Raw genomic sequence first — 227,435 nt, 5'->3', positions numbered from 1 at the left:
TCAGAATACAGAGGCTATACTGATGGTAAAACCCAGCATGATAACAATATGCAGTCAGTCTCATCGGATATTAGTTCTACCAGAATCTTAACACATCCTTACCAAAGTGGCGTTTCACCGTCACAAAGTACAGTCAGCTAAGGTGTCCATTAAAGGGGTAGTCCAGGATGTGGTATCAATAGATAAAACTCCCATAAACAAAGGCGGCCCACAGATTACATAGTGGTGGTCTACAAGAATATACCAGGAGGACCTGATACAAAGAAACTGCGCTCATTAACGACCGGGGCACAAGGCAAATGCAGTAAACCAGGATCTTCCGATTTTCTTTTTTTTTTCGATTTATTAGTAGCCTCTTATAGGGCAAAAAAAAAACAAAATTAAAGAACTAGTTCTATCCTTTCACCTCAATGTCACAGCTGAACCTCTAAATAACAGAAAGCAGGGGGGACGCGAGGCACCGCACTGGACCGGAGAGTAGGAGAGAGAGGAAAGTATTGGTTTCACTTTTCTACCCTGTCTGAGACCACAGATAAAATAAATCGTACAGGAAAAACCCTTTTAAGTCTTGGGAGAATCTTAACGAGTGTCATTAACTTGTAAAATGGCCACGTTATATTGGATCATTATAGATCTCTTCTTGTAACACTGCCATTGAGGCAATTCCACATATTACATATTCTTTATGGATTCTCCAATGGATGTGTTACACTTCATAAATGGATTTCCAGCAAGAGGCAGATAGTTAGGACACAGCAGTAAGGCACCAGGCAATAGAGGACGACCTAGTCTTTTATTTCATCTTACCAGATCCAATATTCTACGTTCACTATGTTCTCTATTAGAAGACATTTACAGAAGACTTTTCTCTAAATGCAAAAATTAAAAAATTAATTAAATTGTTGTAGTTCCATTTTATTTGTCAATGAAACTTTATGTGTTTCTCCTCCTTAAATTGATTTAAGGGGAAACAAACAGTGCGGGTTATATGCGTGTATGTATTTTTGGGTCAGGTTCTGCTCCTCTCATAGGTGGCAGCAGTCAGTCAATATTTTATCATGTATTTTCCATGAGACCGATCACTAGAAGAGCCTGATGTTCTACCCCTTTAATGGAACATTAATCGAGTGAATAAGGGTCTTACCATTAGCACAATCCCCTGATAAATCCTGGGCCTTCTTGACCTTTGCATCTATAAAACACATTCTTTGGCATAAACCAATGAAACAGAACAAAAACAGCAATATAATTAAATACAAAGTACAAAACCCATAAAAATACAAAATAAATAAGAGGCACGAAGCCATGTGCAAATAATAGGCAGGAATGAAATGAGCATTTACCAGAAGGGGCACCAATTACCCCTGCCCAGGGACCCCATAGTTATAGGCGGCACCAATGTCCCTTGATTCTGTAGGATCCATTGAATGTTACATAGTGTATGTTGTGTGGACCCTACTATTTGGATAAATACATAGTTTTTACAGTACAGTACTCCTATAACCTGAACTAGAAGACACTATTTCCCCCTATGCAGTACAGTATACAGCAAGTTATCTAGACAAAATACAATGTGTTCTCTATGGAAACACCCAGTTATGGTCAGTACCAGGTACTAGGACCAGTTCCAGGCCTTATAGACTATCTGTGCTTTCTATATTTAGTGTAAGTATATTGGCAGATTACAGATATAATAGATTAGGTATAGTTTGGACAATTGTACAGTCTCTACAATGCTATTCTGATAAAATGTGCCACAAATTTCACTGCCCCTTAGATTGACAAAAGCCATATATCCACTGCTACAGCATCAAGGACTACATCCTCATCTTCCACACGCCATAAGATCATGTGCTTAGGCCACAAGACACTATTTAAAGGCCATTATTTATGATAGGAATATGCTTAAAGCACTAGACAGGAGGAAGGAACTCTCCCCAAACTGGCACATGTATGCAAGTTTCAGTAGGTAGTGTTATTGATACCTCAAACTTAAAAAGGGAATTCTCTCCCATTATTGTTGAGCTTTAATAAGACTTGAATTATATCATCCTCCTAACTACTAGGATGACTGTACTGCCACCTAGTGGGCAAGAAGGCAATTTCTTGTATTGATGAGATTTAGCACGTCAGTTACAGTGTGACTGCATTACATCCCCCAATTCTATGAACTCTGATAGTATCGACTCCCACAGGCAACAAGTATTACCATTCAGTCACTGCTTGATCTTTCTCGCAATTTACAGAAAAGACTTTGAAGTTCTGATTCTCAACCAAATTATTACATGCAGAAATGTAGCGTTATAAAAACTATCAAAAGGGTTGTACAAAACACAAATCAAAGTCTGTTAGTATCCCCCGGGGTTTATTTTCCTTTGTTGCACTGGCCTGGAGATATTGCATTGCTATGTGTCGTCTGTTTTGAGGTTGACTGTATATAAGTAGCCGGATAAAGTTATGTTACGGTATAACAACAGTGCAGCTATAAGGAGGGATCCGTTACCACACCGGCTTTTATAAATTGCTCAGTATACTCCCAGAATCTGACAGACTCTATAACTGAAGGGTCATTGACCCTTAGGAAGAGACCTGCAGACATCCTTATATAATAGGATGACTGGGAGTCCTGCACACGCAGCCTGCAAGCTTAAACAGGGCCTCCGTTCAATGTTCAGGGTATGTTCAGCAAATACCCGTGGAGGCTGGTATACACTCAGAAGTCTCTAAGACAAAGCACACTCTACCCATGAGCCCTTACCAATACAGCTGGGAGCGTACGCAGCATACCTGCTAAATGTATGGGCACATGCTGTGTATATAATCTAAGCCTTGACCTCAGCACCCATCTAGTGTAATACCCACACCACGTATACAATTCATCTAGGGTGACTGAGCATCACGTGACCACATCCATCATTTATCTAAAGGACACATGGACATAGAATCAACCATTTCTGAACTTCCATCACGCGTCATAAAGGTCCTGTGCAGCCATGTCATAACATCAGACCAAAGTCATCCAAAAGTAAAATGTACTAAGCTATTACGGTAATGAAATCTTACCCAGCATAGCGCAAGTAGAGAACTCGCCAACCTGCCAGACATAACTCACTGGACCAAGAGCCTATACCAAAGGTGGCCCTAAATAGTTGTAGAACTATACAACAGTCATAACAACCCCAATAGTTACATCAAATGTTATGAACATCACTTTTGGTTAGAGGATATCCATCGCTTAGACAATGGATTACCCCCACAGTAAGGCCCTAACCCCCCACTCTTTTTACAGTAATCTTGGTTTTATAAAGTTTTTGTTGAGACATTGCTATACGTTTTTTTTTTTTTGGAACAAAGGTAATAGTATGTCCACACAATGTGCCCCTGTCACAGGGCAGGATACAAGGGAATTGAAGGTGTATATAAATCTGATTTCATAAGGGAAATGTACAGAATGTCTGGGATGACCCAAGGCTCAATTGAACGCTTGAGGCCTACTGGGTCAGAGAGTCCTAGAAATGTGTCAGACCTGTAAAGTTTGTTCTAACTTCATCACAACTTTAATAATTTTGATCTTCCAAATCGGGCCTAACCACAGGAGCACAAATTGCCCTGCGAGATGACTTTCTGAACTTTTGATCAATTGTTGAATCCATGGATATGATTGAACAAAGGGTCAGGAAGTGGAAGGCGACTCTGCAGCGGCCTCATCTCCTTCCTCTGAATCCCACACCTTAGACTGTAGGTAGTCAGCAAATAGTGCTTTGGCGCGGTGGAGGACGCGGTTCAGATTGTGCCTTCGGACCAAACGATTAAAGTGCATTGCCAGCTCATCATAGCCCATGTTTTGCTTCATAATTTGCTCACGGTGCTCCAACAAAATGGAAAGACATAAAAAGAGCATAAAGGGGTTACCACGTCCAAACTCTTGGGGTGGGGGTAGGCTGATCGGAGCTGGGGAACTGGCTGCAGTTTGCTCAGCCTCTAGCTGGGCATCTCCTTCATCCTTAGCAGCAGAGGTTGGTTCACTGGGGTCTGTCGTAGTCAGAGAGGTGGGGCTTTGAGATGTAGGGGTGCAAGAGGTCAGGGAAGGAGCAGACACAGATTTGGTGATGCCCAATGAATCAGGAGGTTTAATGAGAGGCTCTTGTTCCCAAAACCGCTCTTCATCATCATACTCCTCGGTGGATTGCCGGACCTGAAGGACAGGGGTCATAGGCAGATCTTCTCCTTCAAAACTTGAACCGCCGTCACTAGCACCATAACACTTAAACTCCCCAAAGCTGGCCTGCTTCAGCATTGGGCACCTTGCAGGTGAGGTATCTTGCTGTCCATCAGGATCTGTTTTCTCCATCATAACATGGGATTGTTCTTTCTCGGTCTCTACATGGGTTGTTACCACATCCTCCTCACCTTCTGGGCTCAGCCCACGGTCTGGTCGCATCATGTGCCTCCTCCGCGTGTTTTTTGGGCATTCCCCCGGGGCACACGGTGGTCCTAACAACTCCACCTCTTTCTCTGGAGGATCAGGGGGTAATGAGCTCCACATAACCTCCAGCATCCTCAGCGCATCCTCAAATGCAAATTCCCTCTTGAGCTCCAGGAGCAGCCAGCGGTAGCAGAAGAAGAGGTCATCCGCACCACGGGACATAAGGTAATTATTAAACTCTGGATCAGAGTACCGCAGCAGCAGCTTGAGGTGTGCAAATTTCACAGACATGCATTCCCCGTCCATGCGAAAGTTCCCTTCTAACCTCTTCATAATGCCACAAAAGCAGATGAAAGCATGGGCTTCATTGTCCATCACAGAGAGGATGGGAGAGGCGATGTCACTCATGCCCTGGCAGTAAGACACCTGTGGGTGGGTAACAGCGTATGTGGTGAGCAAGTCGTGCAAGGCCTGCAGGTGAGGGTTGTCCTCAGAACCTGAATAATAGGGATGAGTACGATCAGTGCGCAGGACATCCTTCATGACATTGCCCTGGATGAACTCCAAGTCTTCCTGACTGCAGCGTTCTCTCCACTCACTCTTCAGCTGGTAATACTCTCGGGTTTTAGCTTTCATATAATCCATACGTTCCTGCCCCGTCAGACCATCTGGGTACACGTTCAAGAGATATCGCCAGACAACCTGATCAAAGAGAACAGAGGAGAGTACAGGAACCACAGGGAATGGGAATATCAAATCTAATAGAGGGAAGGGAAAACACAGAAGGTGGAAAAATTAATACTTGATAACATGAATACAATGTATACGTCTACACGGCCCCCTAGTCATATTGAGGTGGGGAGTTCGGGTCGAGAAAATCATTTGTTTTTGGAAGCAGAACTGTTATCCTCCCAGTTGTAACTGGAAAAATAAGCAACACCGGATGAGGTGGACATGGTACCAAGTCACTGCTAACACCCAAAACACATTAATGTGGGGGAATGGGAAAAAGCCAGAAGACCTAAGCCCACAGCTCTATTCATAACCTCCATTATGGTCATCTGGGAGTATCCATGTGGCCAAAACCCCTCTGATTAATCAAACATAACTTTGCATAACCTGCAACTTTGCTTAAAAAGCCCCAAATAGGCCAGGGTATCGGATAAATGGGGTGCTCTGGAACCCCCAATATTCCCAAAATGGTGGCCCCAAATGGCCCATTTAAATATTATTTTCTATGGGACTGCAAGAGATGTCCTAAAGATCACATACAAGAGAGGAGAGCACTGGCCGAGCATGCACAACCCCTCCACAAACATGGCGCTCTTACCCATATGGATACAAGATCGGCGTCTGTACCAGTAACAAGAGCGGATTGTGGGAGCCCCTTATACTGCAAAAAGCTCATGGCTTACTTATGGCTCTTGCCTTTGGTTACAGATATAGAAAGTAAATGAGCGGCTATGGATACAAGACATAAACACAATGGGGAAAATTTATCAAGCAGTCTGAAAGTCAGAATATTTCCAGTTTCCCATGGCAACCAATCACAGCTCAGCTTTCATTTCACCAGTGCTCATGAATATTTTAAAGGGGAGCTGTGATTGGTTGCCATGGGCAATTGGAAATATTCTGACTTTCAGACACTTGATAAATCTGCCCCAATCTCACCTTTCTCAGCGAAGGCTCAACTCCTCCATGGTATATGCGTAGACGGAGCTCCTCAGGACGGCTCAGCTGCCCCTCGTGGTTCAGGTAGGTGTGAAATTCTACATCACTCAGCGGAGGCTTGAAAGGCTTCACATCTTCTCCGTAAGTCCAGCTCAGGGCCTGCTGCATCCTGGAGATTGTACGACCTACCTGCATCCCAGCAAAGAGTAGAATGTAATAGGGATATACAATCCAGGATGTAAAGGTGACAACGTTGTGACCTCTTACCTGGGACAGGATGGACTGAGTGAAAGGCAGAGCCGCGCTGAACGTCCGCTTATCCACAAAGAATAAGTCTGTGCCAATGACATCCTTGGGGCTGATTATATCCCAGTCTTCCAGCAGGGGACCTGAGGGGCAGATAACACTAATGAACCTCACTGACACCACAGGGTCTGCTCCAGCTCTGCCCCCTATGTAACGCGCATCTCTCATTAATGACATATCCTATGGACAGATCCTCAATATGCCACATGTGGAAACTCCCCTGAAGCCCCTGTGGCAGACTTACTGTCCTCAGACGGCTTGATATCCAGCTTCAGCTGTAGGTAGGGTTTGGATGCACTGGAGAATGCAGTTCCCAAGTCCCAGTCTGACAGCAGGGAAAGGTAGACTTCATGTCCTTGCTTATCCCGGCCCAAATAGCTGATTCCAAAGTTCTTCCTGAGAACAATTACATATATGGGAGGCGTTTACTACATACATATAAAATATACATATACACCACACATAATGTAATACGACCAATAGCCACCCCCGCTGCAGGATAGGAACTGATCCGCTCACCCATTCAGATCAAAGGCCCGGGTCAGAATGTGCTGTAAGACATCTAATGAGGTGATCTGGGGGTCCACAGCGAAGGAGCGCGATTCTGGCTGTAAGACACCCTCACATTTCTAAGAGACAAAAGAAAAAACAGGAAAATTAATAAGAGGAAATCACTGGTTTATAAGATGGCAGGGTGCACCCACACACACAAATATACACACACACACAGGTGTACAAGCTGCGCACACACACACACACACAAATATACACACACACACAGGTGTACAAGGTGCACACACACACACACAAATATACACACACACACACAGGTGTACAAGGTGCACACACAGACACAAATATACACACACACACACAGGTGTACAAGGTGCACACACACACAAATATACACACACACACAGGTGTACAAGGTGCACACACACACAAATATACACACACACACACAGGTGTACAAGGTGCACACACACAAATATACACACACACAGGTGTACAAGGTGCACACACACAAATATACACACACACAGGTGTACAAGGTGCACACACACACAAATATACACACACACACAGGTGTACAAGGTGCACACACACACAAATATACACACACAGGTGTACAAGGTGCACACACACACACAAATATACACACACAGGTGTACAATGTGCACACACACACACAAATATACACACACACAGGTGTACAAGGTGCACACACACAAATATACACACACAGGTGTACAATGTGCACACACACACACAAATATACACACACACAGGTGTACAAGGTGCACACCCACAAATATACACACACACAGGTGTACAAGGTGCACACACACACAGGTGTACAAGGTGCACACACACACAAATATACACACACAGGTGTACAAGCTGCACACACACACACAAATATACACACACAGGTGTACAAGGTGCACACACACACACAAATATACACACACACAGGTGTACAAGGTGCACACACACACAAATATACACACACAGGTGTACAAGGTGCACGCACACACACACACACAAATATACACACACAGGAGTACAAGGTGCACACACACACACACACAAATATACACACACAGGTGTACAAGGTGCACACACACACACACACAAATATACACACACAGGTGTACAAGGTGCACACACACACAAATACACAAAAACAAAGGGGTACGAGGTGCACACGCGCACACACACACACAACTACACACGCACACACATGCACAATCATATATAATTTGGAGACACGTTACACATGTACGTTACGCAGCGCTCGATTTCCAAATTCAAGTTTTTTTAATGCAGTTTTTTAATTCAAAAGCAGAAGCAGATTATAAAAAAATTCAGGAGCAGCGTCTGTCATTTATAGGTTCTTGTCCTTTATGATTCTCTCCGAGTTTTTGGCTAAACGTCTTGGGATCTTGGGATTTAGATGTGTGGGATGGAAGATAGCACTTACTGCACAGGAGAGAGCACTTACCCGAGTCATCCAGAGAGCCAGGTAAGTAATAGGACCAATATGCCATACACTGTACAAGAGAGATTATGGGGTGCAGTACACTAGGGGTAGTGATGGGGTGCAGTACAGTAGGGGTTATGGGGTACAGTACAATAGAGGTTATGGGGTGCAGTACAGTGGGATAGTGATGGAGTACAGCATAATAGAGGTTATGGGGTGCAACACAGTGGGGTAGTGATGAGGTACAGTACACCAGTGGTTATGGGGTGCAGTACAGTGGGGTAGTGATGGGGTACAGTACACTAGAGGATATGGGGTCCAGTACAGTGGAGTAGTGATGGGGTGCAGTACACTAGAGGTTATGGGGTGCAGTACAGTAGGGGCAGTGATGGGTTGCAGTACACTAGAGGTTATGGGGTGCAGTACACTAGGGGTAGTGATGGGGTGCAGCACACTAGAGGTTATGGGGTGCAGTACACTGGAGGTTATGGGGTGCAGTACAGTAGGGGCAGTGATGAGGTACAGTACACCAGTGGTTATGGGGTGCAGTACAGTGGGGTAGTGATGGGGTACAGTACACTAGAGGATATGGGGTCCAGTACAGTGGAGTAGTGATGGGGTGCAGTACACTAGAGGTTATGGGGTGCAGTACAGTAGGGGCAGTGATGGGTTGCAGTACACTAGAGGTTATGGGGTGCAGTACACTAGGGGTAGTGATGGGGTGCAGCACACTAGAGGTTATGGGGTGCAGTACACTGGAGGTTATGGGGTGCAGTACATTAGAGGTTATGGGGTGCAGTACACTGGAGGTTATGGGGTGCAGTACAGTAGGGGTAGTGATGGGGTGCAGCACACTAGAGGTTATGGGGTGCAGTACACTAGAGGTTGTGGGGTGCAGTACACTAGGGGTAGTGATGGGGTGGAGTAGATTAGAGGTTGTGGGGTGCAGTACACTGGAGGTTATGGGGTGCAGTACACTAGGGGCTATGGGGTGCAGTACACTAGAGGTTATGGGGTGCAGTACAGTGGGGGTAGTGATGGGGTGCAGTACATTAGAGGTTATGGGGTGCAGTACAGTAGGGGCAGTGATGGGTTGCAGTACACTAGAGGTTATGGGGTGCAGTACACTAGGGGTAGTGATGGGGTGCAGCACACTAGAGGTTATGGGGTGCAGTACACTGGAGGTTATGGGGTGCAGTACATTAGAGGTTATGGGGTGCAGTACACTGGAGGTTATGGGGTGCAGTACAGTAGGGGTAGTGATGGGGTGCAGCACACTAGAGGTTATGGGGTGCAGTACAGTAGGGGTAGTGATGGGGTGCAGCACACTAGAGGTTATGGGGTGCAGTACACTAGGGGTAGTGATGGGGTGCAGTAGATTAGAGGTTGTGGGGTGCAGTACACTGGAGGTTATGGGGTGCAGTACACTAGGGGCTATGGGGTGCAGTACACTAGGGGCAGTGATGGGGTGCAGTACACTAGAGGTTATGGGGTGCAGTACACTAGGGGTAGTGATGGGGTGCAGCACACTAGAGGTTATGGGGTGCAGTACACTGGAGGTTATGGGGTGCAGTACACTGGAGGTTATGGGGTGCAGTACACTGGAGGTTATGGGGTGCAGTACAGTAGGGGTAGTGATGGGGTGCAGCACACTAGAGGTTATGGGGTGCAGTACAGTAGGGGTAGTGATGGGGTGCAGCACACTAGAGGTTATGGGGTGCAGTACACTAGAGGTTGTGGGGTGCAGTACACTAGGGGTAGTGATGGGGTGCAGTAGATTAGAGGTTGTGGGGTGCAGTACACTGGAGGTTATGGGGTGCAGTACACTAGGGGCTATGGGGTGCAGTACACTAGGGGCAGTGATGGGTTGCAGTACATTAGAGGTTGTGGGGTGCAGTACAGTAGGGGCAGTGATGGGGTGCAGTACATTAGAGGTTATGGGGTGCAGTACACTAGGGGTAGTGATGGGGTGCAGTAGACGAGGGGCTATGGGGTGGTGGTTGGGTACACCGGGTACCACTGGAGGTGAGGTAGGTACGATGACTACTATGGGGTGCACCTGCAGGAGCCTTGTAAACATTTGCACATAACGTCACTGAGCTGCTCTCCATATAACACCCGTCACAGACTCACCCGGACCCGCACTCGCACCACCTCCCGTTCCTCCTCCTCCTCCATGTCCCGGGCTCCCCTCTGCCGCTGTTTCTCGTCAATCTGGAGAACATCCGGGAATGACGTCATCTGTACCGGAGAGATTGTCACAGCCCACCCTCCAACTGCGGCCCTCCACCACTAGAGCGCCCGCCTCCAGCCGTCACATGTCCTCCCGGCCGCCGCCATATTGCTGTAGGCTTATGTCATCCCTATGGTCAGGAGACTACGACAAAATGTCTCCTATTACGAGACACATCACAAGTCTCCTCAGCCGAGCACTGCCCCCGCCCTGCACACAGCTCTTACTCATTGTTTTGAAGTCTGTCATTCTCCCAGTTCTGATTTATGGGCTCCTCCATGATTGTCTGTATGAGGGAATAGTTCTGTAACTAGTCATTGTCCAGTATATAAAAAGCATTACCAAATCATATGAATAAAAATATGTATATGCAATACATGAAGACAATCACAAATTATTCAAAACTAGACAAGTGGAAGAGTAATGGCCCGCTGGATAGGGCATTACAAACCAAATTAGCTCCAGTTGGCTTCCTGGCTAGCTAAGGAAGTGTGCGCAGCTCTGTTACGCTGAGGGTGCAATCACAAGTACTGCTTTGCTTCCATTTAGAAACGGAATCAAAGTGCACGGGGGTGGGCAGCGGCCCAATTGCACATCTCGTATGCAAACAATACAAGAAATCGGGTGCTGTTACTGATTGGATGAATTGGCAGAGAAACACATTTGTGATTGGGCCTCATTTAGCCTCTGAGTGCTTTGCTTCTGTTTCTAGTTGGTACATGTGACCACAACCTTAGTCTAGAGATTTTATCTATTTCCACTGGACTCCTTCCTTTGTTTCATATCCAATACTATCATCTAGTGGCATCATCTGCTACTACATCTGACATATGCTTGGTCTCAGTGTCAGAGGGTTAATGTTCACACTGTTTATATTAAATGTTTCATTATGTAATTCTTTTCTGCAGCCTGAGGCCGGTTATTGGTTGGAGCCCTTGGAAATCCCCAGATTTTTAAGTCTGTATATACCGTATATTGACTCTGGTTGAATTTCAGGATACAGTAAGTGTCTGGAGAGATTAGTGATGAGAGTAGTGATGGGCAGTTCAGCTCCGCTTAGTGAGCTGGATCATTAGGCTCTGTACACTAAGAAGAGCCGGCTCTTCTGGTTCCTGAACAGCTCCCTATTGAATATATAATAGTGAGCCTCAGGCCGCTCACTCCACTCCACTTTTAACCCGATTTTGTGCCATTAACCCCCTTATCTCTGCACCTGTTTCCACATTAATACCCAGCCAATTTTTCTGTTTTTTTCCGTCAATTTCTTCTACAGGCCATATGTTTCTTGGTCATTATAGCTGTATGGGGTCTTGTTTTTGGGGGTGAAGTGTAGCTTTTAGTACAATTTTGGGTTTTAGATACCCTACTGGTTAACTTTCATTAAAGGAGTTGGCCACTTTACCTCATGTTTTTTGTAATGTGTGTGTAAGTGTCGGGGCAGGATATTAGGTAATTTACCAATACCCATCTATTAATAGTTCTGCTCCACTTTCTTGAAATATAAAGTGAAACCTCTTGTATTTTACCTCATCAGCAATAGATTCCTGTCCATAAAATGGCTACAGATGGAGGGTCATGTGATCTCTATATGTACATGAACAATCACCCTGCCTTAATCTTATGTTCATGAATATCATCATAAGGTCCTAGCAGGGTGATTGCTCATGGACAGTTAGAGATCAGGATAGACCCCCGACTGCGGCCATTTTATGGACAGAAATCTTTGGCTGATGAGGTAAATGACACAAGGATTTGCTTCACATATCAAGAAAGCGGAGCGGAACTATTAATAGATGGATATTGGTAAATTAACTAATATCCTGCCCCCCCCCCCTCCCCCCTCACACACACACACACACACACACACTTAAACACAGATTACAAAATACATAAGGTAAAATGGCCAACCCCTTTAACTCTTTCTGGGCAGTATATTAAAAAAAAGAACACAAACCTGTCTTTATTTTTTCTAATAAAAATTTTCTGATTATATTATAGAACCAAAATAACATAATAATCTTTTTCTCTGGGTCAATACGCATACAGCAATACCAAATATATATATATATATGTTTATTTAATGACCCTCCTTTGCATAATGAAATACTTTTTGGGGAAAAAAACCTTTTTTGTACACCACCTTCCAAGTGCCACAACTTTTGAAACTTGTATGTTTGAGGGCCTATTTTTTTGCTAAAATACTTTTTTTTGTACACATTTAGAGTTCACGTTTTTGAAGTTTTTGATTGCAATTAATATAGTTTATTTATTTTTAATAGTTTTTGGTGTATGGGATACTTTATTTATATAGCGCACACAGATTACGCAGCGCTGCACAGAGCTACCAGATCAGTCCCTGTCCCCATGGGGCTCACAATCTAATCAACCTACCAGTATGTTTTGGAGTGTGGGAGGAAACCAGAGGAAACCCACACAAACACGGAGAGAACATGGGAACTCTTTGCAGATGTTGACACTGGGAAGAAATCTGTAGCCTGAATTCCGAATTCCGGGATTAGGTGCACCCCACATGCTCAGGTCTACAAACTCGGGGGATGTCAAACTCATTTTCACTGGTGGCCACATTAGTCTTGTGGTTTCCTTAAAAAGGTCAGAGGTAATTTTATTACTATATAAATGTATCCACTCAAGATGATAAGTACATTTATATGCAACATCCCCCACCGGGGCCTAGCCTTTTCTCGGGGCTTGGAGTCAGCCGGGGCCCGCAGTACCTGAGTGGCTGGCGGTTGCGGCCTAAGCACGCTATTGTCACGGTGCTTGGTACGGGGGAACCGGAGGGCTGTCCTACAGCCTGGCAGGTCTCCAGCAGGGTGGTGTTGGCAAGAAATGATGAGGGAGAGGCTGCTATAGCGGATCTCCCTGGGGCAACCCCTTAATGTCCCGAGTGTGAGTCTCTGTGTGGTGGACAGGGTGCCGGTGGTGATGGAAGTTGTAGTAGCAGGGACCAGACGGAGGCAGAGGTTGAACAAAAACACTTACAGTCCTTTATTGGAACCGCAGGAACTTCAGCAACATGCCGTGAACAAATTGGTGGAGTGCTGGAGAGGTACTTGGAGGGGGCCACAGGAGTAGAGCACCAGCCTGGATGCAGATGGTAGGCTGGGCGGTAGCTGTGTCCTAGTAGGATGCTTCAGCTTGTTCTCAGGGGCTTCAGGTATCACCCTTAAAGGTAGGATGATACCCCTTTCCTCACTACACTAACTCCTAGTTCCACTCTTCAGAGGCAGGGGCTAGGCTCTTCCTGCTCTGGTCTGGTGTGCTAAGGGTACAGACTAGAGATGAGCGAGTATACTCGTCCGAGCTTGATGCTCGTTCGAGTATTAAGGTACTCGAAACGGCTCGTTGCTCGGACGAGTATTTCCCCTGCTCGAGATCGAGCATTTAATTAAAAAAACACAGTGAAGAACAATGAAGAATAGAATAAAAACAGTGAACACAGTGAACACAGGATCATTTAAGTGAAAAACACAGTGAAGAACACAGTGAAGAATAGATTACAGATGTTCGGCACATCTGCTTACTTGTCGGGAGATACGCGCGGAACGGTGCGAACAAAATAGTATGTGAAGAACAATATATATGTGTGAAGAACACGGTGAGCAGCACAGAGACATGGGGCAGCGGCAGCACGGAGACATCAGGGAGCGGCACGGAGACATCGAGGGGCACGGAGACATCGAGGGGCACGGAGACATCGAGGGGCACGGAGACATCGAGGGGCACGGAGACATCGAGGGGCACGGAGACATCGAGGGGCACGGGGAGACATCGAGGGGCACGGGGAGACATCGAGGGGCACGGGGAGACATCGAGGGGCACGGGGAGACATCGAGGGGCACGGGGAGACATCGAGGGGCACGGGGAGACATCGAGGGGCACGGAGACATCGAGGGGCACGGAGACATCGAGGGGCACGGAGACATCGGGGAGACTTCAGTGGAAGAAGAGCAGCGGATCCCGGGACAGCGTATCTCCTCTCCCGACAAGTAAGCAGATGTGCAGAACATCTGCAATCTATTCTTCACTGTGTTTTTCACTTAAATGATCCTGTGTTCACTGTTTTTATTCTATTCTTCACTGTTCTTCACATCTGTTAACTTGTCGGGAGATAATATACGCGCGGAACAGTGAAGAATAGATTGCAGATGTTTGCATACATCTGCTAACTTATCAGAAGACATTCTTTTTCAATTAATTAACACATTTTATTCCCGAACCATGGTCCCTTTGAAAAATGCTCGAGTCTCCCATTGACTTCAATGGGGCTCGTTATTCGAGACGAGCACTCGAGCATCTGGAAAAGTTCGTCTCGAATAACGAGCACTCGAGCATTTTAGTGCTCGCTCATCTCTAGTACAGACTCCTAAGAGCCTGTACTGGAGAGACTCCAGTCTCCCCCTGAGCTACAGCTCAGCTAGCTACTAACTCCTCACATTCCTACAATCCTAAGACTCCAGAACATTCTGGGCCAGGGGTTTTATCATCTCCCCTTGGTCAGGTGGTGGCTGCTCCTCCAATTACCTCTCAGCTTACAGAGACAGGATGCAATACATGTGATTGGTTACTAGACTCTTACATCACACAGAACAATTAACTTCTGCCTTGCCAGGCAGGATTAACCACTGCAATGTCCCCTGTGTTATGTGATGACATGCTGTGGGGCTTATTCGCAAGCACTCCTTCGCCATTGCATCGGCGAGGGTGTTGCATATACAGAATGACCATTACAATCAGACAACGGAGAAGAAACAAAGGCAACGTTATGGCAAGTAGGTGACCCTACAGTAGCAAATAATCAGTCTCAACCAATAGCCAACTGTGTCAATACCATTTATAGTCACAGCCCCCCCCCCCAAAAAAATGCAACCAACAGTCACAGTGAAACCTTCCTGCCCCCATCACGGCGGCCAAAAGTCACAGTAGACCCCATTAACAATTGGTAGCTGTACCTATTTCCTATAATTTAGACCTTATCATTACTTTCTAGTCACTTCTGTAAAACACCCACAGAATTGGCGCCATACACTTGCAGCTTGGGTTCTCCGGACTCCAGAAGCTTGGCCACCATGCGCAGGAAGCTCTCCACAAAGAGAGTGACACGCCATGAGGAGCTGCTCCAAGGCCTCCACAGCAATGAAGACATTTCCGTAGTGATGTAGCTTGGATTAGTACAGACGTGGCGATACAAAATGTGTGTGTTTTTCCTTTTTTTTTTTTTAAAGGAGCTAGGCATTTTTGTGAAGTGTGGTGTTTTTTGCTATTTTTTTTTTTTTTAGAGCTACATACAGCAGAAGAAAAAAAAGGAGGAGGAGCTGCAGGGAAACGGGGGAAGGTGAGTATATGTGTTTATTATTTTACAGTGGGGAACAATAGGCGAAGCTGCTAGGAGGGGCAAAATATGAGGTGTAGCTGCTGGGGGTCGCAATATGTGGGGGAGGGCTGAGCGAAAGGCGTGGCTTAAGAAAAAATATTTCCCTCTTTCTCTGAAATGAAAGTTGTTCTGCAGCAACAGGATATCATTAATCTCTCTCACTGCTCCGGTGTGATTTTGGTCTCTCTTCTTCCACAGTTCTGTGATTTTTGTGGATTTCTTGGCCATAACTTTGTCACCAAGGATTCTCCAAAGGTTTGCTATTAGGTTTAGGGCCCTCTGACCTGCACCCAGTGAATCTAATGGATCCTGCTATCAGTCTGGCACTAACGTATCTGCCTACAATAGTACTTTAGTCTGAGGTGTCATAGTGTTGGAAACATTATATCCCGGCAGGTTGCACTGGGTCGGGGATATTACTAAGTATTCTCCACCAGATCAGTCGAGTTCTATAATAAAACACCAAAAAGGCAGTAAAGACTGACACTTTCCCAACCAGAGCAATAGGAGAGAGATTGCAATGTGTGCTGGGAGAGAAGGTCATTGATTATCCTGGGCCGATAGACCAAGATAATTCTCCATAAACAAAGATAAAAGGGACACGGCGAGACCTTGAGAAATATCTGGAAGACAAAGGTCATCAGTGCTACAGACACAAAGGACAAAGTGTCATAGACTTCATCTGCTGCTCTGAGCTCACATCATGTGGAGATATCTATTCTCTATTAGGGATCCTGAAGTTCTTCAAGGATTCATTGCTTGTTCAGTATCTGCACAGAATACATTACGTTTTTGTATACGCTAAGGCAATACGATGGGAAAGCACCTGACATATCCGCTTAGCGTATACATTGACAAATAGATGCATAGTTGTTGCGACTTAACGTCCTGTCTGCCAAAAAACGCAGGATGGGAAGATGTGGCAGCTATCCATCCTGCGCCATCTGCCTGAGCGATGTATGCGCTTAGCGCAGGCAATAGACGGCTATTGGGAGCGCATGCAGCATATTGCATCTCTCCTCACAGCCCCCCCCAGCGCATTTTGTATTGTAGCAAAAATATTGGCTGTTTCAAATGGAAACCAGCAGAATAGTGAGTGCAGCTCTGGGGTATAATACAGGATGTAACTTAGGATCAGTACAGGATAAGTAATGTCATGTATGTACACAGTGACTGCACCAGCAGCAGAATAGTGAGTGCAGCTCTGGGGTATAATACAGGATGTAACTCAGGATCAGTACAGGATAAGTAATGTCATGTATGTACACAGTGACTGCACCAGCAGCAGAATAGTGAGTGCAGCTCTGGGGTATAATACAGGATGTAACTCAGGATCAGTACAGGATAAGTAATGCCATGTATGTACACAGTGACTGCACCAGCAGCAGAATAGTGAGTGCAGCTCTGGGGTATAATACAGGATGTAACTCAGTATCAGTACAGGATAAGTAATGTGATGCATGTACACGGTGACTGCACCAGCAGCAGAATAGTGAGTGCAGCTCTGGAGTATAATACAGGATGTAACTCAGGATCAGTACAGGATAAGTAATGTCATGTATGTACACAGTGACTGCACCAGCAGCAGAATAGTGATTGCAGCTCTGGAGTATAATACAGGATGTAACTCAGGATCAGTACAGGATAAGTAATGTCATGTATGTACACAGTGACTGCACCAGCAGCAGAATAGTGAGTGCAGCTCTGGGGTATAATACAGGATGTAACCCAGGATCAGTACAGGATAAGTAATGTCATGTATGTACACAGTGACTGCACCAGCAGCAGAATAGTGATTGCAGCTCTGGAGTATAATACAGGATGTAACCCAGGATCAGTACAGGATAAGTAATGTCATGTATGTACACAGTGACTGCACCAGCAGCAGAATAGTGATTGCAGCTCTGGAGTATAATACAGGATGTAACTCAGGATCAGTACAGGATAAGTAATGTCATGTATGTACACAGTGACTGCACCAGCAGCAGAATAGTGAGTGCAGCTCTGGGGTATAATACAGGATGTAACCCAGGATCAGTACAGGATAAGTAATGTCATGTATGTACACAGTGACTGCACCAGCAGCAGAATAGTGATTGCAGCTCTGGAGTATAATACAGGATGTAACCCAGGATCAGTACAGGATAAGTAATGTCATGTATGTACACAGTGACTGCACCAGCAGCAGAATAGTGAGTGCAGCTCTGGAGTATAATACAGGATGTAACTCAGGATCAGTACAGGATAAGTAATGTCATGTATGTACACAGTGACTGCACCAGCAGCAGAATAGTGAGTGCAGCTCTGGAGTATAATACTGGTTGTAACTCAGGATCAGTACAGGATAAGTAATGTCATGTATGTACACAGTGACTGCACCAGCAGCAGAATAGTGATTGCAGCTCTGGAGTATAATACAGGATGTAACTTAGGATCAGTACAGGATAAGTAATGTCATGTATGTACACAGTGACTGCACCAGCAGCAGAATAGTGAGTGCAGCTCTGGGGTATAATACAGGATGTAACTCAGGATCAGTACAGGATAAGTAATGTCATGTATGTACACAGTGACTGCACCAGCAGCAGAATAGTGAGTGCAGCTCTGGGGTATAATACAGGATGTAACTCAGGATCAGTACAGGATAAGTAATGTCATGTATGTACACAGTGACTGCACCAGCAGCAGAATAGTGAGTGCAGATCTGGAGTATAATACAGGATGCAACTCAGGATCAGTACAGGATAAGTAATGTCATGTATGTACACAGTGACTGCACCAGCAGCAGAATAGTGATTGCAGCTCTGGAGTATAATACAGGATGTAACTCAGGATCAGTACAGGATAAGTAATGTCATGTATGTACACAGTGACTGCACCAGCAGCAGAATAGTGAGTGCAGCTCTGGGGTATAATACAGGATGTAACTCAGGATCAGTACAGGATAAGTAATGTCATGTATGTACACAGTGACTGCACCAGCAGCAGAATAGTGAGTGCAGCTCTGGAGTATAATACTGGTTGTAACTCAGGATCAGTACAGGATAAGTAATGTCATGTATGTACACAGTGACTGCACCAGCAGCAGAATAGTGAGTGCAGCTCTGGAGTATAATACAGGATGTAACTCAGGATCAGCATTTAATAAATAACGGAGCTCTCCCAGTAGATTGGTTTTATATATAATCTGTAATTGGTGTTCAGACATAATAATTAATTATAAAAAAACAAAACAAAATGTAAACCTGTATATAAGTTACACGTTCCTTCATACAAGTGGATAGAAATGTCTGATCTCTGTGTATAACACAATGCGTTGTATAAATGTCTCATGGATAAAGTGCGATTTCCCATAGCAACCACATCCCAACTAATACAAAAGTAGGATTCTGATTTCCCGTGGGCTTCACCCTCCACCGGACTTACACCCCATCCCTTCCTGTTACCCTTCTCACAGATGTTCTCGCACTGAGGCCCCCTGTTGGTTGGTCACATTAATACTATACACCCCCATCACCCACATTCAGTTCTTTTTAGATTTGTTTGCAGGTCGGGTTCTGTCGGCTGTGGATTGGGATTTGCTCAGGTTGATCCAGGCGTCTACGATGAGGATAGACGGAATGACAATCCACAGCATGTTCATGAAGACAAAGTAGAACCAGAAGTAGATGGGGTGCCACATCTCACTGTGACTGAACCCTTCCCGGTACTCCGTGTAGAAGTACAGAACGTCTCCGTACAGCTGCCCTGTGGATGGAGACAGGATAGCATGTTACCACCAGGCGTGAGGAGCCACCTATCTGCAGTGCCAGGCTGCCCCACCAGGCGTGGAGAGCCACCTATCTGCAGTGCCAGGCTGCCCCCACCAGGCGTGAGGAGCCACCTATCTGCAGTGCCAGGCTGCCCCCACCAGGCGTGAGGAGCCACCTATCTGCAGTGCCAGGCTGCCCCACCAGGCGTAAGGAGCCACCTATCTGCAGTGCCAGGCTGCCCCCACCAGGCGTGAGGAGCCACCTATCTGCAGTGCCAGGCTGCCGCCACCAGGCGTGAGGAGCCACCTATCTGCAGTGCCAGGCTGCCGCAACCAGGCGTGAGGAGCCACCTATCTGCAGTGCCAGGCTGCCGCAACCAGGCGTGAGGAGCCACCTATCTGCAGTGCCAGGCTGACCCCATCAGGCGTGTACCAGGCTGTGTACAGATGTGAATGTTTTGGGCCATGGGAGAGTCCAGGAACTTACCCAAAGACACAATCAGCTGCAGCACAAAGCGATAGGGTTTATTCTGCAGGAAGGAGATCACCGTCCAGACACTCAGTGGTCCCCACGCTGCCGCTGTGATGGTCTCCATGCAGACTGTGAAGTTATCAGCTCTAGAAAGAAGACAGGGCAGACAGACAACCATGTGTCAAAAAGATTGGCAGGTTACGAGTGACAAATCTGATTGTGTATGTCACTGCTCCGTCTTGTATGACGCCATATGATGTACATGATACTACAACTGACCACCCTTTACCTGACATGGGGGAGATAGGAGGATTGGGTAGCTGGATTTTAACTTGTCTGATCCTTTTGCTAGCAGCGAGTTAGACATTAGCCAGAAGCGTCCCCTCCCCCTCTTCTGTATAAATCACTACTTTGATGATGAATGTGTATGAAGAGATGGCTGTTAAACACTTCATGTCTCCTGATCTTGTCCCTTTCCTAAATACATCACTTCCAAATATAGAAACAAAGGAACAACATTTAAAGGGGTTTTCCCACAAAGAAAAGTTAAGCCCTATCCACGGGATTGATAGGGCCTTACTTGCTGATCGTTGGGGGTCTCAGTACCGAGACCCCCAATAGATCGCGAATATGAGGGGTCCGTCAGACCCCTCCTCTCTTCGCAATCTCCGTCAGCTCCATAGAGATTAATGGAGAAGAACGGTCATGTGCGGTCCTCTGCTCCATTAATCTGAGGAGTGGCGAGATCTGTCGGACCCCTTGTTTTTGCAATCTGTGGGGGTTTCAGCACTGGGACCCCCACTGATCAGCAAGTTAGGCTCTATCCACGGGTTAGGGCCTAACTTTGCTTTGTGGGAAAACCCCTTTAATACAATAAAGAAACCACAAAGTGTGCACAAGAATGGGGGTCCCCAAATCCACTGTTTGCGGGGAGCAGTCCACCCATGTACACACAACCTCAAGACCTGAGGGGAGATACTCACATAATGTAACGACTGTCACCTTTCCCGTATTCTTTCCCTGTGGAGAGATGGAAAATAGGGGCAGAGAATGAGGACCCATTCTAAATCTTCTGTTTACCTATTACTGTCTCAGCCCACGTTTTATTCCCCCCCCCATCCCCAGTATTGTCCATCCCCATAGATCTAGAACCCCTATTTCAGGCCATGATGGGAGTTGTAGTTTTTCACAGGTTGGGGTACATTCCGGTTCACAAATCTATAAATCTTTTGTCTTATGTGGCCAAGTTATTTCTGCATAACATCCTTTTCTGGGAAAGTTGAGTTACTAATGTGGCTGACAGATCCCACGAGTTGTCACTCAGCTTTCTAAGACTTCTGCAAGGCAAACTTAACAAAGGATCAGATAGTAAGAGACGCATTGCTGAATATGCAACGTATGAGCCAGGGTGTATAAGAGCTGGATGGCAGCCGCCTGGGAAATGTAACAGGAGCCTTCAGCTATCACCCAGCTTTCCCCGAGACAGATGTAGCATTTTACATGTAAAAACCTATAAACTTCAATTTCCTACAGGTGCGTACCCCCAGGTCCCCGCTTTGTTCTTACACAGCTGTGAGAGGAACGCCTGGTCCTTGGGGATCACTGGGTAGTAGAAAGCGAACCAGCCTTCAATGACGCCATGGATGAAGCCACAGACCATGAACCAGCAGACAGCCAGGCGGCGGGGGGCGCTCATCCCAGACACACGCCCCGACACCAGCCACGTCCCCACCAGCAGGACCCCGGACACGGAGAACAGGAAGGTCAGGATCTCCCACATGGGGCGGTCATTGGGGCGGTAGCCATCGATCCGCAGATCCCGGGGCCAGTACGGATGAGGAGCAGGGGATCCGGTATCTGGAGACATGATGTGTCCTGTCTGCAGGAGGAGAAGGAAGAACATGAGATTCCCAGAGAAAAGACTGGATCTCCTGTGACAGCAGCAAAAGCAACTAGAGATGTACATGGGAATTGTTACAGAACTACATCTCCCAGCATTCCTGACAGTCGCTGGGCATGCTGGGAGTTGTAGTCCCGGGTCGGGAGCAGCGCTGTACCTGTGCTCAGGCTCCTGGCTCTCACCTGCAGATCTCACACACCTCTCTAGGGGACAGCGACACACAGTCCGCATGGCCCCGCCTTCCCTCCCTCACCGCCCAATCACTGCGCGAAGATGTCACAGTTCAACCAATCAGAAGCCTACGTTTCCAAGACACTCTGTGGGCTCATTGACTACACGACCGCCCCACTTCCGATTGGAAGCTGTGATTGGCTGAAAAAAGCCGAGGGCGGATCCTGTTTGGTCTATGAACCTCGCCAGAGGCTCGTTCTATGGGAGCACATTGGTCAAAATCCAAAAAAGGGTCCGCCCCTTTGGTTGATTGGTTTGAATCCCCCAACCCCCGCCCGCGCGTCACGCCCCCTCCACCCGAGATAATTGTTATACTACAAGTGGCCGGCAGAGGGCAGGATAGTGTATTACCGAGCGCCGCCATTGTTATGGTGGGGTAAAGACTCTGAACGAGAGGTCCAGTAATAGCTGATCTATTTGTTAAGTAAACCACTAGAGGGCGGTAGAATATTATTTATGTGTAATACATGAAGTAACCCACTAGAGGGCGGTAGTTGAGGTTAGAAGAGGTTCTCAGGCAGCTGCTTCTGTCTATCCCACGAAAAGGAATGCAGCGGAGGTCTCACTACTTCCCCCACCACCTAGTGGCGAAATCAAAACACTACATTTAATACAGACCTTTGCTGCCATCTAGTGTTATAACTAAGCAACTACATACCTCAATGTTAATTTCTTCTCCCACCTAGTGGCAGAATTGGGATACTACACGTATTATTATTTTTACTATTATTTTTACGAGATTTGTAAAAATAATAGTAAAAAATGTAGTATCTGAATTCTTCCAGTAGGTGCCAGTAGAAATGTGTGCTGTGGTGCAGATGTAAGTGGTTGGAACTGTAGTAAGTACATTTTCCCAGTAAGCGGCAGTAGAGATTTTGGATAAGACTTTTGTATTAATAAAGTTATACCACTAGGTGGCAGTAAAGCTATCGGCTAGCTGCAGTAACACGACTCTGCTGCTAGGTGGTGGTAGAGATTTATGTGGTAATTAAGTTACACCACTAGATGGCAGTAAAGCTATCGGCTAGCTGCAGTAACACGACGCTGCCACTAGGTGGTGGTAGAGATTTATTCAGTAATTAAGTTACACCACTAGATGGCAGTAAAGCTATCGGCTAGCTGCAGTAACACGACGCTGCCACTAGGTGGTGGTAGAGATTTATGCAGTAATTAAGTTACACCACTAGATGGCAGTAAAGCTATCGGCTAGCTGTAGTAACACGAATCTACCACTAGGTGGTGGTAGAGATTTATGTAGTAATTAAGTTTAACAACTAGATGGCAGTAAAGCTATCGGCTAGCTGTAGTAACACGAATCTGCCACTAGGTGGTGGTAGAGATTTATGTAGTAATTAAGTTTAACAACTAGATGGCAGTAAAGCTATCGGCTAGCTGCAGTAACACGACGCTGCCACTAGGTGGTGGTAGAGATTTATGCAGTAATTAAGTTACACCACTAGATGGCAGTAAAGCTATCGGCTAGCTGTACTAACATGATTCTGCCACTAGGTGGTGGTAGAGATTTATGCAGTAATTAAGTTGCACCACTAGATGGCAGTAAAGCTATCGGTTAGCTGCAGTAACACGACGCTGCCACTAGGTGGTGGTAGAGATTTATGTAGTAATTAAGTTACACCACTAGATGGCAGTAAAGCTATCGGCTAGCTGCAGTAACATGATTCTGCCACTAGGTGGTGGTAGAGATTTATGCAGTAATTAAGTTGCACCACTAGATGGCAGTAAAGCTATCGGCTAGCTGCAGTAACACGACGCTGCTGCCAGGTGGTGGTAGAGATTTATGTAGTAATTAAGTTGCACCACTAGATGGCAGTAAAGCTATCGGCTAGCTGCAGTAACACGACGCTGCCACTAGGTGGTGGTAGAGATTTATGAAGTAATATAGTTACACCACTAGGTGGCAGTAAAGCTATCGGCTAGCTGCAGTAACACGACTCTGCTGCTAGGTGGTGGTAGAGATTTATGTGGTAATTAAGTTACACCACTAGATGGCAGTAAAGCTATCGGCTAGCTGCAGTAACACGACGCTGCCACTAGGTGGTGGTAGAGATTTATGAAGTAATATAGTTACACCACTAGATGGCAGTAAAGCTATCGGCTAGCTGTAGTAACACGAATCTACCACTAGGTGGTGGTAGAGATTTATGTAGTAATTAAGTTACACCACTAGATGGCAGTAAAGCTATTGGCTAGCTGTAGTAACACGAATCTGCCACTAGGTGGTGGTAGAGATTTATGTAGTAATTAAGTTTAACAACTAGATGGCAGTAAAGCTATCGGCTAGCTGCAGTAACACGACGCTGCCACTAGGTGGTGGTAGAGATTTATGCAGTAATTAAGTTACACCACTAGATGGCAGTAAAGCTATCGGCTAGCTGTACTAACATGATTCTGCCACTAGGTGGTGGTAGAGATTTATGCAGTAATTAAGTTGCACCACTAGATGGCAGTAAAGCTATCGGCTAGCTGCAGTAACACGACGCTGCCACTAGGTGGTGGTAGAGATTTATGTAGTAATTAAGTTACACCACTAGATGGCAGTAAAGCTATCAGCTAGCTGCAGTAACACGACGCTGCCACTAGGTGGTGGTAGAGATTTATGCAGTAATTAAGTTACACCACTAGATGGCAGTAAAGCTATCGGCTAGCTGTACTAACATGATTCTGCCACTAGGTGGTGGTAGAGATTTATGCAGTAATTAAGTTGCACCACTAGATGGCAGTAAAGCTATCGCTAGCTGTAGTAACACGACGCTGCCACTAGGTGGTGGTAGAGATTTATGTAGTAATTAAGTTACACCACTAGATGGCAGTAAAGCTATCGGCTAGCTGCAGTAACACGACGCTGCCACTAGGTGGTGGTAGAGATTTATGTAGTAATTAAGTTGCACCACTAGATGGCAGTAAAGCTATCGCTAGCTGTAGTAACACGACGCTGCCACTAGGTGGTGGTAGAGATTTATGCAGTAATTAAGTTGCACCACTAGATGGCAGTAAAGCTATCGGCTAGCTGCAGTAACACGACGCTGCCACTAGGTGGTGGTAGAGATTTATGAAGTAATAAAGTTATACCACTAGATGGCAGTAAAGCTATCGGCTAGCTGCAGTAACATGAATCTGCCACTAGGTGGTGGTAGAGATTTATGCAGTAATTAAGTTATACCGCTAGATGGCAGTAAAGCTATCGGCTAGCTGTACTAACATGATTCTGCCACTAGGTGGTGGTAGAGATTTATGCAGTAATTAAGTTATACCGCTAGATGGCAGTAAAGCTATCGGCTAGCTGTACTAACATGATTCTGCCACTAGGTGGTGGTAGAGATTTATGCAGTAATTAAGTTATACCGCTAGATGGCAGTAAAGCTGTCGCTTAGCTGCATTAACATAAATCTGCCACTAGGTGGTGGTAGAGTTTTATGTAGTTATTTATCTCGAGCACTAGGGGGCAGCAGCAGTACATGTAGCAATTTATTCTTCCACTGGGTGGCGGTAGAGATGTACGTGTAGTAACTTGTGGAGCTAGTTTCTAGTATTTAGCGGGTGAGTTGTGCTCATAACATGTTTCCGCGTAATGAGAACATTGCATTGCACTCCGTTTGTCCAGCGTTTAACCCCGCTCCTTCCCCAATTTCATTGGTCAGTGTAGCTGTCATGTACGTCAGTTGCCAGCTTCCTGCTATGTGATTGGCTCAGTCGCCGAGTCCTCTTCGGTGATTGGTTCTGTGCTGCCGCTTTGCTGTGTGACAAGCATAGTTATTCGTCTCTCTGTATGTGATTGGTCGATCTTCTCATATCCTCTTCTGTTATTGGTCGGTTGTTCTTGTTTTGTGATTGGGCTGCAGGATGAAATGGTGACTTGTGATTGGTTGCTCCCCCCTTCTCTCAGCTGTGATTTGCTGGTTTGGGGGCAGATTGATGAGAGCATCCCCCATAGCAGGAGAATGGAGGCAGCAGAGCTGGTGTAGAGGTAATGGCTGCTGCTGGCAAGCAGTCCCCTGTGTGCCTGTGCAGCCCCCAGTGTTACCCAATGTGTGCCAGTGCAGCCCCCTGTATAGCCCCCTGTGTGTCCGCGCAGCCCCCTGTGTAAGCCCATGTGTGCCAGTGCAGCCCCCCCTTCCCCTGCGCGCCTGTGCAGCCCCCCCTTCCCCTGCGCGCCTGTGCAGCCCCCCCTTCCCCTGCGCGCCTGTGCAGCCCCCCCTTCCCCTGCGCGCCTGTGCAGCCCCCCCTTCCCCTGCGCGCCTGTGCAGCCCCCCCTTCCCCTGCGCGCCTGTGCAGCCCCCCCTTCCCCTGCGCGCCTGTGCAGCCCCCCCTTCCCCTGCGCGCCTGTGCAGCCCCCCCTTCCCCTGCGCGCCTGTGCAGCTGATGGTTTTCTCTTTTTGTCTTTAGGGTTCAGGACTATTACACCCCCAGAATTCCAGGACCAAAAATGGCCGCCTTTAGCCGCAGGGAATTTTATGAACAACTTCTCCATGGGTGCGTTCTCCCCACGGCTCTGCAGGGGCTGGAGCAGATTTGGGTGCTGCTCCTCATGTGTCTCGGCTGCCGGGTGCTCTGGAGGATCGGTAAGATCACATCATGGGTGACACACGTGTTACATACGTGCTACGTGGTCCACTGTGTCATGGAGACCACATGTATGACTACTGCAGTCAGGTATGTGCGCGGCCACAAAGCCTCAGCAATCCTGCGCTGATACATTGTAACGGAATGTAAGTAGAGGTGCGGATGTAGGGGGCGCTAGGACCAGGCATTGTACGCTGCGGCCTCGGATGATGATTCTTTTCTGTCTCCTCAGGCCTCCCGTCCCACGTGAAGCACCTGTTCACCATCGCCGGGGGCTTCTTCTGCCTCCATCACTTCTTCCAGCTGCAGATGATCTGGGTGGTCCTCCTGAGCCTGCTCTGCTACCTGGTGCTCTTCTTGTGCCGTCACTCCCAGCATCGGGGGGTCCTGCTGTCCATCACCATCCTCATCTATCTCCTGATGGGGTGAGCTGCCCTTAGCTGCTCTATATTATCCAACACTCTGCACCTTTCACCTCATATTGTCTCTTCTCTCCAGGGAGATGCACATGGTGGACACAGTCAGCTGGCACAAGATGAGAGGTTGGCATCTTCTATAGACCCTCTGTTCCTGTGGGAGAGCCCACCCTACACACACTGATGCTTCTTCTTCTTCCTACCATGTCTGGGCAGGTGCACAGATGATCGTGGCCATGAAAGCCGTGTCCTTGGGCTTCGATGTGGATCGTGGCATAGTGCGCTCTATTCCATCTCCAGTGGAGTTCATGGGATACGTCTACTTTGTGGGAACCGTCATCTTCGGGCCTTGGATCAGTTTCAGTAGTTACCTGGAAGCCGTCAATGGCCGCAAACTGGTGAGGCGCATAATGATTAAATCTGCAGTGTGTTGGAGAGCCCCTAGTGCAGTGATGGTGAACCTTTTAGAGCCTGAGTGCCCAAACTTCAACCAAAATCCACTTATTTATTGCAAAGTGCCAGCACAGCAATATAAGCAGTAATTTATTTCTCCTTGTTCTTTGACAACAATTGTTCAGCCTCCTAAAGACAACAACGCAGTTGAAAGGAGAAGGGCAAATTCATCTATCATTGTAGGAAGATTCTGTAGGAAGATTCTTTGAGTCCTGTCTGGTGAACTCCATTCTGGGGTGATGGCCTGGGTGCCCACAGAGAGGGCTCCGAGTGCCGCCTTTGGCACCAGTGCCAGAGGTTCGCCACCACTGCTCTAGTGCTTTTTGAAGGTGACCCGTCTTTCATCTGTTGTATCATATTCTCTCTTATCCCATAGACCTTCAGCTGGTTCTGGCGCGTTTGCCGCAGTTTGATCCTCTGTGTCTTCTGTCTCCTGGTGTCCACCTGTATTTCGCCGTACCTCTTCCCGTACTTCATCCCCATCTACGGAGACCGGCTGCTGAGGAAGTGAGTATCTACAAGTACAAGCAGTCACAGATTTTTCTGCCTTACAATAGACTTGTGTATCTCTTTATTCTAATATCTCTGCTTCCTCCAGTGAATAGCTTCTTGTTTACAGCTGGAGACTGAAACCCATGGTGGTGCGGTCCTGCTGACAGTTGCTCATGGCTTGTTACATTAGGGCACATTGTAACAAGCTCTGTAGCTGCGTCAGTGGGACTTTGGCTTCTGGATGTAAACAATAAAGGTTTCAATTTACTGACATGAAGCAGAAATGTAGAAATGGAGGCACAAATGGCTGCAAGTATGGAGTACACAATGCGTTACTATCTTGTAGTGTGGGGTGCTGGGGGTGCTGGCCATGTGACACCGGTCTGATGGCTTCTCTGCTTCTCATTACTCCTATTGGTTTTCCAATGTATTTCTCAGATCTTTTCCTTGCTCTTCCTTTTCTTATGCTTCCGCGGATCCTCAGTAAGAAGCGTAAAGCCAGGTATTTAATCTAATTTATTTCATTGTAGAACCGATTTATCAAAGCTGCTGCAGAGTAACAGTGGATGAGTTCTCATGTGTACTGTGCACAGCAATACAAAACCAGTACATTAGTGTAGTGTATGTGATGTAGTACAGAAACCTTTCTTATCGTCTGACATTTCATCCCCTTTAAAGGGGAGTACCATAGTGTAGTCAGATGCTGCACTGTAACAATCACTGCACCCATGGGTTTGCCTTGCGTTTCCTTCCATAAAAAGTCACAGTCATTCTAATGTCATTCTAGCCACCCACATCATCTTAATATCTCCAATCCTCATTTTGCCGTTATGACCCCATTCACCTCTTGGTATCTTTCTCTTATTGTTCTTGATTCTCACTCTTCTTCTTTTCTGCTTCTCCCTGCGGCAGGGGTCTGGTTGTACGGTAAGTGGCTTCTTTTTTTCTTTTAGAATGTATATATTATATATTGGTCTAATATGTCACTTATGATTGATCAGTAGTTACCACATGATGGATGACACCTTTTATAGTATGAGGGAAATAACAGAAGTTTTATTACATTGTAGAAACTGTACTGTAACATAGTAGATGACAATATTGTTAATTTCTCTCCTCCCCTCTTGTGTGCAGGTGGCTACGGGCCTACGAGAACACCTCATCCTTCCATTTCAGTAATTATTTTGTGGGGTTCTTGTCTGAGGTGACGACTGTCCTGTCTGGTGCTGGATTCACAGAGGAGAAGGATCACGTTCGCTGGTGAGCTTACGCTTGGCATCTTCTCCATCAGATCCTATTTCTTATCTCCTCCTTATGATTGTCTTCCTCCTGCTCCTTGTCTTTCCTCAGGGATCTCTCTGTTTCTCATCCGCTGAATGTGGAAGTCCCTCGCTCGATGGTGGACGTGGTGACAAGCTGGAACCTGCCCATGTCCCGCTGGCTCCATACATGTAAGGTGTCCCAGTCCTCAGATGGGACTTGTGTTCTTGTAGGGGGAGATTTTTCTCACCTTCAGAATGGTTAACATTTTACTTGATCCCTGAACACGACTTAAACTCCTGAAATCTTACTTTCTTATACCCTGTCTCCAGATGTCTTCAAGAACGCGCTGAAGCTCGGCACTTTTCACGCCATCATTGTTACATACGCTGCCAGCGCTTTACTTCACGTGAGTGTCCTAGTTGTACATGTTACTGTATAGATCCAGGGCTGAAGGGTTTATCAGTCTGTCTTCTGTCTTCTCCCAGGGTCTCAGCTTCCATCTGGCGGCCGTGCTTTTATCTCTGGGTTTTATCACTTATGTGGAACATGGTGAGTCTTTTATCGCTTTGTCACCCAAAAACCCAAATACATGTTATTTTAGCTCTGGATGGATCACCTATGTCTTAGGTGATTTGGGGTAAAGGACAGCTCCAGAGCACCTGCTACCCCAGTCCTACCCCTCACACATATGACACTAGTTATTGTGTAATTCCTAACACTAACTTGTCCATAATTCGCCCTCCTCTATATCAGTGCTCCGAAAGAAACTCGCCGAGATCTTCAGTGCCTGCATATTGTCCAAAAAGTGTTCTCCATCGTGTTCCCACCGTAACAAAAAGGTAAGAGGGTCAAAGGATCTGAGTACCTGCACCCCCGTTGCACCCCTCGATGACTTATCATGATCCGTCACTGAGACCCCCACTGATCAGCAAGTTGGTGACCTGTGGATTGGGGCCTAACTTGCTTCGTGGGAAAGCCCCTTTAAGGCTATTTCATGTTTTCATATAACAATGTGCTACTTTATAGTCTTGAGGATTTCATGTATCCCTTCTATGAACAGGGTGTCCTCGTGTACCTGCTGAACACGCTATTTGGGGTCATGGCTCTCTTCCAGCTGACGTACCTGGGGTCTTTATTTGATACAGATTCGGAGGATACTACAGAGGAAGAGGTAACTTTTATAATGATCTGTTATCACTGTGGTAAAAGTTTGCCATTCAGGAGGCTGGGAAAGCTGGGTGGTAACCTGTTGATGAGTAATAAGTCACTATCTTACCTTCATTGTGCAGGGCTACGGGATGGCGCACACCATGAACAAGTGGTCGGAGCTGAGCTGGGCCGGTCACTGGCTCACATTTGGCTGTTGGGTGTTCTATCGCTTGATTGGTTGAAAGGAAGACGTCTACAGGACTCACTTAGTGCCATCTGTCTCCACCTACCGCGGCGCAACCAAATTCTGCCATTCAGTGTTTCTGGGCAGAGGAGAGGGCTGGTACATACGCCACTGCAGAGGTAGGCGGGCATCCTGCCAGCAGCTGGAAAGTAACTGAAAGAGATGCCCCCTGTTGGACATTGATAGAACAGCCAGCTCTATGTATCATGTGGACTGTGTGTCATATATATATATATATATATATATATATGTATTCCCTGGTGACACGGGCCGGGAGACTTCTTTTCTAAAAGGAGCCTAGAAGAAAGACGTGTGACCTCTCTGGCTGCCCCTATACAAACAATAAAGTTATTTTATAAGGATGGTTTTTGTGTGTCACCTATAAAGTTTAAGGACGCTGACAACGTTCCAGCAAACTCTTTATTGCAGAAGCCACACAACATGACAGGAAAACGGTATAAGACGTAAGTGCCCTCCATAATGCATTTGTCCTGCAGGGGTCCGGAGCCCAGGGACTCATTCACACTGTGGGGTGCTCACACACTTGTGATTGTTCTCACGTACGGACCCCTCGGTCGGCTCGCACCAACAGGAAGGGTCTTACTGGCAGACTGTGCCGGTGCCAGGACATGAGGGTCTTGCTGGGCTGCACGCTCTCTGTAGACGAGTGGTGGATCCCACGTTTTCTACGACATGAACCCAGCAGCGTCTCCATGGCCATTCGCACAAAAGCCTGGAAGTTACTGCTTCGCTCTCGGCGGCTGTCCTTGGGGGAGAAGAGGGGTAGAATGGGGGTCTATGAATGCATAGGTGGGGTATGGGGACAACAGTATATGAATAGGAGAAACATATATTAGATGCAGAAGACATACAGAGGGGGCACATTCAGTGTCACCTTCACCATCTAACTAGGACACCGCAGTCCTCTTCTCCATAGGTCGTGTCTGGTATTGCAGCTCCACTAAAGGGAATGGGACAGCTGCAATACCGGATGCAACCTGAAGACTAGTACGGCGCTGTTTGTGGAAGAAATCCGTCTAGTTTCTCTTGCCTTGTGTCGCCACTTTTAGAAATAATGGCAATGGAAGACAATGCAGGAGAAACGGATCATTCTAGAATTAAAACCACACTGGCTAATATACACACAAAATAATAAAAATCACAAGTACGTGGAGGCAATGTAAGGCTCCGAATATGGAGGGAGCTTTCCCAGTGTGTCTCCGGACCTACGTATTGTGACTCCTGTTATATTTTGGGTGACTACAGCCCCTCCCCCCAGTGCCCCCCATACTGTGGATAGATGACAATTCACAAATTATTTCAGAATAATTACTATTTGTTAGGTGTTTTTACTTTGTTACCTCTTTGCTTCTTAACATGTGTTTTTTTCTCCTGCACCCGGTGCCTGTGTTCTGGGAGATTCTGGGAGGGGGAAAAAAATAAATCAAAGGGTCATTCATACCTGTGGATATTTCCGTGAAATAAAACATAGAACTTTCATATGAAATTGGATGTTAATGAGGTGCAGATTTATGGAACTCTTCACTTAAAAAATTGTCTGATGACCCTAACAGCCAATCACAGCTCAGCTCTCATCTTGGAAGGGCTTGACAAATAATAAAAGCTGTGTTGTGATTGGTTGCTGTATATATCTCTCAGTATTTATTAACCTGTTTCTTACCTTGTAGAGGGTTCTGTCAGACTTGTCCCCTGGGAGACAAAACAGATCAAATTAAACTAAAGCGGACCGTCATTCCTACACCCCTGACATCCTTATTATATGATACATTACTGTTGTCTTCTTACAACTTCCCAAATCTGCCCCATGGAAAAGAGCAATATAGATGCCGGGTGTCATGCAGCTTTCCCCCTGTAATCCCTTCCATCATTTCCAGAACACTACACATCCCACAGAAATCTCATGCAGGACTCCAGAAAAGCTGGGTTATGATGCTTGTAAGCTGATAACTGTGCTGGTTTTCCATATGTGCTAGTGATTCTGTCCCTATATTTGCAAATGTACTATATATTTTGCATCGTATAAAGGGGGTCCCAATATTCACTGAGCTGTGAGTAGGTGGTCTCCCAACTGTGTCATAAAGGGGGGCTATAAACGTGGCTGCAGCTGCTGTAAAGTGCCCCCTCAGGTAAGTGGGTTTAGCTTCCCATTTGTATGTGTCCCGCTCAGCACGCACTTACCTTTTCCCTCTGGCATCTTGCCCCAATGACTGGGTGTGTAGGACTGAGTGTGAGGGTCTGTGTACTGAGCACACACATCCTGGTACCACCCACATTTATCCCCCTGAATGCCCCCGCAGTGCCCGAGAGAAGGGGCAGATTCCAGAACCGGGCAGAGATTCTGCATATTCAGGGAGAGATGTGCTGACCCAGGCACAGCGAGCACCCATCCCCTCATTAACCCCTCCATGGGCTGCGGTAAATAACACCTACAGTTGTTGTTGTGAGGGGAGAGGGGCTGTATACATATATTTTTTAAATATTTTTTTTAAAACCCTCAATACATCCGTGCAACTAAAAAATCCCTGTACGGAAAGAGGTCACATAGTTATTGTTACCGTATTTGAAGTCCTTGCGTCATCCGTTTAGCGCTCCCTACTACTATCTTGAGACACGTGCATGAAATACTGACTAAGATTATACTAAGATTGCTTTCACATCTCCGTCCGGTTTTTCATGCACCAGTTTCATGACCCAGATCAGAGTAGTGAATGCTGTTATTTTCTCACATAGGATCAGATCAATTAACCGTGAAAATCACCTGATGCGCAAATAACTCTATGGGCTATCTACAAGTCAGAGTCGTGTCCAAGCAGGGCCGGTTTTAGAAGAAAAGGGGCCCACCAAATAAAACGATTTTATGAACAGTCACAGTCAGTGAGAGGCTCCATTAGCCCTGCACAATAATAACACTTTGTAGTCACACACAGTAGTAGGTAAGTATCTGTAATATGGGACTGAAGGGGAATGTTACAGGAGATAGAGAGATGATAGAAGATAGATATGAGAGATTGATACAGTAAAAGAAAGGTAGAAGATAAATAAATAATATATAGGAGATACATAGATAAATAGACTAAAAGCTAGATAGATAAATGGTTAGATAGACAGTTATATAGATAGGAAATAGACAAATTATAGGAGATAAATAACTAGACAGATAGATGATAAATAGATATATAGATAGGAGATGATAAGCATCTTCACCCGGGTATCCACAATATTGAGGCAAACTGAACATAGTAATGAATGTCTGCCATAGTGTGGAACGTAATCACTCATAGATACAAGGTAAGCCTGTGTGACCCAAAGTCAGGGGGGGGGGGCGATTCTACATCGTTCAGAGTATGTGCAGACAGTAATACACATAAAACACACCTTCCTTTACTCTCCAGCAATAACAGTCATAAAGCAAGCACAACAAGCTGTAGTAAATGGGGTCAGGCTCTCCAGGAGCCAGGACGGCTGTAGCCATAAACACGCCTATTACAGGGTCATTGATCGACTGGTGGACCTCCTGAAATCACTGATATAAGACGTATTGAAAAAAAGAATAATAATCCAGAAATTCCAGAAAGTTATTCTGTAATCTCAGAACATGTCGGGTTTGGCCTGTGACATCCCATAATATACTACAGTAACACCTGTTACTCCTGGATAAGACTATGGGTTTAGCGCACAAAACACTGTATAGTAGGATCTGATTTAGGGTGATGTGATTTCAGATAACTGGATATCCTTAAATATGATAATGAGGATGTATAACAATGATACATAGAAAAGGGGTGTGACCCTCCCCATCTCCAGGTAGATGTCACCTGTGGACTTCAGTCAGTTACCTGGACACCCGCTCCGCTTTCTATTAATGATTAATATGCGGAGGTCGGGAGCATCCTCAGGAGTGGATCCTGGGAAGAGGAGGATGTCTCAGGAACTGGGGAGAGGCCGCCCAGAAAACATGGATGGCAGAGAAGAATAGCTGGAAAGACGGGAGCTTGCCATAATGAAGGGGTCCAACTGTTCTTTGGATGGGGGGAGTTTCCCCCTATCATCCGAGTTTTTCCAAGGTACAGTGGATCTTATATATAAGCCTTACAGAGAGATGCCCAATGTGGTTAACCTTTCCTAAGAGCCACATCCTAAGATTTGTAGAATGTACCGAAAATGAGGTGTTTATCTGTAACTCAGTCTCCTATACATGAATATAGTCAGATTATATTCTTCTGAGTGCGCCCCCTGCTGTTAGTCAATGATCCCCCCACCTCGGTGTTATATTTGCCCCTCTGAGTATGTTTTCTGTGACATTAGTGATAAAGAAGGACCTGTGGATCTTCCTCATTCCCGTGCTGGTCGCCTGTGTTCAGCTGGCTTTATTCCTGGAAGAGATGGGATTTTTCTTGCGGAATATTCGCAGCACACGGAGAACCTGTCTGTACCTGTGGATCCTGGGAGTTTATCCGGTGAGAATGGGAAATCTTAGTTGGGATTTTCCCTTTTTTTGTTTCTCTTTGTTTGGATCTTTATAGTCCCCAGTGACTGTAATGGGGTCCACCAGGCGCCCAGTATAATGAAGGGCACAAAACTTGTGCATGGAGATGTTTTACATTTTGTGAAACCTGTCATGGAAGATCCACACCGAGACTCAGATGCTGATGTGAACATAGTCCAAGCAGAGCTATGGGATTAAATATGCCAGTGGTGTCCTAATGACTTGGTGGGTAGAACTGGGATCATTGCGTTGGAGCCAACCACAGGAGCCATCCACTAACCAAGGAAGCAACGCATATCTCTTCACATGAATGCTATGTTTCCTTACTTAGTTGAATGTTTTATTTGGATTGTTAACCCCCATAAGACCCCTGAAAGCATCTTTAATATAGTTATTTCAGACAATTCCTGAAGACGGAGGCGGGAGCCTTCTATGAGGATCAGTCATTATGCAGTTTACTAACATGTCCCTTTCCCTTGGCCAGGTATTCTGTGTCTCCTCCATTATTGGAATGTACATCCCCCGCTCCTCCGCCATCTGTAACTTTGTGGCTTCCATGTAAGTGTCTGTGATTTAGGAAGTAACAACTAATCTGTGATTATGACATTTAGTGATTTCCCTGGATATACAAGTGCTATGTGTGTCCTGCCTGTACCGCCCCGGCCGATGCTTATAGACACGGCGTCTTCCTCACCCTTCTTGTTTGCAGATATCACTCCATAACACTTTGGAAATTCTTGGACCTGATAACAGATTTCTTTGGTGGTAAAGCGAGAATGTTAGAAGAATTGGGGGGTCAGATGGTCTCACCCAACCCGCCACCTTGCTGCTGTTGCTGCTGCTTTCCTAACATAGTTGTGAACAGGTGGGTACATTATACTGATACCCTATAATCAGTCCTAAAAAAAGAGGTCCAAAAACTTCCGAGCCCTCTAAGTGGGATGTAAACATGGATTTACTTACCAATCCAGGCGCTGACTTTGTGTGTCTCAGGAGTAATCTGCGCTGGATGAATATCGCTGTGTACCAGCTGTCAGTGGTGCGGACCCTCCTGTTCTTCATGGGCCTCATTCTATGGACAGATGAGAAGTATGACTATGGGGATGTGAGTATACATACATGGCGGGCTCTGACTCCATTATCGTAGTGGCCATATCGTATATATGACACAAAGACTAATGAGGGGAACCTTGTGTCATACTGGGGGCCCTTTGGTCCCACAATGGATGCAGAAGACATATAGCCACCCCCTATTTTGTACAACTAGCCCTCTACAGAACGCCAGGACTTGTAGTGGTTGGTTGTAGTCCTAGTTTGGGGGTCCAAAGGTTTTTACATACCTGTTTGTTAACTTTCAGGTGGGCTACACTAACCCCAACTCTTACATCAACATCATCATCAGCCTGTCCACGTTCCTCTCTTTCTATGGCTATCTGCTCTTCTACAAAGCCACAAAGAAATCCCTGGAAGGCTACAAACCGAGGTCCAAGTTCATCTGCATCACCCTGGTGCTGGTTGTGTGTGGCCTGCAGAACGGGATCCTGGAGACCATGGCCGCCCTGGGAGCCATCCCTTGTGTACCTCCCTTCACGGTGGAGACGCGCTCTCAGAGTAAGTGCCATCATATGCATAGAACGTGGAAGATATTAGTGTACACCTATATCAGAGATTTCTTATATACCATTATAGATTCTCTGTGGCATGAAAGACTTAGAAATCATCATGAATCCACAGTGTGACATGATGGGGACATCCTGGACTTGTGTAGCTCTATGCCAATTACCGTATATACTCGAGTAAAAGCCTAGTTTTCTTAGTTCAATGTTTTTGTGCTGCAGGCATTCCACTAGTGAGGGGAGGCTGCTGGGCGTTCCACTAGTGAGGGGAGGCTGCTGGGCATTCCGCTAGTGAGGGGAGATGGCTGGGCATTCCGCTAGTGAGGGAGGCTGCTGAGCATTCCACTAGTGAGGGGAGGCTGCTGAGCGTTCCACTAGTGAGGGGAGGCTGCTGGGCGTTCCACTAGTGAGGGGAGGCTGCTGAGCATTCCACTAGTGAGGGGAGGCTGCTGAGCATTCCACTAGTGAGGGGAGGCTGCTGAGCGTTCCACTAGTGAGGGGAGGCTGCTGGGCGTTCCACTAGTGAGGGGAGGCTGCTGAGCATTCCACTAGTGAGGGGAGGCTGCTGAGCATTCCACTAGTGAGGGGAGGCTGCTGAGCATTCCACTAGTGAGGGGAGGCTGCTGAGCATTCCACTAGTGAGGGGAGGCTGCTGAGCATTCCACTAGTGAGGGGAGGCCAGCTGATAATTTAATTCCACTAGTTAGGCGAGGTTATTGACCAATGCATTTCCCACCGTAGGCTTCTGTTGCAGACATCCACAGCAAATGTCTTCAGATTAATGTTATTATCAGGCAAATGTTGGATTAAACACTAACTATACATGACTATGCACATTATATAATAGCACCATGTTTCTTCCCCGTCCACAGCCGTCTACAATTATTCCATCACCATAGAGATGTTCTTCATCAGCCTGTTTGCCCGCTTCTGCTTCCGGAGGGTAGAGCCGTGTACAGATGAGGAGTCTATGACCCGCGAGGAAATGCAAAATAAGTCCTCCCAGACCACCCTGCCGGACATGAGCAGCCTCTCTGAGGACGATGGGGTGGGCACCAACGCTGGTTACATGAGCGATGGAGACGAGACTCTCTGCCACATTGAGCATGCCCCGTTAGACAAGTACGACTTCCTCCAAGAGAGCAGCATGGCCCTACCCAGACAGAGCATGGCCAAACCAAGGTCAAGGGGCATAGGTGTAGAGATGGCAAACATGAGCATGCCTCCTACACAAGACTATGAAGTAGAGAAACCGCCAGCAGCAGGCAAGGGTGGACTACAAGTACAAGCACAGATAAATTATATTGGCATCAATGATGCTACAGTAGTCTGAGCGTCTACCCACTAAATGGCACTGCTAAGGCCCCTTCCACACTAGCGTTGCGTTTCACGTCAGGGTGCAATGCGTGAAAAACTGACGTTTTTGGCTGCGTTTTTGTTCCATTTTTCCTTGGAGTAATTAGCGTTTTTCACGCGCGTGTTGTTAGCGTTTTTGGCGCATTTTTCACGCGCGATTCAATGGGAGACTCGAGCATTTTTCAAAGGGACCATGGTTTGGGATTAAAATGTGTTATTTAATTGAAAAATAATGTCTTCTGATAAATTGCAAACATCTGCGATCTATTCTTCACTGTTCCGCGCGTATATTATCTCCCGACAAGTTAGCAGATGTGAAGAACAGTGAAGAATAGAATAAAAACAGTGAACACAGTGACCACAGGATCATTTAAGATAAAAACACAGTGCAGAACACAGTGCAGAATAGATTACAGATGTTCGGCACATCTGCTTACTTGTCGGGAGATGCGCATGGAACGGTGCGCCCAAAATAGCATGTGAAGAACAATATATATGTGTGAAGAACACATTGCAGATGTATTTAAACATCTGCAATGTGTTCTTCACACACATATATATTGTTCTTCACATGCTATTTTGTTCGCGCCGTTCCGCGCGTATCTCCCGACAAGTAAGCAGATGTGCCGAACATCTGTAATCTATTCTGCACTGTGTTCTGCACTGTGTTTTTCTCTTAAATGATCCTGTGTTCACTGTGTTCAATGTTTTTATTCTATTCTTCACTGTTCTTCATTGTGTTTTTTTAATTAAATGCTCGATCGCGAGCAGGGGAAATACTGTTATTCTGGTCACCTAGCAACCCTTACGTTTAAAACGCATTGCACTCGCATTGCACTTGCAATGATTGCGAGTGCAATGCGTTCTTGATGCATCTCCATAGACTTGAATGGGGCGTGAAAAACGCGCGTGACACGCAAAAGTAGAGCATGCTGCGATTTTGACGCGCGTGAAAACGAACGCAAGCACGCGCGTTAAAAACAACGCTAATGAAGAAAGACCCATTGAATACAATGGGACAGAGTGCAATGCAAGTTCTGCGCGTCAAAAGCACGCGCAGAACTCGCGCGTGAAAAACGCCAGTGTGGAAGGGGCTTAAGAATACACAGCCAGGCAAACAGTATCAAGCATTGTCCCAGGAGGGAGGTGAACTCCTAGCTTTGTGTATGTTGTTGGTCGCAGCAGGACTGTAAAAATTGTACGGCTCCATGGCCACATGCGGCCCTATAACTATCTCTGACCGGCCGCATAAGATCCTCCATATTTTCATTGAATCATTGTAATGTTTTATTTGCTGCATTTCATGAAGTTACGTGATGAATACAGGAGATAGGTATTCCATAGAATTGAATTAAGTACATTAGTCCAGCCCTCTAAAATCATTCCAATTTCTCATGTGACCCCATGGAAAAGTTTATTGCCTGCCCCCGCTCTCGGGAGTGTCCTCACCCTGCTGTGTTCTTAGCCATCTGCATTGCACTGCTCTTAGCTCATGTGAGCACTGTAGAGTGTCCGAGCATATAGGAGGGGCTGTAGAAAAGCTCAATGCACAGAGCTAAGAGCACAGCAGTGTTAGGACACGCCCCCAGTGCACTTGGAGATGCTACAATCCTAGAATATAAATCCATTTTTCAGTCCCGCTGCCATTGACAAACACAAAGATACGATTACACATCTCTTCAGGGACAATACCAAACAGCGGCTGCACGGTGACACCTGATGACGACTCCCAGTCATGTTACACAAAACACTCCATCCTAATGCCTCATTTACATACACTCCGAGCAATCGTATGGATAGATAAAACAGGCTTTATTTTTTGCAATAAAAATGTTAATAAATAAAAGAATTGTTCTTAAAATATAAAAACAAAAAACAAAAGCTTAAAAACTTAAAACTGTTAACCATTAATAACAAGACGATCAGGAAGAAATGGAGAGCTGCTGGATGGCGGTTTCCTCGCAGACGCTGGAGGCGTCATCTTCTTCGGATGTGTTGGTAGCAGGTGGTGTGGATACGGGTGATGGCGGACGCTCTTTAGCAAGGAGATTATTTTTCTTTAAGAAGCAGGCCTCCTGATAGGGCGGGCGGATGGGGGGCTGATTTGGGGGCACATAGTTGTATTCTTTTCCGGTATCCAGCTGCAGGGAGGAGGTGGGAAGGTTTTCGTACTGATGTCTTTGTGTAGATAGAGATGTAATGAAGAGGAGTGGTCTTACCTGTAAAGGATACGTCTTGTCTGAGTCGTACGCGCTCAGGTCTCCGCAGGCCAGGAATGGAACAATCACCCGATTGGGACCTTCAAGCTGGTTGAAGTCCACATCTAAATTAGGAAAAAAAAAAACACAAGAAAAAAATTGTTTGTGGGATTATGTGATTGGCTTTATCCTTTGGGGGTCATGCTCACAGTACAGAGCAGCAGCCCTGCAGCAAGGCAGGAACTCACAGCATCATAGATGACTACGATGGGGCTTGTCTGGGTGCCAGACCATGAGAAACCAGTCTTACAGAGATCAAGCCCCTCAAATCACTGTGACCATCAATCATAATATTTTGCATCCAGACTTATGATCCTACTCCTCCTCCTCATATTATATAGTCATAATATTCATATTTCACCAGGTTCCATCTAGGTCCTGACACCTGAGTATACAGCACTCACCATAGCAGTGGTCCAGCAGAGGATTAGACATGTTGGGTTTATATCCTTCCGGAGGGCTGTATCCCTGGCACACAACAAACGCTTCTGTACAGAAAGATAATAAAAGTCAGCTCTGTGCCACACAGATATATTCTGGATAAATGGTGTCCGGGCACAGGACAATTTGCAGTGTGTTTGTCAGCTTAAAGGGCATCTACCACCAGGATGAAGGACTGTATGCAAATGAGCCTGAGGAGCTCTAGGCTCCGTAGGTTTTAATGGAGCCTGGAGCCCCTCAGGCGCATTTGCATACACTCCTTCATCCTGGTGGTAGATGTCCTTTAAACATATGGATGACCTATCCACAGGATAATACATTGACCTAACATTGGTTGGGTAACAATCTAATACTGGTCACCTATTCTCTGACCATGTACTAGTTTTGTTATGAGGTCTGTGATTTGTGTGCATGACCAGATCTAACATCCGGGTTACCTATGCTGGAGTTCCTGCTACTTCGAGGTTTGGCACATGTGACTTCTTGGAAAAAGATCTTGAGCTGGGAATACAGTAGTGTGACATCCTTTCCACGGAAAATCTAAAAAAAAACGAAAAAAAAAACACAGAACTGAAACTTACTCATCGTAAAAACATATAGCGCAGGAAATCAGAGACGGCAGACCACTACCCACCTTAGCCACAAATGTGCCCCCTGTTCTCAGCACGTGGGTTGTGATGTTTAAAGCCTGTAAAGAAATACAGCATTACTACAGCCAGACAATCATAACCCACCCATTATGCTGTATAACTGATATTGATCTCCTATTCTTAGGTGGTCAATGTCCAGCACCCCCGCTGTTTGGGGAAATACTCTTTATCATGAGCAGCACATCAGCCTGGTTTACTAAAATGCTCCAGAGCAGCCACCCGGCCCCGTAATGAAAGGTGATCACTTGTCAAAAAAACACTCCTAGAAAACACCATTAAAAAGGCGTAGTCCAGTTTCAGCAAAGAAATATTGTTTGTATGTAAAGCAGAAAAGTTATCACATTTTTTCTTCATGGTTCTCTAGATCTCTGCTTGCTGTCATTGTATAGGAAGCTTCTTTGTTCACTTCCTGTAAACAATCATCAGTCCTTGGTCTCTATGACCAGGGATATAACAAGCCGTGCCTCTAGAGGTCGCCCTAACATTTTTGCAGAAGGGTAACAATATTCCTCTTACCGTTTTTGAGGAGCAATTTTAGCCGAGGAGTATAGAATTTTCATTTATAAAAATAAATAAGTTGTAAGAGAATATTATGTTAATAGACAGATATGTATACAAGCAGTGGGGTAACTAGAAGCTGATGGGCCCCAGTGCAAAGTCTGTGCCAGGCCCCCGACTAGAATGTATGGTTTATAGTAATAGTCTTCTCATATGGGAAAGTGACACCATAAGGGCCCCCTAAACCTCTTGGGCCCGGGAGCGATCGCAACCTCTGCACCCCCTCAAGTTACAATAAAAAATCTTTACAGCCAATGTTTATGGCGTGTTACAGGAGTCCAGATCCAATTTGGTTCCCTTCGCTGCATTACAGGGATTGTGGTCACTGTGTGGGTTTAGGTATTACAGGCGGTCCCCTATTTAAGGACACCCGACTTACAGACAACCCATAGATAAAGACGGACCCCTGTGCCCCCTGCGACCTCTGTTGAAGCTCTCTGGATGCTTTCCTTTAGTCCCAGACTGCAATGATCAGCTGTAATGTGGCTGTAATTAAGTTTTATTGATAATGTTTTATCCAATTACAGCAAAAAAAATTAGAAAATCCAATTCTCACTGGGGCAAAAAGAAAAGTCTGTATCTACAATTAGAAAACATACAGTTTTGACTTGCATACAAATTCGACTTAAGAACAAACCTATGGACCCTATCTTGTATGTAACCGGGGACTGCCTGTATAGTTTATTTTTTAACCCCTTACTGACCTACGGAGAGGGTTCACGGGTTGACGCATACAAGATGGGCGTTTGCTGCATATATTATAGAAAAAAAAAAAAACCCACACATTTCAAATGACCCCTCATTCCCTATAACGGATATAAAAATAAACAGTAAAAATCATAAACATGTTTGGTATCGCCGTGTCCCAAAATTCCTGATCTATCAAAATACAATAACTGTTATTCCTGGTGTTTAACCCTGTAACAGAACGTAGCGCCCAAAGTCTTTGTCGCCATTTTGCAACATATAAAATAGTGTATGAAAAAGTTATCGAAAGGGCGTATAATCCTCATCTAGGAGGTTTTAATTTTTGTAAGTGTATGAAAACACAGTAAACTCATATAAATTTAGTATCCCCAATGATCGTACCGACCCAAAGAGTAAAGAAGACATGTCATTTGGGGCACACAGTGAAAGCCGTAAAAACAAACCAATTTTACTGCATTTGGAATATTTTTACCGCTTCCCAGTACATGGCATGGAACATTGAAAGATCTTCACACACTTCACTTATCCCCACCTCAGGGCCAGCATGCCCCAGGGAATGCCTCAGCAGTAACTCACCGTATAGCCCAATAATCATGTTATCTTTATTCTATGGGTCAATACGATTACGGGGATACCAGACTTGAATATTTTTTTCTTATATTTTACTAAATTTGCCAAATAAAACCCATATGTGGGGAAAAAAAAAATCTATCATTTTTGCATCAAGTCTTCCAAGTGGCATAACATTTTTACTACAGAGGTGGTTGATGGCTTGTTTTGGCTGGACATGTCGTACTTTGCCTGTACTCCAGAACGATACTGTTGCAGTCTCTGGGTTACGTACAAGACAAGTTTTGTAGGTTGGTTCCTAAGTTGAATTTGTATGCAAGTCGGAACTGTAAATTTTATTATTGTAACCCAAGCCAAATTATTTTTGTTCTCTGAGACAATTGGATTTTAAGAAGGTGAGGGGTTGGGGGGTAGAGACCCATGTCAGCCAAGTTAAATGTCACGGTCGCGCTGACTGCTGCATTTAATGGGTTAAACATTCGCGATCGGAGCCCACTACAACTGCGGGTGCTACAGCTGACATCCAGTGTATTCCGATGCCGGCCCAGCTCTGATCTAGAGCTGAGCCGGCATCAGCTCTTCGCCTGATATATCGTGCACTGAGCACTAAGTTACAGCGCTCAGCATCCAATATATCGGACACAGAGCATTAAAAGGTCACAAAGATATCATGATAAACGTGTATCCAGCTTCATGCAACAATCCTCAGAAACCGTTGAAATTTATTTCGTCAGACAGCGGTATAATAGCACATGGAACATGCAGACATCACAGCGTTTACTCGCCTATTCGTTTCGGAAATTAAGGAATATTCGGGATGAAGGAATATTTTCCGAAATGCGTAGGCGAGTAGACGCTGTGATGTCTGCATGTTCTATGTGCTTATATACCGCTGTCTGACGAAATAAATTTCAACGTTTTATGAATTTCTGAGGATTGTTGTATGAAGCTGGATACACGTTTATCATCATATCTCGGACTTGGAACAAAGTTGTCCGTGCTCCAACACTCCTGACACTGCCGTGTGGACCCAGGTGAGCCGACTCTCTCCCCTTCCTATCGGGTCACAAAGATATCCCTTCAAAAAGAGTCATAACTCATTCTTATGCCTTATTAGGACAAATGGTGATGTTATAGATGGGGGGGGGGGACTCATAATCAACAAGGATATAATGAGCCATTAGTTATTAAGATTGGTCTTTGAGTGTAGTTTTGCCGCAGTGTTGTGAATTTTTTGGTACTGGTGTTGGCTCCACTGCCAAAACAACCATGTACCCCCTTTCACGCCAAATGTAGTTCGGGGAGGACACTTACCGCAAGTAGAAGCTGAGCCTGAATATATTCATCAATATCATGTAATCCTGTAACTACAAGACCAAAAACATCATTAGATAAACTGCTGACATCCAAGCACAAAGAGGAGAAACTAAGAAAACAGATGATGGTGATGTAGATGTATCCATTATTACCATCTGGTGCCCCGTCACACACCACAAGATCCGCTGGCTCCCCCTTGAAATGTCGGATGATCTCATGAGCAGTGGAAACCTGAAAATAGAAAACCAACAGATCTAACAGTTTATATCCAGGCTTCAAGACGACAAATTTCCTTAAAGACAATAAAGAATCTTCTAAACAGGAAGTACCTTGGTAATATCCCCTTGAATCTGGATGACTCCGGGCAAAGGAGCCATGGCCTGCAGATCCACCGCCACAATCTTCACCTCAGAAGTCTCATTGCTGGACCTGGAGTGATAGAGAAGTGGGAGATCGGCCATGACGGGCTGCAGACTGTGAGGTAGAGCAGACAAGTTGTGGCCCCACTGACCTGAGCTTCCTGCTGAGAACTTGGCTCCAGCTCCCGGGGGCCGCACATAGGTCCACCGCTCGGTGCACTCCTAGGAGGTAGAAGCAGGTAGGTACGGCACTCTGGTGTATGGGAGGGCAGGGTGATACATAGGAGAAGCACCTACCTTGGAAAAGCTGGTACTCCTCATCGAGCTGCAGCAGCTTGAAGGCACTGCGCGCTCTCCAGCCTTCTTCTTTGGCCAGACGGTAATAAATGTCCCTCTTGTCCTTTGAGGAGCGGCCCATGATGTGTACTAAGGGGATACATACACTCACTTACATCCAGGCTACACCACACATGGGAAGAGCTCTGGGGGACATAAAAAGGCTGCATAGGAAACAGCGCCACTCTGTTGTCAGGTTGCACAGGGTATTACAGCTCTGCCCTATTCAGCAATACCACACACAACCTGATTACACGGCGTTGCCATTACTGTAAGAACCCCCCCACCACCTCTTTCAGGACATAACCTTTAAGCCAACCATGACACCAGGTCATACAGTCCAGTAGCCTCCCTATCACAAGTGCACATGGGGAGGAGGGTTTGGCTTCTATAATAATTTACCACAAACGCCATGTGCTCATATCACTGCCATTTCCCTTGTTGTTTACACCCATTCTGAGCCGGTCCTGCTCACACAGCAATGATAGGGGGAATTCAGAAACTCGTCACCGCTGAGCGTGCACTCACCTCCTCCAGAGCCCCTCACTCAGCAGGAGAATCCAGCGCTAGAGCAAAGATGTCTACAACAAAATGGCCGCCCTTCTCCTAAGCGTTCCACAGGACTAAGGCTCTAGTTTTTGACAGTAATGACTTGACTTATCGAAGCTTTATTTACAATGTCATAGCCAGCAGTTCAACTTAAAACTTTATTTAAACTGAGCGGAAGTGTCGTTGTCATGGAGATTTTCATCTAGCTTTATGTAAATGTCAGCAGCAGACAGCTGAGCGGCCATGGCGGACTTGGGCCGGCAGTTACAGGAGTACGTGGCGCAGAATAAGGCCGGCGCTAGTGGCAGTTCCCCGGCCTCCTCCCCCGGGGATCGCCAGGGCTCTGAGCCGGGGTGGCGCGCCTGGTTCTCCCCTCCCAGCGGCGGCCTGTCGTGGTCATGGAGCGCTATGGATCCGGACCCTTTCCTGCCGGGGATGTCCGGGACGCAGAGGCTGATGGCGGCCGGGCTGTGTGCGGGCATGGCGGCTCTGTGCTTCGCTCTGGCCGGGCTCTATGTGCCGCTCTTGTTGCTGCGGGCCCGGAAGTTCGCCATGCTGTGGTCTATGGGCTCGCTGCTGGGGCTGTGCACGGCCGCTCTCCTGCGGGGCCCCAGCCGCCTGCTCCGGGAGCCCGACCCCTGGGCCTTCTTCTACCTAGTCGCCCTGGGGGGTACGCTGTACGCGGCGCTGGGCTTCCGGAGCACCCCGCTCACATTACTGGGGGCCGCGGCGCAGATCATCACCGGGGCCGCGCTCCTCATGGGACTACTACCGGGCGGCGCCGCGGGGAGGCGCTATATCAGTGCGGTGTGCGGGAGCCTGATGAAGAAAGGGGTCTCCAAGGCTCTGCCCGTGTAACACTCACCCGGTGCTCCCTGATGGACTGAGACCGTGAAGACCTTGGACATCGGCCCCTATAGAGGGCAGTGGCCCCTATGAGGCGGGGGCTCCTACCTGTGGCCCCTATGAGGCTGATGGACTTCCTCATGGCCCCTGCATTGTGCCTGCTATGTGCAGGAGAGGAATGAGGCCTCTGTGTGACTGAGCTCTTACTAGTGGCCTCTGGACTCTGCCCCATATGAGGCTGAAGAACTTTCCTGTGGTCCCAGAACTGTCTCCTGTAGAGCTGAAGCTCTTGTTGTGGCCCCTCATCACCCCTGTTAGACTGAGGGTTCTCATGGTTCCTGGACTGTGGCCCCTGGCTGCTTTCTACCTCCAGACAATAAACTGTAATTACTTGTGCGTTAGTAACACTTCAGTTCCAGGATGAAGATGTCTCCTGGTGATGGCGTCTGTCCAGCTTTGTACGTTATAAGATGTCTGGGGACCACAGTGTGACCAGATATGTGGAGGCTCCTGCTCCATGATATAGACTTTCAGTGTGGGGTATATAAGATCAATCTATTTTTGAAAGTTCTGATTTACAGAATTTGTAATAAACTTTTTGTTTTTGAATTCTTGGGTGTTGGTATATTATATCCTACTGCTCTGGTTCTTATGAGGGATCTGTCACACAGCCTTCAGGCCAACAATCGTTGGCTGCCGCTCACCCCTGCACTCCGCTCCATGCCCACTTGTCATGAAGGTGGCATAAAGGGAAAAATAATAAAAATCTGGCAGTTCACTCGGCATAATGATTGTTTCAGTCCAATGTCCCCTTATGGGTTTATTTAGATGTGATTTTTTTTTTTTTTCTCTCATATGACTTGTGTAAAAAAAACTCATTTTCATCTGATGAAATTGGTGTGTGACAAACTGAACTAAACTCTACTAAAAACTTTATCGAAATCCGTTTTTCACCGACCAAGCTGAGAATTTCTTCACCGGTTGTGTGACAGGCGGGTTATATTACTAATGTGGAGCCACAGCTGTACAAAATATGGGGGCGAATTCGGAAATGTCACATCACACAGCTCAAAGGGAATCTGTTAGTGGCTTTTGGGGCACTAGACTACCCACAGGTTCTTATGGCCCAGTGATGTGACTCACATCCAGATTCATTAATCTGCCATATATAAACATTTCTTCAATTGGATGTCATTAAAAAAAATGTTCTTGTGTGAAGATAATTTCTCATAAATGTACTGAGATAGTCCCTTAGAAACAAGGCTGTGTCCCTGGATACGGCCATCGCTGCTGGAGAGATTGCACAAAGTAAAAAAAAAAGTTTTTGTATATGAAATGTCCCGGATTTACTGCATAACACCACAGCCGTCCTGTGGTAATGATTACTAAAGCCAGGCAGGGCTTAATAGCGCATGTCTGGCCATGGCTGCCAAAATGTGAGGTGGCCGTAACCGAAGAAGCTGTCTCTTTTCTAAGGGACAGCATGGCTACATTTATGAGAAATTATCTTCACACGGGAACATTTTTTAATAACATCCAATTGAAGAAATGTTTATATATGGCAAATGAATTAAATTACTGTATTTTTCAGACTATAATGTGCACAAAAAAATCCTTTGATTTTCTCAGAAATCAAAGGTGCGCCTTATATATAAACCATACTGGCAAACAGCTGCCTTGAACTGTGCACAGGTCTGCCACCTGCTGGTCATTCATCCTTATAATCAGGTGCGCCTTATATATGAACCTTAGACGTTTTAGCACGCATTTACTGATGGTGCGCCTTATAGTCCGAAAAATACTGTAAATGCCCAGATGGGAAACCCCTTTAATGCCTGTGCGGATCTTTATTGATGTGGAAATGTTTATCTCTCGGCAGCCATGTTGGTGAATGATCTTACCCAGGGGTGCACAGCCTTACCGCGCAACTTCAAGGGCCACACTAGTATTCAGAACCCTGGAGGCGTCAAAAGCCACAGCATGGCACAAATGTCACCCCAGAAACCAAATACTGAATGTGTGCAATAACCAATACAGACCCCAGAGCAGATTATAAATACACTGCACTACCCCCCCCCCCCCCCTTTTAGAAAAGATGTATATTACAGGAGACCCCCAGTGCATATGTATAATTCTGGAGATGTACAATACTGGAAGCCCCCCCTTTAGAAGTGATGTATAATACTGGAGACCCCCCCCCAGAGCAGATGTATAATACTGGAGACCCCCAGAGCAGATGTATAATACCGGAGACCCCCCTATAGAAATGACATATGAAATATATTACAGGAGACCCCCAGAGCAGATGTATAATACTGGAGACCCCCAGAGCAGATGTATAATACTTGAGACCCCCTTTATAAATGACACATTACAGGAGACCCCCAGGCCCCAGTAGATGTATAATACTGGAGCCCCCTGTTTAGAAATGACATATATTACAGAAGACCCCCCAGGGCAGACGTATAATGCTCAAGGGCATTTATAATACTGAAGAGACAACCCCCCCCCCCCTCCCGAGCAGATGTATAATACTGGAGACCCCCCTATAGAAGTGACATATGACATATATTACAGTAGACCCCCAGAGTTCATCCTCCTTCCTGCTGCACTGCTCTGGGTCCTGACACCAGTACATACAGCCGGAGCGGTGAGGACATGTCAGACTCACCACCATCCGGTACCAATGTTCTGCCATCGCTGATACCAGGGCTCATTGGTCTCTGGGCTGCAGCAGGTTGTGCGGCCCTCATCTATACATAAAATGGCGGTGGATACTTGTGTGAGGTGATACCTGAGGTAAAGTCCTGTCAACCAATTAAAGTGCTGCTTTCATCTTCTCCTCTCTGTTATGTGGAGGAAAGGTGAGTGCTGATTGGTTGGTGATTGTGAGGCGCATCTGCTGAGGTACCAGGTGCCATATCATGTCTTCTATTACTAATCCCCGGCCTACAGCTCCACACACAGTGTCCATCCTCCATACAGTCACCATCTGATCAGTATTCACCAACAGACCCAGACAGGACTTATACACCAGCTAAGCAGTCAGTATCACATGTGATAGGATTAGATACATGGCTCAGTAGTCAGTATCACACATGATAGGATTAGATACATAACTCAGCAGTCAGTATCACACGTAATAGGATTAGATACAAAGCTCAGCAGACAGTATCACACAGGGTAGGACTAGATACACAGCTAGGCAGTCAGTATCACACATGGTAGGATTAGATACAAAGCTCAGCAGTCAGTATCGCACATGATAGGATTAGATACAATGCTAAGCAGACAGTATCACACATAATATGATTAGATACACAGCTCACCAGACAGTATCACACATAATATGATTAGATACACAGCTCGGCAGACAGTATCAAACATGATAGGATTAGATACACAGCTCGGCAGACAGTATCAAACATGATGGGATTAGATACACATCCCTGCAGGCAGTATCACACATGATAGGATTAGATACACAGCTCAGCAGACAGTATCATGCATGATAGGATTAGATACACAGCTCTACAGTCAGTATTGCACATGATAGGATTAGATACAATGCTAAGCAGACAGTATCACACATAATATGATTAGATACACAGCTCACCAGACAGTATCACACATAATATGATTAGATACACAGCTCGGCAGACAGTATCACACATGATAGGATTAGATACACAGCTCGGCAGACAGTATCAAACATGATGGGATTAGATACACAGCCCTGCAGGCAGTATCACACATGATAGGATTAGATACACAGCTCAGCAGACAGTATCATGCATGATAGGATTAGATACACAGCTCTACAGACAGTATCACACATGATAGGATTAGATACACAGCTCAGCAGGCAGTATCACACATGATAGGATTAGATACACAGCTCAGCAGACAGTATCACACATGATAGGATTAGATACACAGCTCAGCAGGCAGTATCACGCATGGTAGGATTAGATACACAGCTCAGCAGGCAGTATCACACATGATAGGATTAGATACACAACTCTGCAGACAGTATCACACATGATAGGATTAGATACACAACTCTGCAGACAGTATCACACAGGATAGGATTAGATACACAGCTCAGCAGACAGTATCACACATGATAGGATTAGATACACAGCTCAGCAGACAGTATCACACATGATAGGATTAGATACACAGCTCAGCAGGCAGTATTACGCATGGTAGGATTAGATACACAGCTCAGCAGGCAGTATCACACATGATAGGATTAGATACACAACTCTGCAGACAGTATCACACATGATAGGATTAGATACACAGCTCAGCAGACCATATCACACAGGATAGGATTAGATACACAGCTCAGCAGGCAGTATCACACATGATAGGATTAGATACACAGCTCAGCAGGCAGTATCACACATGATAGGATTAGATACACAACTCTGCAGACAGTATCACACATGATAGGATTAGATACACAACTCTGCAGACAGTATCACACATGATAGGATTAGATACACAACTCTGCAGACAGTATCACACATGATAGGATTAGATACACAACTCTGCAGTCAGTATCACACATGATAGGATTAGATACACAACTCTGCAGACAGTATCACACATGATAGGATTAGATACACAGCTCAGCAGACCATATCACACAGGATAGGATTAGATACACAGCTCAGCAGGCAGTATCACACATGATAGGATTAGATACACAGCTCAGCAGGCAGTATCACACATGATAGGATTAGATACACAACTCTGCAGACAGTATCACACATGATAGGATTAGATACACAACTCTGCAGACAGTATCACACAGGATGGGATGAGATACACAGCTCAGCAGGCAGTATCACACAGGATAGGATTAGATACACAGCTCAGCAGGCAGTATCACACAGGATAGAATTAGATACACAGCTCAGCAGGCAGTATCACACAATGGGATTAGATACACAACTCAGCAGACAGAAAAGCCTTAGATACACATAATTCTCCACATTACCTGATGTGGATTGTAGTATTTTGTACTTTTCTGATGTCCTTTCTCGCTTCTGATATAGAGACATGGAAACTTTGCTAAGACAAATTGAGGAGATGCGGGAAGGTGCGTATATATCTATATATGGAGTCTATAGCGGGAAAGACACAGGCAGTGATCTCTGACCTCTGTCATGTCCTTATCATACACAGATGGAGATATGGACCCAAAGATGATGGCTGTTCTAAAGAAGATCTCCCTGGCCCAGAAAGGTAGTGTGGACATCAGGAGACATCAGTAGCGCCCCCTGCAGTGGACAAGTAACACTACATTATTATTATAGAACTAAAGTTTATGCACTAGAAGTTGGGCTTATCTATTATAAAGTAATACTTAGACCATGTTATGCAAGTACTTGCTGGTAATAAGGTAGGTAGCCGCTTTTCCTGGAAATATCACACATACTCTCCTCTGTATATCAACAAGAACCCATGTCATCATAGATTTCCCTGTGATCTATACACCCACCAGGGCGTGGATCTCCCCATCCATTTTCTTCCGGTAGCCTAGAGCAGAGTATCATAGATACGTTACATATAGTGTCCTATAGCGGGGTCGGCTCCAGGTATCAGTAGGCCCCTTGGTGACAGAGCCTCAGTGGGCCCCTTTGCAGTAAACCTACATGGCAGCATTAAAAATTCAGAAACTAAAACAGTCTCCTGTTCCCTAAAATATTCCCTAGTTTATCATACCAGCCCCTAGGTTATTTTATATAAAGGCCCTCACCCCCTATGGATTAATTGGATACAGCCCCCTTTACCTTCATGGATTCCTTATGTACAGCCTTATGTGGGCCTCCCAGCAGCTCTGGTGCCTGCCCTGTCCAATAGACATCTGCTTATAGTGGGACTTTTCATGTGCAGATCAAGAGCAAACAGAAGCCGAGAAGCAGGAACTAGACAAAGAGATGGAAGCAGCACAGAGCGAACTGCAGAAACGTGAGCAGCCATATACTGTCCATGACACTGAGATGAATGTATAGAGCCGTGTCTCATACTATTGGGTTTGTCTTTCAGTATATGCCGAAAAGGCAACGCTCAAAGAAACACTAGTGAAGAAACAAGGTGAGGAGGGGTGTACACAGGGCCGTATGGCTTTAGCATCTGTTCAGCAAAACGATTAGATTCTACTCTACCTGCATATGGAAACTATATGGTGATATAAGGTCACCTCCTATTATTATTAGGGCACTGTGTGTTACACAGGGGTCTTCATAGTAATAATACATCTTTATTTATATATATTATTATCTAATATCATGTAAGTCAATGAACCCGACTGATTGTCTTTTTTCAGAAAACGTCCGGATCCTCAAATTACAACGGGACGAACAACTGAAGAAAGAAAAGAAGTAAGAAGTTGTGTTATTTACTGAGACAGTGGGGGGCATTTATTATTGGCTTTTTGGCACCAGTTTTTTGTGCACCATATTTATTACATGTCTACTGCACAATTTAGCTTCTTTTCACTCATGCTTTTTTTTTGTCGTTCAATTTGGGAGCAACTTTTCAATCCCAACACTTTATATGCACTTCTAGTTTTCAGACACTTAATGGGTGCAAATTTAGACCAACAAAAAGCAAGTCTACCAACTTTTAAACCCCTCCTTGAATGTGGTTTGACATTTCTGACACTCATTTGTTCTTCTTACAGTGGACCACTATCAGGGGTGTAACTACAGTGTTAGGGGGCCCCGTTTTTCTACCTGACACTAGAGAATGACGGATGTGCATCATTATATACATATTATAACATGCTGTATATCGTGCATGTATGTATATGTAGCTATATACCTGTAAATGTTTGTGTATATATGAGTGTAATATGTATATTTTATCAGAAGTCTGCTATGGGCCCATATGAGGCAGTCTGCTTGTTACGCCCATGACCACAATAAAACATCATGGTGCAAAATCGCTGTCAAAATTGGGTGCCAAAAAAAACACCTAGAACCAAAAATAACGAATACCCCCCAGTGTGTTCACCACGTGCGGGAAACTGGTGATCTGACATTTTAGAAACTAATTCAAGGTTGTTGTCTAGTAGTTCTCCTATTTTCAGATCATGGTGGATAAGTCCCTGAGCATTGGGGGGCTGATTCCTGGGACCCCAGGGATCATGAGAACAGGGGCCCCGCCCATGTGAAGCATTTGTGTACATGCCCAAGCAGCGCCCCATCCACCACTGGGACAGTTTGTCCCACAGTCTTGTTGAAGAACATGTGGCTCTTCGGTTGTAGCCACAACATAGCTCCTAGCACATCTCTATAGTCCAGGGACATTTTGGTAAGATTGGTCTATAGTCTGGATCTTGTTTGACAAGTGACGTTCTATAATGTACTGACCTATCCTAAAAAGATTGCATTAAATTTGGAAATATCCCACCAAAAGGTTTGGACCACACCTATGGGTGGCAAATAGAGGCATAGTATAGTGCAGTGGTGGTGAACCTATGGCACTGGTGCCAGAGGCGGCACTCGGAGCCCTCTCTGTGGGCACCCGGGCCACCACGCCAGCATGAAGATCACCAGACAGGACTCAAAGAATCTTCCTGGAGAATCTTCCTACAATGACAGATGAATTCGCCCTCCTCCTTTCAACTGCGTTGGTGTCTTTAGGAGGCTGAAGGATTGAAAGTTGTCAAAGAACAAGGAGAAATAAATTCCTGCTTAAATTGTTGTGCTGGTACTTTGCAATAAATAAGTGGCTTTTGGTTGAAGTTTGGGCACTCCGGCTCAAAAAGGTTTGCCATCACTGGTCTAGTGTCTTGTAGATGCTAGCTCAGGACAGTGTTAACCTCTTAATGACCTCCTGCCCTCCACCTGACCATCTCATGGCACTCTTCTATTTGGTGCAGACAACAGGAGCAAATGGAGGAAACCAAAAAGGGGATTGATGATCTCACCAACAAAATTAAGGAAGAGAAGTTAAAGCAGAGAACGCAGAGGTAAGGGAGTGAAGTGCTGGACTCATCAGGTCGCTGTTATACTAATAGATAGTGTGAGACTTACCTCCTGCATCTTGCTTTCCATACTGATCTAGGCTGGATTTCCAGGATAATTTGGAAGATGTAATGAAAAAGCACAAGGCCCTGGCAGAGTTTTATGTAAGGAGGCGTAAATGGGAAAGGGAGTCGGGTTCCTAAATCAGATTTCATTTCAGCAGACATTATTATATATGTCCATCTATCCAGGGGCGTAACTTGTATAGACAGGGCCCCTTCTCCCTCAAAAAATATACATCTTTGTATACTCACACGTATACACTATTAGGTATGCGAAACGTAATCTAGCATGATATACACTTACACACTTATACTGCCCCAGTAGCTGCTGACCACATGGGAGAAGTAGATGGCAGGAAGTAGAGATGACAGATTCCTAGTCCTGTCGTCTACTTCCTCTCCCTGACATTTCTTACCTGAGCTACTAGTTCAGCTGTGTACTGTGGAAGATGTGCACTGCTATATACATATTATAGTATACAATTTGCAGTATAATATGTGTATAATGGTAGACATCTTTCCTTCCTTAGTGTGTCAGGTTGGGTGGCCGGGCCCCTGATACTCTGGGCCCCATAGCAGCTGTGATGGCTGCTACCCCTGTAGTTACGCCCCTGCATCTATCACCACGTAGAGTCCCATTCTCGTATATGCTTTTCCAATAATATTCTGTGGTCTGACAGTTTTTGGACCGATCCTAAGTCCACAAACCCATGTATTTTGTTTCTGAGGTAAACCCCAAAAACCAAAGCTCAAACACTTACTCTATAAAAATGTGTCACTTAAGTCAACAACAGAGTGAAGGATTCGGCTTTAGGTTTTCTTCTGATCAGGGTCAGCATTCACTCTCTGAAGGTCAGCAGCCACAAATACATGAGAGCCCTGTGGCATCTGTAGGATAGCCTTTACTCACCACATGCATGAAAGGGCAGTGCCCATGACCCTGTTTCTGGTTCACCTGTTGTCCTTCCTTGCACCACTTGGTAGTGGCCACTTTTTGGGAAGACCTGCTCCAAGAGAGATGTTCTTACCTACTGGTAACTATCACAATTAACAGCCCATTTACTGGAAATCATGTTGGTTACAGGATGCAAAGAGAATTGAAGCAGAGATTGAACAAATAATTGAGCGGAAAAAGGAGCTTCTGAAAGAAGGTAAGTGGCCAATGTCCCCACCATGTGGTGCCCTGTCTTAGGGGATCCATGATGTGCTATTATGTATATAAGCTGTCAAATTTATCATAGAAAAGGAAAAATTAGCCAATCTGGAAGAACTTAAAGAAACTGAAGCCAGACTGAGACAGGAAGGAGCCCTGACACCAGAGAATCTCTTCCTGCACAGCGAGCAAGCGACATATGCAATGTAAGAGATGGAGAGCACCCTCATGCCATTGTAACCATGATCCATTGTACTTACCAGCTGCATAGAACCATTGGAAAGTAGTGATAAACCTCTGAAGGCTCTGGGGTCCTGATAGTAGCAGTCACAATGTGTTTCATAGATATTACACAGAAGTGTACATAAAATTCCAGAGTATGGCAGCTCCGAGGAAGGTTGTACTGATGACGTTGCTTTCCTCCATGGAAGGTTCTCCACCTGAGTGATGCTTATTTGGTGCCTAGAACACTGGGTGCTCAAAACAATTCAATACTTGTGGTCTCTTCACTGGGGAAGACAATGAAGGGGCACAGATTGCACATCTTGTCATCCGCTACCCACAGAATAGAGGAAAACTTGCTGATCAGAGGGGATCTCACTATAAAGGGCCCTACTAATCTTAAAATTGTTGTCCAGGCAGATCAAGTTTTCCCCTATCCGGTGAAAGGCAGATACTTTCATGAGACTGGAACACCCCTTTAACATTCAGGTTAACATTGGGTCATTTAAAGAGCCTCTAATAAAGCACATTTTAGTGTTGTTTATATGAAACCTATTGTGACCTTATAGAAAACTATTTGAAGAAGAAAACCAACGTGCCAAGGTCCTGCTGGAGGAGGCAACACTGCGGAAGTCAGAAGTACTGGAAAAGTATAACAGGTAAGAAGGGAAACTTACAGCGTGAGGCAGTAACCCTTTAATGACTGGCGCCATTATCTCTTCTGACCTGTTGGACAGGTTTATCAAACCACAAGAATATTGTTTTACAAGAGACCTTGAGATATAACCCACAGGTTTATCATCACTGCTCTCTGGCAACTTACTACTTGGTACATTGTCTTATGCTCCAGTCACATCCAAAGCTGCATCCCCACCATGTCCTGGAATCATTCAGTTATGAATAAACTCTGTTTGGATTTGTCTTAAACATGTCTCTTGTGTATGACAGGCTGAAATCAGAGCTGGAGGATGCAGAGAAGAAGCAGATTAAGGTGTCAGAAGCTCCTGTGGAGGCACCACAACCAGAGACAATCAGAGGAGCTTCCCTGTCCAGCAGTATTCTGCTCCCAAGTATTCTATTCCCAATGTTAAAATAGAATCCAGAACACAACATAAGAGTTAACTTTTCTTTTCCTGATTTTTCTGGAGACAGTCCAAAAATGTTTAAATAAAGTTGCCTTTATCAAAATTGTTGCCTTCAATTATTACTGTTGCACATGGTGGATGTAATGGCAAAAGAATGATGTCCACAGAGATAGTGGTATGACCCATGGGAGTCCAAGTGTCTAACATGGTAATAAGGACAAGCCACAATGACTGTCAGGGGCAAATATGTGACTCAGGGCTACAGGGAATTGTGTCAGACGCCCCCTCCGCTTTCTAACTCCGCAGCCATAAAAGCAATTATGAAATCTACGTGACACATTTCCTTTAAGGCCATGAACTGTAGCTTATAGAAGATCACACCTACAAGCCCTCAATTCCTGTATGAGGAACAGAAAAGGGAGTCTTTCTCTTTCAGTTTTGGTGAAGGTTAGTTTCACTTTGGTAGGAAAAGAGTCCGGAGCTGTTCTATCCATGGATCTGAAAGATATGGATCACCATGAACAAGGTACTGCAGCATAGATTGTGTGTTGTGCTCCCATTATTTTGTCCTAGGAGAATCCTGCCCTCTCTAGTGCATTGGGAAGGAAGTGTAGTCAAAAGGACAACATTCACTTCCATGTCTGCATCTAACTTCAGGTTTTATTACACTGGCAAAGATATACGTGGGGATGTACAGGCCTGACCTGCGCTAACAGTGGAGCAGAATTGTTATCATAGGGATATAGGATTCACTGTACCCTGCACTGACACGATGCTTAGTGCACTATGAATGAAACTGAGTCTATGGGGCACATTTACTTACCTGGTCCATTCGCGTTCCAGCGGCGGCTTCTCTGACGAGCGTTCGAGTCTTCCGGCGATTCATGAAGGTCCTGTGCCCGATGTCCACCAGGTGGCGCTGCTGCGCCGAAGTCCGCCAGGGTGCCCCGGAGTTCATCGTCTTCATCGTGGTGCATGTGAGTATGGCTCATGCGAGCAATTTTTTTTTTTTCAAATGCGGCGGTTTTTCCGAATCCGTCGGGTTACCTTTCGGCCACGCCCCCCAATTTCCGTCGCGTGCATGCCAGCGCCGATACGCCACAAACCGATCGCGTGCGCCAAAATCCCGGGGCAATTCAGGGAAAATCGGCGCAAATCGGAAATATTCAGATAACACGTCGGGAAAACGCGAATCGGGCCCTTAGTAAATGACCCCCTATGTGTCAACTTTTATTGAGAAGTTGTACAGCAGCATGAAACCATGACAAGGAAACGTTGTCAAACAGAAAAGCACGTACATTAAAGGGAACCTGTCACCAGGAGAGCCATTTTTAGCACTCCCCCAGTCCCCACAGAGCATAGTACATACACTGCCAAAGTGTTTTTGTATAAAAAAATAGGTTTTACAGAAAAAAAGATCTGTTATATTGTACCTTTCATTAGCATGTGCTGTGTGACTAGGCAGTTGCCTTTTGGGAGGGGCTGGAAAGGAGCAGTTCCCCCCCACCCTTGGGAAACATGTGACCTTTTCAAATATATGAATAACTCCCCACACTGGGGATTGGCTGTAGAGGAGCAGGGGGCGTCGCTAAGCCAAGTGATGGGTGTTTTCATATATTTGAAAAGGTCACATGGAGAAGCTGTTCCCCAAGGGTGGGGGGGAAACTGCTCTTTTCCAGCCCCTCCCAAAAGGCAACTGCCTAGTCACACAGCACATGCTAATGAAAGGTACAATATAACAGATCTTTTTTTCTGTAAAACCTATTTTTTTATACAAAAACACTTTGGCAGTGTATGTACTATGCTCTGTGGGGACTGGGGGAGTGCTAAAAATGGCTCTCCTGGTGACAGGTTCCCTTTAAGTAACTGAGTGTCCATAAGTCGATGTAGTACAATGGAGAGATTTCAGTGAAGAGGTGGGAGATGTCTTTAATTACACAGTTACACAGCGTTACAATATATACTGCAATTAACAATATCAAACAAGAAAAATGAGGATGTTTACATGAGGTAGAGGGGAAAAAAGGTTCGCAGGGTGGGGAAAAGGAGAGCAGAGGGTGGGTAAGGTGGGAAGGGAGTGCTAGACAGCCAAGGGTGAAGGCCCGTAGGGCAATCTTTTGGGGATTTAACTACCTTTCATTGAAAAGTGGTGAAGTCAGGAGAGCGGTGAAAATCAAGCCATGGGCCCCAGGTCTTGAGGTGCTTTTCAACTGTGGAATGGGAATCCGCAGTAAGCTCCTCCATACTCTGTATGGACAATATCTCCTGTAGGAGATCGGTTGCTGAGGGGATCCGCCTAGTCTTCCATAGCCAAGGGACCAGAGCTCTTGCTGCAATGAGGAAGAAGCCCAGTAGGGGGCGCTTGGTGGCACTGGTTATGGCGGGGATCATAGAGAAAAGGAGATGGAATAGGTCATTGTGAAGACTGACACCTGTAACCTTGTGTATCAGTCTGATAACCATCTGCCAGAAAGGTTGAATAGTCGGGCATTCCCACCAAATGTGCGTCATGGTCCCAAGTGCCTGTCTACATCTCCAGCATTCGGCCGGGCAGGATTGGTGGATTGCGTGGAGTCGGGTCCGGACCCAATACCATCTTGAGATGATTTTATAGTTAGTCTCTTGGGCCTTGCTGGTGATGGAGAGTTTGTGGCATAGTTCGAAGGATTTCTCCCAGTCCTCTATACTGAAGGTTGTGTTTGGTTCCCTGTGCCATGCTTCCACGTATGAGAGTGTGTTGTTTGCCCAAAGTATAGAGCATATATTGCGGAAATTGGTCTTGAGGTGGGGGAAGGGGAAATGCACAACTGTTCAAAGAGGGTTTCTTGTAATACTTTTTTAGATTGAGACTTCACTAAGACGAAAAAGTCTCAAATAGTAGGACAGGGAACAAGACAACGTACTTCTAATTCTCCCCAGAAGTATCTGCAGATCACCCCCTACCAGATCATTGTATCAGAGGAGTAATCATAAAGGTTTTCCCCTCTGGCGGTTACTGTGAGATTATGAGAAGATATACACTCACCGGCCACTTTATTAGGTACACCTGTCCAACTGCTCGTTAACACTTAATTTCTAATCAGCCAATCACATGGCGGCAACTCAGTGCATTTAGGCATGCAGACATGGTCAAGACAATCTCCTGCAGTTCAAACCGAGCATCAGTATGGGGAAGAAAGGTGATTTGAGGCCATTGAACATGGCATGATTGTTGGTGCCAGAAGGGCTGGTCTGAGTATTTCAGAAACTGCTGATCTACTGGGATTTTCACGCACAACCATCTCTAGGGTTTACAGAGAATGGTCCGAAAAAGAAAAAACATCCAGTGAGCGGCACTTCTGTGGGCGGAAATGCCTTGTTGATGCCAGAGGTCAGAGGAGAATGGGCAGACTGGTTCGAGCTGATAGAAAGGCAACAGTGACTCAAATCGCCACCCGTTACAACCAAGGTAGGCAGAAGAGTATCTCTGAACGCACAGTACGTCCAACTTTGAGGCAGATGGGCTACAGCAGCAGAAGACCACACCGGGTGCCACTCCTTTCAGCTAAGAACAGGAAACTGAGGCTACAATTTGCACAAGCTCATCGAAATTGGACAGTAGAAGATTGGAAAAACGTTGCCTGGCCTGATGAGTCTCGATTTCTGCTGCGACATTCGGATGGTAGGGTCAGAATTTGGCGTCAGCAACATGAAAGCATGGATCCATCCTGCCTTGTATCAGCGGGTCCGGCTGGTGGTGGTGGTGTCATGGTGTGGGGAATATTTTCTTGGCACTCTTTGGGCCCCTTGGTACATCGCCACAGCCTACCTAAGTATTGTTGCTGACCATGTCCATCCCTTTATGAGCACAATGTACCCTGTAACATCTGATGGCTACTTTCAGCAGGATAATGCGCCATGTCATAAAGCTGGAATCATCTCAGACTGGTTTCTTGAACATGACAATGAGGTCACTGCACTCAAATGGCCTTCACAGTCACCAGATCTCAATCCAATAGAGCATCTTTGGGATGTGGTGGAACGGGAGATTCGCATCATGGATGTGCAGCCGACAAATCTGCGGCAACTGTGTGATGCCATCATGTCAATATGGACCAAAATCTCTGAGGAGCTTCCAGCACCTTGTTGAATCTATGCCACGAAGAATTGAGGCAGTTCTGAAGGCAAAAGGGGGTCCAACCCGTTACTAGCATGGTGTACCTAATAAAGTGGCCGGGGAGTGTATATTGGGGGAGATTTATCAGCGCCAGCATATGGTATGTTACCTCCAATGATTGTAATGTCTGTCCTTCCTCTTCTAGTTACACGCGGCCCGGTGGAGGATGATGAGCTGGAGGGTCATGGCGCTGTCAGGAATATAGCAGAAGAACATGATGACCTCACTGAGTTTTATTCCAGTATTGGTCCATTAATTTCTCAAGATCCAACTTCTATTTCAAGTCTACAGATTTCTCACTCCATCCGTCCCACAGAACATGGTCAGTAAAAGGGTTAATACTCTCCGATTATTACTCTCTATATTACAATTAAATTCATTTACTAATACTTATTAAAGAGGCAGGAAACAAACTATCTCCCTCTGTTACAGTGTTGACTGCATTCTGTTGCTCCCTGTTATCAGCCACCTCTTGGCATCACTCTGCCCCTTGGTTCGTTTGGCACATTTACAACTCCTGCATTTTCTCTGCAGATTTTCACTGGTCTCCAGATGTTCTTTCTGCATTTGACAAACTCCCTGCATTGAATACAGAAGAAGTTAAGAGTCATAACTATGTCCCTGGATTATCACTGGTAAGTGTCCCCTACCTCTGCACATCCAGATATGAGATCTTCTAATGCCCCCATTACTATATGGCCCCTACATTGTGACCGCCATCTATCTCTTCCCACTCATGAACATAATGGAAGTCCAGGCCACAAGTGCAGGCCGGACATAGTCTAAAGCAATAGTGTACAGTCTATTATCTGGTTACATCCTCCGTATTCTATATACTTTTATCTGCCCACAGGATTGTCAGTCCATAGGTGTCAAAGATTTCTTACTGGCTTTCCAAGGTGATCCGAATCCCCATCTACGGAAACTGTCAGAACAGCTGAAGAGTCTGGGAAGAGCAGATATAGTCAGCGCCATGCACCGGGAGAAGGCAGCTCTGCGCTGGCTGGGTGAGATGTGCTGCAGACATTGCATTCCAATAATATTAGCTGTATCCATCATTCATATACTCAATATACATGTGTCCGAGAGTATGGGTATAGGGAGCTGTTTGCAGGGCTCTTATGCTGTGAAGGTCATCACATACATAGCACAACCTCTACAGGTTTCCTTTATTTAGCTCCATCCATCTTCCCAGTCCCTGCTGCAGCTTTATGGTGCTGCCCCACAGGCGTCATGCGGTCAGGGACGTGCAGCCTTTGTTGTATTAGTTGTGGTCTCCTCTGAGCCTCATCCATATGACTGGCCTTCAGTAACGTTTTCTTCTTGCCGCTCTTCATGAATGGTAGATTCGTGATTAGTTGTCCAGTATATAGATAGTCACCCTTGGCCTCCTGTCTAGGCTGTCACTGGAGGGTGGTAGGTCAGCAGTTGTGCCGTGCACCGCCATGCCCGCATCCTGGGTTACACAGCGCTCCAGGAGAGCAAAACACAGTGCACAACTTTATCCCCGAGCTGGTGCGTTCATCGAGCAGTTTATTCACTTCTGTTCTCTAACAAAGCACTGAGGCCTTTACATAGCAGCTGTAGTTATACTGAGAATAATAATACAGTATATGGTCTTTATTTAGTAGTTAGGGGCCTTCTGAAGACAATGGGACACGCTAGATTTTATTTACAGGAAACCTACCACCAGGATGAAGGAAGTACACTTACATGCTGGTAGGTAGCTTCTTATGTCCTCGTTTTTACGGAAAAAGGCTTTAAATACTATGCAAATGAGATTGAAGGGCTCTGCCCTCCATAGCTGTTAATTGAGGCAGGAGCCCCTCAGGCTCATTTGCATCATTTTTTGTAGAAACAAGGGCAAAAGAAGAGCAGAACCTGCCAAAGGGGACACATACCAGTACGTCAGTGTGCTTGGTTTACAATCATTCATCCTGGTGGTAGATGTCCTTTAAGGGTATCCTTTTTAATTTGCAAAAGAAGGTAGCATTTTCTTCTCACTTCACAAATACTTGATAGAGCCACACAAATTATCAATAATATACATTTAAGTTTGTGGCTTTAACATTTGAAAATGTATGGGCCCCTCATACCTACTATATTATCTGACTTAGTATATGTACCCCATGCTCTGTAGATTACGATGTATATGCTATGTAAATAGATTTATTTTCAAGGGGTATGAAAACTTATACAACCCACAGCAGGTGTATAATCACATACAGGCCTCTATTTGCTGTGTATTTCATACTGTGATGTGATGTACTACTGCCTACAATACATTGGGGCACATGTATCAGCTTTTTTCGGCTGCCACTTTTTCCTGAAAAGTTTCCCGAAGTTGGCTACTTGATCATTGCAATGTATCTTAAGTTTTTCCCCTTTGTGATGCATGTATTTAGTTGCCTGTTTAGTCTCACTTTTGGGACTTTTTGTGGAGTGCAACTTTTTAGTCCCAAATAGTAGTTTACCAAAAGTAAGTCTGGGTCTAGGATGCTCTGTTTGGGACAATTTAAAGCCTAAAAGTCAAAACAAGTTAAACAAAAATCTGGGCTACAAAGATAAATACAGTCACTGTAGAATATACTGTAATACAACCACTGGAGGATTATATATGGGGTCTGTGTGCATCCGTCAGGTTATAGCTCACTGACTGTCAGTCTGCAGGTCCAGTGTTACCAGAGGGGCATCTTGTAAGAGACATCGTTCCTTCCCTGTGGGTGCCACTTACAGTGAAGCTCAGCCTGTCTCATCCTAAAGGTAAGTCATGTCTATAAGCTCACAGACCGCCCTTTACACCTCTGTAGTAAAAGAAACCTGTGACTGATAACCGGAATAGCAGTCGTTTCCTAGTTCAAGGTTTTTTCCAGGGTAACATTACAGATGTCCTAAGCTTTACCGGATTAGACTGTCAGCATATGGTCATTTTCAAGAGCCACGGTGCCTGGGTGTGAGCTGCAGCCCACCATTGCTTGCACTGCTTCATATGGCTGCACTGTACATTGGGTAGGGGAAGGGCTTTTGCAACTTTGTCTCATTTAGGTTACATTGGAGAGAGACAACCAGTTTCCTCCTGAATAACTTATTGTTATATGGAATGGATATTACAAACCTAATGGGGCAGATAACAATTCACCCAAGCACAGCACTGTACATTGTATAGTGGCTGTGCTTGGTATTGCAGCTCAGTTCTGTTAATTTGCATAGGACTGAGCTGCAGGGTAGCCATGTCACTGATGAAAGAGGAAGTATTGCTTGACAAAGAGCCACAGACACTAAAACCAGAACTTGGAGTCTGTGCCTAGTCGAATATAAATATTTGGAGGACTTAGAGAGGAAATAGTGATTATAATATAGTCATTTCATGTTCCCACTACAGGCTATGATTGGAAATGGTTAGCAGCAGAACTCGGCATCCACCGGGATTTTATTGACCTCTGGCAACAGCAAGGTGGGGTCCCAGCCGACAATGTCCTGAAGACCTGGCAGGTATATTCATGTTCACATTACAGAGGATAGTAGGAAAATGATCTATTAGGGTGAATATATTTTACCCCTGAATGATCAGAGACTGACAACTCCCATGACAAGGTCAGGAAAAGTGCCCCGAGATCATGGAAGGCGGCCATGTAATTACATAAGCATAATGAACGACACAACTGTAGACAAGGAAAGTTCTGTATTCGCCTGTTCTAGGATTACTCACATGCAGGGCAGCATTAATGGAGGTATCAAATTAGAATATAAATCACTTTTTATAAACTCTTTTACTAAAATATGCACATACCAGCCCATAATACACTGCTAGTGTATACCCAGATCTCCATCATGTCCAGCAGGATACCATATCTTTTATAGCTGTATATCTATACCTATCCCTCTGGCTGATGCACAACTATAACCCCTATCATCATACTGTATGACACTGACGCTTTCTTCTGCAGGTGAAGGTGAGCGAGGCCACTGTGGGACGACTCTTTGATCTACTGATAGAGCACCGGGAAGACCTGGCAGCGCTGCTATGAGTCCTTTAGCTATAATAAAAGAAATAAAAGTGTTGGAGGAGCAGCTTTATTGAGGGCCAGGTGGATGAGAATGGAACAAGATGTGGTGGATGCAGGTCACTGGGGTTGGTTGGCCATCTTACTCCTGACTAGTTACTGTGCTTTGTTAGGTTCTTAAGTCCATAGCAGAGGGGTCTTCTGGATGAAGTGGTTAGACATCATGGTCTAGGTAGTGGTAGGCATTGCTCATGGAGCCTCTCCACCACTAGAGTCCAGTGAAGAAGCCGTTCTGAGAAGAGTCAGTCCTATCAGACTTGCTGGATTTAGCCCCTTTCCCAGGGACGGGGGTTGTGGAATATTTTGGAGGATAACGTATGAATAGACGATCTTCCTCCCTCTTGATCCAGCGGAGCAGCTTGGTTATGACATTTATTGCACCCACCTTAGTCACCAAGGAGCTGAATGCCGTGTACAGCTCAAACTTACTGGTTACCTATGGAGGTAAAGACAGAATAAACCATGTTATGTCTCACATCACAGCTGGTGCTTATATAGAGGACACACATCACTCTAGGACAGGGGTCAGTAACCTGTTAAGCTCCCAGTATTACCTTCCCGCTGGTGCCAGTGATCACCAACATGTGGCCCTCCAGCTAGCAGCATGCCAAGGTGCATTATCATAACAGCTGTTAACGTACCCCGGCTCTAGCATATGAATCCAGGAATCCATATGAAGACACAAAGTAATGGGCTTCAGAAAGACACAGCGTGACGTCTCTGCAAGGTCTTATCTTCCTCGATAACATATGGATACAGCTGTACATCCAATTGGAAAGAACTGGGACTCTACCATGTAAACTAAACTATCGCCTGGTCCCACCAACTCTGAGTCTAATGCATATGACAGCTGGGACCTAATACAATTTTACTTGGTTTTCCATCTATCTATTATCTCCCTGGACAGGTAAAACACATCTCACACACTAGTTAATATTGTTATCTAGATAAAAATATATCAGTCACCCAGGCTAGCAGCGTCTCCTTCTCTGCCACGTGGTAAATGAGGCGCAGGGGTCGTGCCGAGCTGTGAATGCGGCAGTGCAGGTACCGGTACAGATCAAAGAGTCTCTGTCGCTCCTCTTCACTTGAGTATGGTCCATCTGTTTCAGGACTAAAGAGCAAGAAAGGAAAGTGGTTATTCACATTCTGGGTGTATTATATGTCAAATCACAGATACCACAACTGGTGCTAATATGTAGATTACATCAGTATTTTGTCCCCATGTGAGAACATATAAAGTACCTGGTGAATTGTGGAAGCTGTCGGTAGGTTTCTGGGATGTCAAGGGGCTTGTAGACAAAATGCAAGAGCTCAGGGACCCCTACAAGTGACACACTATATGAGCAGCAGCGGAGGGCCCCAGCCAAGGCCTGCAGAGAGTTCTGTGCTTCCATGGCCTCCTGGATCTTTTTCTTACAGCCAGACACTGCATAGAAAGACTCTTTATCTGTAGATAGCAGCACCAAACACACAGTGCATTCAGGGTCCAAGTACGAGATATAAGCATAAAAATAGCCATCTGGATTAAATCGTGGAAGGCAGATAGGAGTCCAGATCTCTCCCGCCTGAAAGGCAGAGGAGGCACCGATAAGGTTCAGCAGCAGGTGGAGGTCAGCAGGGTCCAGGCGGCAATCCTCAATGACTGCCCGCTCCTGCACCACAGTCACAAGCTTCTGCTCTGCTACCAAGATGGAAAACACCAAGTTTGGAGTTATGGCCTTGGTTAGAATGGAGCTTAAAGAGTCCCGTAATGGGCTGGGCAAGGCCACACATCGTACTGCTCCCAGAAGGAAGCCAGGATCTGTATCCAGCAAGTCTAATAAGCTATCTAGAATCTTTTCAGAGCCAGCAAGAAGCCGCCTCAGGTCATAATTCTTCTTGCGTTCAAATATCCGAGCGACACTGGCCTGTGTGAGCATGCTGATTATCTGGTAGTAGACGTACTGCAGCTCCTTCCGCAGCTGCTCCTCCGACTGAGGAGCCCGGGACACAGAAACCAATACCAGGGGGCCCTGCTGCAGGAAGACCACTTTCTGTGCGTCTGTGAACGAAACGACACAAGAGAGTCAGCCTGGCAGTGTCACAATATACACGACATCCACAGATTTCAACAGCAGCCAAGATTTCTAGATGAGAAAAGCATAAATGGCAAACAAGGTCATGAAATAGATAGTTGTCACATACCAGAATGGATGGAGCGGATGGCGTTATTTCCACTCTGGACAAAGCTGACCAGCGCCATCATGACACCCATGGTGGAAGATAGCGCCTCTTCATTTCCGTATCTGGAGTAAATAGGTTTTCCTGCTTCGCTTAAGACAAACACATGCTTCCGCTTGGTGCGCCAGCTCTCCGCCGTGACATCCTCCTCCCGCTGCACAGGGGTAGTAGGTGGGGAAGCATCAGAAGTCACTCCTCCAACCACCGAGGAGATCCCAGGGAAATCCCCAGAGTCCTCCAATGTATTATCCGAGGCAGTATCTGCCAGCTCCTTGTAGTCGTCCTCCAGTTGCCTTTGCTCGGAGTCCATAAGTCCATTGTTTAGTTTGGTCTCATTAGGAGAGGCCTCTATATTACTTTGCTCTGGACTCTTTTCATGTATCATCTCAGTGTCTTTACCATCTGTTGTGTCCTTGCATAATGGCTCTTCACCAGTAGTGTGCATGGGCTGTGGTGGCTGGCTGCAATCATACATTATGTCAGTCTCACCATCTGTATTACAGGATTGCTGTAAACATTCACCCGCATCTAAACTCCCCTTGTCTTCTTTAGTGGTCTCCTTTGAATCCCTCTTTAAACCCCCATTTGACATTTCCTCCTCTTCTACTAAGCCCCCACTTTGTTCCATAAAACTGGGGGCCTCCTCAGTCTCATCAGAGACCTTGGGCTTGTCCTCCAGAGAACCATCTGTGCAACTGCATTGTTCATTGATGGCATCTGTGGCCGCCTTTAAAAGAGAGTGGTTGGGATCATTCCTGGAATCATCTTCATCGCCGTGATGACTTTCCTTGTCTGAAATTTCCAACTTGGTATTTGTTGGCTCAACTTCTGAGATATCAATAGGTGCCTGCAAAGTCTCGGGACAGGTCTCATTTTCTATGTGTTCCTGGTGATCTGCTGGAGAAAAGAAATAACCTCACTCACAGTTCAAGAATGATATGAAGATCAAACAATATGAAAGCGTAATACAACAGGGTTCCTGGATGCTGATCTCAGTATGGATGTATCTACAGGGGATGAGATATCCTATACACCACATCCATTGCTACCTGTGCATGTATCCCGTCCACAGAACTGATGGCTCTGCATGTACAGCTATTAATGGACATATCTGCAGCTACCATGGACCCCATTATAGGTTAGAGGTTCGCTGGGTGCATCTGGTGTACAGTGTATTTATTGGAAAAGTACAGAATGTCTTATTCCTAAAGTGCCTAAAACTAAGACCAGAATCTTATATCTAAGACCTTTTATCTGGTGAGAGGCGAGGCCCTTTGGCTTCTTGATATTGAAATTAAAATATTGAGAAATTCTGTGTTTTAGAGAAGTATGTCCACACAGTGATGTAATACCCGCCGTCTCCTCAACTAAATGTAAAATAGGAAGAAAGAGGTCATGGAATGGTACACAGACGATGTATGGGCATGTCCTTATCTGTGTACACCCCCATTTATTACTGCTCCAGGTTCTAAAAAGTCTATGCCCCCATATACAAGAGATGAAGACTGGCTGAATCCATGCTCACCACAAGCCCCAGTAACGTTACTCACCGCCCTCCTGCTCCACGCTGCCCCCTTGTGCAAGATCAGACGATTGTGACACTTCAGCCATCATCCCCACATCTCTGCTGGCACCTAACGATAGAAATGCCCAGATTAATCACTATGCAGTAGGAGACGAGTATATACTGTGTTATGTATAGTCACATCTGTGCCTTGTACAGATGGCCGGCTCCGGATTTGCATAGTGGAGAGACACCTTGTCTTCAGGAAACGCTTGCTCTATATTTATATATACTGGAAGCAAATGCATTTCTTTATAACTTTAGAACTATTACTATATTTCCAATAAACTCCATTAACTGATGATGGGGGGCGGGGTCTGGTCCAGGTTCAATGGGAATCGAAGTATCGAAAATGTTAGGAATTGTCCCTGGAGAGATATGTAATGATACCTTTGTGTCTGGTGATAGTATGGGTGCTCTCACACTGCTGTGCTCTTGGCTCTCTGCATTGAGATCCTCCACAACCCCTTATTACTAGTAAAAGCTGGTTAAATATCGAGGCCTATTGCACACAAGCGAGTTTGAAGCGTCAAACACATATCTGACTTGCATTGTTGTGCTTGCTAGGACGTCAAGCCTGAATGCTCAACAACTGAAACTTTACTCAGAAGGTCAGTTCTGGTTGCTGAGTGTTCCAGCGGGCACACAATGCCAATTTGATGTTAATTGGAAGACTTTAAACTCGCTTGTGGGCAATAGGCCTAAAGCTGTCACACAGATGAGAGGGGGAGGAGGGTGGAACAACTCAATGCAGAAAGCCAAGAGATGTGAGCACAACCCCCAGTGCTACAATCCTGGAATATAAATCCTTATTTCACAGTTCTGCTGCTACTATTAATGTACTATTAATGTACACAGAGGTATAATTACACAGCTTTCTTCTTGCGCACCATGTCCAGCACTAATCCATTCCATGAGAAGATAAATTCTGATAAATAATACTTCTGATAAATGACAGCAATTTGTAGTCCCTAAGACACACAATACTTGCATAATACACAATATTGTTAGGAAAGCAAAAAGCAATTCCTGAACATCTACTACAAGCTCCGGTTAGCAGCGGTGTTGGTACCAGACAGGGATCAGTAACACAGAACACATGACAGCATAGACATCTAATTGGCAGCACATGAGGCTCACATGGGCACCGGGTACTGGCTGCAGCCCCCCTCAACCTACCAGCAGACATTGCACATGTAAATCTCTTGCTGTTAATCCCAAGACTGTATCAGCTCATGACTCATAACAATAATCATATCAGTGCCGGAGGCGCAGTCCCATGTCAACATCCAGGCACATAATACTGACTGCACAGCAGCTCCTAATACAGAGGCACCGGACTAAGGTGTCAGATCCATTGTCACTACCGGCCCAGAAGTCACAGAACCAGAGCAGGATGTCCTGTAGGTGTGACTGCTGAGTGTCCCAGATATCAGCCTAGTCTAGTGTGTGTATATATATATATATTCCATCATTACATATCTCACTGTTTGCTGTCATTACACAGACACAATGTTACAAGCCCAGATGACAGCGGAGCCTTCAGTACAAGGGCCATTGGATACATAACACGGATACTTTGTAGCAGTGTGTGTATCTGTGATCTGCAGGCACAAGCCTCTGTATGTTAACTCCAGGTTCCCCTTCACTGACAGCAAGCAGAGCAGACTGATCAGTGTGTATGTCTATACCCCAGCCCGTGTGTAACCCCCGCCATATATAATCCCCCTCCCCAGTATATACCGGACATGGGGGCTCCGCCGCTCCGTGCAGAGTAGACGCCAGTGCTTGGGAAGCTACAGGACCTCGGAAGACGTCATGGTCATGTGACCAGTCATGTGGCGGGGGAGGAGCCCCTGAAACAGAAAGCGTAGCTTCAGGTTTTCCTGAGTGATAAGGATTCACAATACTGATCCCATCTGCAATGTGTGACAATCTATCTATCTATACATACATACGTGCGTGTATCGATCGATCTATACGTGTGTGTATGATGTACAACAGAACTAGATGTAATGTGTATATTCCGTTTTCACATTCATCACGTTTCTCCTGTAAAATCACAAAGATCTGCAGGAAGAGACACTTTATTAGTGGCTAGGGATGTAGTGTACAGGGTTCTGCCATGTTCTGTCAGTGGTACCAGAGCCGGTTCTGTATGAATGGCCGATCACTGCTGGTGGTCCCGACCTTACAAGGGCTTATATTTGGACATTGGGGGTCTAAGTAGAGGCAGTCCCCGAGTTACGTACAAGATAGGGTCCCGAGGTTTGTTCTTAAGTTGAATTTGTATGTAAGTCGAAACTGTATATTTTATAATTGTAGATCCAGACAAGAACATTTTTGCCACAGTGACAATTGGAGTTTCAAAATTTTTTTTGCTGTAATTGGACCAAGGATTATCAATAAAGTTTCATTACAGAGACTTTACAGCTGATCACTGCAATCTGGGACTACAGTAATATATCCAGAGAGCTTCACGGGAGATCACAGTGGGCAGAGGGGTCCGTCTTTAATTAGGGGTCGTCTGTAAGTCAGGTGTCCTTAAGTTGGGGACCGCCTGTATACAACAACATGTGCTGACTGCACATAGCAGAGATACATACATGTAATATATATTGTACAAATATAAACCTGTATACAGCAGATGTATCCACCTGCCGAATAAACAGGAAACTAACCATGCAACATTGTAGACATTCACACAGCCAGTGCCCTATACCACCCTATAATTATACAGCTAGTAGCAGGTATATGAGAACTTTATCCAGTCCTGTAGTCAAGAAAGCTGCATCTTTTTGTATTTTCCGCACTCATCCCAAGGTCACTGTGGTTATCCTGGTGAGATGTTGTCCACCACATTGATCCAATGAGCTAGTTGGGTAAGTTCTAGTCAGGACAGAGATGAATTTGGATAAATTTGCTACAAATTTAAGGAACGCATGCTATAAAGGACTGGCAGTATACACCCGTGTGTGGCTGAGCCAGATTGTGTGTAGAACCTAGATATATCGTTGGAAGACCGAGTAATAGCAGCCAAGTGTTGAACATCAGACAGAAAGTGCAACTCCCATTTTTGTTGCAGCACATGTGGGTTCAGATGGCGGTGATAAAAACTGTAAATAATAGTGTTGTGCTCATTGGTTAAATGCACATTGGTTAAATGGAGGCCTTGACAATGCACATTGAAACATTTTGCCCAGTAGCCAAAATTTGGGATGTGGGGAATTATTGGATTGAAAGAAGAAAAATGGTCATTTCCACAAAACACTCACCATCTAGACTGTTCTGACCCAGTTGTGATTATGTGAGGGCACACACACAGGGTGAACTGGCTCCAGATAGAACACCAGTAGAATCGCTTGATCCGCTCGTGTCATGAAGAAGAACACTGTCTGCTACATACTGGTTCCATCACATCATTATACAACTATCCCAGGTTCTGTTTGGGATCCAGCAATACTTGGTCTGGAGTCCAATAACCTGGGGAACCAGTGAATAAGACAGTCAGTCACTCCTAGTACTGATAGGAGGGACACTCACAGCTCAGTGATATATACAGAATATTCTGTGGCCACATTTGTCACCTCTCAAGCTGCCCTTGGTCACACACACAAAGGGTAAGTCAGGAATGTCTTTTCCAGGTTACACCACCTCCTTGCCCACTCGATCTATAGATTTATTATTAATCCAAGCTTTATGACAGTAGTGTACAGTATCTCCAGGAGCAGCTGTAATATCTGGGGGCAAATACCATATGTGCCGGGATACCATAAAGAGCCTGTATCCTCCATGAACAGTTCATCTCATATTGTATTCCTGTTAGAGGCACCAACCGGGTCCTACAGCCTCTTTTACAATTTTCCTTATAAACTTTTCCTATCACTCTAATATAATAATCACTTCCATATATTCTCATTACAGTCATACTCCTTGGTGTGGGATTCACTCTGTAAATGAGTGTCAGAGAATGTGCTTGTCTATAGTGGTGGTAGTAGTACCATGACTTTATTTATATAGTATCTATCTATTATGCACCATTTGCATTGTAATGCGTGAAATGAAATTATTTTATCCCATTCCTTCAGATATATTTGAGAGATTAATGGCTGATCTGCCTTGATAAGTGTCACTTCCCTCCCCACCCTGCTACTGCCAGCACTTACAAAGAAACTGGAGGTGACGAGAAAAGGACTATACCAAAGCAACAACTGGCGTATCTGCCATATCTTGCACCACATTTTCTGTCTATGTGTTTGAAACTATTTTTGCTCAACATCACGTGGCTTAGCAGAAAGGGGCAAAACTAACGCACAATTCTGGGGGTATCTCATATAATAACCTATGTAAGTGGCTGAACTGTTTCCTAATATATGCAAATATTTACTTATAGATCATAAATATATCAAATGTGACTGTGGCTAATAATTATACTTCACGTCTTTGATGCTACACTACCACCTTCTCATGTCCTTGATCCAATAAGAAGTCTTTGAAGATGGCAGCCATTTTTTGGACATAGCCTAGATGCGTGATGTCGAACCTATGGCACGAGTGTCAGCAGTGGCACCCAGAGCCCTCTCTATGGGCACCCAGGCCTATGACCCAGGAATGTGCAGGAGGAACGAGGAGGTGTAGAGAGGGCCAGATTATCATTGGAGTCCGTTCTCCGGACTCCATGATTTTTCCCAGTCAGGGATACCCTGGAGGAATGCTACAATGATAATCCAAATCTCTCCTCCTCTTTCAATGATAATGACATTCTCAGGATGTGGCAGTTAGTAATAGCTACTGCCATGTCAGCACTTCGTGATGAATAGCTGGGTTTTGATTGTAATTTGGGCGCTCATTCTATAAAATGTTTGCCATCACCAGGGACGTTACTACAGTGGTAGCAACCATAGCAGCCGCTATGGGGCCCACAGTGTCAGGGGGCTCTGTCATCCGACCTGACACTAAAGAATGAAGAATGTGCACCATTATATACATATTACGCTGCACATTGTGGTATATATATTGTTTATGTGTGAGTATCTGTGATGTGTATATTCTGTATGTGTATATGGTGTATATACATACAGTACTTTATGTGTGTATGTATGCTGTACGTCTGTATATGGCACTGTATGTGTGTATATGTGATGTGTATATGCCCTATATGTGTGTAACAGTGTATAAATGTGTATGTATGAGTCATGAACCATATGTTTATGTATATAGAAATGTAATATGTATATTTTTTAGCCGGCAGGGCGTCCCCTTCAGAAGTCTGCTATGGGGCCCTGCCTCTCCTAGCTACGCCACTGGCCATCACTGGCATAGAAAATGAGCTGACTCACCCATTTCTTGCTGGTGTATCAGATATATCATTTTCTATTTGGTCTGAGAAATAGAAGGAGGTCCTGGGACTTTTAGAAACACCCTGCATAATGTCTGGCTTCAGCTTATCTCCAGAATAACGGCTGAGACAACCCCAGTCAATAATCTCTTATTAACCACTATTTACTATCCTCTTTTACCCCCTTATGATCTCTGTATGCCACCATAAAGTGAGTGAATTTTAAGATGTGACTCTTTAAAGTGCAAGGGACCTCAATTATTTCTTATTTTTCTTAGTTGATGATCCGGCATCTTGCAGAGTGTAGGGTGATACGTTGCACAGTATATACTGCAGGCAGTATATAATACATGATGGATCTGTACCATGTGAATTGTGCTCGCGTGCTGCTTTCCCCGCCCCAGGATTACATTGGTCTTACAGAAAGTTCCTTATTACATCCTGTGTAGCAATGTGAGGCTTGTGTGGACAGTGAGATATACAGCATGTGCATGCAATGCCATACACTTTCTCAGTTTGTATTTATGATTAGTTGTCAAATTTCATCTTATATTTCACTTACCATTTGGGGAAAGCATTGAAGCAGTCGAGTATTTACTCTCTATATATACATCTCTTTTGTATATACATTTTAGTGTTAAGGTGAATTTGGAGAGTAAACACTACAGTAATAGGATATTTCCTGTAGGACCTCTACTCTACAGGTAAGTTTTCTATACTTTTTTCTCACTCTTTAGATTGTTAATGTGACAGAGGTGTAACTATACATATATACTTTATGTGCAGTTCCATCTATATATATCAGTTTATAGTCTTGTTGTGGCATTGTACATTAATCTTTTCTGAGCTTCTATAACATCCTGCATGTAACACCTCTCTGTATTGTGGCTGACACTGGATGACCTGTTTTCTCCAACCTTTAGGTGTCATATTTATGTATGTATGAATTGACATCTGATCCATTTGTCTGACGTTAAATGATGTAGATGTCGTATGTGTGTGTGCTGTTATATGATGTTGATCTAATATCCAACTAACACAATTTAAATGACCATCAGGATTAAACAGTGATATGTCTTGTGCATACTTTACTGACTTTATCCATTTCTATAGTTATACCTTTTGACCATCATCTTTTTTTTCAGTTTCTTGCTCTTTTAGACTGGATGATAAAAGGGAGCAGATGTTTAACAACTAAACAATCATGTAGCTTTTTTTGAGGACTATCAGTTCTGGTCCAGTGTCCATTATGTAAGGGACTTAGCTGTCATCGATGTCCTTAATTTTCCTAGTTTTATCATTGTCCCGGGAATGATGGGCGATGAGTTTGGCATTTAGCTGAATTGTACACATAATATAACAGGGATAGACTGGTCATGTTGGCCGCAGAGCTCTGCGCCCCGTGGCTCTCATGAATATGTAGGGCCTGTAATGGTTGCACAATGCTAGTTGGCATATAGAACAGGACATAGTGACTATGGAGGATAGTATGTACTGCCTGGGGGCCCAGAACAAGCTCAGTTCCACAATGGCGTAAGCAGGATCCTCTGTAATTGTGGTGCATTGATCTTATGTGAGTACTGCGTAAAGATTGTCATTGATCCCCAAATTTAGAACAGGAAAAAGCCGTGCCTTTTGGGCGTGCCTTACCTACGATAAAACATATACAAATAGTACCTTTACCTGGGTACACACCCTAATGATAGCTGGTGCACATGCCTGTGTCTCGGCTCTCTTCCTGACTGTCTCCCTGTGTCTGCTGACAGTTCATGGCTAGGTGTTCCTCCGGTTGTGCTGGACTGGCAGGTAGGAGTGGCCGCCTCTTCGCTCAGGACACTTCCTCATTCTGCTGCTGCTTTTCCCCTGACTCTGGAGCCGCAGGTTGTCTCTGCTCACCGGGCAGGGAAACATCATGAGTCAGGTGGAGGAAAACCTGAGGGGCTTCTTGGCAAGAGTGGAGGCTGCAAAATACAGAGCAGGAGAGGACCACCTGGGCAAGGAGTTTCAGGTGAGGAGGATTTTCCATTTCTTTCCACTATTATCACTATTATATATCTTATCTATTCTTATTTACTACTTGTACTCAATGTATATTGATAAGGCTATCCCCTTTTTAAATATATATCCAGTGATAATATCCAGATTTTACAGTTTTGGCACAAACTACTCCGCTAACAATTGAGGCAAAACCAAATGGTGGCTGCTGAGCTGAGCTCCTCGGTTTTTAGTAAACTCACATATAACATAAGACAGCACAGGACAGTAAACCTCCATTGCTGCAATGATATATCACACTATAGTCACTGCTCCAAGCACATATCAATATTTCCATTCCATGTCACTTCCATGTGAGATCATCCTCTGCTATCCCATCTAAGTTCTTTCATATACTGATACGTCTCTGCTATTCCAGGGCTTCATAATACTATACCAGACACCACAATGTATACATGCAATATCGTGCCAATGTAAACTATGAGAGATTATATCACTAAGAGGCCAGCCCATACTATTCTAGGCTATATAATTACAGTACAAGTCTATGCTATGCACCCAGACCAGCTATAACACTCTGGGTGAATAATTATCTTATGACATTGGCAAGAGGTGGGATACACCAGGCAGCGCATGAACAATTGAAAGGAGGAAAAATTGTGTATTTAATAAGGATTTAAGAGATTGTGACAGAGCCACATTGTCACCAGTAAATGGTGGATTGGATATGATGTCAGGGTGATGGCGGGTCCATTTGGTCTGATCCCTTAGAGAAGTAATTGTAGTAGAAACTGGGGATTAAACTTCCTGCTGTCCAAGGTGTCAGGACACACAAGACATTGCAGCTCGTTGTGTATAGGACTCCATAGACACAGACCAGTCAGGACGCCCATGATGACTCCTGTCCACTTCTTAAAAGGCACATCTGAGCATTAGAACTGGACCATGGAGCGATGGAAGATGGTGGCAAACAGCGGTAAAAGGCGCACGAGGAGAGAAGCAGAGTGATCCCCTGGACCATGTTCTGCGGGAAACCTTCTGTGCCAGTATCATGTGGAGGTTACTGTGATTGATAACCTACCCTTATATTGTACAGACCAACTATCCCCCCTTCATGGTAGTGGTGCTCACCAATGCTCTATTAGCAGGATAACCCCATACACTGTGATCTCCCACAATGCACTGCTCCCTGGTACATGTAATAAAATACATGCCACATAAGTCACATATATTATTTACTAAAATTAAACAAGAACATATGGGGGAGATTTATAAACGCACTTGCGCCACAATTCTGGGGGTTTTGCGCCAAAAACACTATCTAAAATGCCTTGCACCACAGTTATCAAATCAAGGCTTTTAGACTTTTTTTTGGGCACCTTTTTCCGACTTATCCGATTAAGGGGTGTGGCTTTTGGGGAAATGGGCCTCTCGAGAAAGGGGTGTGGCTTGCAGGAAATCGTCCGTGCACCCAAAATTCTGGTGCACAGTTTAGACCAACTAACACTAGGCCAAAAATAGGAACCGACAGTCTTATACTGCACCAGAATTCATCATCACAGTGATAAATCTGGCGCAGCAAAAGACCAGAGTTTTTCAGCTAGAAACGGGCGGAACCTGAGACACATTGTTAAATCCCCCCCATAGGCCTAATCTCTGAAACTTCCTCTGAAACTTTATTATTTCGTATGTTGCATAGAAATCGCTGAATAAATAAGCTTTCTTAAATATTATGAGTTAAGGAATGTAAATATTTCATCAAATTTCTGATAACAGTTTTGCTTTTGTTTTACTTAATTGGATTTATAAATAACATTCTGCAGCAAATCTTCTACGTTAATATACCGGTCTCACTGGCTCATTATAAATACACGATTAAAGGGTTTCTTCCATAAATAGCACGTCTGCTGACAATGCTTCATGACGCAACTCCGCTGTATAGAAATGAGTCTGCAATATCACGCTGCAATACCACACACTGCCTGTTTCCAGGTGTGGGGCTGTTTTTGGAAGAATGCAGCCATGTTTTTCAAACCCAGGAAAACCCCTTTAAGACTTCTTTCACAAGAACCGTTCCATTTTCATACAGGTAACAAAGGGCCACATTTCAATGGGCGATACAACCATCCATTAAAATTGCCGTTGTGTTGTATGCCCGCATCGGCACCGGGGAGAGGAGGAGGGGTAGTGTGCCGCTCACCCCTGTACCCCTTTCCATAGAGTAACATAGGGCCCAACGCCATATTCCGTCGAAAGATAGGACATGTCCTATCTTTCAGCGGGCTACGGAATGGTACCGCTCCGCTACGGCGCCGTGAGGCCATTGCGTTGTGTGTGGGACGTATATAAGCCCCCCATACGTTTGTTTGAATGTAGCCTTATACAGTATTTTATACAGTGCAGATACAGTGACATACGTCACGTATATACGGATTCATACAGCACAGAAATACAGTACTGGAGAAATCATGCATTCAAGTGAATGAGCCCTAATGGTGCATTCACATGGCCGTCTGTGGGGATGTATATGCGGCCACATATATGTCCGCCTAGACGGCAATGGCGGCCTGGCGGCGGTACAGTGCCACACATGTGCATGCTCTATCTTTCCCCGTGTGTGCGGGTGGTGCGCCGCTTTTCTCTTATGAACGGGGGAGGGCTCACCTCCTCCTCTCCAGCGCACACCGGTGTGCCAGCCGGGCCGGCATACGGCTGTGTAAGTGTACCCTAAGTCTACTTGCTGATGGTTTCCACTCTGAAGCAAATTGTTATTGTTTCTTTTCGACAGAAAAGAAACCTAAATAATAAGTGAGAACATTATAATGTATGTAATCATTTCTTACAAGGGAGCTGGAACTAATGACTATATATAGACAATAGTCAGAGAACTAGTGTATATCTTGCTTCTTATTCATAGGTCCCTGTTCTGCCTTTACCCACCACTACCCTTTTTGTGCACTTACAATGTATTTTGGGCCTTCTTTAGGGAAGTCTTGCCTTTTGGGATGAGTTAACCAAACTCTACCTCTGTTTGTGATTCTGTGATCATCCCTGCGTCCATTTATTCTGCTTTCCCTACTGTATATTATTGGGGGGCCTGGGAAAGACGACATGTGAGAACTGCAAAGCATGACTTAAAGGGGTTGTCCGAGAGTGAGTAAAAAAAGGCAAAGTGGCCGCTGTAAACAAAACATATCCCAGCACCTGATCAATGCTTCCAGCCGCCTTGGCTGCTTCTCTGCCCCTTTCAACAAGCTGGGTCAGAGCCCAGAGAGACGGCGGCGCGGGCCACCAGCCCACCAGACTAGGTGGGTACATGTTTTTCTTTTTAACTCACTCTTGGACAACCTCTTTAAAATGAGCAAAGGAAAATATTTATTTCTCCACCTATCAGGCTGTTTTCTTCCTCCCTTATAACCTAATCTCTGCTGAAGAGTGGGGCCGCCCGGGAGTGGGCTGCCGCAGGGTTTTACTGTCCCCACGGCTGCGCACTCGCTGCAGCCAGCCAATTTTCACATGTGTCTACTTTAGAGATAAACGCTGCGCAGGATCCCCAAAGAGCAGCGGCGGGGCTATCATACACCGGTGCACAAATATCCCCCGCAGTCTCCAGCCATTAGGTCTGAGACTACTGAGAATAATAGAACCGGCAGAGGGAACAACTGCAAAACAATGCAGAATACAAGTCATATAATGACCAGATATAGATTCCTCCAGGACACACAATGGACGAGTAATTTATATTAAGTTTATTAAAAGTTTAGGTAAAATGCAATCATTTAAATCACCTCTTTTTGATGACATTTTTGTAGGAAATCAAGAATCGCGCTGCAGCCTTTCGGCAGGATGGCAGCTATTCCACAGAAGTGGGAGGGTGTCAGGAAAACCTGAAAAAGAATAGGTACAAAGATATCCTGCCATGTAAGTAAGATCCAGCAGACCCGTCCTGTGACCTACTGAGGACACAGCTTGTAGGCTGTACTGTTATGTATCAGGTGGTGAGGAATGGTCTGACTAATATATAACACTCCATAAGGGTATAAGATATCTGTTTTTAATCCCGCATCCTGTCATCAGGCTTCTTGTAGGTCATGCTTGATGTCAGAGGAGCTGCCTTACAAGGAGCTAAAAGGGACGTGGTTTTCCTTATCCCATCCTGGAAAACTTTGTACATTTTCCCAGTGACCGCTCACCATTACAGCTAACACAATCCTATCACTCAGCTTTCCCAGTAACGGATACCTAGTACATGTTTTGTGGAAATACAATTAGGAAGCCGCATTAAGATAATTATTTGTATACAAAGAACGGATTCAGTAACCGATGATATGATATCAGTGATTTGCCTGTTCATACAGTTATGCAAAGTCTAGTCTGACACTATTGTACTGTGGTCTCCTACCGGCAGACTACAACTCCCAGGATAAGCACACATCCAAAGTACAAGGCAGCTATTAATACATAGAGAGGGGAGAATGGGTCTGATAGTAATAGTTTCATCTACTATTGATATCTTTTGCTGTTTCAGATGATCAGACACGTGTTCCGGTCACTTTGCTTGCAGAAGAAGCTGGATCTGATTACATTAATGCCAGCTTTATACAGGTAAGTGCGCAAATGCTGATCCTCGTCATCTTTATTACATGTTATATAGTACATGTCCTGCTGCCTCTCTGACTAGTTTATTAATGGGATGACCCTTGGCTATTACAGAGGAAATATTGAATCAGGCCGTGTGCACACAGGACAGAATATTCATCTGCAGATTTCTGGTTAATACATTGTGTATATATATATATATATGCGGATAGCATTTACCGTTGAGGCCCCTTTTACATTGGTTAATGATTAACAGTCTGTTGTCAACCATTCCCATGTGTAAATATATGACCATGTAATACAGGGAAACACTTCATCTGCTCGGGAATTTCTACTAAGGTTGAGGGCGCGTTCACACGTTGCGTTTTGACCTGCGTTTTCATTGCGTTTGAAACGCATATACAACAGCTGATGAGAGGTAATTTGCCTAATTACATTACAGTTTACGTTTGTAAACGCAATGTTAACGCATGCGTTAACAAAACGCATTCGTTAACATATTGCATCGCGTTTACGATGCGTTTTGTAAGCGGAAATGTTAACAGGGATGTAATTAGGCAAATCGCCTCTCCTCAGCTGTTGTATATGCGTTTCAAACGCAATGAAAACGCAGGTCAAAACGCAACGTGTGAACGCGCCCTGAATGGCAGGTCTGCCTTTCATCCTGTCTTGTTATATGGCTGTATCCTGCTTAGAGATAATGCACAGTCCTGATCCCTATCAAAAACTTAGTTCTCTATTTATTAAATGTCAGATCTGATAGAAATCTGATTACATCCGTAAATGTGAAGCTATTTTATCTGTCAGATAATAACATGAGCACTTTATAGTTATACAGTCAATTTATCCTGCACATCTATACACTCCTATCATACCAGATTATATATATGGATGGAGTCTATGTCTAGTGTGAAGTATTGTAACACATCCATATGTTCCCTTCCGCAGGGAGTAGATAATCAGCCCCGCTACATTGCCACGCAGGGGCCCCTGAGCCACACACTGCTGGACTTCTGGAGGATGATATGGCAATACAATGTCAGGGTAAGTATCATCACTCCAGGAATTGACCCAAGATACACAAGTGGAAAAACAATGTTGCTTTGCCCGGTACAAGTGTCACACTTTCTAATCCTAGTAGCCAGCACCATTATTGCCCTGGGATACAGCATATACAAATATACACCTGATGTGTTGTGAATGGTTGACTATTGAATCTGAATATTTTTGGTTACGGTATGTGTTTTTTTAACCCCATAAACACTTGTGTGGTGCCCTTCTAGCTCCAGGGCCCTGTATAGTTGTATGGGAAAAATCTATCCCAAATGACAGATTTCCGCCATACAACTAGTATCCCATCTACTGCCCCATCTGTGCAGTAGATATCCATGTCAGCCCACACCCTGACTCTATAATCATGTTATGCACAACAGGACACAAAATTCCCCCAACCGTGGTTAGTTACAGTACTATTTATTATACTTTGGTAAATGTTGGAATACAGTGCAGGAGAAATAGTGTTTATTGGTGTGATACAATTGTCTGGTGTGCTAGCTTGTCACTGAGACATGACCATACTAAGCAGCGTGTGTGAATGTATCCCTGACTTCTGCTTTTCCATACCATTATGAACCCTTTCCTGACTGTGGCCGTATGTCTTACAGGTCATAGTTATGGCGTGCCGAGAGGTAGAACAAGGAAAGGTGAGTCCAGTTTGCGAACCTGAACATAATCCTATGTAATATCAGGGTGATAGGAAAAACTGGAGAAGGAAATAACATTGAAAAAGAAAAGAAAATGAATGCGTTCTACATGGTTGGTCGATAGTAACCATCCTGGGCTGATACATAAAGCTCTGTTCACTCTTGTGTCATCATATGACACCCCACTGAATATCCTGTGTGTTTTCTCCATGAATCTAGTTATCTGCAAAGGGGGCTATGAAGCAGATGTGAATAGTGCCCAACCCGGTTTTACAGTATATTGGAAAATAGTCCTATAGATAGATAATAGATATGAAACAGATAATACATAGATATGAGATAGATGTAGATGAGTGGGGTGGATAGAGATTATTTTTCAGTATTTCAAGATTTGGTTAACACACTTGTCAATAATGTCAGAACAAAAGTCATAAAGGGGAAGTTCTAGAAACATTGTTCTGGTCTTCCTCTTGTTCTAACCAGAGACTATGAGCCAGAGGTAAAATGATCAAAAAACATAAAAATCTGACCCGGTGAATGTAATACATCAGCTGGACATGACCTTACAGGACAGACAGGGTATTACCCATTACCCATAGGAATGATAAGCTCTTACCCTGTCGCTGATACCGTAGTTCTAGGATATAAGAATCATTGTCTCATATGGTGTTATAATATAATGGTGTAAGTTCTCTGGGCTTTGGTATTTAAAGGGGTATTTCAGGAATATGAAAATCTGCTACAAAATCCATAATGCTATAAATAAATGAATACAACAAATCAAAATGTCAATAATCACAGAACAGAGTTTCAACAGTTTGCTTTTATGATTTACAACATTTTATGGGCTTTCTAATGTAAATAGAGTTATCTTCAAGATGGCTACAATAGGATACTACAACTCCCATGATCCCACAGTTCTCAGTAACAGCTGCTCCCTCTTATGCTCTGCTCCCAGTGATGATGTATCAGACTGTCCTGCTCTGGTACCATAGTAATGATGTGTAACTGCCATCACGGCACATGACCTAACTGAGATGACGTCTCACCACAACACCAGCCATACTGGGTGCACCGCAACTAACAGACTATAGCCAAGCATAGTAATGATCACATGCACATGTAATGTGGACAGATGACCAATGACATCTTCTGTCCTGTCTTGTGTCTCCAACATAGGGACAAAGTCACAGGACTGATTAAAGGGCCAGTAGCAAAATAATTCTTCATTATAGCTTATATTTTAATGACCCATTTGAATATGATGTATGCTTATTCCTGGAATAGCCCTTTAATAGTAGAGACTTCTTTTACAGAAAAAATGTGAACGATATTGGCCATTAGACCAAGAGACTGTGCTGTATGGAGCGTTCACAGTCAGTACGGTCAGTATACTTCCTGTACTCTGTATATAACTAATGATCAGGGCTGACCGCTCCTATTCAGGGTCTGATATATGTTTCTTTATACAGGTGTCAAAAACCATAGTGAATGCAGAAGTCGTGTTTCGTAATCTCACAGTGATGTTCCACGAGGTGAGTGTATAGGTCACAGAGAAATGTTTCATGTATGATCTCTAGGGGCCCCAGTGCTGGGAGAACTATGGATCACAGTGATGAGGAGTATGAAGGGAGTAACACATGCACTGCCACTCCATTCAATAATATGGGACTGACAGAAATAGCTGAGTTCTGTGTTCCGGTGTCCCTGTAAAGGATGGCACTGGAAACTCAAATCAAGAAACAAATGTAGAATCTAGTTGGAGTAGATTTACACGGTAATTTATGCAAATTTTAAAACAATTCAGGAAAGGGGCGCAAGGGAGCAAGTGTGCCAAAAGTCATAACATTTGGTGCAAAGCCAGCCCCTGCAATAAAAGCTGTGACATACATTATGCACCAGAACCTGGCATGAAATGTATGCTACATATTCCCCATTGAGGGTGCAGTCACACATTTTGTTTTGGATGCGAAATGTGTGAACGTGCCCTAAAGGAAGCAGCATGATCACTGCTCCTATTAAACTCCACCGTGTGATCATGCGGTGAGGAGAAATGGACGTTGTATAGGGAAGGATAGCTATGGGATGGCTGCTGCATAACTGTCTGTGACTAACCCACATCGTGGCAGAGTTCATCCTCATTGGACAGTCCGGATCGGGGATCGCGCAGGGACCGGGTAAGTAAATGTGCCCCATTGGCCCAGAAATATGGGAAGGTGTAATCTGCCTTAGTGCAGTTTTCTCACTACGGTGCAGTTTGTGGCAGATAATCCAATGGTGTCGCAGGCTCTTAGTTTATTTGGTCTGTTTTCAGGATGGGACACGGTTGCACCTTTTTGCTGAACATTTGCCCACATTTACTAAGGTCCCTGCAACATTTTTTGTCAGACTTTGTTCTTTCAAGTGCAAACTGTTTGCATATGTATTTAAGAAGTGTCCGCCCCACATATGTGTCGCACGAAACTCATTTGTGTCACAGCTACACTATACCCCAAGCGACACAGATTTCTGCACTACATGGGGCGTTCCGGTGCACAGTCGGACCGTACACCACATTTTATCATGCAGAGTTTGACAGAAATGTGTTGCAAGCCGTATGTCAAAGGAGCACCAAATAAAATTGGTGCACTCTGTCGGAGCCGAGCGGAGAGCTCCAGATTCATGCAGAATTCCTGAATCTGGCGCCCCCTGCACATGTCACAGGCCACATGTCACAAAGTGCAGTTTGCACTGTAATTGATAAATGTGGGCCACAGTGTTTTTGGTGCAAACTTAGACACAAAACTGGCGCAGGAACAATATCATATCTGGGCCAATGTAAACACACTGTTAACATAATGTAAAGGCAATATGTGAACGCATGCCTCAAGTGGTAACAATAATTGACTAAGAATGAATTCCACCAACCTTCTGGAGAAAAAAGACATAGATCGCACTTCTGTCGGACTATGTCTGTGCTTGGATTGTGCCGCACGCGGCTTCCATGCTACACAAATTGGGGGGGCGTGCCATTGGACGATCCGACTGGTTCGACCTGAGCGTGGGATTTAACATTCTAATTGTCTCGCAAGACCAAGCACTTCCATGCACCACGTAAAAGATGTTGAAGTCGGTTGGACCTGAGTGAGGAAGCGACACATGCAGGATATCGGTGAATCGCGCCACAGTGCATTATCATCGGACAGTACCCTTTTCGTGAACTCTGCGGGAATGTAAGTAAATGAGCCCCAGAATGTTGGGGAGGATGCATAAACGGAAAGGAAAAGAACTGGCTGAATAAAGTCATCCAGAGAGCCCAGAAAACAAGTGGGGAAGCACTGGGTCCCTGTGACAATGGGGCTCATTTACTTACCGAATCCGTCAGGTTTTCCGATGGCCACGCCCCCGATTTCCATTGCGTGCAAGCCGGTGCGGATGCGACACAATCCGACCACGTGCCAAAAACCCAGGGCAATTCAGGGAAAAACGTCACAAATTGGTAATATTTGGGAAACGATTCGGCCCCTTAGTAAATGAACCCCAATGTGTTCATGCATGCGTTTTCATGTTACTATGCGTTTGGCTGCTTCATGACAACCAAATGCATCGTAACATGAAAATGAATGCATCAGAACGCCACTTGTGAACGCACCCTGAGGTCTGGCACAGTAGATGCCTTTGGACATTTGACCCCATTGCTATAAACAGCACCCACACACTACTTTGCATATTACTTCAACAACATAGCAATCATTATTGCCTGGTGTGTTGCTGGTGAGATTCCACAATTCATTTATCCGGAAAACAATGGAACTGTACAACCAAATAGTAACAAGAGCGAAGGACTTATATCGCTCTCCTCCTCCTGCCCCCTGGCACAGGTAGTGTTGTAATGTAGCGCCTGTTCTGTACTGTCCTGTAATATATTGCTTACTGACTGGCCATTGAGTATGGTGCACAAAATAATTAAATAATTTCCCAATGGGATTTATATAGTTTATTCTATTCTAGTGATATTGTTGCTGATAAGTTGTAGCTTCACAACAAAGTAGCATGTGTTAAAATATGTGCTAACAATTGCTCACACCTTACATTTAACCCCTACTCCTCCCAGTAAAAACAGTACAAGTACTTATTCAGGGGACTTAATGGATGCTGCAGGATTATCTGCTGTACTTTTCCTGATAAAGTGATGGTATCCTTCTGCCTGCAGGAAGTGCGAGAGGTGGAACACTTCCAGTACATAGCGTGGCCTGATCGAGGAATACCTGACTCTTACGCCTGCTTCCTGGAAATGATCAACTTGGTGCGTCACCACCAGGGAGAACACAAGGCCCCAATTTGTGTCCATTGTAGGTGAGTGCAGTTTTATGGGAACATGCAAACTGCACATATGATACTTTTTTACTGTGTAATTCCTACTGGGCCTGAATATCTGAGGAAACCATTAGCAGCGACCAGCTGTAGTGGGGACTATAATTATTTTAAAAAATCATCTTTTATTATGATGTTATTATTTAGTGTAATTATGTTGTGTCTCCTGTGCAGTGCAGGTTGTGGCCGGACGGGTGTTATCTGTACTGTGGAATACATCCAGTGTCTTCTACATAAGCAGGTGAAGTATGGAAACTATACCACCAGTGGGCAGCACTGCAATACAGGACTAGCGGACTAGTTATATATACGTATATATATGTATATATTATTTGTATAGGATTATTACAGTGATAAATATGCTGGGGAATTAGGATTTATTTAAATTGTCTATGATATTCAGAGAAATGAAAAGTGATGATTTATTGTTTGCTGTTATTAGTGAATACAGTTATGAATCCATCATTTTAAGGGCACCAAGGGAGAAGCTGCTCATCTGTTATGAACCGTTCACTAAAGAATATTCATATTTCTGTCCCCTCTTTGACTGACATTTTGGATGGCAGAGCGGGAACCCACAGTTTTTTTTCCAACACTGCATCTTATTATAACATTATTATAGATTTCCGAGTCTGACTGTTCCTCATCCATCCCATTTCTTTCCTGTGCACTAATGTGTTACCTGTGCTGTATTCTTATGTCTTAGAGGGTCCCCAGTGACTTTAGTATCTTCGAGGTGGTGATGGAAATGAGGCGCCAGCGACCATCTGCTGTGCAGACCAGGGTATGTGAGGAGATGAGAGGAGTCTGTGTGAAAAATATGAATAAAAATGCATTTCTGTATCACGCAGTAAATAATGTCAGGCTTACTTCTTCATCCATGTTTCCCCTACTTCCTTGTATGTATGTAACCTTAGGCTACACAAAGGAACATGTCTAAGAGTAAATGCATGTAGCGGAGGTGCTGTCGACTTACTTTTATGGGTGCATTCACACGATGCGTTTTGGTTGCGTTTGGTTTTCGTTTTGAAACGCATTTGAACAGCTGAGGAGAGGTGATTTGCCTAATTACAATATTGTTAAACGCATTGTTAACACATACTTTAACAACGCATTTACGATGCGTTTTGTAAACGCAAGTCTTAACATTAATGTAATTAGGCAAATCACCGCTCCTCAGTTGCTCTAATGCGTTTGAAAACGCAACCAAAATGCACCATGTGAATGCGCCCTTTGAATTGATGGCAACTTAATAGAAACAAATGCACTGAACACAACAAGATAGTCAATGACAGGGGCGCACTATCACCTCCTGCGCAGGTCACACAGACTAAATACATACCCTGTGTCGCTATCTGCAGTTAGGCTTTACTGTCTCTGTACAGTATGGAAGATGATCCCTCTCTCTCCTTAGGAGCAGTACGACTTCCTCTATCATGCCATTACTGAAATGTTTGAGAAGGAGCTGAAAGAAAGTCACAACTATGAAAATCTGAAGGAGGTGAGAAAATAAAGTATTACACAATCCTAGATGAAAAGTCACAAAGAATAAAGATCATGTGGTGCAACAATCACTGCTGAGATCCAAGCTTCCTTCACAGGCAGCATCGCAGGTTCTGGGCTTTCTATGTCTGTTCATGGGCCCTGATGAGACATCATCCTTACATTGAGCCTAAATCTAAGAGTGATCAATCCTTTCTTTGATGCTGTGTATAGACTCAGTAAAAAAGTCTCTATCACTATTGCTCTGGTTTGTCTTTCTTCCTCCCTACAGTCTCTATCCTCCTCCCTACAGTCTCCTATTGCTCTAGTTTGTTTTTCCTCCTTCCTACAGTCTCTATCTTGCTCCCTACAGTCTCTTTCCCACAGTCCCTATCATTGCTCTAGTTTGGAAAGGAGGTAGTCACCAGGATTGTATAATGAAGTGTTGCGCCTGATTTATGCAGTGTTGGTGCCAAAATATTTGTCTTTTTTTCAATACGCTTTTTTGGGTGCAGTTTTGAAATCCTGACACTTTTCCTGCACTTCTAGTTTTCTGATACTTTTTGTCACAATTTTTAGTGCACACTGAGCTGCAAAAAGCCGGTCTATGAAGTTCTATTTCACTTTCATGAATGTGGAGACGGTTCTAAACCTTTTTGGTCCTGCACTAATTCCATAACCCCTTATATCACAATCTTACATCCCAGTGTGAATTATAGCACAATTCATAAATGCCCCCCAGTAAGTTTACTGGTGACGCTGTGGTGGTGCTACTAGACCCCACACTAGAGTAGCGCCATATAATTTATAAACCTGTCACTGAACACTTTCATACACTAAACCTCCTGGAGTGTCATGTGAGCGCTGCCTATGACATGAGAGGCATAACAGAGTTAATGTGAATTTGGTATTATGAGAAAACAGGAAGGGTAACTTCCTGAATGTGGCGGACCGTCACTCTATCATCTGCTGGTTGTTGTGTCACCTCTTCAGTCTGTCCTGCTGTCCACACAGAACAAAGCGCCCTTCTACGATGATGTGGCAGCCGTAAGACCGGCGAACTGGACCCAGACCCGAGAAAAGCGGAGGAACCACGGGTTACGGTAAGAGATTTACACCGAGACCACCAGGCAGAAGTGTAGATTTATCAGTCAGTTTTAACCTCAAGGGCTAGGGGAAGTGATAATAGGGGCAGTCAGTAAAGGACACTAAAGTTAACACCTCCAATCCCTCCTCAGCCTGGAAGGGCTGATAACAGAGAACAATACGCTCCATTGAGACTCCCTGTAAATTTTCTTTAGAATAAACTGTAATGGATCATGTAAGTCCCAGTAACAGAATATTGACAAGTGTACAGGTCTGACTATAACAATTTCCTTCACTGACACCTAATTTGTTTGGAAACATAAACACATAAATTATATGTCAGAATCTTAATAGTTAAACTCAGAACCAGCACATTTCTAGGGAAGTCATCACGTTATAAAACTGCTTATGCAATGACTTGTTGCTATGGTAAGATATGGCCACTTACAGGGCACATCCATAGCACCTGAACATTGTGCAGAGGAGCTGTAGCGGGTGGGAGCATGGTGACTTCTGGAAATGTGATTTGTAGAGTTGTTCTTGTGTGTACTAGGGGTGACCAGGGTTTTGGCCTCATCCGTAGTATACATACTGTATACTGCACTACTAGCACTTGTGTGATCCATCATGCATGTACAGCACTTTGATGATGCAGACTCTAGGATCACCAGGGGCTTGGCACCTAGTGCACTTGTTTTCTTTTTTTCTTCACAACCCACCACTGCCAAGCACCAGAAAACGGGTGCACTATCGTGTGGATAATACATTTTTACATACATTATGCACACTCCAAAAGTTATTCCACATAAGGCTAATGTTCTCCCAGCATCCTTGCAGCCTCCATGTACCTTACATCTTCTTCTCCCTCCTCTGTACAGAGTATCCCTACCCCCGCCACAGTCAGACATGAACACATACGCAGTTGTGAATAAAAAGCCCACCATACCGGGGCCATCTCCGGGAAGTGTGACTGTGGATACGCGGCCCCCGGCTTCCTCTCATGTCCAGTATGACAACGTCAGACCCCGCTCATCGCCATCTACACCGGTGGATCAACTGTACAGCTCTGTCGTTCCCAAATCCAACAGGATGTCTACTATTACCTCCAACCCAGCTCCCATTTCTTCTTCCTATGCTTTGGCTGAAAACCCAGCTCCACCTGCAGTCACTTCTGTTGAATACAGTCAGGTCAACCTACCGAGTACAGGTAAACGCACAGGCAGGGGGCGGTTTGCTGCGTTATGGCCTTTACCAGGCATCGGCTCCATGTGCTGCTTCCTTCCTGGGGAGTTAGAATAAGACACAAACATATAAATACACAAGATAATGAACACACAGAAGTCTCCGGAAAGTAAAAGAGCGGAGAAGCAGACAGCAGCTGTACGTACTGCAGCCTGGGAGCGGAGGGCCTCTCTATACAGCATGCTATAGCATGGGTATTACCTCTCCATGTAACAAGACTATATAATATTTTGGACTTCCAGAAAGAAGTGTTATACTAAATAGAGAGTATATGGAGTTCCTTAACACACTGTTGTCCTGCCACCACCCATGAGCCACTTGTGGATCCCCCAAGGATTTTCTCTGGCCCATATATTTCTGATTAGATTCCTAACTTTTGTCATCTTTGACCAGACTTGTCTGTATAACAGTAAGGAAATGCTAAGAGTGCCCATCAAAATGTCCCCTGTACTGAGATGTGGAGGGAAGTGAAGATGCCAGTGAATTCCTACAAACATAGAGAAAATGTGCATACATATACAGTACATATTCAGTACAGATGACAGCTAGACCCTGCATTGTACAATAGACAAATGAGCACTTTATTACAAACTGGCTAAATAGACAGCTCACTGCACGTGGGGTAACCGGGCCTGCAGCGTCATCTGACTAGCGGGAACTCTGCTGCATTATGGCTGGATGGGGGCTCCAAGGTATATGGTCCGTATGAGCATTGCACTGCATATTGCGGGCACTGTATTGCATACTGGCTGAATGGGCACTGTACTGCATACTGGATGAATGGGCACTGTACTGCATACAGGGTGAATGGGCACTGTACTGCATACTGGCTGGATGGGCACTGTACTGCATACAGGGTGAATGGGCACTGTACTGCATACAGGGTGAATGGGCACTGTACTGCATACTGGCTGAATGGGCACTGTACTGCATACAGGGTGAATGGGCACTGTACTGCATACTGGCTGAATGGGCACTGTACTGCATACTGGATGAATGGGCACTGTACTGCATACAGGGTGAATGGGCACTGTACTGCATACTGGCTGGATGGGCACTGTACTGCATACAGGGTGAATGGGCACTGTACTGCATACAGGGTGAATGGGCACTGTACTGCATACAGGGTGAATGGGCACTGTATTGCATACTGGCTGAATGGGCACTGTACTGCATACTGGATGAATGGGCACTGTACTGCATACAGGGTGAATGGGCACTGTACTGCATACTGGCTGGATGGGCACTGTACTGCATACAGGGTGAATGGGCACTGTACTGCATACAGGGTGAATGGGCACTGTACTGCATACAGGGTGAATGGGCACTGTACTGCATACAGGGTGAATGGGCACTGTACTGCATACAGGGTGAATGGGCACTGTACTGCATACAGGGTGAATGGGCACTGTACTGCATACAGGGTGAATGGGCACTGTACTTCATACTGGCTGAATGGGCACTGTACTGCATACAGGGTGAATGGGCACTGTACTGCATACTGGCTGAATGGGCACTGTACTGCATACTGGCTGAATGGGCACTGTACTGCATACTGGCTGAATGGGCACTGCCACCATATTGGTACATGTGGGCTCTATGGTAAGTTAATTGAAGTATGAATGTTGCTTTGCACACTGGTCCTTGGCTTGGATGGCAAAGCATTTGGTGGCTGCGGCTTATGTCTGTACTACTACATATATCTGCTTACTTTTACGAGGGGCCCTGCAACTACTGAAATAGTTATTGGCAGAGTAAGTAACTGATACCAGGTCAGATGAGCCCAGGCCTGTAGGCTACCATTTCTGCTAATGTATATTCGTCGTATAGAGAATGGACAGAGGGATGCAATGTACAGTCTTTGTGTTTGTGTCATGTTGTGTTTTTCATGTTTTTTGTGTACATGTCTGTTCTGTATTTTTGTATTTATTTTTTAATAAAACCATGTTTGCTCAGTACGTGTCTGTGTCTTAGGTTAGGTCATAAGGGATGTAATTATATTAAAAGCTTCAAACATGAGTATTTATTACCTGCTGTCCTGAGAGGATATGATAGAGGGGGGGAATGCTGTGACATGTAGGGTTATAGGATAATGGAGTATAATTCAGAGTAAATGCTGACAGGACTGCTAGGAGAGACTGTGAGAGTCCTGCTGATCCCAGTCTTCTGTGTACACGCTGATGTGGGGAGAGCGGTCAGTCACTGTGTGTAGGCTGGGTGTACAGGGCTGGTCAGATCTTACTCTCCATATTACCGAATCATATATCACAGATCATGGCTTCTCTCCTTGTATCACATGAGAATGATCTGTTCTGTGTACACCATATACGAGCAGGTCTCTGTCTGTAATGTCCAGCATAGTCTCCGCATAGTCTCTGTATTTGTCTTACAGCTCGGTTCATTATATTGAAAGTAGAAGTAGATGTGACCTATAAATTAACTGCAATCCCCTGGAGCCTAAATATGAAACATGGCTGCTGGCCTAAGGTGGCGGGACTCACCTGCCTCAGTCATCCGTGTATATTGTTATGAAAAGTTTTTATAAAAACATCAGTTATTAAGGTTATTTTTTGGCTGACCAGCTTTAAATAAAGACTTGATTTTGTGATCTGTTAGGTCATTTTTATGATATATATATATATATATATATATATATATATATATATATATATATATATCTATATGACCACTGAGGATACAGAGCTGTAAGGTCAGCCCCTGCTATCCAGCACACACACCGATAATACAAGGTGTAGATGATTGGGGTATTATCTAGGCATGGCAGGTCAGTGCATTGTCTCTGTGGCCCCCAGTGTATGCCTGTGTCTTGCAGATGGCCGTTCTGCAGGTTTGGACTGGTTAACTCTGTCTGACTTTCTTCCTGCCGCAGAGCCGTACTCTCACCATGTGAAGGCTGAAATCCGGTGGAGCCATCCCGTACCCAGTGTCTCAGACAATCAGTGTAAGTGTGTGAAGATACTTTCCTTGTATTATGGAGTCAGGGGATAGTGTGATGTCCGAGGTATTATCTTACTACCGAGATGATCTACATATTTGCAATGTTGGCACACACCATACAATCATTTATTGCTGAGATTTAGAAAACACGTTTTTACATTTATCTACCTGGAAATCATTTGCTGGGTGTCACATATAAGACACGTATCTCCTCTCTGCAGCTAAAGCTCTCGACTATGAATATGTGACTGACATCCCCAAAGGACGAGCACCAGCAGCTGCTACCGGGATGGGTAAGTCAATACCCCCTATGCTCTATTTCAGTTTCCCTTCCCTTCTTCACTGGTATCTCTATACACTGGGACCAGTGACTACCCCAGTGACAACTACACGGGTAATCTCACCTTTTAATGTACAGTCCAGTCCAATATAATGAATTGATTGTAATTATCTGCTCGGAGTAAGTTGGTTACATCTGACTCTTTATCCATGGGGTTGTGCTGCGAACCAAAAATCTGACATCTAAAGTTTGATTTCGCCTCTTGTTGAACCAACTAAAGCAATTCTTCTTTTTTTCAGGATTTAACTTTCGTATAGGCAAACCGAAAGGACCCCGCGACCCCCCTGCTGAATGGAGCCGATAGGAGGACTGATTATAAAATGCATCTGAGTCTAATAACTTCACTCTATAGGACATATTGGTGGCTGATCCCAGGTTATCAGTCTGTTGGCAATGGCCGATCTTTATGGACGGATCTCGTGTGATGTCAGATGCTCCCCCCACATTATTTGGAAAATGTGATTATACAAATGATGTTCCTGACATCAGAGAGATAAAACTGGAATTACAGATGATGGGCTGTGTCTGCATTATTTCCTCTGGATACATATAACATATGTGATGATTGTGTGCTGTCATGGATGGATAATAAAACATGTAAGAGGAGGTGGCGTCCATCCCTAGTGTTGTGCATTCCGTGGAGTGGAGTCTTATGATCCACATAATCTGGATTAGCTCCAAACTAACAACCAGCAAAATACTATGACCTCAATCAGTCCGCCGTAGAGGACTTATAGCCGGGACAGCATTATAAAGGTAAGAGGAATGTAGAAAAGTGAGCATACCCCTTCATTACTAATGGAGACAAGGAAGGGAATAGTGGATGGGACATACAGGATGAGCAGGGCCGGCTTAAGACAAAGTGGGGCCCTGGGCAAAACTTAAAGAGTAATTGTTTTGTAAAGGATTTTTTCCCCCACAAATCAATAGCTCTTGGGATGTAAAACAAATTTGCATATTATCTTTGTTACCTATATGGACCAGTTTCTTTGCTATCCCCCTCAGATTACCTCAGTGCTGCAGGAGCTGCTTTCTCTCCCTCTGCTCACAAGGAGCCCCTGGAGACCGTACTTTGTTTATAGTTTGTTTATCTGTCAGTTTATCTGTCAAAATGTATGGGAGGGGAGGGCTGCTCCCTGCTCACAGAGGAGGAGGTCATGTGACAGAGCTCTCTCAGTGTATATAGAAGAGCTCAGAGTGTTCAAGATTGTGGATACGGATGTCTCCTGCACAGAATAGTGATGTACAAAATCTTCCTTTTCCCTATCAGTTCCTCCATTCCAGTCTGTGATTCTACAGAACTTTCTCTGTCTCTGCACCTCATGCTGCTCCCCTCCCCCACCTTGTCATCAGCTTGGTGCAGATAAGCTATTAACCCTTAGAGCTCACACAGCACAGGCTATAGACCGCATGTAACTGGGTTACTTATGACTTAAGTTACCTGCTCCTCTATGTGATGGAAGCTGCCAGGCCATACATCATATAAACCCTGTATGTGCGCTATGCAGGGTTCAGTGGATTTACTTGTGGGAAACTAAATGGATTTAATGCTACATTACTTTGAAAGAGAACACAAGACATCATGGGATCTGTGGGCAAGCTAACTGGCCTCAGCTTGAGGGCATAGACTGACAGACATTAGTCTCCACTTCACCTATGATTTCAGAACAGAATATGCCATAACTTTGGAAAGAAAAGGACGAGCAGCACAAAGTAGCGGTCCTTCTGTTTATTTTCAATGATTTGGTAAAATCATTATAACTTTTCAGCTATGCTTTAAAGTGTGGCCCCAAAATAAAACTATTTTATAAACAGTCACATTCAGCAAGAGGCTCCTTTAGCCCTGTGCAGTAATAACACTTTGTAGTTTAAACACAGTAGTATGGGAAGGCAATCTGTGATATGGACTGCAGGAGAATTTTATGGGAGATAGACAGATGATAGGGAGATTGAAGATAAATATGAACGATAATATATTTAGCTAGCTAGACAGATAATGGAAGAAATATATATTTGGCCTTGCAGAGCTGGGGACCTGGGTTTAAGTCCCAGGGTCAACATCTGCAAAGAGTTTGTATGATCTCTCCGTATTTGCGTGGGTTTCCTCTTGGTCCCCCAGTTTCCTCCCACACTCCAAAACATACTGGTAGGTTCATTCGATTGTGAGCCCCATTGGGGACAGGGACCGATTTGGAAAGCTCTGTGCAGCGCTGCGTAATCTGTGTGCACTATATAAATATAGGAATTATATATATATATATATATATATATATATATATATATATATATATATATTTAACCAAGGGGTATTAAAAGAGCAATACATCCTTTGCCCACAAAAGTCCACATGCAGGGAGCCCCTTTAGGACAGCAGGCCCTGGGCAGTTTGACACCCCCCAACGCTGGCCCTGAGGATTCATAAAATAATATCTGAAGATATTATACAAATTCACAACACAGAAACTTTTGTAACGTCCAAACTACTTGTACTTAGTATAGAGAAGCTTTTCAACACTTGAGGGGAGAGTGTGATTTATAAAAAGTCTAATATCTCATACATAAGTGACCTTGTGAGTACCCTACTTACCTTAATATGGATTTTATGCTGTATTTATGACATACAAGCTAAGAACTATAGCTAAAAACTACAACATAGGAGAGATGAATTAGCCTCAAATCCACCTTCTGTCTTACCATATGTTATATATTTTTCCTTTAATGGTGCTTAACCTGTACTCTGTTCACTTCCATGGGACTAATACTCCCTAAGGCTAGATGCTCATAAACAAGTCCATTGGATTGCATCCGTCTGGTCCACAGTGATTTTTCTTGTCTCCTTAGCCTTAGAAGTAAATGGAGCACAGATCTTCCATTTTCAATAATTATCAAAGAGGTTTTCCCATAATAACTAATAATAATAACTATTTATTTCATTTCCTGTGAATAGAAAAACCCCTTTAATGATAATTTATATATAATGTATAAAGTGGATGAAAACCTCTTCAATTGAGCTAATTAGTAGAAACAAAAATAGAATTCTATTCTATAGAAGTGTAATCACAAGTAGTACAGCACAGACAGCCTGTGTATCAAAACCAGACCGGAAATATGTGTATCTGTTATCACTCTCACACCCAAGTGTGTGTGCAGCTTCCCATTGTAATGCAGTATATATGTACAGTATGTAAAGAAATACATACAGAACATCTGTCAGCAGGATGCAGCTGTACAGTCATGTGTCACCAGCAAAACAGCCAAGGAATTGTTCTGAGTTATTCTCATTGTAATTCCCCACTCAGGTCCATTTTATAATAAAATGTATAGACACGTATAAAAAGTATAGACACATACAGACACAAGAAGTATAGACACATGTAGACATATAAAGTAATGATAAACACATATATACATGTGAAGTATAGACACATTTAGACATGTAAAGTATAGACACGTATAGACATGTAAAGTATAGACACCTATAGACATGTAAAGTATAGACACCTATAGACATGTGAAGTATAGACACGTATAGACATGTAAAGTATAGACACCTATAGACATGTAAAGTATAGACACCTATAGACATGTGAAGCATAGACATGTATAGACATGTAAAGTATAGACACCTATAGACATGTAAAGTATAGACACCTATAGACATGTGAAGTATAGACACCTATAGACATGTAAAGTATAGAGACCTATAGACATGTAAAGTATAGACACCTTTAGACATGTGAAGCATAGACACGTATAGACATGTAAAGTATAGACACCTATAGACATGTAAAGCATAGACACCTATAGACATGTAAAGCATAGACACCTATAGACATGTGAAGCATAGACACGTATAGACATGTGAAGCATAGACACGTATAGACATGTAAAGTATAGACACCTATAGACATGTAAAGTATAGACACGTATAGACATGTGAAGCATAGACACGTATAGACATGTAAAGTATAGACACGTATAGACATGTAAAGTATAGACACCTATAGACATGTGAAGTATAGACACCTATAGACATGTGAATCATAGACACGTATAGACATGTAAAGTATAGACACCTATAGACATGTGAAGTATAGACACCTATAGACATGTGAAGTATAGACACCTATAGACATGTGAATCATAGACACGTATAGACATGTAAAGTATAGACACCTATAGACATGTGAAGTATAGACACCTATAGACATGTGAAGTATAGACACCTATAGACATGTGAAGTATAGACACGTATAGACATGTAAAGTATAGACACGTATAGACATGTAAAGTATAGACACCTATAGACATGTGAAGTATAGACACCTATAGACATGTGAAGTATAGACACCTATAGACATGTGAAGCATAGACACGTATAGACATGTAAAGTATAGACTGGGGTGTATTCCTGGCCAATCATAGTCATAGTCCAATATGCACCAGTTTTTACTTTATATCTTGTGTCTGCAAAATGACGAGCAACGTTTCGCCATACTTTTTAGACTTATTATGATACATTTCAGTTTGACCCTGTGTATATTTGTGTATAGAGAAGCTGAGGAGATCCCTGACAGCCCCATAGAGATGAATGAAGAAGTGGTCCTGCTCCATTCTGTCACCCCATTACCATGATCAGTGGTCGGTCTCCCAGCGATCAATCACCCGCTGACTATCCTGTAAATAAATGGTAAAGGCCGTTGCAGTGTGTGTATACTTTGTGCATCCACCAATGGTTTCTGGGTTTTTTTACCTTTCATGAAGCGTCTAGTTTACTGGTTGAGTTAACAGGAGAACAAGCTGCGTCCTGCCGATCTCCCGCTCTCTTATTTCAGTAGAGACGTCTCTGCTTGGAAACTGCAATCAAACAAGAAGCCGACCATTAGAGCGGGTTCCCTAAAAATAACATCCCAACCATAATCATATATCGTCATGAAGAGGAATAGGTCTTTTATTATATCACTATATAGAGTTAGAAAAGTCATGCTAATTACCATGGGGCACTCCGGCTACGTCACTCAAGTGCCTGACAGAGCCTCATATTTTAATTTTTGCCCTCCCCCATTGTGCAAGTTCTTACTAGGACACTTCTACCATGAGTAAACTGATGGTAAATGTCCTTTAAAGAGGACCTGTCAGGTCATTTTGGAACCCTAAACCACTCACATGTCTGAATGCACCTGTGATTTAGGGTCCCAAATTGATCTGTATATAAGCTGTAACATTTATACTTACCTGGATGTGAGACCAATGAGGCAGATCGCATTCACATCAGCAGATCTCGCGCAGGTGCCCCCTCCTGCGTTGTGAGAAGTGCAGTGGGACCAATATCCTGGGTCCACTGCGCATGCGCCATGCCTACTATGCTTGTAAAGCTTCACTGGCCACAACACATAGGGGCCGGGGGCTCGGGGGGAAGGTAAGTGGTTTTTTTTTATAAATTTATGCAACCATGTAGGGACCATTTTTGGACATGTAACACTGGTCCATAAGATAATGTTGTTTGGTGTCCCAAATCATGCTGACAGGTTTCCTTTAAGCCCAAAAGAAACTGCAATTACCCTCCACTTCCAAGCAGTTTACAAGCCACAAACTTCACTTAAAAAGGAATATGAAGTAAAAAACCTTATCAAACAACACAAAGTCCCCAAAACTTTTATTTAAAGAGAACCTGTAACCAAGTTTTACCACATAAAACTACTCTCCCACTAAGGTAGGGGATACAATGTCCACTGTAATGTGAAATCTCCCCCGTTTACTTATAAAAAAAATCTCTTCCAAAGTCAAATATGACTCTTCTTATCTCATTTTCACATGAGATGAGTCAAGTTTAGTGGTTGCAGGGGTCACTTCAGAAGCCCCTTCTGTTCTATAGCACCTATACGAATACTACTATAATATTAAAGAACTGGATCTTTATCCAAACTATGTCTTTAGCTGCCTGTATTGCCGGTTATGTAGCTAAAAAATAAAAAAAACCTGATGTGATCTAAAAGATGAAATTCTTATCTTTAATATAAACAAAAAGCTTGTTTCTAGGTAGAGGGGGTTCTGAAGTAACACTCCCCCAGCAACCACCGAAACTTGACTCCTCTCATGTGAAAATGAGGTAAGAAGAGTCATATTTGACTGCCTGGAGAATATTTTTTTATAGGTAAATGGGTGAGATTTCATACTGTAGCTGAGCTGATGTTGTATGGAGTAATGGAGGTAAAAAAAGGGGAAGAGGAACATGCATAGACATTCATCCAGTCTTATGAATATCTTATCCCGGGGGTGTCCCTAAATGTTGCTACCCCTAATATTTAACCCTCTCTGGATATTGCCCTGTTCACAACTCATGAAATACCTCTATGCAGAGACTTTAGTAAACATGGCGTCTACATTTTAGAGGACCATTTATACATTTTAAAAATGGCCGGGCTGAGCTAATAGCAGTTCATGTGGTTCTTGATATATCTCCTTTTCCAACTTTTTTTTTTTTTTAAAAAACAAAACAGTTTTATTATCTGAAGTTTCCCTACAAATTTGACATATACATTTCAATAGTGGGTGGAACCATCATTTTATATATTTTGGAGAGTACATGTTAAACTTATACGCTGAATGGAAAATTAGTGTCAATGGTCCCCAAGGTTAGGAGGAGAAGGGTGTCATATGAAGCCCTAGATTTAGTGGAGACGGCTTCAGAGGAATATCATTAACTGGAAATGTGTCATATTTCATCAGGAGTCAGCTGATAATTGTACAGCCTCATTCCCACTATAGGAGATAGTAACTTCTGTCATTTGTAGTGTATTATGGTGACATCTGAGGTGACAGGACACTGGGAGGACAGCGCGCTCCCGTCTCCCGCATCACTGACTAAACTTCTCATATAAGTAACTGCTAGCAGCTTCCCGCGCAGCGGTCCATGTCCTGCCAACCAATCAGAGCTGTCACACAAGCTCCCTAGCAACCAATCACAGCCGGTGTGCGGTACCCGTAGAGATGGAGACACTGACTGGACTTCTTACCCCTCCCCCCTCTGGATTTTTTTATCCAATGAATAGTCGCAGAAATGCTCGAGCGCCCCGCGGGTGGACTATAAGTACCAGCAGCCGGCGGGAGAAGTGACAGTTGTCCGGGAGCTGCGAAGTGACAGATACGGGAAGACAAGCGGATATTTCTGTGAACACTCATAGGACAGACGCGCCTCTGCGGAAGCGACTATGGTAAGGAGATGAAAGGCTGAAGCACGGCAGTCACGGCGGAGCCTGTGCTGAGGTAAACGATAAGCAGGTGATGAGACTGACTGCGCGGGACCTGGAGACGCGGCCTCTGATTGGGTTGTCTGCGGGTAATGGTCCGCTGAGAGGGAAAGTGAGAGAAATTGTGTGTGTGATTGGCTGACTTATGGCTATGTCTTCATGTGGTAAATGGCTGGCTGTTGGCTTTGTCAGTGTGATTGCCTGACTGTTGGCTATGCCTGCGTGTTGTTGGCTGGCTGTTGGCTATGCCTGTGTGTGATTGGCTGGCTGTTGGCTATGCCTGTGTGTGGTTGGCTGGCTGTTGGCTATGCCTGTGTGTGATTAGCTGGCTGTTGGCTATGCCTGTGTGTGATTGGCTGACTGTTGGCTATGCCTGTGTGTGATTAGCTGGCTGTTGGCTATGCCTGTGTGTGATTGGCTGGCTGTTGGCTATGCCTGTGTGTGATTGGCTGGCTGTTGGCTATGCCTGTGTGTGATTGGCTGGCTGTTGGCTATGCCTGCGTGTTGTTGGCTGGCTGTTGGCTATGCCTGTGTGTGATTGGCTGGCTGTTGGCTATGCCTGTGTGTGATTGGCTGGCTGTTGGCTATGCCTGTGTGTGATTGGCTGGCTGTTGGCTATGCCTGTGTGTGATTGGCTGGCTGTTGGCTATGCCTGTGTGTGATTGGCTGGCTGTTGGCTATGCCTGTGTGTGATTGGCTGGCTGTTGGCTATGCCTGCGTGTGATTGGCTGGCTGTTGGCTATGCCTGTGTGTGATTGGCTGGCTGTTGGCTATGCCTGTGTGTGATTGGCTGGCTGTTGGCTATGCCTGTGTGTGATTGGCTGGCTGTTGGCTATGCCTGTGTGTGATTGGCTGGCTGTTGGCTATCCCTGTGTGGGATTGGCTGGCTGTTGGCTATGCCTGTGTGTGATTGCCTGACTGTTGGCTATGCCTGTGTGTGATTGGCTGGCTGTTGGCTATGCCTGTGTGTGATTGGCTGGCTGTTGGCTATCCCTCTGTGTGATTGGCTGGCTGTTGGCTATCCCTCTGTGTGATTGGCTGGCTGTTGGCTATGCCTGTTTGTGATTTGCTGGCTGTTGGCTATGCCTGCGTGTTGTTGGCTGGCTGTTGGCTATGCCTGCGTGTTGTTGGCTGGCTGTTGGCTATGCCTGTGTGTGATTGGCTGGCTGCTGGCTACACCTGTGTGTGATTGGCTGACTGTTGGCTATGCCTGTGTGTGGTTGGCTGGCTGTTGGCACTGCCTGTGTGTGGTTGGCTGGCTGTTGGCTATGCCTGCGTGTTGTTGGCTGGCTGTTGGCTATGCCTGTGTGTGATTGGCTGGCTGCTGGCTACACCTGTGTGTGATTGGCTGACTGTTGGCACTGCCTGTGTGTGATTGGCTGGCTGTTGGCTATGCCTGCGTGTTGTTGGCTGGCTGTTGGCTATGCCTGTGTGTGGTTGACTGGCTGTTGGCTATGCCTGCGTGTTGTTGGCTGGCTGTTGGCTATGCCTGTGTGTGATTGGCTGGCTGCTGGCTACACCTGTGTGTGATTGGCTGACTGTTGGCACTGCCTGTGTGTGATTGGCTGGCTGTTGGCTATTCCTGTGTGTGATTGGCTGACTGTTGGCACTGCCTGTGTGTGGTTGGCTGGCTGTTGGCTATGCCTGCGTGTTTTTGGCTGGCTGTTGGCTATGTCTGCATCTTGTTGGCTGGCTGTTGGCTATTCCTGTGTGTGATTGGCTGACTGTTGGCACTGCCTGTGTGTGGTTGGTTGGCTGTTGGCTATGCCTGTGTGTGATTGGCTGACTGTTGGCACTGCCTGTGTGTGGTTGGCTGGCTATTGGCTATGCCTCCGTGTGATTGGCTGGCTGTTGGCTATGCCTGCGTGTTGTTGGCTGGCTGTTGGCTATGCCTGTGTGTGATTGGCTGGCTGTTGGCTATGCCTGTGTGTGGTTGGCTGGCTGTTGGCTATGCCTGTGTGTGGTTGGCTGGCTGTTGGCTATGCCTGTGTGTGGTTGGCTGGCTGTTGGCTATGCCTGCGTGTTGTTGGCTGGCTGTTGGCTATGCCTGCGTGTGATTGGCTGGCTGTTGGCTATACCTGCGTGTGATTGGCTGGCTGTTGGCTATACCTGCGTGTTGTTGGCTGGCTGTTGGCTATGCCTGCGTGTTGTTGGCTGGCTGTTGGCTATGCCTGCGTGTTGTTGGCTGGCTGTTGGCTATGCCTGCGTGTTGTTGGCTGGCTGTTGGCTATGCCTGCGTGTTGTTGGCTGGCTGTTGGCTATGCCTGCGTGTGATTGGCTGGCTGTTGGTTATTCCTGTGTGTGATTGGCTGGCTGTTGGCTATGCCTGTGTGTGGTTGGCTGGCTGTTGGCTATGCCTGTGTGTGATTGGCTACGCCTATGTGTGTGATGGATCTATGGACAGGTGTGCAGCGGGGCCCGAGCCTAGTCCACCTTTACAGTGGCATAGTCACTGAAATTGACCTTGACTGTGATGCCCATTGTATAATGGCATTCCTAGATGAGTGGGCTGGGGTGTATCAATTAGCTGATTTATGCACAGCGCTGTCCAAAGTGTTAAGGTAGTTCCACCTCACTGCCTTTGTAGTGAATAAGCGAAGCCCCTGGGTGATCTGTGCTGTTTTTCTATTATTCTCACAGCGCGAGTGCATTTCAGTCCACGTTGGGCAGGCCGGGGTTCAGATTGGCAATGCATGCTGGGAGCTGTACTGCCTGGAGCATGGCATTCAACCTGATGGACAGATGCCGAGTGATAAAACCATTGGTGGAGGAGATGACTCGTTCAGCACGTTCTTCAGTGAGACAGGAGCCGGAAAACATGTGCCCAGGGCGGTGTTTGTGGATTTGGAGCCCACGGTAGTTGGTAAGCAGTTTGTGTGGGTTGTAATGCTGAATCTGTGTGATCACATTATTATTTAGTGAGCAGCTGTGTCTCTCAACCTCCTGATACATCTGAATAAGGTGAGTGGAGTAAGCCACCATCAGTCACTCTTTTGAGTGCATCACCTCACCTGAACACAAATGGGGTTCAAGATGCATCAATCATCCATACAGGGGTTTCGGTGATATAAGTATTGGTTTTCAGCTGCTTAGGTACTCTAGATTATAATGGGTAACCAAGGCTTCTGGGATTGTATGGGGGTGTTTACTTACTGCAGATATGTTCCTGTCTAGATGAAGTCCGCACTGGCACATACCGGCAGCTTTTCCACCCGGAACAACTCATTACAGGAAAAGAAGATGCGGCCAACAATTATGCCAGGGGGCACTACACCATCGGGAAGGAGATAGTGGATTTGGTCCTGGATCGTATACGCAAGTTGGTGAGTGCCAAAAAACGGACCACACTAAATACTCATGTTCTATTCTGGACTGGGTATTGATATGATTCTCTCTGTGCTTCACATTATGAGGGAATGTTAGATTAGACTGCATAAGATTTCTAAAGTCTAATGACTGGAACTCTGTTGGGTAAGTTTTTTTTATACTCTACCTCCTTAATAAGTGTCATTCCACTAGTTCCAACACAAATGGAATTTGTTCCAACATTTCTGAGCAATAATTGCCAACAGTCTCTGCTTCAACATTAAAATCAGGCTCTTTACTGTCAGGTGGACAGTGTTGGGCGGAAGGAGTCGGCCTGTAATCTGCTAGTAAAGACCCTAATTTGCACACTACATGCTAAAACAAACAGCACCGAGTGATCAGGAATAGTGAGGGTTGCCACACAATATTGTTGTTTTCAATGTTTTTGCAATCTGCAGTCGTAATGGCCATATTTGTGGGCCGTGGGTAATCTGTATTTTACCAATGTCACGGGTGCATGTCCGCAAAGTTGGTCCATGTTTAAGTGATTGAGCTAGGCCAGCCCATAAGATCATGTGATTTTTGACCAGCAACCAACCACAAAAATCAAGTACAACTGTGCGCAATCCATTTTTCTCTTATTTTTGCAGCCCATTGACTTCTTTGGGACTGTAAGCCACAAACAGATTAGAATAGGACCTGCTCCTTGTGGCTCTATGCTCAGACATGATGCTGAGGAATCCTTGGCAGTGAGCATGAGCCCATAATACATTGAGCCGCGAGATCGCCGCAAGAAAAAAACAAAAACGCCATAGTGTCTAAGGAAAAAAATGATTGTGAGCAGAAGGGCTGAGGGACAGAAAACAAATTCCAACTGAACCGGATTTGGTGCAGCGACACTTATTAAAGGATGCAATGAGATTTAAGAAACTGACTTCTCATATTCGTGTATTGTATTGAGTGATGTCATCACATGGATTTTAATCTTTATTGCAGGCTGATCAGTGCACCGGTCTCCAAGGTTTCCTCATTTTCCACAGTTTTGGAGGGGGCACAGGCTCAGGATTCGCTTCTCTTCTCATGGAGAGACTTTCTGTAGATTATGGCAAGAAGTCCAAGCTTGAGTTTGCAATCTATCCAGCACCACAAGTCTCAACAGCAGTGGTGGAGCCATACAACTCCATATTAACCACTCACACCACCCTGGAGCATTCAGATTGTGCATTTATGGTGGACAACGAGGCCATTTATGATATCTGTCGACGGAACTTAGATATTGAACGTCCAACATATACTAATTTGAACCGTCTCATTGGGCAGATAGTGTCCTCCATCACAGCTTCTCTGAGATTCGATGGGGCCTTGAATGTTGATCTCACTGAATTTCAGACAAACCTTGTTCCCTATCCACGCATCCATTTCCCTCTGGTCACATATGCACCTGTAATCTCTGCAGAGAAGGCCTACCACGAGCAGCTGTCTGTGGCCGAAATAACCAATGCCTGCTTCGAGCCAGCAAACCAGATGGTGAAGTGTGACCCTCGCCATGGCAAATACATGGCCTGCTGCATGCTATACAGAGGAGATGTTGTACCCAAGGATGTCAACGCTGCTATTGCTACCATTAAGACAAAACGCACTATCCAGTTTGTAGACTGGTGCCCAACAGGTTTCAAGGTTAGTATTAAGAAACACAGCAGTTCTTTATAGACGATAGATGGTTTTGCAGAAATGACATAGTGAGTGACCAGTTTGGGAAGGAGGAAACAAACTAAATAAAACCCCATTGAAGTGTACATTAACGTTAAAGAGCTGCAAACAGATGTTCCCTCGTACACATGATGCTTGGGTTTACTTTAGTATAGATATTTTCTCAATAGTGCAGTGTTCAACTCACATTCCTCTTTGCACCATGAGCTCTTTGAGCCAATGTTCTGTCTCTCTACAGGTCGGAATCAACTATCAGCCTCCAACAGTAGTGCCTGGAGGGGATCTGGCCAAGGTGCAGCGTGCCGTATGTATGCTGAGCAACACTACAGCCATTGCAGAGGCCTGGGCCCGACTGGACCACAAGTTCGATCTGATGTATGCCAAGCGTGCCTTTGTGCACTGGTATGTGGGAGAAGGGATGGAGGAAGGAGAGTTCTCAGAAGCCCGGGAAGACCTGGCAGCGCTGGAGAAGGATTATGAAGAAGTGGGAATAGATTCAGTAGAGGAGGAGGCAGAAGAGGGAGAGGAATACTGAGCTTATAGGAAGTAGCCATCACATGTTATATAAATGGGCAACTTTATGTAAAAAAGGATGTTCTGTTCTGTTTGTTCTCTTTCGGTTACACTTTTCTGTTTACAGTTTCTGCTGATTAAATAAGTTACATTACAGAGCGGTGCCTTGTCTCTACAACAGTTTATAAAAGATCTTTATTTACACAATGCATAGAAATACTTAGAAACACTACTCAATGCTGAGGAACTTCCTCTTCTTGGCTGTATTGGTGTACGGATGCCAGCGCCACTCCACCTCTGCCGTCCTCTCCTGATCCAAGGTGCCCAGTTTTATCATATACACTGCAGAGATGAAACAATCACAAGTTAGGAGCAGTGATATTCTTCAGTATACCAGAGGCACCATTCTGACGGACACTGGTGGTCCCAGCCCAGAGACCCTCACCGATGATATCTTCATACACATTAATATACATGTGTTCTCTTCATCATGGCAATAGGCCAACTACCATCCTCTTTCCACAATGCCCATGGTTGGTGAGAATTCTGATTAGAGTCCTAACAATGCCCCCATGGCTGCCATATTATTACACCTATAAGGACCCAACAGATGTCCTGCCAATGTATTACTCCGAGATGTTATACAGATGTATTGCATTTTATAAAAAATGACAATGCAGCCCCCTAGTGGTGAATGTCCCCTTATAACAAAGAAAGGCCTGGCTATTGGGGTTATTTATTGGCAATGGATTATGTTCAACTACAGCTGGGACTCTTCATCTGGACAGCCATGGGTGTATACTGCATGCTAACAGAAGAGGATTGTTATTCATGTGCATCTCCATCATTACTTACATTTCATCTCAAATCGTGGCCCAACTTCAGACAATTCAATATTGCGGTGGTCTGTCTTCTTGTACACGTGGTGCCTGTGGCAGGAGACATCAGGGTTAGGGAGATGACACCTTGCACTGACTGTTCTGGCAGGTGAAGCTCTAAACGTGACTTACCTAAAGGAAATGAAGTCGTCTTGATTTGCAAAAGTTATCACCCTCCTGCTCTCCTCCTTGGGAACAGGGAATAAATACTTCAAGATGTTGGACACCTGGAGACGGTAAAACGTGTTTAGAAGAGTTATGACTGATGTATATGGAGGCCTATCCCTATGGTCACACAGTGCGGAGAACCCATACAGCTGCAGCTCCTCTGAGGAGACAGGCCCAGACCCTGCAGTTACACCGGAACCAGTCTTACCCGCTGTCCAAGCCTGGATGTGAAGTTATGGAAGATGAGGTGCGGATGAGCCTCTGACATAGTGCCCAGGTCCGGAATATCGTGTCTCATAACTACATTACAAAGGGTGAAATGTGCAGTAGGCCCAAAAGGAAGATGGCAGACGATCAGCCCGTCTGTAAGAAGAAAATGGAAACATGCTAAACATTTGGGACTTCACATTAAAATAAAAACATAGAGATGCAGCAGGGCTGAGGAGTAGTGTGGACCTGCCATCCCGTTCTGGTACGTGACCCGGCAGCCGAACAGCCATGGCTCCCTCTAGCCAATCATAGCCGTGGCTATGGGCATTTTGGCCACCAATCTGGCTATATGTACGGGTGGTGCAGCCGGACAGGAGGTCCGCTCATCTCTACTGAAAAGGATGTCAGTGGAATGGTTTAATGGGAACTCCTGTCCATACAATAACTGCATGTAAATATAAAAGCCTCAGCTCACATCAGATAATATCTACGTGCCAAGCAGATTTCTGAGCTGAAGCTTTCCAGTACTGCTACTATCTGTGTGCATCATCTCCAGTGTATATGTAGCATCACTCTGCCTGTATATACTATCTGTGTGCATCATCTCCAGTGTATCATGAGATGTAGTATCACACTCTGCCTGTATATACTATCTGTGTGCAGAATCTCCAGTGTATATGTAGCATCACCCTGCCTGTATATACTATCTGTGTGCAGAATCTCCAGTGTATATGTAGCATCACCCTGCCTGTATATACTATGTATGTGCAGAATCTCCAGTGTATATGTAGCATCACTCTGCCTGTATATACTATGTGTGTGCAGAATCTCCAGTGTATATGTAGCATCACTCTGCCTGTATATACTATGTGTGTGCATCATCTCCAGTGTATATGTAGCATCACTCTGCCTGTATATACTATGTGTGTGCATCATCTCCAGTGTATCATGAGATGTAGCATCACCCTGCCTGTATATACTACATCTCATGATACACTGGAGATGATGCACACACATAGTATATACAGGCAGAGTGATGCTACATATACACTGGAGATGATGCACACAGATAGTATATACAGGCAGGGTGATACTATCTGTGTGCATCATCTCCAGTGTATATGTAGCATCACTCTGCCTGTATATACTATCTGTGTGCATCATCTCCAGTGTATATGTAGCATCACTCTGCCTGTATATACTATGTATGTGCAGAATCTCCAGTGTATCAGGAGATGTAGTATCACAATCTGCCTGTATATACCATATGTGCAGAATCTCCAGTGTATATGTAGCATCACCCTGCCTGTATATACTATGTATGTGCAGAATCTCCAGTGTATATGTAGCATCACCCTGCCTGTATATACTATGTGTGTGCATCATCTCCAGTGTATCATGAGATGTAGTATCACACTCTGCCTGTATATACTATGAGTGTGCAGAATCTCCAGTGTATCATGAGATGTAGTATCACACTCTGCCTGTATATACTATGAGTGTGCAGAATCTCCAGTGTATCATGAGATGTAGCATCACTCTGCCTGTATATACTATGAGTGTGCAGAATCTCCAGTGTATATGTAGCATCACTCTGCCTGTATATACTATGTGTGTGCATCATCTCCAGTGTATATGTAGCATCACTCTGCCTGTATATACTATCTGTGTGCATCATCTCCAGTGTATATGTAGCATCACTCTGCCTGTATATACTATGTGTGTGCATCATCTCCAGTGTATCATGAGATGTTGTATCACACTCTGCCTGTATATACTATGTGTGTGCATCATCTCCAGTGTATCATGAGATGTTGTATCACACTCTGCCTGTATATAATATGTGTGTGCATCATCTCCAGTGTATCATGAGATGTTGTATCACACTCTGCCTGTATATACTATCTGTGTGCATCATCTCCAGTGTATATGTAGCATCACCCTGCCTGTATATACTATGAGTGTGCAGAATCTCCAGTGTATCATGAGATGTTGTATCACAATCTGCCTGTATATACCATATGTGCAGAATCTCCAGTGTCCCCTATGCAATGTAGCATTTCTCTGCTCTCCTCACTACATGCTGGGAAGATCGGACAGGGCTAAACCTATCACCAGCTGCAGCACCTCGGATAGGAGACACTGATGAGAGTCTTTGGGCCTGCTTATTATATTATATGAGGATCATTTCCCACCTGGCGTGCCTCGGTGCTCGTGGACAATGACAAGGTCGGTGACATCGTTGGCTCTGCAGGCCTGGACCAGCGCGCCCACTTCATGTTTTCCTCTGTTCATTCGCTGAGCATTGGGGAAGACTAACTTTATCTCCTAGAGGAGAGATGACACCATCAGTCTATGGTCCAGGACACGGAGGGAGACCTGACCGGCCACTACAGGGACCAGTTCTTACCTTAGCAAACATTTTCAGTCGCGAGCTTGGGTCTCTCGATGTTGTGATCATGATTTTCGGATCTTCCACACCTGCCCACTTATACTCATCATCCATATGGGTGGTCACTCCTGTGGGGAGAGGGGGGACAAAAGATCAAGATACTCCAGGGGGTTGTACCAATCAATTCTCTGGAATGATCTTTCCCGGACTCTCAGACTAATACCTAAGCTCCAACGTTTCAAACGTGCTCTTAAAAATCATCTCATCACACTCACTAACTGCATGAAATGTCAACTCTCCCTTTACTAACCCATCCTGTGTCCTCCTCCCTTCTGTTATCCGGAAAACACCAGATACCAGGATCCCGGCTTCTCTGCCGTCACATTTACCTTGGACTTTGTAAGACTGTAAGCTCCCGTGTCGCCCCCCCCTCATCCTCAGACTGTAAGCTCTTGTGTCACCGCCTCATCCTCATAGACTGTAAGCTCTTGTGTCACCGCCTCATCCTCATAGCCTGTAAGCTCTTGTGTCACCCCCTCATCCTCATAGACTGTAAGCTCTTGTGTCTTCCCCTCATCCTCATAGACTGTAAGCTCTTGTGTCTTCCCCTCATCCTCATAGACTGAAAGCTCTTGTGTCACCGCCTCATCCTCATAGACTGTAAGCTCTTGTGTCACCGCCTCATCCTCATAGCCTGTAAGCTCTTGTGTCACCCCCTCATCCTCATAGACTGTAAGCTCTTGTGTCTTCCCCTCATCCTCATAGACTGTAAGCTCTTGTGTCTTCCCCTCATCCTCATAGACTGAAAGCTCTTGTGTCACCCCTCATCCTCATAGACTGTAAGCTCTTGTGTCATCCCCTCATCCTCATAGACTGTAAGCTCTTGTGTCACCTCCTCATCCTCATAGACTGTAAGCTCTTGTGTCACCTCCTCATCCTCATAGACTGTAAGCTCTTGTCTCCCCTCATCCTCATAGACTGTAAGCTCTTGTATCACTTCCTCATCCTCATAGACTGTAAGCTCTTGTGTCCCCCCCTCATCCTCATAGACTGTAAGCTCTTGTGTCATCCCCTCATCCTCATAGACTGTAAGCTCTTGTGTCACCCCCTCATCCTCATAGACTGTAAGCTCTTGTCTCCCCTCATCCTCATAGACTGTAAGCTCTTGTGTCACCCCCTCATCCTCATAGACTGTAAGCTCTTGTGTCATCCCCTCATCCTCATAGACTGTAAGCTCTTGTGTCATCCCCTCGTCCTCATAGACTGTAAGCTCTTGTGTCACCCCCTCATCCTCATAGACTGTAAGCTCTTGTGTCACCCCCTCATCCTCATAGACTGTAAGCTCTTGTGTCATCCCCTCATCCTCATAGACTGTAAGCTCTTGTGTCACCCCCTCATCCTCATAGACTGAAAGCTCTTGTGTCCCCCACTCATCCTCATAGACTGTAAGCTCTTGTGTCACCCCCTCATCCTCATAGACTGTAAGCTCTTGTGTCTCTCCTCATCCTCATAGACTGTAAGCTCTTGTGTCACCCCCTCATCCTCATAGACTGTAATCTCTTGTGTCACCCCTCATCCTCATAGACTGTAAGCTCTTGTGTCACCTCCTCATCCTCATAGACTGTAAGCTCTTGTGTCCTCCCCTCATCCTCATAGACTGTAAGCTCTTGTATCATCCCCTCATCCTCATAGACTGTAAGCTCTTGTGTCACCCCCTCATCCTCATAGACTGTAAGCTCTTGTGTCATCCCCTCATCCTCATAGACTGTAAGCTCTTGTGTCACCCCCTCATCCTCATAGACTGTAAGCTCTTGTGTCATCCCCTCATCCTCATAGACTGTAAGCTCTTGTGTCACCCCCTCATCCTCATAGACTGTAAGCTCTTGTGTCACCCCCTCATCCTCATAGACTGTAAGCTCTTGTGTCACCCCTCATCCTCATAGACTGTAAGCTCTTGTGTCACCCCTCATCCTCATAGACTGTAAGCTCTTGTGTCACCCCCTCATCCTCATAGACTGTAAGCTCTTGTGTCACCCCCTCATCCTCATAGACTGTAAGCTCTTGTGTCACCCCCTCATCCTCATAGACTGTAAGCTCTTGTGTCACCCCCTCATCCTCATAGACTGTAAGCTCTTGTGTCACCCCCTCATCCTCATAGACTGTAAGCTCTTGTGTCACCCCCTCATCCTCATAGACTGTAAGCTCTTGTCTCCCCTCATCCTCATAGACTGTAAGCTCTTGTGTCATCCCCTCATCCTCATAGACTGTAAGCTCTTGTGTCATCCCCTCATCCTCATAGACTGTAAGCTCTTGTGTCACCCCCTCATCCTCATAGACTGTAAGCTCTTGTGTCACCCCTCATCCTCATAGACTGTAAGCTCTTGTGTCACCCCTCATCCTCATAGACTGTAAGCTCGTGTCACCCCTCATCCTCATAGACTGTAAGCTCTTGTGTCACCTCCTCATCCTCATAGACTGTAAGCTCTTGTGTCCTCCCCTCATCCTCATAGACTGTAATCTCTTGTGTCTTCCCCTCATCCTCATAGACTGTAAGCTCTTTTATCACCCCCTAATCCTCATAGACTGTAAGCTCTTGTGTCACCCCCTCATCCTCATAGACTGTAAGCTCTTGTATCACTTCCTCATCCTCATAGACTGTAAGCTCTTGTGTCACCCCTCATCCTCATAGACTGTAAGCTCTTGTGTCACCCCCTCATCCTCATAGACTGAAAGCTCTTGTATCACCCCCTCATCCTCATAGACTGTAAGCTCTTGTGTCACCCCCACATCCTCATAGACTGTAAGCTCTTGTGTCACCCCTCATCCTCATAGACTGTAAGCTCTTGTGTCACCCCTCATCCTCATAGACTGTAAGCTCTTGTGTCACCCCTCATCCTCATAGACTGTAAGCTCTTGTGTCACCCCTCATCCTCATAGACTGTAAACTCTTGTGTCATCCCCTCATCCTCATAGACTGTAAGCTCTTGTATCACCTCCTCTTCCTCATAGACTGTAAGCTCTTGTGTCCCCCCCTCATCCTCATAGACTGTAAGCTCTTGTGTCATCCCCTCATCCTCATAGACTGTAAGCTCTTGTGTCATCCCCTCATCCTCATAGACTGTAAGCTCTTGTGTCATCCCCTCGTCCTCATAGACTGTAAGCTCTTGTGTCACCCCCTCATCCTCATAGACTGTAAGCTCTTGTGTCACCCCCTCATCCTCATAGACTGTAAGCTCTTGTATCATCCCCTCATCCTCATAGACTGTAAGCTCTTGTGTCACCCCCTCATCCTCATAGACTGAAAGCTCTTGTGTCCCCCACTCATCCTCATAGACTGTAAGCTCTTGTGTCACCCTCTCATCCTCATAGACTGTAAGCTCTTGTGTCTCTCCTCATCCTCATAGACTGTAAGCTCTTGTGTCACCCTCATCCTCATAGACTGTAAGCTCTTGTGTCACCCCTCATCCTCATAGACTGTAAGCTCTTGTGTCACCTCCTCATCCTCATAGACTGTAAGCTCTTGTATCACTTCCTCATCCTCATAGACTGTAAGCTCTTGTGTCACCCCCTCATCCTCATAGACTGTAATCTCTTGTGTCACCCCTCATCCTCATAGACTGTAAGCTCTTGTGTCACCTCCTCATCCTCATAGACTGTAAGCTCTTGTGTCCTCCCCTCATCCTCATAGACTGTAAGCTCTTGTGTCTCTCCTCATCCTCATAGACTGTAAGCTCTTGTGTCACCCCTCATCCTCATAGACTGTAAGCTCTTGTGTCCTCCCCTCATCCTCATAGACTGTAAGCTCTTGTGTCTTCCCCTCATCCTCATAGACTGTAAGCTCTTGTATCACCCCCTCATCCTCATGGACTGTAAGCTCTTGTATCACTTCCTCATCCTCACAGACTGTAAGCTCTTGTGTCACCCCCTCATCCTCATAGACTGTAAGCTCTTGTGTCACCCCCTCATCCTCATAGACTGTAAGCTCTTGTATCACTTCCTCATCCTCATAGACTGTAAGCCCTTGTGTCCCCCCCTCATCCTCATAGACTGTAAGCTCTTGTGTCATCCCCTCATCCTCATAGACTGTAAGCTCTTGTGTCACCCCCTCATCCTCATAGACTGTAAGCTCTTGTCTCCCCTCATCCTCATAGACTGTAAGCTCTTGTGTCACCCCCTCATCCTCATAGACTGTAAGCTCTTGTGTCACCTCCTCATAGACTGTAAGCTCTTGTGTCACCCCCTCATCCTCATAGACTGTAAGCTCTTGTGTCACCTCCTCATAGACTGTAAGCTCTTGTGTCACCCCCTCATCCTCATAGACTTTAAGCTCTTGTGTCACCTCCTCATAGACTGTAAGCTCTTGTGTCACCTCCTCATAGACTGTAAGCTCTTGTGTCTTCCCCTCATCCTCATAGACTGTAAGCTCTTGTATCACCCCCTCATCCTCATAGACTGTAAGCTCTTGTGTCACCACCTCATCCTCATAGACTGTAAGCTCTTGTGTCACCCCTCATCCTCATAGACTGTAAGCTCTTGTGTCACCCCCTCATCCTCATAGACTGTAAGCTCTTGTGTCACCCCTTCATCCTCATAGACTGTAAGCTCTTGTTTCACCCCCTCATCCTCATAGACTGTAAGCTCTTGTGTCACTCCCCTCATCCTCATAGACTGTAAGCTCTTGTGTCACCCCCTCATCCTCATAGACTGTAAGCTCTTGTATCACCCCCTCATCCTCATAGACTGTAAGCTCTTGTGTCACCACCTCATCCTCATAGACTGTAAGCTCTTGTGTCACCCCTCATCCTCATAGACTGTAAGCTCTTGTGTCACCCCCTCATCCTCATAGACTGTAAGCTCTTGTGTCACCCCTTCATCCTCATAGACTGTAAGCTCTTGTTTCACCCCCTCATCCTCATAGACTGTAAGCTCTTGTGTCACTCCCCTCATCCTCATAGACTGTAAGCTCTTGTGTCACCCCCTCATCCTCATAGACTGTAAGCTCTTGTGTCACCCCCTCATCCTCATAGACTGTAAGCTCTTGTGTCACCCCCTCATCCTCATAGACTGTAAGCTCTTGTATCACCCCCTCATCCTCATAGACTGTAAGCTCTTGTGTCACCCCCTCATCCTCATAGACTGTAAGCTCTTGTGTCACCCCTCATCCTCATAGACTGTAAGCTCTTGTGTCACCCCATCATCCTCATAGACTGTAAGCTCTTGTGTCACACCTCATCCTCATAGACTGTAAGCTCTTGTGTCACCCCCTTATCCTCATAGACTGTAAGCTCTTGTGTCACCCCTTATCCTCATAGACTGTAAGCTCTTGTGTCACCCCTCATCCTCATAGACTGTAAGCTCTTGTGTCACCCCCTCATCCTCATAGACTGTAAGCTCTTGTGTCACCCCCTCATCCTCATAGACTGTAAGCTCTTGTGTCCCCCCCTCATCCTCATAGACTGTAAGCTCTTGTGTCACCCCCTCATCCTCATAGACTGTAAGCTCCTGTGTCACCCCCTCATCCTCATAGACTGTAAGCTCTTGTGTCACCCCCTCATCCTCATAGACTGTAAGCTCTAGTGTCTCCCCCTCATCCTCATAGACTGTAAGCTCTTGTGTCACCCCTCATCCTCATAGACTGTAAGCTCTTGTGTCACCCCATCATCCTCATAGACTGTAAGCTCTTGTGTCACACCTCATCCTCATAGACTGTAAGCTCTTGTGTCACCCCCTTATCCTCATAGACTGTAAGCTCTTGTGTCACCCCTTATCCTCATAGACTGTAAGCTCTTGTGTCACCCCTCATCCTCATAGACTGTAAGCTCTTGTGTCACCCCCTCATCCTCATAGACTGTAAGCTCTTGTGTCACCCCCTCATCCTCATAGACTGTAAGCTCTTGTGTCCCCCCCTCATCCTCATAGACTGTAAGCTCTTGTGTCACCCCCTCATCCTCATAGACTGTAAGCTCCTGTGTCACCCCCTCATCCTCATAGACTGTAAGCTCTTGTGTCACTCCCTGTGAGCAGGACCCTCACTCCTATTGTTCCATTGAATGTTTATACTCGGTTAGGTCTTATTTTGTTTGCATAATTCCCCTGTGAGTTGCCACAGAATATGATGGGAGCTTTCTATTCATCTCTATAGTTTGGGCTTCTCATGGACCCTCCCAAACACCAACTGAGGTGGCCGTTCTTGTGCTTGATGGCTGCTCCGTTTGGGGGTTGTTCTTACCTTCACCGCCCTCATCATCAAACTCGAGCTTCTCCTGTAGGGCGAGGGCTTCCTTGCGGACCTCTGTGGGAATGAGCCTGTTCTCTGTGGGCATAGAGAGAGGGGGTCAGTATCTGGACCTGACAGGCTGCGGGTCACCTGATGCTACTTATCTCGCCACTAACCATCGAGCGCTCGCTTTAGCCTCTGCTTCTGGTCTTCTATGCTGTGCAGTTTGGCTTCTTGGGCTTTCCTGTAGAGGTATTCCCTCCGGAGACGAGCTTCCCTGCGCAGCTGTAGATGGAAGGGAAGGGTTTAGTCACTGGGATCCCAGGACCAGAAGAGTCTGCAACACATATTCCTGGACCCACTCTTATACAGGCGCTATATACCGAGTATTGCAACAACAACATAAGAAGCGGTTTCTGACTTTTATCTTGACTCCAAGTCTCCATGTCCGGCAGATCAGAAGTGGCGACGTCACCAGGACCGGCAGATCAGAAGTGGTGACGTCACCATGACCCGGCAGAACTGGAAGTGGTGACGTCACCAGGACCCGGCAGATCGGAAGTGGTGACGTCACCAGGACCCGGCAGATCGGAAGTGGTGACGTCACCAGGACCCGGCAGATCGGAAGTGGTGACGTCACCAGGACCCGGCAGATCGGAAGTGGTGACGTCACCAGGACCCGGCAGATCGGAAGTGGTGACGTCACCAGGACCCGGCAGATCGGAAGTGGTGACGTCACCAGGACCCGGCAGATCGGAAGTGGTGACGTCACCAGGACCCGGCAGATCGGAAGTGGTGACGTCACCAGGACCCGGCAGATCGGAAGTGGTGACGTCACCAGGACCCGGCAGATCGGAAGTGGTGACGTCACCAGGACCCGGCAGATCGGAAGTGGTGACGTCACCAGGACCCGGCAGATCGGAAGTGGTGACGTCACCAGGACCCGGCAGATCGGAAGTGGTGACGTCACCAGGACCCGGCAGATCGGAAGTGGTGACGTCACCAGGACCCGGCAGATCGGAAGTGGTGACGTCACCAGGACCCGGCAGATCGGAAGTGGTGACGTCACCAGGACCCGGCAGATCGGAAGTGGTGACGTCACCAGGACCCGGCAGATCGGAAGTGGTGACGTCACCAGGACCCGGCAGATCGGAAGTGGTGACGTCACCAGGACCCGGCAGATCGGAAGTGGTGACGTCACCAGGACCCGGCAGATCGGAAGTGGTGACGTCCCCAGGACCCGGCAGATCGGAAGTGGTGACGTCACCAGGACCCGGCAGATCGGAAGTGGTGACGTCACCAGGACCCAGCAGATCAGAAGTGGTGACGTCACCAGGTCCCGGCAGATCGGAAGTGGTGACGTCACCAGGACCCGGCAGATCGGAAGTGGTGACGTCACCAGGACCCAGCAGATCAGAAGTGGTGACGTCACCAGGACCCGGCAGATCAGAAGTGGTGACGTCACCAGGTCCCGGCAGATTGGAAGCGATGATGTCAAATACATTGTTTATGTACTGCCTGAGCCATTCCCCGGCCTCGATGGTTATGTGACACTTGTTCAGACCTGACCGCTGAAGCAAGAGACATCATCACCTTAAGTCCAGTGGGACCAAAAGACTAATGGAGTGCGAGGGCCTGTTTACCACCCCCAACAGAGTCAGAACATCCAAGAGTATTTCATTCAAAGGTAACAGTATAGGGGATAAATGAGAGATCCGTAGGAGTCTGATCACTGGGTGTTGTAATCTGCACCACAGTTGCGGGGTTGGAGCAGCAGGTATTGGAGCGCTGCAGCCCTGGGCTGGGGGGCAGCTCAAACAGGAACATCCCTTTAAATGACCAGGAATGCCCCTTTAAATGACAAAGTCAGCTCTGCTATATAGAGTCTGCATCTGCCGGTCACATCCCGCACACAGCTATCATTATGCCTGTAGCACTCACCATGGTCGCGGCCGGCCCTCACACGTGGAAACGATCTCTACAGCTCCTGCTCCTGCGCCCTGCCGGCCAATCCCCGGGCGGAGATTCGCTGCCCTCAGTAAAGATGGCGCCCGCACTACTTCCGGAAGAGCGAGAGGAAAGGAAACGGCGACTACTTCCGGGTTGGGAAGGTCATGTGAGAAGTCAGAAGGTGAGTGCTGCAGGAGCCTCTTAGTCTCTGAGTCCTTGTGCTTTCATTATTATATACAGCAGGGGATTTGATATAAAGCTTAGGACACTTATACCGGCCGACATCACAGGCTTAGATACACTTACTCACTGCAGAGTATCACACATCAATGGTAGATACAATGACTCATTAAACTGCACCTCACATCACAGGCTCAGATACACTGACTCCGTATCACACATCAATGATAGATACTATGGGGCACATTTACTTACCCGTGCCGTCGCAATCCCCGCCATGCGTTGTCCGACGAGGATTCGTAGCTGCCGCGATTCACTAAGATCGAGCGTTCAATTTCCTGCATGTGTCGCTTCCCCGCTCAGGTCCCCGGAGTTCACCTTCTTCCTCACGGTGTGAGTGCATTGGGGGACATTTACATAAAGTGTTGGTGTCTGCATTGGCTTTGTTACTGACCTGCTCTCAGAAAGAAGATCTCTGCTTGCTTCCCTTCTATTTTTACTTCCAGTGAATAGAAATCTGTTCACGTGATGTGCATTATCTCTCATAGGCTTTCCTCAGACTCCCCACATCTAGACATGACGGCGTCTGTGAATGAGACTTCTGCGGAGATGAATCAGCGTCTGGATGATCTGCTGCTGCATCTTATGGAAGACCTGGAGGCTCTGAAGGAGAAGAGGCAAAGTCTGAACACGCTCATAGAGAAGGTGTGTGATCTGTACCGCAGGCAGCCCCTATAAAACCCCATATGCCCTGCTGCAGGATAGCTTGGAGTTCAATGATGGGGGCACTGTCTATTATAAGTCCGCAGCTCTCATGCTGTATATAACCAGCATTATGTGTCTGATCTGTGTCTTTGCAGGGATGGCTCTGCCTCTCACAGTCGCGATACTCCATGGGGAATAAGTCAGTGTCTTCCTTGCAGTATAAACCTGAGATGACGCCCTCAGTCTGTGTCCAGGAGAGGTGAGGCCTGTATTATACTCCTTCCATATCCTTCTAAGGGAACATGCACACTAGTGATGCTTTCTACAGAAATTATCAGCATCGATATGGATCAAACCTGCAGAGAAATCAGCAGCAGCAATGACTCCGACAACTGCTGATTCAAGTCTCACTCATGCCGCTGCCCTGGGCAAATCAGCACTGCGCAAGTTTATTGGTTTCACCAGTCTATATAGAAAAATAGGAAAAAGTAAAAGAGGAGGAGTGTACAAAGCATAACATATCAGGCTTCCCAGATCATGTAGTCTCTTGATTGGAGAGTTTTCTGCTGTCGAGCGCTCACGTCACCGTTGGTAATTCCTGGAATTCCTCAACCTCGAAGTTTTAGGTGCGGTCAAGGATGCCGGCGCCATCTTAAGTTCATTTTCTATTGCAGTACTTTTAGGAAAATAAGACAAGTAGAAATGACAGGATTGGATGTATCAGCTGTATCAACATAGCAAATATTCAAATTTATGTATTGGACAGTTACACCTCATACTAACTAACGTATGGTCTCTGTCCAGCTCCGTAGAAGATGGGGTGACAACATTTAGTGTGGAACATGTTCACCCGAGCAAGCGAGAGAAGGAAGAAAAGCTTCTGGAAGTGGAGAACATTGGAGCTGCAGAACAAGGTGCGTTCAGGTTTTAGTGAAGTATTACAATCTGTCAGCTCACCACCCATGCACAGTGCAGGAAGAGGGTGAACAAGCAGCAGAAAAGGAGCACCTGTTTATTACATAGATCCTGTAGAGACAGTCACCCAACATTCAGAGCCCCAGTTCTAGTAAATATAAAGTTTGTCTTACTGACACTCCAGCCCCGGGCCTGGCAGGGTGAAGATCAGACACCAGGGTGAGGTACAGGAGGCTGGTGAGCGGTGCGTCTGTATACAGAGTGAGTAGCACTTCTGCCTTGCAGCACTGGGGTCCTGGGTTAGAATCCCACCCAGGTCAACATCTGCAACGAGTTTGTATGTTCTCTCCATGTTTGCGTGGGTTTCCTCCTACACTCCAAAACATACTGATAGGTTGTTTAGATTGTGACCCCCATTGGGGACAGGGACCACTTTGTCATGCTTTGTGCAGCGCACCGTAATCTGTGTGCGCTATATATATATAAAGAATTATTATTATATGTAGTATACTGTAATTTATCTCATTTACTTCTAGTTCTCAGGCACCGTGGTCACAAAGCCACCACTGAAGCACCTAAACCCACTACAACAGAGGAAAGTGAAAAACCAAAATCCTCACCAGCTGATGACCCCCTGCGCTGGTTTGGTGTTTTGGTCCCTCAGAGTTTACGGCAAGCGCAGAGTAACTTCCGGCAAGGTGCAGCAGTGATCTGACTTACCGTCACTCCATTTCTCTTCCTGTCAGGTATTTACTCTGTTGTTTCTTTCCTCCAGGAATCCTCCTGGCAGCTGAAGTGGCCTCCCTGCAGAGCAGCATCGAGGAGACACGCAAGAAATATCGGGCATTGCTAGCCCAGAAGAAACGGGAGAAAGTTCAGTCTGGCTGAGAGTCTTGGATTATTGTCGAAACCTTGATATAGGACCAAGAAATCTACCAGTGGGGAGCATAAGACTTTTGGGAGCGTTCAGTGGAATAATTGCACTGCCTTTGAGTCACCAATGACCTGAGAGATTAATATATTTATTTGTTACTATGTATATACTGCTATTTTCTATATTGTTTGTGTTTTTCAACATATGCTTGTGAAGCTGCAAGTTCAGAGCTCAGGTAGAGTTTCTTATAAGTAATACCATAATAAACTACTGAATGTATTCACTGGTCTTGCATAAATTCTTTGCAGGGAGATTTTTTGGGAACTATATAAGAATTTTCCATGAGGACGTAAGTGGGTTGAGCAGAAAGCCTACTTCTACTTTGTTTCTGTCTGCTCCAATAGGAAATGTTCATCTAGAGGACTCTCATAGTGTCAATGACGGTGGATCACTCTCAGGACAGTGACATGATATTATGGCTCTGTAGATGGATCATCTGAATTGGATAATTCATACTAAACGCTCAGCTCTGAGAAGTAATAGGTTTATGAATGACAGCAGAGATCTTGAAAATTTTTTATATGAAACAAATAGTCCATAATTGGATGACTTTCTTAAAGGGACAGTCCATGGGTTGTTTATTTATTATATTGTGGTATTGCAGTGTTAGCCGCTTTAGTCATAAACCGTTGTGCATGTGAAAATGTAGCCACATGTTTCTAGTCCTGGACAACCCTTTTAATGGAACGATTTAATATTACTGTATTTTCCGGCGGATAAGACAGCCCACAACCTTTCCAATTAAAATATAGAGTTTGGGATATACTCTGTGTATAAGCCAACTGAGCTGTAGCGCATCCCTCTGACCCACCCTTGTATCCTTGCATCCTTTGCCCTTGTATCCCATTACTTTTGCCTTTGTATACTATGGGTTAGTGCTGGATTTTTGCTGGCATCTCAGTGTCTGGGTCAGGTTCTGCATACAGTCAGGTTCCTGCGCTCTATTGCATATGACCTAACACTCCAATGTAATACTAGATGTCCGCAGCCTCTGTAGGGGGTACCCCATCCTTTGGTCCCCAGGGGACACACTGGACTTATGATTATGTTTGGCCGATGTTGGGGCTATGGGCCCATGGGTTCCAGGGATGGAGGGGTGGTCTTATATCCCTGTTGGTGCTGGCACCAACAAGGCCATGTTCCAGTTCTTGGCCTCCCTCTACACCAGGTGCCACTATGGGTGCCCAGGTAGATGCACCTCCAGCTGGTGGAGGCCCTCTGCCCCAAGTGCCTCCATGTGTGCCCATACCTCGGGATGAAGTGCAGGCAGATGCCTGTAAAACAAAGGGCAGGCAGGTCACGTTGCAGGAGCTATCACACTGGGCGGCGGTGGTCAGCTAGTGATGCCTGCTCTGGTGTGGCACGCAGAGCAATAGAGACCGCACACTCTGTTGAGTGATGCTCAATGTCGGTTTCTCAATCCTGAAATGTCCATATAGAAAAGCCTTATTTTATTTTGTCTATTTCGGGCTTGATAAAGGTCGCCATGACCTAAACGTCGTAAGAATTCGATCTGTTACACTTCCCTCTTTAGATTTATGCATTATGGTGAAGGCTATTATAAAGAAAACATTTTTCACTAAATAAAAGAAAAAAAAAAGATTATCCTAGGCCTGCTCTGGTGTGCGGATGTCTCCTCTGTGGTGTCGGTGTGTCTTGCCAGGAGCAGGATACTGCAGCACGCCTCCCGCGTGGAGTGCCATCTTGGTGCCAGTGTACAAAATGCCAGGAAAATACATTATTTTAGTCACATTGGGAAGTTCTCCATTTATAAAAGTTCAGTCGCATTATAAGAGTTTGGATATGTCATTTTTACTGATATAAGTGTCTTCAAAGCAGATACGGAACATGACAAGGCCCAACGCTTCGGGCAGCCTTCCCCTGCTTGTCGGCTGATAACAGGGAGCAACAGATTACTGTTTGTAGTGGCCCTGAATGAATGATGAAGGCCCAGGCTGTGCCCTGTGGGTGTTTGCCATGTTGTAAGTCAGATATTCTCAGCTACAAGCGATGTGATGCCATGTTCTGTGGTGACCGTCCAGGAGATGCCATTTCCAGATAATTACTCGTGATCAGCCATGAAATGTCTTATTATACTGCAATGACTTGATGGGAACACTGTGTCATGCAGCCCTGGTCGCAATGCTGTTGCCTAAATTCAGGAAGTGTCGGAGCAGCCACAGCCCTTGCTGAGAGCTCAGCTACGGGAAGTGATGTTACAGACCACACTGACAACTACCTATGACAGGAAGATGTGGTCAGAGACGGAAACGTCAGTAAAGTAGCTTCAGAATCGCTTGGGACCAGATACAGGAGGCACAAAGAAGACCATGGATCAGGAATCGCCATGACAACTAGCCGCATCCATCATCCTTAATGGGACCCAATGCAAGGACCATGGACGTGAGCGGAAAAAGTGAAGTTGTGGATGAGGGGGATGTCTGGTAAGATGTGGCTTCCCTCAGTGCCATGACCTGGTGTAGCAATGAGGGTAACGTCTCCTTCCTCATACAGGGCTCCTGTGCAGAGGGAACGTTCCTACACGACGGGGTCTCTATCTGAGAGCTCAGGGGTGAGTGCACATTGTGTCCAGGGGTGCAGCGTGCTGAGCTGTGTATGTCTTTCCCACTACCTGTTGAGCTATGGTGTATCTAAGCCGGTCATGTGCGATACAGAAAACCTTGTAGTCATTTCCTCTTTGCAGCTGAAGAGAAGAAATCAAGGAGAGAGAGCGGCAGCGCAGGTGACAGAGGAGAAGGTGAGTGAAGCTTTGCATGTATACACAGCATTATCAAGGGCACCAGAAGATGTAGCCCCACCCCTGGTGCACTGTGCAGCTCATTCGCATAAATATATCAACACCATTTTCGGCCAGGGCCCTACACAATGTTGTTAATACTTGTAGGGTGAGACTTCTGCTGTGGGGCCTCTAGTCTTCCTTTATCAGCCATGTTTATATCCCTTCCATGTCCAGATTCTTGTCTGTGATGACATTGATTTGTATTGAGAAGCTTAAATTAGGAGAAGAGGCAGGAGGGTCAGTATTGGATGTAGTAGAGAGGGCAAGACAAGTGCCCAGAGTATGGAGTTAAAGTTGCATGAAGGTCCAGGTTGATAAAGTATATTGTATAGTAGTATTATTTGTGTGATGTCTTTGCACAGTGTATATCGCTGTCACTGCTGCGCTCGCCGCATTCTCATCGCTCTGGGACTTCCTGTTTGATGATTACTTTCGGCAATTATAGGACACCTTAAAACCACATCCTCCTCCGAGACACAAGAGCGAGAGCCAGTGACTACAAAACTTCAGTACAATTCTACTGAAGTAGTGGTCAGAGGGGGTGACGACGCCTAGGCCCGGGGCACAGATGTGATATCTGGGATAAGGGAGCTTTTCTGTAAATGAAGCAAATAACATAGAACCCTATAACACCCACAGGAGCCCAGAAACAAGAGGGTCCGACCTGTTGCCAAGACTCTGTCTGCAACCAGCACCCCCCAACAAGGGAAAGTCACCCCGCTGAAGAAGCTCAGCTTGTCCATCCAGGTAAGGGGAGATTTTGCTGATCAAATCTTCTTAAATGGCTTGTCCCATAATTAAGGGGGGCCGAGTGCTTGGATCCAAACTGTCATGCCCCTTATGTGTTATATAAGTGTAACACATATACCATTCAATCTCTATGAGACCAGTGCAGATGTCAGATATTTCTTCTAATTTGCAACTGGTTAACTAAGTTGGGCATCACCTAATGAAGAGTCTACATTCCTCTTCATGGGTTCTGACATTGTTTGATTGTAAAGCGATGGATGGAACCACATTTCACCTCTGGCTAATCCTTCCTTCCATATAGCGCTCCATAGGTTGCCGCAATGAAAACCGTCTGTTCAGCTTCTCTCCACGGACACGAAGCCGAGATAGCGGCTCCGCTAAGAAAAGAAGCAGCAAATTATGGAGCGAGACATACGACAGCGCGGGAGAGGAGCTGTCTGCTCGAGAGGTCAAGAGGCAAGAGGTGTGGAGTGCGCCAGATACGTCACAAATCATAGCTCTGTGTATCACCACCTTGTATATATGACGTGATATCATCTCATACCATGTATTCTGCTGCAGGTGATCTTCGAGCTGATGCAGGGCGAGCGAATGCTGGTGGAAGATCTGCACTTGGTGAAGAAGGTAACGTAAGTGTAGAAGATAAGTGACCTGATGTACTTTTGCAAAAAGTCCAATAAAAGTCTCATAGTCACTCCAGTCCCCTCCTGCTGGGACTTTTTATACATTTTGAGAATTTCTGGGGATTTTTTGAAAAAAAAAAACAAAAAAACTCACACAATAATTGGAAACAATTAAAATTTATTAAAGGGCCATAGCCAGTTTATGAATCTGATGGGCAGCGGAGCTCCAAAAACAGACCTAGAATTGTCCCAAGGAGCTGGTCTAATGATATATAACCCCCCAGATGTATATATTCGGATGTGCATACATAATGGGGACATTTACTTACCCGTCTGCGGAGTTTGTGAAAATGCATTGTCCGTGTATAATGCACTAACATTGTGCGCCCGATATCCTGCATGTGTCGCTTCCCCGCTCAGGTCCAACAAAGTTCCCCTTCTTCTTCCTGGTGCATGTAAGTGCATTGTCCTGCGAAACACTTTGAATGTTAAATCCCGTGCTCAGTCCAAATCAATCGGCTCGTCCAACGGCCACTCCCCGATTTCTGTCACATGGAAGCCGGTGCAGCTGCGCCAAAACTGATCGCGTGTGACAAAATCCCAGCGCAGACACTTGTTAAATACCTGTCATAGCCCCGAAAAAGGCGCACAGTCCGATGAAAGTGCAATCTGCGACCCTTAGTTAATAAGCCCCAATGTGTTGGTGATGGCTAACCTGAGTAGGACAGGGAAGGTTGCTGTGTCATGTCACCAAAAGCCTCGGCACGTGTTGCAGACAAAGATGTAAAGAGCATTTTGGAGAGCAGAGTGAGGATGCTACTGAGGGGGGTTACACTTCCATCACTGGTTTCTTTATGATTCTCATATTACTTATTGCCTTTCCTCTCTTCATGGTCCTCAATCTTTCACATCCTTTCTCTAGAATTACTATGAGCCAATGTTAAAACTGTCCATCATGACTCAGGATGAGCTAAACCAGATCTTTGGCATCCTGGATACGCTCCCGCCATTACACCAAGGTGAGTCTATAGTTGTCTACCTGGAAGTAGTCCAGAATCAGATGAATATTATATGACATCCCTCCTACATTAGGATATATATATTTTTTTAGTAAATGCATATTTTTTGTAGTTCAGAGGCCGTTGACCTGGACAAATGAACCCATCACTCACCATTGTTGCTGACTATTATACTTTCAGATCTCTTCGATCGCCTGGTGAAGTTACGACATGAAGATGGTACTGTAGACCAGATGGGGCCCACCATGTTGGACTGGGTCAGTACACCTTGCCCTATTCACTTGTATTTACTATACTAGGCAGAAGGCATCCCAACATGGGCATCTATCTGGTTTTTACCTTATACCCACATGTGCTCATACACAAATCTATTGCTATCCTTCTCAGCTCCCTCAGCTTCACACCTACAAGACATATTGCTGCAACCAAGTGGCTGCCAAAGCTCTGCTGGACCACAAGAGACGCAATCCGGCTGTGCACAACTTCCTTCAGCTGTGCCAAGAATCAGCTTTCAGTCGCAAACTAGATGTGTGGAGCTTCCTTGACTTGCCTCGGAGCCGTCTAGTGAAGTATCCACTACTGCTAAAGGAAGTGCTGAAGCACACGGTGGCGGAGCACCCGGACCATGCCACCCTGAGCCAGGCCGTGAGTGCAGACTACAGTCGTATCTCATAGATAATTCATTGTGTGGTGCCTCGGGTGAAGACTACTGTTTCTCTGTATTTGCTCTCTTTCTAGTTGTCCGTCATCCAGGCCATTATAAGTGTGATAAACGGCAAAGCCGGAGAGGCCGAGTGTGAATATTACAGGAAGAGACTATGTTATCTGTATGAAAACCAGGGGGAAGAAGAAGTGACTCGCTCCAGGCTCTTACTTTGTCATGGGGAGCTAAAGAACAACAAGGGCCAAGTAAGCGATCCTTTAAATGTGCTCCTTGGTGATCGTATGTGTGGATAAGCCCTGTGGTCTATTTACTCCTTACCAAGCCAGGGCTGTACATCGTATAGTGGCTGTCCCGTGGATTGGTGCTATAGGAGGCCCATGTATATGCTTAGCATGTGCACTGGGAGCTTTTATTCCATGCACTATAAGTGACCGTCAGGTAGGTTCAGATGGAGAACTTTTTGAAGCTGTGGTCCAAGGTGATTTTTAATATGTAGGGACAATCAGTGACTGAGATAAGTTTGAAGGAACATGAAGGAACGTTTATCGTGTTGCATTGTCTCACCTCCAGTTGATTTGCCGCCTTCTCCTCTAGAGGCTCCATGTCTTCCTGTTTGAGACTATCCTTGTCCTCACCCGCCTGGTGACGCACAATGATCAGCCAGAGTTCCAGGTTTACCGCCAGCCCATTCCACTGCCAGAACTGGTCCTAGAGGAACTTTCCGATGGAGAAGTGCGGGTGGGCGGCTCCATACGAGGAGCGTTCACTGCGGCCAATGAGCGAGGTAAAGCATTGAGGAGGAAGCTGCTTCTCTGTGGTCTGGTCTGAGTCAGTAGGTCGTGGTCAAGACAATGGAAGCTCAATGGATCTTGTTTTTCTATGGCTGCATAGCACATGTATATTTGGGGTGTCGGTGCTTTGGTTATGTAACATTTTTAGTGTATTGTTCACAACTATATGGGCTCATTTTTTTTTTTTTACCAGCCAAGAACTACTTCCGTGTGAGTTTCCGAGATCGCTCCAGAGGACAATCGCACACCTTACAAGCCAACGACTCCTTTAACAAGCAGCAGTGGGTGACCTGCATCCGAAATGCTGTGGTGGCAAGCAGAGAGCAGGGTGCCAGCCCTGCCACATCCCAGGACACCCCTTGTACTCTGATTAACCTCTCAGACCTAAGCCTGAACTGCCACGAAGACAAAATGGAGGATGGATGAACAGCTGTGTGAGACAGAGAACACTTACAATTTCTGTCGTATCATTCATCACCTCAGGATCTGGATCCATCCCCAATTCCTCCAAACATCCGATATATAATGTGAATATTGACTTTATTTTTACATAAACATTGAAGCCTCTTATTGGCAGAGAATTCCAACTTGTAGGCTTATAAAATATATAAATATGTTTTCTTAAGGTTCACTATTTGCTGAAATCCATTTGGGCTCCATTGGGCTACTGAGCCAGAGTGGCCTCCTACCCACACTCCTTGGGCAACCATTGTACACGCACACTGAGTACTGGACCCATATTGACAATTATCTTCTAACATCATCCAGGGCCCAAGTCCAGGAAAAGTGACAAAGACAAGACTAGTCTAATGATGAGAATACATAAATTGATTATAATAAAAGAGAAAATAATCAAATAAAAAAAATGTCCAGAGGTAGCCGTACTGCTGTGCCCTTGCAGCGGGATATTTGTGGACATTGCTTCAGTGGAATGGGAGTTAATAGTTTTGGTTTTCGGAATGATCTCATATTCGGGAGGGGTGTACTATGGGGGCCCCCATTTTTGGATACACTTACTTCAAGATAAATGTATTGTATTACCAGGAGTGTAAAATGGTTCTTAATATGTGATCAAAAATGATCTGCTCAATAAGAAGTCTACAAATGTGTAAGTCTGAGGTGAAATGACGGCCATTTTGTGTGACGTCTAAAACTTTGCTTCAGATTTTTTGCTTTTATGTATCTGCACATGATCTAGGAAAAACTATTCTGTGGCGCTGCTATCGCTGCTACAAGGTGTCTATGTATGTGGGACACTGGTCACGGCGCTTGGTATGGGGACCGGAGGGATGTCCTACAGCCTGGCAGGTCTCCAGCAGGTGATTTGTGCAAGAAATGTTGAGGGAGAGGCTGATGGAATAAGTTTCTCCCTGCGGCAACCCCTGAGGTGTAAATAGGAATCCCCTGTGTGATAAAGGATGGGAAGCCCGTGATGGTGAAGCAGCCTGATCCAGAGATCACATGGAGGCACATTGTTCACATCAACTCACAGTTCTTTATTTGAACTTCAACGGCAGGCAAGGGCCTAACAGCAGCAGCAGGTTCAGCAGGCTGGGAAGCTGGAAGCTGGTAGGAGATAGCTGGTCCGCAGGAAGGGTCGTTCATGGCTTGGTAATAACCTCAGGCTGGGCTGGTAGATGGAGCCGAGTCCAGACAGGGGACCTCTGTTCTGGGGCTTAGTCTCCTGACTTGCACAAGGTGTCACGCAGCAGATCTGAGACACCTCTACTTCCTGGTAGTTACACTGGCTTTTGCAGCTCAAACAGCTGCTGCACTCTCCTCTGCTTCTACTTAGACTGACTGCAGGACTGAGTCTCTGACTGACTCACTGACATAGATGTATTACTGAAGGTGAAGCAGCTGTATATACAAGCATTACTAGGGGCAAGGCGGCTGTATAGATGTAATACTGGGGCGGCGAGGCAGTTGTATACAAAGAGACAGGTTACATAGACTACACAGACATGTGTAGGGGATACTACTGATGTGCTGCTGGTATTGGTTTGGCAGAAGAGACACTGTCCGCAGCTCCACTTTTGGCAAGTATCGGTGCTTAAGCTGCCTGGTTGTGGCTGCCACTGGAGCCTTGGTGCAGCGCCCCCCTGACTTGTGGTAAGGCTCTGGTTGTGATCACTTACATTTCAGGTGCTTAAATAAAGCTGCTACTGGTGCTCTTGGCTGCCAGGATCCGAGCCCCTGCTACTGATGCTCCGCTTAGTAAGGAGTGTTAGGCCAAGTGGGTGCCACAAGGCGGGTGGGGGGTCAAAAGCCGGAGCCAATGCACAGGCAGCCACCTGCAGCGGCGCCATCTTGGCAGAGGCGCATCTGAGGGAGAGGTGGCTGTATATAGATGTATTACTTGGGAGTTGGCGCCATATATAGATGTATTACTTGGGAGTTGGCGCCATATATAGATGTATTACTTGGGAGTTGGCGCTATATATAGATGTATTACTGGTGAGTTGGCGCTATATATAGATGTATTACTGGGGGGTTGGCGCCATATATAGATGTATTACTTGGGAGTTGGCGCCATATATAGATGTATTACTGGGGAGTTGGCGCTATATATAGATATATTACTGGGGAGTTGGCGCCATATATAGATGTATTACTTGGCAGTTGGCGCCATATATAGATGTATTACTTGGGAGTTGGCGCCATATATAGATGTATTACTGGGGAGTTGGCGCTATATATAGATATATTACTGGGGAGTTGGCGCCATATATAGATGTATTACTTGGGAGTTGGCGCCATATATAGATGTATTACTGGTGAGTTGGCGCCATATATAGATGTATTACTGGTGAGTTGGCGCTATATATAGATGTATTACTGGGGAGTTGGCGCCATATATAGATGTATTACTTGGGAGTTGGCGCCATATATAGATGTATTACTGGGGAGTTGGCGCCATATATAGATGTATTACTGGGGAGTTGGCGCTATATATAGATGTATTACTGGGGAGTTGGCGCCATATATAGATGTATTACTTGGGAGTTGGCGCCATATATAGATGTATTACTTGGGAGTTGGCGCCATATATAGATGTATTACTAGGGGGTTGGTAGCTGTATATAGATGTATTACTGGGGGGGTTGGCGGCTGTGTATAGATGTATTATTGGGGGAGGCGACTGTATATAGATGTATTACTATACATAGTACAGTAGTGAGCAGAAGGATATGTATGTATGCTACATTCAGTGGGGGTCTCCATCAGATTTTGCGCCCTCGGGCCCCCACCAACCTTAATCCGGCCCTGAGTGTTAGGGATCTAGTGTGGGGAGGCGACTTTTTAAAAAGTTATGCATTATAAATTTAACTCTTTATTGTCTTACACTAAACGACACATTAATAACTTTGGAAAGGTCTATGCCTATGTGACGTGTGCTGTAAAAAGTCGCCAAAACCTCACTGAGACTCGCAAAACCTGGTACTAAACCAGATACTAGGACGTCCCCAATGTCTCTCTGAGCGGTTGTGCCACCATCGTCTGTATATTCCAGGATAGTGAGCTGCCATGTCTCTGGATGTCTGTGGAAATTACACCGGATAAGAAGACGGAACTGAAACCAACTTTATGAGCAACTCAATTACCTTCATGTTAAACAGAGACGAGTGAGGAATCCCCTGCAGCGATGTGTCTGCCCTATAAAAGCTGCGCTGAAGGGAACAGCGGGATCATTGCGGCTTCTGTATAGAGACGACTACAGTCACCCGCTGCCCGGCTGTCACCATGAAGGCGGCCATTGCTTTCCTGCTGGTGGTCTGTGGCGTCCACCTGGGTGAGATTTCTCTTCAGTCCGTTGTATAAGATACTGATACTAATCTGTACGGACACCTATATAATATTACAATGACTCCTGTATCACTATTATTTATCTCACAGCTGCTGCTTTACCTGTACCTATCGTAAGTACCATTATTATCCAAGAATAAAGTGTGTAATTATTATGTGTGGGGTTAGACAATCCCGAGAGCTCCCTGCTCTGTGTAGTGGATGCACAAACGATTGGGAGATGATCTGCAGTTACATGGTCTGACCACTACGCAGGGAACGGAGCTGTCTTCTCCCTCTTCCATTCTCTGTTTATTGAGAACAGCTGACCCCCCAGCAATCTGATATTGATCACCTATACTTTATAACTTTATAACAAAGTGTACTGCCGCGCCAATGAAGGAGAAATTAAAAATTGAGATGGTGCCAATCGAAATAAGCGCTCACACTCCAATGACAGATGGGCCACACACAAAGGACCACAGCGCGTTCCTGACATGGGGACTGTGATGCATTGCCATAGCAGCTAGGACCCTTATGAAGTCCCCCTGGGGCTGCCAAAGTTAACTCTCATTAATGGGGTTGTCCACTTTAAGCACATTCTAATAAATAATTGATAATGTTTGAGTAATGAAAAGTTATACATTTTCCAATATACTTCTCTGCTTTCATTCCTCATGGTTTTGTAGATCTCTGCTTGCTGTCATGCAACAGGAATCTTCATTGTTTACATTCTGTAGATAAGCAGTGGTCCCTGGTCATGTGACGTCATAAAGGTGCACGCCCGTTATATCACAGTGTAATCAAAGCTGTGTGGTGCTAACGAGCCGTGCACCTGTGTAACATCACATGACCAGGGATATAACGAGCCGCACACCTGTGTGACATCACATGACCAGGGATATAACGAGCCGTGCACCTGTGGGACATCACATGACCAGGGATATAACGAGCCGTGCACCTGTGGGACATCACATGACCAGGGATATAACGAGCCGTGCACCTGTGGGACATCACATGACCAGGGATATAACGAGCCGTGCACCTGTGTGACATCACATGGCCAGGGATATAACGAGCCGCACACATGTGTGACATCACATGACCAGGGATATGACGAGCCGTGCACCTGTTTGACATCACATGACCAGGGATATGACGAGTCGTGCACCTGTGTGACATCACATGACCAGGGATATAACGAGCCGTGCACCTGTGTGACATCACATGGCCAGGGATATAACGAGCCGCACACATGTGTGACATCACATGACGAGGGATACAACGAGTCGTGCACCTGTGTGACATCACATGACCAGGGATACGACGAGCCGCGCACCTGTGTGACATCACATGACCAGGGATATGACGAGCCGTGCACCTTTGTGACATCACATGACCATGGACCGGTGTTTATCTACAGGACGTGCTAAGGGTGGACAACCCCTTTAAGACCTGTCAGTGCTATATCGACCGGTGTATTGTAGAAAGTCATCTGATATTGATCACCTATACTTTATAACTTTATAACAAAGTGTACTGCCGCGCCAATGAAGGAGAAATTAAAAATTGAGATGGTGCCAATCGAAATAAGCGCTCACACTCCAATGACAGATGGGCCACACACAAAGGACCACAGCGCGTTCCTGACATGGGGACTGTGATGCATTGCCAGAGCAGCTAGGACCCTTATGAAGTCCCCCTGGGGCTGCCAAAGTTAACTCTCATTAATGGGGTTGTCCACTTTAAGCACATTCTAATAAATAATTGATAATGTTTGAGTAATGAAAAGTTATACATTTTCCAATATACTTCTCTGCTTTCATTCCTCATGGTTTTGTAGATCTCTGCTTGCTGTCATGCAACAGGAATCTTCATTGTTTACATTCTGTAGATAAGCAGTGGTCCCTGGTCATGTGACGTCATAAAGGTGCACGCCCGTTATATCACAGTGTAATCAAAGCTGTGTGGTGCTAACGAGCCGTGCACCTGTGTAACATCACATGACCAGGGATATAACGAGCCGCACACCTGTGTGACATCACATGACCAGGGATATAACGAGCCGTGCACCTGTGGGACATCACATGACCAGGGATATAACGAGCCGTGCACCTGTGGGACATCACATGACCAGGGATATAACGAGCCGTGCACCTGTGGGACATCACATGACCAGGGATATAACGAGCCGTGCACCTGTGTGACATCACATGGCCAGGGATATAACGAGCCGCACACATGTGTGACATCACATGACCAGGGATATGACGAGCCGTGCACCTGTGGGACATCACATGACCAGGGATATGACGAGTCGTGCACCTGTGTGACATCACATGACCAGGGATATAACGAGCCGTGCACCTGTGTGACATCACATGGCCAGGGATATAACGAGCCGCACACATGTGTGACATCACATGACCAGGGATATAATGAGCCGTGCACCTGTGGGACATCACATGACCAGGGATATGACGAGTCGTGCACCTGTGTGACATCACATGACCAGGGATATAACGAGCCGTGCACCTGTGTGACATCACATGGCCAGGGATATAACGAGCCGCAAACATGTGTGACATCACATGACGAGGGATATAATGAGCCGTGCACCTGTGGGACATCACATGACCAGGGATATGACGAGTCGTGCACCTGTGTGACATCACATGACCAGGGATATAACGAGCCGTGCACCTGTGTGACATCACATGGCCAGGGATATAACGAGCCGCAAACATGTGTGACATCACATGACGAGGGATATAATGAGCCGTGCACCTGTGGGACATCACATGACCAGGGATATAACGAGCCGCACACATGTGTGACATCACATGACCAGGGATGTAATGAGCCGTGCACCTGTGGGACATCACATGACCAGGGATATAACGAGCCGTGCACCTGTGTGACATCACATGACCAGGGATATAACGAGCCGTGCACCTGTGTGACATCACATGACCAGGGATATAACGAGCCGTGCACCTGTTTGACATCACATGACAAGGGATATAACGAGCCGTGCACCTGTGTGACATCACATGACCAGGGATAGAACGAGTCGTGCACCTGTGTGCCATCACATGACGAGGGATATAACGAGCCGTACACCTGTGTGACATCACATGACGAGGGATACAACGAGTCGTGCACCTGTGTGACATCACATGACCAGGGATACGACGAGCCGCGCACCTGTGTGACATCACATGACCAGGGATATGACGAGCCGTGCACCTTTGTGACATCACATGACCATGGACCGGTGTTTATCTACAGGACGTGCTAAGGGTGGACAACCCCTTTAAGACCTGTCAGTGCTATATCGACCGGTGTATTGTAGAAAGTCATAAGTGTTGAATTTTGCTTTAGTGCCCCCAATGGAGAGATTGTGAATTAGGCTCAGTTCACACCTGCATTTGGCAGATTCTCAGCATCTTTTACTTTTTCACCCACATTGGTGGGTGACAATGTAAGGAACTACACAGTAGGTGTGAATTATAAATGGGAATCTATAGTAGGGGCTCATCAGGGGTGTAACAATTGCGGACGCAGGGGATGATGGACATTTCATTAGTGAGGGGAGGCTGCTGCACATTTAATTTGTGAGGGGAGGTTACTGGACTCTTTATTAATAAGGGGATGCTCAGGAACATTTCATTACTAAGGGGAGGCTGCTGGACAGTATATACAGTATATGAGTAAGCTGCTGTGTGTATATGTCTGTATAGCATTTGTATTATGAAGTGTAATGTGTTGGATAGGGGTGGCAGTAAGAGTTTAGATATATGGGGCCCCAATCCAAAGCTTGCTCCGGGGACCACAGGTGTCTTGTTTTGGGGCTCATTATTCTGAGGGCATTATAAGTGGCTGGTGCATCATAGGCGCGGGGATGGGGACATTATAAGGTGGTGGGTCCCAATTGTCAAGCATTGTGGGTGTCATCATACAGAACAGGTGGGGGACCACAGGCTTGGGATATTATGCAATGTGGAGGCTGTTGTTGGGGGAACATAATGAGGCCTACAAAGGAAGATATTATAAGATCTAAAAATAACCTGTAAATATGTAAGGAAATTTGTAATAAGGAGGAATAATTAGAATTTGTTTTATTGTATGCAGGTTACCATTCATATAGATTTAGCAGGTTTTCTGCTTACTACTCAGAATGTCCTGTCTACAGCAATGGTAGGTGATGTCAGTGAGTAATAATACTCATACTCCGCTATCAGACCCCTGCACTTCTATATGCCCCCACCGATCATACAAAGAGAGTGGGACACATGGAACTGATGAAATGGGGAAGGGCCTTGTAGTTTAGCCAGTGAGGTCCAGCCGGGAACCAGAATTTTACCCCAGATATCCTCAGGTTGTTGTAGCACATCTCCTCACTGCGCACCTAGAAATATCACAGTATGATGTTCCTGCAACTGTTTGTACCCCTCAAAATTCAGCAGATCACGCACATATCATATATACCCCTCACACCACGACTCACCACACTGTGCCCCCACATATCATATATACCCCTCACACCACAACTGACCACACTATGAGCCACATATGATATACAGTATACTCTTCATACCACAACTGACCACACTGTCCCCCTACATATCATATATACCCCTCACATCACGAGTGACCACACTGTACCCCACATATATCATATATACCCCTCACAACAAGACTGACCACACTGTACCCCCACATATATCATATATACCCCTCAAACCACAACTGACCACACTGCCCCACATATATCATATATACCCCTCACACCACAACTGACCACACTGTGCCCCACATATATCATATATATCCCTCACACCACAACTGACCACACTGTGCCCCCACATATATCATATATACCCCTCACACTACAACTGACCACCCTGTGCTCCTACATATATCATATATACCCCTCACACCACTACTCACTATACTGTGCCCCCACATATCATATATACCCCTCACACCACAACTGACCACACTGTACCCCCACATATATCATATACACCCCTCACACCACAACTGACCACACTGTGCTCCCACATATATCATATATACCCCTCACACCACAACTGACCACACTGTACCCCCACATATATCATATACACCCCTCACACCACAACTGACCACACTGTGCTCCCACATATATCATATATACCCCTCACACCACAACTGACCACACTGTACCCCCACATATATCATATATACCCATTACACCACAAATGACCACACTGTGCCCCCACATATATCATATACACCCCTCACACCACAACTGACCACACTGTGCTCCCACATATATCATATATACCCCTCACACCACAACTGACCACACTGTGCCACAACATATATCATATATACCCCTCACACCACAACTGACCACACTGTACCCCGACATATATCATATACACTCACCGGCCACTTTATTAGGTACACCATGCTAGTAACGGGTTGGACCCCCTTTTGCCTTCAGAACTGCCTCAATTCTTCGTGGCATAGATACAACAAGGTGCTGGAAGCATTCCTCAGAGATTTTGGTCCATATTGACATGATGGCATCACACAGTTGCCGCAGATTTGTCGGCTGCACATCCATGATGCGAATCTCCCGTTCCACCACATCCCAAAGATGCTCTATTGGATTGAGATCTGGTGACTGTGGAAGCCATTTGTGTCCAGTGACCTCATTGTCATGTTCAAGAAACCAGTCTGAGATGCTTCCAGCTTTATGACATGGCGCATTATCCTGCTGAAAGTAGCCATCAGATGTTACAGGGTACATTGTGCTCATAAAGGGATGGACATGCTCAGCAACAACACTCAGGTAGGCTGTGGCGTTGTGCCAAGGGGCCCAAAGAGTGCCAAGAAAATACTTCCCACACCATGACACCACCACCACCAGCCTGACCCGCTGATACAAGGCAGGATGGATCCATGCTTTCATCAGGCTTTCATGGATCCATGCTTTGTTGACGCCAAATTCTGACCCTACCATCCGAATGTCACAGCAGAAATCGAGACTCATCAGACCAGGCAACGTTTTTCCAATCTTCTACTGTCCAATTTCGATAAGCTTGTGCAAATTGTAGCCTTAGTTTCCTGTTCTTAGCAGAAAGGAGTGGCACCCGGTGTGGTCTTCTGCTGCTGTAGCCCATCTGCCTCAAAGTTCGACGTACTGTGCATTCAGAGATGCTCTTCTGCCTACCTTGGTTGTAACGGGTGGCGATTTGAGTCACTGTTGCCTTTCTATCAGCTCGAACCAGTCTGCCCATTCTCCTCTGACCTCTGGCATCAACAAGGCATTTCCGCCCACAGAACTGCCGCTCACTGGATGTTTTTTCTTTTTCGGACCATTCTCTGTAAACCCTAGAGATGGTTGTGCGGGAAAATCCCAGTAGATCAGCAGTCTCTGAAATACTCAGACCAGCCCTTCTGGCACCAACAACCATGCCACGTTCAAAGGCACTCAAATCCCCTTTCTTCCCCATACTGATGCTCGGTTTGAACTGCAGGAGATTGTCTTGACCATGTCTACATGCCTAAATGCACTGAGTTTCTGCCATGTGATTGGCTGATTACAAATTAAGTGTTAACGAGCAGTTGGACAGGTGGACCTAATAAAGTGGCCGGTGAGTGTATACCCCTCACACCACAACTAAAAAACACTGTGCCCCCACATATATCATATATACCCCTCACACCACAACTAACCACACTGTGCCCCCACATATATCATATATACCCATTACACCACAAATGACCACACTGTGCCACAACATATATCATATATACCACTCATACCACAACTGACCACACTGTGCCCCCACATATATCATATATACCCCTCACACCACAACTGATCACACTGTGCCCTACATATATCATATATACTCCTCACACCACAACTGACCACACTGTGCCCCCACATAAATCCTATATAACCTCACACCACATCTGACCACACTGTGCCCCCACATATATCATATATACCCCTCAAACCACAACTGACCACACTGTGCCCCCACATATATCATATATACCCCTCACACCACATCTGACCACACTGTGCCCCCACATATATCATATATACCCCTCAAACCACAACTGACCACACCGTGCCCCCTCATATATAATATATACCCCTCACACCACAACGGACCACACTGTGCCCCATATATATCATATATACCCCTCACACCACAAGCAGGTGGGCCTGATGGGGAGGTCGAACAAACCATCTGTATATATGTAAGGTAAAATGCAATATAGAGGAATAATCCCAATCCCATCCCATTGTTTTGGTCCATGCAGGATGGTCCTCAAAGTGCTCAACCTACGCAAGAGAGCACTACCACTTGGGACATACTGTAACATCAAATCAGTTATCAGTACAACAATGGTAGGTGTCATTGTACCAGACAATAATGTTTTAGTTTTTTAAACATTGTTGAATAATTTTACAATTAAAATAGAATTAAAATAGAAATGTCATCCAATTTTGCTTTTCAGGCCCCATAAAGTGAGTGGGATGAGGAAACATGAGAGCACATGGGCATTTCTTCTCTGAGAAGCTCTCCATGAATGAATATCTTGTAAAACCATGAATAAACAATATCTGCCAAACTGTTTACTGTGTTACTCTTCATACCACAACTGACCACACTGTCCCCCTACATATCATATATACCCCTCACATCACGAGTGACCACACTGTACCCCACATATATCATATATACCCCTCACACCAAGACTGACCACACTGTACCCCCACATATATCATATATACCCCTCACACCACAACTGACCACACTGTGCCCCACATATATCATATATATCCCTCACACCACAACTGACCACACTGTGCCCCCACATATATCATATATACCCCTCACACTACAACTGACCACCCTGTGCTCCTACATATATCATATATACCCCTCACACCACTACTCACTATACTGTGCCCCCACATATCATATATACCCCTCACACCACAACTGACCACACTGTACCCCCACATATATCATATACACCCCTCACACCACAACTGACCACACTATGAGCCACATATGATATACAGTATACTCTTCATACCACAACTGACCACACTGTCCCCCTACATATCATATATACCCCTCACATCACGAGTGACCACACTATACCCCACATATATCATATATACCCCTCACACCAAGACTGACCACACTGTACCCCCACATATATCATATATACCCCTCAAACCACAACTGACCACACTGCCCCACATATATCATATATACCCCTCACACCACAACTGACCACACTGTGCCCCACATATATCATATATATCCCTCACACCACAACTGACCACACTGTGCCCCCACATATATCATATATACCCCTCACACTACAACTGACCACCCTGTGCTCCTACATATATCATATATACCCCTCACACCACTACTTACTATACTGTGCCCCCACATATCATATATACCCCTCACACCACAACTGACCACAATGTACCCCCACATATATCATATACACCCCTCACACCACAACTGACCACACTGTGCTCCCACATATATCATATATACCCCTCACACCTCAACTGACCACACTGTACCCCCACATATATCATATATACCCATTACACCACAAATGACCACACTGTGCCCCCACATATATCATATACACCCCTCACACCACAACTGACCACACTGTGCTCCCACATATATCATATATACCCCTCACACCACAACTGACCACACTGTGCCACAACATATATCATATATACCCCTCACACCACAACTGACCACACTGTACCCCGACATATATCATATACACTCACCGGCCACTTTATTAGGTACACCATGCTAGTAACGGGTTGGACCCCCTTTTGCCTTCAGAACTGCCTCAATTCTTCGTGGCATAGATACAACAAGGTGCTGGAAGCATTCCTCAGAGATTTTGGTCCATATTGACATGATGGCATCACACAGTTGCCGCAGATTTGTCGGCTGCACATCCATGATGCGAATCTCCCGTTCCACCACATCCCAAAGATGCTCTATTGGATTGAGATCTGGTGACTGTGGAGGCCATTTGAGTCCAGTGACCTCATTGTCATGTTCAAGAAACCAGTCTGAGATGATTCCAGCTTTATGACATGGCGCATTATCCTGCTGAAAGTAGCCGTCAGATGTTACAGGGTACATTGTGCTCATAAAGGGATGGACATGCTCAGCAACAACACTCAGGTAGGCTGTGGCGTTGTGCCAAGGGGCCCAAAGAGTGCTAAGAAAATATTCCCCACACCATGACACCACCACCACCAGCCTGAGCCGCTGATACAAGGCAGGATGGATCCATGCTTTCATGTTGTTGACGCCAAATTCTGACCCTACCATCCGAATGTCGCAGCAGAAATCGAGACTCATCAGACCAGGCAACGTTTTTCCAATCTTCTACTGTCCAATTTCGATAAGCTTGTGCAACTTGTAGCCTTAGTTTCCTGTTCTTAGCAGAAAGGAGTGGCACCCGGTGTGGTCTTCTGCTGCTGTAGCCCATCTGCCTCAAAGTTCGACGTACTGTGCATTCAGAGATGCTCTTCTGCCTACCTTGGTTGTAACGGGTGGCGATTTGAGTCACTGTTGCCTTTCTATCAGCTCGAACCAGTCTGCCCATTCTCCTCTGACCTCTGGCATCAACAAGGCATTTCCGCCAACAGAACTGCCGCTCACTGGATGTTTTTTCTTTTTCGGACCATTCTCTGTAAACCCTAGAGATGGTTGTGCGGGAAAATCCCAGTAGATCAGCAGTCTCTGAAATACTCAGACCAGCCCTTCTGGCACCAACAACCATGCCACGTTCAAAGGCACTCAAATCCCCTTTCTTCCCCATACTGATGCTCGGTTTGAACTGCAGGAGATTGTCTTGACCATGTCTACATGCCTAAATGCACTGAGTTTCTGCCATGTGATTGGCTGATTACAAATTAAGTGTTAACGAGCAGTTGGACAGGTGGACCTAATAAAGTGGCCGGTGAGTGTATACCCCTCACACCACAACTAAAAAACACTGTGCCCCCACATATATCATATATACCCCTCACACCACAACTAACCACACTGTGCCCCCACATATATCATATATACCCATTACACCACAAATGACCACACTGTGCCACAACATATATCATATATACCACTCATACCACAACTGACCACACTGTGCCCCCACATATATCATATATACCCCTCACACCACAACTGATCACACTGTGCCCTACATATATCATATATACTCCTCACACCACAACTGACCACACTGTGCCCCCACATAAATCCTATATAACCTCACACCACATCTGACCACACTGTGCCCCCACATATATCATATATACCCCTCAAACCACAACTGACCACACTGTGCCCCCACATATATCATATATACCCCTCACACCACATCTGACCACACTGTGCCCCCACATATATCATATATACCCCTCAAACCACAACTGACCACACCGTGCCCCCTCATATATAATATATACCCCTCACACCACAACGGACCACACTGTGCCCCATATATATCATATATACCCCTCACACCACAAGCAGGTGGGCCTGATGGGGAGGTCGAACAAACCATCTGTATATATGTAAGGTAAAATGCAATATAGAGGAATAATCCCAATCCCATCCCATTGTTTTGGTCCATGCAGGATGGTCCTCAAAGTGCTCAACCTACGCAAGAGAGCACTACCACTTGGGACATACTGTAACATCAAATCAGTTATCAGTACAACAATGGTAGGTGTCATTGTACCAGACAATAATGTTTTAGTTTTTTAAACATTGTTGAATAATTTTACAATTAAAATAGAATTAAAATAGAAATGTCATCCAATTTTGCTTTTCAGGCCCCATAAAGTGAGTGGGATGAGGAAACATGAGAGCACATGGGCATTTCTTCTCTGAGAAGCTCTCCATGAATGAATATCTTGTAAAACCATGAATAAACAATATCTGCCAAACTGTTTACTGTGTTACTCTTCATACCACAACTGACCACACTGTCCCCCTACATATCATATATACCCCTCACATCACGAGTGACCACACTGTACCCCACATATATCATATATACCCCTCACACCAAGACTGACCACACTGTACCCCCACATATATCATATATACCCCTCACACCACAACTGACCACACTGTGCCCCACATATATCATATATATCCCTCACACCACAACTGACCACACTGTGCCCCCACATATATCATATATACCCCTCACACTACAACTGACCACCCTGTGCTCCTACATATATCATATATACCCCTCACACCACTACTCACTATACTGTGCCCCCACATATCATATATACCCCTCACACCACAACTGACCACACTGTACCCCCACATATATCATATACACCCCTCACACCACAACTGACCACACTATGAGCCACATATGATATACAGTATACTCTTCATACCACAACTGACCACACTGTCCCCCTACATATCATATATACCCCTCACATCACGAGTGACCACACTATACCCCACATATATCATATATACCCCTCACACCAAGACTGACCACACTGTACCCCCACATATATCATATATACCCCTCAAACCACAACTGACCACACTGCCCCACATATATCATATATACCCCTCACACCACAACTGACCACACTGTGCCCCACATATATCATATATATCCCTCACACCACAACTGACCACACTGTGCCCCCACATATATCATATATACCCCTCACACTACAACTGACCACCCTGTGCTCCTACATATATCATATATACCCCTCACACCACTACTTACTATACTGTGCCCCCACATATCATATATACCCCTCACACCACAACTGACCACAATGTACCCCCACATATATCATATACACCCCTCACACCACAACTGACCACACTGTGCTCCCACATATATCATATATACCCCTCACACCTCAACTGACCACACTGTACCCCCACATATATCATATATACCCATTACACCACAAATGACCACACTGTGCCCCCACATATTTCATATACACCCCTCACACCACAACTGACCACACTGTGCTCCCACATATATCATATATACCCCTCACACCACAACTGACCACACTGTGCCACAACATATATCATATATACCCCTCACACCACAACTGACCACACTGTACCCCGACATATATCATATACACTCACCGGCCACTTTATTAGGTACACCATGCTAGTAACGGGTTGGACCCCCTTTTGCCTTCAGAACTGCCTCAATTCTTCGTGGCATAGATACAACAAGGTGCTGGAAGCATTCCTCAGAGATTTTGGTCCATATTGACATGATGGCATCACACAGTTGCCGCAGATTTGTCGGCTGCACATCCATGATGCGAATCTCCCGTTCCACCACATCCCAAAGATGCTCTATTGGATTGAGATCTGGTGACTGTGGAGGCCATTTGAGTCCAGTGACCTCATTGTCATGTTCAAGAAACCAGTCTGAGATGATTCCAGCTTTATGACATGGCGCATTATCCTGCTGAAAGTAGCCGTCAGATGTTACAGGGTACATTGTGCTCATAAAGGGATGGACATGCTCAGCAACAACACTCAGGTAGGCTGTGGCGTTGTGCCAAGGGGCCCAAAGAGTGCTAAGAAAATATTCCCCACACCATGACACCACCACCACCAGCCTGAGCCGCTGATACAAGGCAGGATGGATCCATGCTTTCATGTTGTTGACGCCAAATTCTGACCCTACCATCCGAATGTCGCAGCAGAAATCGAGACTCATCAGACCAGGCAACGTTTTTCCAATCTTCTACTGTCCAATTTCGATAAGCTTGTGCAACTTGTAGCCTTAGTTTCCTGTTCTTAGCAGAAAGGAGTGGCACCCGGTGTGGTCTTCTGCTGCTGTAGCCCATCTGCCTCAAAGTTCGACGTACTGTGCATTCAGAGATGCTCTTCTGCCTACCTTGGTTGTAACGGGTGGCGATTTGAGTCACTGTTGCCTTTCTATCAGCTCGAACCAGTCTGCCCATTCTCCTCTGACCTCTGGCATCAACAAGGCATTTCCGCCAACAGAACTGCCGCTCACTGGATGTTTTTTCTTTTTCGGACCATTCTCTGTAAACCCTAGAGATGGTTGTGCGGGAAAATCCCAGTAGATCAGCAGTCTCTGAAATACTCAGACCAGCCCTTCTGGCACCAACAACCATGCCACGTTCAAAGGCACTCAAATCCCCTTTCTTCCCCATACTGATGCTCGGTTTGAACTGCAGGAGAGTGTCTTGACCATGTCTACATGCCTAAATGCACTGAGTTTCTGCCATGTGATTGGCTGATTACAAATTAAGTGTTAACGAGCAGTTGGACAGGTGTACCTAATAAAGTGGCCGGTGAGTGTATACCCCTCACACCACAACTAGAAAACACTGTGCCCCCACATATATCATATATACCCCTCACACCACAACTAACCACACTGTGCCCCCATATATATCATATATACCCATTACACCACAAATGACCACACTGTGCCACAACATATATCATATATACCCCTCACACCACAACTGATCACACTGTGCCCTACATATATCATATATAATCCTCACACCACAACTGACCACACTGTGCCCCCACATATATCCTATATAACCTCACACCACATCTGACCACACTGTGCCCCCACATATATCATATATACCCCTCAAACCACAACTGACCACACTGTGCCCCCACATATATCATATATACCCCTCACACCACATCTGACCACACTGTGCCCCCACATATATCATATATACCCCTCAAGCCACAACTGACCACACCGTGCCCCCTCATATATAATATATACCCCTCACACCACAACGGACCACACTGTGCCCCACATATATCATATATACCCCTCACACCACAAGCAGGTGGGCCTGATGGGGAGGTCGAACAAACCATCTGTATATATGTAAGGTAAAATGCAATATAGAGGAATAATCCCAATCCCATCCCATTGTTTTGGTCCATGCAGGATGGTCCTCAAAGTGCTCAACCTACGCAAGAGAGCACTACCACTTGGGACATACTGTAACATCAAATCAGTTATCAGTACAACAATGGTAGGTGTCATTGTACCAGACAATAATGTTTTAGTTTTTTAAACATTGTTGAATAATTTTACAATTAAAATAGAATTAAAATAGAAATGTCATCCAATTTTGCTTTTCAGGCCCCATAAAGTGAGTGGGATGAGGAAACATGAGAGCACATGGGCATTTCTTCTCTGAGCAGCTCTCCTAGAATGAATATCTTGTAAAACCATGAATAAACAATATCTGCCAAACTGTTTACTGTGTTACTCTTCATACCACAACTGACCACACTGTCCCCCTACATATCATATATACCCCTCACATCACGAGTGACCACACTGTACCCCACATATATCATATATACCCCTCACACCAAGACTGACCACACTGTACCCCCACATATATCATATATACCCCTCAAACCACAACTGACCACACTGTGCCCCACATATATCATATATATCCCTCACACCACAACTGACCACACTGTGCCCCCACATATATCATATATACCCCTCACACTACAACTGACCACCCTGTGCTCCTACATATATCATATATACCCATCACACCACTACTCACTATACTGTGCCCCCACATATCATATATACCCCTCACACCACAACTGACCACACTGTACCCCCACATATATCATATACACCCCTCACACCACAACTGACCACACTGTGCTCCCACATATATCATATATACCCCTCACACCACAACTGACCACACTGTACCCCCACATATATCATATACACCCCTCACACCACAACTGACCACACTGTGCTCCCACATATATCATATATACCCCTCACACCTCAACTGACCACACTGTACCCCCACATATATCATATATACCCATTACACCACAAATGACCACACTGTGCCCCCACATATATCATATACACCCCTCACACCACAACTGACCACACTGTGCTCCCACATATATCATATATACCCCTCACACCACAACTGACCACACTGTGCCACAACATATATCATATATACCCCTCACACCACAACTGACCACACTGTACCCCGACATATATCATATACACTCACCGGCCACTTTATTAGGTACACCATGCTAGTAACGGGTTGGACCCCCTTTTGCCTTCAGAACTGCCTCAATTCTTCGTGGCATAGATACAACAAGGTGCTGGAAGCATTCCTCAGAGATTTTGCTCCATATTGACATGATGGCATCACACAGTTGCCGCAGATTTGTCGGCTGCACATCCATGATGCGAATCTCCCGTTCCACCACATCCCAAAGATGCTCTATTGGATTGAGATCTGGTGACTGTGGAAGCCATTTGTGTCCAGTGACCTCATTGTCATGTTCAAGAAACCAGTCTGAGATGCTTCCAGCTTTATGACATGGCGCATTATCCTGCTGAAAGTAGCCATCAGATGTTACAGGGTACATTGTGCTCATAAAGGGATGGACATGCTCAGCAACAACACTCAGGTAGGCTGTGGCGTTGTGCCAAGGGGCCCAAAGAGTGCTAAGAAAATATTCCCCACACCATGACACCACCACCACCAGCCTGAGCCGCTGATACAAGGCAGGATGGATCCATGCTTTCATGTTGTTGACGCCAAATTCTGACCCTACCATCCGAATGTCGCAGCAGAAATCGAGACTCATCAGACCAGGCAACGTTTTTCCAATCTTCTACTGTCCAATTTCGATGAGCTTGTGCAAATTGTAGCCTTAGTTTCCTGTTCTTAGCAGAAAGGAGTGGCACCCGGTGTGGTCTTCTGCTGCTGTAGCCCATCTGCCTCAAAGTTCGACGTACTGTGCATTCAGAGATGCCCTTTGCCTACCTTGGTTGTAACGGGTGGCGATTTGAGTCACTGTTGCCTTTCTATCAGCTCGAACCAGTCTGCCCATTCTCCTCTGACCTCTGGCATCAACAAGGCATTTCCGCCCACAGAACTGCCGCTCACTGGATGTTTTTTCTTTTTCGGACCATTCTCTGTAAACCCTAGAGATGGTTGTGCGGGAAAATCCCAGTAGATCAGCAGTCTCTGAAATACTCAGACCAGCCCTTCTGGCACCAACAACCATGCCACGTTCAAAGGCACTCAAATCCCCTTTCTTCCCCATACTGATGCTCGGTTTGAACTGCAGGAGATTGTCTTGACCATGTCTACATGCCTAAATGCACTGAGTTTCTGCCATGTGATTGGCTGATTACAAATTAAGTGTTAACGAGCAGTTGGACAGGTGGACCTAATAAAGTGGCCGGTGAGTGTATACCCCTCACACCACAACTAAAAAACACTGTGCCCCCACATATATCATATATACCCCTCACACCACAACTAACCACACTGTGCCCCCACATATATCATATATACCCATTACACCACAAATGACCACACTGTGCCACAACATATATCATATATACCACTCATACCACAACTGACCACACTGTGCCCCCACATATATCATATATACCCCTCACACCACAACTGATCACACTGTGCCCTACATATATCATATATACTCCTCACACCACAACTGACCACACTGTGCCCCCACATATATCCTATATAACCTCACACCACATCTGACCACACTGTGCCCCACATATATCATATATACCCCTCAAACCACAACTGACCACACTGTGCCCCCACATATATCATATATACCCCTCACACCACATCTGACCACACTGTGCCCCCACATATATCATATATACCCCTCAAACCACAACTGACCACACCGTGCCCCCTCATATATAATATATACCCCTCACACCACAACGGACCACACTGTGCCCCACATATATCATATATACCCCTCACACCACAGGCAGGTGGGCCTGATGGGGAGGTCGAACAAACCATCTGTATATATGTAAGGTAAAATGCAATATAGAGGAATAATCCCAATCCCATCCCATTGTTTTGGTCCATGCAGGATGGTCCTCAAAGTGCTCAACCTACGCAAGAGAGCCCTACCACTTGGGACATACTGTAACATCAAATCAGTTATCAGTACAACAATGGTAGGTGTCATTGTACCAGACAATAATGTTTTAGTTTTTTAAACATTGTTGAATAATTTTACAATTAAAATAGAATTAAAATAGAAATGTCATCCAATTTTGCTTTTCAGGCCCCATAAAGTGAGTGGGATGAGGAAACATGAGAGCACATGGGCATTTCTTCTCTGAGAAGCTCTCCATGAATGAATATCTTGTAAAACCATGAATAAACAATATCTGCCAAACTGTTTACTGTGTTACTCTGCATACTTTATCAAACTAACAATGCCTCTGCAAGCCGGGACAGCCATCAAGCTGAGCTAGACTTCACTTACTACTTAAAATTAGTTATAGCCCCCCCCTTCCCCTTAAAGGAAATCTACCACCAGGATGAAGGATTGTAAACCAAGCACGCTGACATACTGGTGTGTGCCCCTTCTGTCAGGATCTGCTCTTCTTTTATTTCTTATGCCTTCATTTTTACAAAAAAAGGGCTTTTACAATTATGTAAATGAGCATTAGGTGCTCCGGGCTCCATAGCCGTTAGCTCATTTGTAAAAACAAAAGGCATAAGAAGCTAAAAGAAGAGCAAATCCTGCCAGAGGGTGCACACACTAATATGCCAGTGTGCTTGGTTTACAATCCTTTATCCTGGTGATAGATTTCCTTTAATAAAATCTATAAACATTTTTACACACATTTATAAACTCATATACACACAAATGTATAAACGTATACGCACACATACAGTTCTACACACATTTGTAGACTTTTAGACGTGTATACACTCCTACGCACATATTTATGCTCTCACATATACATTTATGCAGTTTTCTGCATTTCGTATAGAATGCCTCTATATAAGAGCACATCTACATATACCACCCCTTTATCCAGACCAGATTTACACTGATGAGTTTTATTTTCCCCATATCAACTCCCAAAAAGATCAGTTTCCAGGGACAGTTCATGGCTCCATTCTGGTCACTTATCTGCCTTAACCATCTATAAGAGCATCATATCAGAGGAGAGAGGTTATTATTACCGGACAATTTGCATATTCCATATGGGATCATACAAACGTTCTTTTTGGGAGGGTGAAGGAATGGACAAAAAAAATGTATATGAAAAACTTCCATATGATATAGAGAATAAATAATGTATCAATCAAGTCAATTAATAGATACTGTAGATAATAGATGTTTTTTTCTTATTTCTGTGTGGGATACGAGCTACAGTCTGATGTAAGTGTCTATGCGCTTTAGGACAGTACATGTCGCTCTCTTTGTTTCTTCGTAACGCAGTAACATATGCACATTATTGTACAGCCACTAGATGTCACTAGTATTCCTTCCTATTTAACCCCTTGCTACCCTTCTTCGTTTTTGATAACCGACCTACCTGAATTCTTTGGAGCTACAGTGCGTAGAATTCCACCAAGCCAAAACCTTGGTAAGGAGTTAAAGAGATGAGTCCGATGAGGCGCATTGGACTCATCTATTGGGGCACATTTACTAAGGGTACGCGGACCACATTTTCGTTGGGTTTCCCGACTTTTTCCGTTTTGCAACGCATTTAACTGGGGTTTTTGGTGCACGCAATCGGATTTTGGCACAATCTTTTCACAATCCGATTGTGCTGGCTTTCATGCGACACAAATCAAGGGGCGGGCCGTCAGACGATCCGACGGATTCGGACAAACTGCGGGATTTAACTTCAAAATTGTGTCGCAAGCCACGCACTTACATGTACCAGGAGGAAGAAGGTGAACTCCGGCGGACCTGAGCGGGGAAGCGACACATGCAGGATATCGGGTGCACGATCTTAGTTAATCGCGGCAGAGTGCATTCCGGACAGACAATGCACTTTCGGGAACTTTGAGGGACTGGGTAAGTAAATGTGCCCCATTGTGTTTCTCGCGACAGCGCAGTTGACGAAACCGGAGCTTTACACCTCGGCTTATAAAAATTTGGTAAAGGGAAGGAAGTGTGGGGGGTTTAGTGTCTTTAAAGACCTACATTGTTGAGGGGCTTGAAATTGCTGCCAGAAGAGAGATGTCACCCACCAATCCACCCTTGTGCATAGCATTAAAATACTTCCATAGGGGCTCAGTAGTGCCACGAATCTCTTATTATACTCTACTATGAAGCTGCTGGGGCCTTCAAGCGCGGAGCAACCTAATAGACAGCGCTGTGTACTCTGGGGAGGTCTCATTGCAGGTCACAAAGACAATGGCGTCGTAAGTCCCATGCAAAATAAAACACATATACCAAAAAATAACAACACAAGACACATAAGTGCGGTGAAATATGGCCGCAATGCTTTATTATTAAGTAACCAAAATTGAATAATAAATAATTGGATAAAACATCAATGATTAGATAAATAACTTAATAAATCATCAGTAAATAACATTTTTAATAATGATAAATAAATGTGAAACTGAATCGCTCCAGTATTAGCCGGGAGATAAAACAGATAAAGACGGGAAAACTCAGAATAACGGGAGGGACGGACGGGACAAGTTTCTGCCTGAATGTTGGTTGAAGACTGGCCCAGATCCCCCACAGACAGAGTAGCCAGGTTCTCTGACCAATCAAAAAGATGCCTACAATAGTAAGCCTGGAAACAGCATTATGATTTGCCCAACTCGTGACCAATCACAGCTAACCTAAGCCTATCACCGGGCAAATAGTGATAAATCACCTCAGAAATGCAAATGACTTCACCTGAGGTCAAAGAGAGGGCAGAGCCAAGTACATAATGCAATACCAGCAGGCCCATACATCTCCATAATACAGGAATCCCTCTCTCTCTGGGTCGGGTCACATGACGCATTGGAATAGCTGAAGAGTGATTTGCCTAATTAAACAGCTGTTAACACGTGTGTTTGCAAAACGCAACAGTTAATGCATTGTAAACGCATGTGTTAACATCGCGGTTAACCCTTGTGTTTGTTAATGCAATGTTATCGCATGTTAACATTGCAAGCGTTAACATTTGCATTTTGAAAACGCAAGTGTCAACAGCTGTTTAATTAGGCAAATCACTCGTCAGCTGTTCCAAAGCGTTTTTAAACGCATGCGTTAAAAGCGACATGTGACCACACCCTCTCTCTCTATATAGATACCATGCATCCCCTTACACAGTTAGTTCCAGGGGCCCCTACATTCAGGGACGGCAGTGGTGATCACTTGTAAGGTTGTTATCTGCGCAGCTTTTCTGACACCTGTATGGGGCTTATTCTATAAATACGACACTACGTAGTCCAGCACGCGCTCAGGGAATGGTTACTGTTATGTCCGGGGATGGCAGGACAAATGTTTGCAGAATTTCTTGGTTCATCCAAAGAGGAAGCCGAATCCTGCAAGAGATTATGAGGTATTAGAAGAACAAATAAATCATTTCTCTACAAAGCAGAGACGTCAGATACCCGGCAGCCGTCCAAATTCAGGTTTCTTCAGCGCAGCGGTAGCTTGTGTCTATATGTGTCATCTCCGATACAAGTAATAGGGGGCGCAGACACAATGTACCCCCCACTAGATTAAACAAATTGGGGTAGAGTTATCAAGCTGTCTAAAAGTAAGAATGTACTTAGTTGCCCATGGCAACAAATTACAGCTCAGCTTTCATTTTACCAGTGCTCATGAATATTTTAACCGGGAGCTGTAATTGGTTGCCATAGGGCAACTTAGCACATTCTTACTCGTAGGCAGCTTGATAAATCTGCCCCATTGTTCCCAAAATCAAATAACACCACAAAAAAGGTAAACAAAAACCAAAATGTAGAAAGCATAAAATAACACTTCAATAGATCAATTAAAACAAATCCATTTAAAAAGGCAACATACACAGAAAAAGTCCACCAGTGGTCAAATAACTAAATATACATGATAGATAGATGAATGTATAGAGGTCTAGTCCTCAGAACAAGTGGGTCACAATATATGTTACCGGATGCAGCCATTATCAGGCTCATTTCTCATTTTTAGAAATACATTGATCATTTTTTTATGTATATCTCAATGTTGGCAGTTGAGCCACGAGATATTTGAGGTATTCTATTCATTCTCCCTATAACCATTTTTATTATATATGTTTTCTACTCTTTTTAAGACTGATCATTAAAAGTTAATTATTTCAATTACATTCACCAGGAGTTTAATTGCCTTTCATTTAGGTGAAAACGGTTGGGGGATTATTGTACCCACCCATCCCTTTGTACTTTTTCATTGGAAGTCTTTTGATTAAAGAGACTGTGAGCTATATGTTCATCAACTGCTGTCTCCATGTGTGATCCCTGGCTGCTGCCGCTATCATCACGGGCCTCCCCTTCCCTTTCTGCCTGGAGAGCCCTTCACTACACGTACACCAGGAGTTCCCCAGGGGTAACCGTCCACTACATTACGGCCTCCCCCTCTTCTTGGATCCCCTCACTGGCCGTGGACGAGGCCTGTTCACCTGCACCGCATAATTCGTGGCTTGACTCTGGCGCAAGGCTGCACATCAAACCAGGCACTCGGGTACCAGGGCCCCCACACTAAGGTCAGGCCCCGGTGGGTGGACATTGTATCCACATGTATTTGTGTGAAATAATTACGGTAGGTGTACACAGGCTTTCAAACTAACACTCCAATAATTTTAAGGTATTTTTATTCGTATTTAAAACAAACACCCATCACTGTTCTCCCCTTACCCTTCTACTAGTTCCTGCTTTTCCAGTGTGGAACATTGGCTGCACATTCAGCTTGAGCCTGGGGCGGTGTGAGAGGTAAATACGGCCTTGAACATCTGAAGAAAGGAAATAGAATCGAGATTATGAGGTAAAGTAATGCAAACGGTCTTAGGAGTTCATAATAATTGTCTTCAGGGCTTTTAATTGTTGCCAAATAACCAAGGAGACCTACGTAGAGATACATGTATTACTGCTCTATAAATCGTAGGCTTCTGACACGGGCAGGATCATTGCTGTGTGTACAGAGAACAGACACCACTCCAGGTATGAGGGCGGCCATTGCTTTCCTGCTCGTGGTCTCTATCAGCTACTTGGGTAAGATTTCTCCTGGATCCATTACAAAATATACAGATACTAGACTGTTATACATATAAATATGTTTGTAAATACCTTAAATACAATCTAAAACTGTTATAAACCAATGTTGTATTTAATAAGGCACAAAGCAAGAAAATAAGTTCAATAATATTCTGTGCATATGTGCATAAACCAAAAAAACTAAGTTGGTGTGTCATGAGGCAAGGTGTAGAAAATTAGAAAAAATCTTTATTGGGTTAACACATTTAGCATACAGGAAAAACTCAAGATTAAAATCAATTAAAAAGTACTACATACATACAAGAAATGCAAAGTTGGTTACACGGGTAGGCGTAAACCAACAGAACCCCCTCACACATGAAATGTAACACTTCCAAAGTAACCTGTAAACACCTGACTGTGTGTGCTAACTAGTCCCAATTGTGGACAAGGCAATGAATACAATCAAGGTATATGACATAAAAGGGTAAATAGATGTTGCGTAAAGCCTAAATACATTACACTGCACACGGAACCGTGGTGTTCCAGTCGGTAGAAAAAAGATCAAGGAGTTAGATCATGAAATGAAGGTGGAGGGGGTGGAGGGTTCCCCACGCGTTCCGTCTCCTACTAGGAGACTTCCTCATATTCTGTGCATATGTTTCATTATTTCAATCACGTTTCACAAAAAATGAAAATAAAAGAGAGGAAATGAATAATCGTCTGAATAGTTCATATAAGTAATGTGAGCAATTTTTCATATATAGTGGAGGTATAACAATGCTGAAATAGTATTATATTATTGTCTAATAATAATAATAATCTTTATTCAGACTAGTACTGTCATGATCAGGGGTAGTGGGGTAGACAGGCACTGCTGTCACTTAAAAAATCAGGAGAGAAATCTTTCTATTTGCGGCCAACCAACAGAAAGAATATCAATGAAGGGGGAGTGCATATTTTATCTTCGGACATAGCCAGGAGACACTCGGCTAGTGGAGACCTGAGCCCAAGGCCGATTCTAGGGTTTTTGCTGCCTGAGGCGAAAATTAAAATGACGCCCCCCCCCCACGCCACGCCACAACACCAGACCCCCCCCCCCCCCCCCGCTTCCAGGATATGTTCGGCCCACTGAATTTATTTCCACATTTTTTAAAAAGGATTTACAACCTGTTAAAAAAAATGCTAAAAACATTACTTAAAATTAGTAACTGGCCCTCTGTGACACCACACGTGGTACCACTAGCCGGTCAGTGACACAGACAATAGTGCCATCTAGTACCTCACAGGTGACGATCTGCTCCATCAGGAAGAGGACTTCGTTACGTCTTCTCCCACCCAGAACTGTCTTCAGCTCCCGGCACCACATCTCTGCACTGCACCAATAATATACCACAGTCACTTACAGTATATATTCACAGAAATAACAGCGCTCCTAAATCATATACTGCACCTCTCATGACACAATGAACCACTCTGCCCCCCCCCCCCCATACACACAGAGTGGATAAAGAATCCCTTCTTCATTTATTTTAAAATTTATAATAAAAGCTCCTCTCCCCTAATTAAATTATATAAAGATCCGATAGTTTAATTAAAATCTGACCCCTATATCCAGATTCTCCCACGTTTAACTATATACAGATTTACCGCCCCCAAATTTTATTTAAATCATGCCCCCACTTACTTAAATTACATACAGTACCCCATACAAACCATCCCCAGGTTACATAATGTCCAGCTCACCTCCCATATTATATAATATACAGCTCCCTTTATTTTAAAATAAGCAGCTCCCATTTTCTTAGCTATACAGCCCCCCCATTTTCTTAGGTATACTGCCCCCCCCCCCCATTTTCTTAGATTAACAGCCCCCCGTTTATTTAGATATACTGCCCCCCCCCGTTTATTTAGATATACTGTCCCCCGTTTATTTAGTTATACTGTCCCCCGTTTATTTAGATATACTGCCCCCCGTTTATTTAGATATACTGCCCCCCGTTTATTTAGGTATACTGCCCCCCGTTTATTTAGGTATACAGCCTGCCTTTTATAAAAACAATAAAGCAATCCACTCACCTTGACTCCTGTCACGCTCCCCCGCCGGCGTTCGCGTCCTCTTCCCGGGTCTTCGGCTGGCTTGAGCTCTGTGAAGGGACGCAGGCGGCGTGACGTCATCGCACGCTGCCTGAGTCCTCCAGAGCAACAGAGCGGCACGGACAGAAGGGTCTGTGCCGGTGCCGCTCTGTACTTCATTCGCGTCTGTCTCTTAAAGAGACAGGCGCGATTGATTTTTCATGTGGGCGATCCGGGCGGCAATCGCCACCCGCATCGCCCACATTATGGCCGAACGAAAACCAGACGGATTCGGAAAAAACGCTGCATTTTTAAAAAAAATCTGTCGCAGGGCTTGCACTTACCTTCACTCAGCCCGGCTCGGTGTACTCCAGTCAATGTCAAGAAATGTCATCAATGTTTGGCTATAACCAGTGTCTATAATGGGACTGTTCAAGAAAAACTGCAAATATTTCACAGTAAATATAGAATCACATCTCGGAAAATACATTATGATGGCAAAACTATCTATTTTTGATGAAAATTTTTTTCATCATTTATAGGCGGCTCAGAGTGTCTGACCGTTCTTCGAGGATGTCCTGGGGCTCCAGGTGCCAAAGGAGAGAAAGGAGAACACGGCCCACCAGGGGAGAGAGGTCAGTGTAATATCCTCTAAGAACGCTGACAGTGATGATTTATATTAGGTCATATTATATACTTATATATATACTTATTCCCAACTACCTGAGTTTCTGTCCTTTGTGGTATATACTTACTTCATAACATACCAGGTATCTGCTATGGCGCTTACTGAAGATGGTATCTAGATGGCGGACGCTGTCCCTGGGTGATATATAATGAAAGTAGTTTCTACTGAGACTTCTAGAGGCTTCCCAGGTAATGTCTGCTAGGATTTTGTGATTTTACTGAAACTTTTACTGAATCTTCACAATGTGGTATTTTTTGGTTTTAATCACTGAGACTTTTTTATGATGGCATTTACTATGAGTTTTTTCAAATACAACTACAAGTATTATCTAGTGGGACTTCTCCAGATGTTATCTCCAGAGGTATATCCACAAAGTACTGAGGCTGCGATACTCCTACAGGACTGACTGAAATATTTGTAGGTAGTTTGTATAAAGATTTCTTCATGTAGTTCTCGATTGGACTTCTCTTGGTCACATCTACTGATTCTTTGCTGCGACTTCTTCAGGACTACATTTTTTTAGTTGTATTTCCTGAGACTCAACCTATTTCTGTTACTCAACCAAAGTGTTATCCGGCCAATGTCTCTTGGTGTGTATTCAGACCTTATAACGTGTGTATGAAATCTATGGCTCTGATATGTTGTGTCACAGTCTATGCAATGTTTCTTATATTCATATATATTCTTATATCCTGGAGGAAGTACAGGAAGGTCTGAGCCGCCCGGGATACAAGGTTAGATTGTAGGTTCATACATAAAGTTACAGAGACATGTCAGCTTTCTAGACCTAGAATGACCTCTCTATACCGATAACCATCAGGGCTGGTAACATTGGCATCATATTATATTGCTTTAATGCTCTAATTCCCTCATCTAACGCTCTCTTATCTATGATATTTAGTTTCTGTGATTTGTATTTCTTATCCATCTTGCCCTCACTAAGCTCCTCCAGGTTATGTGATGTACATCGCTGTAAAAAAAAAAAGAGCGGGGACGTGAGGATTATCCCTTAAAAGGGCTATCCTCACGTCCCATTGATCCACCTACCACCCGATCTACCTTTATAGGTAGATTTGTGGTGGTAGGTTCCCTTTAAAGAAAATCCTCCTGGACACCAGTAATGTTCTGGATTTACTGTATCATTGCAGAATGGAAAAGTCACATTGATCCTGGGGGAGTCCTTACTTTTCTTACCTTGTACTGACCAGTCACTTCCACTATAGAAGGTTCTGTCCTCACCAGGGAATGGATATAAGATACAGCTTAGAGTAAAGGTTCTGGATGGAGATTATCAGATTAGTGAAGAACCAGGAATAATGTAGGGATGGACAGAGATGGTGGAATAGTGAGAGGTCCATGTATGACCACAGTGCCCATAGCTCTATAGCCAAAATAATCAGACACACAATATAATAATCGCTTCCACGTCTCCTTCCTTTTCCCTCTTCTTGTGTCTTACAGCTGCCCGGAACTGTAAATCTCTGCTGGAGAAAGGATTTACCCTGAGTGACTGGTACATTATATATCCTGATGGGAAGCAGCCGCTACGAGTCCTGTGTGATATGCACACTGATGGCGGCGGATGGATTGTACGTCTTTTATTGTTGGATATCATATTTTATATTACTATTAGACTCTGTCCTCATGGTGGTATCTGATTCACATTCTATGTTGGGTTATCTAACATATATTTTGGCCAAGCCTTATATTCAGAGTAGAAAAAAGAAGAGGTCTCCCATTGAATTCCATGGAGAAGGGGTTTGCCACAGATTTTCCTGACGGATAACACCCTACAAGCAGGATCCTTCATTGTTCCATCAATAATATCAATTACTTATCTAGATCTTTCTGGCTGCCAACTTATTAATTAATTCATCATTTTACTTTGATGAGAGAGACAATGCTTTGTGCTCAGACAACAAGATGAGGCATTAGGGTCCCAATCCATGAGACATCTTACCCTTGTGTTGTATTAGGCAGCGTTGATTGGTGGCAGACCCCAAGCAAGGAAATTACATTTCACATTAGTAGAATTATAGACATTTAGTCACATTGAATACAATAGTCCAGGTTTCAGCTTCTGTTTCTTTTAGGTTTTCCAGAGACGTTCTGATGGTTCAGTTGATTTCCTCCGGAATTGGGAATCTTACAAGATGGGATTTGGCAGTCATCTATCTGAGTTCTGGCTGGGGAACGAAAATATTTCTTATATTACTTCATTGGGTAAGAGAACACGTGTGTATAATCAGTATAATGTATAAATAGTTTGTAGTAAATTCTCTGTGACTTAAGATTTGCTTTCCTCACAGGTACCTGGGAGCTGCGCATTGATCTCCAGGACTTTGATTTCATAAACTCTTTTGCTAAATACAGTTCACTTAAAGTGATGGGAGAGAGTGAGAAATACAAGCTGGTGCTCGGGGGCTTTACTGGTGGGAATGCAGGTAAGAAGCAATGGTGTAATGGTGGATGTGTGGTAGATGGGTTATGGCTGTCTCTATAATATACTTGTGTCCTGCTGCAGGAGATTCTCTGTCCAACCATAACGGGATGATGTTCTCCACCCCGGACCAAGACAATGATGCTGAAACTTCTGCGAATTGTGCGAATCTGTTCAAGGGAGCCTGGTGGTATAACCAATGTCATCAATCCAACCTGAACGGGCTCTACCTTCCCGGGAAACATGACAGTTTTGCTAATGGAATTAATTGGCAGTCAGGAAAGGGTTATTACTATTCCTACAGGAAATCGGAGATAAAAATCAGACGAGTGATGTAAGGAAAAGGCTCAGTACTAGAGTCATCCTCTTCTGGGAAGTTTCTGATAATGTCTGTCTAGCTGTCTTAGGTCCTGCAGGGGTTGTCACCCACCTTCTATAGAAGCTGCCATGTCCTGTATTAGTGTGGGAGATAAGATTACAATAAGTCTGGATAAGTTTGTATTATCTTATATTTAGTGATGATTGTAGAGGAAATGTTCTTTAAAGGACATCAACCACCAGGATAAAGGATTGTAAACCCAGCACACTGACCTACTGATGTGCACCCCCTCTGGCAGGATCTACTCTTCTTTAAGCTTTCTATGCCATTGGTTTTAAGAAAAAAAAGGCTTTAAAATTATGTAAATGAGCCCTGGGGGCTCCAGCCATGCTAGATTTCCTTTAATATATAAGTTGACCGCTGGACATTTTTTATGTGGAGCTTCTTCTGTCTTTGCAAAATAAATCTATTTTATGACTGTATCCCTTGTTCTTATTATAACATATTTGGCTACAATTACCATAAGACATAAGCAGTTACAGCAGAGGGTTATGTGGTGGCACCAAAAAGTTTTGTTCAAATTGTAGCTGTGGATAGTTAGAAGAAACAGGAAGTAACAGTTCTCCTTATGGAGACTCCCAATTAAAGCCGTGTGAGTACTTATAGCCATTGAGGCTCCACTCAGGGGATTCTGGGAAAAAAATGCTAAGTTTTCCAGTATGGAATAAGGAAAACCACGCCTCTATAAGCTCCTTGTAAGGCAACTCCCTTGACATCAAACCAGTATATCTATTCCAGACAGGGTATCTTCAGTATAGCGTAGGGAACTGGTTTGGCTGCGTGAGATGCTCATTTAACCGGGTTGGCCACTCTTTTTCATAAATTGCCCATGTGCCTTTACTGCCTTAATAATAATCCCTGAATGTTTAACAATTGATTAATCATCCCTGATGCTTCCTTTAGTGCTGTCTGTAACTCTCTCTGGATCTTTGTATGCATGTCGGAGAGACTCATCCTGCCCCCTCCTCCCCTCTCCCTGTGTATGTCAGTGAGACGGACTGAGAGAAAAACACACACTGGAGGCTGCCATTAGGACGGACTGAGAGAAAAACACACACTGGAGGCTGCCATTAGGACGGACTGAGAGAAAAACACACACTGGAGGCTGCCATTAGGACGGACTGTGAGAACAACACACACTGGAGGCTGCCATTAGGACGGACTGAGAGAACAACACACACTGGAGGCTGCCATTAGGACGGACTGAGAGAACAACACACACTGGAGGCTGCCATTAGGACGGACTGAGAGAAAAACACACACTGGAGGCTGCCATTAGGACTGACTGTGAGAACAACACACACTGGAGGCTGCCATTAGGATGGACTGAGAGAACAACACACACTGGAGGCTGCCATTAGGACGGACTGAGAGAACAACACACACTGGAGGCTGCCATTAGGACGGACTGAGAGAAAAACACACACTGGAGGCTGCCATTGGGACGGACTGAGAGAAAAACACACACTGGAAGCTGCCATTAGGACGGACTGAGAGAAAAACACACACTGGAGGCTGCCATTAGGACGGACTGAGAGAAAAACACACACTGGAGGCTGCCATTAGGACGGACTGAGAGAAAAACACACACTGGAGGCTGCCATTAGAACGGACTGAGAGAACAACACACACTGGAGGCTGCCACTAGGACGGACTGAGAGAAAAACACACACTGGAGGCTGCCACTAGGACGGACTGAGAGAAAAACACACACTGGAGGCTGCCATTAGGACGGACTGAGAGAACAACACACACTGGAGGCTGCCATTAGGACGGACTGTGAGAACAACACACACTGGAGGCTGCCATTAGGACGGACTGAGAGAACAACACACACTGGAGGCTGCCATTAGGACGGACTGAGAGAACAACACACACTGGAGGCTGCCATTAGGACGGACTGAGAGAAAAACACACACTGGAGGCTGCCATTAGGACTGACTGTGAGAACAACACACACTGGAGGCTGCCATTAGGATGGACTGAGAGAACAACACACACTGGAGGCTGCCATTAGGACGGACTGAGAGAAAAACACACACTGGAGGCTGCCATTAGGACGGACTGAGAGAAAAACACACACTGGAGGCTGCCATTGGGACGGACTGAGAGAAAAACACACACTGGAAGCTGCCATTAGGACGGACTGAGAGAAAAACACACACTGGAGGCTGCCATTAGGACGGACTGAGAGAAAAACACACACTGGAGGCTGCCATTAGGACGGACTGAGAGAAAAACACACACTGGAGGCTGCCATTAGAACGGACTGAGAGAACAACACACACTGGAGGCTGCCACTAGGACGGACTGAGAGAAAAACACACACTGGAGGCTGCCAATAGGACGGACTGAGAGAAAAACACACACTGGAGGCTGCCATTAGGACGGACTGAGAGAACAACACACACTGGAGGCTGCCACTAGGACGGACTGAGAGAAAAACACACACTGGAGGCTTCCATTAGGACGGACTGAGAGAACAACACACACTGGAGGCTGCCACTAGGACGGACTGAGAGAAAAACACACACTGGAGGCTGCCATTAGCACGGACTGAGAGAAAAACACACACTGGAGGCTGCCATTAGGACGGACTGAGAGAAAAACACACACTGGAGGCTGCCATTAGGACGGACTGAGAGAAAAACACACACTGGAGGCTGCCATTAGGACGGACTGAGAGAAAAACACACACTGGAGGCTGCCATTAGGACGGACTGAGAGAAAAACACACACTGGAGGCTGCCATTAGGACGGACTGAGAGAAAAACACATGCAACACCCTCGCCGATGCAAGGCAGAGGAGTGGTTGCGAATACGTCCCACCATGTAGCTTGCAGCCTGTGTAGGGTCTAGTCAGCCCCACAGCATGTCACTACATCACACTACATAGTCCTTATAGGACACATGGGAACATTGCAGTGGTAGATCCTGCCTGGTAAGGCAGGAGTTAAGTGTTTTGTGTGATGTAAGATGTGTCATCCAATCACTTGTCTTATACTCTATTCTCTGTAAGCTGAGAGGTAATTGGAGGAGCAGCCACCACCTGACCAGGGGAGTTACAAGACCCTGTCAGGAAACTTCTAGATCAGGGTAGTCTCTCCCAGGAGGGAGAAGAGAGCAGTCAGACTAGGAGTCTGCAGCAAGCAGACTGGAGTAACTCCAGTCTAATACTCTATACAGCTAGCATACCAGACCAGAGCAGGAAGAGCCTAGCCCCTGCCTGAAGAGTGGAACTAATAGCTAAGAGTTAGTGTAGTGAGGAAAGGGGTATCATCCTACCTTTAAGGGTGATACCTGAAGCAACCCAGGAGAAAGCTGAAGCATCCTATTAGGACACAGCTACCTCCCAGCCTGCCATCTGCATCCAGGCTGGCGCTCTACATCCTGTGGCTCCCTCCAACTACCTCTCAAGCACTCCACCATTCTGTTAAAGGCACGTTGCTGATGTTCCTGTCGGTTCCAATAAAGAACTGTAAGTTGTTTTTGTTCAACCTCTGCCTCCGTCTGGTCCCTGCTACTACGGCTGTCACCATCACGGGCACCCTGTCCACCACACAGAGACTCATACTCTAGATACCAAAGGGTTGCCCCAGGGAGATCCGCTATAGCAGCCTCTCCCTCATCATTTCTTGCCAACACCACCCTGCTGGAGACCTGCCAGGCTGTAGGACAGCCCTCCGGTTCCCCATACCAAGCACCGTGACACAAGCGTGCCTAGGCCGCAACCGCCAGCAACTCAGGTACTGCGGGCCCCGGCTGACTCCAGGCCCCAAGAAAAAGGCTAGGCCCCGGTGGGGGATGTTGCACACACACTGGAGGCTGCCATTAGGACGGACTGAGAGAAAAACACACACTGGAGGCTGCCATTAGGACGGACTGTGAGAACAACACACACTGGAGGCTGCCATTAGGATGGACTGAGAGAACAACACACACTGGAGGCTGCCATTAGGACGGCATATTTCTTGCACCCACCACCTGCTGGAGACCTGCCATCTGCTCCCCATACTAAGCACCGTGACCACAGTGTGCCCAAGGCTGCCTAGCCAGCCACTCCGGTATTCTGGGCCCCGGCTGTCTCTAGGCCACCGAAAATAGGCTGGACCCGGTGGGGGATGTTGCAAGTGGCATCGGGAAAAGGATATTTGCTTCTGTGCCCAGGGCTGGTTCTAGACAAAGTGGGGCCCTGGGCAAAACTAAAAGTGGGGCCCCAAAATAAAACTATTTTATGACCAGTCACAGGTGGGGGATGTTGCAAGTGGCGTCACGAACAGGATATAGACTTCTGTGCCTTATTCTGGCACTAAAGACTGTACTTTATTAAGAAACTATTGTACTGCCTAACCCTGCTGCCATTCGGGTATAGGCCCAAGTGACTTTGTGTGTTTCACATTGAACTGTATTACTGCTGCCACGTGCTGTCGAGCTCCGCTCCAGCACTCAAGAGGTTAAACCCTGCAAAGAACTTTGTCAGCTCTGCTACATCCGGCGCTGCTGCGCCTGAAGCGTTTTACCTCAGAGGTGTGTGGCGCAGCAAGTATTTCCAGCCCGCCAAATCCTCACTGGCGGGAACTCCAGAGTCGCCACTAGGCTCCGCCCCCTGCGTAAGTGGCGCGAAGCACCGTGGAGGAGGAGCTGGAGCGTGTGCGGCCGGCAACGAAGAGGGTTAATCGGCCATCTTGGATTTCGGCGCAGGCCGCGCCTGAAGCCGGCCAGCAGCGTGCGCCTCATCCAGAGTTCCGGCGCACGTGTCCTGCGACTGGAGGAGAACGCCGCTGAGCATCACCGAGCCCCTGCTGCCTGCCGGACATCGGGAACGGAGTCCTTCATGCACCGGAGCTGTCCTGTCACCGTGGCTGATCCTGAGTGAGTACCGCTGGGGAAGTTAAAGGGGGGTAGAGATTGTTTCCGATGCTAGGTTATTGGCTCACCTCCCAGGGAATAGTGACTGTGTCTTAAAGTGCCCACGTCCCATTCTAGCCATCGCCCATAGCAACGGATATTGTGTGCCCTGCAGACTTCCCTCACCTAGACCAGTAATGTCCGCCCAGGAGGAAGATACGGGACTGGAGCAGGTCCGGTCCCCTGGTCCCTCCTCAGGGTACCGGAGCATGTTAAGTCCTCCAGAGAGTCCCTTCAGCCCTGCTACAGCCAGTGTCCCTGGGACTCCCACCGTTATGCCTCTGACTATGCCATACTATCCGGGGGCCCCCTGGTTACCCCACTACAAGGGAGAATTGCACACTCTCCCTGAATTCACAGCCAAGTTGTTAGCTACCTTCGTCCTGTATCCGTTCACAGAGGAACAGAAAGTGGGCATCCTAACCGGGCAGTTGAAAGGACCCGCTCTCCGGAAAGTCAAGTCTTGGCCCCGAGAACAGCGTCAGAATGTGGTTCAAATTCTTGATAGGCTGCGCAACACCTTTGACAAGTGTACTGCCTCAGAGTTGAAGTAGCAATTCTTCGGGAAAAGACAGAAGCCCCAAGAGTCCCTCCGAGACTTTGCCCTCTCCCTACAGGAGACATGGAAGGCCATAACCCGTCTTGATCCCAAGACACTGAAACCTCTGACCAAACCCTGAGGGAACAATTCATTAATGGACTTGTTGATAGAAATCAAAGGTGTCAACTAAAGATCATCTCTTCTCAACATGCCCAGGCCTCCTTTCTTGAGTTTAAGGAAATTGCCATTGACATATTAGGGGACCGACCGCCTACTGGACCGCAGAAAGAGCCTGAATCTGTGGAAATGGAGGAATCTGCTCTAGCTTGCCATCCAACGCAGTCGACATCACCTACTCCTGCGGCTACGGAAGTTGCTGACTTAGCAGGACAGGTCCCTCATCTGGCGGACACCCTGCAGAAAATACTCGATCGGTTGACCCAGTTGGAAGTGACTGTCTCCGCTATGAGGAGGAAACCTCCAGAGAACTCTGTACAGTCAGCTACCCCTCGTGACTCCCCGGCCAAACGGCGCCCAAGAGAAGCGAAGTCGTTAAGCACCTGGAGTCAGAAGGAACCCCACCAGCGGTGCAGCTACTGCCGTAAATACGGGCATGAAGAGGATGTATGTCGTCAGTTAAACGACAAACCCTTGGAGCTAAGGGACGACCCCCAAGGGAAGAACCTCTAAGTCCCCGAGATGCCAACTGGATGCCCAGGTTCGTGGGGACTCGCCCCATGGTTCATGTAACCATCAACGGAGTTACCCTACCGGCATTAATTGATACCGGCTCTCAAGTGACCACCCTCCGGAGTGCTACCTTCGAGAAATGCCGAGGAGGAGCATCCTTAGTCCAGCCTCCCAGGGCTTATTTGAACATTATTGCTACAAACGGAAAACCCGTACCCATCCGCGGCTACTGGGAGCCCACACTAACCATTGGAGACACTGAGTTAACCAGACAGGGCATAGTGGTGACACGAGTGCCCGAAAACGGTAACTTCCCACTGGTACTGGGTACCAATGTCCTCCGCAACTGCTACCCTGAAGTGCTGAAGGCTCTCCACGACACTCTGCCAACAGTGCCCAACGGTTCCCGAAAGGTAATTCAGGAGACTATGCAGGTTCTAGCGGCGCAACAGAAGTTTGCTGGCCCTAATGGTGAAATCTGCAGAGCCCGAATCAAGGATCCCCAACCTGTCCGCCTTCAACCTGGGACTGAGACGTTAGTATGGTGTTGAGCCTGCATGGGCGTCCAAGGTCAAGACTACCAGGCGATAGTAGAACCTCTACCAGCTGATGAAGACCTGCCCATTCTAGCCGCCAGGAGCCTAGTCACTGTATCCTGAGGACAAGTACCCATTTGACTACTAAATGTGGGAGACTCCCCAGTGGATCTGAGAAAGTACCAGGCCGTAGCCACTCTCTTCAGCGTCCATCCTGAAGACTTGGTGGAAACCTCTCTGTCTGCCTCCCAACAGTTGAAACTGAAGCAAAGTGCTGAAGGTGAGCCTGCCGAGCAATCCTGGTGGCTTGAGCTCAATATTGGAGACGACGATTTTACTCCTGCAGACCAAGTACAAGGTGTCCTGGATGTCGTTATGAAGCACCACCAGGCCTTCAGCAAACACCCACTGGATTTTGGGCAGACTACCCTGATCCAACATACCATCCCTACTGGCTCTCATCCTCCTATCAAGGAACGATACCAGCCCATACCTCCAGCCCGCTACCAAGAGGTGAAAAAGCTGGTACAAGAGATGAAGACAGCCAACGTTATCCGGGAGAGTCACAGCCCATGGGCTGCCCCGCTGGTCCTTGTGAAAAAGAAGGATGGAACCCTTCGATTCTGTGTTGACTATAGGAAGATCAACAATATCACCCACAAGGATGCCTATCCTCTGCCTCGAATCGAGGAATTCCTCGCAGCCCTAGGGTCAGCTGCCTACTTCTCTACCCTGGACCTGACCAGTGGCTACTGGCAAGTGGCCATGGCGCCGGAAGACAGAGAGAAGACGGCTTTCACCACCCCAATGGGCCTGTTCGAGTTCAACAACATGCCGTTCGGGCTATGCAACGCCCCAGGCACATTTCAACGGCTGATGGAGAGATGTTTGGGTCATCGCAACTTCGAGACCGTCCTGCTATATTTGGACGACATCATCATCTACTCCAAGACTTATGAAGACCACCTCCACCATCTGGCTGAAGTCTTCCAAATCTTGACCCAACATGGGTTGAAGGTCAAGCCATCCAAGTGCCACCTGCTACAACCTAGCGTCAAGTACCTGGGACATGTGGTGAGCGCTCATGGAATTGAGTCAGATCCAGAGAAGATTGCAGCTGTCCACGACTGGCCTACCCCATCAACCATACGGGACATCAAAAGCTTCCTGGGATTTGCCAGTTATTACAGGCGTTTCATCCCAAAGTTTGCCCAGCTGGCGGCTCCCCTGCAAGAACTTCTGAGGGGCCTGCCAAAAGTGAGCCAACGTTCCCGAGTATCCATTGAATGGACAGCCGAACGAGAAGCTGCCTTCCAGATGCTCAAGCAACGGTTGACTGAGCCTCCGGTGTTGGGATATCCAGACTACAGTCTGCCTTTCACCCTCTACACCGATGCCAGCAAGCAAGGACTAGGGGCTGTACTATCCCAGCTCCAAAACGGAACTGAAAGGGTCATAGCCTACGCCAGCCGTTCCCTGCGAGAACCGGAGCAAAACGACCAGAACTACAGTTCCTTCAAGTTGGAGTTTCTGGCGTTAGTCTGGGCTGTGACCGAAAAGTTCAAGGACTACCTGGCTGCATCCTTCTTCACTGTCTTCACAGACAATAATCGTCTTGGAGCACTGGAACAATGGTGGGCCTCCAGACTTGCCAACTTCAACTTTACCATCAAGTACCAGGCTGGTAAGACCAATGACAACGCCGACGCTCTGTCCCGTCTCCCTGACCAGTGGGAGGGACCCTCCACGGATGCTCAGTGGGAAGATGTGGAGATGCCAGCGTTCTATGCCCGGTTTGTGCGTCAAGATGCCCAGAGAGTTTACTCCTTACCGTCAGAGGCAGTGCCAGCTACTCCTCAAGAAGAGTCAGAGCCCCCTGCGGAAAAGGACCTCTGGATAAGTCTTCAGGGTGATAGCCGCGCCATAGGAGAAGTAACGGACTATCTCTCTAGTGGGCGAGTGCCTGAAAGAATCCGCCGCAGAAGAGCTGATGGAGAACTGTCTCAATTGTGGCGCCAGAGAAAGACTCTACATCCCATTGTGAGCCAACGGCCCTTAGAGATCCGGGCCTTGGATCATGTGAAGTTGGAGCCCAGCAGATCCGCTCACAGTTATGCTCTCACGATCATCGACCACTATACCAAATTTGTGGTTGCAGTACCTGTCAGAGATCTATCTGCAAGGACCACCGCAGCGGCCCTGTGGAAGAGCTTCATCCTCCCCTATGGCTGTCCGGACCAGATCCTTACAGACCAAGGAACAGCATTTGAGTCCCAAGTCTTCCAGGAGCTGTGCACTCTATATGGCTGCAAAAAGCTGAGGACCACAGCCTATCATCCGCAAGGCAACGGGCTTTGCGAAAAGATGAATCAGACTCTAATCAACATGCTGAGGACTCTGACCCCTGCAAAAAGGGCTGACTGGCCAAAACTGTTGCCCGAATTAGTGTACCTGTACAACAATACCACTCATTGCTCCACAGGATACACCCCCTATTATCTGATGTTCGGGAGGCACGGCCATCTCCCTGTGGATATGACCTGGGACATGGAGTCCCCTGATTCCCAGTCTTTACTCCCCCAGACTGACTGGGTTCACGAACACCAGAGGCGCCTGGCGGATGCCAGAGAAGTTGTGGATCTGCGGTTGGAAGAGGCCCGGGAGAAACAAAAAAAGGACTTCGATCGATCGAGTGTGGCTGCGCAACAACCATCCTACCAGTAAGCTAGATGGGCGTTGGGAGCGTGAGCCATACCTAGTTAGGGACAGTCTCTCCCCTGAAGTCTACGAGATTTCAAGAGGAGACCGTCCACTACTCCGGGTACATAGGAACCGGCTGAAGAGATGTCTTCGTCCTTTTGCCCCTATGTCCACACCTCTCACCTCGACCCCCAACTTACAGACCTCCTTGTGTTCACCTACCCCCAGTTTCTTAGAACTTGTGACTGTGCCTCAACTCTGTTTTGTTGTTTCCACTCCAGTAAGAGGTACCCCAGAGAGACCATCATCCCCACCGCAGTCTCCAATACTGCTGCCTGTGGAGGATGATCCGGCTCCAGTGTCTGCAACCCCTGAAGCATCAGAGACAGCTGAGACTCCGACTCCAGCGCCTGACTCAGAGGAGGACGATGAGGAGGTTGTTATCTTCTCCCAGCCGGACCTTCGGAGGTCTCAAAGGGAGACAAAAGGTAAAGCTCCTGCGTACCTGCAGGAGTATCAACTGGTGTCACACAGAAGGAGGAGGCAGGTACGCTTTTCTGACACCGAAGTACTTACCACCGAAGAAGATTCTGAGTAACTCCTGATGGGCTCAAAGCCTTACCAGGTACTGTGCTTATTGTACATATGTATATTTATTTCTGCTACTCCCATTTGGGCTGAGTGCCCGCTAACCCTATAGAGCCAGAGACTTTCCTGGGACTCTCACCCTTATTTATTTCAGTCAAGAGACATACCTTGAACTGCCCACTGTCATGTGCTATGATAGCACCCCTTCCGTTGCCACAGCGGAGATTCCTTCAAAGGACTTTGTCCCTCTCCACCTAGAGGAGACCCTTTGCATCTTTATTGCACTTTTCCCACCTCAAGGGCTGTACCCAGAAGATGGACTTTGATCTTAGAGACCTTCTGTGAGACTTTTGCCAACCTCAAGGAAAAGTTGTTGCTTTATTTATTTTTATATTGCACTAACCTTTGATAGGCTTTTCAGGTTGTAGTGTGGCTGTGTCGGACCGTCTCTATGTAGTATAATGTTTAATTGTGTCACATATGCCAATGTAATGCATATACACACTATATATTTGTCGCTAGGGAAGAAGTGTTTAAATAACAAATATACAGGCCCTAGTGCAAGGAGTGGATTACAGTACATGACACCACACCTTTCCTACTGTACAGTTTGGTTTAATGGCGTTAGCGACCAACTGTCATGCTTAGCATTTACATATCCGTGTCTTAGTCCGACACCAACCAAGGTGCCTGTCTCCAGGACCATGGGCGGTTTGTCCCTACATATCATGTAGCCTGCACTTCATTGTAGTGCCCCTATCTACCTCTGCACCCCAAACCATCCGTAGTCGAGCCGAGGGCGGCTCTTTCAATTGCCCCGGGGGTATGCAACACCCTCGCCGATGCAAGGCAGAGGAGTGGTTGCGAATACGTCCCACCATGTAGCTTGCAGCCTGTGTAGGGTCTAGTCAGCCCCACAGCATGTCACTACATCACACTACATAGTCCTTATAGGACACAGGGGAACATTGCAGTGGTAGATCCTGCCTGGTAAGGCAGGAGTTAAGTGTTTTGTGTGATGTAAGATGTGTCATCCAATCACTTGTCTTATACTCTATTCTCTGTAAGCTGAGAGGTAATTGGAGGAGCAGCCACCACCTGACCAGGGGAGTTACAAGACCCTGTCAGGAAACTTCTAGATCAGGGTAGTCTCTCCCAGGAGGGAGAAGAGAGCAGTCAGACTAGGAGTCTGCAGCAAAACTCTATAAAGCTAGCATACCAGACCAGAGCAGGAAGAGCCTAGCCCCTGCCTGAAGAGTGGAACTAATAGCTAAGAGTTAGTGTAGTGAGGAAAGGGGTATCATCCTACCTTTAAGGGTGATACCTGAAGCAACCCAGGAGAAAGCTGAAGCATCCTATTAGGACACAGCTACCTCCCAGCCTGCCATCTGTAAGTTGTTTTTGTTCAACCTCTGCCTCCGTCTGGTCCCTGCTACTACGGCTGTCACCATCACGGGCACCCTGTCCACCACACAGAGACTCATACTCTAGATACCAAAGGGTTGCCCCAGGGAGATCCGCTATAGCAGCCTCTCCCTCATCATTTCTTGCCAACACCACCCTGCTGGAGACCTGCCAGGCTGTAGGACAGCCCTACAGTTCCCCATACCAAGCACCATGACACAAGCGTGCCTAGGCCGCAACCGCCAGCCACTCAGGTACTGCGGGCCCCGGCTGACTCCAGGCCCCAAGAAAAAGGCTAGGCCCCGGTGGGGGATGTTGCACACACACTGGAGGCTGCCATTAGGACGGACTGAGAGAAACACACACACTGGAGGTTACCATTAGGACAGACTGAGAGAAAAACACACACTGGAGGCTGCCATTAGGACGGACTGAGAGAAAAACACACACTGGAGGCTGCCATTAGGACGGCATATTTCTTGCACCCACCACCTGCTGGAGACCTGCCATCCGCTCCCCATACTAAGCACCGTGACCACAGTGTGCCCAAGGCTGCCTAGCCAGCCACTCTGGTATTCTGGGCCCCGACTGTCTCCAGGCCACCGAAAATAGGCTGGGCCCGGTGGGGGATGTTGCAAGTGGCATCGCGAAAAGGATATTTGCTTCTGTGCCCAGGGCTGGTTCTAGACAAAGTGGGGCCCCAAAATAAAACTATTTTATGACCAGTCACAGGTGGGGGATGTTGCAAGTGGCGTCACGAACAGGATATAGACTTCTGTGCCTTATTCTGGCACTAAAGACTGTACTTTATTAAGAAACTATTGTACTGCCTAACCCTGCTGCCATTCGGGTATAGGCCCAAGTGACTTTGTGTGTTTCACATTGAACTGTATTACTGCTGCCACGTGCTGTCGAGCTCCGCTCCAGCACTCAAGAGGTTAAACCCTGCAAAGAACTTTGTCAGCTCTGCTACATGCGGCGCTGCTGCGCCTGAAGCGTTTTACCTCAGAGGCGTGTGGCGCAGCAAGTATTTCCAGCCCGCCAAATCCTCACTGGCGGGAACTCCAGAGTCGTCACTAGGCTCCGCCCCTGCGCGAGTGGCGCGAAGCACCATGGAGGAGGAGCTGGAGCGTGTGCGGCCGGCAACGAAGAGGGTTAATCGGCCATCTTGGATTTCGGCGCAGGCCGCGCCTGAAGCCGGCCAGCAGCGTGCGCCTCATCCGGAGTTCCGGCGCACGTGTCCTGCGACTGGAGGAGAACGCCGCTGAGAATCACAGAGCCCCTGCTGCCTGCCGGACATCGGGAACGGAGTCCTTCATGCACCGGAGCTGTCCTGTCACCGCGGCTGATCCTGAGTGAGTACCGCTGGCCCCAGTGTGTCAGTGCCAATAAAGTGGGGAAGAAAAAAAAAAAACACAGCTGATAAGCCTAATGACATAATGAGGCACGGCCAATAAAACAACCCATTGCAGGCTCGCCTCTGCCTTGGGGAGAGAGGGTTTGCTGCTGCAGTGGATTGAGGAAAGCCATGTGCTCCGCACCAACACATCAGCCTCACTTTAGGTAAGCGACAATGGTGCAGTCCAGCGCTACTCCTACATCCTGCAGACTTGTCTAAAACCCATACATTGGGAATGCTGCAATATATAGTGGGAACGCATCAACACATAGGGGGTCATTTACTAAGGGCCCGATTCACGTTTTCCCGACGTGTTACCCGAATATTTCCGATTTGCGCCGATCGTACCTGAATTGCCCCGGGATTGTGGCGCACGCGATCGGATTGTGGCGCATCGGCGCCGGCATGCGCGCGACGGAAATCGGGGGGCGTGGCCGAACGAAAACCCGACGTATTCGGAAAAACCGCCGCATTTAAAAACCGAAAAAGTGTCGCTTGGGGACCGCTTACCTTCACCTGGTCCGAGGTGGTGCATTCCGGCGCGATGAGATAACTTTCAGCGCAGCAGCGCCACCTGGTGGACGGCGGAAGAACTACCTTCTTAAATCCCGGCCGGACCCGAATCCAGAGCAGAGAACGCGCCGCTGGATCGCGAATGGGCCGGGTAAGTAAATCTGCACCATAGAATTCATATGTTTGTTTTAGACATTTATTTGCTTGTTTTAGACATTTATTTTACATGCATATATTATTTCTTTCTCTCTGGTGATTCTCATAAAACAATTTACTTGTATTGGTCACTAACTCAGAAACATACGATTTCCCCCTAGACTACCACTGCTTTTCAATCAGCCATATTCCTCCTCCAACTAGATCACGGTAAGGACAAAAACCGACTTAATACAAATAGTAGACATGTACATCACATAACCAATGTCATGTTTTGGGAATTCCATATATGTGATATGTACACACCAAATGAAATGTACACACCAAATGATATGTACACACCAAACGGACGAGTATCAGTTTCCTACATGTATAGACACTCCTCTCCCCATGCATCACCATTAGAGTACAGTGATACACAACAAGTCATTGACATTTTTACCACAAATTTCCTCTATATAGGCGTGTCTACATGCCTTCATATCTATTAGTTGCCTCTCCAACAAGAATGCGTAGTTAGTTCAGTCCTAGACACACCACTATCTTATTCCAATTAATTTTTATCAGTTTTTACTTTTTATCACAGTTTTTATTGCCATTTTCTTATTATGTATTTGTAGAATATTTAAGAACCTGACGAAGGGAGCGGTCCGCCCCCAAAGCGCGTTGTTCATTAATTGACACTTTGTTGAATAAAATGATTTTGTGATCAAACATTGGTTGAACCTGAAATCAATGTAGCAGCGCACTGAGGAAGCTCCACTTTTTTCCCTTTAATCCACTGGCAATTGAAGTCAATGGGAGACTCGAGCATTTTTCAAGGGGACCAAGGCTCTGCACAGGGAAGCTTGGCCAAACACCTGGGAACCTCAGAAAAGGATGGAAACACCACGGAAATTGACAGGAAACAGCAGGGGCAGCATGCATGGATGCCTCTGAGGCTGCTTAATCGCACCATTATGCCAAAATTATGGGCAACAGCATGGCCATGACAGAGTGACCGAATGAGGCTAGATAGCATCTAAAACACCCAATAATTGACCCTGACACTATAGAAGACGGCATGCAGAGGCAGCGGCAGCAGCGGCAGGCTAGAGAGTGGCATGGCGACATACCCCAAATGGACTCAGGCTTCAAACCAATTTAAAAAATTCCTTTTGGCGAGGATAACGTGTAGCACTGTATGTATCAGTATTTTGCCTGGTTAAGGCGGCAGAGAGGAACCAAAGGAGGTGAGCAAGAAGCGCTGAAATGATTTCCTATGTGAACAAAAGGTTGACGGTATATTTAGTCGATAACACAGCATGGTGGCAACATAGTGATCAAGTTCCATAACGTATCTGGTGAAACACCCGAAAAATGAGCCTGACACAGCTCGTTTGATAAGGGGACGACATGTGGAGGCAGCCATGGAGACGACTTTCATGATTAAGAGCGACAGTATGGGGCATCCATATTGCGCTGCTATGATTGAAACTTCAGGTCTCCAGCATGGCGGCGACAGATGGGCCGAGTTTCATTATGTATCTGGTGAAACACCCGAAAATTCTGCCTGACACAGCTCGTTTGATAAGGGGATGATGTGCTACATATCCTCTCGCGCTCCAGGGTCTGGGGTATAGAGAGTTGAAAGTTGCGCATGGAAACATTGGTGGACGCTGTGGAGGATCGTGGAGGCAAAATGGACAGGAAACAGCAGGGGCAGCATGCATGGATGCCTCTGAGGCTGCCTAATCTTGGGATGGAGCTGGCGGTCCGCTGCCAGGCGAGCTTTCGCCTATCCAAGCCCCTGTCTCTCGGCTCCTCCCCACCCAAAATGGGCCTGGGGGCCAGAAGCGTTTACTTTGAAAAAATTATAATTTTCAAAGCAGACGGGGGCTACAAACAGCACTTCTAAGAACCTTTTGGATAACATCAAGTGTAGTACTGTTCTTATAAGTAATTGGCTTGGTTATGGCGGGTGAGGGGAATGTAAACAGATGCGCAAGAAGCGCTGAAATAATATTGGTAAATGATAAAAGTTTGCCAGTATATTTTGTGGATAACACAGCCGGGTGGCGACAAAGTTAACAAGTTTGATGCGAAAGCCATGAAAACAACCCAAAATTCAGCCTGACACAGCTCGTTAGATAAGGGGATGATGTATGGAGGCAGCTATATGGACGACTTTTGGAGGCAGCTATGGAGATGACGTTTGGAGGTAGCAATGGAGACAACGTGTGGAGGCTGCTAAAAAGACGACGTGTGGAGGCTGCTATGGAGACAATTAAATTTGGATATATGTATGTGGCAGTCCAAAAAAGTTTTCAAACCAGAGGAGCAGGTAGGTGGTCCTCCAGAAAAATTAAATAAATTGAGTGCCTGCATGTGGCAGTCCAAAAAAGTTTGCAAACCAGAGGAGCAGGTAGGTGGCCCTCCAGAAAAATTAAATACATAGAGTACTATAGCTAGAGCCAGTTGGCCCTGGCAAAAAATAGCCAGTTTCCTCTGCTTTAGTGTACAAAAAGGATGAGAAGGAGGAAAATGAGGAGGAGGAGTGCATACATTATTCAGGTTGAGCTTCTTTTACCTGGTGGAGAATGGAAATCCTGAGAAATCCAGGCTTGATTCATCTTGATAAGCATCAGCCTGTCAGCGCTGTCAGTCGACAGGCGTGTACGCTTATTGATGATGATGCCACCAGCTGCACTGAAAATCCACTCGGACAACACGCTAGTGGCAGGGCAGGCAAGAACCTCCAAGGCTTACCGCGCCAGTTCGTGCCACATGTCCAGCTTTGAAACCCAGTAGTTGTAGGGAGCTGTGTGATCATTTAGGACGATGGTATGGTCAGCTACGTACTCCCTCACCATCTTTCTGTAAAGATCAGCCCTACTCTGCTGAGACTGGGGACAGGTGACAGTGTCTTGCTGGGGTGACATAAAACTGGCAAAGGCCTTGTAAAGCGTACCCCTGCCAGTGCTGGACAAGAACCTCCAGACTTCCGAAAATCTAGCCCTTGCCACGGGAGCTTCACTACGTGAAACATTTGGCGCTGATGCACCAGCTCTGGCCCTGCCTCTCCGTCTGGCCCCACCACTGCCTCTTCCAACCTGTTCTCGTCAAGGACTCGCCTCCTTCTCAGAAGCACTGTGTTCACCTGGCCTATCCACCCAGCTTGGGTCTGTCACCTCATCATCCTCCGATCCCTCAGTCTGCTCTCCCCTCGGACTTCCTGTCCTGACAACAACTTCACCACTGTCTGACAACCGTGTCTCCTCATCAACCGACACCTCTTTACACACTTCTTCCACTACGTCAACAATGTCATCATCACCCACAGACTGCGACCGGTGGAAAACCTGGGCATCGGGAAAGAGCTCAGCAGCAACCGGACAAGTGGTTTGTGACTCTGGGAAGGGTCCAGAAAACAGTTCCTCAGAGTATGCCGGTTAAAATGCCAAAATCCTGGGAGGGGGCAAACTGGGGGGAAGGAGGCTGAGGTGGAGGAGCTGGAGGAGTGCTGATTTCGGTGACATGGGTGGACTGCGTGGAAGACTGACTGGTGGACAAATGGCTAGAAGCATTGTCCGCAATCCACAACATCACCTGTTCGCACTGTTCTGGACTCAACAGTGCTCTACCACGAGTCCCAGTAACTTGCGATATGAACCTAGGGAGTGTAGCTCTGCGGCGTTCCCCTGCTCCCTCATCAGCAGGTGGTTTCTCACCCCGCCCAGGACGCGGCCTCTGACCCCTGCAGTAGTTGAACGCCCACGCCCTCGTCCTCAACCCCTAGCCCTCGGGTTCAACATTTTCAAAATTAAAGTGTAAACTGGAAATTTTTTGGGTGTTTTTTAAAAAAATCAAAACGATCAAAGAAATCACATAGCAACCACAGATGATGATGATTGCTATGGCTAGTTTCTAACCTACACTGACAGCACACAACAGGATTTTGTGCTATGCCTGTGATGACTTTTAGTTTAGAAAAAAAAAAAAATAGGCAGACTCTGCCTAATTCATTCAAACCCCTAATAAATTGTCCCACTTCGGTGTTTGAGATGGATATGTGTGTCACTAAGAGCTAAACACAACGGTCGCAAGTCTCCCTGCAAATTCGTCACAATATGGTACTAGCTGCACTACTAATGCCAGCAAGGCCAGCCACAAGCAAAGAAAAAAAAAATTCTAGCCCTAACAAGGGCTGTTGGGTTCTTGTAGAATCACTCCTGCCTAACAGTAAGCTAATATAACACCCTAACGCTTTCCCTGCAGCAGCAGCTCTCTCCCTAGCGGCATCCAGACAGAGAATGATGCGAGCAGCGCGGGCAGGGGCTAGTCTATTCCAGGGTCACCTGATCAGGCCAGCCAACCACTGCTATCGACGTGTAAGGGTACCACGTCATGCTGGGTGGAGTGCAGAGTCTCCTGGCTTGTGATTGGCTCTGTTTCTGGCCGCCAAAAATCAAAACGGCGGGAGATGCCATTTTCTCGAGCTGGCGAAATATTCGTCCGAGCAATGAGCAGTTTCGAGTACGCTAATGCTCGAAAGAGCATCAAGCTCGGACGAGTGTGTTCGCTCATCTCTATCTCTGAGTCTTATTTTTCTGAAGAATTCCTCCATGTCATTGCAGAGTTTAATTTTGTCCACAGATCTTGCAGGGCAGAAGGACAGACCTTTGGAGAGAACTGACATCTCATGTTTGTCAGGCTCATAGGAGGAAAGGTTCACAACACAGCTCTGGTAACCTGGCTGAGCACTTGGGCCTGTGGTGATGGAGAATTTTTGTCTTAGTCTATGGAGCTTTTTCTTTTTGTTGTTGATCATCATATCCTGAAGTTAATGGTAATATAATTGGAGTTGGTCCTTCCTCTCCTCTGTGCCATGTACCAGTAGTGTCTTTAGGGCATGTATTTCCTCCTGTATTTTCCTCTTGTTGTTATAGAGAATCTTAATCATGTTGTTGCGCAGTTTTTCAGATGTCCGTATGCACAGCCATTCTGCAAATCGACTGTTGTAAGTATTCCGGGTTGGGTTATGTAGTGTGAAGCCTTTTGGGATGAGTCCTTCCTTTTTGCATTTTGTTAGGAAAAATATGTCGCTGTTTAGCTGTGCAAACTTTTTAACTCTTTAAGCCGGGTTTTCAGTTCCATTCTTGTGCGGTACATTGTGGTATCTTCCAAGTTGCTAGTAGTGTAGATTTGTACCGTGTTAGCCATGGAGAGCAGAAGAAGAGTGAAGAAATCAGGCCGTACCTTTTTGAGGCTAACTGAGTATATTTGATGGTGGAGCTTTCGAGAATACTAGTTCTCTTCATCAGACATGATGTTATGCATGAAAATTCACAGCATTTTATACACACTAAACAGTGATCATCAAAGGATATTAAAAAACCTCTAAAACAACAGATTGATAAAAACAGGGACATCCTATTTACAACAGGATGGCAATAAAAACATTAAAAACCTATGAGGCGAGACACATGAGCCCTGGCTCTTATCTGCTTGTGGCCTCCAGGTCAGAGGTAGGAGGTCATGAAGCTGCATGAATGTTAAGACCACTTTGTAAGGTGTTGAATCTCCTCATTAATTTATACTCCTATTCTTTCCTTTCCCTCTGTGTCTTAAAATGTCCCATTAAAATAGTAATCTGCAAGTCTTCCATAGTGTGGTCCTCTCTGGAGAAATGTGCAGCAACTGGCAGATCTTTCCTTTCATGTTTAATATCAGATCTGTGTGAGTTCATACGTTGGAGTCTCTGACCTGTTTCCCCAACATAAAGGCCTGTGGTTGGACACTGCTGACACATAAGATAGACCACATTAGAGGACCTGTAGGAAAAGGTCCCCTTGATCTGATGTACCTGCTATGTTTGAGGTACAGGTACCTGGTCACCTGTGTGAATGTGCTGGCACGTGTTACACCTGCTTTGCAGGCAGGGTGAGGGACCATTTTCTGATGGAAGTCTCAGGGCACTCCGGACAACCAGTTGTTTCAGGTTTGGTGGTTGCCGGAAGGACAAGGAGAGGAGGGACTGGAAATATTTCTTTAAAGGGGTATTCCCATCAGGGCATTTACATTTAATTAAATTCATTTGCCATATGTAAACATTTCTTCAATTGGATGTTAATAAAAAAAATGTTCCTGTGTGAATATAATTTCCTATAAACGCAGCCATGTTGTCCCTTAGAAACCAGATAGCTTCCTCGGATACGACCACGTCACACTCTGGCAGCGGTGGCCAGATTTGCACTATATAGAGTCCTGCCGGACCACCAGGATTCAGCGATCATTACCACAGGACGGCTGCGGGACATGAAGTAACTCCCGGACATTTCATATACAAAAACTTTTTGTTTCTTTGTGCACTCACTCCAGCAGAGGTGGCCGTATCCGAGGAAGCTATCTCGTTTCTAAGGGACAACATGGCTACTTTTATGAGAAATTATCTTCACACAGGAACATTTATTTTAATAACATCCAATTGAAGAAATGTTTATATATGGCAGATTAATGTAACTGAATGTGAGTGCCCAGACGAGAATACCCCTTTAAGTCTCATATCTTTATGCAGAATAGGTTGGAGTTCCTTGGCAATGTGACGTAGGATCTCCAGTTGTGGGCTGTAAGTGACTACTAGGGGTACTCTGGCCTCCTGTTGGGTTTCCTTATATTTGAGTAAATCATCTCTGTTGATGGCGGCTGCTTTACCTATTTGGTTATCAGTCACTTTTGGTCTGTAGCCCAACTAGAGAAATTCAGACCTGAGCTCCAGGAGGTGTTTTTCCAGGTCTTTCTTGTCTGAACAGATACGGTTGTAGCGTATGGCTTGGCTGTATATGATAGACTGTCTGGTATGTTTGGGGTGGAAGCTGTTATTTCTCAGGTAGGCCGTTCTGTCTGTTGGTTTATGGAATATTGTTGTGGTTAAGAGGCTGTCTTTAATCTGTATGGTGGTATCCAGAACGTGTATCTCCTTATCTGAATAGCTTAGTTTCAGATTAATGGTGGGGCTACAACAACTTTCAAAAAATATATATGTACCCTGACATTTGACAATATTATTACAAAGTTAAGACAAATCGTGGCCATAAACTCTGCGCCTCATAAACCAACCTAGTCTGGCCCTCCTGATCTCCACATACATACCGTTGATAGGTAAGTTCTCCTACCTCTATTATTTCTCATACCTATCTATATCAATACATTGGGACACCCATCACTGTTCTACCTTTAGCCTTCTACTAGTTCCTGCTTTTCCAGTGTGGAACATTGGCTGCACATTCAGCTTGAGCCTGGGGCGGTGTGAGAGGTAAATACGGCCTTGAACAACTAAAGAAAGGAAATAGAATCGAGATTATGAGGTAAAGTAATGAAAACGGTCTTAGGAGTTCATAATAATTGTCTTCAGGGCTTTTAATTGTTGCCAAATAACCGAGGAGACCTACGTAGAGATACATTAATTACTACTCTATAAATTGTCGGCTTCTGACATGGGCAGAATCATTGCTAGGTCAGGACAGGCAGCACGGAATCGGAGTCAGGAACAGAATCGAGGTCACAACGGGAAATCTGAATAAACGCAAAGGGCTTGGTACACAGCTTTCTCTCAGGCATGGAAGCACAAAGATCCGTCAGGGAACAAAGAAAGGGGCTGGAATTTATTAGGGCAGGCAGCTGACCAGGCGCCAATTAGCGGCGTGCTGGCCCTTTAAATTTTACAGAGCAGGAGCGCACCCTAGGACACGGGAGCGCGCTTGCCGGAGCGCGACCATATGGGGATCGCCGCTGGAGACGGGACTGGTGAGACCAGACGCTGGGGCACACGGTGGTACACGGGTGCGCCTGCAACTCGGGATATGGGTCGCAGGGGCACCCGTGACAAGTACCAATCCAATTTGCATTCAAATGGTCCCACTCAGAAGTGTTCAGCCGCGGTATCACCGTATCTGAGCGCTGTGTGGGTCTCTGGCACGTATCTCTGCACTTGATCAATAAACCGAAAGAAAGCTTGCTTGTAATGGAATTGAGGCTGCTTAGGCCTCTGTAGGTCCTCTGAGATCTGTAGTTCAATGAAGTATCCAAATGATATTGTAAAGTCCAGGATTGTGTTTCCTGATTTAGTTGTTGAGAGCAGAGCGCCTACTATACGCTTTGTAGGGCTTAGACATAAAAATAAACAACAAAACTGACATAAACTGAACACTTTTAAAATACCCCTTTTAAATACCATATCGACAGTGAAAAGTAAAACAAGGCACTGCTGTCACTTATAAAATCAGGAGAGGAATCTTTCTATGGCCGCAATGCTTTATTATTGAGTAACCAAAATGTAATAATAAATAATTGGATAAAACATCAATGAATATCATGGTTCCAGAAGACTTGGTGGATAAGCGGCTCCTCTTGGAGAGGTTCTCCTCGGTCCGCTACGGAACCCAAAATGGCTACCAATGCATATATACAAATATATACAAATGACAGCGCACTGTCCTGTAGTGTATTGTATATGTTTATGACAAAAAGTTTAATAAAAAGAGTTTGAAAACAAAACAAAACATCAATGAATAGATAAATAAATACAGGCAGCCCCGGGTTACATACAAGATAGGGTCCGTAGGTTTGTTCTTAAGTTGAATTTGTATGTAAGTTGAAACTGTATATTTTATAATTGTAGATCCAGACAAAATATTTTTTTGCCCCAGTGACAATTGGAGTTTCAAATTTTTTGCTGTAATGGGACCAAGGATTATCAATAAAGCTTCATTAAAGACACCTGGGACTATAGTAACATCCAGAGAGGTCACCAGAGGTCACAGTGGGCAGAAGAGTCCGTCTTTAAGTATGGGTCGTCTGTAAGTCGGATGTCCTTAATTAGGGGACCGTCTGTAACCTAATAAATCATCAGTAAAAAACATTTTTAATAATGTGAAGCTGAATCGCTCCAGTATTAGCCGGGAGATAAAACAGATAAAGAGAAAACTCAGAATAACGGGAGGGAAGAGCGGGACAACTTGCTGCCTGAATGTTGATTGAAGACCGGCCCAGATCCTCCGCTGACAGACGTTTATAAAGGTGAGTAGCCATGTTCTGACCAATCAAAAAGATGCCTACAATAGTAAGCCTGGAAACAGCATTATGATTTGCCCAACTCGTGACCAATCACAGCTAACCTAAGCCTATCACCGGGCAAATAAACTTAAGCATGAAATCATCTCAGAAATGCAAATGACTTCACCTGAGGTCAAAGAGAGGGCAGAGCCAAGTGCATAAAGCAATACCAACAGGCCCATACATCTCCATAATACAGGAATCTCTCTCAATAATATATATATACCATGCATCCCCTGACACAGTTAGGCTGCATTCACACACATATATGGGGGACGTATATACAGCCGATGTATATACGGCCGATATACGTGCCCCATACACTTCTATGGGCTCACGGCGCCCTACGGGAGCGGTACAGTGCAGCACACGCGCGCCACCGTACCGCTCCGTAGCCCGGGAAAAGATAGGACATGTCCTATCTTTTCCCGTATTACGGCACCGCTGCCATATATCGCTATGGAGAGGGGCGGGGGTGAGCGCCAGTCCAAGGGGCCCCTACATTCAGGGATGGCAGTGGTGATCACTTGTAAGGTTGTTATCTGCGCAGCTTTTCTGACACCTGTATGGGGCTTATTCTATAAATCATTTCTCTACAAAGCAGAGACGTCAGATACCCGGCAGCCATCCAACTTCAGGTTCTGCAGCGCAGCGGTAGCTTGTGTCTATATGTGTCATCTCCGATACAAGTAATAGGGGGCACGGACACAATGTACCCCCCACTAGATTAAACAAATTGGGGTAGAGTTATCAAGCTGTCTAAGAGTAAGAATGTACTTAGTTGCCCATTCTTACTCCTAGGCAGCTTGATAAATCTGCCCCATTGTTTCCAAAATCAAATAACACCAAAAAAAAAAGGAAATAAAAACCAAAATGTAGAAAGCATAAAATAACACTTCATTAGATCAATTAAAATGAAATCCATTTAAAAAGGCAACATACACAGAAAAAAATTCACCAGTGGTCAAATAACTAAATGCAGACAGTCCCCGGCTTACATACAAGATAGGGTCCGGAGGTTTGTTCTTAAGTTGAATTTGTATGTAAGTCGAAACTGTATATTTTATAATTATAGATCCAGACAAAAAAACTTTTTGCCCCAGTGACATTTGGAGTTTAAACATTTTTTGTTGTAATGGCACCAAGGATTATCAATAAAGCTTCATTACAGACACCTTACAGCTGATCATTGCAGCCTGGGACTAAAGTAACATCCAGAGGTCAGAGGGGTCTGTCTGTAGCTATGGGTTGTCTGTAAGTCGGGTGTCCTTAAGTAGGGGACCGCCTACTGGGTGTACATGATGGATAGATCACAGTTACCTGTATAGAGGTCTGGTCCTCAGAACAAGTGAAGGGTATGGGGTGACCAGGAGGGACAGGTTAGATTAGATTTAACTAAATACTTGAAACACTCATAGCAGCAGCCAATCCCTGAGGTGAGTAATGGCCCCCCGCAAAAAATATATATGTACCCTGACATTTTACAATATTATGACAATGTTACGACAAATCACGGCAATAATCTCTGCGCCTCATAAACCAATTACCAAGTCTGGCCCTCCTGATCTCCACATACATTGTTTCTCCTACCTATCTATATGAATACATTGGGACACCCATCACTGTTCTCCCCTTACCCTTCTACTAGTTCCTGCTTTTCCAGTGTGGAACATTGGCTGCACATTCAGCTTGAGCCTGGGGCGGTGTGAGAGGTAAATACGGCCTTAATCTAAAGAAAGGAAATAGAATCGAGATTATGAGGTAAAGTAATGCAAACGGTCTTAGGAGTTCATAATAATTGTCTTCAGGGCTTTTAATTGTTGCCAAATAACCGAGGAGACCTATATAGAGATACAGTAATTACTGCGCTATAAATTGTCGGCTTGTGACACGGGCAGGATCATTGCTGTGTGTACAGAGAACAGACAACTCCTCCAGGTATGAGGGCAGCCATTGCTTTCCTGCTCGTGGTCTCTATCAGCTACGTGGGTAAGATTTCTCCTGGATCCATTATAAAATATACAGATACTAGACTGGTATACATATAAATATGTTTGTAAATACCTTAAATACAATCTAAAACTGATATAAAATAAACCATTGTTGTATTTAATAAGGCAAGTTATTTCCTATACTAACAACATATAGATAAAGGGCCACATTTATCACTTTTGTGCGCCTAAGTGTAGTATTTGCGCCTAAATTCTGGCGCACTGTTTTGCCAGAATTATCACAAGCTACAACCTTCTGTGATAAGTTAATTTCCTGCCTCTTATTAATCACTTTACTTTAAAACAGTTTAGGCGCAATGTTAGATCCGGGCACTTACATGTGGGGAAAATATTTGAGGGGTTTATTAGAGATGCTGTCCTCGAGTATCTCACTGTGCACAACCTTATAACCCAGCGTCAGCATGGGTTTATGAGAGATCGGTCCTGTCAGACTAATCTGATTGGTTTCTACGAGGAGGTAAGTTCAAGACTGGATCTGGGGGACGCTGTGGATGTTGTATATCTGGACTTTTCAAAGGCATTTGACACCGTGCCACATGAAAGGTTGGTATATAAAATGAGACTGCTGGGAATAGGAGAAAATCTGTGTATTTGGATAAGTAATTGGCTTAGTGAGGGTCGTCATTAATGGCACATTCTCTGATTGGGTTGACGTTACCAGTGGAGTGCCACAGGGGTCAGTATTGGGGCCACTTCTTTTTAATATTTTTATTAATGACCTTGTAGTGGGTTTACACAGTCAAGTTTCAATATTTGCAGATGATACTAAGCTATGTAAAGTAATAAATACTGAGGTCGATAGTTTAGCATTACAGAGGGATTTGTGGAAGCTTGAGGAGTGGGCAGAGAAATGGTTGATGAGGTTTAATGTAGATAAATGTAAAGTTATGCACTTGGGCCATGGAAACAAAAAGTATAATTATGTTCTAAACGGTCAATTACTTGGTAAAACTGGAGCTGAAAAGGACTTGGGGGTATTGGTGGATGGTAAACTTAATTTTAGTGACCAGAGCCAGGCGGCTGCTGCTAAAGCAAATAAAATTATGGGATGTATCAAGAGAGGAATAGATTCTCATGATAAAGACATAGTTTTGCCCTTATACAAATCCCTGGTCAGACCACACATGGAATATTGTGTACAGTTTTGGGCACCAGTGTATAAAAAGGATATAGTAGAGCTGGAACGGGTGCAGAGGAGAGCAACCAGGATTATTAGGGGAATGGGGGGATTAGAATACAATGACAGATTACAAAATTTGGGATTATTCAGTTTAGAAAAAAGACGACTGAGGGGAGACCTCATTACAATGTACAAATACCTGAACTGACAGTACAAGGATCTCTCCCAAGATCTTTTTATACCTAGGCCTGTGACCAGGACAAGGAGGCATCCTCTACGGCTAGAGGAGAGGCGATTCTACCATCAACATAGACAAAGGTTCTTTACTGTGAGAGCAGTGAGACTATGGACCTCTCTGCCCCAGGAGGTTGTTATGGCCGACTCTATGTACATGTTCAAGAGAGGCCTGGATGGCTTTCTGGAGAGGAAAAATATCACGGGTTATGGGGATAAAACATTTATTTAATTCTTAAAGGTTGGACTTGATGGACTTGCGTCTTTTTCCAGCCTTATATACTATGATACTATGATACTATGTGATCCTGCTACAAGCTCCTCTCGGCTTCTCCCACAGCCCAGAATGAAGATAACACTCACAGCAGCACCCAGGTGTGTGACACCCAGCACCCAGTGACCTCCTCAGCAGGGGCTTCTCCTGGAGGGGATCCCCCAGTGCTGGTCTCCTGCTGCACCCCTGTAATTCTGCACAGTATCCCCCTCAGAAACACTGGTGATATTGTGCATAATTACATGGAGGAAACTTGTATGTCGTATCTGCAACATTCTGCAAACTTCTGCAAACTTCTCTCCTGTCTTGCTCTGAGCTCAGGAGTTTGCAGAATGTTTTGTAAATAGAAGGTGATGAACTGTAAATAGAGTCTGCAGCTCCTGTCTGTAATGTATCTAATGTGTGTGTTATATGTTCTAGTGTCTGCAGGGTCTGGCTGAGCTCTGCTGCTAGAAATGAGCTGTTCTGCATAAGGGCTCAGTGCTTTCTTCTCAGTTAACGCCACCTTCGGGCTGGAGTGTTTTTGCGTCTAAATGAAAACGTTGCAAGTGATGAATATCATTAGGCGCAGCAAAACATCTGGATTGGTAAGACAGATGAGGGAAACCTGGTTATTGTTGCTGCGCGGCTAGTTTGGCGTTTAGTCGCAAAAATGGCGCAAAAACGGTGCCCCTGAATGAAAAGGCGCAAAAACAACAGAAAAAAACGAGTGATACATGTGGCCCATAATGTCATAACACCTGTGGGGCCCCCACAGCAAGAAAATAAGTTCAATAATATTCTGTGCATATGTTTCATTATTTCAATCACGTTTCACAAAAAATGAAAATAAAAGATAAGAAATGAATAATCGCCTGAATAGTTCATATAAGTAATGTGAGCAATTTTTCATATATAGTGGACGTATAACAATGCTGAAATAGTATTATATTATTGTCTAATAATAATAATCTTTATTCAGTCTAGTACACATTTCTGTCATGATCAGGGGTAGTGGATCCTCCGTACCACCGCGGGTGATGACGTAAGCCGACGCCTGGGACCGGAGTGCAAGTGGCACCCGGTTTTCACCAGAGCCGCAAAGCAGGTTGGACTTGGCGTGGTACCATCAGTTCGTTCCACAGGCACAACTTTGCCCGCGGTGGCAGCCAAGGCGTAGTGCAGAATCGTGAGGCAAACTCGTGGTCAAGACAGGCAGCACAGGTTCGGAGTTGGGGACGTAGTGATAGGTCAGGACAGGAAGCATGGAATCAGAGTCAGGAACAGAATCGAGGTCACAATGGGAAATCTGAATAAACGCAAAGGGCTTGGTACAAAGCTTTCTCTCATGAAAGCACAAAGATCCGGCAGGGAACAAAGAAAGGGGTTGGAATTTATTAGGGCAGGCAGCTGACCAGGCGCCAATTAGCGGCGTGCTGGCCCTTTAAATTTTACAGAGCAGGAGCGCACCCTAGGACACGGGAGCGCACGAGCCGGAGACTGCTGAGACCAGACGCTGGGGCACACGGAGGTACACGGGTGCGCCTGCAACTCGGGATATGGGTCGCAGGGGCACCCGTGACAAGTACCAATCCAATTTGCATACAAATGGTCCCACTCAGTTTAGAAGTGTTCAGCCGCGGTATCACCGTATCTGAGCGCTGTGTGGGTCTCTGGCACGTATCTCTGCACTTGATCAATAAACCGAAAGAAAGCTTGCTTGTAATGGAATTGAGGCTGCTTATACCTCAGTAGGTCCTCTGAGATCTGTAGTTCAATGAAGTATCCAAATGATATTGTAAAGTACAGGATTGTGTTTCCTTATTTAGTTGTTGAGAGCAGAGCGCCTACTATACACTTTGTAGGGCTTAGACATAACATAAAAATAAAGTACAAAACTGACATAAACTGAACACGTTTAAAATACCCCTTTTAAATACCATATCGACAGTGAAAAGTAAAACAAGGCACTACTGTCACTTATAAAATCAGGAGAGGAATCTTTCTATTTGCGGCCGACCGACAGAAAGAATATCAATGAAGGGGGAGTGCATATTTTATCTTCGGACATAGCCAGGAGACACTCGGCTAGTGGAGACCTGAGCCTGAAACCAGTATGGAGCTCAGACTGTCAGAGACATTAGTGATGGGAAGTCCAGCTCTCCTGAGTGAGCTGGATCATTAGGCTCCGCTCACTCAGAAGAGACGGTTCCTCTGGCTCCTGAACAGCCCCCTATTAAAGGGGTTTGCCCATGAAAGAAAATTCTCAAATTTAAATCCCCTTAGTAATGCTTACACAATAAAGATAATTTTAAACCCCTTACTTTACAAATTTACTCACTTTTATTGCTGTTTTAGCTCCTACACTGATGGTCAGTGTAATATTCCAGAGTGTGAGCAGGGACTCTCTAAGCAGACACTTCATGATCACTGTAGTACTGTGAAATACAGTGTGCTGAAAATGTGCAGGTTTTTATACTATAACCCCATTTATTTACCTTCTGAACATTGTACTAGTATCTGACACATAGAAAGAGAGATAAGACAGATCAATGATGATGAGATCCATGAGATGCATATTACACACAATGACACAGTCAGCTCTGTTACATCTCTGCTTTTTACCCTATGAGATGTGCCTCCTTCCCCCTCCCCTGGAGAAAAAACTCATCTGTCTGAAGCTTGTAGCTCTTCTCTCGCTGTTGCTGTTTGCCGGCGCTAAGTCAGTGGGAACATTTACTAAGATTGTCGGAAACTGAACTAAAAGTTCTCTGCCTGTGTATAATGCTGAATGTAACAGATTCATTAAGAACGTGGGTCAGAAATCATGAATCTGTCAGTTCTCTGCACTGGCCCCACAGAGTTCATCAACTTTTTTGGGGTGCACCTTTAACATAGCGGGTGTGACAGACTTTGCATGTTAAATCAGAGGCACGGTCCGGCTGAGCACCAGAACACCCCCTAATTTGTGTTGCATGGTGGCTAGTGCAGCTGCGCCACAAAACCTGCAAAGCCCTTAGTAAATGTGCCCCAATGTGTGTCAGTGTGACCTCTGTCCTGCTATGCACGGAGAACAGCTCAGCTCCACAGCATCAGGCAAGATGGCTGCCGACCCTAAAGTCAGAAGTTCCAGGGTCGGAAACCAAGGGGAACTGAAGCTGTATACACCAGGACTGATAGAGACAGGTTGGAATTATATCTGTAAGATGCTGTATTTTTGTTAAAAACAGTGAATTAGAGAATGTGTTATTTTTTTAACCTGAGCAAACGTAAGAAACTTGTCTATGTTGGAGGAATACCCGTTTGTGACTGCGGGACAGAGGTAAATAAACGGGACTGTCCCGGCCAATCCAAGACGGTTGGGAGCTATGCTTTAAGTGTAAGACCCCCTCCTAAAATAACCAGAAGTCCATAATGATAGTGGAATTCTAGAAATAACATTGTACACAAATAACTTGAGACACAATTAACAGTTCTATATAACATAGTAAATTCCCCTCGCAGAAAGGTCTATGAGGGCCGGTAAGATGAGAGTATCCACAAAGGTTACCCTACAGCTTTCTATGCGTCCTCTCTCTTTTCTAGGTTGTTAGGAGGTTCAGAATTGTGGGGGCAATTTAATTTTTATGAAAATCGCCAAAACCCTTATTTAGAGGCACCTGCTCAGTTTTAAGTGACTTTGAGAGGCCTAAATAGCAGTAAAACCCCATAAATCACGGCATTTTAGAAACTACACTCCTCAATGTGTGAAAAATCAACTTTCAGAAGTGTGTTAACCCTTTAGATGTCTCACAGGGGTTAAAACAAAATGGAGGTGTAATTTACAAGCAGTAATATCTTTAGACACAGGGGCTCATTTACTAAGGGTTCGTCGGACGCACTTTCGTCGGGTTTCCCGACGATTTCCGTTTCGCGTCGAATTGCCCCGGGATTTTGGCGCGCATGATCGGATTTTGGCGCATTGGCGCCGGCTTTCACGCAACAGAAATTGAGGGGGCATGGCCATCGGACAACCCGACGGATTCGGAAAAAACGCGGAATTTAAAAAAGAATTTGTGTCGCAAGATCAGCACTTACGTGCACCGGGAAGAAGGTGAACTCCAGGAGACCTCGGCGCAGCAGCGACACTTGCATGAACTTGGGCGCACGGACCTTAGTGAATGCCGGCAGCCCCGAATCAGCGTCGGACAACGTGCTACGGGATCGCGACTGGACCGGGTAAGTAAATGTGCCCCAATGTATTAATTTTGGCCAAAAATTAAACCGTCACAAAGTATTAAATGACAAAAAACTCCCCAAAGTTTGATACCCAATTTCTCCGGGGTCTGAGGATGCCCCATACGTGGTGGTGACTGCTCCATGGGCTCACGGCCGGGGATAGAAGGGAAGCTGCGCCATTCAGAGCAGATCTCATATGGGGGATTATTTATTTTGTGGATGAGATCCACTTGTCAGGTACATCATTTCCAGGAGGTTCGATAGCTAATAATCAGATTTTATTAACTCTTTGTTGGTGGGGGCTAAAGATATTATTAATTCTTGCTTATGGTTTTTAGCATTCCTTCCCTGGACGATCACCGTACCATAATAATTAATGTATTATCGTTATTCTACGGGTCATCACGATTACAGCGATACCCCATTTATATGGCTTTTTTTATGGTTAACTTGTTCTGCAGAATATAGAACTCATTTTGTGAGAAATGTGCTTCTTTTTGCATTCCTATGTTCCTATGTAACAGTGGGCATACCATTTATATTTTTTTGTTTACAGAGCTGTTTTAGAGCTTATTTTTTGTGGGACAAGCTGTACTTTTTCTTGGTATCATGTCGGGGTAAATGTTACTTTTTGATTACTTTTAATGAGCTTTTTATGAGGTCAGATGTGAAAAATGAATCGTTTTGTGCTTGGCAGTATATTATGTCAGTGTTAAGTAGCGTTATGGATGTACACAACACACAGCAGCTTATATTCTGTAAAGCTGTAGTGATAGTATGTATAAGTGGCCAGTTGCTTTGATTAAGGTTTGTTGTCTCAAAACAAATCAGGCGGCTTTTACTTATGTCACAGACTACAGTCAATTGTCCCTGAGTGTGTCTGTTTGATATAATCTCATGTTGTACGTTTACAACAAGATATATTGGTGCTACATCAGTAAGTGTCAGTCTATTGTTCCTGGGTTCTAGCGTTCTGTGCGAGAGGATCACGCAGCAGCTTATATGCTGTAAAGCTGCTGTGTAGATGTCAGATAAGTAGCCGGTTGTTTTACTATTAATCCTGACCTTCAATAAAGCAGCTGCATATGTGCCTGCTCCTTAGGACCCAATGGGGGTCATTTACTAAGGGCCCAATTCGCATTTTCCCGACGTGTTACCCGAATATTTCCGATTTGCGCCGATTTTCCCTGAATTGCCTGATTCCCTGATTTTGGCGCACGCGATCGGATTGTGGCGCATCGGCGCTGGCATGCACGCGACGGAAATCGGGGGGCGTGGCCGAACGGTAACCCGACGGATTCGGAAAAACCGCCGCATTTAAAAAAAAAAAAATGGTCGCACGGCCCATACTCACATGCACCACAATGAAGACGATGAACTCCCGGGCATCTCGGCGGACATCGGCGCAGCAGCGCCACCTGGTGGACATCGGGCGCAGGACCTTCATGAATCGCCGGAAGACCCGAACGCTCTTCAGAGAAGCCGCCGCTGGAACGCGAATGGACCGGGTAAGTAAATTTGCCCCAATGCGTTTCATCTGCCTAGACTCATCAGGGGTCACTATTAGTGGCAAATTCAAATAGGGTATATGTCACAATGGTCTGTGCTGGGCGCACGTCGGCGTTGTTGTGGCCGCGGCGCGCGCGGTTGCAGTCCTGCTTATATCGCCGATCCATGGCTCGTCACCGCTGGCGAGCCTTCTTTTGTAGACCAATCGGCTGGCTCCTTTTGAGAGAGGGGGTGTTTCCCTCATGTCTCGCGTGTTGACCAATCACTGCTGATGGGGAGGTGCCAGAAGTGGCCTGGTCCAGCCTCCTGTCCGCTCGTAGTGCATCTCAATGCGAGCGGAGAAGGTAACCGGGGTACTTAAATTATACCCAATTATCGCGATCCCAATGACCTGATAGTAGTGGCGTGCCTTTATGTGGTTCCGGACATTGCTGACACTGTACCCTATCTTTGATACCCGGGTGGCATGTGCATGTCAGCCCACATGGTATAGTGAATTGCGGTAGCGATCTGACTGCCAAATTTCCCTTTGTTGTGTCAGTATTTAGTCCCAGGGTGCCCCAAACTATATTGCGTGTCATTTGATACCTACATGGCATCTTGCGGTCGCGTTATCGGTTACGTGTTACTGTTGCAGCATGGGTGAGCCTGCGGATTGGTGTAATTTTCAGGGTTCTAGTGCCCTTATCACAGTCATCCTTACTGCATTGGGTGAATGTTTACTTACTGATGACTTATACAGACTTATATCGCCGTTGTGGTGTGTTCAGTATTGCACAGTATATAAAGAGCATATAGAGTGACTATGTTATGAAAGAAGGCATATATCATAACTGTATTGTGAGAGATGGGAACTCACAGACAGACTTTATGAGGTCGAACGAGTGGGTACTGATGTCTCGAAGGTATATTCCCAAAAGCACTTTATTCAATAAAACTCGCATAGGAAATAGTCATTCATTCCATATGGTTTGATCGAATTCATTTTAAAAGTTCATTGGGCTTCCTTTCTAAGGATCATTCTGTCCCTGTCTCCTCCTCTTATTGATGGTCTCACCTCCTCGATACCTCTGAATGTAATTGCCTCTGGGTTACCTTGATGGTATTCCCACATATGCTTAGCTATCGGAGTATCCTTGTTGTCTTTGATGCTGAGTACATGTTCTTGGATCCTTTTCCTGAATTGTCTGAAGGGTACAAAAGCCCCCCCCCCCCCCAATAGGCGATTACACAGAAATCAACCTCTTTGTGGACTTAGTTACAAAAAACTTGAAGGAGCTTAATCCCAAGAATTACCGATACAGGAACTTCAGCAAGAAGGACACTGAAGCCCTGAACTCACTGCGGAATGATCCCACCCTTGTCATAAAACCATCAGACAAGGGTGGGAACATAGTTTGCATAAATAGGGACATGTATGATAACATGTGTCTGGGCATCCTTAGAGATACCCAATGTTATCAAAAATTGGATGCGAACCCGACAAAGGAATTTAAGGAGGATCTCAAGATGTGATGTACATCGCTCTATGCAGATATCTAATGTAGTTTCTATTTTTTTGCAGGAGATGCAGGAGCTCAAGGACTGAAAGGTAAAGAGTCTTCAATATTTTATAACTTCTGTTACAGAAGTCTTGTACAGTGAGTGTGCATCCTTCTGGCATCTTGTCTTTTACCTATCAGTAAATTATATAAAAGATGAATCAATTGAAATGAAGGGAACAGGTCAGAGACAGGAAAAAGACAAGGACCACAGAGAGACAATGGGGTGTGAAGGCTACAAAGGAGATTTTCATTAAAGAAAATCCTCCTGGACACCAGTAATGTTCTGGATTTACTGTATCATTGCAGAATGTAACAGTCACCAGGATCCTGGGGGAGTCCTTCCTATTCTTACCTTGTACTGACCAGTCACTTCCACTATAGAAGGTTCTGTCCCCATCAGGGAATGGATATAAGATACAGCTCAGAGTAAAGGTTCTGGATGGAGATTATCAGATTAGTGAAGAATCAGGAATAATGTAGGGATGGACAGAGATGGTGGAATAGTGAGAGGTCCATGTATGACCACAGTGCCCATAGCTCTATAGCCAAAATAATCAGACACACAATATAATAATCGCTTCCACGTCTCCTTCCTTTTCCCTCTTCTTGTGTCTTACAGCTGCCCGGGACTGTAAATCTCTGCTGGAGAAAGGATTTACCCTGAGTGACTGGTACATTATATATCCTGATGGGAAGCAGCCGCTACGAGTCCTGTGTGATATGCACACTGATGGCGGCGGATGGATTGTACGTCTTTTATGGTGTTTTCATACATTGTTGGGTATCAAATTTTATATTACTATTAGACTCTGTCCTCATGGCGGTATCTGATTCAGATTGTATGTTGGGTTATCTAACATATATTTTGACCAACCTTAGCCTTGATAGAGATTTTTATCTAAGGCTTAAACCGCCCTTATCAGTTGTAAAGGTGACTTTTAAATTAACTCTTTCATGGCTGCCTGGTACCGGGACGAGAGAGCACAAACCCAAGACACATCAGTCTCTTAGTGTATGTAGAATCTCCCCCAGTTTATTAGTGCACAGTTGCATATATCAAATACAGAAAAATCAGCATTGGGGGGCGTGACAAGGAGATAGAATACTGCAATGCTATTGGCTATAGTTAATTTTTCCAGGATATTCTCTGAAGACATTCTATAAAAGGGTTAATGAAGTATAAACTATTCCCTGTACTAAGAGGCCTCGTTTCTCAGACTAATTGGCCTTGTGTTAGTTCTGTTAAGTCATAACATGGCCTTCAAGCAGAGAGGAGCGAGAACACAGTGAATTCTATACACTTTCACACTGGATGAAGTTTGAATAGTGACATTAGCAGTACAGGTCAAAAGCACCCCTGGCTAAAACTCTTGCTTCAAGATGGCCGCTGTAGAGGAATATATCATTAAGAACCTTATATTCAGGGTGGAAAAAAGAAGAGGTCTCCCATTGAATTCCATGGGAGAAGGGGTTTGCCCCAGATTTTCCTGACGGATAATACCCTACAAGCAAGATTCACTTATCTAGAACTTTCTGGCTTTGTGCTCAGACAACAAGATGAGGCATTAGGGTCCCAATCCATGAGACATCTTACCCTTGTGTTGTATTAGGCAGCATGGATTGGTGGCAGATCCCAAGCAAGGAAATTACATTTCACATTAGTAGAATTTTAGACATTTAGTCACATTTAATACAATAGTCCAGGTTTCAGCTTCTGTTTCTTTTAGGTTTTCCAGAGACGTTCTGATGGTTCGGGGGATTTCCTTCGTAATTGGGAATCCTACAAGAAGGGATTTGGCAGTCGTCTATCTGAGTTCTGGCTGGGGAACGAAAATATTTCTAATATTACTTCATTGGGTAAGAGAAGACGTGTGTATAATCAGTATAATGTATAAATAGTTTGTAGTAAATTCTCTGTGACTTAGGATTGGCTTTCCTCACAGGTACCTGGGAGCTGCGCATTGATCTCCAGGACTTTGATTTCATAAACTATTTTGCTAAATACAGTTCATTTAAAGTGATGGGAGAGAGTGAGAAATACAAGCTGGTGCTCGGGGACTTTACTGGTGGGAATGCAGGTAAGAAGCAATGGTGTAATGGTGGATGTGTGGTAGACAGGTTATGGCTGTCTCTATAATATACTTGTGTCCTGCTGCAGGAGATTCTCTCTCCATTCATAACGGGATGATGTTCTCCACCCCAGACCAAGACAATGATCCTGATCCTAGAAGTTGTGTGGATCTGTACAAGGGATCCTGGTGGTATAACCAATGTCATCAATCCAACCTGAACGGACTTTACCTTCCCGGGAAACATGACAGTTATGCCAATGGAATTAATTGGCTCTCAGGAAAGGGTTATAACTATTCCTACAAGAATTTAGGAGATGAAAATCAGACCAGTGAAGTAAGGACAGGGGCTCAGTACTAGAGTCATCCGCTTCTGGCAAGGTTCTGATAATGTCTGTCTAGCTGTCTTAGGTCCTGCAGGGGTTGTCACCCACCTTCTATAGAAGCTGCCATGTCCTGTATTAGTGTGGGAGATAAGATTACAATAAGTCTGGATAAGTTTGTATTATCTTATATTTAGTGATGATTGTAGAGGAAATGTTCTTTAAAGGACATCTACCACCAGGATGAAGGATTGTAAACCCAGCACACTGACCTACTGTTGTGTGCCCCCTCTGGCAGGATCTACTCTTCTTTAAGCTTTCTATGCCATTGGATTTAAGAAAAAAAGGCTTTAAAATTATGCAAATGAGCCCGGGGGGCTCCAGCCATGGTAGATTTCCTTTAATATATAAGTTGACCGCTGGACATTTTTTATGCGGAGCTTCTTCTGTCTTTGCAAAATAAATGTGAAATCTATTTTATGACTGTATGCCTTGTTCTTATTATAACATATTTGGCTACAGTTACCATAAGACATAAGCAGTTACAGCAGAGGGTTATGTGGTGGCACCAAAAAGTTTTGTTCTAATTATATCTGTGGATAGTTATAAGAAACGGGAAGTAACAGTTCTCCTTATGGAGACTCCCAATTAAAGCCGTGTGAAGACTTCTAACCATTGATGCCCCACTCAGGGGAATCTGGGAAAAAATGCAAAGTTTTCCAGGATGGAATAAGGAAAACCACTCCTCTTTAAGCTCCTTGTAAGGCAACTACCTTGACATCAAGCATGACATTTAGGAAGCCTCATGGTATGAGGTAGTATTAAAACCAAACCAGTATATCTATTCCAGACAGCGTATCTTCAGTACAGCATAGGGAACTGGTTTGGCTGCGTGAGAGGCTCATTTAAACGGGTTGAACACTATTTTACATAAATTGCCCATGTGCCTTTACTGCCTTAATAATAATCCCTGAATGTTTAACAATTGATTAATCATCCCTGGTGCTTCCTTTAGTGCTGTCTGTAAACTCTCTCTGGATCTTTGTATGCATGTCGGAGAAACTCATCCTGTCCCCTCCTCCCCTCTCCCTGTGTATGTCAGTGAGACGGACTGAGAGAAAAACACACACTGGAGGCTGCCATTAGGACGGACTGAGAGAAAAACACGCACTGGAGGCTGCCATTAGGACGGACTGAGAGAAAAACACGCACTGGAGGCTGCCATTAGGACGGACTGAGAGAAAAACACACACTGGAGGCTGCCATTAGGACGGACTGAGAGAAAAACACACACTGGAGGCTGCCATTAGGACGGACTGAGAGAAAAACACGCACTGGAGGCTGCCATTAGGACGGACTGAGAGAAAAACACGCACTGGAGGCTGCCATTAGGACGGACTGAGAGAAAAACACACACTGGAGGCTACCATTAGGACGGACTGAGAGAAAAACACACACTGGAGGCTGCCATTAGGACGGACTGAGAGAAAAACACACACTGGAGGCTGCTATTAGGACGGCCTGAGAAAAAAACACACACTGAAGGCTGCCATTAGGACGGACTGAGAGAACAACACACACTGGAGGCTGCCATTAGGACAGACTGAGAGAAAAACACACACTGGAGGCTGCCATTAGGACGGACTGAGAGAACAACACACACTGGAGGCTGCCATTAGGACGGACTGAGAGAAAAACACACACTGGAGGCTGCCATTAGGACGTACTGAGAGAACAACACACACTGGAGGCTGCCATTAGGATGGACTGAAGGAGTGAGAAACAGGAAGTTGTGTAGAGATGCAGAGTACAGCATGGTGAGAACAGGGAAAGGCTGAGGCCATCACAGGAGGGAAAGCTACAGGTACATATACATGCAGAGAGATATATGTCTAATGGAACAGATTTATTGAAAAGTGGCATGCCCCCTTTAATAAAAAGATCTCCTACAGGTGTCTTTGGCACTAGTCTGTCAATCTGTGTAATTGCAACTGTAGATACTGCCTGGAAAGGGAGCAGTTAACTAGTGTATGTAATTATCCAATGATGTATCTGTTATACAAGCTGGAAGGTGATTGGAGAGGTGCTACCACCTGACCGTGAGAGAATATAAACCTCTGCTGGGTGAGAATACATGGTTCCAGAGTGAGAAACTGCAGAGAGTCAAGCCAGAGTGAGCAATTTATTAATTTCCAATAGTCGCCCGGCTAGCGACTAACCCCTGATGACGCCTGTTGGGCGAAACATGTCGGGTGGGCGAAGCTGACCTGTTGTTTTATTTTTAATTAGCAATAGATAGCTATCCACAACTGAAAGGAAGAAGTAGGGTTTAGATACCAAACGCCCTAGGGAATATATAGTGTGGATGCTGTCTATTTGTAGTTTTAACATACACGTCTTGCTCTTAAACAATGGATTTAATAAAGGTTACGTCTTAACCAATCACTCACTATAGCCCTGGTGGATATGAAAGGGGTTCTTTTTGGTCGCTAGCCGGGCGACTATTGGAAATTAATAAATTGTGTGCATACCCCATCCACCTGTTGCTTGATACCAAAAGGGTCAATAAATTTACCCCCTTGAGGGTTTGAACTGTGTAGAAGCCAGAGTGAGCAACACATGCCAGTGCTCCACAGCCGCTAATCCCAGGAACTTCTAGTGCCTCAGGCCTACTGCCTGACACACAGGGCAAGTCCGGAGACTTAAGCCCAGAACTGCAGCTTCCACCACTCAGTTCCATCTGAACCAACCCAGCCTGCATCTACCATCAGGCTGCGTGCACCTTTCCTGCAGACCGGCTTTCCATGATCTTTCCAGCTTAAAGCATCTGCTGTTACCCGTTCTGGCCATTTCCTGCTGTTTAATAAAGAACTGTAAATTGATTTGTACAACGTTGCCTCTGTCTAATCCCTGGATATGGCTGCTTACCACCACGGGCTTCCCCATCCGTCACCCAGGCATTCAATCTACAGACACTAAGGGGTTGCCCCAGGGAGAACCAGTACATCAGCCTCTCCCTCCATATTTCTTGCACACACCACCTGCTGGAGACCTGCCAGGCTGTAGGACAGCCCTCCTGTCCCCATACCAAGCACCGTGACCACAGTGTGCCCAAGGCTGCCTAGCCAGCCACTCCGGTATTCTGGGCCCCGGCTGTCTCCAGGCCACCAAGAATAGGCTGGGCCCCGGTGGGGGATGTTGCAAGCGGCATCGCGAAAAGGATATTTGCTTCTGTGCCCAGGGCCGGTTCTAGACAAAACTATTTTATGACCAGTCACAGTCAGAAAGAGGCTCCATTTAGTATGGTAAAACAAACTGCAATATGGGAGAATTTTATAGGAGATAGATAGATGATAGGGAGATTGATGGGTAGCACGGAGGCTCAGTGGTTAGCACTACTGCTTTGCAGCGCTGGTCAACATCTGCAAAAAGTTTGTATGTTCTCTTTGTGTTTGCGTGGGTTTCCTCCGGGTCCTCCGGTTTCCTCCCACACTCCAAAAAATTACTGGTAGCTTGAATAGATTGTGAGTCCCATTGGGGACAGGGACTGATCTGGCAAACTCTGTGCAGCGCTGCGTAATCTGTGTGAGCTATATAAATAAAGGAATTATTATTATTATGATGATAGAAGATAAATATGAAAGATGATAGAGATTTCTAGATGCAGAATTATAAAGTAGATGATATATACAGTAGATGGATATATAAATGGTCAGATTTAGAGATGGATAACCAGACAGATAGATGATAGATATATATATATATATATCCAGGAGATAGATGATAAGCATCTTCACCCGGGAATTCAACCAAGGGGTACTAACCCTTTCACCGCCCGGCATTTCTGGATATTTTGTCACGTTATTGACCAGAGCAATTTTTACAATTTTGACGTTTGAAAATAAAAGTACAGGAAATTACAGCAAAAATATTTTCTACAAGCAGACAATTGCCCCATTTTAAAAATTGCATTAAAGAGTTTATAGACATAGGCACCTTCATGCAATTTTGATTGAAACTGAAACATTTTATAAAAAATACTTAAATATTTGACTTTGATTGGAAAAAATGTGATGGTAAATATTTTCTGTTCTGAGCACATCTTCTAAATGTAATAGATGGACATGTGTTGAGTTCACATAAATCAATCCACATAATATCACTAAAACTGTAATAACTAGATATCTGCTTTTCAGCTAGAAATTTTAAGACAGTCACAACCTGCAAAATATAGCAATAAAACAGAATAAAAAGTAAAGGCGCCATAAAACCTATAGAAATTAGAAAGCAGACAACCAGGCGATGCATTTGGCAAGTAACATTCAAAATTTCCTCGAAAATATGTACAAATCCAGATACTTATATAAAGAAAATATACTTTCCTAAAACCGTAAGCTGTGAGGAGATCATACAGACCCCACATGTGTATATTCACCAAAATATGCAGCAAAGGGAATGTTACATCCACAGGGGACACCAAATTATTATTGAAGAAAATTTGCACTGAGCTTCACACAGATCTATCATTGTATGCTCCTTACACAATGGTGACCCAAATAATAACTATATATCCATAAACAAAGCTAATGAGATAATAAAAGTCACGTTTAGATGTGCGCCATTGTATTAGCCGCACAATAACAGAACCCTCCGCACTTCATAAGAATGAGAGTGAGAACGTCATAACACAGGTGTAAGTAATAGAGGATGGTGGGAAATAAAAACTGTATTCCAGAACTTGGTGTGTGTTGTTGGTGTTACATATAACTTTATGGACATGTTCTGGGTCGCAGTGTTAATATATAAAAGCCACATTAGGCAAAGAGGATCGAATGTTCATCGTATCAGTCAATTTAAAAAAAAAATTATCACAAAATAAAAGGCAATAAGAGAGATAGTGTGTTCTTAGATAGTTCTGCATAGAGAAGGCTTAAAAACATGAATATTAGTTGATATTATCCCTTCTCAAAATGTAATAACATATAAAGTGAATATTTCCATTATCTGTGAGGTGCAGCAGCTCCTGTGTGCAGCAAATTCTCCCTGCAGCCTGATGGCTGAGTATCTGGAGGGGGGGGGGGGGCACTTCAGGGGGCTGTATCTCTGGCTCTGTGACACCTAGAACCTCACTTCTTTTTTCCTATGAAAGGAGAGAGTCTGCTCTTTTATATGTGTCAGGAAAATGGAGATATTAACTGTTAAACTGCCATCGGGAGTGATTTTTATATATAAAAATGCCACCTGATATTCTCACTTTAAGCCTGACTATCTCTGGATCCCTGGCACCTAGAAACAAGATTCAAAATTCATTTGAAAGAAGAGATTCTCCGCTTTCAGGGGGCCCTGGGCAATTGCCCACTTTGCCTACCCATAGCGCCGGCCCTGGCTCTCCGACCTGTTTATTAGCTGGCGGCGCCAGAAAAAATTACTTTTTCCACCTGCTCCGACTGCGTGGCTTTGGCAGAGCAGAAACTCAGACACAATTAATATGTGTCGCAGCCATTTTTGGCCGCTGTAAACTGGGGGAAAGTAGACCTAAAGAAATTTGGTCTAGCAGGGACACAAAACATTGCTATTGCACTGTTGCCTGTTCTCCGACTGTTGGACACATTTCTGGTGCTCGGGACAGATTTTGGTCCCAGGGACAGAAAATGGTCTCGGCGCCAGAAATGTCTCTGCACAGCTCTACAATATTACATGTGCATCTTCTTTCTGAGAGCAGGTCAGTAACAAAGCCAATGCAGACACCGACACCTCATGTAAATGTCCCCCAGTCTATCTATTTCAGAAGGAACAGATTCCTAACTGTTTGACGTGGTTGTGTCTCTTCAGTACAACGTAGGGAACTGACTGACTGAAAGGCTTATTTTTATTCATATGTACAAATACTGAGACATGAAATACATCCAACTGTGCATGACAGAGGTGGACAGGAGGCGCTCTGTAACTTGTCACAGTGGGACAAATGAAATGCTACAGGAAAGCCACACGATTATGGACCACATATGCTAAAGCCTTTGCACACGTTTTCTGTCTGAATTTTCACTGAAAAGAACATGCAAACCGCTTATACTGTACATGTATTTATGAAGTGTCTGCGCAGTTCTGTGTCGCGCCTGCACTGTATCCGCTGCACCACAAAATTCTGCACCTTAAGGGGCGTTCCGGTGCAGAGTCCGACCGTGCGCCACATTTATTATTTAAACTCAACAGAATTTTGGTGCAGCTATGTTAAAGGTGCACCAAAAAAGAGCTTGTGCACACCTTCCGAGCAGTGCAGGGGGGGGGGGGGGGCGCAAGATTCATGAAGAATGTGCGCCAGTATTCAATAATCTGGGGCACCCTGCATATTAGTGAGGCAAACTGCACTAGTTGTGATAAATGTGGGCCTATGTCATCATGGCCTCCTGTGCCATGTCAAACACAGCCACGTCCTGCCCTTGCTCACCTCCAAATGAGTAATAAAATCCCACTGAATCCCATGAAGTATCTTCAGAGAAGACGAACCCTCCAGAAGACTATCTGTCACTGTCATTTGGTTTTTGCCTCAATGTAAAAAATGTTACCCTAGAAATCATTGCCCTGGTGTCATATCTGGTGATATATCACATGGCCAACATGAATCCTTCTTTTTAAAAGTAGATGAGTCAATTTCTAGAGGGTAACTATATGGAGTTTTCAACCAGACCTTCTACAGACCAGGTAACAGAGCCACAGAGACCTCAAGTTTAAAGCTGAGATACATTGAGACACATTTACAGTATATATATATATGTATATATAGATTGGTATAAGATGTTAAGATATAAGACCATGATGTTTTGGAATTTCCAGGTGGTACAGAATGTCTGACCATTCTTCCAGGATGTCCGGGAGCTCCAGGTGCCAAAGGAGATAAAGGAGAACATGGAGAACCAGGGAATAAAGGTGCAGCTAAACTCATAGTTTTACAAAGATAGAAAGTAAATTATGTAAAAATATTGGATATATTATACAATCTTTAGAAAAAGAAATCCTTTGAATTCTTTGATTTTACACACAGGAACATTTTTTACAAAAAAATCTGCTCCTTATAGAGTTTTAAAATTATGAGTTTTTATCTAATTTTATGATCTTCAAAGAACAAAATGTTTTGTTCTTTTTGTTGCGGCCTCATACATAAATCCATAGAAATGGAATTGGATGGACTTTCTGTTTTTTCATGACTAGCGATGAGTGGACGTTTGCATTAGGGCCACACAACCTGGACACTTTGCCAGATTCGCGGCTATAATCCAATAAATTGTCACCCCTGACAAATACCAGACTGTGCCTGATACACAAAAGGGTGAATATTGGTGGTGATTTGTTTGCCATTTGAAGACGCCTGTATTTTTTGTGCAGCTTTATATAAATGCAGGCCATTGTTACGCATCTCCGTGTGGACAAATGCTTATTTTACATTGTTGAAGATTGTGCTAGGGTTTGGAGACCGGAGAGACAGTTTAGATGGGGACCAGCCAAACTGCAGGGTGATATTTTATTATACCCCTAACAACTAGCCATGGCTATAACTGGCCAGGGGGATAGGACTGAGCAACAAGAGCTCATGTAATGCATGAATGACACATCATAAACCTACAAAGGTTGTCCACAACCAAATAATCCTTTCCATAGAGATGTATGATGATGATATTTTGGGCCACAGTTGATGAAATGATTGCTCTTTTAGGTCCTCCGGGAATTCCAGGAAAGGTTGGACCACCAGGGATGAAAGGTCAGTGTTATCTATGTGCATGGTCCACACGATTAGAGGCTTGGTATCATTGCTACATTCCTATTTTCCTATCTCTTTCTCCATTTCGATGGTTTCCCCGTCTGTTGTCCTCATTCTCTGTTGATACTGTAAAGGATTAGGTCCTGGATCATCATCTTCTGGGGTAGACTTATCCTACCTCACCTGGTGCCGGCCTACTGCCTGGCACCAAAAATCTCAGTTCACACCTGCCACTGCTCCACAGGCCTTTGGCATGACCTCTCTCTTCCCCAAGGTGAAACCAATGGTGGAAAGTCAGCACCAGGTACTTGTGCAGGACTTCCAGCTAGGCAACTAATTAAACATAAGCTGACAGACCCAACTTTCCCAGGCCTGTCTTCTACTCAGCTTTTCCTTAGGCAGAATACACTTCCACAATACCTAACCCCACCATACTCCTCTACATGCTCTATGCAGGGATTATCTGTCATTTCTATTGCAGGAGCTACAGGAGATCTGGGTGCTAGAGGTCCTCAAGGACTGAAAGGTAACGTGTATCAGCTCCATATCATTGAACTCTGTTGTTGATGCAACCGATATCATACTTTCTATAATCTTTTATTATTATATTAATATTATTATTCTTCATGTACACAGGAGATAAGGGAGATCCCGGCTCCGCAGAAGACCTGTACAGTGAGTGTGGATCCTTCTTACATCAGATCTGTAAAGGGCTTGTTCATGTTGTCTTCAAATAGGTCATCAAAATCTGATCACTTGGGGTTTGGATGGGAGGTTTGGGGTCATTATTATGACATTACTATGACACATGGTAAATACCTTGCTCTTATCCCCCAAAAAACTGAAACAAAATAGGAGAAGAACACAAGGAAAAGGTCATAAAGGCAATGAAGTGCTTAGAAGAGAGACATTATCAGAAAGTGTTCTGAAGTAGATGAGATGTTGCTGTAGGGTAGGACCGGGGTATGATTCCACGCCTTCACATTATCCAAACTGCCCTTACTGCCAAAATAAATCCCAAACTCCATTCAAATCAGAAAATCGAGTTACTTTTGGGGCTCATATCTTCTACTTTAACTTCTCTTTGTGTCTTACAGCTGCCCGGAACTGTAAATCTGTGCTGGAGAAAGGATTTACCCTGAGTGACTGGTACATTATATATCCTGATGGGAAGCAGCCGCTACGAGTCCTGTGTGATATGCACACTGATGGCGGCGGATGGATTTTATGGTGTTTATGAATTGTTGGGTGTCTTAAATGCTAAAATGACAACTATTACAGGTGTTAGAGAAGGCTTGAACCCCCATATGACATTGAGTCCCCTAAAAGTGTTCCCTTTCATTGTTGAACCTCTTTATTTAATCACTTAGAGTATTAACAAATCACAACATGAGAGATTAAGGGATGAAATCCCAAATTCCCTGCCCTGTCTGTGAAGAGTTAGGCAGCTATGGGTTGGGTTGGTGGTAGGTGTAGTAATAATCCAGTTAGTAGACGATACTCCAGGTTTCAGCATCTGTTTGTTGTAGATCTTCCAGAGACGTTATGATGGTTCAGTTGATTTCCTACAAGATTGGGAATCTTACAAGAAGGGATTTGGCAACCGTCTATCTGAGTTTTGGCTGGGGAACGACAATATTCATAAGATAAGTTCATCAGGTAAGTTGCCATTAGGCTTTATGTGCTCACAGCAGGTGAGAAACAATGGGAGATGCCAAGCAAGATGCAAGATGTGGCTCCTTATCATTGTACTTGCCGCTACCGCACTCCAATCATTGTTATGATGACCTTTGTATCAGGTCTTCTTTAACCAATACAAATCCAATAAAGGTTTCAATGTCTTCCTATTACCTTACATGGTTTATCTAATGTCTAAAGATCAAACTGTCTACATCTTGCTGAGGCAGTCTACATCTATCCTAACAAATTTGAGCAGTTCCTATTCTGATAAGGGAAGGAGCTTCTGACACCCCATCCTAACTGAGTGGCCCTGTCCAGCTTGAGAGAAGAACTTGGGTTGAATCTCTATATGTCCTGGCCTGTAGGTAAACGATTTTAAATTATTATTATTTTGAAATATTATTTCTTAGGAATGGATTGTAAATGTATTGCTTTCCTCACAGGTACCTGGGAGCTGGCATTGATCTCCAGGACTTTGATTTCATAAACTATTTTGCTAAATACAGTTCATTTAAAGTGATGGGAGAGAGTGAGAAATACAAGCTGGTGCTCGGGGGCTTTACTGGTGGGAATGCAGGTAAGAAGCAATGGTGTAATGGTGGATGTGTGGTAGACAGGTTATGGCTGTCTCTATAATATACTTGTGTCCTGCTGCAGGGGATTCTCTGTCCTACCATAACGGGAAGATGTTCTCCACCCCGGACCAAGACAATGATCCTGATCCTACGAATTGTGCGAATGTGTACAAGGGAACCTGGTGGCATAATAAATGTCATTTTTCCAACCTGAACGGCCTCTACCTTCCCGGGAAACATGACACTTTGGCTAATGGGATTAATTGGCAAGCAGGAAAGGGTTATAACTATTCCTATAGGAGATCAGAGATGAAAATCAGACGTGTGAAGTAAGGACAGGGGCTCAGTACTAGAGTCATCCTCTTCTGGGAATGGCTCTCTAGCTGTGGGGAACGACCAATGTGGCTGCTGCAGGGGTTATCATTAAGCTTCTGTTGTAGCTGCAATGTTCTGCATTACTTATAATATGATCCTAGAGACCGGTTATCTCTGTTAAATATGATATGTTGTCATGTGGGCACAGAATACCGATGTACCACAATGTAGTGCGATGTAGGAAATATATTATGTAGCATGCACAATTTGCCTGAAACTGCAATATACAAGGAATATATAGCAGTACTGACAATTGTATTTAGTATATTGTATAAGTGATCAGACCCCCTTGGGTTTAAGTACCTTAGGGGGGCAAAAATTTGGTAATAATCTCCGCAATCGCACCTGTCCACACAATTGTGCTGATCCAAAGAATAAAGGAGAGGTGTCATCTCAACTGCACATTGGAAACCATAAAAATGAATACCGAATATGGCAAATCTGTGTTGTTTAGCCAACTCCACCATATTTGGAATTTTTTCCAGCTTCCCAGTACATGGCACCGAATATTAAATATGCCACTAGAAAATACAATTTGTCTTGCAGATAACAAGCCCTCATATAGCTTTGCCAACTTCATGTGGAAGGAGCAAAGTGAAAAAACTGAAATGCATAAAAAGCTTGGTCCTAAAGGAGTTTAACAATTAATACTGTAGATCCATCCTCTGCGGAAGTCTTCATACACACCCTGACACTGGGATAGAGAAATGTATCCAGCAGATGTCCAGGAGGCAGGTATGTATGGAGGATGCCAGGAATGAACCGTGCAAGAGACTGGACTAGAGAAAGCTGGACTAAAACACTTAATATTTTAATAAATATAATATCTCATAAACATGTAAAACAAAGAAGCATTTATTACATAATGAAGCAATGGACAGTCTCTGAAAATAAAAATCTGAAATTTTTTTTTTAAAGGCTGCTCTTCTTGAAACACCATAGAACTTAGGGTTGAGAACAGCGAATCTGTTACAGTACAGATCGCGGGTACAGCCGTGCCCTTCCCCTTGCTCTCTGGAGAGGCGCTGGCCTGGGCTACTCCTCTGTGGGTCGTGGTGACCCGGTCATGGCTACCCTTACCACGTTCTTGGAAGAAATCCGGTCCGTGTTTAAGCAACCTCAAGTCCGGCTTCCACGCCTGCCCTGCTTGGCCCCGGTGTTCCAGGAGCTACTCCAGCCTCCAGCATTACAAGTGCCGCTCCAGTCTCCGGTATACCAAAAGACGCTTCAAGAGCCTCTCCAGCTGATCGCCAAGCTTCCACAGCCTACAAGTTCAACTCCAAGCTCTCCTGTGGCTCTCCCAGAGCCACTCCAGCCTGCGGCTTCCCAAGAGCCACTCCAGCCTCTGGCTTCCCAAGAGCCATTCCAGCCTGCAGCTTCCCAAGAGCCATTCCAGCCTGCAGCTTCCCAGAAGCCATTCCAGGCTGCAGCTTCCCAAGAGCCATACCAGCCTGCGGCTTTCCAAGAGCCACTCCAGCCTTCAGATTTCCAAGAGCCACTCCAGCCTCCGGCTTCCCAAGAGCCATTCCAGCCTCCGCAGCTTCTTAGTGCTGCTCTGGTTTTCCAAGAGCCACTCCAGCCTCCGGCTTCCCAAGAGCCATTCCAGCCTCCGCAGCTTCTTAGTGCTGCTCTGGTTTTCCAAGAGCCACTCCAGCCTCCGGCTTTCCCAGAGCCACTCCAGCCTCTGGCTTTCCCAGAGCCACTCTAGCCTCCGCCTTTCCCAGAGCCACTCCAGCCTCCGGCTTTTCCAGAGCCACTCCAGCCTCCGCAGATTCCCATTGCTGTTCCAGCTTTCCAGCTTTCCAGCTCTCCAGCCGTTCTACTTGCAGGGGAGTCTATGCAAGTTAAGCAATTTTGTCCTTCCTCGTCCAGGAGACACCAACACCTTGGTGACCTTCCTTGGTGTCATTACAGAGCGGTGTACCCCCGGCCCGTACTCACCTCTCCAGGCTCCTGGCTCTGCTCGGGTCCTATCGAGGCTGTGCTCCTGCTGCCTGACTAGGCAGCGCGCGTCCCCGCTCACTAGGGCGTGTGCGCACCGGCTCTTGTGGATTTAAAGGGCCAGCATACTTTCAATTGGGGCTGCCATTTTCGGCTGCTGTATAATCCGGCGGCTCCCAGCATCCCCTGTCGGATCTTCAAGTCATTATCCCTGAAGTGAAAGCCCTCCTGTGTTTCCCAGTGTTCCTTCGTGTGCCAGCATTTCCAGGATTCCTCTGTGTGTCTGTACTCCAGTGTTCCTCCTTGTTCCTGTGTTTCCTGTATATAGGTGGTCTTGTATTCCTGTGGCGATCTTGTTATCCTGTGGTGGTCCTGTATTCCTGTGGTGGTCCTGTATTCCTGTGGCTATCCTGTACTCCAGTGGCGGTCCTGTATCCCAGTGGCGGTCCTGCATCCCAGTGGTCGTCCCAAGATCCTGCCGTCCCAAGGTCCTGCCTTCCTGAGGTCCTGCCTTCCTGAGATCCTGCCTTCCTGAGGTCCTGCCTTTCTGAGATCCTCCCTTCCTGAGGTCCTGCCTTTCTGAGATCCTCCCTTCCTGAGGTCCTGCCTTCCTGAGGTCCTGCCTTTCTGAGATCCTCCCTTCCTGAGGTCCTGCCTTCCTGAGGTCCTGCCTTCCTGAGGTCGTGCCTTCTTGAGGTCCTGCCATCCCTGTGTGCCCTGTTGTTCGTTCCTGTGGTCCGTTCCTGTGGTCCATTCCTGTGGTCCGTTCCTGTGGTCCATTCCTGCCTAGTGGTGTCTTCAGCCCGTACCAACGTTACCAGTATTAACCTGTGTTCCTGCTATCATTCCAGGCTTGGACTGTTTTCTGCATCAGTTACCTTGGCTTCCACCGCGGCTCTGATACCCACCCCTGCGGTGGTCCAGAGGGTCCACAGACTCTTTCTTCAGAGACTCTGACAGTTCGCCCCTCCGAATTGTGACAGAATCATCAAAGATTGGATTAGTAGAGACTTTGCTGAGTTTTTCAAAAGATTTGCTCCAGGTCTAAATCTATTATTTCTCCAATTGTCCTAGAATTTAGTATTTACTCCCCTCTAGTCCCCTTTTTTATTTTCAGTTTTCACTAACAACATAATAAAGGAAGCCCATGGGAAGTGGTGCAAACAGACAATATCTGAAGCCATTAAAAGTCCATTAAATTCAATGAACATTTTAATGTATCTGTTAGACTTCCATTATTACTGTTTATTTTACAAGATTTATCCAAAACTAATCAGGAATATTTTGAATTTGATTTGATGCCGGAAAATTTCCAGATTAATACAGAATCTATGAATCAGTAAATAGACCCGCTCAGCTCCAATTTGGGGAGTAGTCTTCTCATAGATGTGCTCTCTTGTAGAGGCTTTAGACTGGGGAAATTCTTTAACATGGTAAGAGAATGAGGGAGTAAATCAACATGTTGTGGATATTGGGGGTGTATATAGAGGTATTGCATTTCACTATTGAACATGAATTGGGGAGTTCTGTAAGATATTTTATAAAAACACATGATATTTGCATGATAGACAATTCTTCTACCAATTTTGGTGGAACCGTGATGGGGGCCATTTTTACCCCAGCATATGAAAGTTTTTTTTCTATTACTGGGGAAAGTACATTGTTTATATTTAGATTTTACATGATGCAGATTCAGCAATGTTCATGATTTTAAATGCAACTTGCAATTTTGTCTAAACTTCACTTCTGACTTACATAATTCCACAATTCATTTCTTAGTTATGATGCTATGAATAGATTAGAGTCTTCAAGTATTGGGGCAGATTTACTTACGGGTCCGGCCGGGATTCACTAAGGTAGTTCCTCCGACGTCCGCCAGGTGGCGCTGCTGCGCTGAAAAGCATCTGAACGCACTCAACTTCACTGAGCCGGACCAAGTGAAGGTAAGTGCGTCCCAAGTGACACTTTTATTGTTTTAAGTGCGGCGGTTTTTCCGAATCTGTCGGGTTTTCGCTCAGCCACGCCCCTCGATTTCCGTCGCGTGCATGCGCCGATGCCCCACAAATCCGATCGCGTGCGCCAGAATCTCGGGGCAATTCAGGGAAAATCGGCGCAAATTGGAAATATTCGGGTAACACGTCAGGAAAACACGAATCGGGCCCTTAGTAAATGACCCCCATTGACAAAAACCTCTAAGAAATATTTTACTACTGATCACAAACTACATTATTTAATTTTTTTTTTTGTTTCCTTTTATTATTAGTATTAGCCCATAATAGATATTAGATAATTTGATCCCATGGTTAATTCATAATTAGAGATGAGCGAACATGCTCGTCCGAGCTTGATGCTCGGTCGAGCATTAGGGTACTCGAAACTGCTCGTTGCTCGGACGAATACTTCGCCCGCTCGAGAAAATGGCAGCTCCCGCCGTTTTGCTTTTTGGCGGCCAGAAACAGAGCCAATCACAAGCCAGGAGACTCTGCACTCCACCCAGCATGACGTGGTACCCTTACACGTCGATAGCAGTGGTTGGCTGGCCAGATCAGGTGACCCTGGGATAGACTAGCCGCTGCCCGCGCTGCTCGGATCATTCTGTGTCTGGATGCCGCTAGGGAGAGAGCTGCTGCTGGTCAGGGAAAGCGTTAGGGTGTTCTATTAGCTTACTGTTAGGCAGGAGTGATTCTCCAAGAACCCAACAGCCCTTCTTAGGGCTACAATAACGTTCTACTTTTTTTATTTTAATTTGCATCTAGTACCATTTTGTGAGGAATTAGCAGGGGGACTTGCTACCGTTGTGTTTAGCTCTTAGTGGCACACATATCCATAGCAAAGACCGAAGTGGGAAAATTTAGTAGGGGTTGGATTTCAATTAGGCACTAACTCAGTGTCATCTCATCTGGCATATTAGTGTGCTTTGATACTTGGCTAGAAAATAGCCATAGGAGAATACAAACAGCTTACTTACGCCTACAGTAGCGTTCTATATATTTGATTTCTGGTTGATCTGCTGGTGGCTGTACTTTCTGCAGTGCATGTACTAGCCAATTCTGAGCAATTTGTAGTGAGACTTGCGACCGCTGTGTTCTGCGCTTAGTGACGCACATATCCATAGCAAAGACCGAAGTGGGAAAATTTAGTAGGGGTTGGATTTCAATTAGGCACTAACTCAGTGTCATCTCATCTGGCATAGTAGTGTGCTTTGATACTTGGCTAGAAAATAGCCATAGCAATAGGATAGCATTGTTTGGTTTTAAAAACTCAAAAAAAAACAAAAAACACAAAAAAACACAAAAAAAAACAAAAAAAAGTAAAAAAAAAAATAAAGTTATAACTCTCATTTTAAAAATGTTTAACCCGAGGGCTAGGGGTAGAGGACGAGGGCGGGGACGTGGGCGTCCAACTACTGCAGGGGTCAGAGGCCGTGGTCCTGGGCGGGGTGAGACACAACCTGCTGATGAGGGAGCAGGGGAACGCCGCAGAGCTACACTCCCTAGGTTCATGTCTGAAGTTACTGGGACTCGTGGTAGAGCACTGTTGAGACAAGAACAGTGCGAACAGGTGATGTCGTGGATTGCTGACAATGCTTCGAGCAATTTGTCCACCACCAGTCAGTCTTCCACGCAGTCCACCCATGTCACCGAAATCGCCACTCCTCCAGCTCCTGCACCTCAGCCTCCTCCCCCCCAGTCTGCCCCCTCCCAGGAAAATTTGGCATTTGAACCGGCATACTCTGAGGAACTGTTTTCTGGACCCTTCCCACAGTCACAAACCACTTGTCCGGTTGCTGCTGAGCAATTTTCCGATGCCCAGGTTTTCCACCAGTCACAGTCTGTGGGTGATGATGACCTTCTTGACGTAGTGGAAGTGTGTAAAGAGGTGTCCGACGATGAGGAGACACGGTTGTCAGACAGTGGGGAAGTTGTTGTCAGGGCAGGAAGTCCGAGGGGGGAGCAGACTGAGGGATCGGAGGATGATGAGGTGACAGACCCAAACTGGGTTGAGAGGCCGGGTGAACACAGTGCTTCTGAGACGGAGGAGAGTCCTCGACCAGAACAGGTTGGAAGAGGCAGTGGTGGGGCCAGACGGAGAGGCAGGGCCAGAGCTGGTGCATCAGCGCCAAATGTGTCAACTAGTGAAGCTCCCGTGGCGAGGGCTCTTGCGGCGAGGGCTAGATCTTCAGAAGTCTGGAGGTTCTTTAAGGAAACACCGGATGACCGACGGACTGTGGTGTGCAGCATTTGCCAAACCAGGCTCAGCAGGGGTTCCACCACTACTAGCTTAACTACCACCAGTATGCGCAGGCATATGAATGCTAAGCACCCCACTCAGTGGCAACAAGCCCGTTCACCTCCGGCCGTGCACACCACTGCTCCTTCCCCTGTGTCAGCTGATAGTCAGCCCCCTGCCCAGGACCCTGCCACAAAAACCCCATCGTCGCCTCCACGATCCTCCACAGCATCCACCAGTGTTCAGCTCTCCATACCCCAGACGCTGGAGCGGAAACGCAAATATAGTGCAACCCACCCGCACGCCCAAGCCCTTAATGTGCACATCTCCAGATTGCTTAGCCTGGAGATGCTGCCCTATAGGCTAGTAGAGACCGAGGCCTTTCGCAACCTCATGGCGGCGGCCGCCCCTCGGTATTCGGTCCCCAGCCGCCACTACTTTTCCCGATGTGCCGTCCCAGCCCTGCACCAGCACGTGTCAGACAACATCATCCGTGCCCTGACCAACGCCGTTTCTGACAAGGTCCACCTGACCACGGACACGTGGACGAGTGCTGCCGGGCAGGGCCACTATATATCGCTGACGGCACATTGGGTTAACTTGGTGGAGGCTGGGAGCGAGTCTGACCCTGGGGCTGGTCATATACTGCCGACGCCGAGGATTGCGGGGCCTACCTCGGTCCAGGTGTTTCAGGCCTACTATGCCTCCTCCTCCTCCCACCCCTCCTCCACCTCCTCCTCCGAACTACCATCCGTGGGCACGGCGCCATCAGTCGGTAGCTCTAGGCACAGCAGCAGTGCCGTCGCTAAGCGACAGCAGGCGGTGCTCAAACTGCTGAGCCTAGGCGACAAAAGGCACACCGCCCAAGAGCTATTACAGGGCATCACGGCGCAGACTGATCTGTGGCTGGCACCGCTGAACCTCAAGCCGGGAATGGTTGTGTGTGACAACGGCCGTAACCTGGTGGCGGCTCTGCAACTCGGCAGACTGACACATGTGCCATGCCTGGCCCATGTGTTAAATCTGATAGTTCAGCGTTTCCTCAAGACATACCCCAATCTGTCTGATTTGCTCACGAAGGTGCGCCGCATCTGTGCGCATTTCAGGAAGTCCAGCCCAGATGCTGCCACTCTCAGGGCAGCGCAGCGCCGCCTCCAACTGCCCGCTCACCGACTGTTGTGCGACGTGCCCACGAGGTGGAATTCAACACTGACCATGTTATCCAGAGTTTACCAGCAGCGCAGAGCGATTGTAGACTGCCAGATGTCAACTTCCACCAGAACTGGTAGTCAGGTCAGTCAGCTTCCTCAAGTCTACAATGAGGAGTGGACGTGGATGTCTGATATCTGTCAGGTGCTGAGTAACTTTGAGGAGTCAACACAGATGGTCAGTGGCGATGCCGCCATCATCAGCCTCACCATCCCGCTGCTTGGCCTGTTGAAAAACTCTCTGGTCAGCATGAAGTCGGAAGCTTTGCGCTCGTCACAAGAGACAGGGGAAGAATATTCCCTTGTTGATAGCCAAAGCACCCTCAGGTCTGTTTCTCAGCGCATATCGGAGGAGGTGGAGGTGGAGGAGGATGAGGAGGAAGAGGAGGAGAATGTTGGCGAGACACAAGAGGGGACCATTGTTGAGTCCTTCACTGTTCAGCGTGTATGGGCAGAAGAAGAGGAGTTGGAGGAGTTGGAGGAGGAGGAAATGGACAGTCAGGCCAGTGAGGGGAGTGAATTCTTACGCGTTGGTACTCTGGCGCATATGGCAGATTTCATGCTAGGCTGCCTATCCCGTGACCCTCGCGTTCAAAGAATTTATTCCAGCACCGATTACTGGGTGTTCACTCTCCTGGACCCACGGTACAAGCAAAATCTTTCCACTCTCATCCCTGCAGAGGAAAGGAGTGTGAGAATGCATGAATACCAGCAGGCCCTGGTGCACAAGCTGAAACAGTATTTCCCTTCTGACAGCGCTAGCGGCAGAGTGCGTAGTTCTGCGGGACAAGTAGCGAGGGAGAGTAGGCGAGCAGGCAGCTTGTCCAGCACTGGCAAGGGTACGCTTTACAAGGCTTTTGCCAGCTTTATGTCACCCCAGCAAGACACTGTCACCTGTCCCCAGTCTCGGCAGAGTAGGGCTGATCTTTACAGAAAGATGGTGAGGGAGTACGTAGCTGACCATACCATCGTCCTAAATGATCACACAGCTCCCTACAACTACTGGGTTTCAAAGCTGGACATGTGGCACGAACTGGCGCTGTACGCCTTGGAGGTTCTTGCCTGCCCTGCCGCTAGCGTCTTGTCCGAGCGGGTTTTCAGTGCAGCTGGTGGCATCATCACCGATAAGCGTACACGCCTGTCGACTGACAGCGCTGACAGGCTGACGCTTATTAAAATGAATAAAGGCTGGATTTCTCATAATTTCCAATCTCCACCAGGTGAAGGAAGCTCAACCTAAATAATTGATCCACTCCTCCTCCTCCTCATTTTCCTCCTTCTCCTCCTCTTTGTACAGTAAAGCAGAGGAAAATGGCTATTTTTTGACAGGGCCCACTGGCTCTTGCTATAGTACTTCATGCATTTAATTTTTCTGGAGGGCCACCTACCCGGTCCTCTGTTTGAAACAATTTTTGTGAGTGCCACATACAGGCACTCAATCTATTCCATTTTTCTGGAGGGCCACCTACCCGGTCCTCTGTTTTAAAAAATTTTTGGGACTGCCACATACAGGCACTCAATCTATTCCATTTTACTGGAGGGCCACCTACCTGCTCCTCTGGTTTGAAAAATGTTTGGGACTGCCACATACAGGCACTCAATCTATTCCATTTTACTGGAGGGCCACCTACCTGCTCCTCTGGTTTGAAAAATGTTTGGGACTGCCACATACAGGCACTCAATCTATTCCATTTTACTGCAGGGCCACCTACCTGCTCCTCTGGTTTGAAACATTTTTGGGACTGCCACATGCAGGCACTCAATCTATTCCATTTTACTGGAGGGCCACCTACCTGCTCCTCTGGTTTGAAAAATGTTTGGGACTGCCACATACAGGCACTCAATCTATTCCATTTTACTGGAGGGCCACCTACCTGCTCCTCTGTTTTGAAAAATTTTTGGGACTGCCACATACAGGCACTCAATCTATTCCATTTTACTGCAGGGCCACCTACCTGCTCCTCTGGTTTGAAACATTTTTGGGACTGCCACATACAGGCACTCAATCTATTCCATTTTACTGGAGGGCCACCTACCTGCTCCTCTGGTTTGAAAAATGTTTGGGACTGCCACATACAGGCACTATCCAAATTAAATTGTCTCCATAGCAGCCTCCACACGCTGTCTCCATTGCTACCTCCAAAAGTCGTCCATATAGCTGTCTCCATACATCGTCCCTTTATCAAACGAGGTGTGTCAGGCAGAAATTTGGGTTGTTTTCATGGATTCCACATTAAAGTTGTTAACTTTGTCGCCACCCTGCTGTGTTATCCACAAAATATACTGGCAAACTTTTACCATTTAGGGATATTATTTCAGCGCTTCTTGCGCATCTGTTTACATTCCCCTCCCCCGGCATATCCTAAACTTATAAGAACGCTACTACACTTGATCTTATACAAAAGGTTCTTAGAAGTGCTGTTTGGGGAGTAGCCTAGAGACAGGGGCTTGGATTGGCGAAAGCTCGCCTGGCAGCGGAGCGCCAGCTCCATGCGCATCATGCGCTTCTTGCGCATCTGTTTACATTCCCCTCACCCGCCATATCCCAAACTTATAAGAACGCTACTACACTTAACTTGGTGCAGGCTGGGACCGAGTCTGACCCTGGGGCTGGTCATATACTGCCGACGCAGAGAATTGCGGGGCCTACCTCGGTCCAGGTCTCAAAGGCCTACTATACCTCCTCCCACCCCTCCTCCACCTCCTCCTCCTCCGAATTACCATCCGTGGGCATGGCGCCATCAGTCGGTAGCTCTAGGCACAGCAGCAGTGCCGTCGCTAAGCGACAGCAGGCGGTGCTGAAACTGCTGAGCCTAGGCGATAAAAGGCACACCGCCCAAGAGCTATTACAGGGCATTCCACATCAAAGTTGTTAACTTTGTCGCCACCCTGCTGTGTAATCCACAAAATATACTTGCAAACTTTTACCATTTAGGGATATTATTTCAGCGCTTCTTGCGCATCTGTTTACATTCCCCTCACCCGCCATATCCTAAACTTATAAGAACGCTACTACACTTGATCTTATACAAAAGGTTCTTAGAAGTGCTGTTTGGGGAGTAGCCTAGAGACAGGGGCTTGGATTGGCGAAAGCTCGCCTGGCTGCAGAGCGCCAGCTCCATCCCAAGATCCAACTAACATAGTTGCAGCACCTTTAATCTACTACTAGTTCACTGCCTCCATAATAATAATAATCTTAATTTATATAGCGTCATCATATTCTGCAGCGCTTTACAAATCATAGGAAACAAATACAAATGTAATGTAACAGAGCACAACATTTGTATGGAACAACAGGAGTGAGGTCCCTGCTCGCCAGAGCTTACGGTTTATGAAGATGATGGGGTAACACGAGGTAAAAGAATATTTAATGGTCAAGCCATTCTTCTTAGGGAATAGAAAAAAATATAATAAATGGAATTGCTGTCGCTTGAACCACTCAGCCGTCATCTTATATACCAGGTCCAGGGTGAATGGGACTGCAGAGAAGTCTGGTGCCTGTTGGTTGCTGGATAACAGATGGGAGGACGACACAGGACGGGTTAGTAGAAGAGTTAAAACTTCATGCAGTTAATGAGTGTTATAGGCTTGCCTAAAGAAATGGGTTTTAAGAGCACGTTTGAAACTTTGGAGGTTAGGTATTAGTCTGATAGTCCGGGGCAGAGCATTCCATAGAATTGGTGCAGCTCTAGAGAAGTCTTGGAGACGCGAGTGGGAGGTCCGCACTAGGGTAGAGGTTAATCTAAGATCACTGGCGGATCTAAGAGCACGGGTTGGGCGATAGACAGAGATAAGAGAGGAGAGGTAGGGGGGTGCAGCATTATACAGAGCTTTATGGATGAGGGTTATTATTATTTTAAACTGTATTCGAAAGGAGACTGGCAGCCAGTGCAGCGACTGGCATGAACTGTAAGCATACATGGTCCCCTTATCAAACGAGCTGTGTCAGGCAGAATTTTGGGTTGTTTTCATGGCTTCCATGTTAACTTTGTCGCCACCCTGCTGTGTAATCCACAAAATATACTGGCAAACTTTTATCATGTACCGATATTATTTGAGCGCTTCTTGCTCACCTCCTTTGGTTCCTCTCTGCCACCCATTGGTTTGAAGCCTGAGTCCATTTAGGGTATGTCGCCATGCCACTCTCTAGCCTGCCGCTGCTGCCGCTGCCTCTGCATGCCGTCCCCTATAGTGTCAGGGTCAATTATTGGATGTTTTAGATGCTATCTAGCTTCATTCTGTCACTCTGTCATGGCCATGCTGTTGCCCATAATTTTGGCATAATGGTGCGATTAAGCAGCCTCAGAGGCATCCATGCATGCTGCCCCTGCTGTTTCCTGTCCATTTCCGTGGTGTTTCCATCCTTTTCTGAGGTTCCCAGGTGTTTGGCCAAGCTTCCCTGTGCAGAGCCTTGGTCCCCTTGAAAAATGCTCGAGTCTCCCATTGACTTCAATGGGGTTCGTTATTCGAGACGAGCACTCGAGCATCGGGAAAAGTTCGTCTCGAATAACGAGTACCCGAGCATTTTAGTGTTCGCTCATCTCTATTCATAATGCATATATTATACAATTTTATGATATATTAACTCTGTTGTATACTTCCCCATGTTTGGGTTATGTAGTGTCTTCCACTGTGATGCAATAAGTTTTCTTGCTGCTATTACAATATTTTATTTGATTTTCCAAAATAATTATTACAAAACAGCTTGGACAATTTCCAAGGTCAATGCAAGTCCATTGTCATAATATAACAGATCGCATCACTTTGTTACCTCTAACAAGCTCAGGAGCTCAATAAAACAGGTCACAGGCCACAGCGTCTCCTATAGAGAATTATATCAGTCTTCTCCATCTTGCTCCGAGTACGGAGTACAACAAGGTGGAAGCCAAATTCTGTTGGACAGTGTCGCGTCCTTGACACTGTGTCCCATATAGGCTGCCAACATGTGATACTCTGCCCCTTTGAACTAGGGCAACCAATAATTCGAACCAATAAGTCATGGCAGTTTCCTGAGCTTACGACCCACCGTATATACTCGAGTATAAGCCGACCCAAGTATAAGCCGAGGCCCCTAATTTTACCACAAAAACCTGGTAAAACCTATTTTTTTTACTCGAGTATAAGCCGAGTTTGGGGGTTTCAGCGCATTTTTTTGTGCTGAAAAACTAGGCTTATACTCGAGTATATATGGTATATTAACTAAAGGAAAAAAAATTGTCTCTTGTAGTAATAACTCCAACAGGCAACAGACATAGACAAAAACTAAGCTCTCCAGAGTGTGTGTGTCATATGCTTGGGTACTAATGATGAGAAGTCAGATTTTATACAAAACATTTATGGTGATTCCATGGATTTCATGTATGTAATGATAGTACTTTGGTAAGTAAGGGGGTATTGCTGCTTCCTGAATTACATGCCAATAATATTTTAGTGAATAGTATAAGAAACCTTTCATGGTATTCACAGTTTGAGTCATGTTCTTTCAATTTAAGGTTAAAGGTTACTAAAAACCAGAAAATGACCCCCCCCCCCAGCCTAGCACTTATCAAATGTTGTCCGCTGTGTATTACACGGTATACAGCTGTATCCCCACATTAAGCAGAAGGTCTGTTTGCTCTAAGGCCTTGTTCACACGACCAAATTGGATGCAGGCAACAGCCCTGACAGCTATTGAATATTGTTCCGTGTAAAAGATACAGTAACGCCTGTGCCAAAACGTCCCTCTATCCGCAGTTGGCAGAATAGGTGGCGTTAATTTGTTTCTGTGTGTGAACTGTGGCTTAGGTTTCTGTATTTGGTTTGATTGAGCCACAACCTGCTCTTTGCAGTTTAGCAGCTCATCAAGGGTTACTATTCCTAGCCTGATGGACAGCTCCCGCTGGAGATGTGTCCAGGAATTGTCACCTTCTCCCATCAGACCTTGCTGGTTATTCAGTCTTTGCTATCTAGTGCTATTGTGTCATTTGACCTCTGCTATGCTTATAGACCATTCTATTGCTATGCGATTTTGTACCTTTGCCGCCATCTTGGTTTTTACCCGGTTTTGTTTGACTCCACTTGTCTGTCTGTATCTGTTGTTTGTCCCTCAGTGTCGTGTATCTCCCAGTGTATCCCCGCTTTCCCTGTCTCAGACTTGTGTTGGTTTTCTCGTTTGAACACTGGTCAATATCCAAATTCCTGTTACCTGTCCCCTCCACCATCCAGCAACCTCAAGACGAAGTAAGTCTTCCTTGTTACCTTGTAGGGTCACTCAGGGACCATAAGTTAGGTTCCTGATAGTGGGTTCGCCCTTGTCAGGGCAGTTTATCTACTGCGGGCAGGGCCTTACCCCGCAGGGATGTCACAGGGTGAGTTTGCCACCACTTACAGCTAGGTTGTGGTTGTGCTGTTGCTGAACAGGTTTGTTACAGATACAAGTCTAGTTGTATGATTATATTGGGAGTATAAGAGTTACTTTAGCAGTAATTAGTCCCTAATCAACGATAATTGTCACTTAACAAGCCAAGAATAATGAGTAAATGGCTGCTACTCCTTTCAGGCTTCCTCCAGCGTCCCTGGGGATCTGCTCCCAGGATGTTGTTGTTTGGACGTCTTCTCCTTCGAGGAATCCTTTGTTTTGTAACCAAATGTTTGTTTTTCCTTTCTAATAAACCACCGGGGAGAAAACAATATGTTATTCCCTAATGAATGGAGCAATCTCTGGATAATGCTGGTAGAAGTTTCACAATAAAAGTCACTTTGTCCATATGGCCCAATATTCATACAAAAGCCAACTCAATGTCATGGGAAAGTTTTTAAAAGTTTTGATTAAGTTGATAAGAGTGAAAATTTCCTAAAGTTTAATGCAAATACGACCATCGTCAATAAAGACATCAAAAGATGAGAGAAACATCACAAAACAATCATCCAGTGTAACCTATTATCCTTCAGATGTGACCTAGAAGAAGACAATGGGGCACAATTACTTGCAGGGTCACCGGAGTTCACAGAAAGTGTATTGTCCATCTATAACGCTGCGTGCGGCTGAAATCATGAATGTGTCTCTTCCCCGCTCAGGTCCGACAGAGTTCACCATCTTTTTTGTGGTGCATTTTAAACATAGGGCTTGTGACACAATTTAAAAGCTAAATACGGCGTTCAGTCCGAATCAGTCGGACCGACCAATGGCACGTCCCCTAATTTGTGTCGCATGGAAGCCCCACAGCTGCACCACAAAAGGGTCGTGTGCGCCACAAAAACCCAACCCACACACCTGTGCAAGCATTTTAGCCCCAAAAAAGGTGCACAGTCCAACGAAAGTGCAGTACGACCCTTAGTGAATGATCCCCAATATCCCTATTTAGTTCCCGATTACTGAAGATGAACAATCTATTTCAGGATCCAAATATAACATCAACTTAATAACTAGGTTGATGTTCTAGACGTTCCTAATCCAGGAATCTGGGATGTCTTACAGGAAAGTCCCAGTCCCTCTGCTCCTATAGTAAGAAATCCCTTAGAATTCCTGAATTTATACTTACTATATGTATCTATATCTTTCCTGGTGCATTCTAACTTATTATCTGCCTGTCATTGATTTCCAAATCAAATTTCATCAAATACCCTTCATTTTACTATCTTCTCCTGTTTTGGGATTAATAGGGGGTTTGTGTGACGTTATCAGTCGTAGTATAAGGAGTATCGGTCGGCTGATATAAGAGACACTGCCCCACAAACACAGTCCGTTATTTCTCGCCACTTCCGTTCATTGTCACCGGTCCCCAGGGTAACACTTGTCATCATCAGGTCTAATCCAATACATTTTATTCCATTCATTTTTCTCAACTTTGTGGATTCCTAATTATACACGAGAGACAGTACGTCAGCCTCTCCCTGGGGTCCCGTGGGGAACATATAAAAGATGAGTGAACTGCAGGGTAAATTTGGGCAGGGGGGCGTCACTGGAGCTGATCTCCCTATATAGGAGGAGGGACGGTGCAACTTATCTGTGCACATTGTACCAGAACCAGATATTTGTTGAAAGTGATTAGTAATTTAGTGAAAAAAACTAATTCTAAAATTAAGAAACGGTAAGTAGATCCAAAAATAATGTTACAAGAATCAAAATCGTTATGACTTTTATCAGTAATATAATTATTATCACCACTGTTACATTTATTTTTCTACAATTTCAATTATTTTTACTATTATTATCAACTCTATAACTATTGACCCAATTCTAACCACAGCTGCACCGATTAGAACTAGAATTAGAAAAAATTTGAATGTTATTTTTTAATCATGAAAATAAGAGAAAAAATATTATATGTCTTGTATTAAAGGGAAAAAAATCAGTTTTAAGTCAGAAAAAAGAAGAAAAATTTGAAAAAGTTATTATTAGGATTATTATGAATCTGATTAATATTATTTTAATTATCACTATTTCTCGTGTTGTTGGTAATACTACTGGTAATATACTACTTTTATTTTACCAATTATTATTGTTATTATTGCCAAGGCTCGGTTCACATTACCGTTCAAACCTATGTTAAAAAATGTAAGTAACATGGATTTTATATCAATTAACAATCTCATTGACAGCAATGTAAATTGTTATTGATGGTGGCTGCAGTACTTTATACTGTTTGTAAAATACACATGTATGATGATGTAATTATTACACTGAAGTCAATAGGAGACGGATAGTTAGAATAAGTCTCAGTTTTTTCCATCAGTTATTACATCAGGTTTTTTGTGATAGATAATATATAGTTAATCTATACATATATCTATAGATACATAAATAGATGATAGATAGACTATAGATACATGTGAGATAGATAGAAATTTAGATGTGAGTTTAGGTTATGTGCGGCAGTAGCGGGGTCAGCATAAACTCATGTCAGATAGATAGATAGATAGATAGATATAACATAGATAGATAGATAGATAGAGAGATAGATAGATAGATAGATAGATAGATAGATAGATATGAGATAGATAGATAGATAGATATGAGATAGATAGATAGATAGATAGATAGATAGATAGATAGATAGATAGATATGAGATAGATAGACAGTTAGATATAACATGGATAGATAGATAGATAGATAGATAGATAGATAGATAGATAGATAGATAGATAGATAGATATGAGATAGATAGATATGAGATAGATAGAAGGGGTAGTCAGAAGAAATAGATAAATAGACATGAGATATAGATCAATGATTTGTTAATCTGTTTATCATCTGTTTTCTTTCTTTTTTAACCAAGATAAATTACGGAAATTCTGACAGTCGTGTGAACTTAGTTCAACAAGAATTAAAAAGAAAATGAAATAAAATAGTAAATAACCGATAGTGAAAACAGCAGCTTAGTTATCAGTTGAAGAAATAATTGTCATAAAATCAGAAGAAATATAATAAGAAGAATTCTGATGGTCATCATCCAGTGTAATGGGACGTTCATATGTAACATTAAAAAAACACCGTAGTTAGATTGGAAAAGCTAAAAGAAAACCGTGTATTTCTCCTTCTGACTTGAATGACTTCCATAACTTAAGGTCACGTCTTTCCATAAGTGTAATGATTTGTCTTTTTTCTGCTGTTACCTCTATGTCTATGGTTTGGGTTGGGATCTTCACTGCTATTGCTCAAATTATCTATAAAACTTTTTACACAAATGTACAAAAAATAAGTCATAGAAATAGAGAAACTTCTGTGATATGTAATTTTCTATGTTTTTAACTTTTAATTGTGTTTAGCACATTTTTAGCTTTAAAACACGTCATATAGAGGAGATGCTTCTTACTAATGTTTGCAGTTTCGGATCTCACTCATTTTCTGTAGATTGTAAAAAAACAGAGAGAGCAGGAATCCAGGCCGGTCGTGATACATCGGTGCAAAGATTACTGTCCAAATACATAGAGACAATGACATTTCTAATTTCTGATGGAGGGGTCGATGGTTCCTCGAAATGTGTATTTCCTGACCATTACCAGATGATCAGAGCATGCTCGATAAGGCGCATGACATAGGTGTCTGGTGTTAGTATAGGAACCTATTCATCTGCTTCTACAAAATTGTATTATTAATATCAGGTGCATCCTGTAGGTGGGCAGGATCCTACATCAGTGATCCCCCATATTAACAGTGTAAAACCCCTCTACATATTACTTCATCAAAAAAGTGGAGTCATAAATTACACCTCAATTTTGTATAAAAATATGTTACGTTCTATTATAATTGGCAATTACATTAAGACAAGAACAATTGGAAGTACAAATACAAGATTACAGAGATCAGGAAACAAGCGGCAGGAGGACCCTGCCCTAAAGGGCTCACAAGCTAATAGATGGAGGGGTAGATGGATAATAGGGGTAGATGGAGACATGAGGTGAGGGAGCAGAGCAGGGCTGTTATTGTGTGTGTCGTAGATCCTGAACTGGTGGGTTTTCAGGTTACGTTTGAAGGTTTGGAAGGTGGTGAATAGTCTGACACATTGTGGAAGAGAGTTCTAGAATATAGGAGATCCACAGGAGAAGTCCTGGATAAGGGTCTGAGAAGAGCAGAGATTATGGGGCAAATTTACTTACCCGGCCCATTCGCGATCCAGCGGCGCGTTCTCTGCTCTGGATTCGGGTCCGGCCGGGATTTATGAAGGTAGTTCCTCCGCCGTCTACCAGGTGGCGCTGCTGCGCTGAAAGTCATCTCATCGCGCCGGAATGCACCACCTCGGACCAGGTGAAGGTAAGCGCTCCCCAAGCGACACTTTTTCGGTTTTTAAATGCGGCGGTTTTTCCGAATACATCGGGTTTTCGTTCGGCCACACCCCCCGATTTCCTTCGCGCGCATGCCGGCGCCGATGCGCCACAATCTGATCGCGTGCGCCACAATCCCGGGGCAATTCAGGTACAATCGGCGCAAATTGGAAATATTCGGGTAACACGTCGGGAAAACGCGAATCGGGCCCTTAGTAAATGACCCCCTATGTGTGGGATGATATTGGCTGATTAGGTTAGAGATATATGGAGGGGACAGGTTGTGGACGGCTTTGTAGGTCATGGTTAGTATTTTATATAGAATTTGCTGTGCAATGGGGATCCAGTGGAGAGACTGACAGAGAGGAGAGGCAGAGGAGAAGCAAGAAGACAGATGGATGAGCGGGGCAGCAGAGTTTAGGATGGATTGGAGGAGTATTAGAGAGTTAGCTGGGAGACCACAGAGAAGAATGTTGCAGTAGTCCAAGAGAGAGATGATGAGGGCATGTAGTAATTTTGTAGACTCTGGATTGAAGAAGAGTCGGAGGTGAGAGATGTTCTTGAGATGGAGGCGGCAGGCTGTAGTAAGGGCCTGTGCGTGAGGCTTAAAGGATAAGGCAGGAGTGTAGACACATACATTTTAATGGTTAGGTCTGGTGGGAGGGATGTGTTAGGTGGAGGAAAGATTGTGGCCGTGACCCACATTTATGAAAAAGAGTGAAAATTGGATATTCTGGGTGGGTTGCATTGATTGAAGGTTGAAACTTTCCCTGGTGCTGTCTATTTTGATTTTAAGTTAAAATCCTCAGCTGAAACTAGAGAGGTTGGTGGGAGTGCGAGAGGACGTAGAAGGAAATTTTAGGTAGAAAATCTCAGTCTGAGGTTGTCTGAGATAAAGACAATAAAAGATTTATAAAGTTTTCCTGTTTAGTGCAGATTTGTAGATTTCACCGCCTCCTTGTATGATAGAAGGTCTTCCTCGGAGAGGGATTTCTTCCGGTGCCGTTCAGCACTCCTGTGTTTTGTGAGGTTGGTGCGCTGGGGTTGCTGGTTGGGTTGTCTAGGTGTAGTGAGAGTGAGGAGGGAAACAGAGTCCAGGGATGAAGAAACTGTGGTGTGGCAGAAGTTTCTAACTCCTTTCCTGAAGAGAGAGGCAGAGGAGTCTCAAAGAGCTTGCAGATGTCCAGATCTTTGAGATTCCTACTTGGGTGTATAGGCTTTTGCACTGCAGGAGTGGTTAAAGCCAGAATGTCAGAGAAAGTAAGTAGTGATCAGATAGGAGGAGAGTAGTGTGGACAGATTGGATAGAGACCCGAGGTGAGTGAAAATGCCGTGTGCCCCTCTTTGTCCACTCTTGTTTCACCTTCTAGGCCGACTTGGCTGCTCTGTCGATGACCATTGACCTGCATATAGTACAGTACATATATATTCATATCCTATATGGGTTGTGTTGCAGGTTGACTGATTCTCCTATAAGTATGTGTGAAGGTAACGGGTCAACAGTCACAGAATTCTTCATTGTCGGGTTTAAGAACTCAGAGAACTTCAAGGTCTCACTGTTTGTTTTGTTTCTCTTGACTTATTTTGCAATAATTCTTGGTAACTTCTTCATCATTATCTTGGTCTCGGCATGCCACCACCTCCGAGTGCCCATGTACTTGTTCCTTCGCAACCTCTCAGTGGCGGACATCGTATTTACCACTAATATAATGCCTAACATGTTATATGTCATATTGAAGAGTGGAGGAGACATATCCGTCACAGGGTGTATTATCCAGTATTATGTGCTCTGCGGCTCCACTTACACTCAGTCCTTGATCCTTACAGTGATGGCCTTTGACCGGTATGTGGCCATCTGCCATCCTTTACGCTATGCGGCTGTGATGAACCACAAGCTTTGTCTGCACTTCATCTTCTGGCCGTGGGTCATTTGCTTCATCCTGTTGCCCATTGAAGTTGCCTCATTATTTCATGTAACATTCTGCGGCTCCAACATCATAGAACATTTCTTCTGTGACTTTGCCCCCCTCTTGGCCATAGCCTCATCAGACACTTCTATGGTGGAGACTGAAGACTTTATATTTGCTATCCCCCTCATGTTCATGCCCTTTGTTGCGATCACCTTCTCCTATTTCTATATTGTTATCTCAATCCTAAAGATCACATCCATTGGAGGACGGTGGAAGGCGTTCTCCACCTGCAGCGCACATCTCACCACCATCTTCATCTTCTATGGGACTCAGATTACAATATATATATTTCCAGTCGGGGAAGATACTTTCTATGGGAAAACAGTCAAGTCTTTGCTGTACACAGTGCTGACGCCATTCATCAACCCGATCATATATACCATGAGGAACCATGAGATCAGGAGAGCGGCTCAGCACATAATGTATAAAAGGAGCAAAACAACCATCAACCCCACATTCCACTAGATAGAGAGGGTAACATCATATGACATATGCTATTGACACAGGTGTAAACATCGGTGCCCTCATCATGGTGGTCCTAGATCATGGTGGTCCTAGATCATGTGAAATGGGTTTCTTCCTTCTGTTTTTCAATTACAGGCAGTCCCCGGGTTACATACAAGATAGGGTCTGTAGGTTTGTTCGTAAGTTGAATTTGTATGTAAGTCGGGACTGTATATTTTATCATTGTAACCCCAGGCAAAACATTTTTTGGTATCTATGACAATTGGATTTAAAAACGTTGGGTTGTCATAAGAACCAGGATTAACAATAAATCTGAATTACAGATTCCTGTGATAACTGTTATAGCTGTTTATTGTAGCCTGGGACTAAAGTACCGTAAATTACCAACATCCAGAGGTCTGTTTGTAACTAGGGGTCGTCGGGTGTTCTTAGGATGGGGACCGCCTGTATTATGTTGTTTTGAATATTCCCATTACAGTCAATCAGACATGGATTGTATAAAGGCTGAGAAAATGTCGGAG

The 227,435-nt window shown here is 45.4% G+C and overlaps 17 protein-coding genes and 1 pseudogene across 35 annotated transcripts; 13 read left to right on the top strand and 5 right to left on the bottom strand.

Annotated features, from left to right (window-relative positions):
• Nucleotides 1-356: 356 nt before the first annotated feature.
• TBC1D25 (TBC1 domain family member 25) lies at nucleotides 357-10,685 on the bottom strand. Its single transcript, XM_072125012.1, has 6 exons — nucleotides 10,521-10,685; nucleotides 6,923-7,032; nucleotides 6,648-6,799; nucleotides 6,365-6,486; nucleotides 6,098-6,286; nucleotides 357-5,128 (listed from the first exon to the last, which is right to left on the bottom strand). Exons 1-6 carry the CDS (start codon nucleotides 10,626-10,628, stop codon nucleotides 3,674-3,676), a joined length of 2,136 nt encoding a protein of 711 aa, XP_071981113.1. The 5' UTR covers nucleotides 10,629-10,685; the 3' UTR covers nucleotides 357-3,673.
• An 8,500-nt stretch (nucleotides 10,686-19,185) lies between these two features.
• EBP (EBP cholestenol delta-isomerase) lies at nucleotides 19,186-22,435 on the bottom strand. Of its 2 annotated transcripts, none has more exons than XM_072125007.1 (5): nucleotides 22,321-22,435; nucleotides 21,805-22,117; nucleotides 21,222-21,258; nucleotides 20,254-20,384; nucleotides 19,186-19,762 (listed from the first exon to the last, which is right to left on the bottom strand). In XM_072125007.1, the coding sequence occupies exons 2-5, from the start codon at nucleotides 22,103-22,105 to the stop codon at nucleotides 19,539-19,541; spliced, it is 693 nt and encodes a 230-aa protein (XP_071981108.1). In that variant the 5' UTR covers nucleotides 22,106-22,117; nucleotides 22,321-22,435; the 3' UTR covers nucleotides 19,186-19,538. The 2 variants fall into 2 exon arrangements, with proteins under 2 accessions (XP_071981108.1, XP_071981107.1); XM_072125006.1 differs by having other exon boundaries at nucleotides 22,296-22,414.
• A 3,770-nt stretch (nucleotides 22,436-26,205) lies between these two features.
• Nucleotides 26,206-31,329, top strand: PORCN (porcupine O-acyltransferase). Of its 3 annotated transcripts, none has more exons than XM_072125005.1 (15): nucleotides 26,206-26,354; nucleotides 26,774-26,949; nucleotides 27,183-27,375; nucleotides 27,449-27,492; nucleotides 27,583-27,764; nucleotides 28,196-28,326; nucleotides 28,796-28,813; nucleotides 29,224-29,238; nucleotides 29,446-29,571; nucleotides 29,662-29,762; nucleotides 29,904-29,980; nucleotides 30,060-30,123; nucleotides 30,328-30,413; nucleotides 30,635-30,745; nucleotides 30,864-31,329. In XM_072125005.1, exons 2-15 carry the CDS (start codon nucleotides 26,814-26,816, stop codon nucleotides 30,963-30,965), a joined length of 1,386 nt encoding a protein of 461 aa, XP_071981106.1. In that variant the 5' UTR covers nucleotides 26,206-26,354; nucleotides 26,774-26,813; the 3' UTR covers nucleotides 30,966-31,329. The 3 variants fall into 3 exon arrangements, with proteins under 3 accessions (XP_071981106.1, XP_071981104.1, XP_071981105.1); XM_072125003.1 differs by lacking the exon at nucleotides 26,206-26,354 and adding an exon at nucleotides 26,452-26,470; XM_072125004.1 differs by lacking the exons at nucleotides 26,206-26,354; nucleotides 28,796-28,813; nucleotides 29,224-29,238 and adding an exon at nucleotides 26,452-26,470.
• Nucleotides 31,330-34,919: 3,590 nt separating this feature from the next.
• Nucleotides 34,920-38,812, top strand: LOC140076940 (organic solute transporter subunit alpha-like). Its single transcript, XM_072123743.1, has 7 exons — nucleotides 34,920-35,052; nucleotides 35,294-35,445; nucleotides 35,959-36,032; nucleotides 36,184-36,339; nucleotides 36,468-36,579; nucleotides 36,833-37,085; nucleotides 37,963-38,812. The coding sequence occupies exons 1-7, from the start codon at nucleotides 34,989-34,991 to the stop codon at nucleotides 38,421-38,423; spliced, it is 1,272 nt and encodes a 423-aa protein (XP_071979844.1). The 5' UTR covers nucleotides 34,920-34,988; the 3' UTR covers nucleotides 38,424-38,812.
• A 1,427-nt stretch (nucleotides 38,813-40,239) lies between these two features.
• FTSJ1 (FtsJ RNA 2'-O-methyltransferase 1) lies at nucleotides 40,240-49,824 on the bottom strand. Of its 4 annotated transcripts, none has more exons than XM_072124996.1 (11): nucleotides 49,710-49,824; nucleotides 45,605-45,733; nucleotides 45,460-45,529; nucleotides 45,278-45,377; nucleotides 45,101-45,179; nucleotides 44,946-44,998; nucleotides 41,780-41,833; nucleotides 41,583-41,685; nucleotides 41,109-41,192; nucleotides 40,666-40,769; nucleotides 40,240-40,587 (listed from the first exon to the last, which is right to left on the bottom strand). In XM_072124996.1, the coding sequence occupies exons 1-11, from the start codon at nucleotides 49,789-49,791 to the stop codon at nucleotides 40,369-40,371; spliced, it is 1,077 nt and encodes a 358-aa protein (XP_071981097.1). In that variant the 5' UTR covers nucleotides 49,792-49,824; the 3' UTR covers nucleotides 40,240-40,368. The 4 variants fall into 4 exon arrangements, with proteins under 4 accessions (XP_071981097.1, XP_071981100.1, XP_071981098.1 ...); XM_072124999.1 differs by lacking the exon at nucleotides 49,710-49,824 and adding an exon at nucleotides 46,172-46,429 and having other exon boundaries at nucleotides 45,605-45,789; XM_072124997.1 differs by lacking the exon at nucleotides 49,710-49,824 and adding an exon at nucleotides 46,172-46,429.
• On the top strand, nucleotides 46,436-47,647 carry SFT2D3 (SFT2 domain containing 3). Its single transcript, XM_072125002.1, has one exon. The coding sequence runs from the start codon at nucleotides 46,436-46,438 to the stop codon at nucleotides 47,048-47,050; it is 615 nt and encodes a 204-aa protein (XP_071981103.1). The 3' UTR covers nucleotides 47,051-47,647.
• LOC140077663 (synaptonemal complex central element protein 1-like) lies at nucleotides 49,676-57,617 on the top strand. The gene is made up of 12 exons (XM_072125001.1): nucleotides 49,676-49,837; nucleotides 52,105-52,148; nucleotides 52,235-52,294; nucleotides 52,946-53,020; nucleotides 53,099-53,146; nucleotides 53,379-53,433; nucleotides 54,939-55,028; nucleotides 55,124-55,187; nucleotides 56,170-56,236; nucleotides 56,327-56,444; nucleotides 57,030-57,119; nucleotides 57,409-57,617. The coding sequence occupies exons 2-12, from the start codon at nucleotides 52,109-52,111 to the stop codon at nucleotides 57,554-57,556; spliced, it is 855 nt and encodes a 284-aa protein (XP_071981102.1). The 5' UTR covers nucleotides 49,676-49,837; nucleotides 52,105-52,108; the 3' UTR covers nucleotides 57,557-57,617.
• A 340-nt stretch (nucleotides 57,618-57,957) lies between these two features.
• Nucleotides 57,958-65,761, top strand: LOC140077660 (uncharacterized). The gene is made up of 7 exons (XM_072124995.1): nucleotides 57,958-58,071; nucleotides 61,847-62,023; nucleotides 62,236-62,336; nucleotides 62,555-62,708; nucleotides 64,372-64,464; nucleotides 65,084-65,193; nucleotides 65,649-65,761. The coding sequence occupies exons 1-7, from the start codon at nucleotides 58,038-58,040 to the stop codon at nucleotides 65,727-65,729; spliced, it is 750 nt and encodes a 249-aa protein (XP_071981096.1). The 5' UTR covers nucleotides 57,958-58,037; the 3' UTR covers nucleotides 65,730-65,761.
• Nucleotides 65,365-100,444, bottom strand: MON1B (MON1 homolog B, secretory trafficking associated). Of its 10 annotated transcripts, none has more exons than XM_072124982.1 (12): nucleotides 99,884-100,444; nucleotides 99,402-99,505; nucleotides 91,307-91,390; nucleotides 88,883-89,005; nucleotides 88,223-88,347; nucleotides 80,674-80,772; nucleotides 76,574-76,851; nucleotides 69,539-69,622; nucleotides 67,953-68,885; nucleotides 67,011-67,809; nucleotides 66,732-66,879; nucleotides 65,365-66,201 (listed from the first exon to the last, which is right to left on the bottom strand). In XM_072124982.1, the coding sequence occupies exons 8-12, from the start codon at nucleotides 69,600-69,602 to the stop codon at nucleotides 65,974-65,976; spliced, it is 2,172 nt and encodes a 723-aa protein (XP_071981083.1). In that variant the 5' UTR covers nucleotides 69,603-69,622; nucleotides 76,574-76,851; nucleotides 80,674-80,772; nucleotides 88,223-88,347; nucleotides 88,883-89,005; nucleotides 91,307-91,390; nucleotides 99,402-99,505; nucleotides 99,884-100,444; the 3' UTR covers nucleotides 65,365-65,973. The 10 variants fall into 10 exon arrangements, with proteins under 10 accessions (XP_071981083.1, XP_071981084.1, XP_071981087.1 ...); XM_072124983.1 differs by having other exon boundaries at nucleotides 76,586-76,851; XM_072124986.1 differs by having other exon boundaries at nucleotides 67,953-68,882; nucleotides 99,884-100,443.
• On the top strand, nucleotides 75,429-95,161 carry PTPN18 (protein tyrosine phosphatase non-receptor type 18). Of its 2 annotated transcripts, none has more exons than XM_072124988.1 (17): nucleotides 75,429-75,594; nucleotides 76,657-76,898; nucleotides 80,698-80,806; nucleotides 81,414-81,490; nucleotides 82,433-82,528; nucleotides 83,149-83,187; nucleotides 84,504-84,572; nucleotides 84,660-84,722; nucleotides 87,380-87,522; nucleotides 87,715-87,781; nucleotides 88,247-88,324; nucleotides 88,955-89,041; nucleotides 90,016-90,125; nucleotides 90,987-91,315; nucleotides 94,241-94,312; nucleotides 94,530-94,601; nucleotides 94,888-95,161. In XM_072124988.1, exons 2-17 carry the CDS (start codon nucleotides 76,803-76,805, stop codon nucleotides 94,950-94,952), a joined length of 1,572 nt encoding a protein of 523 aa, XP_071981089.1. In that variant the 5' UTR covers nucleotides 75,429-75,594; nucleotides 76,657-76,802; the 3' UTR covers nucleotides 94,953-95,161. The 2 variants fall into 2 exon arrangements, with proteins under 2 accessions (XP_071981089.1, XP_071981090.1); XM_072124989.1 differs by having other exon boundaries at nucleotides 75,434-75,594; nucleotides 90,037-90,125.
• Nucleotides 100,445-101,708: 1,264 nt separating the features above from the next.
• On the top strand, nucleotides 101,709-107,583 carry TUBA3E (tubulin alpha 3e). Its single transcript, XM_072124990.1, has 5 exons — nucleotides 101,709-101,862; nucleotides 104,539-104,761; nucleotides 105,073-105,221; nucleotides 106,201-106,881; nucleotides 107,153-107,583. The coding sequence occupies exons 1-5, from the start codon at nucleotides 101,860-101,862 to the stop codon at nucleotides 107,447-107,449; spliced, it is 1,353 nt and encodes a 450-aa protein (XP_071981091.1). The 5' UTR covers nucleotides 101,709-101,859; the 3' UTR covers nucleotides 107,450-107,583.
• Nucleotides 107,584-107,603: 20 nt separating this feature from the next.
• Nucleotides 107,604-119,394, bottom strand: IMP4 (IMP U3 small nucleolar ribonucleoprotein 4). The gene is made up of 9 exons (XM_072124991.1): nucleotides 119,234-119,394; nucleotides 117,469-117,577; nucleotides 117,305-117,388; nucleotides 111,094-111,203; nucleotides 110,879-111,011; nucleotides 108,682-108,836; nucleotides 108,438-108,532; nucleotides 108,283-108,356; nucleotides 107,604-107,769 (listed from the first exon to the last, which is right to left on the bottom strand). The coding sequence occupies exons 1-9, from the start codon at nucleotides 119,234-119,236 to the stop codon at nucleotides 107,657-107,659; spliced, it is 876 nt and encodes a 291-aa protein (XP_071981092.1). The 5' UTR covers nucleotides 119,237-119,394; the 3' UTR covers nucleotides 107,604-107,656.
• On the top strand, nucleotides 119,341-122,195 carry VMA22 (vacuolar ATPase assembly factor VMA22). 2 transcript variants are annotated; one of them, XM_072124994.1, is made up of 6 exons: nucleotides 119,341-119,423; nucleotides 119,971-120,127; nucleotides 120,283-120,386; nucleotides 120,932-121,041; nucleotides 121,579-121,740; nucleotides 121,818-122,195. In XM_072124994.1, the coding sequence occupies exons 2-6, from the start codon at nucleotides 119,999-120,001 to the stop codon at nucleotides 121,928-121,930; spliced, it is 618 nt and encodes a 205-aa protein (XP_071981095.1). In that variant the 5' UTR covers nucleotides 119,341-119,423; nucleotides 119,971-119,998; the 3' UTR covers nucleotides 121,931-122,195. The 2 variants fall into 2 exon arrangements, with proteins under 2 accessions (XP_071981095.1, XP_071981094.1); XM_072124993.1 differs by lacking the exon at nucleotides 119,341-119,423 and adding an exon at nucleotides 119,436-119,815.
• A 1,946-nt stretch (nucleotides 122,196-124,141) lies between these two features.
• LOC140077650 (rho guanine nucleotide exchange factor 3-like) lies at nucleotides 124,142-129,661 on the top strand. The gene is made up of 12 exons (XM_072124975.1): nucleotides 124,142-124,420; nucleotides 124,491-124,548; nucleotides 124,681-124,734; nucleotides 125,416-125,523; nucleotides 125,828-125,989; nucleotides 126,088-126,150; nucleotides 127,072-127,168; nucleotides 127,349-127,425; nucleotides 127,556-127,813; nucleotides 127,907-128,077; nucleotides 128,427-128,616; nucleotides 128,817-129,661. The coding sequence occupies exons 1-12, from the start codon at nucleotides 124,353-124,355 to the stop codon at nucleotides 129,047-129,049; spliced, it is 1,539 nt and encodes a 512-aa protein (XP_071981076.1). The 5' UTR covers nucleotides 124,142-124,352; the 3' UTR covers nucleotides 129,050-129,661.
• A 24,687-nt stretch (nucleotides 129,662-154,348) lies between these two features.
• Nucleotides 154,349-160,582, top strand: LOC140076923 (ficolin-2-like). 2 transcript variants are annotated; one of them, XM_072123723.1, is made up of 7 exons: nucleotides 154,349-154,368; nucleotides 154,489-154,595; nucleotides 157,196-157,288; nucleotides 158,803-158,930; nucleotides 159,435-159,564; nucleotides 159,651-159,785; nucleotides 159,866-160,582. In XM_072123723.1, the coding sequence occupies exons 1-7, from the start codon at nucleotides 154,364-154,366 to the stop codon at nucleotides 160,117-160,119; spliced, it is 852 nt and encodes a 283-aa protein (XP_071979824.1). In that variant the 5' UTR covers nucleotides 154,349-154,363; the 3' UTR covers nucleotides 160,120-160,582. The 2 variants fall into 2 exon arrangements, with proteins under 2 accessions (XP_071979824.1, XP_071979823.1); XM_072123722.1 differs by lacking the exon at nucleotides 154,349-154,368 and having other exon boundaries at nucleotides 154,452-154,595.
• A 23,965-nt stretch (nucleotides 160,583-184,547) lies between these two features.
• On the top strand, nucleotides 184,548-196,309 carry LOC140076919 (ficolin-2-like). The gene is made up of 6 exons (XM_072123717.1): nucleotides 184,548-184,677; nucleotides 193,599-193,625; nucleotides 194,198-194,325; nucleotides 195,306-195,435; nucleotides 195,522-195,656; nucleotides 195,737-196,309. Exons 1-6 carry the CDS (start codon nucleotides 184,629-184,631, stop codon nucleotides 196,006-196,008), a joined length of 741 nt encoding a protein of 246 aa, XP_071979818.1. The 5' UTR covers nucleotides 184,548-184,628; the 3' UTR covers nucleotides 196,009-196,309.
• Nucleotides 196,310-202,772: 6,463 nt separating this feature from the next.
• Nucleotides 202,773-206,314, top strand: LOC140076918 (ficolin-2-like; annotated as a pseudogene).
• Nucleotides 206,315-225,957: 19,643 nt separating this feature from the next.
• LOC140076474 (olfactory receptor-like protein COR4) lies at nucleotides 225,958-226,914 on the top strand. Its single transcript, XM_072123001.1, has one exon. It carries the CDS (start codon nucleotides 225,958-225,960, stop codon nucleotides 226,912-226,914), a length of 957 nt encoding a protein of 318 aa, XP_071979102.1.
• Nucleotides 226,915-227,435: the final 521 nt, after the last annotated feature.

Source organism: Engystomops pustulosus, chromosome 9, assembly GCF_040894005.1.
Source record: "Engystomops pustulosus chromosome 9, aEngPut4.maternal, whole genome shotgun sequence".
Taxonomy (NCBI): Eukaryota; Metazoa; Chordata; class Amphibia; order Anura; family Leptodactylidae; genus Engystomops; species Engystomops pustulosus.
Note: the sequence above shows the minus strand (reverse complement) of the source record. Positions and strands in the feature narration are given on the sequence as shown.

Excerpts from the sequence above, each read along its gene's own strand:
- TBC1D25 (XM_072125012.1), bottom strand. The coding sequence starts at position 10,628 with ATGACGTCATTCCCGGATGTTCTCCAGATTGACGAGAAACAGCGGCAG. Across the intron at positions 7,033-10,520 it reads TGGTGCGAGTGCGGGTCCGG|AAATGTGAGGGTGTCTTACA; the intron begins GTGAGTCTGTGA and ends TTTGTCTCTTAG. Across the intron at positions 6,287-6,364 it reads CTCAGTCCATCCTGTCCCAG|GTAGGTCGTACAATCTCCAG; the intron begins GTAAGAGGTCAC and ends GCTGGGATGCAG.
- EBP (XM_072125007.1), bottom strand. The coding sequence starts at position 22,105 with ATGTCTCCAGATACCGGATCCCCTGCTCCTCATCCGTACTGGCCCCGG. Across the intron at positions 21,259-21,804 it reads GGCGTTCCTCTCACAGCTGT|GGAAAGAATACGGGAAAGGT; the intron begins GTAAGAACAAAG and ends ATCTCTCCACAG. Across the intron at positions 19,763-20,253 it reads GCAGCTGATTGTGTCTTTGG|GGCAGCTGTACGGAGACGTT; the intron begins GTAAGTTCCTGG and ends CTCCATCCACAG.
- PORCN (XM_072125005.1), top strand. The coding sequence starts at position 26,814 with ATGGCCGCCTTTAGCCGCAGGGAATTTTATGAACAACTTCTCCATGGG. Across the intron at positions 27,376-27,448 it reads CTCATCTATCTCCTGATGGG|GGAGATGCACATGGTGGACA; the intron begins GTGAGCTGCCCT and ends TCTTCTCTCCAG. Across the intron at positions 27,765-28,195 it reads CCGTCAATGGCCGCAAACTG|ACCTTCAGCTGGTTCTGGCG; the intron begins GTGAGGCGCATA and ends CTTATCCCATAG.
- LOC140076940 (XM_072123743.1), top strand. The coding sequence starts at position 34,989 with ATGAAGGGGTCCAACTGTTCTTTGGATGGGGGGAGTTTCCCCCTATCA. Across the intron at positions 35,053-35,293 it reads ATCATCCGAGTTTTTCCAAG|TGATAAAGAAGGACCTGTGG; the intron begins GTACAGTGGATC and ends CTGTGACATTAG. Across the intron at positions 37,086-37,962 it reads GGTGGAGACGCGCTCTCAGA|CCGTCTACAATTATTCCATC; the intron begins GTAAGTGCCATC and ends CCCCGTCCACAG.
- SFT2D3 (XM_072125002.1), top strand. The coding sequence starts at position 46,436 with ATGGCGGACTTGGGCCGGCAGTTACAGGAGTACGTGGCGCAGAATAAG.
- FTSJ1 (XM_072124996.1), bottom strand. The coding sequence starts at position 49,791 with ATGAGGGCCGCACAACCTGCTGCAGCCCAGAGACCAATGAGCCCTGGT. Across the intron at positions 45,180-45,277 it reads TTCAAGGGGATATTACCAAG|GTTTCCACTGCTCATGAGAT; the intron begins GTACTTCCTGTT and ends TTCTATTTTCAG. Across the intron at positions 41,193-41,582 it reads TAGCAGGAACTCCAGCATAG|AAGCGTTTGTTGTGTGCCAG; the intron begins GTAACCCGGATG and ends CTTTCTGTACAG.
- LOC140077663 (XM_072125001.1), top strand. The coding sequence starts at position 52,109 with ATGGAAACTTTGCTAAGACAAATTGAGGAGATGCGGGAAG. Across the intron at positions 53,147-53,378 it reads AACACTAGTGAAGAAACAAG|AAAACGTCCGGATCCTCAAA; the intron begins GTGAGGAGGGGT and ends GTCTTTTTTCAG. Across the intron at positions 56,445-57,029 it reads GAGCAAGCGACATATGCAAT|AAAACTATTTGAAGAAGAAA; the intron begins GTAAGAGATGGA and ends GTGACCTTATAG.
- LOC140077660 (XM_072124995.1), top strand. The coding sequence starts at position 58,038 with ATGGATCTGAAAGATATGGATCACCATGAACAAG. Across the intron at positions 58,072-61,846 it reads TATGGATCACCATGAACAAG|TTACACGCGGCCCGGTGGAG; the intron begins GTACTGCAGCAT and ends TTCCTCTTCTAG. Across the intron at positions 62,024-62,235 it reads CATCCGTCCCACAGAACATG|ATTTTCACTGGTCTCCAGAT; the intron begins GTCAGTAAAAGG and ends TTTTCTCTGCAG.
- MON1B (XM_072124977.1), bottom strand. Across the intron at positions 66,880-67,010 it reads CAGCTTCCACAATTCACCAG|TCCTGAAACAGATGGACCAT; the intron begins GTACTTTATATG and ends CTTGCTCTTTAG. Across the intron at positions 66,202-66,731 it reads AGGAGACGCTGCTAGCCTGG|GTAACCAGTAAGTTTGAGCT; the intron begins GTGACTGATATA and ends TTACCTCCATAG.
- PTPN18 (XM_072124988.1), top strand. The coding sequence starts at position 76,803 with ATGAGTCAGGTGGAGGAAAACCTGAGGGGCTTCTTGGCAAGAGTGGAG. Across the intron at positions 80,807-81,413 it reads GTACAAAGATATCCTGCCAT|ATGATCAGACACGTGTTCCG; the intron begins GTAAGTAAGATC and ends TTGCTGTTTCAG. Across the intron at positions 84,723-87,379 it reads TCACAGTGATGTTCCACGAG|GAAGTGCGAGAGGTGGAACA; the intron begins GTGAGTGTATAG and ends TTCTGCCTGCAG.
- TUBA3E (XM_072124990.1), top strand. Across the intron at positions 104,762-105,072 it reads TTTGGAGCCCACGGTAGTTG|ATGAAGTCCGCACTGGCACA; the intron begins GTAAGCAGTTTG and ends GTTCCTGTCTAG. Across the intron at positions 106,882-107,152 it reads GGTGCCCAACAGGTTTCAAG|GTCGGAATCAACTATCAGCC; the intron begins GTTAGTATTAAG and ends GTCTCTCTACAG.
- IMP4 (XM_072124991.1), bottom strand. Across the intron at positions 111,012-111,093 it reads GACTGAAAATGTTTGCTAAG|GAGATAAAGTTAGTCTTCCC; the intron begins GTAAGAACTGGT and ends TCTCTCCTCTAG. Across the intron at positions 107,770-108,282 it reads GCCACGATTTGAGATGAAAT|TGTATATGATAAAACTGGGC; the intron begins GTAAGTAATGAT and ends TCATCTCTGCAG.
- VMA22 (XM_072124993.1), top strand. The coding sequence starts at position 119,700 with ATGCGTTGTCCGACGAGGATTCGTAGCTGCCGCGATTCACTAAGATCG. Across the intron at positions 119,816-119,970 it reads TTCACCTTCTTCCTCACGGT|GCTTTCCTCAGACTCCCCAC; the intron begins GTGAGTGCATTG and ends TATCTCTCATAG. Across the intron at positions 121,741-121,817 it reads GCAGAGTAACTTCCGGCAAG|GAATCCTCCTGGCAGCTGAA; the intron begins GTGCAGCAGTGA and ends TCTTTCCTCCAG.
- LOC140077650 (XM_072124975.1), top strand. The coding sequence starts at position 124,353 with ATGGGACCCAATGCAAGGACCATGGACGTGAGCGGAAAAAGTGAAGTT. Across the intron at positions 124,549-124,680 it reads CTCTATCTGAGAGCTCAGGG|CTGAAGAGAAGAAATCAAGG; the intron begins GTGAGTGCACAT and ends TCCTCTTTGCAG. Across the intron at positions 127,426-127,555 it reads GGCCCACCATGTTGGACTGG|CTCCCTCAGCTTCACACCTA; the intron begins GTCAGTACACCT and ends TATCCTTCTCAG.
- LOC140076923 (XM_072123722.1), top strand. The coding sequence starts at position 154,463 with ATGTATTACTGCTCTATAAATCGTAGGCTTCTGACACGGGCAGGATCA. Across the intron at positions 154,596-157,195 it reads GGTCTCTATCAGCTACTTGG|GCGGCTCAGAGTGTCTGACC; the intron begins GTAAGATTTCTC and ends CATCATTTATAG. Across the intron at positions 159,565-159,650 it reads TTCTTATATTACTTCATTGG|GTACCTGGGAGCTGCGCATT; the intron begins GTAAGAGAACAC and ends CTTTCCTCACAG.
- LOC140076919 (XM_072123717.1), top strand. The coding sequence starts at position 184,629 with ATGAGGGCAGCCATTGCTTTCCTGCTCGTGGTCTCTATCAGCTACGTG. Across the intron at positions 194,326-195,305 it reads CTGATGGCGGCGGATGGATT|GTTTTCCAGAGACGTTCTGA; the intron begins GTACGTCTTTTA and ends TGTTTCTTTTAG. Across the intron at positions 195,657-195,736 it reads CTTTACTGGTGGGAATGCAG|GAGATTCTCTCTCCATTCAT; the intron begins GTAAGAAGCAAT and ends GTCCTGCTGCAG.
- LOC140076474 (XM_072123001.1), top strand. The coding sequence starts at position 225,958 with ATGTGTGAAGGTAACGGGTCAACAGTCACAGAATTCTTCATTGTCGGG.